General features: G+C 36.7%; 2 protein-coding genes across 3 annotated transcripts; both read left to right on the top strand.

The window, feature by feature from the left end:
- Positions 1-32,189: 32,189 nt before the first annotated feature.
- HGF (hepatocyte growth factor) lies at positions 32,190-101,647 on the top strand. 2 transcript variants are annotated; one of them, XM_080665504.1, is made up of 18 exons: positions 32,190-32,367; positions 38,716-38,881; positions 42,162-42,274; positions 44,231-44,345; positions 49,065-49,192; positions 55,080-55,200; positions 56,922-57,040; positions 73,680-73,854; positions 77,597-77,724; positions 81,313-81,415; positions 84,648-84,781; positions 89,233-89,271; positions 90,683-90,779; positions 93,882-93,956; positions 94,803-94,949; positions 95,297-95,403; positions 95,524-95,669; positions 98,866-101,647. In XM_080665504.1, the coding sequence occupies exons 1-18, from the start codon at positions 32,280-32,282 to the stop codon at positions 99,040-99,042; spliced, it is 2,178 nt and encodes a 725-aa protein (XP_080521630.1). In that variant the 5' UTR covers positions 32,190-32,279; the 3' UTR covers positions 99,043-101,647. The 2 variants fall into 2 exon arrangements, with proteins under 2 accessions (XP_080521630.1, XP_080521629.1); XM_080665503.1 differs by having other exon boundaries at positions 49,050-49,192.
- A 74,268-nt stretch (positions 101,648-175,915) lies between these two features.
- Positions 175,916-277,881, top strand: LOC308246865 (cadherin-related family member 4-like; the record flags this gene model as incomplete). The annotated part of the gene is made up of 19 exons (XM_080665208.1): positions 175,916-176,000; positions 176,976-177,143; positions 182,312-182,482; positions 189,476-189,570; positions 191,511-191,633; positions 193,568-193,671; positions 195,460-195,605; positions 197,037-197,219; positions 199,492-199,583; positions 204,538-204,650; positions 205,356-205,501; positions 214,734-214,914; positions 218,360-218,516; positions 226,627-226,732; positions 227,494-227,715; positions 228,193-228,338; positions 257,578-257,719; positions 257,896-258,149; positions 277,747-277,881. 19 exons carry the CDS (start codon positions 175,916-175,918, stop codon positions 277,879-277,881), a joined length of 2,769 nt encoding a protein of 922 aa, XP_080521334.1.
- Between the last annotated feature and the right edge of the window lie 10,477 nt (positions 277,882-288,358).

Raw genomic sequence — 288,358 nt, 5'->3', positions numbered from 1 at the left:
GGGGTGCTTCACTGGGCTGGAAAAAGTTTAGCTAAATCAGAAAGCAGGTCTAATTAAACAAGTTTGTTCTATGGCTATAAAAAGCTAAGTTGATTCACGCATGTGTGATACATATAAAGCTCTTGCTGGCACCAATCGCACGTGTGTGTTTCGATCTGTCATTGTCGATAGTGAATTTGGTTGACACTTCTATTATAGAGAAAGGGCAAATTGTGATATTAAATGATTTCTTCTAATGAATTTCCTTTCAATGTGCACAAATCTGTGTACCAGGCCACTAGTAGCTTTATAAATACAGTTGTTGCTACCTATGTCTGTAATTTCCTGTCCCAGATTTTCCAAAGCTATTTTCTTTTGATATTCTTACCTTGCCTCTCTTGTTACTTTTCCCACTTAGTCTTCCCTAGTCCAATCTAAATTTTTCATCCCTAGGTACCCCATTGCTCTAGCATAATGTGTTTTATGTCCTTCATATCACTTACTATTATCTGAAATAATCTTAGTCTTATTTATTCATTTGTTTGCTGTCTCTTCCCACTAAAATACCATCTCCAGGTGACCAGGGACTTTTGCCTATCGTTTACCAGTGTTTCTTCCAAGCCTAGAACTATTATTGGTGGAAAGTATACACACAATAACATTTTAAAGAAAAACAAAAACAGTGAAAGAAGTAATGGATATAGAAGATTCAACTAAAATATATGTTAAGTACTAAAGACACAATTTTAAAAAACTTTTATAATTTATTTTTATTATTTATTTAGTTTTGATATTTTTATTGATAGTTTTGAGACAGATTGGAAAAGAGAGAGAAACATCGATGAGAGTGAAACACCCATCGGCTGCCTCCGGCACACACCCTACGGGGGATTGAGCCTGATTCTTGGGCACATGCCCTGACCTGAAATCGAACCTGCGACTTCTTCCTGCATGGGACAATGCTCAACCAACTGAGCCACACCAACCAGGGCTGAAAACTCATAATTTAATGAAATATATCAATTGTCATTACAGAGCTAAGCCATGGCAATAAAACAGTTTTCCGAGGGAAGGTATTTAGGCATAAGAACAAAATGAAGGACCAAACTCTGGAAAGCAACCGAAGATGATGTGTGGGGACAGAACTGATGCAATGAAAAATAAAATAAAAGCACATAGCGAAAGTACTATATAATATCATAAACACCAAATGAGAAAATGCTTTGTGATGAACAATTGTGGTATAGGATTAAAACAATTAAATTGTAATTTATTATTAATTTCAGAGATAAAAAATATCTGGAACCTGTTTAGAAGCTAACTTACTAACTCCTATTTTAGTCTTTTTGTCCTAACCAAAGATAAATAATAAGTTTAAAATATACAGGTTTTTGTTTTTTGCTTTTGGCCTTAAACATTCCTGAAATTTTTTAACAGTGATGTTTTAAGTACAAATTTGCATGCTCTTTTTAGATCCTATTCATATAGTATAATTAATACATAATAACAATAAAAACATATAATAATATGTGCTACATCTGACCAGTTAAATGAAATTACCCTTTTCCAATATTAGAACACAATATTTGGCCTGTTATATGCTATCATTTTTTTTCTAAAATCGTGGCCCTGTTTGGAGATAAGTGTAACATTAGTGGTAGTTCAATAGCTGGAAAAGATTAGTAAGAATGAAAACAATATTTATCCTGGCAGAAAATTTAAATTACATTTTAATTATTACCATTTAAATTTTATTTTAGTGAAAGTTACACTCAATCTGTAACTCATGGGGTAATTATGTACTTAATAGTTAGTTTAGTCTCCAAATTTGTTTGAGTTTTGACTATTTTATCTTGAATGTCTTTGATGTTATGATGTTTTCAATGGGAGGTAAAAAAGTTGGCTTCTCTTTGTTTTTATTTCAAGAATTAAAGTAAAGTAAAGACTTTAACAAACAATTCTATTTTTCCTGAAGTCATTTTTCTTTCTGTCATCAGTTTAAATTATAGATACATCGGCAAAATTCACATCCTTTACTTACAGAACTGATGCATATTTTTAACCACAGTAGCAGAAAATTAGGTTAATCATGAATGCAGTTAACATAGCCTTTAGTTATTTTGTATGCTATTGGAAAAAAATAATTTTTCATTCTTAAATCTAACATATTGAGACATTAAGTTTAAAAATAAATTTGTTGCCCTGGCTGGTTTCGTTCAGTGTTTGGGGCATCAGTCCGTGGGCTGAAGGGTCTCAGGTTCGATTCCTGGTCAAGGGCACATAACTCAGTTGCAGGTTCCCAGCCCTGTGGGGGCTTGTGGGAGGCAACCAATTTATGTTTCTCTCTCTCTTTTCTCTCTCCCCCTCCTCCCTCCATTCCATTCTTTCTCCTCCTTCCCTCCCACTCGCTTTAGAAATCAATGAAAAAAATATCCTCAGGTCAGGATTTTAAAAAACGGATCTGTCTGTAAAATGTTACACTTCCAGAAATCCTTAATGAATAGTTATCAAAATCTTTATGTATAAAAGCAAACAATTTTGGGGAGATGGCCCTTTTAAGAATAATGACATTCAACTATAAATATTCATTATTTTAATTAATATTTGTGAATATCTACTTGTACTTTTTCTACATACATTTTTTTTTTAGAGAGAGATAGAGAGGAAGGGAGAGAGACATTGATTTGCGTTTCATTTATGCATTCATTGGTTGATTCTTGTATGCTCCCTAACCAAGGGTTGAACTGTCAACCTTGGTGTATCAGGAGGACGATCTAACCAACTGAGCTACCTGGCCAGGGCAAGTATTCTAAATATGTGAATGTATATGTATATATACATATATATGTATACCTGTGCATTCATTTTTCATTAAGATTTTCTTAATTTCTTAATAAGAAATTTAAAGAATAGTGATTTAGCCCAGCTGGTGTGACCCAATGTTTGAGCATCAACTCCTGAACCAGGAGGTCATGGTTTGGTTCCCAGTCAGGGCACATGCCTGGATTGCAGACTTCATCCCCAGTGTGGGGCCTGCAGGAGGCAGCTGATCAATAATTCTCTCTCATCATAGATATTTCTATCCCTTCCTCTCCCTGAAATCAATAACAATATATTTTTAAAAAGGAATTGTGACTTACATGCATTTTATTTCTGTAAATATTATAAAAGACTTCTTATCCATTGTTTCATTGTTTATTTGGAAATAAGCACAGCCTAATGTTCTAAGCCTAAAGTCAGATAAATCAACATAATACAGGGGCAATGTACCAAGAACTAGATAAAGTCAAGATACAGGTGAAAACAATTTTAAGACATCAGTTTGACAACATCAACTAGTTAATATGCATATCTTCATCTTTCTCCCTCATTTTCATGACACAGTTTTACCTCAGTACTATTTTGATTACATATTCCAAAATAAACAGAACTCAGGCTTCAGTAAATCTGTTTTAGAACTTTGTTTCCAAAAATAAAAAATAAATGGTAACTATACGATAGACAAATACTAAAAGAACTCATTATTTCACCAGTAACCTGCTCTGCTCTGTTGCTTGACTTTCAAGAGGTTATTTTTCTTACTCATTTTAAACTTTATTCTGAAATATGATTTTTTTTTGTCCTGTAGGCATTCTGCCAAAGCTTAATAAATTTAGAAAGGTCTGACAAGTCTGTTTATATTTTTGTGAACTATGAAGATCAGGGGTTCCTGGGGTAGATGTGAAAAGAGTGTTAGGTGTCATTTAGTTAATTTAAAACACATTATTGGACAGTTATTCTTTATCTTAATGCTTTAATAATTAAATTTTATCCCAGTTGAAAAGAATGGAATGTGGATAAATATTCCAAAAGTTTTTCTTCGTAATTTATGGATACTTTTTGCATAGTTGTTTTATTTTAATGTTCCAAACAGCTTTTTAAAAATAATATACATTATTCCTATTATGGCGGATTTCAATTTTGAAAAAAATAAAAATTGTGACCAAATGTTTATCTGTAAATCCTATATAATAAAACCCTAATATGCAAATAGATCAAACAGTGGAAAGACCAGTCACTATGATGCACACTGACCACCAGGGGGCAGACGCTGCTCAGCCAGAAGCTGAGTTTATGGCTGGCGAGTGCAGCAGCGGTGGTGGGAGCCTCTCCAGCAGCGCTAAGGACCCCCCAGGGAGCGGCAGTCGGACCTCCCCCGAGGGGTCCAGGACTGCAAAAGGGCCCAGGCCGGGCTGAGGGACACACCCTCCCCCCGGGCATGAATGTTGTGCACCAGGCCTCTAGTATTACATAATCAAATCATATGTAAATTATGAGCTGACTTAACCTTATATGCATGAGTTAAAGAATGAATTACATGGGAAAATAACACTTTAAAATTACAGCATTTATGGGGATTTATTATGTGAGAATAGTTTTACTACATCATTTTAATATTGCTATAAAATACATTTATGTACATTTTATATTTTATTGTTCCCAAATATTTACAAAGTATGTAAGAGAAGTTTCACGAGGCTGCTTGAAAAAGTGATACTGAGTGGGCACTGAGAGACCACAGAAAACAAAATGTGGAGAAAGAAAGCTTGCATCTAGAAATAGTGTGCTTTGCTACCCACATTACCCACTTCAGGGGGTTATTATGAGGATTAAATGGCATAGTGTTATACAAAATTATTTCCCATATAATAGTCTGTCAGTAGATGGTTGAGCCTGTATAAGAATTGAGTCCAATTGATGTCTCTTTAAATTTATTTATTTATTTATTTAAATATATTTTATTGATTTTAGAGAAGAAGGAAGAGGGAGAGAGAGATAGAAACATCAATGATGAGAGAATCATTGATTGGCTAACTCCTGCACGCCCCCTACTGGGGACCGAGCCTATAATCCAGGCATGTACCCGTGGCCAGAATCGAACCTGGGACCCTTCAGTCCGCAGGCTGACGCTCTATCCATTGAGACAAACCAGCTACGGCTCTTTAAATATTTTTAAAGAGGCAGTGCCTTTATTTTTTTTTTAATTTATTTTTTAAACATGATTTTATTTATTTTAGACAGAGAGGAAAGGAGAGGGATAGAGAGAAACATCAATGAGAGAGAAATGTCAACATCAATTGGCTGCCTCCTGGGGATTAAGCCCAAAACCCAGGCATATACCCTGACTGGGAATCAAACTGGTGACATCTTCATTTATGGGTTGACATTCAACCACTGAGCAACACCAGCCAGGCACAACACTTTAATTTTTAATTCAGGAATAGAGATAATCCGAGTTCCACTCTGTGTAGATTGGGCCATGTTAATGGTCTTTCATTCCCCTCTGGAGAATTTAAGAGGGCATTGGAACATAAAAGCTGATAATGATAATGGTTAAAAGGACTGGAATGAGATGCATCACTTGAAGAAGCAATACACATCTTTATGTATTTGAAAGAGAGTAGTCTTACTTTCTTTGGCTGAGGGAGGCAGAATCAGGAAGACATTGAAGTTGTAAGGTAGCAGATTTCTGATCAATATGAAGGAGAATTTTCTAACAATGTAAATGTTAAACATCAGAAAAAACTACCCAAAATGTTTTTATTTGAAGAAATAAAAGGATGAATGGCTACTAGTGTCATTTGTAGCAATGAGTAACTAGGATTTTAGAATCCATGTTTTATTTCAATATTTAATAGGGTTCAGAAAAAAATGGAAAGTTATATAGATGTATACAGGGCGTGGTCTTGAGTAATGATTAAGAGAAGTGACTAATCCACACTGCCACTTATCAGATGGAGAAATCAATTATATGATTAATGGAGAGATTTTTCCTCATTTTCCATGTTTAATTCAAGTTTCAATTAGTCAAACCTTTATCCTATGCCTTTAGATTACTGTGAACTATTTCAATCTTTTTATTTTTCTTTTCCCCTTCCTTCCTTCCTTCCTTCCTTCCTTCCTTCCTTCCTTCCTTCCTTCCTTCCTTCCTTCCTTCCCTCCCTTCCGCCCTCCCTCCCTCCCTCCCTCCCTCCCTCCCTCCCTCCCTCCCTCCTTTCTCTCTCTCTCTTTCTCTCTTTCTTCTTTTGTTGTTGTTGTTGTTAGAGGTTATAATATAGGCTCCAGAAGCAAAATGCTTGGATTTCAATCTTAGATTTTTTATATACTAGCTGTCTGTAGTGTCTGTAGTAAAACTGAGCATCTGGGAAGTAAATATAATAATAGTACCTATTCTTATGTTTGCTGTAAGGACTTAAGGAAGTATTTTAAAAGTATAAAGTATGATAGCCATTCTGACAGGTGTGAGATGGTATCGCATTGTCGTTTTGATTTGCATCTCTCGGATAATTAGTGACTTTGAGCATGTTTTCATGTGTCTCTTGGCCTTCTTTCTGTCTTCTTTCAAAAAGATTCTATTTAGGTCCGTTGCCCATTTTTTTATTGGATCATTTATCTTCCTTTTATTAAGTTGTATAAGCTGCCTGTAGATGTTGGAGATTAAACCTTTGTCAGTGATAACATTTGCAAATATGTTCTCCCATACAGTGGGGTTTCTTGTTGTTTTGTTGATGGTTTCTTTTGCTGTGAAAAAGCTTTTTATTTTGATGTAGTCCCATTTGTTTATTTTCTCTTTGGCTTCCATTGCCCTAGGGGCAGTGTCAGTGAAGAAGTTCTTTCGGCATATGTCTGAGATTTTGCTGCCTGTGGATTCCTCTAGTATTTTTATGGTTTCCCGTCTTATATTTAAGTCCTGTACCCATTTTGAGTTTATTTTTGTGTATGGTGTAAGTTGGTGATCTAGTTTCATTTTTTTGCATGTATCTGTCCAATTTTTCCAACACCATTTATTGAAGACACTGTCTTGACTCTATTGTATGTTCATGCCTCCTTTGTCAAATATTAATTGTGCATAGTGGTTTGGGTCGATATCTGGATTCTCTATTCTATTCCATTGGTCTATATGTCTGTTCTTGTGCCAGTACCAGGCTGTTTTGAGGACAGTGGCTTTGTAATACAGCTTGAAATCTGGTATTGAGATCCCTCCTACTTTCTTCTTCTTTCTCAGGATTGCTGTGGCTATTCGGGGTCTTTTGTTATTCCAGATGAATTTTTGGAGAGTTCTTTCTAGGTCTGTGAAATATGCCGTTGGTATTTTAATGGGGAGTGCATTGAATCTATAGATTGCTTTGGGTAGTATGGATATTTTAATGATGTTGATTCTACCAATCCATGACACAAACGACAAGTGTTGGCGAGGATGCGGAGAAAAAGGAACCCTCGTGCACTGCTGGTGGGAATGCAGACTGGTGCAGCCACTGTGGAGAACAGTATGGAGTTTCCTCAAAAAACTGAAAATGGAACTCCCATTTGACCCAGTAATCCCACTCCTAGGAATATATCCTAAGAAACTAGAAACACCAATCAGAAAGGATATATGCACCCCTATGTTCATAGCAGCACAATTTACAATAGCTAAGATTTGGAAACAGTCTAGGTGCCCGTCAGCAGATGACTGGATCAGAAAACTATGGTACATCTACACAATGGAATACTATGCTGCCATAAAAAGAAGGAATTATTACCATTTGTAGGCACCTGGATGGAATTGGAGAACATTTTGCTAAGTGAAATAAGCCAGTCAATGAAAGAAAAATACCACATGATCTCACTCATTTGGGGATAATGAAAAACATTATAAACTGATGAACAAAAAGATAGACACAGAGGCAGTAAAGCATCAAACAGACTGTCAAATTACAGCGGGAAAGTTAGGGAGAGGAGGGGAAAATAAGAGATCAACTGAAGGACTTATATGCATGCATATAAGAGTAACCAACAGATGCAAAACATTGGGGGGTGAGGGCATGTATGGGAGTGGGGTGGGGGGCAATGGTAAGATATGTACACATATAATACCTTAATAAAAAAATAAAAAAAATAAAAGTATAAAGTATGAAATGTGTTTAGAATAGTGCTCTAATAAATGCCTATTTTTATTTATGATTTGGAATGAATTCATTTAAATTATTTACAGCAAAATTGATAAGGGAGATTACCTGTTGATTCCCCATACAGATTTCTTAATGAAAATGGTATTTCTAGCTATTTTTACATTAGAAAATATAGTGAAAGAAATAAGTTTGCAGTAAGTGCAAATGGATAAATATTACTGACTAGCCATTATAATGACCAAAAACTAAGATAACTGAGAACAGAAGGAGAGTATAAAGCCAGTTCTACTTAACAGTTTAAAAATCACGAAAAAAGTAATACAAAGAATAGGGACACAAAATTAAATGTTAAAATACATAAAACAACTTTATACATGTCTGATGGCTCTCTCAGGTTTTCATTGTTAGGCATATTGGTAGATCATTCCTTTGGTTGGGGCTCATGTCTTCTATATCTTTGTATGATATCATATTTATTAATACCTTGGGCACTCAAATATTATTAATGTCATTTTCCGGCAGGTGCAAGAATTGGATGTAGGTTTCAACATATGATTTATGTTTGCAATAAGATGTGTAAATACAATAGTCATCCAAGAAGTAGTAAATGGCCAGTCAGGTGGGGCAGGGATAAAATACTTTCATTACCCACATTACACCCACACGTCCTAGAGGATGTGGCCAGGATTTTTAGCAAAACCCATCTGTGTTTGACACTTTGTGTAATTTCTATAACTATTTTTTCTGCTCCTTTCTAATAAATTATTTGGCAATTTTTTTTGCACTGTTACATAAATTTTTTAGTTACATTTTGCACAAGAACTTGGGTTTACATCCCAAGGAGGCTCTGGGAAGCCTGGGGTATCAGATAAAGTTGGCCTGGAAGAGGGCCAGACAGAAAAGAGCCTCCAACAAGGATATTACTGGCTGTAAAAGCCTCCTTCCTTAGGGATCTGAATAGATAAAGGAAAAGACAGTTTTGCAACTTCTCCTTTCAAAGACACAGATCTCTGTCTTTCAAAACAGCACTTTGTTTGCTAATCTTCCTGAAATGTCAAGTGTAATTTTTGTGCTTTCTCCTGATTACTTGAATAAACAACACATTGCAAAATGTTTCTCTCAGAGAGCAGTTAATGCATCATTGCACAGAGCAAAGCAGAAACCACTGAGGTTAAGATTGCCATCACCACCTAAACAGTACAAACAGTTAAAAACACACACAACTTCCTTATTATATCACTCAATCAAGATTTCTTAAACATTTACTAAGAGAAAAGCATAAAAATAGGTGATTTGCAAAGATATAAAGAAATGTAAGGCTTCACTCCTACTTTTAAATAGTTTACAAACTACTCAGGGAGGTAATACATACACATGTGCATTGGCTTTTATTGCTGTTATAACCAATTACTACAAACTCAGTCTTAAAACAATATATGTTATCTTTATTGGTGTAGGTCACATGTCTGACATTGGTCTGACTAGGATAAAATCAAAAGGTTGGCATGGCTGTATTTCTTTTGGAGGCTCTAAAGCAGGGATCCTCAAACTACGGCCCGCGGGCCACATGCGGCCCACCAAGGACATTTATCCGGCCCGCTGGGTGCTGCTGCCTGTCCTGCTTAGCAGCCGACTTGTCCCGGGCCCGCAGTGCGCATAGGAATTTGTTCATAGTTTTTTAAAAAAAACTATAGTCCGGCCCTCCAACGGTCTGAGGGACAGTGAACTGGACCCCTGTTTAAAAAGATTGAGGACCCCTTCTCTAAAGGGAGAATCTGTTTCCCCATCCTTTACAGCTTCAGGAGGATGCCCTCATTCTTTACTTTGTGGTCCCCTTCATTCGTCAGCAATTTGCATTTCTTTAGTCATCCTGGTTCTCTCTCTGAACACAGCTGGGAAAGGTTCTCTGATTTAAAGGACTCATGTGATGAGATAGGGTTCACCTTTATAGCCCAGGCTAATCTCCCATCTCAAGGGCCTTAATCTTAATCACATATGGATAGCTCCCTTTGTTATGTAAGATTACATATTCACTGGGCAGAGGGACTGGGACAAGGACATTTCTGGAAACCACTCTTCTTCCTACCACAACTTATAAAGTCACTGTGGTATCTTTAGCACCTAGGAGAGTGTTCCATAGATGTTTAGAATCAAGATGTATAAAACAATATCCTAATATATAAAAAGCCAGGGGCCGTCACAACCAAAACAACCAGACGATGACCGAACAGCAGGCTATGTGGGGCGACCAGGCTGGCAGGGGACAGTTGGGGGTGGCCAGGCTGGCAAGGGGGGCAGTAAGGGGTGACCAGGTCAGCGGGGGGTGGGGGCAGTTAGGGGTGACCAGGCCAGCAGTGGGGGGGGCAGTTGGGGGCGACCTGGCCAACAGGAGGGGGAAGTTGGGGGCAACCAGGCCAGCAGGGGTGGCAGTTAGGGGTAATCAAGCTGGTAGGCAGAGGCAGTTAGGGTTGATCAGGCTGGCAGGGGGGCAGTTAGGGACAATCAGGCAGGCAGGCAGGTGAGTAGTTAGGAGCCAGTAGTACCAGATTGTGAGCGGGATGTCCGACTGCCAGTTTAGGCCCGTTCCCCAGGGATTGGGCCTAAACCAACAGTCAGACATTTCCCAAGGGGTCCTGGATTGAAGAGAGTGCAGGCTGGGCTGAGGGGACCCCCCCATGCATGAATTTCATGCACCAGGCCTCTATTATTAAATATATAAAGAAAGTCTTTTGGAAATAAACATCGCTTGTGCAATTATCTGGAAACTGGAAAAAACAGTTAACATTTTAGTATCACCAAGTCCTGTATGGGACTGGCTACAGCTACAGAAATATATAATTGTTTGAGGTGAAATATTTCAAATAAAAATATTTAAAGATGTCAATTTATTATAAGTATATGCTTATAAATATTTTATTCACTGTTTTCATAATCATTGAAAATAAATTCTAATGTTAATGCATATTACAAGTGCCTGTTTTACTATTGAAAATCATATGCTATTAAGAAGGTACTTATTAGAGCTGAAATAAATCTCAGTAGAGCATCAGTGAATGTGGATTTTGGATTTTGTCTTAAATCAATGTCTAAAAATGTGTATTGGAAAATAGGGAACCCTTAAAAGTTCTAGCAAAGTAGAACTTTGCCTTTAGTTTCAATTTTTTCTCTTGTAAATTGGCAGGCTTTGGGTCACATAAAAAATCTAATATTCTACGAAATAGTAAACTGACTTTTCTTAGAGTAGTCTGTGATGGAGGGACCACCAGACTTTATTTATTCATTTTTATGTGTGTGTACTAGTATGTGTATATATGTGTCTGTGCACAAAATTAAATAGTGAGTTTATTACTATCTTGTCATGCTGTTTGAAGACAATCATCAACCATTTTGATATATTAGGTGAAAATTAATAAGGCCTATTCAGAGTCTATATAGTTTTTGATAGTCACTAAGATATTCCAGACACTACTATACGCTCTAGTGGACAATATACACTGAGTGGCCAGATTATTATCATCTCTGAACACATAATAATCTGGCCACTCAGTGTATATCACATATAATAAAAGGCTAATATGCAAATTGTCCCTTCGACCAGGAGTTTGAACAGCAGGTAGACCAGCCAACCACCCATGTCTCCTCCCCCTGGCCAGGCTGGCCAGACCCCACCCATCCACCCATGCACGAATTCATGCACCGGGCCTCTAATATATATATTATCATATATATATATACACAAACACACACACACACACTGAGTGGCCAGATTATTATGTGTTTAGAGATCATAGTAATCTGGCCACTCAGTGTATATTCAATCATATACTCTATACACTTGAATGTAAAATGAGTGGCTACCTTGAATTATTTGAAAATGGTGTGTGTGGGGGGGACAATTAAAACTTAAACATTGAGAAATCCAGACAATAGAAATCTTTTAGATAAATCACGTTGGTATTTAATCCCTTTTTTGCTGATTTAATGGAAGAAAATACAAATACTGTTAGTTTCTGGATGCAATAATTCCCTTAAGTAACAGCAAGAATATTATTTTAGTGACATTTATTTAGGCAAGATGCCAATACAAAGTTGAGTATGCCCCAAACGTTTTACATATTAAAATATCAAATTATTTTACTTAAATATAATTTTTCACTAGCAATATTTTATAACATGGAATTCTATACCTTTTTCTGCTTCCCTAGATTAGTTAACACATGGATGCATATGAAAAACTTATAGTCGTATCTAGTGTCACTTAAAATTTATTTTAAAATATTAACAGGCACTTTGGATTAAATAACTGTTAAACACTAGGGGTTTTCCTAATATCATTATGCCAAAAGTATGTCTTCACTCTGCATTTCAATTGAGGTATTTTCTGTTTGAGACATTAAATAACTAAAAGAGTATCTTATATGTTTTAGTATCAACAAAAACAATTACGAAAATTGTATAGCATTCCTAAATATTTCCTATGAGTGTTGTATGACTATTCTCCAATTGTTACTATAATAATGATCAAATATATAATTATAAACAACTGTCACAACCCTTTTTATATATTCTTCATTATCATTTTGCAGATGAGTAAAGTGAGTTAATTTGTCTAGGTTTTCTCAATACATGGATAATTAGGACTTGAGCCAGCTGGTTTTGATTTTTCTCTATCTCTGTGTACATTAAGAAAGAATTAAATCTTATATATATAAAACCCTAATATGCAAATAGACTGAACGGCAGAACAACTGAACAACCAAACAACCGGTTGCTATGATGTGCGCTGACCACCAGGGGGTGTGTGTGGAACATGGCGGGCGTCAGCAGCAGGTGGAAGAATGCGGAACATGGTGGGCATCTGCTGCAGCGGAATGGTGGAGCAGGTGAGCGGGGCGCCAGACCAGGGCAGGGGGCCAATTGCTGTCATCAGGGTGAGTCTCTGGTGGTTATTGAAAATTCTTTGCTCCCCCACACCACCATCCCATCCAGCGCTCGCACCTGCTGCCGGCGCTGGAGCTGCCGCTCGCACCCGCTGCCGGTGCCCAGCACCAGCCCCGATCACTCAGCGCCATCAGTGGGTGTGAGTGGAGGCTGCCGGCTCCAATCGCCCCTGAGGGCTTCTCCACCTCCCCCTGCTCCTTAGGGGCGATCAGGACCGGCAGCCACCGCTTGTACCCACTGCTGGTGCCAGGCCCAATTGCTCTGCGCCCTCAGTGGGTGCAAGTGGGGCTGGCGCTGTCAGCGTGTGGGAGCAGCGGCGGAGGGAGCGGGGCTACCGGCAGACAGGGGACCAGAGGCCACAGTGGGAGAGTCCAGGCGGGGGCACAGAGGATGGGCCGAGACCCACCCCTGTGCCCACCGCAGCCTCGTGGCCCACAGTTCCTTTCAAGGTACACAAATTCGTGCACTGGGCCCCTAGTAAATCTATAACGAGAAATGTTAAACCATAGGGCATTAAAGCTATATATTGTATAGAAGTTCCAAATGAAATCTTTAAGTAAGACACAATGTTTTCTTCTAAGTTACTCTTAGAATGATGCTAAATAACCATAACATGTAATAGCACTTTGGAGAATTAGGAAGTTGTTTCTGAGGAAAAAGGAGGGAAAAAAAAAAACCCTGAAAAAATATTAGTTACCTTTAAACATAAAAAATGCTACAATAAATCTATTATTTGGGGATAGAGAGATATAAAAGAAAAGGGTGTAACCTCTTTTATTTATAAATGTAAAAATAAAAAAAATAAATCATGGAAAAGAGATTCAGAAAATTCTATGAACATTTTTCTTTTATCAGGGCAAAAAAAGAAAAAAAAGTTTAAGATAGCTATAAACTGGTGTTTTCCATGTGGGTGTTCTGCTAAATGTCATCACCTATTCAATATATGAAGTATAATTCTGTTTTAGAATTGCAGGGTGAGAACATTTGGTTCATTCTAGAGTTATTTTTCTCCATTCAGGATTAGATTAAAATACTGAGCAACATACTTCATCTGACCTTTTGCTATTTTTTGCAACATTATTGTGAATTATAAAAGCATATAAATATAGCACGGTTAAATAACTAAGCAACATAGACAGTTTCAGAGATTTTTCTCCTCATATTCCGTGTTGCGTGGCTAGAGAAAAGTGATGTTTCTGATGGATTTGATAGCCTCTTCGCTCTAAAGAGTCTCCAGGAATCCAGTGAGTGCAAAGAGTCCCAAACATGAGTGAAGTAAGAAGTCTGTCAAAGACACTACCATTTTGAATGAGAAATCCCAGGCTCCTAGATTAGGAATTTAAGTATAAGCTTCTTTAAAAATCTAAAGCGTACTGCCTTGTTATGAACAAACTACATATAAAGTCAGTCATTAACAAAATTGCCAAGGTTATTATGTTATACGGGACCATGGTATCATAGCATTAGTTAAATAGCTCTTTAAGTAATTCATAAGTAAGGCCAATAAAGCAGATGAGCTGTGTGCAGTATAGTATATTATAAAGAAACACCTCCTCTCACTCCCTGCCCCCCACCACACACACATACAAATTCACAGAAAAGCAGTGTTCCACCATCTGAAGCCTTTCTCTCAAGTTTGAAATGTAATTCCTGGTATTGATGCCATCTGGTAAATGGAGTTGCCCTCAGATATCCCCAAGACCATAATAAACATGTAACATGGACATATAATAAAAGGGAAACTCCATTTTATTATGTGGCTTTTAAGATGCAAAATGAATGGATTGAACAGTTGCTTTGAAAAGTACCTTATTGTGATATTTCCGTTTTCTTACACTAATTTATATTTTTTATCATCGTTGGGTTCTAAACTCAGAAAGAAAAAAAAAACAAGTTGATTCCCCAAATTTATACATTTTTACTAATATCCCCATGTCCAACATACCAGGTGTGGAATGCTTAGGCTTTATAAGTTGGGGGCACTCCAGATTTAACGAAGCAGCCAGCACCTGGAAAGACATAAAAGCTAGCCTCTAAAGGAAAGGTGATGAGTGTTACAGTTAACTAGCCCCCCCTGGGTTCTGAGAATGGCCCCTCGTGGCTCAGAAAAGAAAACTGAAAATGCAGCATCACAGAGTTTAGTTTTAGCTCAAATTTCCTGGTGTTCTCAACGCCTGTCTTCTCTTTACTCCCCAAAGGCAAGAACAGCTCCAGTCATGACTGTCCTTTTGTTTTGTTTTTAGAGGAATTTCTTTTAATATGCACCATGCTATTGCTTTATCAACATTAGTGAACTGCACAAAGATTTCTGCTTCAGTATGCACAACGTATTTAAAAAAAAATAATAATAATTCTGCTTTTTTACACACTTGACAATTCCGACTGTGTGATGACGTCCTTCAACTGTTTTTTTTTCATTGTCCTGGAAGTTGCCTTGTGGTCTCACCACAAGTTCTGCAACAGATTTCCTGGGAGTGTGGCAAAAGTCGCACTGGTAAGTGGTTGAGTCTATGATTTGATTGAGTAAACATTAGAGACTTTTTAGTGGTTAATCAATGTTAAGTTAATTAATTTTTTAAATATTACATCTAGAATATGTCCTAAAGTTATCAGTTGTTTTCAATTAGGCCATTTTTTTTAATGTACTAGACAGATGTGTCACATTCCCAGAGACCCTATACGTACTTGAATGTATGGATTGTATCACATTCCTTAGTAGACAGGTGTTTGTTCAAAATACCTATTTTAAAAAGGTTTTCTCATGACCAGTTTCTCTGTGCTTGTATCTATAGTGTGTGCCTGACATGTCCTCCAAAAAATGAGTTGTCTCCTGTCAGTTACTTTATTTCCCAAAGAAAAGTAATTGAAGTCCTGTTATTGTTCAAACTATGTAAAATATTAATAGAAAGAAAGGGGGGATTTTAAATTAAGTGTCCCCACCATATCAATTTTTTAGTATACTCTTATCTTTAACAGTCATTCTCTTGCTCTGTCCCACTGCTTGAGTCCATAATCACATGTAGATGACATTTATTCCAATCATCTTAGACTACATCAACATCCGGAAAAGAACTTTTGTCAATGATGAAAAAAATTCAATATCTGCCTTGTCCACTGTGGGATCCACTGGCCATACATATTTGGCGGTTAAGTACTTGAAATGTAGCTACTACAAGTTTGAAAGTTTAGTTTCAATTGTACTTAAGGTTGAATTCACATAGCCATACATGATTTGTGGCTAAATACTGACAGCACAGAGATCTAGGTTTTTGTGTAGCCATTGTACCCACTCTTCAAAATATATTCATATAAATATGCCGTTGTGCCTGCTTGTCTCATTGTTTTCTGATTCTGCTTCGCATATTTTAAAAATATTTTCTATCTGATCCAAACTTATAGTTCAACCACTATTTATGTGGAACATCAGGCACACTTTTACTTTTGGTTTTCTAAAAAGCATTAACCATATTCCATCTCTGAAACATATATTCCTTCTTCATTAGGAGTTCCTGTCAAAGATACTAGTGTCTTTAGTCTGTTTGGCCTGCTACAACAAAATCCCACAGAGTGGGTGGCTTATAAACAACATTTATTCCTCACAATTCTGGAATCTGGAAGTTCAAAATCAGGGTGCCAGCACACTCAATGTCTAGTGAAGGCCCACTTTCTAGTTCACAGGTGTTGCCTTCTTCGTGTTGTGTCTTCACATCATGGAAGGGCCTATGGAGACTCTTTTTATAAAGGCACTGATTCCATCCATGAGGACTGCACACTCATGACCTAAACATCTCCCAACACCCCCACCTTCTAATACTACAATCTTTGGGGACTGGGATTCCAATATTTGAATTTTGGGAAGACACAAACATTCAGATGATAGCACCTTCCATACAAGTTAAGGCAAATTAATGTGTTGCCCAACATTTTATGTACATGTTCTAAATTGAGCTATATCATCTAAAGGAAATTAATACAAATTATAATGAATTTTGTAATATTTCCTACATTAAAAGTAGTCAACACATATTATTCAGTGGTGAGGCTCTATAGATGAAAAATTACCATTTAGAGGGTGGGACCAATATGAAAGGGAAGAATGAGAAGATATAGTTACCTGGGAAAGATAAGCAATATCAAAGATTACACAAGTGCTTCTTTCTGAGATGTGGAAGGTCAGAATTACATAAAAGTAAGGTGACCACTACAGACTTCAGATAAATAGAATAGTCAAATTTTACAGCTGGGAGAAATGTTGAAAATCTCAATATGGATCTCTGTCAACGTGGCATTACCGAAAGCAAGTGACTTGTCTCAAAATCTCAGTTTCCGCACACAGTGTCCTCAGTGGTCCTCAGATATGTCTCTTGCTTCAACAGTGTTTGGATGGAATGGACTAAAGGACACCCCTTCTTCCAGCCTCCAACCACTCTCCAGCGTCTTATCCAGTCACCACCCTCAGAACCACCTCAGCCATCCTCAGCCTCCAAGACCAGTCAACACGTTTTGTTTTGTTTTGTTTTTAATCTTAATTCCTATTTCCAAACAACCATGAGCTACCAAATTCGTCAGAATTATTGCATCAGGTGGAGGCTGCAGTCAACCTCCTGGCAGGCCCCATACACCTACCTTCTATTCAACCTCCAGGATGTGGCTCTGGAGGGCATGGGCCATTTCTTCCGTGAGTTGGCGAAGAAGAAGCAAAAGAGCCCTGAGGGTCTCTTAAAGATTAAAAACCAGCGCAGTGGCCGCATTCTCTTCCAGGATGTGCTGAAGCCTCCCCAAGGTGAGTGGGCGAAACTCAGGACGCCATGAAAGCTGCCCTGTCCTAGGAGAGGAACCTGAACCAGACCCTTGTGGAGCTGCAGGCCCTGGGTTCTACCTGTGCAGACCCTCAGCTCTGTGGCTTCCTGGAGAACCACTTCCGGGATGAGGAGGTGAAAGTCATCAAGAAGATGAGCGACACCTGACTCACCTCCCCAGGCTGCTGGCCTCCAGGCTAGGCTGGGCTGGGCAAGTATCTCTTCAAAAGGCTTACCCTCAAGCACGACCAGGAGCCTTTGGAGCCCAGAGGCCTTTGAGAGGCCCCTCTGCATTCCCCTGGGGTCTGGCTTTTACCTGAGCCTCTCCCCAAAGCTACTAGCCATTCTTTTAACCATCCTGAAGCCCTCTCCCATGCATTGGACCAAATGGAAGCAATAAAGCTTTTTCAGCAATAAATAAATAAATAAATAAATAAATAAATAAATAAATAAATCTCACTTTCCTTATCTATAAATAAATGACAATAATAATACAATAATACCTAATATATATATATATATATATATATATATATATATATACACACACACACACGCACACACACACACACATATACAAATATATATATACACACACACACACATATACATATATATGTATATATATATATACATATATATGTATATGTGTGTGTGTGTGTGTGTGTGTGTGTGTATATATTTGGCAGGAGGGGGTGGTGAATTGGGTAAGTGAGATAGTAGTACATTGGAAATGGTTAGCACAGAGTATCCTACTTTAGTGGTAAGGTAACTGAGGTACAGGGATTAATTAACTGCCTTAATAAGAATTGAGACCAGGAGCAGTAGCAGCAAACAGAATGGAATCACAAAAGTGCCAGTCACTTAATAAAAGAAATGACTAGTCCACTAGCACTGTATACATTAGTCCACAGAGCACAGGCACATCAGCTTCCTCCTGTTATGAATACCTGCAAATATCAATTGCACATGAGAAACATGGGGCTTTCGAAGACAAAAAAAATTTTTTGAGTCAAGTGCAACCTTTTAAAAAAGTACAATTATATACATTTTTCCATTCAATCAATCTTGTTTCCATGAGACAATAGAGACCTCAATCTTATGACAGATTTAAAAAATTATATAGGTAATTTGTATTTATTCTGTATTTAACTAATTACACAAATTCTAATATTTAAAGTATGCTTTTGCCCTGGCTGGGTTGGTTGAAGCATTGTCCTATACACCAAAAGGTTGGTGGATTGATCCCCAGTAAGGGCACATACCAAGGTTGTGGGTTCAATCCCCAGTTAGGGTGTGTTCAGGAGGTAACTGATTGATGTCTCTCTCACATTGATGTTTTTACTCTTCCTTCTTCTCTCTCTAATCAATAAACATCCTTGGGTGATGATTTTTTTTAAAAGTTCTCTTCTTGAAAAATTTTCTGTTCTACCAAAAAAATTTGAGACACATTTTTGGAGATTTAAATGAACCATTTAACTAACACCTAGGGAGTATAAAAGTAATAGCACAGGATGGGGAAAACATCATTATTATCCTATCTAACAAAAGAGTAATATGCAAATTGACTGTCACTCCAACACACAAGATGGCTGCCCCTATGTAGACACAAGATGGCCACCGCAAGATGGACAGCAGGGGAGGGTAGTTGGGAGGGACCAGGCCTGCAAGGGCAGTTGGGGGCGATCAAGCCTGCAGGGGAGGGCAGTTAGGGGTGACCAGGCTGGCAGAGGAGAGAAGTTGGGGGCAACTGGGCCTGCAGGGAAGGGCAGTTGGGGGGGGATCCAGGCCTGCAGGGGACAGCAGTTGGGGGGGAACAGGCCTGCAGGGGAGGGCAGTTAGGGGCAATCAGGCTGGCAGGGGAGCAGTTAGGCATCAATCAGTCTGGCAAGGGAGTGGTTAAGGGGTGATCAGGCTGGTAGGCAGAAGTGGTTAGGGGCAATCAGGAAGGCAGGCAGGCGAATAGTTGGGAGCAGGCAGTCCTGGATTGTGAGAGAAATGTCCGACTGCCCATTTAGGCCTGATCCTACCGGGATCGGTCCTAAACGGGCAGTCAGACATCCCTCGAGGGGTCCCAGATTGGAGACTGGGCTGAGGGACACCCCTCCCCCATGAATGAATTTCATGCACCGGGACTCTAGTCCTATAATAAAAGAGTAATATGCAAATTGACCATCATTCCAACACACAAGATGGCCGCCCCCATGTGGTCAAAGATGGCCGCTACAAGATGGCCGGCAGGGGAGGGCAGTTGTGGATGATCAGGCCAGCAGGGGAGCGCAGTTGGGAGGGAGCAGGCCTGAAAGGGAGGCAGTTGTGGGTAACCAGGCCTGTAGAGGAGGGCAGTTGTGGGTGATCAGACCTGCAGGGGAGGACAGTTGGGGGGAACCAGGCCTGCAGGAGAGGGCAGTTGGGGACAACCAGGCCTACAGGTGAGGGCAGTTAGGGGCAACCAGGCCAGCAGAAGAGGACAGTTAAAAGGGACCAGGCTAGCAGGGAAGGGCAGTTAGGGGTGACCAGGCTTGCAGGGGAGGGCAGTTGAGGGGGGCCAGGCCTGCAGGGGAGGGCAGTTGAGGGGGGACCAAGCTAGCAGGGGAGGGCAGTTAGGGGTGAGCAGGCTTGCAGGGGAGGGCAGTTGAGGGGGACCAGGCCTGCAGGGGAGGGCAGTTGGGGGGACCAGGCTCTCAAGGGAGGGCAGTTAGGGGTGACTGGGGCCAGCAGTGGAGGACAGTTGGGAGGGACAAGGCCTGCAGGGGAGGGCAGTTGGGTGGACCAGGCAGGCAAGGGAGGGCAGTTAGGGTTGACAGGGCCAGCAGGGGAGGACAGTTAGGGTGACCAGGCCAGCAGGGGAGGGCTGTTAGGGGCAATCAGGCCAAAAGGGAAGCAGTTAGGCATCAATCAGGCTGGCAGGGGAGTGTTTAGGGGGTGATCAGTCTGGCAGGCAGAAGTGGTTAGGGGCAATCAGGCAGGCAGGCAGGCAAATGGTTGGAAGCCAGCATTCCTGGGCCTAAACGGGCATTCAGACATCCTCAAGGGGTCCCAGATTGGAGAAAGTGCAGGCTGGTCTGAGGGGAACCCCCCTCCCCCCTGTGCATGAATTTTATGCACTGGGCCTCTAGTAACTTAGAAAAAACAAAGACAATGTGTTACCAACACAAAGTAAAATGATAGCGTAATTAATAATATTTTTTCATTTATATATATCATTATAGTTTTGAAAGATTTAAAATTACATATATTGATTTATATTATAAATTATTACTGAGCATCTCATATATGTTCTGTCTTAGTCTAATGCTGGTGACTATAATATTGAATAAAAGACATGTGGTTCTTCTCATGGGGTTTATAGAAATTTATGGGGCATGACCAACTTCATTTAAATCTCACATCTGAATCTTTATTCCTTTGTGAACTTAGGCAAAGCAAAAAAGAAAAAGAGAAGAAAACTTAAGGACATGGACAACAGTGTGGTGATTGCTGGAGTAGGTGGTGGGAAGAGGTGAAGGAAGTTATAGGGGGGATAAATGGTGATGGATGGCCACCTGACTTGGGATGGAGAACACACAATACACTGGATAGATGATGTGCTATAGCTCTGTGCCCCTGAAACCTGTATAATTAGACAGTGTTACCCTAATAAATTAAATTAAAAGAGATAAATAAATAAAACTTAAAAGGATAGAAATAATTTAACTTTAAATTATAAATGGAAATTATAAACAAGTTATAATAAATGGAGAGGAGATCCAAGATGACTGCTGATGGGACAGCAGGCTGCAAGATAGTGTGAGTGAGAGAATGAAAGGAGAGTGCATGGACATGCGGTGAGTGTCTGTATTTGTGAGAGAGGGACAGCTACTGGTATCTTCCACAGGACTGTTGGGTACTGGCAGATTGGGCTCCTCTGGCTGGGAAGCCTCTACTGCCACTGAAATCTCTCCCAGAGCAGCCAGCTCTGCCACAGAGACCACACCATCTTGAAGGGGAGACTGGCTGTGATTGGAAGCGCAGCCTTACCTTCCACCAGGAAGACTGCGGATACCTCCCAGGACCCTACAACCACAACTCCCAAGGACCAGCTGCCTGATCTGCAAACCCATGAACACTGGGACTCCAGCCTCCCTGACTGTGGGTGCCTAAAAAGTCTGTCCAGGGGGAGAAAAAGCAGCATCGAATACGCAGACAGGCCCTGCGCTCTCTCACAGAGCAGATAGAAGGAACAGCTAAATCGAACAACACCCACCTGGAATTGGTGAATTAAACACAGCTGGTGAGGTAATCCATGGATGGAAAGGTCAGATATCACCTAGAGAAAGTCAACACAGGAGAGAGAGAGCTATATAACCAGACACCCTGAGAAGAGCAATCATGGGGAGACAGAGAAACAGCCCACATACAAGAGAATAGGAGGAATCACCGGAAAAGGAAGTAAATGAAATGGAGGAAAACAACATGTCAGAGAAAGAATTCAGAGAAATTGTCATAAGGATGCTGAAAGGTTGGAAGACAAATTCAACAATATGTGTAAGAAGAAGAGGAAATGAAAAAGAACCAAGAAGAAATGAAAAATGGCATCACTGCAATAAAGAATTCAATAGAAAGCAACAACAGTAGACTAGAAGAAAGTGGAGGACCACATTAGTGAGCTAGAAGACAAGGTCAGAAAAAAAACTGAGTCAGGAAGAATAAAAAAACCTGAATAGGCCAATAACTATCTAAGAAATTGAAGCAGTGATCAAAAATCTTTCAGCAAGCAAAACCCTGGTCCAGACAGCTTTACAGGGGAGTTCTACCAAGCATTCATCGAAGAACTAAAACCTATCCTCCTCAGACTATTCCAAAATATTCAAGAGGAAGGCATACTTCCAAACTCTTTCTATGAAGCCAGCATTACCCTAATTCCAAAACCAGATAAAGACACCACACACACACAAAAAAAAGAACTACAGGCCAATACCCTTGATGTACATAGATGTTAAAATCCTCAACAAAATTCTAGCAAATCAGATTCAGCATTACATTAGAAAGATCATACACCATGACCAAGTGGGTTGTACCATGGATGCAAGGATGGTACAATATCCACAAATCAATAAATGTGATACATCACATAAACAAACAGAGAGACAAAATCACATAATCATATCAATCGATGTAGAAAAAGCATTTGACAAAATCCAACACCCTTTCTTGATAAAACTCTTAGCAAAGTGATAATAGAGGGATCATACCTCAACATTAATAAAAGCCTTATATGACAAACTTACAGCCAACATCATACTCAATGGGCAAAAACTAAACTCATTTCCCCTAAGAATGGGAACAAGACATAGATGCCCACGTTCACCACTCCTGTTCGATATAGTACTGGAAATGCTAGCCATAGCGATTAGACAAGAAGGAGAAATAAAAGGCATTCAAATTGGAAAAGAAGAGGTAAAACTGTCCTTATTCACAAATAACATGATATTATACATAGAAAACCCCAAAGACTCCATCAAAAAACTATTAGCCCTAATAAATGAGTTCGGCAATGTAGCAAGATACAAAATTAACATGCAGAAATCTATGGCCTTTTTATACACTAATAATGAACTCACAGAAAAAGAGATGAAAAAAAAACCAATCCCATTTATCATTGCACCAAAAAAAAAAATTAAGATACCTAGGAATTAACTTAACTAAGGAAATAAAAGACCTGTACTCAGTAAACTACAGGACACTGAAAAAAAGAGATAGAGGAAGACATAAACAAATGGAAGAACCATGTTCATGGATTGGGAGAATCAACATCATTAAAATGTCCATACTACCCAAAGCAATCTACAGATTCAATACAGTCCCCATTAAAATACCAACGGCATATTTCAAAGATCTAGTACAAACTCTCCAAAAATTCATCTGAAATAAAAAAAAAAGACCCCGAATAGCCACAACAATCCTGAGAAAGAAGAATAAAGTTGGAGGGATCACAATACCAGATATCAAGCTATATTACCAAGCCATGGTTCTCAAAACTGCCTTGTACTGGCACAAGAATAGACATATAGACCAATGGAACAAAACAGAGAACCCAGAAATCGACCCAAGCTATTATGCTCAATTAATATTTTACAAAGGAGGCAAGAGCATACAATGGAGTTAAGACAGTCTTTTCAATAAGTGGTGTTTGGAAATTTGGTCAGATACATGCAAAAAATGAAACTAGATCACCAAGTTACACCATACACAAAAACAAACTCAAGATGGCTAAAGGACTTACATGTAAGACGGGAAACCATAAAAATCCTACAAGACTCCATAGGAAGCAAAATAGCAGTCATATGTTGTAGCAATATCTTTACAGACACAATTCCTAGGGCAATAGAGACTAAGGAGAAAATAAACAAATGGGACTACATCAAAATAAAAAACTTCTGCACAGCAAAAGAAACCATCAACAAAACAACAAGAAAGCCTACTGCCCTGACCGGTTTGGCTCAGTGGATAGAGCGTCAGCCTGCGGACTGAAGGGTCCCAGGTTCGATTCCGGTCAAGGGCATGTACCTTGGTTGTGGGCACATCCCCAGTAGGAGTTGTGCAGGAGGCAGCTGATCGATGTTTCTCTCTCATCGATGTTTCTAACTCTCTATCCCTCTCCCTTCCTCTTTGTAAAAAATCAATAAAATATATTTTAAAAAAGAAAGAAAGAAAGCCTATTGCATGGGAAAACATATTTGCGAATGTTATCACTGGTAAGGGTTTAATCTCCAACATTTACAGAGAACTCATACAACTTAACAAAAGGAAGAAAAACATTCCAATAAAAAATTGGGCAAAGGATCTAATTCAGGGGTGGGCAAACTTTTTGACTCGAGGGCCACAATGGGTTCTTAAACTGGACCGGAGGGCCGGAACAAAAGCATGGATGGAGTGTTTGTGTGAACTAATATAAATTCAAAGTAAAGGAGCGGAGGGGAGAGCAAGAGAACCCTCAGCTCTTTCGGCTCGGCGGGCCGGATAGAACAGCCGAACGGGCCGGATCCGGCCCGCGGCCGAAATTAGACACTTTTCGGAAGAGGACATACCAAAGGCTGAGCGACATATGAAAACATGCTCAAAGTCACTAATCATCCAAGAGATGCAAATCAAAACAACAATGAGGTACCATCTCTTCCCTGTTAGAATGGCTATCATCAACAAATCAACAAATGACAAGTGCTGGTGAGGATGTGGAGAAAAAGGACCCTCCTGCACTGCTGGTGGGAATGCAGACTGGTGCAGTCACTGTGGAAGACAGTATGGAGTTTTCTCAAAAAGTTAAAAATGGACCTCCCATTTGACCCAGTGATCCCACTTCTAGGCCTATATCCCAAAAAACAGAAACACCAGTCAGAAAGGATATATGCACCCCTATGTTCATTGCAGCACAATTTACAATAGCTAAGATTTAGAAACAGCCTAAGTGCCCATCAGCAGATGAGTGAATTAAAATACTGTGGTACATCAACACAATGGAATACTATGCTGCTATAAAAAAAAAGAAGGAACTTTTACCATTTGCAACAGCATGGATGGAAATGGAGAGCATTATGCTAAGTGAAATAAACCAGTCAAAGAAAGATAAATATCACATGATCTCACTCATATCCTATGTAATAAAAGGCTAATATGCTAATGGATTGCACGGCAGAACGACCTGTCACTATGACGTGCATGGACCACCAGGGGGCAGATGCTCAATGCAGGAGCTTCCCCCTGGTGGTCAGTGTGCTCCCACAGGGGGAGCACCACTCAGCTAAAGCCGGGCTCACAGTTAGTGATCCCAACAGCAGTGGCAAGAGTCTCTAAGGATGTCTGTCAGTCAGACATCCTCCAAGGGTTCCTGGACTATGAGAGGGTGCAGGCTAGGCTGAGGGACTCCCCACCCCAAATGCACTAATTTCGTGTACTGGGCCTCTAGTGTGAGATATAATGAACAACATAATTTGATGAACAAGAATAGATCCAGAGACAATGGTGGGCGGTAGGGTTAGAGAGCAACCAAAGGACTTGTATGCATGCATATTAGCATAACCAATAGACACAGACACTGGGGCAGTGGGAGCTTGCCCAAAGTGGAAATTGCTGGGGGTGGTCAATTGGGGGAAAAGGAGGCATATGTAAAACTTTAGACAATAATAAATAAATAAATAAATAAATAAATAAATAAATAAATAGAAATTATAATCATTCTTTCTTAATATAAGTTTTTTGTAAGGATTAAACAAGACAATCTTTTAAAGAGTACTTTGCACAATGTTTAGCATAAACTAAAAGCTCAATGCATATTAGCTATCATTTCAAAATAGAGAAACCAAATAACCTGTCAAAAGCAGAATAACATATAATGTTAAATATGTAGGTTTAAGCATTTATAGTATTTAATGTTGTGATAAGCAGTTAGACATACTTGAGCAGAGCAAGGACAACAGACCAGCTTCATAAGGTCGCCAGGATTGAAAGTCCCAGGTGTAACATAGCCTGGCCCCACTATAAAGTGGGCAATGGAGAGGTGTGGCCAGTAATGGCACCATTAATATTAATACTATCTTACAGCTACACCTGTAACTGGACCCATGTTCAGCTGCCTGCTGCCACAAAAACCAAACTCATGAAACAGATGCTGGTGAAAATGAGAGATTTATTCAAGTGCCAGTAACAAGGAGATGGGGGACTCTTGTCCACTTCAACATCTCAGTGCAGGCACAGGTTTTTATAAGGAGGGAGAGGAAAGCAGAACAAGTAACTCAATGGGAAGGGGTTGAAAAGTTCTCCATGTGCAGGCCAGCATCGTCCATTCTGATAAGGATCTCAAAACTGGTCAAGTGATGGTTTGGTGTACGTCATCCTGGTCTTCATCATGTCTCTATGTCATCCTAGTTCTATGTTTGAATGTCAGCAAATCTCCCAGAACTGGGATGACTGAAGGCTGGAGTCTATATTTCCTGAAGTTAGTTCCTAGGATTCTATACAAACATGCCGTTTATCTAAAAGCTCTATATTAGTCTGCGTCAGCATTTACAGAAGCAATGTCAAAAGAATAGTGGGTTGGGTTATAATCCCCATTGTTACAATGACCTATTTTGCCAGTCCCAAGGGAAGTACACAGAGGATGATGTGTCAATATGTCTTTTCCATACATGCAAACTTTTATGGCTCTTTGAAATCACCCCCAGCTATGTACCACTGATAAAGTAGATCTCTCTCTAATTGCTACAGAGCCTGAAAGAAAATATACCTAATGAAAAAACAACAACAAAAAATATTCCAAAAATGGGTGAATAAACTTGCCAGTTTTCACCAACATTTGAGTAGCAACCCAATTCTTGAGGTGTTAAAAATGACTTCCTTGTTTTACAAATAAAGTCTTTACAGGGCTAGAGGTATGGCTCCAGAACATCAAAGCCCACTAAATCTTTTTACCTTCCCCTAACCTCCACTATTCTGCTCAAAAGGCTTATAGATAATTGGCTTTATGAAACCAAAGTTCTAGGAGGAACCTACATTTATTTCTCTGTACCTTTGAAAGGGAAATATCTGGTTTTCTTCAAGAATTCTTATCTGAACCATCTCTTAAAATGCAAGTGTCTGGGAGGTAATCCTTATTGAAAGAAAAAACTTTAGCCATTTAAGCATAACAAATGAATTTATTTTAGCTGTTAAATATTGATTGCTAGACAGGTATTAAGTTTGTCTACTTTAATTACACAAACCTAGAAAATAGATTTGGAGCTGTTAATAAATGTCTTGAACTTTATTAGAAATATATCTCTTAAAAAATATGAGTGTGTTTGCCAATGGAAGAGCCTATGATTTTAAAAGTTTTGAAATATATTTGCCAATCTAAAAAATGCTAATTTCTTACTTTTTACTTGTAAGTTGAAAGAATGTGTATGGTTTTTTGATAGCAGGTATAAGGTATAAGATTTTTTTTTGAAGGAAAATGAAGTAAGTTGTTCCAAAGGTGTTTTTTTTTTTCTGAATGGGTAAGAGAGGTTGTGAAAGTTGTAAAAAGGTTTATGAAAGTTATAGAAGGTTTGTGAAAAAAATCTTAAAAGAAAATTATATAAGTAAGCTGAATAATAAATTTATTAAGTGAATAATTTAAAGAGCAAAAGTAAACATTTGATTTTGGTTCTTTTTTACATTGTTAAATGGATGAGGATTTTCCTCTTGCTTTCCAGATATAAGAAGACTTATTTTTTAAAAACAATTTGGTAAATTATTTTTCTCTCTACCTGATCCCTCCAGAACCTGGCAATTGTTAATGAGTGAGTCTTTGCATGTTCAATAAGACCAGTTTCCAATTGTGGTTTTATTAACCAAGATTTTGGCTGGAATGTCACATCTGACGGAGACATGCCTGAACTCCGGATGTCACCAGAAATCCTTAAGAAATGAAGATTGTCTTTGAAGCCAATACGAGCCCCTTGGAGACATGGCCTGGTACATTGCTTGATCCTATGATTCATAGTAGTCTTTCCAGGTAAGGAATGAAGGTTGTTTTCCTGAGAGATGACAAGAAAGGAGCCTCAAGACATCTTTGGGGACCCCGAGAACTTGAGAAATTCACCCAAATATATAGGTATTGCAGGAAAACCTGATGATAGCTAGGAGGTTCAGCTACTTTGGCCTGAAAGGTGTATTGAAGCTCAATAATGAGAGTCCAGAGAAGCAGACTTAAGAGACCCTATATGTCCAATTGCTATTCTTGTTGTGTTTATGCAAATAATCAGGCCAAATTGAAACTGGACTTAATCTATATATATGAAAGCCTAAGCAACCATTATGACAGGAACAACTGGTTGCTATGATGCACACTGACCACCAGAGGGCAGACGCTCAATGCAGGAACTCCCACAGGGGGAGCGCCGCTCAGCCAGAAGCCGGGCTCATGGCTGGCAAGGGCAGCTGCAGTGGCAGGAGCCTCCCCTGATTCCATGGCAGCACTACTGAGTGGCGGCAGCAGGCACAGCGGGTGGGGATGAGAACAAGCGGCGTGGCACTCGGCCCCAGTTTGGGCTCCTCTCTGGCTGCCTGCTGCTTGGCGCACTGCTATATCCCTCGGGGGATGTCTGACTGCCTGTTTAGAACCTATCCTGCAGGTCAGGCTGGGATCGGGCATAAACCAGCAGTTGGACATCCCCCGAGGGGTCCCAGATTGGCAGTCAGACATCCCCTGAGTGGTCCTGGATTGTGAGAGGGTGCAGGCCTGGCTGAGGGACCCTCCCCCACTCCAGTGCACAAATTTCATGCACTGGGCCTCCAGTATAGTAAATAAATTAGTCTTAATTTGGCTCTTTGATAAAAAAAAAATAAGGGTGATTGTAAGAGGGAAATTATGTTTCTATAGACTATATAATGCACAGTTGTGAATATTAAACTTTAATTCAAATAATTGTTTTCAAAATTTATTTTTCACCTGTGAATTGAACTGGATCCTGAATATTTCTAATTTTCTTAAGTAGTTGACTACCATCCTCCAAACTAATGTTTATTTTTCTCCCATCCTTTTACTTAAAACTAAATCTTTCTCCTTCTATCAAACCATTTGTCATAATCCTTGTCATTCTAGCTTTTGCCCCAATAATACCAAGACAATTTATCTCCACCAGGTGACAAGCCCTACTCATACTCAGGGAATACCACCTCTAGACACCATTGCCACCTCCTTCTATGCCCAGGCCTCATCATCCCTCTGACAGAGAGCAAGGATCTCTTGGCTCTGAAGAAAAATGCCATCTCTCTTCCGCAGGAAGCAGCTATAGAAGAGACCCTGCACCTCTAAAATTTCCACCCTTACAGCCCTTAGGAAGGAGGACCCAGCATGTTCTCCCTCCCTGGAGCATGCCCACGCCTGTGCCTTTTCCTTCTCCCACCCTCCTCCCCACAGGTACATAGATCACCTTTACCTTCCTCACTTCTAAGCTCTAAGGACCCTTCCTTTGCCTGTATCACCTTCTTCTACAAATTACTTCTCCGACCTCTGTGATTTTCTAAATAAATGTTCTCTTAGAGTCTTGGCTCTGAATTCTTTACTAGTCAGAACTCAAGTACCTAGGTTGCTGAACCCAGGTAGGGTCTAACCCCACCAGTCTAACACCTGGTGCCATTCTCATCACTGACAACAATGTGACAATAACAAATTGTGAAAATGTGTGACCTATTAAATAATATCTTAACCAGGGTATATTTTTTTCTCCAAGCCTGTAGTAATAATTGAAATTATGCTTACAGCCCCATACTGATTTGTTTGTGTGAGAGAGAACAGAAAAACTTGTCTCCTTCATTGTATACCTACAAGAATTTACTTAAAGAAAAATCTAGCTTCTTTAAAAGGAGTTTGAATCCCTAATACAGTTCAAGAGATGCCATGGGACAATTCAGGATCATGGTCAGGCAATACACTGAAGTTGACATTTTCCAAAAACTGTAGTAGAAAGTCAAAGGAAAGTGAAATTGATACTTGGGACACCAGGGAGAGGGGACAAATGACTGTTAAGTTTCATTGGTTTGAGGAAATGATCAAAGAGAAAAGTTATAAAAAGGTGATATAATGTGGATTCCTCAAAGTGGTTGTTTTAAGCCCCCACTTCTCTAGCTATCCTGCAATCATGTGGTGTGTGGGTTTTTTTGTTTGTTTGTTTGTTTGTTTGTTTTTTCTGGAGGCGAGGATGGGTAGAGCAAGAGGAGGAGAAATCAGAGCTGTAGGTACAGATAAGGCTGCTCTGTGGATGGCTTTACTTTTGCCCACTATCTCGACACACTGCTCCAGAGCCATTCTCACGTTATGCCCACCTTCCCTTCCTCTGTCCACAGAGACACTGCTTCCCACTTGTGCTCATCTCAGAGACACATGTGGCAACTATGCCCCCAAGTCCATTAAACATAAAGCAAGTGCTTGCCCAAAGTAATCAGAGTGGTGCAGAGACAAATCCTCTCAATAAATGCAAAGTCTGGGCAATGATTTCACAAGGAATCTACAGAAATGAGTCATGTCCCTCTCCCCTTCATCCACACCCCATCCCCCCAATGCTCTTCATCCCTCCATTTAAATTTTGGGAGGCTGGTGGGTGAATGCAAGGGGATGGAGCTTAAGAAGAGAGTTCCATTCATCACTACTGTATTGAAACAGCTTGAGAGATTTCCAGAGAAATTCTTTGAAGGTGCACGCATCACATAGACATACGTGTGTGTGTGAGTGTGTATGTGTTTACATGTGTACAAGGACACAGTCCATTCTACATTTATCCATCAAAGACAGGCTGTGGACAATCACAGTCCCTTTGACATTTTGAGAGCATGACCAGATTTTATCAGACCCCAGATCAGACAAGTTTCCCTGATACACTTTAGGTATGTTTGTGGTGACTGATAGATGCTTCCTTCCCCCAGCTGGTGGGCGGAGTATGACGTAACCTGCACCTGAGGCCTCGATATTCCTGAGCACCTAACCAGGCACCTTATATGGACTATATATTGAACCACCAATCAGCACCTGCCAAATACCCTAAGCCCTTGTCCCTAAGTACCTGAGTGACTAACTATGCACCTTATATGGACCATACATTAAGCCACCAATCAGCGCCCCCCGAGTACCCTAAGCCCCCATTCCTTCCCATTCCTCCCCTCAAAAGGCGTGTTCACCTCTGCACGTGTTGCTGTTCTCCCCTTGCCAGACAGCCCGGCAGGTCCTTCTCCTCTAATAATGCCTGTAGTCCTGGATTTTGGCCTCTGTCTGATCTTTCAGTGACTTGTGGGGCTTAGCACAGCTTCTGAAAAAACTGCCTGCTCTGAGTCCCTTGGACAGGGGCAATTTTCCCACCTGGCAGTATGGCTGCTTTTGTTTGCTTCTTTATTTATTTTGACCATATATTACCCCACCCTTTTCTCACCTAATTTCTTTCTACCTGGGCTGGACCTGCCAGCCTCTGCCTCCTGCCTGCCTCCTCCCCCCAACCTGACTCTTACCCCCTGGGCACCTGTGCCCGCCTTTGGAATACCTAGATCGCTCTAGCAGTGGAACTAGACAGCTCAGAGCGAAGGCACATTTGACTAAAAAGCAGCTCTTTGCTTTCTTCTTCTGCTTCCCCTTCCTCTTTTCCCAAATAGATATGTGAACACATGTATTTTCTGTTTAAATTGAGCAAATTGGTTCTCTGTCTGTGCCTTGATTTAGCTACTGGGCTGAGCCTTGCTCCTCCCTTCCCTGCCCGGATAGGAGCACTGGGGTCTGGAGCTCGAGCTTCCAAATTGAAGCTGGCCCCAGGCCAGGTGACCTTTTCTTTGTAAGTTTATTTCCTAAGCAGAGTTGGAGGGTGGAGGGGGAAGGGGGGCGCGGGGAACTGGGATCTGTTTGGTGTTGTTGGGGAGGGGGGGGTAGTGAGGAAAGGAGGGGCTGGAAGAGAGTAAAGGGCTGTTGTTAAACAGTTTCTTACCGTAAGAGGGAGTTCAGACCTAGATCTTTCCAGTTAATCACACAACAAATTTAGCTCATTGCAATAAAAAGCCGCTCAGAGCCGACTGGCTCTTTTAGGCACTGAGTCGGAACACGATTCTTCCACCCGGGCATCTCCTCCAGTGGGACCCGCCAGCGCCCAGCGCCATGTGGGTGACCAAACTCCTGCCAGTCCTGCTGCTGCAGCATGTCCTCCTCCATCTCCTGCTGCTTCCCATCGCCATCCCCTATGCAGGTTAGTTTTCTCTCCTTCTTCGTTGTTATTATTATTTTCCCTATCTCTTGCTAACCTATTCTTTTCCTAGCACTCTCTTCTCCCCTATCCCCAGCATCCTTTCTTAGCTCAGTATGTGGTATGGGTTTTTTAAACTTCTCAATGTCCTTTCTTTTGATCTATTTGCAAAGCATTTAAAATGATAATTAACATCCCCACAGTGTGTCTCCCCACCCCACCCTCACCCCCTAGTGACCCAGCCCCTTCTCACTTAGCTTCCTAGTTGTGGACTTGGGGGTAGGAATGAAGTGCTAACACTGGCTGGAACTTGGATGGTTTGGACAAGTTTAAAGTTGAACAGAAGGTCTGGTCTGAAGAGGGGAGAGTGATGATCAGTGCAGCAGGGTGTCTTTTTTCCCAGAGGATACTTTTCCATGACCATCCACGACCCCACATCACTCTGTAAACACTCAGAGCCAAATTATGGCTTTATGCAGGTTTACTTTTGGAGAAGGTAGATTAAACTCTGAGTATATGCCTGTTATGAAAATGAAAGAGAAAGCCTGCCTTCTAAGATCTCATTTTTTTCTGGGTATGGATGCCTGTCTTTTTGAAACTGCCGAGCAAGGAAGGCAGAAAAAAAAAATTGTGTAACTTTGATTAAAGCTGCAGCGCTTCTTCCTGCGTCTCCTTTTCTGCCCTGAATTTACAGGTTGGGAAGGAGTTGCTTGGGAGTTCCTATTGCCTGGAAGTTGAGAAATGTCATTTGCTGCTTTGGGAAGTTTTCTGTTGTTATCAGGGCAAGAGGAAACATCTGCATTTGGTTGTATTATCATTGTAGTGGCTGGGATGCCAACCGGAGAAAGTAGTGAGCATCATGGGTGGGCACAGGGGAATAAAAGAATGGAACAAATGCCCAGATGGTAGACATGGCCTTTTTATAATCTAAAACAGAGAACTGGCTGTATTTCGTAAGATAAGTTAAATATGAAGTTCGTCAGACCTCTGCTCTAGCTCTTGATGTAATAGAAGAGTTGAAAACATTAAGGATGTGCTAGGTGTTAAGAAATCGTTCAATCCACCTGGCTTTCTTCTCTTTTGTGAACTGGTCCTTTTGGAAAACAACACTGTGTTAGAAAGGTCCGTTTGAAAACCGGTAGGTTAGACTTCTGAAGAGGTGGAAAAGAAGTTAGTGCAATCACCAGGTTATCAAGCTTGAGCTGTGTCATGTTAAAATAGATTCCAATAAGACATGGCTGGATTAGGGGAATTTAAGTATAAATTGAAATAATGGCTGATATTTTGAAGGCTTTCATTGTTAAAGATTGAAGTGTTGATAAAGTCTGAAATAGACTATGGTTACCTGAAGTCATCTGTGCTAATGCAAGGGGAACACAGTGTGGAAAACCCAAACAGTAGATCAACCATAGACAATGTCTACTTGCTTTTGGCACGCATCATGAAGTTTTGGCAGGAGATATACATTCGTAATTATATTTCACTTTGGCTAATGTTGAAATGACTGCGTTTCCTGAGTGTAGAGAAAACGCAGCCCAAGAGTGTGCTGGCAGGCAAGGAGAGGCCAATTGGGAATTACAGATATGCTGTGAATAATTCCTGAAGTGTATAATGCTCAAATTGTCATCAGAAGAGGGTTTGCCTTTGTTTGGGTGGCAAGTTTATTTTGATAGTTGTTCTTTTTTTTTTTAAATAACATTCTTCAAAATGGAAAACATGGATAGCCCTCTTAGGACATAGAAAGAGAGTTTGTTCTTTTCAGTATCATCTAATGTTGAACATTTAAAATTTTTGTTGTTGTTACTTGCTTCAGTGATACTTTAAGATTTATCTTATTGTACATATTGTAAAATCATGCAATGTTAGGAAAGAATTGGATACTATAGTAAAGTGACAACCATGAGCAGAATGCATTATGGAGATATTTTACTGAAAAGTTTTTAAAGAAATACTTGATGCAGTGGACCGAAGCCATGTTTATAGAAGTTGTTGCACAGAGAATTACCCTCTATCTATTTTTAACTACACTGGAAACAAATATACAATCCCTTGTAACAGCTGAAGCATTAAATGAGCATCTAATGTGGGGGATATAAAGATGAATAAATGAGAAAGAAACCTACATTATTGAGCAACTGTTATGAACCAAGCTCTAAAAGTGAAACTTATTTAATTCTAATAAGATTGGCATTGTTGGACTCATCTAACATGAGAAAACTGAGGTTAAGGACCTTAATTATCTTAGTGAAGTGATAGACCTGAGTCTTACCCAAATCTATGTGAATGAAATATATGGGATTAAAAATATTTATACTGAAGCCAATAATTGTGAAATCAGTTGAAACTGCCTTTAAAGAACCCGTTTTGCTAAGAAATATAAGAAAAACTATGGGCAGCCGCTGCAAGTTTTCCAGTTGACAAGATACCTGACAGAAACTGCATTTCAGTGTAGTTGTTTTGGTTGCTGTGTGGATGGAGAGTGGTAGGCAGAAACAGCAGAGGAAGAGAGCAGGAGGAGCTTCTATGGAATGAAGTGAAATGAAATGAAGGAGAAGGGAAATATCTAGGGAGGCCCCTAATCTCATACTGAACATTGTTTCATTTTGCAAATCTTTTTGGAAGAGATCACTATGCTGCTTCTCAAATAGCAACATTTGATTTAAGTCTGACAGGATGCCTTTCTTCTTGACATCTTTATTTGTGATGCTGTTACCTTCTCTGCAAAATGGGAGATGATTGTGATTTCCAAGTCCTAGATAATAGCGATGAAATGCTGGACCAGTATTTATGATTCTTGTCTTTGAGGAGTTTAAAATCTCCTGTCACAACCATTCCCTCCCATTAATTATTTGTATACTTTCATCTTAACATCTTGCCACTTCAAGCTGTTAACCACTAATCATGTGGGTAGGTTTCTCAGAATATGTAGAGCCAGATTCCTGCATCTTTCCACACCCTGCAAATCCTTTCCTTGCACGATTTTCCTTTGAAGTGAATGGTTAGTCCACACAGAGAAGAAAATATATGAGGTACTGAGAGAAATGAGTGTGAGGCCCAGGGACCAGGGGGAGAAATGTGTCTTTCTTCAAGCACCTTGATACATTTGACCCCACTCTCTGTTTGTAGGTTTTCACTACAATCCAAATGATTTTTAGTTCTAAAATAGGGACTTTAGGTTCTTCAGGAAATACAGCTTCCAGAATGTTACCCAAACTGGGAGAAGAGGAAAAAGTAGTTACAATTTAAAGTACAGGAAACATGACAAAGTTGGAGTGATCTCTCACCCTTTGATTTCATTTCACTATTTTGTTTATAAACTTCAACTAACAGCCATGCACAAAATTAGTAGGGCAAAATCTGATCCAAAGATATTTTTGAGTTTCTTCCCAAATTAAACTTGTCTTTTAACTGTTTTCAGCAAAATAAGCATCAGTTGTTACTACATATGGAAGATAATTTTTTTTGGATGCTGCTTTTTAATGACTTTTGTTTTGAATTTTTCTTTTATTGAAGAAGAAATTAAGTTTATAGGTATATGGATTACATGATGTACAATTAGCTTGAACTTCACATTTTTGAGTACTTAGTTACTGACCCAGTAGAAATGACTGAATTATAAGGGAAAGCTTCTAAGTCATGACAAATGAATAGTGGAAAGGGAATCCTGGTAACTGGTTCTGATCGCCTCTCATTAGCTTTGTAGCCCAGACAAGCCTTTCACTCCTATTTATTATCTAGTAAAGGGAAATTATGGATTTATTTGCCTTTTAGAATGCTTTTTGATCTTTAGATGAAATGTGGTGATGGAAAAATTTATCAGCAAGCAAGAGTAGACTATTTTATGAGGTACAGCCACACATTAACACATTTCAATAGGACAACTGAGGAGCTGTAGAATTAAACACAACCAGCAAACCCACAGAGACTTTCTTTCTCACAGTAGTCTTCAATGCTTGCTTTCATATTACATGGTATCAAGAAAAGAAGCAGAGCATTGACCAGGGATTCTATTTTTTTTAATAATTAGTAAAATACATATCTGAATTTAATATTTATCTTGGACTTTTTAAATTTCTCTGTCACTTAGATGTGTATAATAAATACCTAATACATGAGGTCATTTTTAATTCAATATTTTTAGTTAACAGAATTCATTTGATATATGTAATTCTTCCATTTTGGTGGACAATTTTTAAAATAGATGATCTGCATCTATTAACTACATTTGTTTCTAAGAAATATTTCTATTTGTGTAGGAAATCAGATGATTATTATGCTGAGATACATTTCATAGCACCTGAGAAATAGTGCACTAAGGTCGTCAAATGAAGGAGAACCTCTTAATGAAGACACTTATCTTCCATTAGCATGGCCCTGTATTATAAACCAAATTTGAAAAGAATTGTACTATTTTTTCCTCTTAGGAGAATAAGTTTCACTCTGATGCCAGAAATTAAAGAATAAAATTCCAAAAACAAAACTAAAACTTTGCATATTAATAACATTATTTATCCAAATTGGTTTTCAAATATTTACTTAATGATAGTAGTTTAAATAGCTCCTTTTAGTTCAACTACAATACAATTTGTATTTTTCTTAGATTGAGTAATTGGGATATTAGCATTTCAGGTAATTAAACAAAGTCATCTGGCGAGTCAATGAGAATGCCAGAATTATCATCTGTCTGCCAACGTTATGCAAGGCATTTGGTCCGCACTCAATAAAAAACATGTTGATAGATTATTTGGTTGATTGAATTTCTATGTTAAAATGTCTTTTAAATTATATCTGTTGTGCCATAGCCATTTAATTTTGTAGGGCAAAGAAAAGTTAAAAAATGAAAGCATTACTACAGAAATTAATACCACTCTTTTGGGCCCTGTGTTCTGGAGTTTTATAGAGAACTAGACATTTAGAAGACTTCATGTTTTCTCTTATTTATTGTGAACTTCAGGTTAGGAAAGACATTAATGAGTAGCATCTGTCCTCTTAAGAAACCAACTGGAGCCAGTGGTTGCTGGCAAACTTAAGAGTACAATGCCATTCTTGGTACCTCACTCTACTAGCCATAGTTCCAAACTTTTTAGACAAAAATTTTCACTCTCTTTTCTTGACACATTTCACCACATATAAAAGCCAGGAATGCATTGTCTGTTCTACTGTCCAAGTTACTTCTCTACTGAATGCTCTAATCTAAATCTTCATGAAATATTTACAAGCCATATTCTCACATTCTTTCTTAGCAATGCAAAGAGAAAAGAAGGCATCATAAGTGTTTAAGAGTGGAGGTTCTGAAGCTAGGCATCTGGGTTTCGAGTCAGATCTACTAAGTGGTCAATTTTTCCCAGTGTCTTGGTATCTACATCTTTAAAATGAATATATTATTACTGCCTTTCTTATAGGTGTTCAAAAGGATGGACAGGCAGAGGAGGGCACAATCATGTATATCCTTATTATATAATAGCTGCAGTCTCTCAGACATTTTCGTCCTCATGGTGAAGATGGTGATCATCATTACAAACCAGACAACTTTAGGCAAATTGAGAATAAAGAAGCAAGTTCATGATACTCTGATGTTATTCAATAGATTACATCTTTTAGGATGTTTTAGTTCTGTTCTCGGGTTTTTAATAGGAGGATTCATGCTATCTAGGCGCCTTGTCGAGTACTTTCATGAAGAAAAATGATGTTACATTAAAGGATGAAGCTTTACATACATTTGATTTGCAGCATTTGGATTGATTTCAAGACAAACAGTTCAGTGATACTAAGAATTAGTGCCCCTAAGCACAGAAGACACTTATGTAGGAAATGAGAAGAGCTAAAATATGAATAGTATGAAATGCTTTAAAGAGCAAGTCAGAAAAATGTGTCCACTGCCCCAATTTTAGTGAGGAGTTTCTTATCTGTTATTGAGTTGGCTTGTCTAATTAATACTATAACTTACATACAGACCACTTATGGAAGGAAATGACAAATTTAATTATAGAGCATGATATGATATGCCCTGGCCCTTGCTTTCATACTGTTTGGAGAATATCATGTTATTTATTTCTTTAGAGTGAACTCTGCCCTAATTTTTAAAAACATCCTTAATTTGAAAGAATGTAGATGAGTGAAGTGACTCTACATGACAAGTTATTTATTCTTCACTGATTATAATATTCTTTTTTTCTCTTAACTATCTGAGAGTATCATTGCCCACTTCACTCTATCCCCAACTCCTGGAGGCCTAGTATGTTGTCAGATAAAATCATTATCTTTCGGATGATCCGTAAGGACTTTTTTTTTTTTTTTACGTTAGCCTCAAAAGCATATTTCTTATGTGTTTTTTAAAATTATTATTAATAGAAGGACAGAAGAAAAAAAGAAACACACTTCATGAATTCAAGAAGTCAGCAAAGACTACTCTATTTAAAGAAGACCCATTACTGAAGATAAAAACAAAAAAAATGAATACTGCAGACCAATGTGCTAATAGATGTATTAGGAATAAAGGACTTCCATTTACTTGCAAGTAAGTTACTTCATTTTGTTCTTAGCATAATTTTCCAAATACAATATGTACTTATTATCATCATGTCTTTTGTATTTAATGTAATTTGCCCTTAAAATTATAAGCTTGGCTTTAGTGTTAAACACATTACAGCAGAAGACTGAGCTCTCAGTTGATGGAAATATGAGGAAGGAAGTACATATAAAGTGATATCTTTTAGAATCCACAGTGGCTTTGGTTATGGAATTTACATTTTCTCATCTTATAAACAATTGAACTTTAGGAACTGAAAGGTAATTAGATTTACTTTTATCTCGCTTTTAAATGTTTTAAAAAACATTAAAATATTCTATTCAGAGTAAACATTTTTTTTTTTCTTTCAAGAGGAGTGAAGAAATTTTCAGAATATATGTTGGGCAATAGCCAAAATTTACTGTAACTTATGTCATTGTCTTTAGGGATTTAAATAAAAGGTGTTGAGAGAATAGGATTAAAAACTAGAGGGATTGGTGTCAGCAGCAGAGACTGTTTAGGCCAGGGTAGTGATGATGACATTTTAGATGAAAAGTGATGGGGTAATTCAGAGAGGCATGCGGGGACTCAGAGTGAGTTTTCTCACTTGTGAAGTCCCTGAGTGATCTCACAGAGAATTCCTTACTACGTTGCCAGTAATCCCAGAGGATACAATTTGGAATTTTGGGCCATGAAGGTGACAATTTCATCCTAACTGCCCAAGGAAAATGTGTTTCCTAGTTCTTCTCCATAAACATTTCTCCCATCACTTACTTTCCTCCCTTTCATTCCCTATTTCATCCCACATGTTAAAGGATTTAGCATGACACCGTAAATTTTAAATTCTGCTCTATAACATTTGGGTCATGACACATAATGGGAACACAGATTTAGTAATGTCATGGCAAGTGGTCTGAATTTCATCTTGCCTTTCTCAGAGAAATGAATGTTATGGGCTTGAGGGGAAAGGACATGGTCAGAGAATAACTTCAATAGATTTAGAGGGAGGAGAGACTATCTCCTTCCTAACCATTTACAACTCCTCTGGAAGTATTTTATAGCCAAACTGCCACTTTCAGGGAGATATTTCTTGGCGAGAATAGTGGGGGATTGACTTTGCAAGTATTTTCCTATGATGATTCTGCTTCTTTTCCCTGGCTTTCTGATAAAAGCCCTGAGTTAGTTAAAAATAAATTAGAGAAAACCACTCTCAATCAACATCTCAGCTGTGCAGATTTATGGAGATGTTCTTCTGGCAACTGAGGAGATTGGATTTACTGTATTTTCCCCTCTTGGGGATGGAAAGGCAGGGCATAGAGAATTAGAGAACCACAATCATTGTTGGTTTTTAACTCTTAATCTGACAATACACTCTCCTGGATCCACAAGTAAGGAAAGTATTGCTACCTTTTAGTTTTCACATTAATCAGTCTTATGCCTATTAAAACCAAACCAAAACAAAACAAAAAACCTTTTCTTTGTTTTATTTAGTAGAAACGAAAATGAATTTGCTTCATTGGAGAACACATGTGACCTGATTAATATATCTTTACATACCCCATGTATATGAGGTTTCATATTTTCCTACCATATTCTGGTTGAGTTAAATTTAGTCTCCAAATTTATGGCAACCTGTACAGAAAATCACGTAATAAAACCCATGCACAGCCCAAGTTTTCCTGCCTAGAAATTGTATCATCCTTCTCACTTATCTATCCCAATATGTGTATATTATACATACGTGTTTGGAACCACTAAATACATTAGTTATTCAGAATTAAATATATATATTAAATTCTGAAATTAGGTTCAGATACTCTGAAATTAGGTTCTTAATGAATTAAAGGGTATTTTTGCCAACTTATTATATGGACTAGAATTATTGGCAAACAAGGGCAAATATAGGGAAATACCAACAAAGCTGTGTGAAAGCCTCTGGGATTGAGTGGGCATGGGGGGGAACATTGCCAAACACTCTTTTCTCTTGAGAAAGGATCAACAAAATTGGTTGTATAGAGATTGAAATTTTCCTTTGCTGGGTAGGAAAGATAACCAGAGTGCCTGATTCTAAGCTCTTCAGAAAATTGCTATTCATCAATTGGCTCAAGAGAAGAAAACAGGAGGCTTTCCTCTTCTAGCCATGACTGAGTTACTCTTACTGGAATTGCCCTCCTGCCATGACCAACTAGGAAACTAGACAAAATAAATTCTTGAAATGAAGATGATAATTAAAATAAGGCTAAGATAAAGACTCTTAAAGTCAAACTTAAATTTGACAGCCAGGATCCAGTCCATATGAAGTGTAAAATGATGGAAGGAAACAGTTTTCTGAGAAAATATGGCATAGTAATGGAAGGAGAGAAAAAAAGTGAAGGAAATCAGCGAGCTGGAAACCCTGTCCCTCACTTTCCAGATGTAACCACATTGTATTCACAGAGGCTAATCTTGCATGTTCCCGATGGGGCTCCTGCAAGGTTATCTCATGTCAAAGCCATATAGAAAAGTAGTTTATATATGTGTGGTCCATTTTTATTTCAATGTAAAGTTAAGTGGGAAGCTATTGATTTATTTTTAGATGTTTGTTTATTTTTATATATGTTATTTATCTAATTACTATGGTTTCAAGATCATTTAACACTCTCCTCCCTAACACTACCGTAAGGAAATAGGGAATTTAACATGTATGGCATAAGCTTATTATAGTCTACCAGATCAAAATTCAAACCTATTATTATCTTATCAAGTTATTCTGCCACAGCTACAAAAATAATACTTTTATGATTTTCTTTTAATTACTATGTCAGCTGTAAAATGTTTTTATAGGTAGATATTTAAAAATACAAAGCACAAAGTTTGTGAATATGTTTTGAAGTTACGGATATAGAATGAAATGTAGTAAGTAAAATATAAAATAATAAGTAAAATATTTTCTAAAATTTTATGGCTTTTTATATTTGTTTCATAAAAATTATTTCCCCTTATTGATAGTATTTCTTAGTTGTGAAAATACTAAGAAATGAAGGCTTGTAGTTGGTGGCATCATAAGTAGCATAGTAAGGAATTTTAATACCATTTCTTAATGGGAAGAAAACACTTCAGAATTCCAACATTGGTTCTTATGTAGAAAATGTTATCAAATACTTTACTATTTATGGTTAAGAGATTTTTGCATTTATAATTTTAGTTTAGAAAGACTTTATATTGCCCTCCTTGGTTAAACCATGTGCCCAATCTTTAAAAACTGTATAAATAGTAGTATTCCTTCTTTTCATTCAGATATTTTTTTCAGGGCCTTTGTTTTTGATAAAGCAAGAAAACGATGCCTCTGGTTCCCTTTCAATAGCATGTCAACTGGAGTGAAAAAACAGTTTGGCCATGAATTCGACCTCTATGAAAACAAAGGTAACTGGCCACTTTCTAAATATTCATAATGAAATCAGTATAAAAATATGTAAATTCCTGCCACAGTTCTCTTTCCCATGGATTTTTTTCTGTTATATACTGGATCTATTATACAGTTAACTCATCTATTAAGACAGATGACACTAGAGACTTGACAATAGAATGACACTTTTGATTACAGAGATCATTTTCCAAACTTCCCATAATTAGATGACCTCTTCTCAGTTTATTTCTAGGAGCCTCTCCTAGAACTGGTATTCTCCATGTCATTTTGGAAAGTGCCACCTTAAGCTATTAGTTTAAGATATCTTACATTACAGCAAATTTGGGGATTACTATAGTATTTTAAATTTTAACAACTTTAAATATCTAAGTTATAGTGATGGTTGCTAATAATAAAAAAATGTGGAGATATTGAAAAAATAGTTGGATCTATTAGTTGGGTTTATTTCTAATTATTATGTTCTTTAAAACATTAAAAAATATACATATATATATTTATTGATTTCAGAAAGGAAGGGAGAGAAAGACAGAAACATCAATAATGAGAGAGAATCATTGATTGGCTGCCTCCTGTACACCCCCCACTGGGGATGGAACCCACAACCCAGGCATGTGCCCCGGCTGAGAATTGAAGCTTCATCTCCTGGTTCATAGGTTGACACTTAACCATTGAGCACACTGGCCAGGCTAAAAAATTTTTTTAAAGAAGAATTGAGACCAAATTTTTTGTTAATTTGTCTATTTTAGTTTTCTAACATTATATTCACAAGGCATTTACTTTGTAAAAAGCAGAATTATATCAAATAATTGAAGAATGTTAAATAAATATGAATTTGAGAAGATAAATCTCTCATCCCAAGAAATAGTTATGGATTGTATTTATGATAATAGCATTGATTTTAATTTTAATGCTTTCTTCAATCATATTGTCTTATTAATTTAGGTGTTTGCTAATATATACAGATATTTTCTTATCTTTTTTTAAAAAATATATTTTATTGATATTTTACAGAGAGGAAGGGAGAGGGATAGAGAGCTAGAAACATCGATGAGAGAGAAACATCGATCAGCTGCCTCCTGCATACCCCCCACTGGGGATGTGCCCACAACCAATGTACATGCACTTGACCAGAATTGAACCAGGGACCCCCCAGTCTGCAGGCCGACGCTCTATCCACTGAGCCAAACTGGTCTCGGCAGATATTTTCTTACAATATGGTATATGTCTAAATTAAATTAAGATTGGTTCATGGTAGAAAATAAGATGATCTCTATACACCCCAATAATTCTACAAATCCTAAATATAATTCATACTCTAGTATAAGACCATCTTCAACTAACAACTGTATTGTAGTTGATATTGTTTGACAGAAATATTCAGCATGTTTCAATTTGATTGCCCTGCAATTTAGCAGTGGAAATATTAGCACAAATATGGAAAAAATCAAAATAATATAATTATCTCTCTCTCTCTCACACACACATATATACAAAACTCACGCCATTTTACTGAAAGACAAATTAGTTATTTTTATTATTTTAAAGTAACTTTCTGAATTCAATATAGGTTTTATAAATCCATTAATTTTCATTTTTAATATTTTCTTAACATGGTCTGCATAATTGAGCAAATCAACCTGCCAAATTAAGTTTGTCTGGCCAATTGAGTGTAGAGACTGTTAAATACATAGACTAATATCTTCAGTTATCCAAGTATATGCTCACAAAATTAAAACTTCTCAATAGACTTTTTGTTGTTGTTGTATTATTCTGAAACGTATTATTTTGAAAATATTAGTAGAAGCTTTAGGCAAGACATTTCAATATGATTTGAAAAATGGTAGTTTACAAGTGTTAATTACTTAAAGGTTTGAATGGAAGTTTCTTTTACTTTTAGATATATACCGCATGTTACTCACAGTTACAGCTTTTTCTCTGCTTTCTTCTGATAGACTATATTAGAAACTGCATCATTGGTAAAGGAGGTAGCTACAAAGGAACGGTATCTATCACTAAGAGTGGCATCAAATGCCAGCCCTGGAATTCCATGATACCCCACGAGCACAGGTAAGAACAGCATGAAGAAGAGAGGATAAACCTCTTTTTTGATTATGTGTGTTAGTCCTTCAGAATAATTCTACAATTCTATAATAACTTAGACAACCTTGCTAAATTATATTAGGCCAAGGATTATGCGAATCCATGACTGGTACTTAGCCAAAGATGAACAAATTTATCATTCAAATGTGGCCTAACGTCATCCTATCTCAGAACTTCAGTTTATAGATCTTAGTGTTTGTGAAAAAACAATGGAAACATAATTTTAAAAGATTCCCCCCCTCCCTTTGCCTTCAAGAAGGTTCCGCATTGTGCAGCTGGAGATGGAGAGGTTGACTGTATAAATTAGAGATGGATCACATTCTGACCTTACCCAGCAGCCAAATGTTCTTTAACCATGGGGGTTCTCAACCTCGGCTGCACATTAACATCACCTGCTAGAAGCCCATAACAAATCCTGCCACCCAGGTATCAGCATAGCCCAATTAAATCAACATTTCTTGGGGAAATAACCCATGCGCCATCATTTAAAAAATATGCTCACCAGATGATTCCAAAGTACAGTCAAAATTGAGAACGTCTGCTAAAAAGTCATGCCTCTGACCAACTTTCCTGTTTTACCTACTGTGCAATGACTGAAAACAAACAAAACACAACCTTCTCATTTCTTGGGAATTAAATGTCTACACTTAACATTGTGTTCATTATGAGATAAATGCTATTTAAAGATGAGTAAAATGTCTACACTTAACATTGTGTTCGTTATGAGATAAATGCCATAGGCTCATTAGTCTGAAAGTTTGAATCATAATGGAGGAGAAACAGATATCTACTGCCCACTAGAGAACTAAATTTAGCAGTTTTCAAGGTTTATTTTACAAATAATTTTAACTGGAACTAAAGTAGTTGAAAACAGCTCTCCTTGGTTATTAAATGCATTAGAAGATTTAGATTACCATGTGCCAGTTACCTTGCTGAGCAGTATACCGGGTCTATCTCCTTTAATCTTTCCAAGAAACACGTAGTGGATGGTTTTATTAATTCTGTTTTATATAGGGGGAAGCTGAAGCACAAAGAGCCTTAGTAGCTTTTCAAGGTCGTTCACATCTAGTAAGTGGGATGGCCTGAATCTGAGTCCTGCTTTTAACAAGCCCAGGGCATCATACACTTAGCAGGTCAGTAGGACACCTGCTGTCACTTGTTTTTTGCAATAGTGAGGATAACTTTGCCTCAATGAATCCACTTTTTATCCCATTCCATTAATTTGTTGGAGGGTATAATTATGAATGATGATTTTACTTCACTAAACAAAGATGAATTAATTGGCCCACATACAAAGAAAGTTTGTTGCTCCACATTGGGATCAAACTGGTGATCTCAGCCTAATTAACACCAGCTAATAAGTGTCCAAACTGATCAGCTTTCCAGTGATTCAGTAACAGAAAACAACTAATTTTTTCCAAATTATTGATATTTTAATTTTAAATTTATTTTCTAACTTTATTGTTATTGTTGACACTATGACAGATGTCCCCATTATCCCCCCTTTGTCCACCTCCGTCCAGCCCCCACTCCCCTTTCCCTCTGGCCATCACCACACTGTTGTCTGTGTCCATGAGTTATGCATATATGTTCTTTAGCTAATCCCTTTACCTTCTTTCATCCAGCCTCTCCCTCCTCCCTCCCCTCTGACAGCTGTCAGTCTGTCCCTCGTATCCATGCCTCTGTTTCTACTTTGTTGGTCAGCTTATTTTGTTCATTAGCTTCCACATATAAGGGAGATCATATTTACTTTTAATTATACACAGATATCTATGAAATAGAGAATTGTCCTTATATTTTAAAAACAAACAAATAATTGGTTTTGTCCTCTCATAAGTATGTGGATGGTGTCATTCCCAGGACAGTACGGAAAACATCTTATTTAAATACATAGATCTATGCTTTTCATGAGCAAAGGAATAGCATTTGAAATCAATCCAGCCTTAGTTAAGGAGAGTGCACTGGACTGACCCAGTAGAGGTCTTATTTCAACCGAATTTCTCTATGATTGTGATTCTCCACTAGAGAAGTAAATGTGAAATAGATCTCCCTGGGAACAGGCTTTCCAGTCCAATCAGCTATTTTCCAACAAACATTTCCTTGAGTTTAGGGCTGAGAAGATCTTGTACATTAATCAAAATTTTAAAAAATTCATTGGGAGCAACACTTAATTATCATCAATTTTCAGCTTATTGAAATATCAACATGATTGCTTAATACTTTTAGTGTTAACTAAAGATTAACTTCATGGGAAATGGAAAAAGAAATATATAAATGTCTCTGTCTCGAGGAATGATTTGTTGTTGACTCCCTAAATTGAAATATTTTACAGGTGGCTTAATGGGAAGATGATGATAGATGATGAAATTAGTATAGAAACTTAACCAAAAAATCAGGTGACCTGATATCTACACCTCTATCTTTCATTGGCCACCCCACATTCATTAATGAAGCAGATGATGGAATAGATCAAGTTTCCTATGAACACCGTTTATATTAAAAGAAAAGAAAAGGTGACTAGCACCAGAAGATCTAATTTATATTTCAAAGTACCTTTAAATATAACTCAATTTTAAATATTTCTTCACTTATCTCTCTTAAAGCCTTGCCAACAAGGACAAAGAACCAACAGTAGTATATATGTAAATAAAAGCTTATTACAAATCCAGTTGACTGGCATATGGCTTTGGTGTAACATGTTTTCATAAACATTTGTTGAATGAACACAAATAAGTGAAAAGAGCAGGACTAGGCTTCACCCCTCGGTCAGGTACAGGCTGCTAAAGAAAAGCATGCTAACACCACAAAGCACAAAGGAAAACCAATTAATTTGGGTAAAAAGCCATATATGTCAAAGAATGAAGAGAAGAGATGACCCGGTATTCTTGTTACCATGCATGCCTTAAAGAGGAATTCGATATGAGTTGATAAAGAATTGTGAAAAGAAGCACATCTTTTCTCTTCATTTCACATTTTGTTAACTCTTGTGGGATAAGTTTATTCATTTTTCAGCCACTTTTAGGTTTGATTTACACTTTATCTCCCTTTCTACTTGTATTTTTCCTACTAAGTTGTTTATTGATTCATTACTACTTTTTCACAGCTTCTTTTTTTGCTTTAAAAATCCACTGGAAAGGTATATGTGTGTGTATATTTGTGTGTGTGTGTGTGTGTGTGTGTGTGTGTGTGTGTGTGTGTAGAACAAAAATATTCTCTAACACTATATAGTTAATGTGTTCATTTAACATGTACTAAATCCATTATTTAGTTTCTTAAGTAAACTGAGTATGTAAAATGATACAAAATGAAGGACTTCATAATAATCTAATTCACTCCATTCATCTTATACATCTGGAAGTTGAAAACCCCAAAAGTAAATAAGTAGTCTAAGAACTAGTGTCATATATGGCAGCGATGTAGATTTTGTGATTACCAATAACTTATTCTTACTACTCTACTATACTAAGCTTTTCCATAAAATAGAGTTATAAGAGCATTTTCTAAGGTAAATATGATTAATACATTACTTTATGAAAAAGAGTAAAATCAGTTTTGAATCTATCAGAACAATAGTATTTCATTATAAAGTTACTATGAAAAATTAGAGAACTGACAAAAATGAAAGAAAATAAATTTCAAGTAATGGCACATACAAAAGGTATCCTAAATTAGTCTGGAATAATAGGACTAAAACTAAGACAAAAGATGACTACTTTTTCCTTTGAAAATTAAAACTGTTAGGAAACTGTGAAATCATACGAGCTTTAATTGTTCATTTAATTGTTTAATTTTTATTTCCACAGAGTAAAGACTACTAAGTAGAATGTGCTTAATAATAGGTAGCATTTATTGTCAATTACTCTGTCATCTCTTACAACTTCTCAAAACAACCATATAATGTGTAAGATATGGTAACACAGTATACTGTGTTATAAGTTATAGTTATATTCATTGTACAGGTAAGCTAATAGGCTGAGAAGCCAAATTACCTGCTGGGTCTCCAGTTAATAAGAGAGAGAGTTGAAATTTGAGTCCAGGTTTAATTTGATTCTAGACCCTTTGTTCCTGTTACTTCATCAAGCTGTTTCTCAGTTGTTGAGAAAATAGGAGGAACATTCTTCATAATAAAAGCAACAAATAAACAAGCAATTATGTGGGATAAGCAGTGTAACTGTGAGATTTCAAGGTCAATTTCAGTGTTTCTTCAGTTCTCCCCTTAGTGGCCTTGCTCAATCACTTGCTGCCGTTGAATGAAGCTTTGAAATTGTAGTACAATGATCACTAGGTTCTTAAATGTTTGGCTCTTGGAAAATCCAGACATGAATGTTGAACATGTGAATTGTTAGCTAAGTGTTTATAAAATTTAAGGATTTTAAGAATGGATGGAAATAACAATTAAAGTTTATATACAGGATGGGGCAGAAGTAGGTTTACAGTTGTCCGTATGGAAAACAATACATAATTAATAAATGATAATACAAGAATAAATTCTGCATTTTGCATACTCACAAACTGCAAACCTACTTTTGCCCCACCCTGTATATGTAGGTCTGAGTTAGAATAAATGTTTTACTACTTTCAGGGAAAACATACCCACTAATTAGTAAATTTAATAGGCCCAAAGTAAAGTTGCATGCGCTTATACTGTAATGATTATCATTTTAAAACTAGCTTTTTGCCTTCGAGCTATCGGGGTAAAGACCTACAGGAAAACTACTGTCGAAATCCTCGAGGGGAAGAAGGGGGACCGTGGTGTTTCACAAGCAATCCAGAGGTACGCTACGAAGTCTGTGACATTCCTCAGTGTTCAGAAGGTAAATGAACCTGAATGCCGTGTGGGGCCCTCTGCTCCTCCTTTGTGTAGATCTGCAGCTCGCATGAAAGGTTAACAAAAACAAACCGAATCTCAGTGAATATGTTGTTTATTCAAACACAACCATAGAGAATTAACTGAGCATTTTACACACAGTTTTAAAACCTGATCATCACCACATGAATGCAGAATAAGGAAGCGAGTTATCAGTTTGTGAGTTTAATAGAGCCTGAGGCATCATTCTGGGGGAGAGGATAAGTTTGGACTTTTGCATTAACTGTGTGGAGCTCACATGCCTCAAAGTCTGTTTCCATGCATCATCTGAAAGGAACCAAATGAAACTTAGCTCTTTATGAGTAGAGCTAATTCTCTATTCATCAAACTCCTGCTTCCACAGCAGCGGTGCAGCAAGGGTATATGAACCCAGAAGAGTATATGGGAGGGGGTCACTGGAATTGGACACACCTGTGTGCGTTTTGGTGCAAATGTGACTAGAACCAAATCTAATACATAGACTGGAACACTATTCAGAATAGTATCTGAAGAGATCAAGGCTGTCTTGAAGGCAGGCACCCTAAATCCATGTCTATGTTTTTACCTCCTCTCACAGCATAAGAGGGCACTGTCCTTACTTTTGCAATGGAAAACTGAAAGACTGACGAGAAGGAAGAGTAACCGTTTCAGCACTGTATGCGGTTTATTTTTCTTAGTTATCTGGCTACTGAATAGCTGTTCTGTCAGAACCTAAAATTCTGAAAATCCAAATGAAACATGGATTTCATTCTGATAGAAATTTAGTAGGATTTCAAAGTTTTTAGGGGAGGGGGGGATCTGCTGAAATACTGTCCAATTTTTATAGTAAGTTATCTTACCTATTTGTTAATGAACCAATTTTTTAAAAGACATTTCTTCCATAAATATCAATCTAATATTAGGTTGATAGTATCACATAAAAAAATCATTGTTAGTTAATTGTCACAGAGAAGGTGGATTTGTTTTCTGTTGTTAGTTAATTTAAAATTGACTTCATGTGCCAGAGCCAGTTCTATCTCTGTTTGTAAATCCTTACTTTTCATTCATTCCATATCGTATTCTGTTCGCTATAACTTCTTCATCATTGTTTTCTTTTCTTTTAAAAATAATAAACTGATCTGTGATAACATGATGAACAAGTCTGTTTTGTATGAATAAGTCTGTCATTAATGTTTGTCTTAAATTTACACCTGGAAGAAAATAACGTGCTTTTGGGAAACTCTCCATTATCACCATTTTCTGAGGTTGAAAATCACTGCAAGGAGTTTTGTAATTGATTTTGTTTGACCTTGGAAAGTGTTTTCAAGGAAAGGTAACGTGGTCAAACTGTAAACAGTTTAGCACTTATGTTACCTGCCTAGTCGGTATGAGAACGTAACTTTTCAACCACTGGTTTATAAGGGAAACATTTATCAAAATACACTGGCATAGATCTGAACTGATAGTTAATGTAGAAAAAACATGCTAGAAAAATAAGTAATTGTAAAAGTCCTCTTTCCAGTTACTCTTAGGTCATTAGATTATATATCTCTAACATCCTTTAATCATTTTAGGGCATTACAGCTCCCTTGGAAAAGGGCATTGCTCATTAACATAATGGTGCATGAGGCTGATGGTTACAATGGCACTGCAGGTTGCAGATATGCTTTTTCTGGAAACAATTAGAAATCTGACAATAGTAGAAACACCCTCCTGTGAGAGAAGTAAACCAACACCTACCTCCCCTATAGGCTAAACATATCTCAGGGAATATGAAGTGAGTTGAGTTGTGATGTTTAAATTCATTCTATAATGAACAATGTTTTAGCGGGATTTTAATAAAGAGGATCTAAAATAAGAAGCACTATCAATACATGAATAAATAAAAACAGCTCTTTATAAAATAAGTAATAAAATACTCAAAATAATGTGCAAATGATGTTCATTTATATCAAGATACCTATATAAGGGGGAACCTCAAAATCGAGAATACTTAGTATAATCAGTGAGCCATTTTCATCTATGTATATTCATTTATTAAATGGCAATTTCCAAAGGTTACATCATTATGGATGAGGTAGTAATAATTAAATAGTTTTGGATATTTAAAATTAAGCAAGAAAAATGCTCCAAGTCAAACTGTTCTTTTAGAAAATACATGTAGAACAGTATATATTTTTCGAAATATTTGTAACAAACTTTTGACTAAATACTCATCTGAAATTTTTCAGAAAGTTTGTTTCATAGACAATATATAACTGATGTCTGACGGTTAATATTATTTTCTTATAATTAAAAACTTTGAAATATATTAAGCATTTCAGTAGAAATGCCAATCTTTGATTCAATGATTGTGGAAAACTGAGCTTTGTAAAATCTAATTTCTTGTTTTAACATTTGCTTGGGATTTAAAATAAAGCCGACACTAGTCATTGGAACAGATGTCTTTTTAATGATTGTCAGATATCTAAGTAAATACATTTTAAGCCATAATCATTATTTTTTAATGTCTCACACATAATATCCCAAATAATACTGTGTATTAAATCCATACTCTGCATGGAGAAAGATTTTAAAAAACAAAGATTTAAATAAAACTATTATCTATAAATGTGGATTTATGAGACTATCCATATTTTAAACATTCAGTTTTTCTGAAATAATCACCAGCATGGAATTTGCTGAGAAATACTTTTGAAATATCTATTTTAGTCTTAAACTCAGCTCACTGTGGTTTTAGGATTGAGAAAAATGGAACACAATATTTTTTGAGTTACTTAGTTAATATGGTGAGAAAGATGTTAAGTTAATCCTATTTATGTTACAATTATGTGTCATTTTATAGTTTTCTACTACTACTTAGGTCAAAACTACATTCAGAAAAAACATTCTACTTATGAATAGAAATATTTATTTAGTTTGCATTTATGTGATCCGGATTAGTATTTTACTTTTTTGTACTTTTTGATCTTTTTTTTTTTTTTTAAGAAAAAAACTTACTAAAAGGCTTAAATAATACACTTACCACAGTAAAGAGAGAAAAAAATAGAGCAGGAGGGCAATCTCACCCTCTTGTACTGTTAAATAGATTACGCTTTCACCTGGTCCTTGAGTAGGTAGACTTAGTTTCTACCTGTCCTACCTGTACTGCTTAACTCTGAGCTACAAAAACTTAGAATTCTGGAAGTTTGAAAAGTGACTGTAGGCTTAAAGTCTGGCTTTCTTGAGGTGATTTTTTAAGACTAAACTGGTGGTTTGATGCAGTGGTAAAACAATAAACCTTGGAAAAGATGGCCAATTTGCTTGCTTTCCCAGGGCCTCCTTTTCCACATGACCCAATAGGTGAAAATCCAAAAGGAGGACAACCTACTGTTATAAACAGGAGAGCAAAAGGTAATTGGGACAATGTCGAAAAAGCCAGGGAGGTTGACTTTCTAAAATTATTGCTATCAGTCTACCTTAAAGTATGACTAGTTAGAATGTATAGGGGACACATTAAAATATGTAGGACACAAAAGCAATGAGGGAGAATGGAAAGAACACTGGACTATGTGTCAGAAGACCTGTGTTCCAAGCACAAGTTTGACATTTTCTGTTTTAGGTAAATCCTTTAAGGTTTTGTGAGTTCTTTCCTCACTGCATAGATCAAATGATTTCTTATACATTAAAAGTACTGAATAATCAAAGAATATGTAACGATAATATATTTAGCAGCTCACTTCTATCACCATAACACATTCATTGACTACCAAAATCTAACATTATTCTTGTTAACTTTTAGTATTTAAAAACAATCTCACTAGGTCTGAAACTGCATCCATAGTCATCCTTTTGCTTTATTATAAACATAGCATACTAATTCACGTGTCTATACCATTTTATGGTATTTTGCCCCTTTTTAGCTTATCCAACTCTCATCCATCCTTCAAGGATCAGGTAAAATCCACTCTCTTCTAAAACGCTATTACGGACAAACAGAACTCTTAGAATAGAACAAATTATCTACAGACTTGCTACTCCCCATGAGATCCAAGTACCAAAAGCATCAGCATCCGCTGGGAGGATCCCACCCCCAAAATCCTTTATCAGAACTTGCCCTTTAACAAGATCTCAAAGTGACTTTTTATGCACATTCAAGTTTGGAGAAGCACTGGTCTACCACACATTCTAGAAAGTGGTCATAAAAAAATAAAAAATCCTAAAGTCCCCAGGAAAAATGTTTTATAATAATCCCCATAGTACATCTTCCTAGAAAATAACTTTATGCACTCGCGTGCAAGGGGAATATACTCTTATAAACTGCATTTGCTGAAGGAGACAAAATAGGTATATTCCTCGAGTACTATATAAAGTTAGAAATTGCATATGTGGACCCTAATCTCTTATGTCTGACCATAGTATTTATTCTGTTTTCTCATTTAATTGCATTCAGTTTTTCATTCAATTTTATTCATTACAAAGGTGCAAACAACAATGATAAATGTCACATCATTTTCTGTGAAGATAGCAAACCTTGCATTCTTTTAAAAAAGGGAACTAAATCAATCTGTACCACATTCAAATGGAAAGCTCTTATGTGGTAAGGCATAACCTATGTTGAGCATTTCAATGTTGAAGTGACCCTGCCCAAACAGAGAACCTTTATCAATATGCTCTTGGACCCCTGAAATGTATAGTGCACATGCTTACCGACTGTAGTCTGGGAATCTCAGGACTAAATGAAAGGAAGCTGAATTGGTCCCTTGTCTTCGTTCACAGATTAAACTACGTGAAAAGTAGATGGATCAAGCCAAACTGTCTCATGTTTCAGAGAGTTAATAGTTAATGACCTATTAGATTATACAAATCAAAGGTTCAAAGTGATTTTTCTGATATTATACCCCAAATTATTACAAATGCTAATTAGGCTTGGTAGAGAAAACTAAACATTGACATCTTTGCTACCTTTCAGCTAAAGTTAGATGATCAGTAATCACAAGATACAAATGATGTGTTTGGGGAAGTTTGCCTGATCCGTAGGAAAGCCAAACAATGATTTATTCCACAGGGTGCCTGCTGGACTACAAATCAACCTGTCCATTTGAGAAGTCTCTTTTTCAGATCGTTGATGTGATTCAAGGTTTTCAGTGTGACATAATAGGCCAGCCAGAAGAGAACTATTAGTTAACCACATAGAATCATCAGTAAGATTCTGTATAACTAGGTCAACTTATACATTTTAAAAACAGTGAGTACAAAGAGTTCAATAGTAGGTCAACTTCTATCTTAAAGCTAGATAAGAATAAAGCCTGTCCCGTTATTCAACATGGATATTTGCTAACAGAAAGGAGCTATGCTTTCTTCTTTTAAAATATTCTTTGAATAGCAGCAGATTTCTATCCAAAGCTGGTCTCTACAACCTGTCTCATCCCGATTTGGGCATTGACCATAGGAGTAAGATGTATACTCATTTCCTGTGCATGTAAATGGAGGTTGGGCTGAGAGAGGGGCTTTAATGTACTGACAGTATAACTACTGAGAACCCTTGCAGTTTAGACAAACCAAGAGGAAAACCCCAAGGCTCTATCTGATATTTCCAGTTTCTAAGTACCTCTGGACAGTTATTAAAAAATTAGAAAGGTAATTTCCTGGCCCTGTGGTAAATCTGTATGACACTGAGTACAAAAATCTCATTTAAGCTATATGAAAAGTTGTTTAAGGAGTATTTTATGTCATTCTTTATGGACATTAGGCCATAATTTAAAGTTAAAATGATATGTAAGTTTTTCTAGAAATCTCTTTGTGAAACAGATGATTTACTGTTCTTTAAATGGAACAGTGGTGTTTTTGATTTTTCTGTCAGAAGCAATTAACATGCCATGCTTTAACTTTATTAGTAGAATGCATGACCTGCAATGGGGAAAGTTATCGAGGTCCCATGGATCATACGGAATCAGGCAAGATTTGTCAGCGCTGGGATCATCAGACGCCACATCGGCACAAATTCGTGCCAGAAAGGTAAAATACCACCAACCATGCTACCAGTGACTCTTTTCTCAAGCGGTTATTTGCTTTCTGACAAACTGGAATGGAAATGCTCTTTATACAATGTTTTCTGGGTGAAGGGACTTATGATGAGGGGTGTGAGTGCTGTGTACACCTCCAGTTAGTCTTGGCTGACTAGGTTCCGATTCCCAGAAATCAGGACGGTCCTGAGGAGCACCCGGGGAGTGTGAAAGGGAAGCACTGACAGAAGCTTCCTCTTTCTCTCCCACAGTAGAAGAAAGACAGAGGCCCACTCAGTAGTGACCTCTATGACCAACCTGAGCTGTGGGAGGAGGCATTATTGCTAAATACAAGCCAGTCTCCTTCTAGATCACTGGTTCTCAACCTTTCTAGTGCCTCGACCCTTTAATACAGTTCCTCATGTTGTGGTGACCCCCAACCATAAAATTATTTTCGTTGCTACTTCATAACTGTAATTTTGCTACTGTTAATGAATCATAATTCATTAACACTAGGGTTGAGAACCACAACAGGGTCGCCTAAGACCATCGGAAAACATAGATATTTACATTACAATTCATAACAGTAGCAAAATTACAGTTATGAAGTAGCAACGAAAATAATTTTATGGTTGGGGGTCACCACAACATGAGGAACTGTATTAAAGGGTCGCGGCACTAGAAAGGTTGAGAACCACTGGTCTAGAGCCACATCTTCAGTGAGTTAGGTACCATGGGCTCCCATGTGTGACAACATGACAGAGGGTCTGCCCAGGGAAAGGGAATGAGAGGTAGAGCAGATGACCCTTTGGCTGCTTTATCCCGCTGTATTTTGAAATTGTCAATCTGGGGAAGGCAGGTAACCAAGTCTACTTTCTCCTCAGAAGTAGGTTTCGAACTTAAATGGTTAAAAGAAATATCTACGTTGGCCCATTCATTTAAAATGAAACACTTTAGTTGAAAAAAAAATCTTGTTTTTATTATAAAGAATAAAAATACAGATAATAATTCCAGAGGAAGCTTTATCCCTATCTGTTTAGAAATGTGTTTTTAGAAAGGTGTTTTTTCTTCTTTATATTTTTATTTACTGTTCTTCTAAATGAGGTGAAAACTCTGCTTTATTTTTCAGTGCATCTCTAGTCCTTCAAGTGAGAGCAGAAGGGACATGGTAGCAATTAAAATCAAGTCACCAATGCAGGCCCCAGTTAATTGAAAGGGAGGAGGGTAAAGAGAAAGGGGTGTGATGGAGTTTGTCTCTTGCTCCAGGGGAGGTGAGGGCATGACCTAGAAAAGCTCTGGTTCCAGAATTGCCCTATCATTAGTAACAGCTCTTGAAACCTACCTTTTGGGTTAAACTTAAAGCCTGCCATGGAAGAAGACCTGTTTTTTTAATGAGTATTTTACACGAGGTCATGTTTATGTAATCTGTCGTTAACTGGGCTTTATGAAAAGAGGTTTAGGTTTTGGACCTTAAACGGTAGACAGGTACCCAATGGACTTAACTTATTAGTAAAGGTGATGGTACTCTATACTGGGTGGAATATGTAAGTTAATAGATTCAACAGTCCATGATTAGCAGTCCTTGTAGGCAAAACACAGAGAACTTTTTTTTTTTTTTTTTTTTTACCCTCAGCTAGCAGTATCTGAGCTGAATCAGAAGTTATTTTGTGAGCTGGGGGCTGGGAGGTGTTTCCAGGCAGATTTACGTGACACTTTTGTTGGTGTGGTTTGCAGATATCCCGACAAGGGCTTTGATGATAATTATTGCCGCAATCCTGATGGCAAGCCGAGGCCATGGTGCTATACTCTTGACCCTGACACCCCTTGGGAGTACTGTGCAATTAAAATGTGTGGTAAGTTAGGGTCAAATTTATTGCTTCCTTTTCCTCCCACAGATTGAATCGAAGCAGGTGATTATTAGTGAGACAGGTTAACAACTATTTTACTTGATGCTTTAATGTGTGTAGGTTTTAATATTTTAAAAATGTGTTACATAATCCTACCCAATCCGTTATTTTGAAAGAGAGAAATACGCAACTGCACACATTCACACAAAACATTTGTACTTATCAGAAGGCCTAAGCATTCTCATGTCATCAAGGAAAAAAAATCCACAGAAGGAGAAAAAGATCAGAGATTATATGCAGTGTCCTAATGTCATTAGGCTGTAAAAGCTAGGACCTTAGACTCTTACCTTCCAATCCTGTATCCTTTCCTCCCCAGACGTTACACTGGCTGTCAGCTCACTGTGAACCTCCTCTGGTGAATGACAGAAGCTGCAGTGATGAATAATAAATCTTTAATTTCTAGGAGCTGGTCCCCAAGGTTGTCCTTGTACACAACCTGCATTCTCTTTCAACCTCTTTTATAGTTCTGCAATTCTTTTCTACATACTGTCCTTTACCCACTCCTACTCTCTGAATTTATGGTAAACAGTTTCTTTTCTCACTTGCTTTGTGGTATCTGTATGTTTGGTCCTCTCCTTCATGGTTCACTTACATCTTTTTTACTCTTTTCTGAAATAATACTAATGGATAATAATTAGATATAGATATGCTTTTATTTCTATGAGTACAGGTGGGTCTTATTTTTTTCAGTTGAATCCTAAAAGGCTTTAAGACCAGTAGAATTGCATAAATTTAGTAAAATGTAATAATGATATAACTGACTTGATATTATAAAGCGGATGGGGACAGTCCTTTGAACAAACCTAATTCGGTGTTATCCACAATACGATACTGCCAAGGTAAATCTCTCTTCACTTAGACCTGTAATAAAAGGAAGTGTTTTAGACAAATCAAAGCCCATAGGAAGGGGCCATGTCTGGCATATATGAAGTAACTGCAGAATCTGGAAGGCTCTCAATGTGAACACAATGTTCCAAGGAAATTTAATCATCTGCTCGGTCCTTTCAAATAAAAGACTACTCCTGTGACAGTGTTTCTCTGTACAGATTGAGTTAGTTCCACTTGTTGACTTTTAAAATCTTGTTACTCTTTCCATCATTCTAGACGATTTTAGGTGCAACAAAACAATTGTTTTCCTTCCATTTTTTTGTGTTTTAGGTACTCATAAATTGCCTCTTCCATTGTGTGTCTTAGGCATACACACAAGCATACTCACCTGCACATTCACCCTTCTACTGATACCACCACCCCCCCATAAAATATCCACGTGTTGCTCTCCTCTTCATTTTCCCAACAAATCTTTGGTTATTTTTAAAGGACATTAGGAGAGGAGAGGAATGGAATGAATATAACACTTCCTAACTATTAGATAGATGTTCTTTCTTTTCTGTCTGAGGAAAAGTCGACTAATTATGCAAGTAGCATGCAATAATTCTGATGGCTTTGTTAAACAGAGGGTGGTATTTATAGGATGTTAGTTCTAAGAAAATGGTAGAAGTGAGTCAAACCTAATGTTAAGATTAAAATACTCTTCTGAGCTTTGGAAATATTTTAGAAATAATTTATTACAGGGAAGCTTTTAGTTTATAAAATTACATAAAATGAATAAAAGTTGACATTTGGAGTTCTGCAAAGTATGAGATAATGTTTTATGAATATCCTTTCATAATATTTTGGCTTCAATATATAATAAAGCTTATAATGCAAGAATCAAGAAATTTGGTATTAGTTTGGTAAAGCCTATAATGCAAAATCAAATTTCAATTGTGTATTAATTTTCTACTGCTGCATAACAAATTACAAAAATAATTTGATGGCTTAAAACAATACATATTTATTATCTCATAGATTCTGTTGGTCATTAGTGCAGGCATGACTTAGGTGGTTTGGTATTGACTTAGTATTGGATCTCACAAAGCCGTGATGCAGATGCCTGCCAGAACTACAGTCTCATCTAAGTCTCAGGGTTCCCTTCCAAGTTCACTGGTTATTGGCAGAATTCAGTTTCTTGTGGTTGTAGTGCTGAAGTCCTCAGCTCATAGAGAATGTCTGTTGTTTCTTACTATATGATCCTCTCCACAATAAGTCAGTTTGCTTCTTAAAAGCCAACAGGATAGCTTTCTGTTCCTTTGAGCTTCTTACCCCGATACCCTCTTTTAAAGAGCTTGCTTAATTAGGAAAGGCTCATCTAAGGTAGTCTTTCTTTAATTAACTTAAAGTCAATTTTGATGAGGGACTTTAACTGCATCTGCAAATTCACTTCATTTTTATGAAGCTAATATAAGCTAATAAGTTAATCACAGAAGTGGTTCCATAATGTTCACACCCACACTCAGTTATACAGTGTGTACACCAGTGGGTGGGAATCTTGGGGGCCATAATTGCATTCTATATACCACACACAGGTTCACATGCACTGGTTGTAAGAGAATATTGATTATCATATTATTTGATTCTTGGGTGAGCTTTCTGGTTATCTCTCAGTCCCAATTGCTTGAATTCATTCTGAGTTTTCAATATGTTTGAAGAAAAAAAAATAGAGTTGATTATGTCACTTATCCTCTCTAAAGTTTAAGGGAAACTTTTAAACTCTTGTTACATTATATAAGATTAGAGGCTCGGTGCATGAAATTCGTGCACTCAGGGGGAGTCCCTCAGTCCAGCCTACACCCTCTCATAGTCTGGGAGCCCTCAGGGGATGTCTGACTGCCGGCTTAGGCCCGATCCCCACCACCACTGCTGCACAACCACCAGGGGGCAGCTCCTGAAGTGAGCGTCTGTCCCCTGGTGGTCAGTGCATGTCATAGTGACCAGTTGGTCCTCCATTCGGTCAATTTGCATATTAGCTTTTTATTATATAGGATGTGTTCTCTATCCAGAATATATACCCATATATACATTTACACAGTGTGTGTGTGTGTGTGTGTGTGTGTGTGTGTGTGTGTGTGTTTAGTGAATGTGTGTATTTCTTAAAATCTTGTGGTCACAAGAAATTAAAAAAAACTCAATTTTAATATATTAAAACCTTTTAGAAAAGTATAATGGGGCAAGGAATAAAAGATTCTTCAACATAAAATAAAATGAATTACATTAAATAACATTTTAGGGTAAAGTGGAATGGAAAGATGATTGAAGGAGAAAAAGAACTTGATGTACATTTTAATAAGAAACAGGTAGGTATCAAATCCCTGTGGTATTTACAGCCTATGAAATCCATTTAAAAATTATATGAAATTTTTTTGTCTAAAAAATGTCAATAGGTATGCTAGAAATCACATATTTTGTAACTATTTAAACTTACCATAAAAAGTATAGAGGTCAACTTAAAAACATAAGAAGAAATATGAATAATTTTTCAAAATTCTTTTAGTAACAGGAGAAAAATAAAAAAATGAACATTTGAAGACCACTGATCTTGAAAAATTACTATACATTCCAAGTATTTGGCATGGAGAGGGCTGAGGAAGGAGGCAGGTGGGTCTGATATGCTCTAATTTTAACAGGCCAATCCTATCTAATAAAGAGGGAATATGCTAATTGACCATCACTCTGTCACAAAGATGGCTGTACCCACAGCTGAGGCCAAGTTCCCATAAGGAGCCTTAACAATCAATCAGCAGGGACCTGAGACTATGCTCTCCCCCGCCCCATGGGACTTGACAGGGGATCTCAGGCCACACCCCCCACCTGGCAGGGCTTGACAGGGGACCTCAGGTCATGCCTCCCACCTGGTGGGACTTGACAGGAGACCTCAAGGTACGTTTCCCGTCCTGGTGCTGGGCTAGGGGACCTCAGGCTGCTCCCCCTGCCACAGCGCCAGGCTGAGGGACCTCAGGCTGTGCCCCCCGCCCACCGGGGCTTGACGGGGGACCTGATGCTGCACCCCCCTGCCAGTGGGCCTTGACAGAGGACCTGAGGCTGCACCCTCCTCCTGGCTCTGGACTGAAGGACCTGAGGCTGTGCTCCCCTGCCTGGCGGGGGACCTCAGACCATGCCCTCCACCCAGCGGGGCTTGACAGGGGACCTCAGGCTGTGTCCCCCACCTGGCGGGGCTTGACGGAGGACCTCAAGGCACATCCCCCACCCCAGTCTGGGCTGGGGGACCTCAGGCCACGCCCCCCGTCCTGGTGCCAGGCCAGGGGACCTGAGGCTACACCCCCTGCCCAGCAGGACTTGACAAGGGTGGGACTGGCCGGGTCTGGATCTAGCTCTAGCCCAATGGGGGGGGGGGGGCGGCCGGGTCTGGGTCTCACGTGATTTTGAGGTGCATGTGGGTGGGTGAGGACTTGACTCTGGGTCCTGTGGTGAGCCCCAGACTCTAACAGGAGGAAGGTTTTCATATACATTTTACTAATTTTCTTTCATCTCTGACACTTCTATTATAGAGAAAGGGCAAATAGCAATATTAAATTATTTCCTCTAATTAATTCCCTTTTAATGTGCATGAATTTCATGTACCAGGTCACTAGTTAGAAATAAAGAGAATGTGAACTAAGGCAGTAAGTTGTGAGAATAATAGGGTGAGGAAGGATGTGAACAATACTAAATAGGTATAATGTCCAGGATAAAAACAAATTGGATGTAGTGGGAAATAATATAGGGATAGAGAAAAGTCTAAAATATATCCTACATTAATGGGTAGATGATGAATATTTGAGAAAGTTAAAATTTTGAGGAGAAAGATAAGTTTAATTTTCCTTATAATAAAACACAGGTGATTGATGTGTGTGCTCATAGCACATCTAAGTTCAGTTTTCTCTGAAGCTCATGCAAAGTCATAAGTAATTACTAGTGGTAGTAAAAGCCTTGGACATAACAGCAATCCCAGGGAGTACCTGGAGAACACAAAGAGGTTGTTTGTCTCTTTTCTATAGGGTTTATTTAATAAGTATTTACTGAGTAGATCATATATGACAAATGCTTTTTAGATTCTCAGGATGTAGAAGTGAACAAAACAGACCAAGACCTATGATAAAACTGCAATTTCAGAGTATTAGCACGAACTAGTGAAGTGAAAGCTAACATTGCCTTGACATTAGGATATTCATCTTTCCGAGCCAAGAATCTGAATACTGCTCAGTTACTTTTATTTGTTAAAAAGCTGAATGAATCACACATTTGTTGTCACTTTGTTCTCAACCTTCTAATCTTAAAACCAGTGTATCGCTGAAAGTGAAGAATGAGCTTTGCTGGTCACCTGACCAGTATGTGCCAGGGTGGTCCAGGACAGGCCTTCTCTGTCTTCCTTCACACAACTTTCCTCAGGACAGGTTGTCTACCCAATGACAGCAGCCCCACATATTCTAGCAATATCATGTTTAACAGATTTCCAGGGATATGACATTTTAAAACATTGCAAACATGTAAGATTGGAGGGCCTATATAGTGCCTAAATGAAGTACTGATTTTCTTATGTTTTTTTCCCTATAATAACTTTATATTCTGATAAACAGTTTGTTCACTGTTTTAAAGGAAGAAATAATAATATTTGTTGGCACTAATTGTATTTTTTTGAACTGAACTTGAACAGTGCTCTGGCAATTGAAAAACTGTTGTGGTTAATGTCCCTCAGGAACTCTCATTGATTATTTAAATCAATTGTTAACAGACTTCTTGCTATCTCTAACCTCATGTACTACCACATTTCTCTCCATGCTCTCTGTTCTATCCAGAATAGTTTACTTCTTATACCTCATTATTTTCCATATGGTCATAATAGTTCCTTCACCTCTGCTATTTCATCTGTCTTGAACAATTTTCTCTTCCTTCACGAGTTCAAAGTTCAACTCAGTTATCATTTCTTCATTCCATGTCCCTGAGTTGGTCAAATCCCTTATATATTTATAGCACCATCAGCCTCTCTTTCCATGTACTTTTTAGAGTCCAGTCTTTACACTTATTTTACACTTATCTTTGTAATCTTTAACATTACTGAGATCCTCAAATTGTCAATTTGGGTTATATGAATTTATATTTACTGTATTGGAAATTAAAATATAAATTTTATTAATTTTCTAAATATAAGCTTATTGGATGTTAATAAATATAACCAACTTTAAATAAAATAACTTTTTTTTAGAAAAATTAGGAAAACAATGATATGGTTTTAGATTTTTTGAAAATTCAGATATTTTGCAAATTTATTTAATGTCACTTTAATTAGAAGAGGATAACTGAGTATCTCACATTTGGTTCTGCATTCAATAGCTTGGTGTATCATACATCAAGTGCATCTGAAAATTCCACTTTATAAAGGACAAATGATGACTTAGCATTGTTATGAAGCATCTCCAGAGCCCCAGGTATTCCCCTGAGAACAGCTGAGTTGCTGCATGTGAGACATGTAAGGCTGATGTTGTCCCATTTTAGTACACCCACTAGGATACACCTGATAGCTGCTCCAATTGTTCCTCACCTCTCACCACCGGCAGCTTACCTAGTTGGCAATTTCATCTATCATTTATTATCTTTATCTCTGACTTTCTTTATGATGTAGGGTGGTCTACTATGTTTTAAACTCTCTTTTGTATGATTGGTACTACCATTTACACAGTTTAACTGCCAAAAACCTGACATAATACTAGACATGCTGTTTCTTTCAATATTCATTTGATCAATCCATACCTGTCAATTTTATCTTCTATGTACCCTCAAATTTGGCCATCATACTTGATCACTGTCTCCATTGTCCAAGAGAGCATTCTTCTTTATCTTGAATATTTGAATGACCCGAGTGGAGTTGTATCCATATTCACTAGTTTTCCCCTCCAGTTCCTTTTCTACACTGCCAATAGTATATTTTTTTCAATCTCAGTATACCCCATCCCTGGCATACAACACACATACTCAGTTACACACACCAGTTAAAAACCCTTTAATGATATTCTTTGATCTCAGGACAAAGACGAAACAAAACCATCTTTTTCTCCTACATCCATATCTCTAACCTCATGTACTACCACATTTCTCTCCATGCTCTCTGTTCTATCCAGAATAGTTTCCTTCTTATACCTCAATATTTTCCATATGGTCATAATAGTTCCTTCATCTCTGCCATTTCCTCTGCCTTGAACAATTTTCTCTTCCTCCACGAGTTCAAAGTTCAATTCAGTTATCATTTCTTCATTCAATGTCTCTGAGTTGGTCAAATCCTTTATTATATACTAGAGGCCCAGTGCACGAAATTCATGTAGGGGTGGGGGTGTCCCTCAGCCCAGCCTGCACCCTCTCCAATCTGGGACATCCCTCTCACAATCCAGGACTGCTGGCTCCCAACTGCTCGCCTGCCTGCCTTTCTGATTGCCCCTAACCACTTCTGCCTACCAGCCTGATCACCCCCTAACCACTCCCCTGCCAGCCTGATTGATGCCTAACTGCTCCCCTGCCAGCCTGTTTGCCCCTAACTGCTCTCCCCTGCAGGTCTGGTCACCCCTAACTGCCCTCCCTTGCTGGCCTGGTCACCCCTAACTTCCCTCCTCTGCCAGCCTGGTCACCCCTAACTGCCCTCCCCTGCAGGCTTGATTGCCCCCAACTGCCCTCCCTTGCAGGCCTGTTTACTTCCAACTGCCCTCCCCTGCTGGCCATCTTGTGGTGGCCATCTTGTGTCCACATGAGGGAAGCCATCTTTGACCACATGGGGCAGCCATCTTGTATTGGAGTGATGGTCAATTTGCATATTACTCTTTTATTATATAGGATAGAGGCCTGGTGCACGGGTGGGGGCCAGCTGGTTTGCCCCGAAGGGTGTCCCATATCAGGGTGGGGGTTCCCTTGGGGCGTGGTGTGGCCTGGGCGAGGGTCCTGTGGTGGTTTGCAGGCCGGCCACGCCCCTCTGGCAACCCAAGCGGAGGCCCTGGTATTTATTTATCTTCTACAATTGAAACTTTGTAGCCTGGAGTGGAGCCAAGCCTCCTGCTCGCTCCATGGCTGCCACCATTTTTGTTGGGATTTATTTATCTTCTATAATTAAAACTTTATAGCCTTGAGTGGAGGCCTAGGCCAGCCAGGGTGTGCGGAAAGCTTGGCTTCCTCCCTTACCAGGGAAACCCAAGCCTCCTGCTCGCTCTGTGGCTGCAGCCATCTTGGTCGGGTTAATTTGCATACTCGCTCCTGATTGGCTGGTGGGCGTGGCTTGTGGATGTAGCAGAGTGATGGTTAATTTGCATATTACTCTTTTATTAGATAGGATTTATAGCACCATCAGCCTCTCTTTCCATGTACTTCTTAGAGTCCAGTTTTTATACTTATTTTTGAAATTTTTTAGTTAACAGCACTATCAAGATTTGCAAGCTCCAACAGAGCAAGGACCATATCTCTTTTTGTATCCCATAGTGCTTAGTACTTTGTCTTGCACATGGTAGTAGTACCACAAATATTTGTTGAATTAATGAATGGTACTTTCCTACAAAGTGATAGTTTTAATTTTCTTTTTGTGTTTCCTGAAATTTCTTCTATGTTTCTTGATTTCTGTATGAAAACTTAGCTTCTGTCAAACATTGTCTACCAGGAAAATTTGCTTTGTACCTTCTTCCTATCACCTCATCAACTCATCCTTAGGTTTCTTATTTTCCTGGCCTAGTTTTTGTCCCTTTGTTGCTGGTTGTCTTGATGGTCTTTACCTTACGGACAAAATACGCAAGACTTTTCATGAGTTGCCTTATTTTTTTTTCCTTCTATTTCTTTTCCTTGTTTTTTAAACTTCTAGATATGTAAGTGTCCAGACCATTTTATTTTTTAACAACTTTATTCAGTTGTAATTGATATAAAAAGCTTCACATATTTAATGTTACAATTTGATGTGTTTAAACACATCCATATACCCATGAATCAAGGTAATAAACATATCCATCACCTTCAAAAGTTTCCTTCTGTCATCCCCTGCCATTTATTTATTTATTTATTTATTTATTTATTTATTTATTGTGGTAAAAACACTTAAAGTGAGATCTCTCTCAACAGTTTTTTTTAGCATACAGTACAGTACTGTTAACTATAGGTACTATGTTGTACAGTATATTTCTAGAATTTACTCATCTTGCATAACTGAAACTTTATATCTGTTGAAAAACTTCCCACTTCAGAATTCTGAATGAGGCAGATCTCTGGTAGCTAGGATTTCTATTAAAAACATTGTTATAGATTGAATTCTGTCCCTCCCCTGGAAAAATACATACATTGAAATCTTAACCCCTACTGTATCTGTATTTGGAGACAGGGCTTTTAGATGTAATTAAGGTTAAATAAAGTAAAATGAGGATTAGTGGCTTTATAAGTAGAAGAAGAGAGATTTCTTTTACTCTCTCATTTCACCATATGAGAGGAAGGTAGCTATATGCAACCCAGGAACCAAATTGACTGGCACCTTGGTCTTGGACTTACCAGCCTCTAGAATTGTGAGAAAATACACATCTATTGGATAAGCCACCCAGTCTGTGGTATTTTGTTATGGCAGCCTGCACAGGCTCATACAGTTATATTGCCATTGTTCATTAATGAAAAGAACCCTTCCTCCTAGTAACTAATATACATTGGCATCATTTTAAAAGAATACAATATGTTTGTATGTTGAGAAAATAATTTCCTAAAATTACATTCAAACACACTGAAATTATTATTCTTTCATAAAGAAAGCTGGTTATTTCTCTGAATTTTATTAATCCATCTAACGCCAGACAGAGGTTCATAGGAATAAAATCTTCTTATAGTCTGAGTCAGGAAAAAGCGATACTATCAATACCATTCTCAAGGGAAAGATCTTATACTTCAAGGTTTTTTTCCAAGTCATCTACTAAGGAATAAGAGTATAAAATTGAAGACCTTTCATGAAAGTCTTGTCTCTTGAGCATTTTATACCAGAAAAGGCTTGGATAAAGTCCAGGGGAAAGTTTCAGTTAGGAATTGTAGGTTCACATGGAAAGCAAACGTGCAAGCAATTTGAGGTTTGCACTTTGGAGGTCTTTATACTACTTTCCCACGTCAATTTTAAAACAAGAAACTCTTTAAATTTACATTGATCCTGGTCCTGTCTTTTGTGGCCCCAAAGAATACAAGTCTGTTGACAGGCGAGTAGCTTTACACACTGTTCTGAATCTCCAGGGACCATCATTGAGTAAAGCCTGCATTTCAGTTGCTCTTCAATAGCTGGGAGTGAGAAGGGGTGGATTGACCTAGTCGGAAGAATAAGCAAGTATTGGTCTAAGGGCCTGTGAAGCACCTTGTTCTTTACTATAGTCAAAAGAACAGCAATAGCTTATCACCACTGGGAAAACCAAGTTTTGGGGTGCGCAGGGGAAATGGAAATGTAGGGCTTCACTTAATGTCCATGTAAGTCTTACAGTGCCATGGGGGTGGCTCTCTGTAATATGTGTGTGCATTAGAATTCTTCAGTTGCCATGGACCTCCATCAGGGCCACGTGGTCTCTCTGAATAGATCTGGCTAGCCTTTCACAGAGAAAACAGATCACATTTATTAGTCATCCTGTTCTACTGTTGATGTTGTTGTTTGTTTGTTGTTGTTTTTTTTGGGGGGGAAGCAGATGTTTGTTCCACATATTGCATCACAATTAATGTCCATTCTCCTAAACCTTAATGTTCCCCACTAGCAATCCACACCAGCAAAGTGAAATTAACATTCCAAGAAGTACCCACTGTATTTGATTGTATTCTAATAGGACAGTAAAACATTTAATTAGCAAATGTTTTCCTTAAAGCATTTCCAAACAGAAAATTTCATTTCAATCATCAAAGGAAAGCATTCTTTCTCTCATAGGCCACCAAGAATCATATAATTATCTTTGCATCTGCTCCAAAGGGTGATCACTAATGACGCCTCTGGCAAATGTTTTATTTGTGAAGAACTCTCAGAAGAGTTCTGGGTAGTTTCTGTATGAGTTTGGTAGACATTACTTGCAAAAATATTTGTGTACGTGGGAATGCAGTATTTAAAGAACATGTTGCTTTGGCTAGACTTCATCAGTTTCCGCCAACATATGAGGATATTTCTGTGCTTATTTAACACTTCACTTGGCTTCCAGAGACTCTTCAAACCCATCCCTTAATTTAGGTGCCATGTTAAAGTATTAAGTCTAAAGGAATACCGTTCCTAACATTTAATAGCCCTCCCCAAAGTAATTGGCATAAAACATTTGTTTTGTTTTTGAACCAGGTTTTGATATTTATACAATAGGACAGCTGAAGAAGTATATTTTATTGCAGTTCAGGAATAAATCATCTTGTTTGAATAGTAAGTATGTATGTAGGCAGCAAAGATCAAACATTTATATCACATTAAAGGGTCTATGGACAAATCATTGATCATGGTCCTCATTGGATAATATTTATTAGGCAGCTGCATGAATTATTGATAGATGAAACTAATTATCTTGTACTAATTTATCTTTTTGGCCCTTGCTATTTATTCTTACACATTGCCACCAGAATTATGTAGTTTTGTCTATGTGGTTACTTCTAGCAGCTGAATGTCAAATGGGATAGATACAGATGCACTAACTTCAGAAGGTACTTTTTAGTTAAAGTAAAATACTATCTAAATATTGCTAGTTTGTAGTTAAAATCATAGGTAATATTTCCACTGAATTAAAAACACAAGAATAAGTAAAACCATCAAGTGTTTGAGGTTACATATTTACCTTCAAATTAGGAAAATAGTTACTTTTTACTAGCTTTTATCTATTACCATTCTCTTAATATTTTCTGATGATCATATGATTGCTTACTCCTTTAATTTTCCCAGTATTAATTTCCTAATGAACTATGATAATATTTGTTTATGTTAATTATCTCCCTTTTACAGAGAGCAGTGTAATTCAAATTGTTTAAAGCTCTATGTATTGTTTCACATTTTAACGATTCTAGGTCATTTCTACAATAGTATCAGTTTGTAATAGGTGCTTATGAAAAATTACTTGGAAAATGCAATACTCTCTAAAAGTGACACTTTATATTTAATCTTACATTAACACAGTGGGCATAAAATTTTGCTCTCTCATCTCCACACAGGCATAGTTATACAATGAGAGGCAACATTCACATATAGTAGTAGAGGAAACAGCCCTCTGAATTTGCTACCACTTTTAGAAATTCCATCAAATAATGGCCAAATCCCTCACCATCTCTGAATATCATATTCCCTTTTTTTAATTGTTTAGGTTGATATCTGGCAAACGATACTGTTGTCCAAGGAGCAGAAGAGCATGTTGATCTCTGATTGGCTCAGACTCAATCTAGGTTCCTAGTAAGATGTGTTGGGCCCATATCTAGCTGAAGGTGATTGATGGGGACTCATTAAAACTAAGTTTTGTTGTTACATGTTCACGGTGCCAGAGTAATACTTGAGCCTGGGAAATAAGCCCCCCAAAATAGCTTTAAAACTTCTTGCCCCCTAAACTTCTTTAAAAACTGGTCTCTAAAGAATTCTGTACTGTATTTCCCTTTTAAAAATATGAATCTTTCAACCATGCTCCTGGTGACAGATGGGTTTCCTTTAAGTCAAGGTGTGTGTTTTTTTTGGTGTGTGTGTGTGTGTGTGTGTGTGTGTGTGTGTGAGAGAGAGAGAGAGAGAGAGGTGGGGGGCAGTTTTTTTTTTTTTTCATTAAACAAAAGCTAGTGGTGACTTCCATGTGAAAATAAAGAGCCATAGTTTCAGCCCTGAAAAAAAATGTGTCAGTAATAAACAAATAAAACAATATATACAAATAAGTAAGGAAGTAAAAGAGGTTTGTGAAAAGATTAATAGAAGTGTTTTTGCTTTGACTGCTCTAACTTTGTTTCTCCCATTGTCAGGACTCTGAGTTCTGACCAAAGTCACAAGTTTCCTACCCAGGAGTTTCTGTCCAAGAAGTGAGGGAATGAAAACTTTTCTTCTTAAGATGCTAAGCTAACAAATTTATGGATTCTTGGGGACATTTTTTTTGTCCTTTCTGATCTATACTAATAAAAGGGTAATATGCTAATTAGACCAGATGTCTTGTGGAGGACCATCCGGACGTCCTTCTGGACAAAGCCACGGTGGTGAGGGCAAGGTAGAGGCATTTAGGGGAGATCAGGTAGGCAGGTAGACCAGAGGTTAGGAGTGACCAGGTAGGCAGAAAAGTGATTAGGGGTGATCAGGTAGGCAGACCAGTGGTTAGGGGTGATCAGGCAGGCAGGCAGAGTGGTTAGGGGCAATCAGGTAGGCAGGCCAGTGGTTAGGGATGATCAGGTAAGCAGACGGCCTCTCACAGGGCTGGCCCTGCCCCCCAGCAAGCAGTTAGGGGTGATCAGGCAGGCAGGCAGAGTGGTTAGGGGTGATCAGGCAGGCAGGGGAGCAGTTAGGGGCATCAGGCAGGCAGTTAGAGGGGTTAGGTGCAATCAGGCAGGCAGGCAGGTGAATGGTTAGGAGCCAGCGGTCCCGGATTGTGAGAGGGTGCAGGCCAGGCTGAGGGACACCCCCTCCAATGCACAAATTTTGTGCACCAAGCCTCTAGTCACATACAGTTTTGTAGCTATATATGAAATATGCCAATACGAGCTTGGTCTTTTATCTGTTTTAGAGTTATCATCCTTTAAAGACTCCCCCACATAATTTAACAGTAAACTCAAATCATCAGAAATATGGCAGCTTAGTGGCATTTGTTTTAATGAAATATATATATAGTTCCTCAGGACCTATGAAAGCCATCTTATTTGCTATTTCTTGAAAGAACTTTAGGTAACATTAAAATCATAGAGGACTTGGTTAATTAGAACCAACTTTTTCTATACAAGTTATTTCTCCTGCCCAATAATTTTTGTTCTTATAATACATTAGAAGCCCTGTGCACGAAATTTGTGCACGGCGGGGAGGGTGTCCCTCAGCCCAGCCTGCACCCTCTCCAATCTGAGACCCCTTGAGGGATGTCTGACTGCCCAGTGGGATCGGGCCTAAACGGGCAGTCGGACATCCCTCTCACAATCCAGGACTGCTGGCTCCCAACTGCTCGCCTGCTTGCTTTCCTGATTGCCCCTAACCGCTTCTGCCTGCCAGCCTGATCACCCCCTAACCACTCCCCTGCCAGCCTGATTGATGCCTAACTGCTCCCCTGCCAGCCTGTTTGCCCCTAACTGCCTTCCCCTGCAGGCCTGGTCACCCCTAACTGCCCTCCCCTGAAGGCCTGGTCACCCCTAACTGCTCTCCCCTGCAGGCCTGGTACCCCCCAACTGCCCTTCCCTGCAGACCCATTCACCCCCAACTTCCCTCCTCTGCTGGCCAGGTCACCCCTAACTGCCCTCCTCAGCAGGCTTGATCGCCCCCAACTGCCCTCCCTTGCAGGCCTGGTCCCTCCCAACTGCCCTTCCCTGCTGGCCTGATTGACCACAACTGCCCTCCCTTGCAGGCCTGTTTACTTCCAACTGCCCTCCACTGCTGGCCATCTTGTGGTGGCCATCTTGTGTCCACATGGGGGCAGGATCTTTGACCACATGGGGGCAGCCATCTTGTGTGTTGGAGTGATGGTCAATCTACATATTACTCTTCTATTAGATAGGATAGAGGCCTGGTGCATGAGTGGGGGCCAGCTGGTTTGCCCTGAAGGGTGTCCCGGATCAGGGTGGGGGTTCCCTTGGGGTGTGGGGCAGCCTGGGCAAGGGGCCTGTGGTGATTTGTAGGCCAGCCACGCCCCTCTGGCGACCCAAGCAGAGGCCCTGGGATCTGGGATTTATTTATCTTCTACAATTGAAACTTTGTAGCATTGAGTGGAGGCTTGGGCCAGCAAGGACAGGCGGAAAGCTTGGCTTCCTCCATTGTGGGGGAAACTCAAGCCTCCCTCCTGCTCTCTGTGGCTGCAGCCATCTTGGTTGGGTTTATTTGCATATTCCCTCCTGATTGGCTGATGGGCGTGGCTTGTGGGTGTAGCGGAGGTAAGGTCAATTTGCATATTGCTCTTTTATTAAATAGGATATGTAAACATTCATTAGACTATCAACCATGAGTAGTCTATGGGTCAATCTTCAGCCACTTTCTCATCTCAATTTGAATTTCCTTTTAACTTAGGATAATTCTGAGGCACTTTTTTTTTTCTTAAAGTAGGTACATAAAAATTAAAACATTTAAAAATGAGCTGATGTTATTAAAAGGCAAATTTGTAGAAATCTGTATATACAACATATTCCAGTCTTTGGGATGGTCATTAATTAATCTTCCTCCTTTTTTCACAAAGCTTCATAGAATAACTTCAAACTCTATGTAATTTCCATGAAATTTAATGAAATAAAGCATTTCGCCACATGGGGTTGTAATTATTTGTAAGGAAAATATAAAGTTAAATAAAAGTGAAAAGCCATTAAAAATTTTACTCTATTAAATAAGGAACACTTTTATAGACATCCTCTCCCTCTGAAATCATCTCTAATTTTTACCTCTCCTTTGGAGAACTGATACATCTAATTCCAGATTGGATAAATCAAAGACATTTATTCAAATCTTAAACTGTCCAGGAGGGTGTCAAATTGAGTTTTATTCAGTAGTATCTTGAATGCCATTGGAATTGCAAAGGTAACTGAGGAGTTTACATTGAATTTCTTTTGAACCATAAACATTTTCAAGTATGTTTTGAGAAGGCATATGAATTTTGGTTGCTCCAGAATGTTTTGAGTTATATTTTGTTTGAGTAACATTAAACACAAAAAGAAAGTCCAAGTTATGGTAAAAATTTAATTTTGTATTTTTTTTTTTTACTTCTTACTGAAATTTTCATGATTGTCATAAAATATGGAAGAATTACAGTTGGACTAAGAAAAGAGCTAGAACAACTAAATTGTTTTTTTATATGCCAACAAGTTTATTTAAAAGAAAAAATTAGCATATCAGCTTCAAATATATTTATAATATTAGAGAAAAACCAAGGTTAATACCATTACCAACTTTGTATGTATTTAAGCAAATTAATTTTAGGAATAATTGTATAGTTATTTCATAAATATACATTTAGCATATATGTTATAGTGACATATGGAAATAACTGCCTTGAAGAACTTTTCAAGAACAACCTATTTTGATGTTTGAAAGGAAAATTGGAAAGGAGATAGCCATAATGATAAATTGACTTTTTTTATTACTTTAATCTCTAGACTAACATTAATTTTCCTTTTCTTAAATTTTTTTTAATGGCCAAACTTGGAGCAAAGTATTTTTTTCATTTCCCTACTTGATCACTATATTGCTCATAGAAGTCTTTCAATTTCCAAAGAAAAGTGATTAAAAGAACATATATGGGGTACTTAAACATTAATAAATAGAGAAACTTTATATCTAATGTTAAAACATGAGTAGACAGATCCAGGAAATTTAAGAATTACCAGTTGATGCTTTTTTAAACTGGTCTAGATGAAGCCAAGCTAAAATATTCTGTTCTATATGGAGAAAAATTTCACAGTCGGGTCCACCATGTCAACTTGCTCCTTTAGGTTGAGTGGGATAGTAATAATGATACATTTAATATTTATTCCACTCTATTATTATAAAAATGTATGTGACAAAATATCTGGGTAATACCAATGCAAATGAACACTCAGAAGGATGATATTAATTTGTATTTCTTTTAATCAATAGCTCACAGTACTATGAATGACACCAGTGTCCCTATGGAAACAACTGAATGCATTCAAGGTCAAGGAGAAGGTTATCGGGGAACTGTCAATACCATTTGGAATGGGATTCCATGTCAGCGATGGGATTCCCAGTATCCTCACCAGCACGACATAACTCCTGAAAATTTCAAGTGCAAGTGAGTCAATTAGGCAAAGATTATAAATGTGCAGTAAGCTCTGGGAAAATGAGGTAGGGTGGTTACTTTTCACTAATTTCTGTGTTAGTGAGCCTTAAACTTGAGTGTGCTAGGGATAATCAAAAGGCAGATTAATCTACTCAGAGATTTTGGTTCCTTAGGTCAAATATACATTTTTAACAAGCATTCTAGGTAATTCCGAATCAGATGGTTTATGTACCATGCTTTGGGAAGCACATATACAGGTTTCTAATCACAGTTTTGTTCTTTTTTTTTTTTTTTTTTTGGTTAATCTTCACCCAATGGTATTTTTCCATTGATTTTTAGGGAGAGTGGAAAAGAGAGGGAAAGACAGAGAACCACTGATGTGAGAAAAACACACTGGTTGCCTCCTGCACAAGCTCTAAGGAGGGCCCTGAGCCCTGGAGGAGCCTGCAACCAAGGTGTGTGCCCTTGACCATAATCAAACCCGGGACCCTTTGGTCCGCAAGCCGACGCTCTATCCACTGATAGGGCCATAGCTTTGTTCCTGCAGGTCTATTTAACAAACCAATAAATGGTAATAGTAACCAGTCAAATTTTAAACTAGTGCCTTTTAAAATTTTCATATTTACTTTAGGTGAGATTACATACCTTTTCTCCTGCAAAAAGAGGAATACCTTATTTTCAGCTAATATTGTAAACTGATGAATTTTTGACCTTGAAACAAACTTATCTTTTAAATGTTAAATGAATATTTTATATTGTTTCTAGATTTGCTTTTTTAAAATGCGGAAGTAAAACATTTGTTTAGGTGAATTTAACCAAAGAAACTTCCCTTGAATGTCAGTTATTTGGTTGTATGTGCCTTCTCTGTGGCTGCTTTTTTTCACCACTTGACTTGTTGGACAGACACAGCCACAATGCCATGTGTTTTTAAATGGTCCACCTTGTTATGGGGAACATAAAATGATTGCTTTTGAAATTTATAACACACATGTCATTCATAGTGCCTTGCTGAAATAGCACCTATAAATAACATATATTGGCTTTATGTAATTGGATTTTAATAAGAGAGCTTAACATTTCAAGATGGAAAATTTTGAGCGCTAGTCAGCCAATGCACTGGAGAAGGGAGATATTTCATGTTTTTCTTTTTAAGTTAATTTAATGTATTTACTTAGATGATAAATATTCATCGCTTATGAGTTTTTTCATTATTTTATAATAACAAATTTATAGTTGTTATTCTGGGTTTATTTTCCACCATATTTTTCACAGCAGTATACTTTTTATTCCTGACCTATGTGTTTCACAGCTGAGAAATAAATATCAAAGTAAAGAAAGCAAAGAAAATAAGAAAAGATTAGTTAAGAGAGGTAAGAGAAGACACTCTCAGTGCCAGTCACACTTTCTGTTAACTTCTAAGACTGGTAATACTTAAGTAAAAAATCATGGATGTGTGAATACCCAATTAAATTCATTTGTAAGAAAAGAATAATAATGTAATTCACACATTTAACAATTCAAAATTATCAAAAGTTTAGTTGTTATTTATCAGAATTTAAACTATCCTTTCTTAATTTATTTATTTGGTCAAGATAACCAAACCCACATACAAAAAAAATAGTGAGTTTTGTTATAAAACAGATAAAATCTGACTCAACATTTTTCTCAGAATGTTGATGCATTTCATACTTGTGTCTAGCAGAGAATAGTGCGCTAGTCAGGTGTCTGTGGTTTCATTAAACACCATTTGCCGCAATACTGAGACTCCTTACAAATGACAGTTTTAAAACTATAACTCAACCCTAGTGCCGGTGATGAATCTACATAAATTACATAATAATTAATTTGTTTTAGGAATTGTACACAATTCTTTCTTCAAGTGAAGGGAAAGATCAGAGGAAAAATATTTGGGCACGCCTTGACTCTCATGCTTGCTTAATCTAGATGAATGAGGTGCTTCTAGATACAGATGTGTGTGTGTGTGTGTGTTAAATAATTTTATTTTTTAAATTAAATTTATTGAGGTGACATTGGTTAACAGGATAATATAGGTTTCCAGTGAACAGACACCTCTCCCAAGAAGACATACAAATGGCCAACAGATATATGAAAAGATGTTCAACCTCACTGGCAATTAGATATAGATTTTTAAAGTGGGCCTAAAGTAAGACTTTTGTTAGCCCTAGAACTCTAATGATCTTGCCCTAAATTTAACTAAGCAATTATTTATCTAAAATTACAAAACTGAATAAATTTTATGTAAATTTTAATGCACATATTTGTACTGACATACATTTTTGAAACATAAGTATAAATTGTTTGAAAGAAATAACAGATTTTCTTTACCTTTCCAGTTAATAATTTTATCATTTTATAAGAAGGCTAAAGGCTTGAATGGGGGTTATAACTATGAAAACTTGTTGTACTGTGGCCTTAACTATTGGCAATCACTTTTATTATAACCTTAAATAACAAAGTTTGTGACAGGATGTATTTTTACTAGATAAATTATTGTTGATTTTATAATCAAACCCAAGCCTCTTCCTTAAGAACTTCTCAGTTTCTAATAGTTTATTTTGGTATCAATAAAATTATAGTTCTTTTAAAAAATATATGTCTTTATGGATTTTAGGAAGAGAGAGAGAGAAAGAGAAACATAAATGTGAGAGAGAAAACTTGATTGGTTGTTTTCTGCATGTGCCCCAAACGGGGAAAGAAACCCTCAACTTGGTACGTGCCCTGACTGGGAATGGAACTGGTGACCCTTCAGTGCACGGGACAGCGTTCAACCAACCAAGCCACACCAGCCAGGGCAGTACTTCTAATTGGACCTAAGTGATGTAAATAATGTGGTTTCAATAGATTGAATGTTAATTTTGCTAAATTATTATTCACAGATCTAAGAAAAGACAGTACAAGCTTGCTTCAAATTAGAGAGCATGTTTAGGAAAGCAAGTCACAAATTCAGTATTTTATTTGAAGTGAACTTTATATTAAGGTTTGCATTAAAATACTTTTATACACAGAGAATATTTGTATAGAATTTTTCCTTATTGAGAACTCTAAATACTTATAAGTTACTGGTAAAATAAAGGATGTACATATACCATATTGACGACTTCTATAGTTAGGTTTCTATGTTCTAGTTATGTCTTTATTTTACAAAAATATTTGTAAAGATTTAGGCAAATCTCTTAGTCAAGAAATAAGCAATGTGTAATTAAAATAAATATATGTAGCAAGTTAAATGAATCAAGAAAAGACAGAATTCAAAGAATAAATAGGTACGATGTTTTTGCATGGCAAATGTTTGATTAGGCAAAACTTTCATTTTAAGTGAGAGTAATTAATGACTATTAATAATAGCCTTTATTCTGCAGAGAGATGCATGTTGTTTCTATATTATATATGAGCCATAAAGACAATAAATAAGAGTTTAGTTTTCAAATGTGTAACAGTTGAGAGTTCTAGTATTGACAATGAGTGAGAAGAATGAAGTGAGTGGTACCAGTTCTCTCTTTTGTGAAGTAGGAGTGTTTGTCTGGAACTCCAGGCCGGTGGGAGGAAAAGAATACTGACATCTGACAGCAAGTTTTTCAGTAATGGGGCAGTGTCCATTGCATATATTGAATTCCAAATTGTTCTAACTATCCTAAAACTAAAACTTAGGGCTCTCATTATTGACACGCACACATTCTGGGCGGGTCTAGAGGTGTAGTAGTGCAATTTACATTAACTTGCTTATTCTTAATAGGGACCTAAGAGAAAATTATTGCCGAAATCCAGATGGGGCTGAGTCACCCTGGTGTTTTACCACTGATCCAAACATCCGAGTTGGCTACTGCTCCCAAATTCCAAAATGTGACGTGTCGAGAGGACAAGGTAATAGTTGACATTTTGCAATATGCGCGTGATTAAATTCAGGGGAACTGCCTAAAGGGAGCTCACAATTTACAGCAGAAAGCCTACTTCTCATTGCACTGCTTTTGCTGAAAAGCAAATGAAGTCCCAGAGTCTAAAATTGGATTTCTTTTTCGTATTCATTTGCTCAATGTTTATTTACTTATTTGCCTGTATACCAGTTCTAGGCACTGGAGATATACTAGGAAACAAAACAAAATTCTTTGACCCCTTGAAACTAAATTCTGGTAAATAGAAAACAAGCAAAGTAAAAACGAGGTCGGGATAGTAAGTTAGTTTGTGGTAAGTGCTAGAGAGAAAAGCGTTCCAGTTAGAAGAGAGGAGTTTTGCTACTTTATGTTTTAACTTGAGGCCCAGTGCACAAATTCATGCATGGGTGGAGTTCCTCAGCCTGGCCGGCCAGCGGGGCCCATCGAGGCCAACGAGGGGCAGGGACCATGGGAGATTGCCCGGCTGCCGGAGATTGGCTGTGGGAGTGCACTGACCACCAGGGGGCAGCTCCTACATTGAGTGTCTGCCCCCTGGTGGTCATCACACATCATAGTGACCAGTTGACTGGTAGTTCGGTCGATAGGTCTTAATGGTCGCTTAGGCTTTTATATATAAATATATTATATATATATATATATATATATAATTGTTTGGGAAGATCTTACATATTAAGAACACCTGAAAAAAGTCAGGGAGCACATGTGCCATATGCAAATGTTTATAAAAGGCATTCTAGATAGAAAAAATCAACAACTGAAAATGGCATGAGATGGAAAAGTGCTTGAAACGTTTAAAGAAAAAGAAAATAATTGTGGCTGGTAGAGACTGAGCAAGATAGAGAGTTGCAGGAGATGAGGTTATAGAGCAATTGGCTAAAATCGCATAGACCTTGTAGGAGTTGGAAGGATTTACACTTTTATTCTGAAAGGGAAGGAACTCTGTTGTAGGGTTCTGAGAAGAGAAGTTAAATGATTTGTCTGACTTAAATTTTAACTAGATGACTTTGGCTGCATTAAGGAAAATAGCCAGAACTTCTGACAAGGGGCCAAACAGGGGAATCAGTTGAGTGATTGTTTCAGTTATTTAGGAGATGAGAGTTATGGGGACCTGGGTGTTAGCAGGGGAGATAGTATGTAACAATGGGGTTTGAGATAAATCACCATTGTACTTAAAAACATAGATGCCATTGAAGGTAATTGTTTCAGGAGGAGTAGTAGAGAAAAGTCAGATTGAAATAGATTTTTAAAAGAAATAATTTGTCAAAGATTATTAATAATGTTGGGTTATGGGCATGTATTAGTATATAGTAAATCGAGAGCTCTAATTTTTGAATAATTATTTTTTTCACATAAATTTAATTATGATGGCCATGGTTAGTTCTAAATCATCCTAAAAAGTCCAAGCCAAATTTAAAGCTTCATTTCATAGATTTATTGTCTTACACATACTCATCCATCCTTTAACCTCCTTCTCAGTGACATTTTTCACGAACAACTCTGAACACAGCTGCAGAGAGAAGAGGGGATGAGTCCCTTTTCAGTCAATTTCACTGTTCTTTGGCAGATTTTAAAGGTCATTTGGAAATAAAGTTAAAACCAATGATTAAGGGCGTCTTGGCATCAGCTGGATGTTTTATTCCTATCTTGCTCATTCAACTATTACTGATAATTTGTGATCATAGAGGCAAAAAAGAACAATTGCTTTATAAGCTTCTGGTATATATTAAGACACTTTTGTGTGTAGTACATATATATGACTTACTAAAAGATCAGGTAATATAAAATGAGAGTTTTGTATTTTAGAAGTTAAGTAGATGTTATTGTTTATCTAATAAGTGCACAAATTAATAGACAAAGAAATTAGTTTTATAGAATTTAAATAACTTACCTAAATACTCAAATTAGCACAGCTGTGACTGAATATAACTCTCCTTAAAATGATCTTTCCATTATTCCATGCTTTATCTTTTTTATTAATACTTTAACATTTATTGCATTGTTTTTTTAAATAATGTATTGTATGATACATTACAACAAAGCACAGGCTCTGTGGGACAATTTAAAAGTGAAGACCTATTTAATAGACAATTCAACATACAGCTGTGAAATTTTAACACTGTTATGCTATTGTTTGATATTGCCAAGCTAATGGGGCGTGCGCACACACTCACACACACACACTCACAAGAATGTTGCTGTTATCCTCTCCATATACCAGAAAATATAAATTTCACATATAGATTGATAAGTTAGAAATTTCTTCTCAAATCTTGCAACACCTGAATTAGCATATATATAAATGCTCTTCTAATTGGATATTAAATAACTTTGTTTAAAAAATAAAATCTTAAATTACAGACTTTCTTTATAAATGTTGATAAAACACAATTTATTAGATTATGTGAGATACACTTAAGAGAATTCATAAGCACATTTCTATCACTCCTTCTACTACTAACAATAGTATTGCTACCACTACCACTGCTATTACTGGCAGTAATAATACCTAAATGGAAGGAGCAGGGGAGAAGAAAATATTCATTTACAAGAAAATGATGACTAATAAATAAAAAGTGTGGGAAATAAAAATATAACCATTTTAAAACCAGCATAGTACTAATTCATGCAAAATTAACCAAAGTATGCCTAAGTCATTAAGTGACTATTACTTGGCAGTAGGATGTTTACTCAGTCTCAAAGGTCTCAACATTTTTTGTTTTTGTTGTTATATAAAAAGAAGTTTTTCTTTTATACCACTTAACAAAGATATCAAACTCACCAGTAATAATGATAAAAGCTCTGAAAAGAACAAAATATCACCTATTCAACATTTCTGTCTTTAACTTGATTTTATTCGTGAGAAAATAAAAGATGAAATTAAAGAGCATTTGCAAAACACTTGGTTTGGCCTGGCTGGTGTGGCTAACTGGTTGAGCATATAGACCCCTGAACCAAGAGGTCACTGGTTCTATTCCTGGTTTGATTCCCAATCAGGGCACATACCCAGATTGCAGGTTGCAGGCTCAGTCCCTAGTAGGGGGTGTGCAGGTGGCAGTGCTCTCTAACATATGGTGATGTTTTTCTCATCTATCTCTCTATCCCTCGTCCTTCCTCTCTCTAAAATCAATTAAAAAAAAACCCAACATATTAAAAACAAACAAAACACAGCTGGCTTGGGTGACTCAGATTGCCAATCACATGAAAGATAAAATGAAATCACAACAAATGTGATGAGTATGTGAGTGTTCATTATGTCATTCTTTTCTGAAGAAAACGTTGGGAAATATATATGTCATTCTAAAAAGTCCCACTTTAAGTGTCCTTAAAGGCACCCATTTAATTTTTTCTTTGATTAAAAAAAATGTGCAATTTACTGCATAAAATCTCATTTTAATGAAAAAGAAATTTGGCTGAAAATAAAGTACTTTAGTTTGTACAGATTTTAGAGTAATTTAATTTTTATGTTGACTTTCATGAATTTATATTTTATAAAAATGTTTTTGTTCTATCTGTATTCCCTAGTATTTACTAGTTTTTTTCCCCATATATTTCTGTTTAGATTGTTATCGTGGAAATGGCAAAAATTATATGGGCAATTTATCCAAAACACGATCTGGACTAACATGCTCAATGTGGGATAAGAACATGGAAGATTTACACCGGTGTGTAAATTTTTTTCTTACAATATGTAGAATGTAATGATAACAGTAATAGATATATGCAGGTATCCACATTGCTATTTCTTTCCATTATTTATATATCATCATAAGCTAACAAAAACATTAGATTGATTATTCATGCAACTCAATTTAATATTTTATCTCTAAGCAGCAAACTTTTAAATAAGAAATTCAAACCAGTACATATTTATTGAGCACTTACTATATGTTCTGCTTTGTGATAGGTGCGATGGGGAACATTAACAAAAAGTGGATATACATTTTAACTCCATCTTTATGGAGGATATTGTCATATTGAGAAAATAATTTACATTACTTGATAAGAATGCATAATTAAGTGATAAATCTTATGTTTCATGTAGTGTATTATATTATGTTCTAATAATTATCGTTAATATTCATAAAATTGAGTAAGTTATCATTTTCATGTACATGCATACCTTAAAATCCAATTAACTACTAAAAACTTAGAAAGACAGGTTTCCTTATATAACCTTATTTTGACTTATAAAATGTTTCTAAAATAAAAGGAATGTAATTGGAAAAAATACTATATAGTTCAGAGAAGTAGAGGTTTTGACATTGGACATATTCACAGAAAAATAAGTTATCTTCCACCCAAACCTAGCAACACTGCGAATGTGTTTGAAATTACAAAAGAAGAGCCATACTTGTGACATAAAATATCCCAGAATATATGCATGGTTGCTTTATATGAGTTATCACACTTGACCATTCTATATGTGTGAATAAGAAATTTAGGACTCAGAGAAGTTGAGTCATTTTGCCTCCAGCCACACTTTAACTTTAAAGCCTTTATTCTCTTTCAGAATATACTCACTAGTGGATGATAGCGTTTCAATTAATTTACTTCACAAATAGTGATAATTCTAAAGTAGTGCTCTCTAACATAAATATGCATTCCACATATGTAAGCTGCACATGTACATTTAAGTTTTCTAATAGACACATTTAAAGAAGTAAAAATAAACAGGAAGAATTGTTTTTATAAATATAGTTTTATTATTAATCAAATATATCTAAAGCTTTTTTATTTTAATATGTATTCAATATAAATTAATGAGATCTTTTACATTTTTATAGTAAAATGTAAAAGCTTCAAGATCTGGCATATATTTACAATTCTAGCACCATTCAACTTGGATTAGCCACACATCAATTTCTCAGTAGCCACATGTAGCTAATAGCCACTGTATTGGGTACAGTAGCTCTAGGACTTCAAGCATAAGCAGAATTCTGTCCTCATAGATCTCACGTTCTAGTATGTAAAGCCAGAAAACAGAAAATGCCAGTATCATATTGTAAAAATTATGAAAACAGCTTATTTTATGCTGTGGGAATGCAAAGAAGTGCCACTCAAACCTTTGATCATCAGGAAGACTTCTTAGAGGAAGGGACATTAGCTGTGACATGAGATAAGTAGGAACTGGTGAAAGGAAATATGGGAGAAAGCATGCATTAGGCAGAAGGTATAGCTTGTTCAAAAGCCTAAAGGTTGAATTGTTTGAAAATCAGAAATAATTTTGGTAAGGTTGAAACAATGTAATTTGGCCACTGTCCATAGAAAAGGAATTCTCCAGTGGCAAGACTATATAGAGCCCTGTAAGCTGTTTTAAAAAAGTTTGGATTTTATCCTAAGCATTAAAGGGATTCATTAACGAATTTTAGGCAGGAACCAGCATGATTAAAATTAAATGCTGCTTTTAACCCTGCTATTTTAAAACTAATTTTTGGAAATACAAAGGGGTGGATCTAGCTCTTATGGACAGACCTGTGAGAGACAATTGTACTAACTCTGCCTTTACTAATTTCTCATTAGAAGGTCAATGTTTTTATGATGCAAGTATTTACACCACAAAAATCAGCAGGGGCAACCTATAAAGACTCCCTTCCTACACACTTCAGAGTTCCGGTTGCTAAATATTTAGCAGCATATTACTGGAAAGATGTGACATTTACTTAGGTATTGCAATGGTTATAACTATTAGTTTACTAAGCTTAAAATTACTTTTGGAAATAGTTAAGTCATTTGGAAATAATTTGTAGGAAATTGATGAATGATTAAGTTGCATGGTGGCACTTAGGTTATATATGTAAATCACATAGAACCTGGCACATAGCATTATATGTGTTTGCTGTTGTTATTGCTCCAGAAAATAAACCTAAGTTTTAAAAGATGATCTTAAGTTTCTATGTCCAAAGTTCTTCCCAATTTTTAAAATTACATATTAATTATAGTAAAGATGGTAGTAATTAATAATCCAAAACAAATCCAGTTAGAGGTATAGTTTTTATGACTTGATTAGGATGGCCATGTAGAATTTGACTTCACTAATATTACTGAGGTAAATATAAATATCAATCTATAATAATAAAAGCAAATATGCAAGTTGATTGAACAGTAGAATAGTGGAACGACCGTCCGGGTGACCTTCCAGATGGCCTTCCAGACGGCCTTCCAGACGAAGCTGGGGCTGCGAGGGCTGAGGCAGCCAGGGCTGTGAGGGCCTACTCACGCACGAATTTTGTGCATCGGGCCTCTAGTGTTATGTAAGCAGGTATGGTCTTATATACAGTATTTTTGCTTTTCTTTTGTAATAAATTTAGTGAAGATGTAAAATATGAAAGGCCAAAGTGTTACTCAGGTATCTGTCAAGAAGTCACATTTTGTGACTCTATAACCAATGATATTTTATAATTTAACTATTTTATTATTAATTTTTCAATGTTTCTTCTTGTATTTTGGCATAGTTATTTTGCAAGAGATGCTTCATATGTCACTGAAACAAAAAAGTACTTTGCAATGGATTATGTTTTCTAGTTATTTTATAATATTGATGTTCTTTGTCATCTGCTCTTTTTTTTTTGCCAATGTTTCTCCATTTCCATGCACAGGTATATTATTGCCTTACCACTGCAATTATTAAATAGAAATAAAGTCATAAAATCTTTCATTATTTAACTATGCTAATTATGCAGCCCTATTTCATATTCCTGAGCTAGAGAATATGCTTCCAAACTGTAGAAGCAACAAAATAAATATCAAACAAAGTAATCAAAATTCATATCAGTTGAAGCTTGTACGATATCTATAATGAAAATTATGTGCTCGGGTTTTATCTTTTTGTTGACATTTTGTTTTTCTTGGACAAAATGAGCGTCTTGTGATGTTCAGAGTATTTTGTTTATGCAGGCATATCTTCTGGGAACCAGATGCTAGCAAGCTAAATAAGAATTACTGTCGGAATCCTGATGATGATGCCCATGGTCCCTGGTGTTACACGGGAAATCCTCTCATTCCTTGGGATTATTGCCCTATATCTCGTTGTAAGTATATTTAATGATCTTTTTCAGGTGAAATATTTTAAATATACTGCATCTTCTCTAAATTGATATCTTAATCAGAGGTGAAAATAATAATATAGGAGGGATGCATTTGATCCCTTAATGAGAATGTATTACACACACACACACACACACACACACACACACACACACACACACACTTTCTTCATCTTTCATCTAGATAAGGAGACATTCTGCTGACCTTTAAAATATATATATATATATATATATATATATATATATATATATATATATATGGAAAGGAGAAGGAGAGAGAGATAGAAACATCAAATGATGAGAGAGAAGAGAGAATCATTGATTGGCTGCCTCCTACCTGCCCCACACTGAGGATTGGGCATGCACCCCAATCAGGAATCGAACCATGACCTCCTAGTTCCTAGGTCGATGCTCAACCACTGAGCCATGCCAACCAGGTCATTCTGCTGACCTTTTAAAAGAAGATTTTCCTTCCTCAGAAGTTTCTCAAATTTAATCCAGAAACAATCATTGGTCATGGCTCTAATATGACTGCTCTAGGAAGAACTCCCCATTCACATCACCAGTACTATCTGTTCAGCCCTTGAATGTACCAGAGCTTTCAGCAAAGGCCCCCAACCCACTAACCATCCCAAGAAGAGACCTAAGGTAGTGGCGCTTCTCTCTTCTCAGTTATTTAGCCCAAGATTAAGAAGTCTGGAGCATTCCATCCACTCTCTGAGCCCAAGAGAATTTGGTTAAAAGAGTATTAGTGCATAAAGAAAAAGATACATGTAAAATATATATCTGATATACTTCACATAAAAGAGTTCCTATATATCAGTAAGGAAAAGATAACTCAGGAGAAAAATAAAGAAAACAAATCCTCAAAAATAAATAGTGTTTCTCTGGTGTTCTGTTTTTCCCACATTAGGGTTTTCGTAGGTCCTGAAAATGTTCTTTTATAGAAGATGTCTTTCAAGTTTTAATGCTAAAACAAACAAGCAAACAAACCTACTTCTTTGGCACACAAATTTTTTTTAAAAAAAGTTGAAGTAATTTTTCTAAATATTACTTTTACCTCATGGAAAATTTTTGTGATGTTTCTGTGATTAAGAATAAGGATGTCCAGCCGGCATGGCTTAGTGGTTGAGCATTGACCTATGAACCAGATCACAAGTTCAATTCTGGCCAGTGCATATGCCTGGAATTGTGGGCTCAATCCCTTAGGGGGCATGGAGGAGGCAGCCAATCAATGATCCTTTCTCATTAATGTTTCTATCTCTCTCCCCCTCACCCTTCCTCTCTGAAATCAATAAAAATATATTTTAAAAAAAGACTAATAAAGGCTAGTAGACTATCCAATGATCTAGGGAGAAGGAAAAAATTCAATGATCTGGCTTTTAAATAAGGTTCTAAAGCTTTTCCTACAGAATTCCAGATATGTAAAAATCCCGGTAGCTTAGTTTTAGCACATAGAGTAAAATGCTCTCACAGAATCTCAGGGAACTGTGCTTTGGATTACAAACCTAATTGACACAGTGCTCTAATAATTTAAAAGTTTTAAAAACATATTTCCAACTAACATTTTAAAACTAAACGTTGTCGTGTGCTATTGAAAGACTTCAAGTTGTTGCTAGTATTTGATTAAATGCTATTGCAGATAACTCATTTTTATTTCAATTTATTCTAAACATTAATTTTAATAAATATTTTTACACTGTCATCTTTCTAACTAATATTTATAGCCAGGATTTATTTACATTTTACCACTGTTGAAAGGATAATAAAATTTATCTTTAGAAGATTTGAAGTCTTATTTATTTAACTGTAGAGACTATATAAATCATTTTTGCACTATACAATTGTGGTACAAAACATGTAAAGGTTTTATTAGCTTACAAAATTATACTTAACATATATTTTTAACATCAAATATGCAAAAACAAGACTGGAGAAATGTTTAGACATTTATCTGTACACAAACACAATATAGCTTAGAAAAAAATCTTAGTTTTTAACAACTAGAGAGTAGTGATTAAGAGCTTTATCTCTGACCTCTGGGTAAGAATTCCAACCCTATCACTATAAGTGCCTTGGGCAAGTTATTACATTTAAGTTTGTATTTATTTATTCATTTTTAACAATTTAAAATTGAGTTACTATTGTGTGCCAAGCCCTATATAACACACTAGTTATACAACAATATAAACAATGTTTCTTACCTTTACATAGTTTTCAGTGTAGAAAGGAGACATTTATGTAAATAATTGCAAATATAATTATTTTAAATATATATATATTCATAGTAAAATAAATAATGAGAATGGGAGCATTGATATCTGCCTGGAGAAATATGTGATGTTCATAAAGTTTTGAACCTGACTCAAAAATTTAAGCATATATTAAAAGGTTTATTTTGTTTTCAATAACAGCTCATGGTTTGAATCTGAGGCCATATAAACACTCAACACATAAATATAACTTTTATCATTGACATGTTTTCCTTCTTCAAAATATAAGTTGAATCAATACATACATATTTTTTTTCATATTTGAGTACTATGGTGGAGATAGTGGGAAAGAAGTTAAAGAGGAAAATTGAGAATAGTATTTGATGGTAAAATAGAAAAGGCCTAGAGAGCAGTTTTTCAAGGTTTTGCTCTAAGTGTACAACAGAAGAAACTGGAATGCTTTTTAAAAATTCGTAATCTAGCCTTCAACTCAGAATCTCCAGAAATCTGACTTTAAGTGGTATTTCAGCTAATTCTAAAGTGGGAGAAATATTTGCTTACAGGAAACTATATATATCTATATATTACCAATGATTAATATTAATGTCAATAATATTAATTAATTATTATTAAATGTGTATACATTTTTAAATTTTAAATATTTTAGTAAGGTACAATAATGAACTAAATACTGTGTTGTTCTATTAGCTTGATACTTAGAAATAGAAAACTTGATATGCAATTAAGGATAGAATAAATAGTCTTTCTCATCAGGCTAACATAAGAAATAAATATATAGTTTTTTATTGTAGAATTTTTAAGTACTTGAGTGGAAAAAACAATGTCCTTGATGTTTTAATGACCCACAGTCAGCCTCAACCCTTATTTGTACTATAAACTAAAACCTTGACCTCAGCTGACTCTAAGACAAAACCCTCCCTCAGGATAAGCTAAAGGGAAAGTAAATAATGAAATTTATATGTTTTCCTTTACCCTTATTCATTTAAAATATCTAGACCTGGTAAATTAGCTTAAGTAAAATCTCTTGAGAGTCTGTATAAGTAACAATCAAATTTGCATCTATTACAAAGAAATCCATATGCCATTATTCTTTTGTTGTCAGTTTATTTGAGCTCAGAGCATTTCCAGGGATTAACAACCACCTGGGTCTAAACAGTGCTTGACTAAACTCTATGCCATCAATTCTGAACAGTGGAACATTAAACTCCAGGAAATGAATTGTGCCTCATTTGTTACTGCATAAGTACTCTCAAATCCTAGCATCTTCTAAGCCTTTCTCTTTGTAGCAATTAAGCCTCAGTAAGGAAGTTATGAAAAAGTAGTAAGTTATGAAGTTTTAGTTAGAATTAATTCCAGTTTCTAGTGTTCTCTTTTTTCCATGTTTTTTACTATCATCTGGAAAAAACAATTTTGAAATATTCTAAGAAAAAAAGTTATATTGTTATTCTTTTTCCCCATTGTTGATGTTGATTTCTGCCTTCTGGAATTCTTAAAGTTTTTTGAAGCATGTGAAATTTCAATTATCCTCAACTGTATTTAAAAAAAATAATTTTCAGCCTTAACCAGATTGGCTCAGTGGATAGAGCGTCGGCCTACGGGACTCAAGGTTCCAGGTTCGATTCTGGTCAAGGGCATGTACCTTGGTTGCGAGCACATCCCCAGCAGGAGGTGTGCAGGAGGCAGCTGATCGATGTTTCTCTCTCATCGATGTTCCTAACTCTCTGTCCCTCTCCCTTCCGCTCTGTAAAAAAAAATCAATAAAATATATATTAAAAAAATAATTTTCAGAAAAAATATAAATGGGCCACACTACAGTAAAACTACAATTTATCTATATGAATGGCACAAGCAAACAATAATAAGTATTAGTGCTATTAAATGAAATGGTCCCTGTGTACAATGTTGGGGATCTTGGTAGTGAGGCAGCTCCTTGATGCCAATAAACACCCTCCACAGTCATAAAATAGGGCTTTCCCCACATCACCCCCTACCAGTAGGCACACACCTTCACTATTGTCCAGTAAAAATGACACATAATTACTCAAAAGAGTACTATTACATTTTGTCTTTGAATAAAATGTCAATAATTTTAGTAAATTATCCAATTCATGGATATTTCAATTTCAGCATATAGCTTTGGTTTTATATTACAGAAATATATATGTATGAATTATGTATATATGTACACACTTATTTTTACAGGTGAAGGTGATACCACACCTACAATAGTCAACTTAGACCGTAAGTAATATTTTCTATATTTGTGTCTCTATGTGTCAGAAATGAGTCATTACTTTCATCATAGGAAAATACCTTATCACTATATTAACTTCCATTATAAAAATAAGTTAGTCTATTTTTACTAATTTTTTTTGATGTGCACATGTATGGGTTTACAAAGGTAACTGCATACTAAATATCAAAATTCAATTCTGTAGCAGACATTATAAGAAGTAATATTTAACCTTGGAAAAGCATTTATATATCTTTTAATTCTGGCCAAAATGTATGTATGGACCTTTACCCTCTTTTTAAGTTAATAAAGATGCAAAAACCAGAAGGAATGAAACCAAAAGGTTGGGAAATTATGCAGCATCTCTATCCAGCTCTATTTTTAAAGTTCTTTGCATGCTCTAGTAGGCCAAAGATGACACAGCCTGAGATGTTCAGTTAAACCTTAATTTAAGAAAATCTGTTGAGAGCCACTGGTTTTTAATTTTCACATATTTTTTGGGCTAAAGGAAATCACTCAAGTGTTTTGATTTAAGAGTCCACCTGCTTTGTTTCAGACTGAAGAAGCTAGTAGAGGTCATTTTTAGACTAGTTGATAGGATAAGGCTACTAGTTTACTAGTTGGAGGGTCAGAAAAAAGTTTACTTCAGAGAATTCTGTATTGTCATTTGGATATAATGATTTGAATATAGTAATTATGTCATTTGGATACAATATCAATAATTATAATATTGATAACCTATTTTAAAATTGCTCTGCATTCTTACTTTACTATTTCAGAAATAATAAACTCTATATAATTTCTGTTTGTTTCATTCAGGCTATTGATTTGCGTTGGCATTTAGAAATTACCACCATAAATGACATAGTTAAATTTTATGTTGAGGTTGGTGGGGGAAATACAATCACTAATAGACATGGAGAACTCTACTTTCTTAGTGCTGGGTGAGGAAAGCCACTGTCGCTCTCAGGGCAATGCTGTTGACCTTGAGTTGATTAGTTTTTCTGTGTTACTCATCTAAGATGAGGATTGCAAACATTTTGGGCCTGATTTGGAACTGTAGCCATAAAACATTTTCACCATCAAATGTTCTTCTGACAGAATTATGGTAGTTACATTTGCCTAGGTACCCTTGCCAAGTGGCACAGTATTAAACAATGTTTTGTTAAAATATTAAGGGGAGTGGGGTGAGAGTGAGTGGATAAAAAAAGTAAAGGAAACAGCCTAAGAATATATGTGCATACCCCATAGACATGAACAACCATTTGTAAGGACCAAGGAAGGTGGAGGCAGGGGAGAGTGGAGGTGGGAAAATGGGAGAAGGAGGACTCCTGCAATAATGTCAATATTAATTTTTTAAATTAAAAACACTTATGTATATAAATCATATATAGAAGTTATGTTTGGTTCTCTTTTTAGATCCTGTAATATCTTGTGCCAAAACAAAACAATTACGAGTTGTAAATGGAATTCCAACACGAACAAATGTAGGATGGATGGTTAGTTTGAAATACAGGTAATTATTAATGACACAAATCATATGTATTTGGCTTATTTGCAGAAGGTGTATTCCCAGCAGTATGGCCACATGTGGTTACACAGATTGTGCCCTCCACATGGGCACTCATATGAGGGGGGCTCAAGAGAGGATTGATGACATTCTGCTTGCCAAACAGCCCTATATTTTGCAATTTGTTCCTCTTCAGAGAGTACCTTTTTATTTAATTATTTTTATTAGATTGGGGTGACATTGGTCAACCTGAACATATAGATCTCAGGTGTGTGTTTCTATGTTATAAGATCTGTATATTGTACCATGTGCCCACCATCCAAAGTCAAATCTTCTCCTGTCACCATATATTAGGACCCCCTTATGTCCCCACCCTCTTTCTGTCCCCACCCACTATTATTTGTGTTCACCAGTTTCAGTTTTATATCCCACATATGAGTGAAATCATATGGTCCTTAGCTTTTTCTGACGACTTATTTTACTTAGCACAGTGTTCTCAAATGACGCTATCTCATCTTTTCTTATAGCTGAGTAGTATTCCATCATTTATATGTACAGTACCCTTTTAAATGTTCACAAAAGTCTCATATGTGTTGGCATTGTCCCTAATTACAAGTGGCACTTCAATTCCGATTAAGCAAAACATAGAGAACTTACTTATACCTTGATATCACCAGACTAGTTATAATTCATATGCTATTAATTTCCCAGTCCAGGATATTGTGACTTTATTTTCTAACATGCCTCATCATAATTATATCACAAATTTTATATTTCTTCTAAATTTTTGAATTTTCCTTGTGATACTAATGAGACTGGCAAAGATGTTAAATTCTAGAATATTTTACCATTAAGAAAAATATTAATAAACAATAGTGATGGCCCTAGCCAGTTTAGCTCAGTGGATAGAATGTTGGCCTACAGACTGAAGGGTCCCAGGTTCGATTCTGGTCAAGGACACATGCCTAGGTTGTGGGCTCAATCCCCAGTAGGGGGCATGCAGGAGGCAGCCAATCAATGATTCTTTCTCATCATTGATGTTTCTATCTCTCTTTCCCTTTCCCTTCCTCTTTGAAATTGATAAAAATAAAAATAAAGATATGAGAACTAAGCATAAATATTAAAAACAAAACAATAGTGATGGTTGAGTATTCCTGCTATTGTAATATTTAGTGTAGATAAAAAAATTCTTGGCATGTGTATTTCCCAATGCTTTAAAGAATGAATGGTATGTTCTATATGAAATCACTATGCAAAATATACTGTTATACAAAAATTAAGGTTAGTAATTCTGTTGTAAGTGTTTTATATTGAACATGAGAGTTAACTTAAAATATGATCTTAAAACTTTTTTTATACTACATATATTATGCCATATGGTAATCAGAATGTTAAAATATTTTTGTCAATACCCATCTTTACTAGAGCCTCATCACTCAACAATGAACCTGAATTTTAACTACATTTTCTATTGTTTTTAAGACATCTTACATTTCCCCTCCAAGCCTTTGTGCTGTTCTTCCCACTACATGTTGTAGCTTTCTTCCTCCATATTTTGTGCTTGGAAAATCCTTCTCATTCTTCAAATACAAATTCAAATATATCTTGTTTTGGGAAACCCTCTTTGTTCCTTTAACTATAGCCTCCTAGAGTAGAGAAAGAAAGTACATATTTTACTACAATTAAGTCACAGTGATATTAAAGTAGAATAGAGACAACTTGAAATCGAAGTTCTTTTATGAATAAGCCAATTCTTAGCAAACAGAATCATTTGATATATACCAGGTAGAAGATGGTCTAAAGTTCTCTTTCAGTATGTCTTTCTTTTGAGAAATAAATGACCAACTTTTATAAATATGTGTGATGATAATTGTAGGGTAGCTGTCCTAGGTGTGTAGTACTGAAATAGTTGTAAAACCTACCAGAATTTTAAAGCTAATTGTACAAGATGAAGATTTAATGAAGGCTGCAAAATTTATGGGGACTGTTTCATTCTATTTATTATAGAAAATGTTTAAAAAATCCATATCTCTAAAATAATTATACTTTGCAAATCTCATAACTCCATAAAAAAGAGATATGTACATATGAATTTATTATTACCAATACAATATACAAGGATACTCCTTTGGAAGATTCTGTGGAGAAGTAGATAAAACTGTTTTTCATTAGATCAGAGTACTATAAACTTTTAAGGGAAAATATTTTTTTTAAATCCAAGTTCTCTAGTAACAACAGCTGTTTAGTTATTCTTCCAAAACACATACTGAGAGGAACAGAAATTAAAACTCGATATATACTCTTATCCTCTTGTGTGGTACAGGCCATAAATAACCATGGTCTTAATCTGGGAATCTTTTGCTATTATTCTCACAAGCACTGAACATCTGTACACTTTGTAAATGTAAATTGTGAAAAGTTGTACATTTTTTTTTATTTCTCTGCCAAAAACAATGGATTTACAGATTTTGGATATCACCAACTAAATGTACTAGTATTTATTATTCTCCACAAATCTTAAAATTTTTGAGATGATATGTCTTGCAAACTTGTTTTAATGATATGTTGCTGGTCTTAAACTGAACAAACAAATGTATTCAAACTCAGTTGTATTTTAAGTTAACATATCAGAGCTAAATAATGGTAATGAACAAAGGAAATAGTGTCCAAATTTTATATATTGCTGCCACCACATGTCTTTTAGAGTTTAAATAAAAACTTAAATTTCTATTTCTCATAATTAAACACTGAATAGGTCTATGTTGTTTTTATGGTTCATATTTTTGTCCGTTCTAATTATCCTATATGTGTAGCACATACTTTCTCTCACAAGGAATGGATCTTGGTATGTAGTGACAGCGTTCCAAATAGAAAAATAAAGTTGATTTCATAAAATTGTAATCACATTATGAAAAGAAAATGCTAACACTGCAGTCACCAAACATCATCTTTCTGATAAAAGGATTACTCATTTTATTCTAGTTGGGTTAATTTCTACATTTTTCTCTCAAATGCATTTATTTTTAACAAATATAGCCATAGATTTTGAGTTAATTGGCAGCCAACCTTGCACAGATGTTACTTGTTTCTCTTTCCTCTTTCTTGTAGAAATAAACATATCTGCGGAGGATCATTGATAAAGGAAAGTTGGATTCTTACCGCAAGGCAGTGTTTCCCTTCTCGGTAAAGTGTTTCTGAAACCAGTTATTTGTTTTGAGCAGTTAAAAATATGCATGGCTTCCACTTAGCTTTTAGACTTAGTACGTGTATTTATTTAACAGAGATTCACCAGCATGGGGTGAAAACACTATTTTATAAGATTTAGCTAACAAAACTTTCTTTGACTTAATTATATTTACTTACTGGGTACTGCTTCTATTCACCTTTCCCCACAATTGGCATTACTCTAATTTAAGGGGAAAATTGCTAGAATCATGCAAATAACTTAATCACAACCTCTTGTACTCTATATTTCTAGATAGAAATTCTTTTTCTGTTTTTGTTTCTTTTTATTATTGAATATAGTGAATTATCAAAAACTTTCTCCCAATCCTCACTTCTGCTATCTAATGGAGAGATAGCCTCCAAATCATCCTGGGGATAATTTCCAATGAAACTTAGTCTAAGGAAAAGATAGGAGGCAGCATTTGTAAGCTAACTTCCTGACTCTCATCAAGGTCACTCCGATTTTGTTAGCATAAATCTTCAACCCCCATTAAGAAACCAAACATACACACAGCTGAAGTAAAAGAAAACTTTGCAGTAAAATTGCCTGAAAAAATTTTCTCTCTACAAAATATAATCAAAATTTTTGAAACAGCCATTTAGATGTTCATCAGTTTATAAGCTATTTCTTACATGTACTTTTAGCCATCAGAACTTTGCATAATAAATATGTTGCTCTTTATTATATATTTGAATGAGATTTTAAATTTAGGTGATTTTTCTGCGCTTATAAGCTAAAATAATATATATGAATAATCTTACACAATTTAAAATTATATTTTACCTTTTTTATTTTTTACTTAGAAACAGAGACTTGAAAGACTATGAAGTTTGGCTTGGAATTCATGATGTCCATGGAAGAGGAGATGAGAAACGCAAACAGGTTCTCAATGTTTCCCAGGTGGTATACGGGCCTGAAGGATCAGATCTGGTATTACTAAAGCTTGCTAGGTTAGTTCCTATAGGAGGTTTTGTATTTTTAACCTAGACTGAAATTGTTAAAGCTCTTTCCACTATGTGGCTATTCGTCCACTCTCATGTAGATTTGTTAAAAAAATGTAAGTCATGTGTTATATATGAATGTATATGTGTGTGTATGTGTGTATAACTAATTTACCTACCATCTACTACAGATTTCTAAATTATATATTAAACATTTCCTTTTTCTGTTTTCTTTGTTAAGAAACATGACTTTTTATTCTCTCTAAACATCATATTAAATATTAAAACTACATTTCAATCTGTTAATTTGTACTGAATCCAATCAAGAATGCTACCATTATATTTTGTCTTTTCAGACCTGCTGTCCTAGATAATTTTGTTAGTACAATTGATTTACCCAATTATGGATGCATAATTCCTGAAAAAACAACTTGCAGTGTTTACGGCTGGGGCTACACTGGATGTAAGTTATTTTTCATAAGATAAGGCAATACCATATCTATTTTATTAAAAAATTTTGTTTCTTATTTTTCTCACCTTACCCTGTGCTCATTAACTGTACATTTTTTTTTCACTATTCTAGTGATCAACTCTGATGGTCTATTACGAGTAGCACATCTCTTTATTATGGGGAATGAGAAATGCAGCCAATATCATCAAGGGAAGGTGACTCTGAATGAATCTGAAATATGTGCTGGAGCTGAAAATATTGCAACGGGACCATGCGAGGTAAAAAGGGAGCTTTTTAAATAAGGCATAAGTGATTAGTAGCATAGTTTCTCATGTTTATTTTTTGTCTATATTTTTCAAACAAAAATCATTGTACACCAACATGTTCCAAGAGAGAGGAATTGGTAAAGATAACTCAGTATTATCTTTGTACTTTTTATTTGAACTAAACAGTGATACAATCCATGTTTCATTAGCAGTAAACTATGATGGCATTTGTCTCTAAAAACAACACACACAAAAAAAACCCAAAACACAAACAAAAAGCCCCAATAAACTAACAGAGCCAGAACTCTAAAAGAAGCTGTTCTAATGAGACGCATCCAATAGGAGTTTGATATAATAGCTTTAATTGTTCTAATGTTTTTCTAAATTTATCTAATCTTCCAAAATTCTCCCTAAATGGACCATATTAATAATTTTATTAAGAAATATCTCTCTAACCCAACCAGTGTGGCTCAGTGGTTGAGAGTCCACCTATGAACCAGGAGGTTACAGTTCAATTCCCAGTCAGGGAACATGCCCAGATTGCAGGCTCGATCCCTAGTAGGGGGCTTGCAGGAGGCAGCTGATCAATGATTCTCTCTCATCACTGATGTTTCTGTCTCTCCCTGTTCCTCTCTGAAATCAATAACAAAATATATGTATATTTTAAAAGAAATACTTGTCTAGTTTTTAACTTTTAAATGTGTTTTTCATTAAGTCAGTGTGTGTGTGTGTGTGTGTGTGTGTGTGTGTGTGTGTGTGTGTGTTAACAAATTCTATTTTAAAAACCAAAAGGTCAAAGTCTATGACTGTAAGAGTTTGGACATTATAATTTGTTAGGCAACTGTTCTTTCAACTTGGCAGTGTTCCTATCCCTGTTTTACATAGACAAGCTGTTAAACTGTTACTTTAGATGTATTTTTGAATGTAAGAGACACACTCCTCAAGCCTGGGAGCTGTGGAATTGTAGAATATTATGTGTAGCAAAGCATAGAATGAGTTCAGTATTAGTGAAATGTCTTTTGACATGTAGGAAATGGACTAAGTATGGAGCATTAATATGTATAGAAATGCATGTGTTAAATATAATGCTCTGAGACTTATTCCTGAAAAGAAAGCATTTACTTAGTTAAGGATATTTTAGAACTGCTTAAGATGATATGGTTAGAAACAGATTATATATTTATAACCACTTTTAAATTCCGTTTTTCCAGTAAGTCAGTATTACTGTGTTCATTATACCAAATGAAAAGAACAAGGAGAAAGGAATACTCCCTCCCTTGCTCCCTCCCTTCCTTCCTTCCTTCCTTCCTTCCTTCCTTCCTTCCTTCCTTCCTTCCTTCCTTCCTTCCTTCCTTCCTTCCCTCCCTCCCTCCCTCCCTCCCTCCCTCCCTCTCTCCCTCCCTCCCCTCCCTCCCTCCCTTCTTTCCTTCCTTCCTTCCTTCCTTCCTTCCTTCCTTCCTTCCTTCCTTCCTTCCTTCCTTCCTTCACTCCTTTCTTCTCCCCCACACAAGAGGCCTGTGAGCATGAAGTTTGAGCTAGACCCAGTCTTTGCTATCATTTAAGAAGCTATGCACTTATCCCAGCCCTACTGCCATTACTAAAAATGCTTTGGCAACTGGTCTTCAGGAATAGCCTGTAATCAGGTTTATCATCTATGCATTCTTAGATTCCTAACTTTAGCATTGGAGTTTTCATCACATTATCACGTACTTGTTACTTTTACTATAGGGACAAGATTTGACTTCAAGTTGATTCTACCACTTCTCAAAAATAGATTGATCCTCTAGAATATTTTTTAAAACTGGGCAATAAATCACTGAAACCACTGAAATCTAAACACTTAAAAAAGAAATCTCCCAAATGTTTGTAGCACCACATTTAGTAAAAGTTACCCAACATAAATTGCTTTGACGATAAAGCAGTTTACTGGTGATCTTATTTTAAAATCAAATGTATTAACTCATGTGGCATGATTTATATGAAGTCTCATAGAATAAACTATTTTTTTACTGTTTTATGTTCTACTTCACCCTTACTTGGATTTTTCCCATCATAGAATGTTGATAGCTCTCTTCTTTCCATCTGTATCACAGAACTAAATTTCGCAGTAGTTAGTTTTATCTCATCACATCACTGTTGTGAGAGAATTAAGATAGTTTCAAACACTCTTCTTTATACCAGGATGCCGAAAGTCATTTATCATAATTGTAGGAGGCTACATAGCTCATGAAGGTGATGAAGCACATTTGTAATGATTATATACAACAATATGTATAAATAGAGGGTGGGGCAAAAGTAGGTTTACAGTTATGAGTATGCGAAATACAGTTTTATTCTCATATTCTTATATATTCATTATTGTATTATTTTCCATACAAACAACTGTAAGCCTACTTTTGCCCCACCCCATATATGGGAATATAAAAATATACACAAAAAATAATCTATTCATCTCTTCATTTATCTATCACACATCTATATTTGATGATATAACAGGGTTACCATACAAAAAATGCCATAAAATCACAGTCTGCCTTCCACAAAGAGGGGTATAAAATATAAACATAACTATGTATAACTACTAATGCCAATCGTAAGTACAAAAACATTCCTTCTTTATGCCTGGAAAAGCAATATCTAAACAGTAAATAGAATTATTTTTGTCAATTACATGTTTTTGTTTCACTTGTTCATATCATTTTAGAGACAGGATTGGAGGAAGGAAAAAAAAGCTTTAGAAATAAAATTTAATGCAATTTAATCATTAAACATATATAATTACAGGTGGGTCTTTTGGTACTTACATTTATCTACATTTTCCAAATATTCTGTATTGAACATATTTTAAATATCAGAAGAAAGTAAAAATAAATATAAAATCTACCTTCTTAAATAGCTATGAGTGGCTATGTGTTAGTATGCATTCAAAAGAGGCAAAATCCACTTTTAAAGATGGAAAATAGGTCATTCTTAAATGAATACTACACATTATAGAACACTTTGAACTTTTGTACTTATCTCAGTCTTAGTTAACTCAATAGAAATATAATCAATGGTTTAGTACATAAATTTTATTTAAATTAAAGTTATTCTCTTTTTTGTATATATGTACCTTTGAGATACAAATCTATATAGAAAATGTTAATGAATCATTTTTATTTCTAAAATAATACTTTGTTGTTGTTATTGTCATGTGTCTTCTTCCTAGGGGGATTATGGTGGTCCGCTTGTTTGTGAACAACATAAAATGAGAATGGTTCTTGGTGTCATTGTTCCTGGTCGTGGATGTGCCATTGCAAATCGTCCTGGCATTTTTGTCCGAGTAGCATATTATGCAAAATGGATACATAAAGTTATATTAACATATAAGGTACCACAGTCATAGCTGATGTAACTGTGCCTGAAGTTTCCATCAATACAACTCTCTTTTACATGAGGATTCAAAGAACATGGAATTAAAATGTCACTTAAAACAATCCTAAGACACTTGAGTGTCATGTTTGTTAGCTACTCATTAATATTTATGGGTGTTTTCTGTTGTTTTGTTTGTGAGTGTTATTTTGTAAATGTTGAAGTGAATTAAGGTACATGCAAGTGCAGTAACATATCTCCTGAAGATACTTGAATGGATTAAAAAATGCAAAGGTATAATTGCTGGATGATAAAAGACTTAATGGGAAAATCAATTAATCTCTCTACACTGCTTTCCAAGGTTAGTTTCTTAAGAATGAATGCACCATAAGTTAAACATTATTTTAACCTCACAAAAATAATTTATACCTTGTTTTTTTTTAAATTGTAACTCCATATTGTTATATTACCTTTCATATGCCATACATTATATTTCATTTGTTCCTCCTTACTGTGTATCCTGTAATACTAGTACACATACTTTTTATAAGAACTTGTACCCATATACACAACCCTGGGTGCACTAGAGTTCAAATTGTGGTGTATCTAATGTAACCCTTAAATATTCTGACAGAGTGCTTATAGTTTTTCCTTAAGAAAAAAACAAAAACAAACATAAAGACCAGTAGAAATATTAAGAAAAGGTGCAAAATAGAAATGACAAGCTCATCCTGATATATAATCTGCAAATGACCTCTAGGGTTGGCATTGAAGGTGTGTTCATGACCCACAAAGTTAAATAATACCTAATCTAGGTGGCTACATATATTTATCATCCTAGTTATTTTATGTAGTTTCTAATTCTTAAAGGGAAGAGAGTGATGTGTGTATTAGTGTCATTCCTCTATTCCAAATTTAGGGCCACTTTTTTATGTAAGATATTTTTAGATTTATTTTCCTATAGTATTTTTTAAAATCTTAGATGAATATGCAATTGAAGTTTAAAGTATTTTTAAAAATTATTTCAGGGGAAATTTTTCATGTCTCCAAAGATTTGCAAATAACCCCTTTTCAAATTATTCATTAAAGTATATATTGATGAAAAAAATCGAAATACTTTTTTTTCTACCTGGAAGTCTTTTAGCCTAATAAAACTTTACTCAAGTAAAGGAAAAATGTAAAATAAAAGGAAAAAAGTGACTTGTCCAAACTCTTTGTATTCAATTTCCTTAAAAATTGAATCTGTTAAATGAGCTATTTTATCAAGATCTTAACTTCATTTTACATAGATATTTCCTAACACCATGGAAAATAGTCATTAAAATTTTGTATTCTGTATGATAATAACTAAATTATCATATTACTGTATTTGTTGTGATTAGCTGAATATCATATATTGTCAAAAAATGAGAAAAAGAGTAATAGGTTCTGAATTTTTACAAAATCTTCCCTTATAGAAGATCTTTAAAAATAATGATTTGAATTATTAAAATCCAGCATCCACACTTCTCCAACTAGTTTCTCTTGAATGATCTTTATTAAGGCCAAGGATTTTATTAAAGGGTAAAAACAGCATCACCAATAAACCATCAGACATGGTGTACAAAGAAGTTCTCCCCTTGGGAAGTTTTCTTTGTAATAGAGGGAAATGGGAGGAATTGACAATAAAAGCAAGATGAACAAAATCTGTGTTATTTTAGGTGGTAGGACAGGGTATAATCATATATTTTTATCTAGTGAAGGATACTATTACCTGGGCATTCTTTTCTTAATAAACTACAAACATGAAAAATCCAATTTATCCCAAAATCCATTTCATTTTGAGTCATGGACCAAACTATCTTTCAAAAGAGAAGTTTTCATTGCTATTTTTGTTTTGGCTGTTTGAATAATGGTCATATATTGTTATAATTATGGACATTTTCTGATGTCTACCAGGAATAGTAATGTAAAATTAAAATATGTGTCATAATGCCTCTGCTGTGCAGAAGGGATGATAATCCTTTTGTATGCTTCTTTAATTTTATTGTAAAATATGTAATGACTTTTACCTATGTGCTGTGGGCAGGTCCTCAGTAAAATGGTTTCTATTAAATCAATCTCTAGTATCAACAGGCTCTTGCTTGCTATCTCAGTGTTTCAAACTGTGGGAAATATGAGACACTGGAAAGCAAGAAAAATAACAATAATGGTATGTGATAGCAAAATTGTATTTCACTTATTCCTGTGAATATTTCTTGTTGGTACCAATGGTACTGTACAAAGTGAATGTTATAGCCACAACATTCTCTTGAAGAAAAAAAACACTGTCAAGAAGTTAAAAATTGCTGTCAGGCATTTTCTTGTTGTTTCAAAACATGTTTTTTAAAGAAATACTGGTTTTGCAATGTAGGGATCATGGTGTAAATAATTTTAATAAACGCTAATACTAAAAATCATTAAAGTGATGATTTACTAAGGTTCAAAAATTGACTACTTTTAAATAATTATATCTCATATTTATAGACAAACTCATTTGAAAAACAAAAATAATTTGAATAAAAAGACATAGTGTGAACAAATTAATTTTCACAATAAAGCCCAAAAATAGGTTATCTTTTAAAGTTCAACTAAGGTCTGAACTAAGAATTTACTAATACAAAAAAATAAAACATTAAAACTCTCTGGGCCTTATAAATCTTGACAGTGTAATTTTAAGTAGATAACTTCCATTTGCACAAAAAGTTTCTGTCTTTAGGAAACTGAAAATGGAATACTGTGGATGTTATGACTGTTTATGTTGTGTGTAAATAGGAAATTGATAAGCTGCCTATTCAGTGGTATAGCAGGATGCTTACCCAAAAAGGGAACACTGTGGTTATGACTTGTATATGAAGTGTCTGTAGTTAATAAAGTTGCTATTTTTATAACCATGATTATATTAATATTATTCTTAATGATAATAAAATATTTTACCAAAATGCTTCTCGTCTCTTATTATAATGATATACTAGTATATGAACATATTTGAATCTGCTGTAGTGCTTAATGCAATAAATGACAATCATTTTACTGACAGAGATAACATGCAAATAAAAGGGCACATCTGTAATACTTTCAATAATAAAGATAAATTGAAAAAAAAAAGAAATGTCATATAACCTGCTTATAGAACTAAGACAAAAGTTATTATTTTATTCCAACATATATCCATGGCAATAACAGTAGTCTTTAGTAAACCATTAATTTCTGTGCACTTCAATTTCTTCCACTGTGAAATAATTAGTCATCCTTCATATTTGCTAGAATGGTGCTATGGTATAATTTGCTAATATATATATAATATTATTATGAATGATCACCTACATGTCTTTACTATATCACTATTACAAAGATAATATAGATGATTCAATTAATTAATTTGGAGTTCATCTTCAAAATAGGTATTAAACTCAGAATAAATATAAACCAAATGGGTTCATTTAATTCAAATTGCAAGCAAGATTGAAAGGACTAATTATCAATTGATCAAACCAAAAAGAGCTCTGTAACACCATTGGTTATTTCAAGTTATGCTATTCTGCCTCTTCCCAAAAGGGTTGCTCTATTTTTCTGCTATAAATACTTATATCATGATTAATGTATCTGTTTCTAGAGCCCACAATAAAATATCTGATCTTCTTCATGATTTTAATGCAAGCAGAATATATGCACTTATTAATTTCTGGTGTTAGTTCTTTAATAGATAGCATTGAACAGATTCTCAAGCAGTGTAAATATCTGGAATCTGATAAATAAAACTTGGACAATATTGTTAACTTTTTAATATTATTTATTTATTCACTCTTACAAATTGTAATACTTTAATTAGTCACCATTTGTTAGTGTCCCCAACAGAATCACCTTGGTTGGCATTTTCTCAGTGTGTTAGTCCAGAATTTTTATCATTATTTTATCCATTATTTTCCTACACAGACACCATCCTTAATCAATACAGTCTATATAATTTTACCAAATTACAACCCTTTCATGTAAAATTCAGAATAAAAGTCTTATTCTAGACAGTCTACTTTTCTTTTGCACCTTACATTTACAAATATCTTCATTGCATGTATTGTTTAGGAAAGCTGAAATTTAAAAGTAACTTCAGGATAAAAATAATATTTGTAGTAAATTGGACAAAGTTCACAGTCAATAACATTTTGCCTAAAACACATCTAAGCAAGACAGAAAATACTGAGCAAATGAAAAACACTTAATACTTTTATATATTTAAAAAGAAGTGTGCGATGATACATTATAAGTATATGTATGCTTTAAAAAGGTAAACAAAAACTATCAATCTAACTTTATCTAACTCTGAACTAGCTTTAGACTTTTATCTCTCCCAAATACTCCTGAACACTCATCACTTTATTTCATCATTTGGACCATTACTTCGCATTTAGACATCATGGCTGCATTCAACAGTCCTGTGAACATTAGGCTTTTCTTTAACTTTTCAAAACCTTCAACTGTCATGTAATTTCCTCTGTGAATCCATCTTCAGCATCCTCATGTAGAAATCATCCCTTCCCCAGCCTACCGCTGGGTTTGCTAAAGCTTCCTGGTCACTTGTTATAATAGTCTTCCTATAACTACATGAAGTTCATTTTTTTTTGCTTTGCTTTCTGTTTAATGTGCAATCTACCTCCACCCCATTTAAACTCTTTGGAGACAACAGCTTTGTCTTGCTATTAATATTTATATATTCTTTTTTTAATATATTTTATTGATGTTTTTTACAGAGAGGAAGGGAGAGGGAGAGAGAGTTAGGAACATCGATGAGAGAGAAACATCAATCAGCTGCCTCCTGCACACCCCCTACTGGGGATGTGCCCACAACCAAGGTACATGCCCTTGACCAGAATCAAACCTGGGACCCTTGAGTCCGCAGGCCGATGCTCTATCCACTGAGCCAAACTGGTTAGGGCTATATATTCTTTATTTTGCACAGTGCTTCACACATAATAATAATCTATATATTTTATAATTATTCAATAATCTATCATCTTTTTGAAGGTGTATCAGTATAACCCAGAGAGTTATAATATTTGTAGAAATTAGACAACTCTCATTGAGGACTAAGAATTTTAGGGTTTTGTATTTAATTGTATTATTTAGTTTTGAAATAATAAATGGGACTATTTTTAAGTGGTTTATTATATTTCAAATACTAGAAGATACAGCTAGAAAAGAGAAAGCATTAACTCTAAAGATATAATACATATATATTTGTAAATGTGGTTATTAAAAATAAAAATGGAAAACTAGATTCTAGTTTGTTAATTGATACAAGTGTTTACTTCACACAACCTACTATAGTTTTGATTACATTGGTGAACATTTCTCATCTGAGTTTCTTGCATGAAGTGTTGATGTCAGAACACTGAGGGGAAAAGTCATATCAATTATTGCAAAAAATTCTGAGTCAACCATAGTCCACTTCCTACTTATGTGCAAATATGCCATCTGCTGTGCATTGAGAAGTTTCACAATATTGTTTCTCAATTAGCAAAACGTTTTCATTTGGTGACTTTTCTAAACTGAGAGAAGTTAACTTGGGTAACATGTTGCAATAAAATGATGTAGAGAAAAGGCAGATGGATTTTTATATTATTTTTTTCATGTGCTTTTAAAGCTTTACAAATATCCAGTTTTCAGACCACTGAGTTTTAGGTGGCTAAAATCCAAAAACAGTGATAGTTTAGAATATATGACTATACTCTGAAACAAAGACTTTATATCCTATAAAAGTAAGTAATATAAGTGGAAATTTGACATTACGGAATTATAAAAGTGACTAAGGACCTTTAATGTACCGAAGACAAGGTGCACTTGTGATTTAATATTTTTAATTGGTTGTTCCAAGAGCCATTATGAGAGAAAGTTCTCAAGTCCTTCTGGTAAGAATAAGAATTTGCAGGAAAAAAAGATTGATATTTGAGCCAGACAGTTTAGGTACCAGGCAGAACTTCATAATTCTGAGGGCTACAGAATATATAAATGAATAAGAAAATACATCGAATGCCTTCCAATGGACATTTCTTAAGATAGGAAGTATTTCTTCAATGACTTGGGAAAGCTTTACCCAAACAGTCTCTTGCAGAGAAGTATGAAGGACACTTAAAAGTTGTGAGGCCCTAGCCGGTTTGGCTCAGTGGACCGAGCATTGGCCTGCAGACTGACTAGTCCCAGGTTCGATTCCCATCAAGGGCACATGCCCCGGTTTCGGGCTCAATCCCCTGTGTGGGGCATGCAGGAGGCCGCGGATCAATGATTCTCTCATCATTGATGTTTCTATCTTAGATCTCTCTCTCTCCCTTCCTCTCTGGAAATCAATAAAAATATATTTTTTAAAAAGGTTGTGCTGAGAAGAACAAAATGTCCAGGGCCTGAGTAAGTTTTAGGAATGCTGAGATGCTTTACATGGGTTGCTTTGTTGCAGAATTGTCAAGGGCCTTGGATATTCACGTGTATTTTGAAGCTCCATGAGGGGGCATGGTATGGCATAGTCTTCAAATTTACTGTGCTACAGAATCCCCTTAAAACTGTGGAGACAATATTTGCCCCTTTAGCATTCGAGTTCTGCTAAGTGCAGTCCAGGAAAACTTGATTTACATATTTATTTTCTGAACGGGAAGCAGTAGAAACTATATAGTTTTAGATTTTTATTGTCTTTTATAACTTACAATAATTTTTCTTCTCTACAAAAAACTCCCAGCCATCTTTCCATTTGGCGAATTTTCCCAGATCCATTTTCTTTTTTACATGATTTATTCCTTTATACTCAATTTGAGTAAAATTTGGACATTTAGGAGTTGAGGCATATTTTTCTTGACATATGTGTACCATCTGTTTGACATCTCATATCATGGGGAAAAAAGACAAGTAATGATTATAAATAAAAAAAATAGAGAAGAGGAAGGAAAAAGCACACAAAAAATAAGCCTGGAGGAAATTTGGGAAAGTTTTCTAGAGTTGTTTACATGTCACCAGAAGTAAAATCAACAAAAAAGATCTAAAGTATTATTTATTAGCCTCTTTCCTTCTTAGTCACAACCATTTGTATAGGGTGGGGCAAAGTAGTTTTATAGTTGTGAATACATAAAACAGAGTTTATTCTTGTATTTTTATTTATTATTGTATTATTATTCATACAAACAACTACAAACCTACTTTTGTCCCACTCTGTATTAAAAATTAAAATTTCGGGATTATAATAAAAGGAAAATGGTAGAAAATGAATATAGAATAATTTGAAGGATATTAGCAAATATTCACATTCTTACTCTAGATACTGGAAATATTAATTTGAACCCCTTACATATACCAAATTGTCCCTTTATGTAGCCTGTTCCTGTCCTTTAAATGAAATCCTGTTATCACTGGGTGTTTAAGGAAATTATATCAATACTTCCTCTAAGTCAGTATTAAACTAATATTATCTTGTTACTTCCCATCCTTTTTATCTAAGCCTACTATAGATGGAAGAGAGCTGTATGCTCGGTATTCTCTTCAAAACTAGGGACAATTCTGAATACAGGAGTCCCCCTTAGCCACGGGTTCACTTTCCACTGTTTCAGTTACCCGTAGTCAAATGTGTCCTGAAAATATTAAAGAAAAAATTCCAGAAATAAACAACAAATCAGTTTTAAATTGCGTGCCATTCTGAATAGCATGATGAAATCTTGCTCAATCCTGCTCCGCCCCAGCGGGATGTGAATCATTCCTTTGAGCAGCATATCCACTCTGTATATGCTTATCTACTCATTAGTCACCAAGGGGCCATCCCAATGATCATATCAACTGCTATGGCATTGCAGTGCCTGTGCTCAAGTAACACTTATTTCACTTAATAATAACCCCAAACACAAAAGCAGCGATGCTGATCATTAAGTTATGCCAAAGAGAAGTTGTAAAATGTTTCCTCTAAGTAAAAAAGTGAAATTTATTGATTTAATAAAGAGAGAAAAAATGTATGCTGAGGTTGCTAAGATTTACAGTAAAAATGAATTTTCTATCTGAAAAATTGTGAAGAATGAAAAAGAAATTTGTGTGAGTTTTGTCATCACACCTCAAACTGCATGTATGTATAGCCAAAAACATAGTAGGGTTCTGTACTATTTGAGGTTTCAGACTCAGGGGTCTTTGAACAAATCCCTGGTTTGTAGGGGGGTGGGTACTGTAGCTGGGAAGAAATACAAAAAGAAGGTGTAAAGGTTTTCTTTATAAAAGTCAATCTCCTCTAGTATAGAGTTCGCTAGTATTCCCCTAAATCCATTCTCCACTTCTTCCTTTGTAACAGAATCCCCAATATTTAGCTGGACACATGGAGCCTAAGATTTCATATATCCTTGTTACTTACCCTTTCAGCTACATTAGGCTAAGTTATGGCCAAGGAACTCCTGGGAAGTGTTCTTAAAGGGAGAGTGCCTTTTCTTTCTCCCTTCCCCTTTCCTGGAACTCAGACTTGATGATAGAACCTTGAGCAGTCATTTTGGATATAAAATTGAGCTGAGCGCTGAGACTAACATTGCAATAACACCAACAGAGTCTGAGTCCCCAGTGATTTCCTGAATTTACCATGCCAACTCTGGACTTCTACTTCCAGATTGCTTTTATATGAAACAGATATAAAGTTATTATTTTCAGTTTTTGTCATTTGTAGCTAAATCTAATTATAACTGATAACCCCACACCTATGGGACTTCCTTTTATATTAATAAACAAAATATTTACTATCCGAATACTTAACCTTGCAAACTACAGCAAAACCACAAAAATATAGATAGATTCCCTTAACATCTTATGATGATATTCTTAACTGGAGTAGATATTAGAGTGATCCAAACTACTGCTGGTTAACTAAGAAATCTAAATGAAAGCCAAGACACTTATGTGTACAGTCTTCTGAATTCCATTTCATGGAAGGAAAAAAAAACACCTCAGAATCTATGGTTCAGTGATAAACACCTGCTCCCCCTGCAGTTCTGAGCACGTTTGATGTGGAAGACAAAGCTCCAAGGAAGAGGGATTGAGTGTATGCACCATGCCCCAAGGGTCTTACATGTGACAGTTGTTCAGCCCAGTTAAGAGCTGCAGTGCTGAGGTCCTGTTGCTGCCGGGGAAATAGGTTCTTTAAGGATATCCATCTGAAAACAGATGGAACAGATCTAGAGCAGTGGTTTCCGCCCAGACAACGAGGCTGGCAGGACTAAACAAGAAAGGGGGAACCAGCCAGCCAGCTGCTTGGGACAAAGACAAAGAGGAGGCTACACCTAGGGTCAAACTCAAAACTTCAGTAGAATTCAACAGCAAATGGGGATGGTAGGCAGAACTATTTCAGGAAGACAGAACTCCATGTCAAAGTTATTGAGGCAAGAAACAAAGGAAACATAAAAATTAACCATAAAACAAGTCACTGGTCTTTCAAGCAGCTACCATGGCACCTCTTTGCCAGAAGCTGAGTTAATAAGGAGGGAAGAGGGATGGGGGGAGCTCTGGGGTCACTAAGAAGCTTGGGGTCTGAGTCCTGGCAGATGGAGAACCAGAGAAGGACTATAGGCACGGGCTGCCCTTTCCATATGTGCCTTTTCTATAGGTCACTCTAACAGCACAGAAGGGGATGGCTTACGGGAGAATCACTTTAGATGTAGCTTTTTAGAACACTGAAACCATGGATGGAAAGAATGAAGGAGGCTTCAACCAGGAAAAGGAGATAAAAGGGAAGAGGAATGGTTATTTTCAGGCATAACCAGGTGGCAAAACCAGCAGACCCTGTGATCTGAGCTTAGGAAGTGGGAGAAGAATAGAGGAGCCAGGGCTCTAGTTTTGGTGGTTTTGCAGATGTTACTGCCTCAACTGGAATAGAAAATAGAGGAAAATCCGTGTGAGGGGGAAGCAACATGTTCTGGGCTGGGAAGATACTATTTGAAGTACCTATTGGACATGTATGTGGAGACAGGCATAGGGGTTTGTCTTTCTGAGTAAACCTCAGGAGATCATTTTGGACTCCAGATAAAATCAACTGGAAGCATAACTATATGAAGGGTAACAAAAATTTAATTGACTAAAATGCATGCCACATTATTGTGAGGTTAATAAAGTCAACATTTTCAGGTTGTCATTACTATTACAAAAAAAATAGGTCCAACTTATGCCACTGTACATCATTGACCATGTGCTGAAGTGATAACACTTCAAATGATTAGAAGACCACATTTGCCAACCCTACCTCTTTCCCTATCAGGACTGTTGCATGAAGGAAAGAAATTGCACGGTTTCTAGATAGGGCCATAGGACTAAGGTGGGCTTTGTTATGTTTTTAGATATATGGACGTCCTGAGAATGCTCATAATATTTAAGGTGGATAGAAGAATTTGAAGATTCAAACTACTGAATTAAGGTGGCCAAGACATAACATTGTGAACCGTAAGTACATTTAATAAGCTTTTAATCCCAATGTATAACCATGTATTTGGGAAACTTAGAGCTAGAGTTTCAAACTCATCTCCTCACAGATTGCACAACCACAAAACACACCCGGCACTATCTGAGGAACTAAAAGCAATTCAAATCTGCCAACAAAGTCAATCTTTTAAAGCTGCTTTAAAAATTAAATCACCTCTCTAGGTGAGGAACTCTTGCAATTTTCTGAATTGGTTAGCCCTGGCAGGTTCATTTCCCCAGAGTTGGGAAGTACAGCCCCACACTCATCATTTCATGTTATGCTACTGCTTGGTATTGTGTGCTCTTGCATTTCAATTCCACTTCTGCAAAAAAAAAAGGTCCCCCAGCTTGTCCTTCTGACTGGGAAGACGTCTTTCCAGTCCAAGACGGAGCCAGGTCACAAACTGGACTTGAGAAGAAAGCCTAATCACACCCACCTTGGCTCAGTCTCATGAAGGAGTCTGCTAGATCCTTACTTACAGGGGCCGTCCCTGTCAGGCCTTTGTCCTGGTCCCTTTACACTGTCAAGTAGACTAGAATTCACTTTTGCTTGGGTGGCATTTTAAGGTTCTGTTTTAAATTGTCTTAAAATATTGCAGCTCTTTTTAGGCTTAGACTAAATTTCAATATTATGTACTTTATGTTTATGATCTCAGTTTAAAGGTAAGTAAATAATAAAACCAAGATTTTTAATTTTAAAAGTAGTAGGTTTTGTTTCTGGGACTGTCTCTGTCTCTAGCTGTGTAACCTTGGGCAAGTCATTACACTTTTCTCTTTTTTCTCTGTAAATTGATGAGGTGACTTTTAGCATGTCTTTGCAGCTGTCAAAGTCTAGTATTCCATGTACTATAATACCAAAAAAAAAAAGGTAAATCAAGTTGTTTTTTTTACCAGGACTGCAGTGGCCTTCTATAAGAGATAATAATTTCCTTTGTAGGTGTTTACCTTTTTTATAAAACACCCTCTGGTATCATACCTAATAATCATACCTAATAATAGACAAACATGTAAATTGACCACACCTCTGCTACACCCACAGCCAGTCAGAGTGAGTATGCAAATTAACCCAACAGAGATGGCGGTTAATTTGCATACATAGGCGCCCAGCGGCCTGGGTCCCAGGAACTTTCTCGGCACCCAGATCACTCTGAGGTAGGCCCTGCATGGGTCCTGAGCAACCTGGGAAGGGCCTGAGCCAGGGGGCTCCTGGGCAGGGCCAAGCCTGCAATCGGAGCTGAGGGGACCCCTGCCCAGGCCTAAAGCCTCAGCCAGAGGCTTTTGGCCTGGGCAGGGGCGAAGCTGGGGATGGGAGGGAGCTGGGGGGCCCCTGCCCAGGACCCGAGGCTTTAGGCCTTGGCAGGGGCGGAGCCAGTGATCAGAGGCAATCGGCAATCAGCGTGAACTACAGAGGAAACACCTTTTCGGACCATTCATTGGCTAAGCTCCCTGTATGCCACTGGTAATATTCTTAGTAACATGGGTATAAGAATCCAAACAGGTGATCTAGGGTTTTTGCACCACACTCCTAGAGAAAAAAATGAAGGTCCGCTGCTGGAGGGCTAAGAAATGTCATGTCCTGCCCTAGCCGGTTTGGCTCAGTGGATAATGCCTAGGCCTGCCGACCGCAGGGTCCGGGTTCGATTCTGATCAAGGGCATGTACCTAGGTTGCAGGCTCCTCCCTGGCTGGGGCCCAGGTCAGGGCTCATGCAGGAGGCAACCAATCAAAGTGTTCCTCTCACACTGATGTTTCTCTCTGTCTTTCCCTTTCTCTTCCACATTCTCTAAAAGTCAATGGAAACATATCCTCAGGTGAGGATAAAAAAAGAAAAAAAATGAAATGTCATATCCTATGAAAGACACATCTTAAAAATGCCTAAAGAAAGTTGTCATTTTTTCTTTTTTTTTAAATATATTTTATTGATTTTTTTTACAGAGGAAGGGAGAGGGATAGAGAGCTAGAAACATTGATCAGCTACCTCTTGCACATTCCCTACTGGGTATGTGCCCACAACCAAGGTACATGCCCTTGACCAGAATCGAACCTGGGACCCTTGAGTCTGCAGGTCGATGCTCTATCCACTGAGCCAAACTAGTTAGGGCAGTTGTCATTTTTTCATGGTGAAGGGACTGGAGTCTGTGTTGATGAAAATACCTTGGTGGCTGCGGTGACTGGCAGTCGCTGCAGCAGTGGGGTGAAGGGGCTGGTGCCTTCCCCTGATCAGCCTGGTCGCCTCCCACAAAGGGCCGTCAGCAGGACATCCCCTGATGGCTCCCAGTATGTGAGAGGGGGCAGGCCTGGCTGAGGGACCTGCACCCCCAGTGCACAAATTTTGTGCACCAGGCCTCTAGTGTGTGTGTGCGTGCGTATATATATATATATATATATATATATATATATATATATACATACATACATATATACACACACACATACACTAGAGGCCTGGTGCATGAAAATTCGTGCACTGGGAGGGGGGGTCCCTCAGCCAGGCCTGCCCCCTCTCACAGTCCAGGAGCCCTCAGGGGCAGGAGGCGAACTGGTGATCAGGGGAAGGTGACACCTGCATCACACCTCTGCTGCTGCCACTGCCAGCAGCACAAGCCTCAGGCGGCCCTGGGAGGCTGGGCAGCCATCATCCAAGGCTTGCCTGCACCTCAGCCCAGCCCTGGGCAGCTGGGCCGCCGCCATCTGAGGCTTGCCTGTGCTTTGGGCAGGCCCTGGGTGGCTGGGGGGCTGAAAAGACTGGGGGACTCTGGAGGTAGGCGCGCAAAGCGGCCGGACCCGCCTGGAGGCAGGCCTGGCCATGCTGTGCGCCTGCTGCCCCGGTAGGGCTGAGGGGACTGGGCGCTGCCATCTTGTGGCTCTGGGCACCGCCATCTTTGATGGCATGGCAGTCAATTAGCATATTCTCTCTTTATTAAATAGGATGTGTGTGTATGCATTTATGTATAGTTTCTCCTACTAGCTCCTTGAGAACTTGGGCTAAGTCTAACTTGTTCACACATTTATCTTCATTACTGGGTAAATACTACATGATAAATATTTGTTTAATGAATGCATCAGTAATTATCTGCTTACAGAATTTTTTTTCCATTCAATTCCAAAATACAATTTCTTTACAATGTCTATTATTTTGTTTACTATTAATATAATAATATCTCTGAATTCCTTTGGTGGTAATGTTGGTAGTATTGTTTCTACTGGCTTCTGTCTTACATAAGCCCATGGTTATTGATCACTTACCATGATAGTGCGAGGTCCTGGGAACACAACAGTGAATATAGAAAACTTGTCGCCTGCCCTCGTTATAAATACAGACAAATCTGGGAGGCAAGCATGAAACAAGAACCTCAAAGTGTTCACTGAGAAGTCCAAGTAGCTTCTGGAGGGTATCTCAAGATTTCACTCAGCTTTTTGGCTCAACTTCCATTAATCTTCTAATATTGTGATAGTCTTAAATCCTGCCAATTTGAATATTAGTTTTTCTATTTTATAAACACTTTTACCATTGTACTACTAGTAATTTGACTACGTTTAGATTTACTTGCTTTTATTTTCCCTGTTTTTTCTTCATTTTTCCAAGTTCCTAATCTTTTAAATCCTGCCCCTTCTTCCTTACATTCCCAAGAATCTTATGACACTTTTAGTAGATTCAGAGACACATTTATTATCAAGGGAATAATGTAACTTTTCAAATGATAAGAACACCAGCAATTTTTGGAGATAAAATTATATAAAGGTTTCTTTTGCTAGCGCAAGGTTAATAAATTTTTATCACCATAAGTTTTTAATTATATTTGAAGATGATCTAATAATGACAGATAATGCTTATTCAGTGCTTTCTACTTGCCAGGCTCTGTTTTATCTCATTTAATTGCCATTATAATGTTACAGAGGCAGGTTACATCTATTTTAGAGAAAAGGAAGTATTCAAAGAACTTGTAATAACACACTGAGGGGAAGATTTTCAATATTAATTGTGTTTGACCCTTTAGTTCTATCCTCTCTAATGAATACTTAATTTAATTCTTTCCAGAAAAAAAGCAGAAACAATGAGAGGACCTCATTCAAACAACAGCAAAATACACTGCCATCAACTGGGCAGGATATGAGCAAGAAGCTATTCAGAAGTCAGATTGCTTTTCAAGCAGGCCTTGCCCAAGAGCATCACCTAAAGGAGCATGGCCTCCTCACCTTCAAATAGAAATGGCTCATAGGAGTTGCTTGTAATGCTAAATACTGTAGAGTTGAAGGTTAGTGGGGTAAGGGACTAGTTTAGCAGGAGAGGTTTCTTTATCTTTGTTGGGACGGTGATATAGCTTTTGGTGAAGAAAAACAACAGGCTTATGAGACAGAAATAGTAAGAACTGCAGAGAAACATATAGTGGTAAAAATTTAAAGGGGCCGGAATGAGAAAAACAAGCTCAGAATTTATTCTAAAACAAACAAACAAAAAAAGCAGTAATGTTGCTTTCTCTTTATTGTAGACTAGGGGCCTGGTGCATGAAATTCGTGCACTGGGCGGGGGGGGGGGTCCCTCAGCCAGGCCTGCCCCCTCTCACATACTGGGAGCCATCAGGGGATGTCCTACTGACAGCCCATGGGGAGCGGGCCTAAGCCGCAGTCTGGCCTCCCTTTGTGGGAGGCGACCAGGCTGATCAGGGGAAGGCACCAGCCCCATCACCCTGCTGCTGCAGCCACTGCCAGTCACCGCAGCCACCAAGGTGTTTTCATCAACATGGACTCCAGTCCCTTCACCATGAAAAAATGACAACTTTCTTTAGGCATTTTCAAGGTGTGTCTTTTCATAGGATATGACATTTCTTTCTTTTTCTTTTTTTATCCTCACCTGAGGATATGTTTCCATTGATTTTTAGAGAATGTGGAAGAGAAAGGGAAAGACAGAGAGAAACATCAGTGTGAGAGGAACACTTTGATTGGTTGCCTCCTGCATGAGCCCTGACCTGGGCCCCAGCCAGGGAGGAGCCTGCAACCTAGGTACATGCCCTTGATCAGAATCGAACTCAGACCCTGCGGTCGGCAGGCCTAGGCATTATCCACTGAGCCAAACCGGCTAGGGCAGGATATGACATTTCTTAGCCCTCCAGCAGCAGACTTCCATTTTTTTTTTCTCCAGGAGTGTGGTGCAAAAACCCTAGATCACCTGTTTAGATTCTTATACCCAAATTACTAAGAATATTACCAGTGGCATACAGGGAACTTAGCCAATAAACTGTCAGAAAAGGTGTTTCCTCTGTAGTTCACACCAATCGCTGATCGCCTCTGATCACTGGCTCCGCCCCTGCCAAGGCCTAAAGCCTGGGGTCCTGGACAGGGGCCCCCCAGCTACCTCCAATCGCTGGCTCTGCCCCAGCCCATGCCCCAAGCCTCTAGTCAAGGCTTGGCGCCTGGGCAGGGGCCCCCCAGCTCTCTGATAGCCAGGTCTGCCCCTGCCCAGGCCTAAAGCCTATTCCCCTCGGCTCCAATTGCAGGCTCGGCCCTGCCCAGGTGACCCCTGGCTCAGGCCCTTCCCAGGTTGCTCAGAACCCACGCAGGGCCTACCTCAGAGTGACCTGAGTGCCGAGAAAGTTCCGGGGACCCAGGCCACTGGGCGCCTACATATGCAAATTAACTGCCATCTTTGTTGGGTTAATTTGCATACTCACTCTGACTGGCTGTGGGTGTAGCGGAGGTACGGTCAGTTTACATGTTTGTGTATTATTAGGTATGATGATATATTGATGATATATATATATATATATATATACATATATATATATACATATATATATATACATACACACACACACACACATACACTTGTGTATGTGTGTGTGTGTGTGTGTGTGTTTAAATAATTTAACTGGTGCCTCATACTTTGAGTTGTGTAACTGGGTCACGAGAGTGGGTGTGGGACATTTGGTGACATTTAAACTGAAAGATGAAGTAGGCATTAGTCAGGCAAAAAGTGGTGGATGGAGGAATGATTTCAGGCAGAAAAAATAGCAGATGCAAAGAATTTAAAAAAGAAAAGAGCTTAGCCTATTCCCAGAATGGAAAGAGTCTGGTGTAGCCGGGATACAGTGGGCAAAACAAAAAGAAGTGATGGATGAGTGGAACAGTCAACGACAGTTAACAAAGATATAGGTAGGCAATGGAAAATAATTAAAGGATTTTAAGCAGGAAAAATGACAGTTATATTTTAAAATGTGTTTCTAGAAATTGAACATAAAATGGTTTGGAGTATATGTGTATATTATGTGTAGTTTTATTATAACCAATTTTGTATATTTTGTAGGAAGAAAATGTACAATCAGATAGGTTTGTTTTTTATAAAGACAAGAAAAATATCTAAAAATCCCTTGTTAAGTTCAGAAGACAAAACTGTTCTTAACGTCTTGTCATGAGTATTTCAGGTAACACTCATGTGATTTGATGATATACTAGATAATTATGAAAGAGTTATATTTCACACAGGAAAGAATTTGGAGTAGTTTATTTTATGCATGCTCTAGTGATATTTCAATTTAAATTAAACATATTTATATTCTAATGATAAAAATGTAGTACATCAAAAAATACAACTAACGCCTGATATTCTATAGGAATTTCTTATCTGGATTCTATGTACTTATGAGGAAGAAAGTTTTATTTTACAAGGACCAAATTCTTGGTTAAAGTATATATCTAATGTAATGCTTACTTTTTCATTATTAAATATACATTTCATTTGGAAAATATTTATGATTAGACAATCTACTTCCAAATAATGATGTTATATATCTAAAATTCAAAGCATACTTATTAAAGATAATATAAAATAGCTAACATTGAGTGCCTCCTATATGACAGATACTAGACTAAGAAATGAATAAAGACTTCTGATTTAATTTTCACAATAATTTACGTATTTTCACTTTACTTCAAGTTAACAGAACATTAGGAATTAGGCATCATGATAGGTCTTAAGTGATAGCATTCAATTTGTGCTCTACCATAAGATGCACTTATGGTAGATTTTTTATTTTGCTCTACCATAAGATGCACTTTATTCTCATTCTTTTACACTATCAAGATGAAGTAATTAAAATATATATTTTAACATATATGTTAGTGTTATTGTCGTATTTGTATGTCTGCCTTCCTAGTGTTTAAGTTAATGTATTTTCTGCATGTTGATAATTATGGAAATTCCTTACAGAAGACAACAAAGCACTCATTCAAGAGCGTGAAACTCAGCCCTGTTCTGTTACATTTGTTAATTAGTTTAACCTGCACATATTCACTGAACAGATGCTATATGTCAGGTACTTTGCTAAGCACTGGGAATGCATCGGTGAATGATACAGGCAGTAATCAAGTAAGCACATTTTATATTTTAAAAACAATGGTTATAGAAGATTAAGAAGGGTAGGGAGATAAATCATAAGGAATTGGATTTCTGGTCAGGAAAGACCTCTCTCTTCATGAAGATCATATTTGGGTAGAGACGGGGAATATACAGAGAAAAAAAAGCCATGCTCTGTGGGGAATAAAGGACATGCAATGGCTTGAAAAATGAGTGTGTTGGGGAGAGTTTGGAGAGTAGTGGAAGATGAAGTTGAGAGGTAGACAGGAGCCAGCTCAGATATGCAGAATTTTCTAGGCCATGATTAGGGGTTTGCATTTATTGTGAAGGTGGGGTTCTCTGCTTACTCAGCCTGATGGAAAAGCCTCAGTCTGGACCACAGCCAGTCATGATTGCAGAAGGGACTTAAGGCCCATAGGCAACTCTGTTTTGAACCAGGGTGACTGGTGTCAGGGACCTACTTATTATACATATTACTACCTATTCTTTTTTTCCAAACCATGTTTTCCTTTTAATTGACCACTTATTTTATATTTCTTTCTTGGCTGCTGCTTTGGTAATAAGCAGGTCCCATCTCTTAATAATATTGTATCTGAACACGCTGAGACAGAGTCAGTGTGAACACAGCCCCAAACCAGGGCTTTTAGAATAACAAGAACAGCAAAACCCAGCTTTTTCTTCATTTATAAAGGGATTGCGAATCGGAGGGTCCAAAGTTCTACTTTCTTAAAAGAAAACCTGGAATTCAGTGTAAAAAATGGAAACCAAAATACATCAGAAATGAAACATAGGACCTCCTCATATACTCAAGGTCAAGATGGTTTTTGAGAAATAAGTATCTGATTATTTGGCCTCTTGTATTAGGAATGACCCCATTCCAGGATTTTTAAAGGAAGATAATTTTATTTCTATTTCATTTCCCAAACAGGTATAAAATCTACTATAGGGGGATAATGAATCAGAATAAATCAGCTCACTCATAAGAGGCACTCCTAGATAATGATTGTTGGTTGCTGAGAATATGCAGCACACGATTTCAAAGTGGCAAAATTCAGGTCACCTGAGAAGGGAATTCAAAAGTAGCAGCTGCAGTCACTGATAGAATTATGTGATACACACTCATAACCCCATTTATTTTTCTTTGTATATGTCAAGAGACCAAGACCACTGATCATTGAAATACATTATTTTGTACATTACAGTGCACAGAACAATAGAAGAAGGACACTTTCTTGAAGAGTGACCCAGAGGTATTTTGCAAAAGGTTCCTATCACTCTGAGGAGGAAGGCCTGGAGCCCAGTGCAGCAGCATGGCCTTCATGAGCTTGACATTCCTCTTCTTGGGTTGGTGGCCTCAGCAAGAGCTCTGTCTCTTCTAAACGTTCTGCTGGCTTCTCCCCCTCCTCCTCCTCATTGTATTGGGAAAGAGGTCCTGGTACTTCTGCATGCATTGCTGCATGGCCCGGAACTGGTCTACGCAGTCTGATCCCTAGACATCCTCCATGCTATAGTTGAAGCAGAAAAAGGGGACTTGAGTGGTTCCCCACAGGGACCACTGGCCATTCCCCCAAGGCATAAACAGTTCCAGTTTATGTCTCCGTTTGGCCGGGTCAATCTATGCTTCTTGAATGGGTCATTGGGATCCTCAGCCACCAGCTCTGCGTTGCCTGGAGTTTCATGGTCTTCTTTGGTCACAAATATGATTGGATCCTTCCCTTCTTGCCGGCAGTTGGCCATGGCTGAAGCCCAGTGCCCAGACTTTGCAGTGGTAGCGCGGGCATTACTATTGATTCTTGAGAGCAAGGACAAGAAAGCTAACTCATCTAGCCTGTTACATATACAGGGGGACAAAAAAAGCATGCAAATGTGTAAATCATTAGAATTTTATAATACTTACTAGAGGCCTGATGCACAAAAGTTGTGCGAGGGTAGGCCCTCACAGCCTCGGCTGCCTCAGCCCTCACAACCCTCCCCCTCCAACCCCCCAAACCCTCCCAACCCCCCTGCTGCTGCCTTGGCTTCATCCGGAAGGTCATCCAGATGGTTGTTCTGCTGTTCAGTCTAATTAGCATATTAGCTCTTTATTATATAGGATATACTGAAAAAACACCTAAATATACAGCTTTAGAACATATAGTACAAACTCATATATATATATTGCTGCTATTAAAATGTTACATTGCTGATGTTACATGTAAAATGCTTATGCTTGTGAGATTTTCTCTTTCTCTCTATTTCTCTCTCTCTCTCTCTCTCTCTCTCTCTCTCTCTCTCTCTCTCTCAGCACTAAACTAGTGACTAAGGAGTGATTTAATTTACTCTTGCTACTTTTTACTAACTTTTATTACTCCATAGTATAAGCACACACCCACATTTAATACAGGAAAAAATAGAGGCTATAGGGTTTGGCAGGTAGAATGTGCTATGGTTAATCTTAGACAAGATTCAATTGAGGTAAAAGATAAATTAAACATATATCTTGGATTTGCAGGTAATTTTAGTTTGTGATTTTCCAAATGTTCCCTGGGATTATCTGATCAGAAAACATAATATATACAAATGCAAAATGTTCATAAAGTGTTTTTGAAAGAGAAAATATGAGTTCTCATCTACATGAAAAATAGCATTTTCCCCCTTAACATTGCCAGCATTTCTTTTGGTGCAACTCAAAATGAGAGTCTTTTGGACTCCACATTAATCCATTTCATAATATTATACCTTCAATTTATCTTTTGAAAATGACACAAACTTTCTTAACTCTAGCTGAAATCTCTGAAAGCACATCCTGTGTGGCTGCAGGTACCATATGCTAAAGTTTAATTTTATGCTATTTATCACTTCGGTCCCTGACCCCTTTTGCTTCTAATTCTGTGTAGCATAAAGGGGAAGATTTATCTTTATTTACTTAATTGTAAGCTCACAGATTGCCTCTGCCTTCCATGCACGGCAGTAGTGTTGGTAGTCAGTAACCATAAATGAGTGGAGGCATACCTCTGCATGTCTCTTCAATTACCCTCCCCTGGACTTTCTCAATGTCAGCTTTATCTTCATTAAGGTAAAGCTGCCACTTCCCCTTTGCATTTTTGTGAGCTGGGCCCTGTGTAAAAGGAATTGGTGTTTTGTTCTTTATGCTATCTTTGGTGTATTATCTTAGCATAAAATAAATAAGTAGCTTGCTGAGTGTGTGTGCCTGTGCGTGTGTGTGTGTGTGTGTGTGTGTGTGTGTGTGTTTGTGTGTGAATTACCAAGTTTTGTATTTACAATATAAATGCAACACAGGTCTATGAAAAAATGCAAAGAATACAGAACACTATAACAATATAAAGTAAAATTGAAAGTAACACATCATCATAGAAATGACATTAATGGTTCGGCATATACCTTTCAAACAGTATTCTATTTACATAATAACAGAACAGTTTTTTTCTAAAATGTGATCAGCCTACAGATATTTTCTATTTTTTTGTACACATTGTGATCACATTTATAGAACATTTCTCTCTCCCATATCTGAAATAACTATATATTATAGTTATATATATACTAGTAGGTCAACATTGCATTTGAAAATTATTTTTGGATGAATATATATCACATTGTTAGTATCACTTTTTAAAAAATTATACTGCTTTAATTCCCAAGATTTTCTAATGGCATTTTCAAAGTAAGTTCTTATTTGTTGTCTTTTCTTGTGAAAATAACCATAAAAAATACTTATTTCAGTTTAAAAATAAAGAGAAAAGGAAATGAAACATTGTGCTTCATCTGTGCCAAGGTTTACACTAGGAACTTCAAACAAATAAATTATTTTTTTTTATTTTCACAACAACCCTATGAATAAAAGCCATTGGTGGTAAAATATTTATTAAACACCTACCATGTACTTGACGCTGTGTGAATTTTGTTCAGCAATCATATAAGTTAGATACATTATTGCCATTTTACAGAAGAAAAATAAAATGGTTCCAAAGGTTAAAAAGTAAAGATAATAAATGGTCATGATAGTATTTTACATGTCTGTTAAAATACATAGCCTTTATTCTTTCCATTCAATCATTTAATGTCACCTATTTAAGTGTTTGTAATGAATAGTATTTATTTTACATTTCTCCACAATTTGTCTCTAAAAATAAGATGTGATAATCCTACTTTAAAACTTCCAGTGGCTTCTAATTCTCTAAAGGATCTCGTTTTAAATTATCGATAATGTTTAAAAGCCATTTGAACGCGTTTGTCACCTGCTTCTCAATACAAAGCATCATCAGAACTAGTTTTCACTCACCAAATATGACATATTGTTTCACAGCTTTGCATTTGCTTTCTCACTTGCTGCCCCACCTCACTTCTACAAATGGTGAACTTACATTCATATTTCACATTCCATTAAATTTTCACCACCTCTGGGAAGCCTTCCTAGACTTCCTCAGAGAGAATAATCACTTTCTACTATAAGCTACTAAAGCAATTTGGACATGCCTTCACCAAAGTACATACCATAATATCATAACCTATCATAGTGCAGGTATGTTTCCATTTCCACCAGAACAAACTTTTGGAAAGTAAGAGGTGTGTTTGTCTTCTGTTTGTCTTCACCAGAGTCTTCTAGCCCATTGACTAGCAAATACCCAGTCCTCAAGAAATGAGAGGTAAATAAATACCATGGAATACTTACTTAAAGTTATATACCAATTTTGACCACAAATATGAAATTACTAAATCTACAAAGAGAATACAAATCAGCTTAAATCTTCATCTTTATGGAAGTATATTTTTGTACCTTGTGGATGATACTAATTATTGCATAAACCTTATCACTTCTGTAGCTTATTCTACTTCAGAGTTGATATGAAAAAAGTGAGAATGCAGGGTAGATATCTCTTTTCATTATCTTATCTAATAAAGAGGGAATATGCTAATTGACCCTCATGCCATCACAAAGATGGCGCTGCCCACAGCCAATAAGGAGGGAATATGCTAATTTTGCCCCGCCCTCAAAGATGGCGGCGCCCACAGCCAATAAGGAGGGGATATGCTAATTGACTGCCACACCCTCAAAGATGGCGGCACTCAGTCCCCCCAGTCCCCTCAGTCCTGCCGGGGCGGCAGGAGCCTGGCAAGGCAAGGCCCATCCCCCAGGCAGGCCCAGCCACTCTGTGCACCTGCCTCTAGATACCCTTAGTCCCCTCAGCCCCCCAGCTGCCGAGGGCCAGCCTGAGGTGCAGGCAAGCCTCGGATGGTGGCTGTCCAGCTGCCCAGGGCCACCCAAGGCTCAGGTAACCAGGGCCGGCCAAGGCTTGTGCTGCCAGCAGTGGCAGCAGCAGAGGTATAATGGGGCATCGCCTTCCCCTGATCGCCAGGTCGCCTCCTGCTGCTGAGGGCTCCCGGACTGTGACAGGGGGCAGGCTGGGCTGAGGGACCCCCCCATCCAGTGCATGAATTTTCATGCACCGGGCCTTTAGTAGGACAATAAAATAGACAAAATATGCTGCTAGACTTTACTATAATCTTTGGTCAAAATCTCATACAGTATATTGTTTTGTTGGGCAAAAGCAGACCCAAACTTCCCTGGCTTTTTTTTTTTTTTTTTTTTTTTTTAAGGCACCAGAACCTTCTACAGCTTCATTATAGCTAAACCTTCTCTACTTATAATTTTCCAGTTCTGGTAAAACCAACATTGGAAAGCCATGCTAGTGTCTTTTTTACAGGATTTTGCTGACATTTGAGTGCCTTTGATTCATTTTTAAAAGCACCCTCTTGTTATAATTTTAGAAACAGAGTCTTCTAGTGAGATATATAAGAAATTAATTTCAATAATAGCCTATATTTGGAAGTTGTTTTCCTCTTATGAGCAACTTTACTGGTTCAATGCATATTTATACTATCACAAAATTCTTTTCCAATGAAGTATTGATTTCTATAAACTGAAACTCAATATTTTACTAAAAATAAGATTACATTTCAGTGAGAGAACTCTAACAAACTAGTGGTTAATTGCATTATGATGTTTAAACTTCCTACCTTTTATTATTAAATGATTACTATAAAACAACTGCTATATTTAAGCATAATATTTATTAAGTATAGCCTTTATTTTAGTGATGAATTAAGTGAAGTAGATACATACATCGTGAAAACACAGGGGAGTCAGTTTGGAAAACTAATCCCTTGAATACAGTCTAGCATGGATTGGAGTTACTTGTTCAAAGATCCTCTATTCACCTATCAAAAATCTAAGACATAACATTTGTAACATAAGAGCTCCAGTCCTGGGAGTGCCTTGCTGTTCTTTGATAGTCTGAAAAAAACACACAGGGGGACCAGAGGGAAGAACATAGCCTTTAGTACTTACACATGGGGATGACTGATGGTGGGCCAGGGTCTATCTAGCAGAAGGGAGGGGAGAGGGACCTGCTTGGAACAGCTTGTGTGCAGGCCAAGGACAAACAAAGAGTCTGGTGAGACTTGCTGGCTGTCAAGGACGTGTGAAGACACAAGGACATGTGAAGGTATGTGCTGCTCTGCTCCTTGTGGCTGCTGGCCAGGCGACACAGTTCAATGACTGGGAGGGGCAATGGGGCTATATCCTCTCGTAACCCCACACCATTGTTTGGTTCTTTTCTTCCACTTGCTCTCAGTAGGCAGCTGAGTGGATGAAAGCCTAGCTGAGCCATCCAGCTCTCACTTTCTACCTCTGCATAGAAATACTTCAGTTATTTCATGACTTACTTCCTTTATGTCTTTGTCAAAGTGCAAAGCTCTCAATGAGAGCTTCTCTGGACCATCCTGTTAAAAACTGCATTTCTAGCTTCTGGCTCTTCCTTTTATCTTTCCTTGCTTTAGTCCCCTATGCCACTTAAGATCATCCAACATACTTAAAATCTAACTTGTTGATTGTCTCTCTTCTCTCAACAGAATATAAAGTTCAAGAGGGCAGAGAGGTGCATGTTCAATCCTATAATCCTATTACTTGACAAATCACCCAATTTTTCTAGATTGAAATCTCAGCATCATTTTAAATAATGCCTCTTTTTCACAAACCATATCCAATTGTATAATAAGTTTTGTGCATTGTCCATTGAAATGGTTTTGAATGTCCATCTTATGCATCCCACAGTATTTCAGGCTTGAACTCTATCTAGATATTGCAATGTCTTATTAACCAGTTATATTAAGATTGATTTAGTTGTTTCAGAATCTCAAACCCAACTAACTTACTCAAGAAAAGAGAAAATGGATTGGTTTATTGTATCAATTATGTACTGTCAGAATAACACTGTACCAGAAACAACCATAAAATCTTGGTGGAATACAATGCTAAAATTTGTTTTGTTCTATAAGTCTATGAGTTAGGGGAGCAGTTCTGTGGCTATGGACGGGGTTTGGATAATCTTGGCTGGGCTAGTTTGTGTGTCTAAGGGAGGCTGGCAGGTTGGCCACCAATTGGCTAAGTTCTTCTTTACTCACTGGGTTTCTCAACCTTCAGCAGGTTGCCCTGGGTTTCTTCTTATGGTAAAGGCAAGGTTTTAAAAGGACAAGTTGCTCTAGGCCTCTTGAAGTCCTGGCTCAGAATTAGTACAGTTATTTCTGCCTTATTCTATTGGTCAAAGTAAATCACAAGTCTACCCGAGATTCAAAAGGTGGGGAAATAGATTTCACTTCTTAATGGAAGGAACTTATAATTCAAAACTACAAAGGGCACAGGTAAAGGGAGAGGAAGAGTTGGTGCCATTTTTACACTCAATATACTATACTCACATAAACAAAATTTAGGAATGGGATAGTGCTGTTTCAGAGAGGATTAGATATGGGAACAGTAGTCTATCAGGAATCAATTTCTCTCTTCCTCTCTTCAACTCTAATCTGCAATATTCAGGCAGCTATTCCCACAAGGCTGTTTCTAAGGTTGCAAGACATTTTATGTTTACAATGAAAGTAAGTTCTTCTTCTTCAGCAACAGCTGAAAAAATCAAACCAGGGAAAACCTCTAATTTCTTCTGCTAGGCATAAAAACCCATGTCTGATCCTTTTACTGCAGCCAAGAATAAAGGATATTTGAATTAACCCAAGCCAAGGTAGGCTAGGATCTTCTTTGCTCCCAGAATCAGAAAAAAAAGAAAAAAGTGCTTTGACTAAAAGGGAGAAGAATGATGGGAAGGCAAAATTAACATGACCCTGGACTGTGTAATTCAGTTCCTTCCCATTCTTATACTATACAGCATCACTGCAGTTTCCCAAATGACAGATCTCAAGTTATTTCCCCCCTTAGAACCAGTGGTCCTTCATTGACTGAAATTAAATACAAACTTTTTGGCCTGTTATCATGTGTAAAACCTTCTTAATTTGTTATACATGTTATCTCTTCAGTCTCTTAGTCTGCATCTTTTTCCCCCTTGGTTACCCAAAGATATTTTAGCCACAGTGACTTATTTGTCAGGGTAGGAATGCCCTATGAATTTTGCCAAAGCTTCAATTGCATTTTCTTCATTACCTGGCCCAAATCTATATCTCCAACATTGTTTCTCGCCAGACCATTTCAGCACCTGGTAATTTATAATCAAGTCATACTACATTTCTGTCCCCAAACTTCTAATATCCTTTTATGATTCAGTCCTTTTGCTTATGCCCCTTAAATAGAATGTCTTTCCCTTTCTCATTCTCCATTTGGTATAATCCTAATTATTAGTTAAGTCTTAAGTCCATTATCCTCCTTTCCATGAATCTTGCCTTATCCATAAATGTTCACTCATTGTTCTCCCATAATCCCTATCATATGACATTCTGCTTGCTTGCATTTTTAAAAGTATCTTCTACCTCTGAGATTCTTTACACTTTTTTTTAATCCTCTGTGCTTAGCATTATTCCTGGACTATACTAGCTAACTAATAATTACCAAATGATGATTTTGTTTGTAATAATAATTCTCAATTTATTTGTTTAAGTGCATAGAAATGTTGATGGATGAATAAAAAATATACTATGTTAGTATAAAAAATATTAGCAAATCTTTTTAGATATGTTTCAACCCTGAGCATTAGAATAAAGATGAGTACTTTAAAATGTTCAATCTTCTTCAAAAACTCTTGAAAACATGTGAGTCTAGAAGTTCAAAACTAATTTATCAACTTTATCTTTAAAATTTCATTATTGTGTTAGTTCTAAATTATTCTCTCCTCTTGTACAAAAATGGTGCAACTATCTTTTGAAATTAAATATCTGATGTTTCCTCCTTGGGCTAATTCAAATGTATCCTCTTTCTAAGCCGAGATAGATGCATTTTTACTTTGGTCTGTAAAACCATCCATGCTAGTGATAAATGAGTAGTGTCTGCGGTTACATTTGTTCTTATCTCTTTTGAAGCAGAAAATCTGGCAGTCTCTTATCTAAACTTAACAAGTGGAGATAAACCTTGATAAAAAAATGTTTCTGGACTGCCATCGCTTTTAGCAAGAGTAAACTATTTAAACTAAAAGCAGCTGTTTGATTTTTCGAAAAATAAATCTAAAAGTAAAATTTCCTCTGAAAAATGGCTTATAATTCAATGTAACTTTCAATCAAATGCAAAAGCAACTGTATTGCACATTTATCTTGTATAAATGTAAGGCAGTTTTATAAATTAAGCTATTTTGGCTTTAGAACTGAGGCAGTTATTGAAATAGTGTCCAGTCCAGGCCATTAATATGATCAAGGAAGCGGTGTTAATTTGTAGTGCAGGTTCTTAAGCTTAGAAACATCTATATTTTATTCTTGTAACAATTGGTAATTTCATTTGCTGGGTTTCAACTTTTGTCCCAGCAACTGGGAGTTTCTCCAGAAAATTCTTAAGAGTAGATCTTGGCTCCTACAGGAGGAAGGCAACTCAAGAGTGGAATTCCTGTTCCCTTTTAGAAATGACTGCAGAAAGATAAAGAAATACATGGAAGAAAAGAAAAAGATAAATCCTAACAGTGAAGAAGGAAGCAAATAAACAAATATTTCTGCATTGAAGTGTACATTTTATTTTTTAAAATATACTTTTATTGATTTCAAAGAGGAAGGGAGAGGGAGAGAGAGATAGAAACATCAATGATAAGAAAGAATCATCGATCAGCTGCCTCCTGCACACCCACTCTGGGGATGGAACCCACAACCCCGGTTTGTGCCCTGACTTGGAATCGAACTGTGACCTCCAGGTTCATAGGTCGACACTCAACCACTGAGACATGCTGGCTGAGCAGATGTGTGTATTTTAAATTAGAAAATTGTCACCCCAATTTGTCACCCATTTTGCTCCAATTAGCTCACTGCTCTGACTTCTCTGATAGTATTGCAGACACAAATTGGCTCTGTATTTTTTTCTTTAATGCTTATCCCTTGGGATGTTTTAGTACATTTTGTCCCCTGTGCACATAATAGGCTGATATATAATGAAATATAATGTGTGTTCAAGTTGTTTTACTGACAGAACTCTCCATTTTTCCCCTTCCTTCCTTCCTTCTTTCTTCCTTCCTCTTTCCTTCCCTTCTTCCTTCATTCTCATTCTTCCTTCCTTCTTTTTTTTCCTTTATCAAAGCAAAAGAGAATATTACCACAGTTGAGCAAAACTTATTTTCCTTTGTAAATAAATTAATATAAATATATGTATATACTTTGACTAAATCATATTAAGATCAATTGATAAATTAAGCCTACTTGCCTGAAAATGTGCTTGTGTGAATCTTAGTACCAAGGACTCGTTCCTCTGTCCTTTCAGAGAATGTTAAGTCACCATGTTTGACTTCCAAGTTCCTGTACTACTTTCTAACTCTTTCACCTTTGGCTTGGAGATATACATTTTATCTTTAACTTCAAAGTTTACTTTAGAATTAGAGTTAAATTTGAAATGTAAGGATTCTGCCTTGTGCATGTCAACAACTAAGTTCTATTTCTGTGGTTTCTTGGGTAAATTCAGCTGTCTTACTAACCAATCTTCTTCGTAGTTGCTATAATGATTCAAGATAACAATTTGCCTTATCTTTGTTCTGTGAGAGACTACAATCTTTGAATAAGAGTTTATGTCTACTTTAAAATTATGAAATATTTCCCTTGTCACAACTATTCATAGTTATGATTTTTTTCAACCCTAAGTATTAGTGACAACAGAGAACTATGTGAGAATAGGATACTTTGATTCAGTAGGACTAGTGGAGGCAATTGAAATCTGAATAGAGGGCAATTAAATTATGCAAGGAAAAAAAAAGCCAAAATCATTTCTTAAAGAGTTTTCAAAATTTAATGTCACCAAGACTAAGCTTTATAAGTAAATCTCCTTGTTAAATTGTGACATACAAAAAAATTAATGGATTTAATTTTTAATATTCTAACTCCATACTTTGAATAATAACACTCTTAGAAGGTATTAAATACATCCAAATTCCTTCACAAAAATAGAGATCTTGGGAGAGGAAACCTGCAAGTGAATGAAGTTTTAGCTAACCTAATGGATTGCTCTACTTTCCCTTAGTCCTTCAAACCAGATACATATAAGTAGTGTACTTTGTGAGTGATATATTTGTTTGCCTTGTTTTGCCTTAATTTTCAGGAAATGTATAACCATTACTTATCACTTAATTTTGGTAATTAGTTTATCTAAGTTTTGACAATTCCTATATCTGTGGTCTTAAATTTATTTTTAAATTTCATAATGTTTTTTTATCTTTTCCTGTATATGTAACTTTATTCTTCCCAAAATATTATTGGAAGACAGTGGAGTACATGCATCATAAGTAAATTAAGATGAAAGAAATAAATTAATGCATTGTGAAAAATAAATGGTACAAAGTAATACATACCAATTTAGCAGTATCATAATTACCAGTCTGTGAAACTTTAGCCTTGATTTTAAGGGAGGAGAGAGCCTATCTCAAAAGTTTAAAATTATAATTAGTATTAATTGTTGATTTTTATGTTAATAATTAATATTTGGCAAAAAGGAGAGTAGCTGCCTTTGTCAACATATTTATGATATAAAGATTTGTGTGGAGGAAGAAATCAGTACTGCCTGTTGAGAGTTTAGTTTGTGGTGTGAATGTCACATAAATATTTAACAAAAGGAAACCCAAGGTCTCCTGTGGACTTACATTTGCTACTGAAGAGCTACAACTCACATGCATCACGTGCCTTTTCTTGACATATGGCATATCAGAAAAGAATGTTTTTAAAAAAGTAAAAAATGTAAATTCCTAACCAACATTAAAATTGCGTGTATATATATAATAATACAAGTATGTCTCATTAAAGAACTCTGGAAAAATATCTGGAACACATATGGAATAAGACAGCTGTTATGTTGCTGTAAGTTTAAACAGATTTATAATATCTCCACTATACTCCCCACATGTTAATATCAAGAACTTCTAGGAGTGATTAATATTAAGGACATTAAAAAGAAAACAAGTGTGTCTTTCTTTGAAAAATGAGATTTTGCACATAATTTTTGAATTGACCAAAAGTGTAAGAGCATGTAAGTAAGAAATATTATTTTAGGCAAACCTAAAGAATGCTTTAAATAAAATCAAATGAGAAATGGAAAGTGCTAAAAGATTTCAACTACTTTCAGAGTCATGCAAAAGAAAACAGTTGTTTCTCTTTATAAGTTAGATTCCTTAACATTCTCTCCCAACAGTCTTATAAAGAATATGAAGAATGCAAAACTGAATTTAGAAACCTGAATGAATTGCAGTCTGAAAAATGCAACTTTGAAAGCAATTATACCTTAGAAATCTACATCATTATAAAGTTAGACTATTTATAGTCTCTCTCTCTCTCTTTCTCTCTGTCCAACTCTGTCTCTGTCTCCCTTTGTCTCTTTGTCTTCCCTCCCCCTACCCCCCATATATCCAGTCTCTGGGTTTGTTATTACAAAAGGATTTAAGACAACTTTTATGTAAATACATAAAATTCAGCAAAATAACTGTCAGGATCTAACCAGGAAAACAGAAAATGGTCTAATCATGTTTTAATAAAAGTGAATTTAATAGAAGACATTGTTTTTACAGGTGATAAGTTAAGGGAGAGACCAAATAAGGGACAATGAGGCAACACAGAAATTAACAACAGCAGGAAGCAGCTGCCATCCGCAGCTGAAGGGACCTGGTGATGAGGCTGTGTTCGTGGGACATAAGGATTGAAGGTTCCTAATGGGAGCTAGACCTACTGCAGGCCTGTCTGGCAGGAACCAGGGCCACAGAGAAGAAGCAGTTACTGACTGCATCTACAGAGAACAAAGAGAGGGGAAGAAGTACTCTGGCTTCTCCCATCCTCTGGACCCTATCCAGTCTTCCAAAAGTGCCACTCATAGGTTGAACACAATGGGACACCAGCTGAGGTCATATTAAAGTTTATTCATTATAAGTAAGAAGATAATTTTACTATTCATTTTTAAAAACAGATATATTGAAGGTTGCATTTATTTAACCCAGCTGTTTTGTGAAACTTAGTGTATGTTAAACAATGTTTAAGTAATGTACAAATATTAATTAATTTAATATACCATACAAACCTAACAAGGAAGCTCTAATACAGCCTCTATTTTATAGATAAGGAAACAGAAATAAAGTAAACTTCCCAAGATTGCACAGCTAATGAATAATGGTATTAAACCCAATATGGACTGCAATGACTGGCTGAAAGAAATGCACAAGAAGGAATTTGCAGTGGAGAAAGAAGTAATTATCCAACTAGGTGAAAAACTGAAAAAGAAGAAAAAATGTCATAGAAAAGAAAATGCGTATTTCAGCTATTAGTAAAAAAAAGTGTATTTTCTTCTATCCTTAAGGTTTTTAGGTTGGCCTCATAATTAAATCTGCATGAGACAGGTTAACAATAGGAAAAAATCAAATTTAATTACATACATATGAATGGGAATCCCACATAGGAGAGGTTCAGGAACAGGAAGTTAAAAGGAGGTATATATGGCATTCTGAACTAAGGTTGAGGTAAGGTGCCTTGGGATTCCAAAGAGTCAGTGTAGGACGATAAGAAGAGCAGATGTTCAGTAATGAGAAGTTTGTCTTGCTCTGCAAATAGGTCATAAAAAGTTATTTCTGGTTATAATGCTTATTATAGGCAAGGCCCCTAATTTAAATTCTTTGAGGGAGAGGTAAAAGTTTCTTGTGAACCTATAGGGTCTTGATTATCTTCAACTCAGAATAATATATTTACTAATGTGACACATTTGAGGGAGGTGTGTTCTGAATCCCTACAAAAGGAAAAATTAAGATTTACTGAATAAATTACATTTCACACTAAATCTGGATAACGGTGCCATTTTATAGGAATGAAATTGCTACTACCTCTTAATACATTGGCATTCTTAGCATTGTAGTGTAGGTAAAACATTAATTATGTGCTATTATTTTACCACTTTGGCCCATCATGCACTGCTATATCATCCTAATATATAAAAAGCCAAGGGCTGTCATGACCAAAACAACCAGACAGATGACCAAACACAGGCTGCGTGGGGTGACAAGGCCAGCAGGGGGGTAAGTGAAGGGTGACCAAACGACTGAACAGCAGGCTGTGTGTGGTGACCAGGCTGGCAGGGGGGTTAGTACAACCAAATGACTGAACAGCAGGCTGTGTGGGGCGACCAGGCCGGCAGGGGGGCAGTTGTGGGTGACCAGGCTGGCAGGGGGGGCAGTTGGGGGTGACCAGGCTAGCAGGGGTGGGGGGCAGTTGGGGGCAACCAGGCTGGCTGGGGGGACAACCAGGCCAGCGGAGGTGTCAGTTAGGGGTGACTAGGCTGGCAGAAGGGGCAGTTAGGGGCAATCAGGAAGGCAGGCAGGTGAGCAGTTAGGAGTCAGTGGTCCCTGATTTTGAGAGGGATGTCCGACTGCCGGTTTAGGCTTAAACCGGCAGTCGGACATCCCCTGAGGGGTCCCAGATTGGAGAGGGTGCAGGCTGGGCTGAGGGGACCCTCCCCCATGCACGAATTTTATGCACCAGGCCTCTAGTAATTACATAAAATACTAGGAGTCCAGTGCATGAATTCATGCACCTTGAAAGGAACTGTGGGCCAGGAGGCTGTGGTGGGCACAGGGGCAGGTCTCGGCCCATCCTCCATGCTCCTGCCTGGCCCCTCCTTTCACAGCCCGTGGTACCCTGTCTGCTGGCAGCCCTGCTCCCATCACTGCCACTCGCACCTGCTGATGGAGCCAAGCAATCAGGGCCAGTGCCGGGCACCGGCAGCATGTGCGAGCAGCGGCTCCGGTACTGACAGCGGGTGCAAAGAATTTTCAGTAACCACCAGAAGCTCACCACAATGAAAGCAACCGGCACCCCGCCTTGGTCTGGTGCCCTAGCTCACCTGCTCCACCATCCCACTGCGGCCGACACTCACCGTGTTCTGTAGTCTGCCGCCTGCTGCCGACACCTGCCATGTTCCACGCGTGCCCCTGGTAGTCAGTGCATGTCATAGCAACTGGTTTTTCAGTTGCTCCGCTGTTTGGTCTATTTGCATATTAGGGTTTTATATATATAGATGATTTGCCCTTAATCCAGATCAACTGCTTGCAAAAGCTAAAAAGGCTCCACACTTGACCAACAAAATTGAATAGCTCTACAAAGGTACTTGGAAGTTTAATCTTGAGTTCTTTAATTTAATGTTTATCAAAAGGAATTGAACTGTGGCTGATATCTGCAGTCCATAAGTGTTAGGGTTGCCAAAGGAGGAACGCCTGAGGCCAAAAGGGGTAAAGAATTATTCTAGTAAATTCATTATTACATCTGCTAGCAGAAGGCCTGAGACCAAAATAGAATCAGCAGGGCAGAGTAGGGGGAGTGGGATATTTGTGTCTCTTGTAAAGGTCAGTCAGAGTAACCAGTTGGACCAGGTGCAGGTGGGGGCCAGGTAGGTGGTCCACTGGAAACTGGTGAGATGGTTCACTGGAAACCGAAGGCTGTTAATCATGTAACCTACACTGAAAATAACTGGAAAATTGCTGGGAAGGGCAAGAATATACCAAACATTCCAGGTAGGGGCGAGAGCCCCAAGCAAGGCATAATGGAGCATGTGCCTAACAATATGCTTTTCTAAATCTGCACGAACAAGATTTTGCAGCAAAAAAAGTAAAGGTTTATTAGTTAAGGAAATGGAGACAAACCTAGAGTCACAGGTGAGCTCTTTCTCTAGGACCTGGCTCCCTGATGGTTTCTAAGGGATGGATTATACAGAGAGAAAAAAAATTAATCATGGCAACTAAGGGAGTTAGGGTCATGCTCTCTACTGATTGGTTGATTCTAGGGTATAGTTGATCATTGCATCTGGTAGTGATGTCAGCCTTGGTATCATTCTGCCTGTGGTGGTCCATTCTGCTTTTCTGGGTGTAGAGCTAAAACACATCCAAGGCTAAAAGTTGATTTCTGTGGTCAGTATAACCAAGGCTTTGTTTCCAAGACTGTTATATACTGACCGGAAACAAATGGTCCTGAGGGCTTAATGACTGGGGAGTGGATGTGCAAAGATGGAGGGAGGCAGGTGAGTCATGGTGCTGGACAAGGCCAGTCTGAGTCAAAAGAAAAGAAAAGAGAAAATCTCATATCAAAGAAATAAAGTTTCTGTGTGGTTACAAGTCTGTCCCTGGATTAATTTAGACTCTAGGTGACCAGAGGCCAGTCTGCTTAGATCTTATTAGGTGCATTTTCTCCTTGGAAAAGCCTTCCCTAAAATGTTTCTTATTTAATAGTATTTGTTTAGTTGAAAAATATTGAAGGGAATGAATCTTATCACTACAAGGATTTTCACAACAGTGTTGTTAAAGAGAAAATTATAGGCCCCAAATGGCATTGCTTATGCTAAAAGCTCAGGATAGCAAACCTAGATTTAATACCTAATCTAATTGCAGTTTCAACCTCTCCCGGAAATGTAGTCTTAATCAACCTGTCTGGAATTCTCTGGTTAAGCACCAGCAGGTAATCTGTCACTTGGGCCTCTAGATCTTCCCCTAACCACCCCCTCCCATAAAAAAAAAAAAAAAAGGAGCAATATACATGGTAAAAACCCTTTTCCTTTCCTCCAAAAGAATTTATAATGCTTTTTTTTCCCTTTTGTTAATTGCTCACTCTCCGCATACTTCCTCCTTTAAAAAACAAAATAAAAACAAAACACACAAACAACAACAAAAACTTCCATTCTGTACAGTCCCTGGAGCATCCTTCTAGTTGCTAGATGGGATGCTGTCCAATTCATGAATCGTTTAATAAAGTCAATTCAATCTTCAAATTTACACAGTTGACTTTTCTTTTTCAACTGTGTGTATTACTTTAAACTATATCTTCTTTATTAGAACACTTAGAGCAAATTCAATTCTGGTTTTGTCATCAGGAAAGCTCTGCCTCATCTGAGTAATTTCTTACATTATATAAACTACATGGCTACTTTTATGTCTCTCTTTGATTTGTTAGGTAGCTTAAAAAATGGCTGCCTCCATTTATCAAGCTAATATGTTTTTGAAGCTGAGTTTTGTTTATGTTTTATGTTTTATGTTTTATGTTGGTCTCAGCTATGGGCTAGGAATGCCTGGGGTACTCTTGTAGGCCATACCACTGTGGCCAACTCCCACGGACATTTCCCTAGTGGGAGACAATGTTGTGGCTGGACCAGCCCTTGTGGTTCTCATTATGGTTGCAAGATGCACCTCAGCAACAACTATCAGGGAACTTTAAGAAAACAAGTTTTATTACTCATAAGTCCTGCAGATTTCACAGCATTCCCAGGGCCACACAGTGAAGTCACAGGGAGAAAGAGAAAATGAGAGATGGACAGAGGAGAGAGAGAGAGAGAGAGAGAGAGAGAGAGAGAGAGAGAGAGAGAGAATACCTGAGGTTCTGCTATATACTGGCCAGACATGAACTGTCCTAAGGTCTTAATGATTTTGAGGGTTCACTCTTTATTTGTAAATTTAAAACAGAACAAGAATTAAAGCATGGGGTGGGAAAAGCAGGTTTAGTCAAGCAGTTAGCTATTTAGGTCACTCAGGGCTTCCTAAAAGGAAAACTTCATGGGTGGAGCAGCCTGGCTCTTTTTCTAGTTTTATAGCTGGAAATATGTTTATTTGAGGTATAGATCTTTGAAATGTATGCCTCAGCAATCAAAAACTCAATGTCAGGCACTTATGTTACAATAGAAAAAGCTAACCTTCACGCACTTAGACTACATTATACTAACCACATCTTTGCTCACTATTATGTTGTGATCATTGTCTTCCTTTGGAATTCTCTCTCATACACTCTGTGGAGGAGATGGTTCATAAGTCTCAGCTGAAGGCCGGGTTGTGTTTCAGGTATCTTCCCTCTTCATAAGCCCTGAGCGCCAGTGTTGTCTCTCTGGCACTATGTTACTGCTAAAGTTTTGCTTAAGCGTTTTAGTCTCTGATGCTTGAGGCTTGGCTTCCTGGCCATTTACCATATACAACATAGGGATTAGGAAATGCCTCCAGAAAAAAGCAGTTCAGAATTCTATGCTTCTTCCCCTATTGTTTTGTTTTGTCTATGGCCTAAACCTTTCAGATGTAATTTGTAGTTATTATAATTTATACAACTAGTTTGTACCTATCAACTCCATTTTTGCCTCTCTCCTCTCCTCAGGCTTCCCAAAGTGCTAAACTACTGATCAGCTTGCATAAATTACCTATATGCAAATGTCTTGGGTTGAATATCAGTGAAGAATTTGGGGCTTACTTTAATATGTTTTTCTGTCTCAACAACCTAACCCCTTAAGTCCCACCTGCCTTTGCTATTCTTTTAAATCCTTCTAATGGCTATTTCTTAATATTATATTCATTTTATTACTACTATTCTCAGCAACAGAATTTGTTTCTTGCAAGCAACTCTATAACTACTGGATAGATAAGACAAAAAAAGCATTCATTCATGTCTCTTTCCCGAAAACTACCAAATGTACAGTTAAATGTGACTGAGCAAGGTGCTATTTTGTTAGCTTATATCCAACACAAAGAGAGCATTACACTTGTAAATATTTTAACAAGTATTATTGGGGGACTACAATGGCACTCAGAGGTTGAAAACTCTTCTAAATGTTGGAGATACAGAACTGAACAAAACAGGCAACTGTCTGGCAATTGGAACTTACAGTTTAGTGAAATAGGACAGTCACAGTAGAAATAGAAGAAAGATTTTTACTAATTTTTTTCTTTTTTTCTTTTATATATATTTTTATTAAGGTATTATATGTGTACATATCTTACCATTGTTTACTAATTTTTTTAGAGAAATTTTGTAAAGTGATTATAAATTAATACTACAAGGCTAAATATATGTTTCCTATAAGAAGAACTGAGAAAAACCCATGATAATCTAGTTATGGGCTTTCATGGGTATCTGCCACAACAATTACACAACTTCTAGAATCAAAGCATTTTGCTTCTAATTTTTTCTAAATGTCACTGAAATCTAGTAATTTTATTTTATAAGTCACATTTGTTGTATTCTTTGATAATGAAGAAAAATGTGTTAGGGAGATGGGTGAAAAAGGTGAAGAGATTAAGAAGTCCAATTGGATGGTTACAGAATAGTCACAGAGATGTAAAGTACAGCATAAGGAATATAGTCAATGATACTATAGTAACAATGTATGGTATCGGATGGGTACTAAGGTTTATGGGGTGATCACTTATTAAGTTATATGATGTCTGATTAGTGGGTTGTATATCTGAAACTAATATAATAGTGTATGTCAACTGTAATTGAAAAAAATATTTTAAAGTAAAAAATAAAACTTATCAGGATTTTGGGAAACATATGAAGTTGCCGTAGTCACTTTTCTCATTTAAATCCATTTGTAATAATATTTTTCTGGGTATTTAAAAATAGTTTTTGTTTTATTTTGTAGCTATTTTACCACTGTCCCCCATTTTCTCCCTTTGCCCACCTCCACCCAGTCCCTGCCACCCCTCCCCTGGCCTTCACCACTCTGTTGTCTGTGTTCATGGACTGTGCATGTATGTTCTTTGACTACTCTCTCCACCTTCTTTCATCCAGTCCTCCCACCCCCTTCCCCTTTGACCTCTGTCAGACTGTTCCTGTATCTATGCCTCTGGTTCTATTTTGTTTGTCAGTTTATTTTGTTCATTAGATTCTACATATAAGTATGGTCATATGGTATTTTTCTTTCTCTGATTGGCTTAGTTTGCTTAGCATGATACCAAATGCCAGATCCAAGTGCCCAACAGTAGATGAGTGGATAAAAAAGCTATGACTTCTAAGTTTTGCTTGCTGGCTCAAATATAAAATTTGCTCTTTGGATTTTTGTTTTAGGGTTCACTCTGCTCACAGTAGTTGTTTTCTACTATTATGGATCCAGATTTCAACTCACATTCAACACTATATGGTCACATTTCTGGTGAACTAACTGAGCATTGAATTTTGGCTCCGCTAGCAAGAGAGCTAATCTCTAACATGATACAGAGAAAAAATGAGGCAAAATTTATTTATTTTTTTTAATTGATATTTAGAGAGTGGAAGAGAGACAGAGAGAGAAAGACATTGAATGGCTATCTCCTGCACTCACCCCTACTGGAGATCAAACCCCAAACCTTCTGGTTATAAGGGATGATGCTCCAACCAACTAAGCCACACAGGCCAGGGAAGGGCAGAATTTCTTAACTTGAGATCCCTGAATCCTTGAGTGTCCCTTGCATTTGCTTTATGTGGTTATTAGTTCCACGAAGTATATAAACAATATCCACATTTATATGCATATATTAGTATATTTACCTTTTTGGGGTTTATGGCCTGTATTTTCCATACTCTAGCAGTCAAAATTGTTTATGATAGTAACCTAGCTGTCTTTCATATATCTCCCTCACCCAAACCTAACCAACAGTCAACCATTTTGAATTCTAAATCATGAGTAACTCTGAGTTCTGTCCACTCTCCAATATCTTTGGTGCCCTCATCCAAGTCTAAGCCAGGATTATTACACCAATAGAAAACTTTAATAAATGCAATAAGTTCCTTGACTTCAATCCCCAATGAACCCAAGGTATTTCTAATACAAAATGATCATGTTGTTCCTTTCTCTCCTTAAAAGTTTAGTGTCATTTATGCCATTTTAAAATGCATTTAGAATAATGTAAATTTAAAATAATATTAAATCCTTAGTATCACCCAGCAGTCCATCTAGTGAGACGATAAAACTCCTTGGCTAATATAACAGCCTCTGGAGTCACTTCAAGTCATAGCTCTTCTGCTTACTATGTAATTTTGGGCAAGTTATTTAATCCTCTGTGCCAAGTTTCTTTTTCTATATAATGGGGATAAAGATGTATCTACATGGAATTGCTGTGAAAATTAAGTAGGTTTAAATAACAGTAGACTTAGAACAGTACGTAGGACGCTCCCAATAAATATCTTGATATATATTAAGTTTTGCATGATATAATTCTTGCCTTCATCTTCATATTTATCTCACATAACATCCCAACACCCTGTCTACCAGTCAGCTTTAACTCCAGCCTTACTGGCCTTTTTACAGCTCTGTAAATACCTTGAGGTAATTATTCCTTATTCTTATGCATACCTACTTTTCACAAGATCTTCACACTTACTGTTCTTTCACTTCAGAAATTTAGTTTCACTGACTGATTTTAGACAACTTTAGGTTTTATGAATTGTTCTCATCATATCTCATTAAAAAGATGTGATTGTAATAATTTTCAATAATTATTGTTGACTTGATTGCTCACTAAGTTGAATGTCTCATACTGGAATCTTTTGAACAGATTTTCTTCATCTTTCACCAGCACATATAATATATAGCACATATTAACTACCCAATAGTTTTTGTTGAATTATTATACTGAAAGGACAAAGGAGATCCTGAAGTCCCCTAAATCATAAAACAAACAAACAAACAAAAAAAAAAAAACACAAAGAACCACAGATACAAGAGAGCTGATGATAATGTATTTGGAGAAATTGAGCTCGAGGATTGGGTGGGGCCACTGAGGATTACTCAGAAGAGATGATACATTTCTAAGGTGACAACTCACCAAGTTCCAAAAATAGAAAACCAAATAGCTGGAATTAATACAAGGCATATTTAGCTAAAATAAGTATCAAACACAATTTTGTCAAGTAGGAACTATACTAAATATGGGTACTATGTTTAACATAATTAATAGAATGATCTCCCCCCCACCCCCCTGGCACATCTATTGAGAATCTTTCATGTACGCAGTCTTCCTTGTCTGGTTCCCTTTCTACCTGCCAGCACCCCCACAAAGATATTTTTAACCATACGAAGTTAATTCCTTTCCTCCCAAAGAGTCTTAAAACCATAAGAAACCACAAATAGGCATGTATGTTTTTGAGACTGAAGGTTTGCCAAAGAAAAGTATTCAAGCCAAATCAAACTTGAAACTCTAATGCTTTCACACTTAAAACATTGCAGTTTCATGGTAATGCAATGTCCAAGAAAACCACAACATTAAAAAAATTTTCAACACTTCGTGATGTTAAAGGATAAATAAGTGAAACATAACATTTTGATTAAACTGGAAAGCAAATAAAATCAAAGTACAATTTTTCAGCTTAATTACTTTTTTAATTTAGAAAAATTTTAATATTTTAAGCTTAAGTAAAACTAAGATGTAAAACATAATGTATGGTACAGAATCTTAAACTGATAAATGCTAAAGTAAAGTATGCATAAGAAATATTATAAAGGATATTTGAAGGGAAGATTATTACAAAGGTAAAATTAAACTTTTTGTGTGAAATCAAAGTACATAATATAATTAAATTAAATTTTTGCAGTCAGTTTATGGTAAACATAGACTTCCCCAATTTTTACAGATATTGTAGAGTTTTTATGTCTGCTTTCTTCTCCAATAAGCAGTTTTAAAATTATATAGATGTTCTTTTTTGTTGTTGTGTTTCTTTTAATAGTGAGTTTATTATAAAAATGTGTGATCAGAGTGTATTTTATTTGTAAGTTTATTAAGTACTAACTCTGTGCACCTCATATGCATTAACTCATTCCTAAGCAACTCCTACGCATGAACTCATTTCTTCTTCAGAACAATACTGTATGATTTATATACTACTATTGAATAGATTACACAGATGGGGGTGGGGGGGGAGGCACAGAGATGCTGAATAAATTTTTGACACACCGTTTTCAAGAGGCAGGATTGAGATTTAAACCTTGGCAGGTATGAGGTGATACATCATTGTTGTTGCATCTCTCTGATGATTAGTGATGTTGAACATTTTTTCATATGTCTCTTGGCCATTTGTATGTCCTCTTTGGAGAAGTGTCTATTCAGGTACTCTGCCCATTCACACTCATGTTTATGAATTTAAAACACATATGATCAAGCTTGAATCTGTGAGCTTGATCAGAAATAGTCTCCCTAGAATTTCTAGCCATCTGTTTCCCTCTCCATCTAAACCAGTCGGATTCTCATTACAGAGAAACTCTCTTAGTTGGGGTCACCAAGTCCTTCCTAACTACCAGATCTCCCAGATGTCTTTCTGAGTTTAACTTGTTTTACATAATTGCCATAATTACTAGGTCTTTACTCACTTCTTAACTGAATCTCTCTCTCTCTCTCTCTCTCTCTCTCTCTCTCTCTCTCTCTCTCTCTCTCTACCTCCCTTCTCTCACCAATGGCTTCTATGACATCAAATTTAATGGTTCAACTCTATATCCTCAGCTTTTTTTTTTTTTAAATATATTTTATTGATTTTTTACAGAGAGGAAGGAAGAGGGATAGATAGTCAGAAACATCGATGAGAGAGAAACATCGATCAGCTGCCTCTTGCACACCTCCCACTGGGGATGTGCCCGCAACCAAGTTACATGCCCTTGACCGGAATCGAACCCGGGACCTTTCAGTCCGCAGGCTGACGCTCTATCCACAGAGCCAAACCGGTTTTGGCAATATCCTCAGCTTTTAAAAATATATATACAAATTTTTTATTGATTTCAGAGAGGAAGGGAGAGGAAGAGAGAAATAGACACATCAATGATGAGAGAGAATCACTGATTGGCTACCTCTTCCATGCCCCATACTGGGGATTGAACCCACAACCTGGGCATGTGCCCTGACCAGCAATCAAACTTTGACCTCCTGGTTATAGGTCGACACTCAACCACTGAGCCATGCTGGCCAGCTTCTTCAGCTTTTTTACAACATTTCTCCATATTTCTTCTTTTATTTTAAAAACCATAAGTATTTTCTATTTTGGTGTGGACTTAGAACTTCTTAAAGAGTGGCTTTTTTGTTTTGTTTTTTCTTCTTCGGTCCATCTTGCTTATACTCAAGATTTTAACTAACAACCCAATGCTGATTTTTATGTCAGGTATTTATTTCCTGACATGATCTCTCTTCTGATTTCTAGAATAATATTTATGTATATTACCTAGTGAATAACTACTTGCATGTCTCACATGTAACTCAAATCATTACTCACTGCTCTTTCATTCTTCTCAATCACATATCCAGTATTCTTTTTTAAAAAATATTTTTATTGATTTCAGAGAGGAAGGGAGAGTGAGAGATAGAAATATCAATGATGAGAGAGTAACATTGATCAGCTGCTTCCTGCATGCCCCCTACTGGGGACCGAGCCCACAACTCTGGCATGTGCCCAGGACCGGAATCAAACCCAGGACCCTTCAGTCTGCAGGCTAACACTCTATCCACTGAGTCAAACCGGCTAGGACTCAATCATATATCCAGTATTCTTTCTGCATTTCCCATCTAATGAAGTAGCAAGTCTCACCCTTTTCATCTCAAATATGATTAAAAAGCTATCTCATTTTGTTCCATTTGTCTTGGTATTGATTTATCTTAGATCCTCATTACCTATCACTTGTGTAATTCTATCAGCATCCCAAGTAATTTGTGCATTGGATTGTACCCCTCAACACTGCAGCACACTTAAGTCACTGAGTTTAAAATACATCTGATTCTTAGGATATATTCCTAGAAGTGGGATTACTGGATCAAATGGCAGTTCCATTTTTAATTTTTTGAGGAAACTCCACACTGTTTTCCATAGTGGTTGCACCAGTCTGCATTCTCTCCAGCACTGTACTGGGGTTTTTTTCCTCCACATCCTCACCAGCACTTGTTGATTGTTGATTTATTAATGGTAGCCGTTCTGGCCAGTGTGAGGTGATACCTTAGTGTCATTTTAACTTGCTTTTCTCTGATGATTAGTGACATTGAACATTTTTTCATATGACTTTTGGCCATTTGTATGTCCTCTTTGGAGAAGTGTCTATTCAGGTACTCTGCCCATTTTTTAATTGGATTGTTTGTCTTCCCTTTATCGAGTTGTATGAGTACTTTATAAATTTTGGAAATTAACCTCTTATCCAATGTATCATTGGTAAATTTGTTCTAAGAATCTGAAACACCAACCAGAAAGAATCTATGCACCCTATGCTCATAGCAGCATTACTTACAATAGCTAAGATCTGGAAACAGGCCAAGTGCCCATCAGTAGATGAGTGAATAAAAAAGTTGTGGTCCCTTTATTTACACAATGAGATATTGCATGGCCATATAAAAGAAGGAACTCACCTGTTGCCACAGCATAAATGGACCTGGAGATTATTAAGCTAAGTGAAATAAGCCAGTCAGAGAATGCCAAATATCACATGATCTCACTTATATATGAAATCTAATGAACAAAATAAACCAATGAAGAAAATAGAACCAGAGGCATGGAAACATGGAACAGACTGAGGAATCTCAGAGGGAAGAGGGAGGGGGAATGGGAAGAGATTAACCAAAGAATTTATATACATATATGTATTGCCCAGGGACACAGACATAGGGTGTTGAAGGCCTAGGGCAGGATGGGAACCGGGTGGGAGGGGGTAATGGGGGGAAAAGGGGAGACATCTGTAATATTCTCAACAATAAAGACAAAAAAATAAAATTCCACATCTGACAATATCAACACTTTAGAAAAATCACCACTTAACAAGCTGCTCAAGGTACATCCTCTGTCATGCCCTTCCTCACACTTTACTCATTATTTGAACTGTCTCCCTCTTTTTCACATAGGCACTCACACTCATAACACACACACACACACACACACACACACACACACACACACACAGAGGAGTGCAAGTACTACGTCATTTCCTACTTCTGTGCCTTTTTTCCTACTGTTTCCTCTCCATGGAAGGGATTTCCTTTCATTTCTAGGTTGCTTAGAACACACAATTCATTTAAACTCAGCTCTTGTATTATTTCCTCAGGGAAGAGTTTTCTGATTTTTTAAAAGATTTAATTAAATAATTTCCTCAATACAAGTCTTTCTTGCCTAAATTACCACAGATTTAAATTAATTTTGCCTCTTCATTTCCCCATGTTACTGTAATTTCTCTCATGTAAAATTGGTATCTTACTCATTTTTCTTTCCATAAACAGCCGTTTAGTAGTGAGGTAGGTAATGGTCCCTTAATAAGGATTTATATCTTTAATTGAACAAACATATGTTTTATATATCTGTCAGGAAAAATACATAATTGAAATGTTTTCAGACTTAGATTTTTTAATGTGGTATGATAATTGGAATAATCTTTATTCTTATTCATTGTTCTTCATTGATTACAGATATTTTAATAATATATCATTTGCTTTGTGGGAGGTGATATTGTAAAATTCAAAGTAAAGTGAAACTGATGCCTTCTAATATTTAAAAACACTACTTTCCAAAGATTAAGATATATTTTCACATTTACAAATTTGAAGTAGAGCACAAATTTAACATAATATGACTATTAATAATGATTTTGATAGGAACCATTTGTTTTGAGGGTTTACCTATTGCATAGATATTAACAAGATGACCTTGTTAATTTCCTATTACTTGAAGTTCTGTGAAATGGAGTACAGTAACTGGCATTTTTTCATATATATATATTTGTATATATACAAAATAAAGGAGTTAAGTGTTTCATAAATGACTACTTCAGCTGAGATATTTTTATATCTGGACTCTGACATTCCACTGGGCTAAAATTATAATTGTCTAATTCAGTGGTCGCAAACTCATTAGTCAACAGAGCCAAATATCAATAGTACAACGATTGAAATTTCTTTTGAGAGCCAAATTTTTTAAACTTAAACTTCTAACGCCACTTCTTCAAAATAGACTCACCCAGGCCGTGGTATTTTGTGGAAGAGCCACACTCAAGGGGCCAAAGAGCCGCATGTGGCTCTCGAGCCGCGGTTTGCCGACCACTGGTCTAATTGAAACATTATCTCCTGAAATCCATAGACATAAATCCCTCTATGTATTTGTAGTCATCTATTTGGAGATCTCTACATCAGCTGCACTATATTTTCCCAGGATGACCCCTGGCCTGAGAGATACCAGAGAGCTTTAGACCATCTCCTTGCTAGATTGACATGTATATTAGGAGAAGATACACTCTTTAATCTATAACTCTATAGTATATCACATTTCCATTTATGTTGTATGTCACTATATTTTAGTGATGCTTCCTGATATGTTCAAATAAGTTATGTTCTCATGCCAAAAAGGGTTGTACTGTCTCTGTTTTTATTGGTTTACCATTTTCTCTAGGGAACTGACCAAAAGTCAGACTTTTGAAGTTGCTGTTAAGTGAAAGATAATACTGAGATCTGAGAGAAAATGTTGAAAGTATAAAAGAAAAGCTTTCTTATTTTTTATTTTCTACCTCTAGTTCTTAAATCTACTGTTCAACTTTCTACAAATTAATAATGAAATGTTTTATGATCCTTAATAAGTATTGTCCAAACCATGAGACTCAAGTGAAGAGTCACTTACGTCCAGAGAGAATTAGTTCATACAAAAGATAAATTTGCTGAAATGTGATTATATATAAAAGTAGACAGAATTTTGGCAAAGAAAATACCTTCTAGAATTCTAGTTTTCATATATTTTAGTCTATGAATCATTTGGGGCCACCAAAGATCCCCGAAGTTGGCTGACATTGAATATTTTTCTTTAAGCAAAATTGACCTCGTTCTACCTCTCTAAGCCTAAAATTCTAGAAAGTACAGATAATAACTGTGCCACAATTAGAGATTTACCATCTTTAAATCACTTCTGGTGACTCTGATACATTTTTGATGAGTTGGAAGACCACCAACTTTAGCAGCAAACTTACATTCTCCTCCTGCCATATCATTGATAGTTATACAATGTTAAATTCCAATGGAAAAAAATCACCTATTTCATGGCTTTATTGGGAGCATTAATGTAAATATAGACAGTTTCTGTACGTAGAAGATAAATATTTGTTCTCCATTCCCAGTAACAATCCATTTTTCCTTTTTCTCAAAGACCTCAGCTCATTGTCCTTGACATCTATTTTTAATCTTTATTGTTGAAAGTATCACATATAGTCTCCTTTCCCCCCACTGACCTCTCCCACCACATCCCTGCCTAGAGGGGGGGAAAATCAAAAGATATTTTTGTACGTTCCATTGGTAATCTTCTATTGTATTGAAATGATATCTGGACTGCTAGTAATTGTGAGGGAGATCACTTTGTTCCACAAGCCTAAAATTTAGTTTGGAAAAACACACACACACCTACTTGATTGTTTTATTTTATTAATTCATATAACAGAATGGTTAAATACAGTCAAATAATTACCTCATGAAAAATTATGAGAGTTTCAGTAATACTTTCTAATCTTCACTTCTGATTAAATGCTAAAAAGAGGAAATGAAGTTGATATTTCTAATCTTAGAAGTAAAGGCTCTATTCATTTCCTGAGAATGATAATCAAACACTTTTTAAAATTATAATCTAAAAATGGGTGATATTTTAATGGGAAAAGAGCTAGAAAATCCTCCCGTAAAACATATAATCATTACCCCAATTAAATAATGTTTACATCTTAATAAACATTTTATTAAAATATAACATAGGCACATAAAAGTATACATGTCACCAGTATACAGAAAAACAGTTCATCACAAAATAGACACATATGTCCATTAATGTGTTAAAAATTAAAATTGAATTATTTAAAAATATTTATCAATTTAATATAGCAATCATAAACAATTATGCTAAAATAATGCATTTTTATAAAAGCAAATTATATTTTTGAAACAAAAATGTAAGGAGATTAATACTACATACATTTTTCAAACTCTTTAATATTGGTATTAATAGAAGAGAGTTGGATTTTTTATATTAGTTTCTGTATTTAATGTTTTGCTATATGTTGCTTGGTTAATTGCTTTGAAGAAAATGCAGTTGCACAGAAATACATAGTTGGAAAGGCAAGTTTGTTTTACTATCTTTTTCAGGTAATTGTGGATATTTTTGATACTACAGAAAAGTTCTACAAGTGGTAATTTCTTAAAGGGGGGAGAGGCTCAACTTAGGAGCTGCCCCCTGGTGGTCAGTGCACTCCACAGCCAACCTCCCGTGGCTGGCCAACCTCCCATGGTCCCTCTCCCCAGCCGGCCATGAAGTGGGGCAGGCCAAGGGACCCCACTCATGCACAAATTCGTGCACCAGGTCTCTAGTAAGGAAATAAGAATGAAGCCAGCAAATAATGTCTTATTAAAAGTTTTTGTCTTTGTAGACCACTTGAAAGACCCTCAGGGACCACTAGGGTTTTCCTAATTATCCTTTGAGAAACACTATGCTGGTATGGTATTTCATTATATGAATATACCTAATTTTTTAACCTATTGTATTATTAATAGATATTTAGGTTGTTTATTAAAAACAGTAGAGGCCCAGTGCATGAAAATTCATTCACTGGAGGCGGGGGGGTCCCTCAGCCCGGCCTGCCCCCTCTCACAGTCCGGGAGCCCTCAGGGGCAGGAGGTGACCCGGTGATCAGGAGAAGGCAACGTCCCCATCACACCTCTGCTGCAGCCACTGCCAGCAGCACAAGCCTTGGCCGGCCCTGGTTACCTGAGCCTCGAGCGGCCCTGGGCAGCTGGGCAGCCGCCATCCGAGGCTTGCCTGTGCCTCGGGCCAGCCCTGGGCAGCTGGGCAGCCAACATCCAATGCTTGCCTGCACTTCAGGCTGGCCCTGGGTGGCTGGACAGCTGACATCCAAGCCTTGCCTGCGCCTCGGGCCTTGGCTGGGCAGCCATGTCCGAGGCTTGCCTGCACCTCAGGCATCAGCTGGGCAGCTGCCATCCGAGGCTTGCCTGTGCCTCAGGCCAGCCCAGGGCAGCTGGGTAGCTGACATCCAAGGCTTGTCTGCACCTCAGGCCGGACCAGGGCAGCTGGGGCGCTAAGGGGACTGGGGGACTCTGGAAGCAGGTGCGCAGAGCGGCCAGACCCACCTGGGGGCAGGCCCAGCCATGCCATGTGCCTGCTGCCCTGGCGGGGCTGAGGAGACTGGGTGCTGCCATCTTGTGGATGTGGGCGCTGCCATCCTTGAGGGTGTGGCAGTCAATTAGCATATTCCCTCCTTATTGGCTGTGGGCACCGACATCTTTGTGAGGGCGTGACAGTCAATTGGCATATTCCCTCTTTATTAGATAGGATTATCCTTCCCCCAAATGTTATTCAGTCTACTTTTGTTTTATGTGCATATATTTCTGGATTCTATAATGCTGTTTTGTTTTAGCTATCTAATATCCTATATAATAAAGAAGTAATATGCAAATTGACCATCACACCCTCACAAGATGGTGGTGCCGACAGCGGGGCAGTGGGGAGCAGGCTCAACGGGTCTCCTTCACCTGGAACTGCTGACCCCCCTGCCTGCCGCCTGCTGCTTCCCCACTCGCCCTGGCCTCCCTGCCGCTCGCCTCGCCCGGCTGTCTGTCTGGAAGTCCCCGAGGGGTGGGGTTCCGCTGGGAAGTCCAGGGAGGGTCCGGGCAGGTGGAGATGGTACACAGGAGCCCAGCATGGGACCACCTGGACCCGCCTATGACAGATACATTTTGTGGAATATCACTGTCACCCCGCACTTCTCTTAATATTTTCAAAACTGGCATGATGCACCCAAGTGGGAGTCCTGTACATTAGGGAGTGAACGTTAGGAGTGGCGGTGAGAGGAAGCCTGAGGCCCAGGGGGTCACAGAAGCGGGTCCCAAAGACTGACCACCTGCCTGGGACAGGCTGAGGTGAGAAGATGGGAAGGAATGGAGAGCAGGCAGCAAGCATGTCTCACGCAAATCCCAGTCACTCTGGTAATTGCCATGCCTGAAGTATTGTGTAAACCTTGGAGAGAAATGTATAGGTCATTTTGGCTTTTATCTCTTAAAAACAGGATTTTTAAACTGCAGCTCTGTTTAACATACTGAATGTAAGACCCTGTATTTCTTATGAAGGGATGTGACCTAACATGGCAATCATGTCAGGATTAATGATATATCACTTAAATTGATACCATGTGGTTAAAAAAACAGGACTTTGTCTAAGTCAACAGGTAAATTCCTATTAAAAATTTCCTATATGAAAATAAAAACAGAGGAACTGTTGCCTTTCTGGATAGATGTACATATCCTTTTGGAAAATGAATTAAGAAATAGCTTTGCTTTAATTGTCATGATTCTCTTATGACAATTTTCTTACTTTTCTGGGAGGGGTCTAGAGTTACAATTTTGGTCACATTTTTAGATCAATGTGATTTTTTTATTTTTTCCCCCACTGTTGTAACTATAAGATTGATCTAATTTTGCATTCTTATTTATGCTAATATTTCTTTACAGGTGACTTTGGGGGGGCAAGCACAAAAGTCTTCTTTGAAGAGCTTTGTACAGTTACTGAAGGATGTCAGAAGCAGTGTTCATTGATCTATTTGATTTGACATTGAACTCTCAGAAAAACTATCAGGCATTACTAAAGACATTGAATGCTGTTAGGTACCACCATGCTGCCAAGGCCAAGTTCCTTTGTATAATGTGTTGAACCAGCAGTCAGAGCCCCCCAACCATGCACGAATTTTGTGCGCCAGCCTCTAGTTATAACAATAAAACATTTTACTTATTGTGGCTTTACAATAATATATAATATGCCATAGATAAGTCCTCCAATTTTTTCCTTTAACATTTTCTGATTGCCTTAAAATTGTCTTGACCCAGAGAACTGATGCTGTTGTAATAACCTGGCTTTTATTTAATAGGAAAAGAGAAAAGGGAAGACCAGATAGATGCATGCCCAGTAAGGTCTGAGTGAGGTGGGAAGGTTCCTGTCCATCAATCACACCTGGAAACAAATTGTTGGCCAGGATGGGCATGGCCATAGCAAACCTGAATATTTAAAACTTCCAAACAATGAAAGTTTCCTCTCTCTCTCTTCCACACACACACACACACACACACACACACACACACACACACACACACGTGCACGATGCTAGGCCCTCTTGAGAACTCCTGTTGCAGGAGGCCCAGCTTCCCTGTGCCCACATGGCTCATGGCCATGTGGGACTCACACTCCAGCCGTGGGCAAACTACGGCCCGCAGGCCGGATCCGGCTGTTCTATCCGGTTCTCTTGCTCTCCCCTCTGCTCCTTTACTTTGAATTTATATTAGTTCACACAAACACTCCATCCATGCTTCAGTTCCGGCCCTCCGGTCCAGTTTAAGAACCCATTGTGGCCCTCGAGTCAAAAAGTTTGCCCACCCCTGCGTATAGACTAATGGGCTTTAATCTGGCCTGAATGCTGAACCACACCTGATTGCAACATGGAACAGAAACTCTGGACAATGGCCCTGCTTCTGGCTTTACTGAATTCCCAGCTGCCCCTCTTTCAGGACTAGCTTGGGGAAGATGGGACTCTGGAACCTAAGAAATGTAACTTCATGCAAATAAAGCTTTTTTCCACATCCCATCCTCCAGAGGGGGTTGGGTTCTGAAAATGCTAATTTCAGTGGTACCCCAAGAACCTTGAGTCCACCCTTGTCTGGGATATCTGGCCCATTAATTCCAGATATGAGCAAAATCAAATGAGCAAAATGAAGTGGTTGTTTTTACTATTAAGATTTAGTGATACTGTTATCATCATAAGTAACTATTTAGTATTAATAACAAAAATAAAATAAAGGGAAGTCAGACACTGTAAGCATGTTCACCTGGGAAACTTCACCAGAAAGCTACAGCTTCATATAGCATTGTTCCTCCAAGGGATTAACACCCCTCCCTTCCCCCATCTGGGACTACTTTACTGGGGGGTAAAGGCAGAGACAGGCACATGCACTTAGAAGTCAGGGTGGCACAGGGGAAGTGGTTGCCTGTCAGTCTAACCTGGGAACAGTGGATTGGCTAGTGGGTGGAACTCATCCAAGAAGCACATGAAATATTGGAAAGTTAAATGGTTAGTTTGAAGAAGCTCCTGGCTAAAACGTCAGACAAATGAGCTTTCTCTCTCTTGTTTTCTCTTGTTCCATGATCCACACTGGCCCATCCATTCATGTGTTCTCTCTCAATAGTCATGCGGCCTTAGCAACTGCATGGCCCATGTCCATGCACACTCCACACACAGGATGCTGAACTGGACTGTATTTTAATATGGAGCAGAAACTATGGGCAGTGGCCTTTATTTTGGCCCTGCTGAATACACGTTTAGACTTTTCCATGATAGGTTGGGCAGAGAGGGGACCTTGGAAGGGAACCCCCTTAATTTTACATCATCAATAAAGCTTTCCACAAAACCCCATCCTCTTGTGGGGGGGCCTCAGGAAATTCTTTTCCTAGAGGCACTCCAAGAACTCTATTTCCACCAGTAATAATACTATTAAAAAATAGAAAACCAGAAGATAATTTGGGAGTAGAACCCAAATCTGGGAAGTTACATTAAAACAAACAAACAAGCAAACAAACAAAAAAAACCCACTATGACATACTGGTTTGGGGATCAAATATATGGAAACCTGCCAATCCTTTAAGAGCCTATCTATGAAGAGTTGAAAGGAATTGAAAATGTATTGGAAGCTTAAGGGAAGAGGACTTTTATCTTTGACTGTCTTTCTAGTCTGCAAAGGAGTCTCAATGTAAGAAAGACAGCAAGAAAAAATCAAATCCAGAACCCTGCCAAGAAAGCATGGCCTCGTGGGAAAAACAAAGCCAAGGTTTGAGAGAAAAATTCTTTGCTGAGGTCCCAAAAAGACTTAAGGTACTTTCTCATAGATTTTTCAGAAAGACAACAGGCCTTCAAAGGATCTTAGGGGTGGGTCTTGCATATACTGTTAAGTCATAGAATTTCTAAGAATCTTTGGGTTTTGTCATTCAACAGGCTCAAAGTTATGGAACTTAAGGTAGTGAAAGCTTTAAGTAGAAGATATTTGTAGTCATTGCCTTTGTTTAATTAATTGAATTGCAAATTATGCATTTAAAAAGACAGTGTTTTTAAAGGAATTATGCCAGCCTGCACTGAAAAAGATACAGTGTAAAATAAAAAAGTGGTCTTTTCTCACTTTTTAAAAATTGAGATATGATTGACAGATAACATGTCAGTTTCCAGTGTGCAACATACTGATTCAGTATATATACACTTCAAAATAATCACCACAATAAGTTTAGTTAACATCCATCACCACACATAATTACTTTTTTTCTTGTGATGAGAATTTTTGAAATCTATTTTAAAATCTACTTTTGAAAATGTGTCTGTTCAGATAATCCTATTGTGATAGTTAATTTTATGTGCCAACCAGACTGGGCTAAGCGATGCTCAGATAGCTAGTAAAACGTTATTTGTGTGTGGGTCTGTGAGAGAGTCTTTGGAAGAGATTAGCATTTGAAAATTTTCTTTTTAAAAATGTTTTTATTGATTTTTTTATTTTTATTTTTTAGAGAGAGGAAGGGAAAATGAGAAACATCAACTGGCTGCCTCCCACTAGGGTTATAGCCTGACCAGGAATGGAACTGGTGACCTTTTGGTACATGGAACAGTGATGCTCTACCAACTGAACAACACAGGCCAGGGCAAGAGATTAGCATTTGAATTAGTAGAGTGAGTAAAGAGAGCACTATTACCAAAGCCCTTGGGCATCAGCTAATCTGTTTAGGATCTAAATAGAGCAAAAACCTGGCTAGCCTGAGTGGCTCAGATTGCTGTGTGAAGTCCTGTGCACCAAAATGTTGCTGATTTGGTTCTAGGTCTGACTGGGTAGGAATGGAAGGTAACTGATCCATGTCTCCCTCTCTCTCTCTCTCTATCTCTCTCTCTCTCTCCATGTCCTGGGGTGAGGATTTAAATAGAACAAAGCATTGGAGAAAGGGTGAATTCACTCTCTACTTTGGCTGAAAACATCCATCTTCTCCTGCCTTTGAACAATGCTACTCCTACTTCTGTTTTTTTGTTGTTGTTTTTTTACCTCAAACCAGGACATTACACTATTGCCCCCCTACACCCCCCCCCATTCTCTGGCCTTTAGACTTAGATTAAATTATACCACTATTTTCCTGGTTTTTCAGGTTGCAGATGGCAGATTATGAGACTTCTCTGCCTTCATAATTGCTTTCTCTCTCTCTCTCTCTCTCTCTCTCTCTCTCTCTCTCATCTCTACCATCTCTATCTCCTTTTAATCCTGTTTCTCTAGAGATTTCTGACTACTATACCTATGCTGTCTCACTGTTATAGAAAACCGGAGAAGAACCAAGCAACACTTAGAGAGATGGAGTTACATTTATTATTATTATTATTATTATTATTATTATTATTATTATTATGCGTGGACCCAGAGGAAAATGTCTCTCAAATTCTGGGCCCCAACATGGAGGAAATTTCCCTATTTATATGTTTTTACCTTCTTTGTCTCCCAAATATGGGGTTTTCCAGTCCCCTTTGCAAGTTCTTAAAGAGCCCTATGTGCTGGGGCTTTGAGACCTCAACCAAAGGCTTGGCCTAGTGCCAGCACTGATAACTTCATCCGGGGAAGGTTTAATGGCCTCTCTGAAATGGGAGTAGTCTTGTTTTTCTTATTATTTACGAAAGCAAGCATTTACAGAAGCCAAATAGCAGGGTTAAAATTTCAAACAGCAGTTTTTATATAAGATGGTTCTTCATCACAACTGAATGTTGGACGTGGTGATGGTGACAGGAGGCAGAGGCAGATCAAGGGGAACTGTAACTAAAGACTTGAACCTGAGGAGCTTCATCTGTATCTCTACCTGATTTAAATGATGGCATTCTTGACCATGAACTATGTGGTCACTAGATAAGACTTTTGAAGGTTCTTGAAAGGGAATGAGTGTATTTGCTTTTGGGAGGTATTTAATAACTATAGTCAGAAGACATACTGGCATACTTTTAAAAGATGGCAGCAAATTCTTGGACATTTCTCCTATAAAGAAGTTGAGTCTATGTTCCTTCCTTTTGAAACTGAGTGGGCTATGACTGCTGTGACCAATAGAGTATGGTAGAAGAAATGCTATGTGACTTTTGAGGCTGTTATAAAGATCAAGCACCCTTAAAATATCTTGCTTTTGGAATCCTGAGTCATTTGGACTATTTTTATATAGGGAGAATACTACCTACATTAACTTTTGCCTAATGTTACTATTTTATGGTTTTCAGTATAAAACAGTATATAATTATATATTATTAATTAGCTTTCTATTTTTCTTAAAATTCTGATATTATCAATTGATACATATTTATGGTTGACTAATTCTTACCAATGTAGAAACAAAATAAAAATAGAGTATCACATACATTAACTTGAGAATATATTTTTAAAATGATTGTTATTTTTGCTGTTTCTGGAAGTAGGTAATAGGGTAAAGTGTTGTAGAGGAGAAAGCAGTATAAATGAGGTTTAAAAGAACCTGGGCCAAATGTGGATTTTAAGGAAATAAGCTCCCATGATTTCTCTTTAGAGGTAGAGAATATAAGATAATATAATATGATGAATATGCCAAAATCACTACTAAATGACTGATAGTTTTACTAATTTATCCTTATTTTCTCCAAATTTGCCAAAGTATAGGTATAAATCAATGACTAAGGAGATTAGTCATAAAGTGAGAGTCTATTGTTTATCAAGTTCTCAATTATGCTTTTGAGTTTTTGTTTGGACCTCATGTATTTTAGGGATCACTATATTTTCTAGTTGATGGCTTCTGATACATTGACTTATAAATAATTCTTTGTGGTGAAAGTAATAAGGACTTCAATTTTTCACATATTTCAGTTAATTTAGATAGAGGTTTATTAAATAAATTTCAAAGACAAGTGTTGTGATTTTATGGGAGCTAGTTTTTTTATTGACTAACACTAAGTTGCTGTAGGAGGTTTTAATTTCTTTAAAGTTACTCAGTGTTACTGACTCAAGATCTTCTGATTTGATTGCTCAGCATTAGTCACCATCAGATGTAGAGCCCAGTAATTTCCCATAGGTCCATGAAATCGTTTATGAAAGGAAACTATTGTTTATAAATTCATCATAATCTTTTGTGTACTGTATATTTAAGCAACAGCTTTCTAAATTTAGTATAAAGAAAAATGATGTCACAAAGTTACTCTTATTGAAATTCCTAAAATTAAGTTATTTTCATTTTCATAGATCATGGAACATTGATTTTCAACATCTGTGTACTTTGGAGATTATTTAATAATTCAAATAATCATGAAATGTAACTACATTTGTAACTATAAAATATCAATTGGATCCCCTTGAATTTCTGATTTAAAAGGACAGAAATGAGAATAAGTGAAAATTATATTAATAGATTCAGAAATACTAAAATTTATCTCAACTTGTTCTTAAGTGCATATGAAATAGCAAAAGAAAACATTCTAAGAAAAATATTGATTCACAGGAGAGCAACTTTACATTCATGAGTCCCAAGAATATCAAAAATAACAATAGCTACAATAATTTGTTAATAAAAACACAATATAAAAACAGCTATATTGTGACATCAAAAACACAAAAGGGTTGAGGAGTAAAAGGGTAAAGTTTTTTATGTGATTGAAGTTAAGTTGTTATTAGTGTAAATACACTGATATATCTATAAGATGTTTTATTTAAGCCTCATGATTACCACACTGCTAAAACCTATAGTAGATTTAAAAGAGATAAACAGAAGAAAATAAAATTATACCAGTACAGAAAATATCAATTCACAAAGAAAGGCACATGAGTGGGAGATAGAAAAAAAAAACAAAACTACAACTCCCCCCTACAAAAACAAACAAAAAATCAGAAAACAATAGAATAACATTAGTAAGTCCATATACATAAATATATAAATATTTACTCTAAATGTAAATGGGTTAAATTCTGCAATTAAAAAACAACAACATAAAGACCTTGGATGGATAAAAAAACAAAAAGAACCAACTATATGCTGCCACAGGAGACTTATTTAGCTTTAGGGACACAAAAATCATTAATGAGAGACAAAGAAGGTTATTATACAATGATATAAGGGTCAATTTGTCAAGAAAATGTAACAATTATAAGTGTACTGTACCCAACATCAGGGCACCTAAATATTAAGCAAATACTAACATATCTAAAGAGAGATAAAAACAACAATAACTACTTTCAACAATGGGTAGGTAGATCATCCAGACAGAAGATCAACAAGAAACCCTTGAGCTTGATCTGTACATTAGACCAAATAAATCAAACATAGATAAAACATTCTATCACCAGCAGCAGCATAAAGATTCTCTCTCTGGTTCACATGGAACATTCTCCAGGATAGATAATATGATAGCCCACAAAATTTTTCTTAGCAAATTTAAGAAGACTGATATCATATCCAACCACAATGGTCTGCAACTAGAAATCAATAACAGAAGGAAAGCTTAAAAATTCACAAATAGCCAAAACCGGTTTGGCTCAGTGGATAGAGCGTCGGCCTGTGGACTGAAGGGTCCCGGGTTCGATTCCGGTCAAGGGCATGTACCTTGGTTGCGGGCACATCTCCAGTGAGTGGTGTGCAGGAGGCAGCTGATCGATGTTTCTCTCTCATCGATGTTTCTAGCTCTCTATCCCTCTCCCTTCCTCTCTGTAAAATATCAATAAAATATATTTAAAAAAAAATTCACAAATAAGTGGAAATTAAACAGCATACTCCTGAACAACCAATGGGTGAAAGAAATAATCAAAAAGGAAATTATCTATTTAGTTTTAGTGAAACAAGGAGATATTCTTCTCTGATAGTCTCCCATCAAAATTCTGATCATATATAATATATCAGATTGAAGTAATAGCAAAAGGGTTATATTTCCTATTCATCACTGCAATTTACAAATAAAACAAAATAGTGTTATTAAAAAATGCATAAACAAATATTGCTTTTTTTTTTCTAAATAACACCAGATAATATCTGAAACTCTGCTGCTAAAAAAGTGCCTTTTAATTTTCTCAGCCAATAGCCAATTCCAATGGGTCATTCAAATAATCTATGACTATTCTACATTTGAATGTCAGGGTCCCATCCAGCTCTGTGATCTGAAGAAATAAGTTTTTCCCCAGTCATACCAAATTGGGAAAGCCACTGAACAGGTTTTGGAATAGGGCCAAGATCTCAGTGTTCTTTTTCTTAACTGGAATCTAGGAAATTCAGTTTATCCCCCAAAAGTAGGCACTATGAGACCAATAGTGCCAAACTAATAACTAATATGTTAACAAAAACTAATGATTATAACTAATGCCAAATAATCATATATTGCCAAATAATGACTATAACTAATAATAACAATAACTAATGACTATAACTAATGCCAAAATGATCATATATTGGTTGGCAAAAACCTAAGTAGTTAACATACCCTGGCCACTCAGTGTATATATGTAGAATGAATAGGTATTAGGAACATGACCTTTGTTTGATGATGCTGAAATTTCATTAGGGATTCAATGACAGAAGAATAGAATAAAATATATATAGCATGTAAATATCAATGTTATCTGGAAATAAAATATGAATAACATAGATATGAATATTTTAGACAAAGAATGACATATTAAATAAAGACTTGAAAGTGGGAAGACTAGGGGGGCAAACAAACAATGGTTTTTGCATTAATCTAATGACTAACATAAACATTAATATTTTAGTTTTACTTCCTTTTTAAAAGCTTTATATTTTTAAAATAACATTTGTATGTCATAGTGCTCAGTCTATGGAAGTATTATATTCTGGCTGCTAGAGATTACATTCTTTCTGAGGAAAAATAATAATTACAATTTTGCTGCTCAAAACAGTATTTGGATTTCTTTCTAACTCATTTAAATACATAAGATAGGAAAAAAAAATTAAAGCTTATTTTAGTCTTTCAAGAAGCTCCTTACAAATCATAGAGTTAAACTATAATAGCAAATGTTAAGAGTAATTTGGTTAAGGACAATAACATATTTTATGAATTAAAACTCCTAATTTCTTAAAACAAATTTATACTCTTGCCAAGATCTTTTATACTGTCACACATGCATTAGTTTGCTTTTGAAGAATTAAGAAAATACTTTTTCTGTTATTTTTATATGATATTTAAAATTTCTGTTATTTTTCTCAACCTACTAATTGCAAGTAAATTTGATGAGGAGCTTCTACATAACACACATTTTGATAAGAAATTCTTAAATATCTATATGCAGTAGCTATTGATGCAATATCCAGAAGCTATGCTGTCATTCTGAATACATCCACCTGACTTATTGCTTAAAAGTAAGGTAGTTCCCTTGGATCAAATACATACAGATGTTCAAAACCTATGGTACAAATTAGAAGGGAAAAATTTTGTCTTAAAGAGCCAACCTGTTTAAAATGCAAAATTGTCTTTTAAAAATTGTTCTTATGGAAACACAGCTTTCACTGAAGTTTTGTCTACACTGGTAATCATTTTCTATGAGATTTGCCAACGTTCACTGTCTATCCCCACTGGAAAGAAAAAAAATGGATGTTTTCCATCTGCAGCAAAGTAGAGTCAAAACAAACGTATTTAAATTGGAAACACTTGTGGCTAAAAGAGCTGTTCTCCATGAAAACATCTGGTTGTACTTTTAAGCCATTGCCAAATAAACGCAAGCTGGAAAATCTATTTTATGCCACACATGGTCACCCATATATATGTAGCTAGCCTAAAACTGTTTTCATTTGAGGTCAGCACTCTTTTTTAGGAAGGAAAGTACAGGTTTGTGAGTGTTCAGTGATTTCTAACAATGCTGCTGGAGTGACCATGGAGGTTTGAACATGTCTTTCTTCCAGACAAGGAACAGAATATGACAGATAGTGATTTTGATAGTTTTAAGGTAGACAATGCAAAGACTGAAATAATGATGGTGTGGAACAGATCAAATAACTACTTGTGAACAAAGACTGCTTGTGGTTTCTGGTTTCTGCTAGTTTTGGTTTTGTTTTGTTTTTTTCTTATTTACATTGACTCAAAAGGAAAATCAACTGAAAAGATGTGAAGAGTTAGAATTTCAGACTACAGCATTTGGTTAACTAAGTTTATTTCTTAGTGCAAGTAACCCCAAAATATCAGCGCCTTAACACAATAGAAGGTTCTCTTTCATTGAAGCCCAATGCTGATGTTTTTGGTTGGTGGGCAGCTTTCCATATTGTCTTTCAGGGATCCAGTTTTTTTTCAATCATGTGGCTCCCTCAATCAGCAGGGCTCCAAGACTACTGAAGGTTATTCTGTATCTGCTCATCAGACAGAGTTTACAGGATCATACTGGAGATTTTTATGTTCCAGGCCTGGAATTGTGTACTGTACTTCCTTCCAGGTCTCATTGGCCACAGCTAGTAAAAGGAAGACTCTGGTACTCCAGCTGTGTACCAGGAGAAATAGGATATGGGTTTTGGTAAATGCAGAGTTATCTCTGCTACACTCAGGAGTGGAGTTAAATAGAAAGTTTTTCAACTATTAAAACACAATATTTTATATGTCATTATACATATAATGTAAATGTCAGAACAAGGTCATATTAACTATTTTATAATAAACTAGAGGCCCGGTGCACGGAATTCATGCATGGGTAGGGTCCCTAGGCCTGGCCAGCAATCAGGGCCGATCAGGGCCTTCCAGCTGCTGGCCAGGGCCTCCCTTCCCCTGCTGCCAGCTGCCGGACAGGGCCTTCCTTCATTCATAGTGAGCGATCAAACTCCCAGTCTCCTAGTCGAACTCCCAAGGGGACAATTTGTATATTAGGCTTATATATACATATATATATATATATAGTCACTAGACTGTGCCTCTCCTTTTCACATAGGGTATTGACTACCTATAAATTAACCCTGAAGTGTGCTTCTAAAAATGTCTCACAGGTACTCCTGAAAACACCTACAAGTACCACACCAACTTTTATCTGCTAGGCAGGCTGCTGAGTACCACTATGTCCATTCATTATGTACCACTTCCTACTACATCTACCTGCATCTTTTGATGCATCAACCGCTGGATTCTGCTGTGTCTAAACATACTGTGCACATTTGAAAACAAGATAGCATAGACCTATGAGATGTCATATTTACACAGTATTCTATTGCAAAATGGGTAAAAGGTTGTTAGAAGTGTATCCAGGTGGAGGGGAGGCAAAATTTTACCTCTAAACTCCTAGAGTCTTTGCCTGGGCCTGAGAATTAAGTGGATGTGAGACAGATTAACACTGGAAAAGCATACTCATTTTTATATGTATGCAGGAGCTTCTATAGGAAAATGAAGACCCAAACAGCTGATAGACCTGCATGCTTATACATTATATACTAAGATGAAAAAAAATTGCAATTATGGAAAAATAACTAAAATATATGGGAAGACCAAAGGAATATAAAAGTAATTTTAACATGGTCTGTTTGTATAGCTTTCTCTTGGCCTCAATTCCCCATCTCTGGTGATAAGAATGTTTCATTTCTCTTGATATAGGGAGGGAATCTTTTACATAAGAGATTTATATCCTGTTTTCAGAAACAAAAGAGAGATCAGAGTGCTCTTCTTGCATCTGCTGTTTTTCAAGTGTCTGTAGCTCAAAATATGCTAAAGTGGCATATTTAGGATGGCATATTCCACCACTCTTCACAAGCATTTCCACTTGTTTCCTCTTATCTCTCAGAGACCCTCATTAGACACCTCCTCTTTCTGTAGGGCTCAGGTGCTTATTATCTAGGCCTTATAAATGTCTGCACATGTCTATGCATGACTAAATCATTTATGCTTAAGTGAGCCTTCACATAAGTTGTCATATTTAAGCCTTACAACATATCTAAGAGGCATATTTGAAATAATATAATTATTACCACTCCTATTTTTCCGATGAAGAAACCTAACCTCTGAAAAGTTAAGTAGTTTGCCCCATGGAGCAGAATTCCAGGCCAGACCTCTGAATCCAAGGTTCTGGCTCTTAAGCACTGCATTATGTTACTTCTTTTAGCATCCTCTATATTCTTTTCATTTTTATTACATGTGCTTTATCTTCACATATTTCTCTCCTCTTTTCTCTCCTCCCTAAAATGTCTATTACTCCCTTTTACTAAGAATAGTGGTGTTCAACTTAAAACAATCCCAGGTTAGTGCTCTAATAAAACTCACTGAATCCCAGGGTCAAATTCATGTACTAGTAGTGAATGAGAGAATTCTGTAGAAAAGACTAAAGGGACAAGGACTGTATGTGCCAAACTAAAGGGGCAGCTACCATCTAACATGAGTCAATGGTCGTCATGTAGGAGCACATACTATGTGTTGCCGAATCTTATGATTTTCCAAGGGAAGTTAGAAATGTGTATTTTTTATGTGCAATATTCAGATTTTTAATTATTGGCATGTTACCTTTTTCTAAACAATAGGGATGTCCAATGGGCCCCTCATTTATTTTTATGAGTGGAAATAGAGACATTCTTCATAGTTATTTGTGTTACTCATTTATTAACTATTACACATTTAGTGTTTAATTCACTAAACTGATTGTACTGGGCCCATACCTATAATTTTAATTACTCATTCATTCATGTATTCCATACATTCATTCATTTTTCTATCATTCAATGAATTCCATATTATGTTCAATGAACACAGTACAAAGATAAAAATAAATTATCCCTGCTTTCAATTTGATATTGAAAAGAGACATACTAACAAGCAATTAAAATGTTTTTGATAAGTGCATTAATAATGGAAGGCATAATTAACTCTACATAAGGATGTATTTAATTATAACTGCAAACTTGCCAGGGAGAAAAGACATGAAAAGCATGATATATAGAAAGCTTGGGTAGTTTAAAACAGCAGAGTACAGTTGGGAAACCTGAAAAATTCCATATGGCTTGAACAGAAGATGCTGTTGGGAGTGGTAGAAACCAGAAGATATAGACCAGTGAGAATAAACAATACCTGATGGAACATTTATTCCTAAATAGGAACATGGGTCATATCATATCTATATTTATTAGCATATTACTTACATATGTGTATTTGACTATTCTCCTCAATTACACTTTAGAATTATAGAATCCATAATAATCATCCTTGTATAGTGTGACAACTGTCACAGCACCACTAGTCTATGCACAAGTTACTCATTAACTGTTTGTTGAGTGAACATATTATTGAATAAATCTGATGGCAGCTTCCCTGAATGTTTGCACTAAAATCAATATGGTATTTTACTCTTTTTTTAAAAAAAATCAGGATACATAGGAATAAATAAATGTTTCAAAAACGATTAGCTGTGAAATCATATTATCTGGAATATAACCTAACTAAAATTATCTTGTTTGTGCTGAGTTTTTAGTAGTATATCAATATGCTAAAATTTTTAAGTGGACTGAGATTCTCAATAAGAGAAACTGTATAATTTATCTTCTAAAATGGCCATGATTTGAGAGTGAAAGGATAGTTGGTAATTATGATAGGATAGCAAGTACAAACATGGACTATCCCAGGCCAACCAGAGGACAGTCATTTTATCACAAATCACTGAAGTATTTAATAGTATACATGTTCCAGACATGTATGTGTTTTCATGAATAGTACCTGAAAAATGATAAATCAGAAAAATCACTAACACTGATTATACTGGGCCCATGTCTATAGTATTTCTAAGAAAAGGTATATTTTTCTCCAAAGCAGCATATATGAGTATATTTTATATCAAGAAAATATCCAAGTATATAAAAAGGTACAGGGTGGTGGGGAAAACTTTTGATAAAAATCTTAGGAGAAGGAAAAATAAATATACCATAGGCTGCTTGGTATTAAAATAAATGTCAGTCATTTCAAACACAAAGTAATTGCATTTGATGGGTGAGTTACATGATAAGACAACTATTTGATCACAAAACTGAGTCACAGTCAAGAACTATTTGTGATATGGAAATTTGATAATTCAGATAGCAAATATAAATTTTATTTATTTTCTTTTTATTCTGTTTTAGATACGTTTTTTCTCAAGAGGGTAAAGAAAGTAACTGGTAGAGCTATTATTTTGGATTTAAGTCTGAAAGCATGAGGATTAAGTAACATTAATGCTATTTGGAGAAAAGGTGACCAGGCCATTTTAATATGTGTGATGGCCCAAGTAGAAAACACTGAGTATGATTAAATATATCTCCTATACATTAGAAGTATGGATTTCCCCAACTTCAAGGAAAAGACTTCACAGCTTAAAATTATCATGACTAAAAAAGAAAAGGAATATTTCAAAACTACAATTTCAAGATTAGTTCCTTTAAAAAAATAGGATAAATATGTTAGAAGACATGTAGCTTCTTAGAACACTCCATAACGTTGATGATGAAAATAAAATTATGATGATAATTTTCAGGTAATATCACTATTAAAGTTTATTCCATGTACTAAACACCCATACTTAATACAACCTTATTTACAGAAAAGACAAATGAGGCTTAAATGAAGTCAGCACTTTCTGGAATAATATAATAGAAACTATGGGATATATTGTAGGCTTTGAAAATGCAGTTTATATTCAAATCTAAGTTTCTCTGAATATAACAATAGTTATTATTATTATATTTTTATCCTCACCCGATGATATGTTTATTGATTTGAAAAAGAAAGGAAGGGAGAGAGAGAGAAACATCAATCAGTAGCTTCCTGTATGCAGCCCAACCAGGGATGAAACCTGCAACCTAGGTATGTGTCCTGACCCAGAATGGAACCAGCATTGTTTTGACATACAAGATGATGCTCCAACCAACTGAGCCACCTGGCCAAGGCTGAATATAATTATTGGCAGACATTTTGTTCTCTACTACAGAAGTATATAAACAAAAGTTAGTAGAGAATAAAATATCATTGCCATCTTACCATTGTTATGTAAGTATAATGAACATCTCAAGATAATTGTACTCTACTTGGAACCAATACCTTGCAGGTATTGAGTAGAGTTCAAGACACTGCATTGCAGAAATTTATAGATGTGCCTTTGAAATAATAACTGCATTTTGTAGAACACCTGAGATTATGTCACCAAAAAAAAGTTACTGGTTTAGTAATGTTTAACCTAGATAATAGAATAATTGAATAATTTAAAAAATGGTTCCCTTTCAAATTCATAAAACAATAAAAAGAATTGCAATGAGGCTTGTTTAATGTATCTCCAGAAAAAAATTGGGGATGATGAAGTTGAACATATATAATAATTCTATGAGCCAAAAAAATGTCATTACATGTCATATGTATGCCATGTATAATAATTATATTAAAAGGTTCCATTTTCTCCACATCTTTGCCAACACATGTTATTTGTTGACTTTTTGAGAATAGCCATTCTGACTGGTATGAGGTGGTATCTCATTGTGGTTTTGATTTGCATTTCCTTGATGATTAGTGATGATCATCTTTTCATATGTCTGTTGGCCATCTGTATGTCTCTTCTTTGGAGAAATGTCTTTTGGTATCCTCTGCCCAGTTTTAAACGAGATTGTTAATTTTTTTTGTTATTGCATCGTAAGAGTTTCTCATATATTTTGGACATCAACCCCTTATTAGATATAGCACTTGAGAATATTCTTCCATTCAGTAGGTTGCTTTTTTATTTTGTTGGAGGTTTGCTTCACTGTGCAGAAGCTTTTTAGTTTGATGAAGTCTCATTTGTTTATTTTTGCTTTTGTTTTTATTGCTGTAGGGGACATATCAAAAAAAATTACTCAGACTGATGTAAAATAATTTACTTCCTATGTTTTCTTATAGGAATTTATTCTTTCAGGCCTTACATTTAAGTGTTTAACCCATTTTGAGTTTATTTTTGTATATGGTGTGGAGAGTAGTCCAGTATCTTTCTTTCTTTTTCTTTTTTTCTTTTTTTGTATGTAGAGAGTAGTCCAGTTTTCTTTTCTTTTTTTTTTTTTTTTGGTTGAAGAGACTGTCATTACTCCATTGTATATTTTTACCCCCTTTCTCATAGATTAGTTCATTATATAAGCAAGTATTTATTTCTGGACTCGCTAGTCTGTTCCATTGATCGATGTGTCTGTTTTTGTGCCAGTACATGCTGTTTTGATTATTATAGCTTTGCAGTATAGTTTGATATTAGGGAGCATGACATCTACAACTTTGCTTTTCTTTCTCAAGATTGCTTTGGCAACTCAGGGTCTTTTATGGCTATATATAAATTTTAGGATTATTTGTTTTAGTTATGAGAAGAATGACATTGGCATTTTGATTTGCATTCAATTGCATTGAATCTGTAGAGTGCTTTGGGTATGTGGTCATATTATTTTTAAATGTGTTTTTATTGATTTTCAGAGACAGAGGATGATAGAGGGAGAGAGAGATACAAAAATCAATGAGAAATAACAACATTGATTGGCTGCTTCCTTCTGGGGATTGACCCCTCAACCAGGGCATGTGCCCTGACCAGGAATTGAACCAGTGACTGCTTGGTGCATGGGTCGATGCTCAAGCACTGAGCTCTACACCAGCCAGGCTTAACAATATTAATCCCTCCAATTCATGAGCAAAGTATATTCTTCCATTTATGTATGTACTTTTCAATTTTCCTTGAGCCCTGTAAGTGGGACTACAAGCTGTTGCAACCCCAATGGGAAATAACATGGAGATCCCCCCCCCAAAAAAAAAAAACAACAACAAAAACCTAAATGTAAATATACTATACGAAGTAGCAATTCAACTTCTGGGTATTTATAAAATAAAAAAAATGATAACACTTCTTTTAAAGATACATGCACCCTTATGTACATTGCAGCATTATTTACAAAAGCCAAGATATGAAAGCAATGTGGGTGTCATCAATACATGAATTAATAAGATGTGGTTTATATATAAAATGAAATATTATGCAAAAACAAAAAGTGAAATATTGCCATTTGCAACAATCATAGATGGATCTAGAGGGTAGTATGATAAGAGAAATAAGTCAGGCAGAGAAAGACAAATACCACATGGTTTCATTTATATGTGAAATCTAAAATAGCAAAACAAATGAACAAACAAAACAGAAACAGACTCATAGAAACATAGACCAAAGGGATGATTATCAGAAAGGAGGAAGTGGGGGATGGGTGAAAAGGGAAAGAGGAAATATAGTCAATATATTGTGATAAGTTTGCACAGTGACAGATGATTACTGGATTTAGTGGGGTGATTACATTGCAAGGTATAAAAATGTCAAATCACTGTATTGTTCACCTGAAACTAATGTAACCAATATATTATTGTATGCCAGTATACTTAAGTAAAAATAATTAAAAAACAATTATATTAAAAATCTTTGAGCCCTAACTGGTTTGGCTCAGTGGATAGAGCGTCGGCCTGCGGACTAAAGGGTCCCAGGTTCGATTCCGGTCAAGGGCATGTACCTGGGTTGCGGGCACATCCCCAGTAGGGGGCGTGCAGGAGGCAGCTGATCGATGTCTCTCTCTCATCGATGTTTCTAACTTTCTATCCCTCTCTCTCTTCCTCTCTGTAAAAAATCAATAAAATATATTTTTTAAAAAAAATCTTTGAGGAAAATGTTATCTTTGTATTAAAGAGAATAATAGTGAGAGATTTCCAGAAGATATTAATAACAGAACTATTAAGTGGAAAGCAGCCTTCCGGTTCTCTCCAGCATCAAACAATGTATGTAAATGGAGTACTTGAAAAAGGAATAAAATGTCTAATGTATCCACTCATATTCTTGGTTTTCTTATGTGTAAAGAAAACACTAGAAGTGATACTTATGTCTTCTCCAACTCCAAAGAATACCCCTTTGCCTCATATTCTCCTATTAAATTCATCATCTATTTGCATAACATCAAAATAACCAAGATTGTATTAATATGTTTAGTTGATATAATTCAGTGTATTAATGAATTATTTTATCACAATGTAGAAAGTTGAGGAACTAGTGTAATTAACTTTGACTTTTTAACAGTGTATTTAAAACTCAGCAAAATCTTTTCCAGTGTTCATTTTGTGACAGATTGATTGGGTGTGACCCATATACTGGTCAATAATTTTAATTTAAGGTCTGCCTATTTCTCCAAACTGCATAAACAATGAAACTTTCAAAAGAAGATTTTTTAAAAAGCAAAAAGAAGAAAAGTATTTGCCCTTGATTCCCTTTATTCTCCATTTGTCAACATAAACACTTTATTCAGGAAAACAAAACAAAACAAATGGAGTGCCTTTTAGCCCTATACCTTTTCTATATAAGGTAAATTAGAATTTAAAAAAGATTTAGGGTCTTTGAAGTGTTTGGGGAGATTTTCGAGTAAAAATAAAATAATTAAAAACCCACCATTCAAACAAATAATAAGCAATTACCTGCATGATCTTTTAGCCCTAATAAAATAAACATACCAACTGAGGAAAAGAAACTGCTACTTTGTTAACATATATCTATATCTGTTAATTTGATATCTGAAATGATGAAATTTGTGTATTTATAGGTTTGTGCCAGTTATAAGACCAATTATAAATGCCCATTTCCTCCAAGGGTTTCTTAAGCCTTTGGTTCAAAAGAGCTTGAGTTACTCACGAAAGATCTGTATTTTTCAGACATGCAACCAGTGACTCACAGGATTAATAACAGCCAGCAGTTTTCTTTCCATCTCCCAGTCCCCTCTGTTCTCCCCTGCTTAGCCGGAACATACAAATTAATTGCTTGTTTTTAGCATGCCCTTCCATTGCTTATCTTAATTCTTGACTATCAATGATGCTTTAAATAACTATACTTAGCTTATACATTAAACTTTATTCTAGGAGCTAACAGATAATCACTGAGAGAGAAAAATTATATAAATCTATCTATCTATCTATCTATCTATCTATCTATCTATCTATCCAACTATCTATCCATCCAGGTTTTGGAAGGAACTGTGAAATATATATTGGAAGCATTCCAAAATTCATTTTAATATCATAAACCAAATCCTTACACTTTTCTCTGAATTAGTGTTTGTAGGATGCTGAATTGAGAAAGAATGCAATGGAAAACTTTGTCATAGTTTGTCCCTTATAGCTATTATTCTCAAAAATCATTCAGCATGATATTCTTTCAGTTACTGGAGATGCCTCCTTCAAGAAAAGAAAACAAAATATATCTCTGTCCTCATATAGTTTACACAGCAGTGAGTGAAAATCAGCAATAGATATTATACTATAAACAATTGCATGGTATGTTAAAGGATGATAACTACCATGGAAAAAATTAGACAGGGAAAGGAGAGAATGAGGAGTTCTTATTTAAATTAGATGTTGCACTTTCAATAAGAAAGTGAAAAGTGAGCAAAAACTTGAAGGAGATGATAGATCAGGATATATGAACTTCCAGTCAGAGAATGTTGCAGGCAGGGAGAATGGTTAGGTCAAGTGTGTTTAACACGATGTGCCTGCCAGAAAATTTTGGATTTTAATATAAGATTCTATGAGAATACACATCCTTAAGACCCCAAGGAAGTAAATTTCAGATAGAACTTAATCCAGATTATCATAGTAAACACAGAGTCTTCTGTTCATTCATTTATTCATTCAGAGACCAAACAAATGAATACTAAGCCTTTCATTATCCTAAGCCCTGGAAACACAAACATGAGTTGGACAATAGGGAAACCCTTATGTAAGCAAATCTTTACATCTCACATTGTAAGTTCCACAGTCATGGGTGTTTACAGAATGCTTTCGGATGATAGAAGAGTGGTGACCAGCCATCCTGGGGAAGTCATGAATGGTTTCACTGAGGAAGTGATATTTGATCTGGTTCCTGAAGAATAAGTAAGATTTCACAAGGAAGAAATAAGAGAGAGGTATTTCTGGGCACAGAAGCATATCTGTAAAAATGGAGATATAGAAAAGAATATGAAGAAGTCTTGATTTCACAGGTATAAGAGAAGGAAAAGTAGAAATGAGTAAGGTGTGAAATACTAAGTTGTTTTGGACTCTCATTTGTCAGCAGGATATGTTAGTAGAAAACTGACATAATCAGGTTTGTAAATTAGAATTATTTTATGATGGACATAGAGGATGGATTGCCCCATACAGGCAACTTTCTAGTTACCAGCTAGTCATGAGATCTCTGTAAATACATGTATAAAGATGATTTAATCCATCAGGGAAAGCTTTATAACATTACATAGAAACCTTACTGCTAGTATTGATGTAGAACAGAACTCAGAACAGGATAGGTTACTTCTAAAAATATTTAAATCGTAATCCTATGGGGTGTACAATATGAGGGTATACAACATTCCATTGTAGACTTTGGGTTATTTAATGAGGTATCCTAAGTAACTCTAAAACAATATAAAATATTTGTTGAATGCTTCTCAGATATCCTGTAGTATGCTCGTTCATCTTATGCATTACCTCATATATTCTTCAAAACGACTCTGAGGTAGTCATAACTTCCTACATATTATACATGAGAAAAATGATACGTATGAAGGTTAAGTAACATAATAGCTAAAGCAGTTCTTATTGGAATCAGGCACTTTTGATTGCAAGTACTTTGTTATACTACTTCTCTGAAAATCTGGCACATATTTGTGTCTGCAGTATTTTCCCATTAAAGCACAACACATATCTGATATTTTCTCTTCTACAAATTTTGAAGTTGTTTTCGTTTATGCACTGAGACCTGTGTTAGTGACTGGAAGGATATACTGAGGTTTCTCATGACAAGAACTTGTGAGCGGTATGAGTTTTTCTCTTGCTTACAGAGGCACAGGGGTTTACTTCCCACACTTCATGGCTGCTGATACAAAGCATGATAGACTGAGGTCAAAAACAAAGGACAGTGTTACTCAAGGGAATTGCAGAAGCTGGTCAGCATTCATACTGGTTCCTTAAGTCCCAAGTCCCAAAGAATAATGCAGAGGACCATGCTGTGCCTGCACATGCATTGGAGTGAGTTAAGAAAACTTGACTCTTTTATAGCAGCATTAAGTCTACTTGATGGTTGCCTTCCAGGACGACTATATTTATATTATATTGGACAGGAAACAAACCATCCCTTGTTTTAGAGAGAGATACTACATCTATCTTTCAGATGATTTCCTATGCAAGAATCCTTGAAAACATAGTCTAGAACAGTGGTCGGCAAACTGCGGCACACGAGCCACATGCGGCTCTTTGGCCCCTTGAGTGTGGCTCTTCCACAAAATACCACGTGCGGGCGGCGCACGTACAGTGTGATTGAAACTTCGTGGCCCATGCACAGAAGTCAGTTTTCGGCTCTCAAAAGAAATTTCAATCGTTGTACTGTTGATATTTGGCTCTGTTGACTAATGAGTTTGCCAACCATTGGTCTCTAGAACAAAGGTGATCAGATCCTTAGTTTGGGAAATCTAGAGAAATGCAAGAAGCCCATGGCAGATTGTCTCCCAGCATCTCACCCATAGGAAACCTGTGCTAGAGGATAATGTGAGGAAGCCTAACAAACCACCATTTCCATTTTATATGTCTGGAATCCCACTGCAGACTGGAAATGCAAACATTTCCTAGAACTTCACTGAATAATTTAAGCCAAGTTCTATTCCACTGCCAGAGCCATGTAAAAGTTTGCAGATTTCATTATGTGATGAACAAGTCTCTGTGGAATTGATTTTCAATCAAATTTCAGAAAACTCTTACTCCTTGGTAGATTTTGATACCACTGCTAAAGGTCTCAGTCAAAGTATTTTTCTAGCACTGTTACTATTTGAATTATACATACCCTTGTTCTCAGTGATAGAGAGATACTATAGGCAAAATAATTTACTATTTTAAAGCACTTTGACTGCTGGATAATGCGTCACATCATTCTGATTTTCTTAAGAGATGTGAATAAAAATGTGAAAATGTTCTTTTTACCACCAAATAAAACTTTATTATTCCAGTCAATAGATTAAGAAAACATTTCAACTTGTAAAGCCTATACCCTAAGATGGATTTCCAACAGATTATTCACACAACTAATATCATGCAATCTTCTTAGCTGAACTTGGATGAAATGTGACATAAAGCATGCATTTGAAATAATAAGAGCATCTAGAAAAAAAGAAGTTGTGTATAATATGATGCTGTATGGCAGAAGCATTTACTGTACTGTGCAAATGATAGTACAGGTTTCAATTGAGCATAAATGGAGTTAATAGAATAGCTGATTGTGGGAATGTTGACTGCCAAAATTTATAGAACTCTAGATAAGCAGTCAGAGAAACTTAGTAAAGGTGACTTAACGACATAAAGGAAGGAAGTCCTGTGACCAAAAAGAATAAAGATGCCCCAGAGGAAGTGGGACATTGTAAAAAAAAAAACAAAACTCACATTAATCTCAAAAACATTTAAGAACACCAAAAGTGCAAAAGATAACATATGGGAAGCTGATCTAAACCTAGAAAGAAATAGGACAATTTGCTAAGATCTTTGCTCTGTATCTTAAGTTATTTGATGAGAAGAAGGCAAGCACTGTTCAGACTACTCTTGGTAAGTCTTTTTACAAAGAAATAAAAAACACTTTAGCCAGTTAACTGCCCCAATATTTTGAATTTAATTAAAAAAGGCCCCCGCTTGCATCTATAGATGCTTATGGCAAACAAATGTTTAATTCTCACTTAAACTACCATATATCAAATAAATATTCATTTACTCTTTTTAAAATTCCCTACCTGTGATAGGAGAGTTCATCATATTTGGCAAAAAATTTAAAAGTACTGGAATAGCTGTATTATTGTTACTGATTATCAAGATTGATTTGAATGATTTCATCTTGCACAGCATTCTTCCAGTCCTGCAATGCCATGTATAGCAAAGACTACCTGTCCTTACATACAGATATATGATTGTTTATAATATACATATATATAAACTAGTGGCCCAGTGCATGAAATTCGTGAAGCGGGGGGAGAGCGTGTCCCTCAGCCCGGCCTGCATCCTCTCCAATCAGGGACCCCTCGGGGGATGTCTGACTGCCGGTTTAGGCCCAATCGCAATCTGGGACCGCTGGCTCCTAATCGCTCAACTGCCTGCCTGCCTGATCGCCCCTAACCACTCTGCCTGCCAGCCTGATCAACCCCAACTGCCTCCCCTTCTGGTCTGATCACCCCTAACTGCCCCCCCTGCTGGCCTCATTGCCCCAACTACCCTCTGCCACCGGCCAGATTGCCCCCAACTACTCCCCCATGCCAGCCTGCTTGCCCCCAACTGCCCACCCACCAGCCTGCTTGCCCCCAACTGCCCCCCCTGCCAGCCTGATCACCCCCAACTGCCCCCCCTGCCTGCTTGCTCCAACTGTCCTCCCCTGTTGGTCTGATCACCCCTAACTGCTTCTGCCTCAGCCCTGCAACCATGGCTTTGTCCAGGAAGGTCTCCTGGAAGGTCTCCCAGTCTAATTAGCATATTACCCTTTTATTAGTATAGATGTCATAGCCTTATTCAGAAGCAAATAATGAGACTTCTATGTATTTCATTAAAATTTTTCCTACTATCCTACTTTTGCTCATACTGACCTCTTCACCAATGTCTCATTCTCTCCCTTCCCTCTTCCATTATTGCATATTATATATAAATGAATGGATAAATGGGCAAATATTTATAGATAGAATATATTATACAAATCAAGTAAATTAAAGTATTTTTTTCCAAAGTGTGATTCTCATATATGAAGGAATTTGGAAAGCAATCTTCTGTAGTGCTTGAAGAAAATACTATTAGAACTTGTATTTACCCTTATTTTTAAAATCTCATATACAAAAGAGAAACTAAGCTTTAATATTCATGCAGTGGCATTCTTACTAGGTCCTCATATCAAAGAGTTATGTGCCACACGGAGAGCAGGGGGGAATTCCATTGTACAGACTAAGGCCTTCTCCCATGCTTGTTTATGTCCAGCATATTGATCTCATTTGCACTTCATGTAAATGTAGATGAAATGAATTTATGTATTATATCATCTTGTTTAACTAAATATCTCTACAAAATAAATTTAAATTAAATACAAAAACAATGGAGGAAATATGGGGGAAGGGCAAGAAATGACATTAGACCTGCATGCCTGCTGCTAGTAGTAGAAGCTAAACATTGATCTAATATACCAAGAAGTTGCCAAAAAAATTCAATATTTTTCAGAAAAACATATTTGTAGTATTCATTTACATGTACTATATAAATGATGAATTTCAACCTAAGAAATATTAGCTCATGGTAGCAGCTTACAGACATCATAGTTAGCAAACGGTTAAAATTTTGTATCCAGAATATGAGGTCAAAATTATGCAATAATTTTAGCAGTGTTGCAAATTAGAGGTACAAATGGAACATAACAAAACTTTACCAATTAGCAATAAATGTATAGTACATATTCATAACCACATATGATTGAGTTAATAATAATCATAAAGTAAAAAATAACTAGAGTAAAAAATAACTAAAAGGGCTTATGTAAAATAATAGACAAAGTGAACTAAATTGCTTTGATATCAAAATTTTTGGAAAATGTTAAAGATTTAAAGAAATAGTTATTAGAATTAATTACTTAGTGAGAGAGGTATACACATTAGTTGGATGAAAGCACAGGTTTCCAACATGCCTTAGTTTACGGTACTTGTTAGATTCTGTTGTAACCACAACAAAAAAATTAAAAATTGCTTCTTTTGGAACCACTAGAGAGTTTCCTAAATAATATAGTCAATAATATCATGCCAGGTGTGTACCAGACCTATCAGTGGAATCACTTTCTAAATTACATAAATGTCTGATAGCTATGCTGAACACCTGAAACTAATACAATGTTGAATGTCAACTATAATTGAAAAAAAAAAAAGAAAAGAGAAAAGAAGAACAATGCTCTCGAGAAATATAACTATTCTAAGTAAAATATTGGGGGGAAATATATTAGCATAATCTCATAAAATGGCTGTTTGACCAGAATTAAAAATAAATAATTCAAAAATTAGCTTACAAAAATAGCATCATATGTGAAATACATTCACTTGAATTATTCATAGGCAAGTTATTGCAGCAATAATGAAGTTTAAGGCAGAAATGGAAACTGGTTATCAATATGACTACTTTGTGGGTTGGAATGAGGAAATGGATCTTTAAGAATCATAATTTTGTAAAGAGATAGAGAATAATAATGAAAATTCTTTTTTATATAGATGTGATACATTTTCCATCCTTATATCATTATTTTAAATTGATTTCAATTTATATTTTGTGAGCACATATAATATGCTGTGTTACATATAAATAATTTATCCTATATAATAAAAGGCTAATATGCAAATCGACCAAACAGCGGAACTGGTTGCTATGATGTGCACTGACCACCAGGGGGCAGACGCTCAACGCAGGAGCTGCCCCCTGGTGGTCAGTGTGCTCCCACAGGGGAGTGCCACTCAGCCACAAGCTGGGCTCATGGCTGGTGAGCACACAGCAACAGTGGCAGTGCTAAAGATGTCTGACAACGGCTTAGGCCCACTCCCCGCCTAAGCTGTTGTCAGACATCCCCCGAGGGTTCCAGGACTGTGAGAGGGTGCAGGCCTGGCTGAGGGACCCGCCCCTCCCCCCCACCCCCGAGTGCATGCATTTCATGCACTGAGCCTCTAGTAAATATATAAATAGACATATATTGGAAGATGACACTAAAACCATTTTACTAATACATTGCTATTATCAGAAGACTTAGTGCTTTCAACTTCATTTTATAAAAGTGCCTCCTTGCACTTTTCTCTCTTTCCCCTTTTTGAAAGTGGTTTTTTTTTCTTCTCTTTAGCTTTCATATGATTTTACTGAAACCTATCACCTGCTATGCTTGTGTGAATTTTTTTTTAATATCTACTGTTGACAGTCTTATACATGTTCCCCACTTATCTCCCTTTGCCCCCTTCCACCCAGCCCCTGCCCCACCCCAGGGCTTCACCCCACTATTGTCTGTGTCCCTGGACTATGCATATAAGTATATAAGTTCTTTGGTTCTAGGAATATGTCCTAAGAATCCTGAAACACCAATCAGAAAGAATATATGCACCCCTATGTTCATAGCAGCGTTAATTACAATAGCTATGATCTGGAAACAGCCCAAGTGCCCATCAATAGATGAAGGGATTAAAAAGCCATGGTACATTTACACAACTGGTATAGTTTTTTAAAATCTATTCATTATCTTTGCTAGGTTATGAGTTACCTAGGAATAGCTTGTGCTCACCTCTGAATCTCCTTAGTCTTCACCAAGTGGTGAATACATAGTTAGTGACACTCAGAAATATGTGTTTACTGGCAGTGCCCTCGATGGTCCCAGATCTCTCTCTTGCATCAATAGTTTGGACAGAACAGATTCAGGGACACCCCTTCTTCCAGCCTCAGGCCACTCTCCTGTGTCTTATCCAGTCACCACCTTCAGAACCACCTCCGAGACCAGCCAACACACCGTCTTTTTTTTCTTCTACCTTCACTCCTTATTACTGAACAACCATGAGCTCCCAAATTCGTCAGAATTATTCCACCGAGGTGGAGGCTGCGGTCAACCCCCTGGCCAGCCTGCACTGCGGGCCTCCCACACCTACCTCTCTCTGGGCTTCTATTCCCACCTCCATCGAGGATGTGGCTCTGGAGGGTGCGGGCAACTTCTATCACTAGCAAACCAGAGCGGTGGCTGCATTCTCTTCCAGGACGTGCAGAGGCCTCCCCAAGGTGAGTGGGCAAAACTCAGGACGCCATGGGAGCTGCCCTGGCCTTGGAGAGGAACCTGATCCAGGCCCTTGTGGAGCTGCAGGCCCTGAGTTCTACTGGCACAGACCCTCAGCTCTGTGACTTCCTGGAGAACCACTTCCGGGTGAGGAGGTGAAACTCATCAAGAAGATGGGCGACACCTGACTAACATCCACAGGCTGAGGGCCCCGGGCTGGGCTGGGGCAGTGGCTCTTTGAAAGACTTACCCTCAAGCTCAACCAGGAGCCTTTGGAGCCCAGAGGCCTTTGAGGGGCCCCTCTGCATTCCCCTGGGGCAGTGGTGGGCAAACTCATTAGTCAACAGAGCCAAATATCAAGAGTACAACGATTAAAATTTCTTTTGAGAGCCAAAATTTTTAAACTTAAACTTCTTCTAATGCCACTTCTTCAAAATAGACTCGCCCAGGCCATGGTATTTTGTGGAAGATTCACACTCAAGGGGCCAAAGAGCCGCATGTGGCTCGCGAGCCGCAGTTTGCCCACCATGGCCCTGGGGTCTGGCTCTTACCAGAGCCTCTCCCTAAAACTACCAGCCATTCTTTTAACCTCCCTGAAGCCCTCACCCATGCATTGGACCAAATGAAACAATAAAGCTTTTTGCAGCAAAAAAAGAAAAAAAAGAAAGAAAGAAAAAGGTGTTGAATGAATCATTTTAGGGTTTGCAAATACATATGGGAGTCTCATGTTAAAAATAACTTCTTATCCTATTACAGAACCTTTGGTTAGGTAAACAAGGATTACTAGTAAAGAACAAATCACCTGGATTACTTGCCAAAAGTTCTCCATAGGACACCCTACTCAACTCTAAATACTTATAATTTAAATTGATGTTATATAATAATATTGGCTTTGCTGATAATCCTCTCACCTAATAAATATGGGAAACAGACACAGAAATTGAAATATGACCTATGTGTACAATCACTCACTAAACAGAATAAAATGATTGGGTTCAATGTTGAGTAACAATTTGTTGACCTGTTGGCTTAATTATAATAAAGATTACATTTGTATATATAGCCAAAGCCATGCATCTGTTAGTAGACATTGCCATGGACATTAGGAAAGCTGATGTAGATATGAACACCTTCAAGATTTTACTAATATGCACAGGTTTGTTTAACTTTTTATGTTTCCATTGCTTTTAAGAAACTTAAGTTTACCTGTTAATTAAGGAATCTGAATTCCTGTTGAGATACTTTTTTACTCATGGAATATTATTCTCTCATTCTCAGTTTCTTTATGGGGGCACATTTGTGTGTTTAAATATAGAACAAAATCTTGGATTATTTCAAACAGTATTTTACTTTTGGTGTTTTTTTGTGTTTTGTTTTTTTTTTCCTTTGGGGTCTTCTTAAAGTAATTTGCTATATAAAAAAATTTCATTTATAACAAAATGTCATATCAAATATTATTTATTAATATAGGGCTATTTTTAAATATTGGGCTTTTTAATGTAATTTATATATCCTTTCATTCAAACTACATACTCTGGGAGTGAGTTATAGGATATGCCTATTTCTGGTTTTTGCTTTAGAGGTACAGCATAACACAATTTACAATGAGTCACAACTTAACCAAAAACAGAGCCTCTTTTCTTTCTAATAAAAAGAAAAGCAATGAAAATAAGTAAATAAATGCAGAAAGTAGGTTTCACTGATTTCTTTCAGCTAGCATTTTAAATTATAATACAACAAACTTTTACATGAAAAATATGATTTATGTGAGCACGCAAAACAATTTGACTGAAATGATCAATAAAGTAAAGGAAGAAATTAATGAAACTGGCTTTTAACTGAAATAACCATTCTACATAAAAGTTGTTCATGAAGAAATGAAATAAAGATGTAGGAAATCTGAGACCTCATTTTGTTCTTTCTTTCAAATTTGTTCTGTACAACACACAAAAATATTGAAATATGAGTTAAAGGAAAAATATTGACTTGGTTCTAAAGGTTTTTTTCAAAATCATAAATACCTGTAAATGTAACTTAAAGGACAAATATATGGAATAATTATTAATAAAGCTGTTCATTTTTATATTTTAACCTGATTTTACTTAAAAGACTCTCTGTGTTATTTCCTCAGTACTTTCATACACTGCAGCAGAAATTCAGCTATTAATTAACCCAATAAATTTGCCTGAAAACATGCTTCCTGGTACTCAACTAAGTCGAGCTTATGATAAGGACGTTGTTGGAAAAGCAGATGCCTACCACTTTCTGAATAAAACAAAGGACTTTATCATCGATGCAAGTAAATACATTTTGACATTTTAATTTTAACCTTGTTACTTTTAAGATTCAGACTTTAAAAAATATTTAAATTAAAACTAACCATTATATTGTATTTCTGGGTTAAAACCTATTGCAGGTAGTTATATAAACAATTTCTAAAAGAGCTTCCCATTACTACCCTACTCCACATTCCTGATATCCCAACATTGCTACAAATATTTCTTGAAAAAAGAAAAATTATTGTGCATGAATTTGGCATGAGAGTCACCCTATTCTTTTCAGCAAAATAAATGTTTTTCAGTAATAGGAAAGATGATCCAGAATATATATTTTTGTACTAACGTCAAAAAAATAATAAGCATAATGCAACAAATTTACATGAAAAATATAGCTTATGTGGATATCCAAAACAATTTGACTCAAATGATGAATAAATTAAAATAGAAAATTCATGAAACTGGTCAAGGGAATTAAAATTTTTGTGCAAAGGAAGAATAAATTAGTCAGTTCGAACAGGGAATATGTGTTCCCCACAGCACCCTGTGTCTAACCAGGTGGTTTGCACAGCAGGGCCTCAGTAGGTTTAAAGGAAAAAAGCAATAGCATATTTCAGTTAAAACCGAAATTCAAAAAGCTTTGTTTTAACAATAAATAATCCAACCAAATCCAGTTACAAGCACAAATGTGTTTCTGAATTCCTCTGAAGTAGAGTCCACCTATTTTCTTACGTGGGTGCTTCCTGCACAGATTATGATTTCTATGGGTGTATATAATTAGATGTTCATTCTAAGCTAAGACCTAAGATAGCATAACTTTTGTCCATGTTTCAGATAGCCATCATAGTGTGTATGTATTACTGTGTGTGTTATGCTTAGGAAATGTTAAAATATTGTCCAACATAATTTTTGCAAATTAAACAAAATGGTTTTGCAAACAAGAATAGACAGTGTTTTGCCTCATTTTCTGCCTAGTGTTGCTTCACTTGAACACTTGGCTTGTGGTTCAGCACAGTCCCACACTCAGAACAAAACCAACCCCTTTCCTCAGAAGTCAATTCCAAGCTCAGTTAACTCACTTGCTGCCTTTCCTCTCAGTGACTAGGACTATACCCTAAATCTCCAAAATCCAAATATCTGAGCAACCCTAGACCCTCTGTTACCTCACAAGAAGGGTCAAGATACTGGAAACCTTCCTTTGATGGGAGAGTTTCTGATTCCTTGTGGTCAGACAGCAATAATGTCCACCTCCTCAGTCTCTCTCATTGCAGCCTTTTGGACCTAAGACTTTTTTTTTTTTTTTTCTATTTGAGGTCTGCTGGGAGTGATACCACAGACCTTGGCCCAAATCCCAGAAGAATCCCCCATTCTCTTTGCACACCGCTTCCTTAATAATGTGAAAATGTCTGAATCTAATTATATGAAGAATTTGTACCCATTTAAATTCTGTTTCTCATATATTTGTTATCCTTGATAATTGCCTAAGATTAAAGATCCTGCAAATATATATTTATCCTCTTGTCTCTTCTCATCTTTATACCATTCCAAGCTTCCTCTCCCATAAACTAATCTCACATTCTTGTTGCATTCTTGTATCTTTCAATTATAGTCTATGAAATCCCCATTATGTGGCAAACTCATACGTAAACAAGCAAACATCTCTTGTAGCATTTCTCTACCTCTTAATTAAAATTTGTTGTAGTGTGGAATAACCACAGCATGCCTCAAGCTGATGTTACTCATTCATCCACACATCTCATATCTCTGGATCAGTTTGTGGGAAGACGGCATTCTTCTGACTCCCCAAGCTGATTCCTGACCATTACTCTGATCCCCTTACTCATTTTGAGGATATTTGGTTCCTTACAAAACATGCCAATCACTCCCTCTCTAGCCCTGGGGACTTGAATATATTATTTATAGTGTTTTTCCCTATCTCAGTTCTGCCACCATTTCTTAGGTTACTTCAGTATTCACATAATGGCCCATCCAGTGTGTTCAATCCCTCTACCTTACCTAGTGTCAATTCCCATCCCTAAATCCCTGTGACTTTAAAATCTACTTTCATCCACACACTCTCATGGCTGCGACCAGATCCTCATCAGTACCTAGAACAATTCTTCTTCTCTACTATTAATCTCAGACCTCTCACTCCTATACTTCCTTCAGCTTTTTTATTTCATTTTTCCCTACTATGCTGTTTTGTCGATATCATGAAGGCCACAAATTCATTGATTTTTTTTTCTATAATTGACCTCTTCTCTTTTCTTCTCTATCCAGTATTATGACCTATCTTTCAACTCTTCTTTGACAATATCCTCAGATAATTTGCTTGTTGTTCTATAAATTTTGCCTAGCAAAACTCCAACATGAAATAGATCAAATAGTTCATGTTGTCTATTATACCTGGGCTGATGAGTTTTGTTAGAGAAATCACATAAACCAATATATTAACCCTAAATTGCACTTGGCCCAATATACTTTCTGGTAATCCTTCAAAATTTCTCTAGTTATATGACTTTTTAATTTGCCAACTTGGCTATTTTAAATTTTCTCCAATCTCATTTCAAATCTCCTACTCACCTAAAATCTCTTCTCTCTGTGGGCCTCTGCAAAGATCATGTATTTTTTTCTCCTTTATTCCTCTCCACCTAACCAACTCCTTCACATTATCAAGCATTAGTCAGAAATAATTCCCTCTGGGAAGTAATTTTAGCATCCATCCTCCTTCCAACATTAGGTAAAATGTCCTTCTTAGTATTTTTTAAATCACTCTTTAGCAATTTTTTCCCCTACAGTTGAATCTCTTAAGCAAAATGACTATGCCTGCTTCAATTGTTTTACGTCGTGATTATGTATCTGTGTTCATGTTCCTACATTACAAGATTCTTGATTGTGTTTCTAATTCTTCTCCCAACTCCTCAAATCTACATGTCCCCTTATATCAGTTTTTTGAAGCTTCATAACATATATAACAAAATATAACTGCTTAAAATTACGATTTTATTTTTTCATAATTCTGTGAATTGGATTAATTATTTTTCTGCTTGGTTTTTCTAGTTTTGCTTGAGTTCACTGATAAGGCTGAATTCCAACAGTTTTCACACCTATTTCAAAGGAAAGTGCATGACAACTTCTGAAACCTGTCTATCAAATTCTAGCCCCTCATGAATCCAACTGATTCTATCAAACCACAAGTTATTTAATACATCGGCAAGACAACACTGGGACTCTTCTTCCCTTGTATCCTAGACACCAAAGATGAGGGCTAAAAATATCTTGCTTGGATAGAGGGGTCAAGGGAGACTCACAGGACCACTCAATGAAGTTTTAGTCCCATTAATCTGACTAAAGGAGACCTATTAGGAAAATTTATAATAACCACCCAGTGGTTGAACCTATTAATATTCCCTCTAGGTTTGGTCCAATACTACACTTTGAGATTGTTTATTGTCCTATTTGGGAAGGGATATACAAGCTCTACTTCAACTAGAAAGAAGTTCAGCATTGGGTTGTTCTTGTTTCTTGTTATGAGTTTGCTTGATGAATCATTCAATATAACGTTTTAAACCTTTTGCCGGGAACCAATTCCAACATGTCATAATTACAAGAGTTTCATCAAAAGGTTGGTGAAGCTTGGGGGGCTCAACAAGGGCTGAGCCACATATGTAGTTTACCTGTTGGAATGGCTAAAAAGCATCTCCCCCAAACCTAAATAGGATAATCCTTTGCTGCCAGACAGCTCAGGGCATTTTAATCTGCATGTTATTGCCTCCTGTTGGCCAAACACCTGAACAGCTGTAGGCTATTCCCCAATCTGTAATGCTTCTGTAAACACTACCCTTTGAAGTGTATTATCTCCACCTTGCCTTAGGACAATCTGTGTTAATAAAATAGCACAAGATCCTGAGTCAAGGCATAGTCTTTAGCTCCTTTAGCCGAAGCTCCTCTGACCCCCAATGCCTTTCAAAACTATCTTTCGTCTTTGGACTCCTTATGAATCTATGCAGCAGCTCCTTTCTCCAGATTGCTGCACCCTTCCGTAATGCTGGGACCATAACCCCGGCACCTTTTATTTATTTTAAAATGCTTTTTAATTGATTTCAGAGAGGAAGGCAGAGGTAGAGAGAGAAAAAAACATCAGTGAGAGAGAATCATCAATCAGCTGTCTCCTGAACATCCATCACTGGGGATTGAGCTAGCAACCTGGGCATGTGACAGGAATTAAACTGTTCAGGGGTTGATGCTCAACCACTTAGCCACACTAGCTGGGCATTTATTCAATATACTTTTTTTAAATGTTGAAAAATTTTTAAAGTAAATCTTATTTGTTACAGAGAAACTTTTTTGTCTATATTGAATCCATTAGCTAAGATTGGTTAGTAAATGTTTTTAAAAGAGTTGCCTATAGAGAAGAGTGATTTTCCCAGAATTAAGGATAATCTTAGTTCCCTCTAATAAAATAGCTTTTTGACTCAGAGCTTTCCAAGAATATCACAAATATTTCATTAATTTTAAAAGCTATATTTTGTTAGAAATTGATGACTATCTTTAAAAATGCCCACAATTTTAACTGCACAATAAAATGTTATTTTTATTAGTATCTGTGTTATTCTCCTCTTTACCTATTGTTTCTTTTCTTGTCTTTACTTAAAAGAGTTAATTATTTTACATCCAGGTCTTAGGCTAGCCCAGCATGGAATTTTCTGCTTTTACAGTAAATAGCATATAAAAGTACCTTTTTGGAGGCACCATGCCTCCTTTGATAACAAAGACATCTTTGTAGTAAGATGTCTGCTCAAAATTATATTAAACCTATTATATGATTTCAGGTAAACTCACAATAACTAATGAATTTGGATATAAACAAACAACTTTTTTTTTTTACTGTTAATAAAAAGTAGACAAGTATTGTGATCACAATATGATGTTTGTCATTTATAGTTTCTAATCTTTGGAAATGGTTTTTAATGAAAATGTTTGAAAACAAAACACAGTTTACTTAAAATAGGTTTAAACAGACATTAAAATATAAGTCAACTATTAGTGTTTGTTATTTATTTTCATATTTTAAATATTCTCTTGTGAGGTAGCAAAAAATAAAAATGGGTAATTATAAAATCTTTCAAGACAAAAAATATGTTCCTATATATTTATGTGAATTATCATTCATAAATTATCTGTTTACTAGGTTCTGGGATAATAACTTCTACCAAAATTTTTAATTATGAAACTGATCCTAGAAGGTTTCTATTGATAGTTGATACTGGAGGACTTGTGAGACATGTTTTGACCATTAATATCATTAATGTTCCGGAACCTCCAGACTGTACTGCTGATCCCCAGTTTTCTTCAGGCACAAGTATGATACATCATTTTCTTATAATTTACTTTTAACAGCTATCTATAATGAATGAGACCAGGCACATGTCTCTAGTTGGAAACTCTAGTGATTTTTAGTATGTATATACTGTAATGTGTGTTTATATAAATATACCAAAATATGTGCAGCTATTCATGTATATAAGAAAACATAATATCTCTATAGAACTGTTTGGAAAAAAATATATTTGCCAGATAGAAATTCTCACTCTGCTATTAAGAGATTAGAGAGCAAATAAATTAAAAACAGCAATAGAGATTCTTCTATTGTAAAATATGTGGGGCAGTAGAGAGAAAAATAAAAGGCTTTGACAACTTAGTACATAAATTTAAATATTTACTTATGAAAATGTCAGAAAGAATAATTGACTTTAATACCCTTGAGGTTCAAAAGGTATTTTCATACTATAAGAGTAAATAATCTGTGTTTGTGTTTGGGGGTTGACCAAGTCAGAGACATAAGGGAAACTTCCTCTAAAGAACTGACAATATTTTAGGTCCAAACTCTTATCTTAGTAAATAAGCAAGAAGAGAGGGAACAGTGTTTCACGTGGAAGGAACTGTATGTACAAATGCCTAGAGGTAGTATAAAATGTAAGAAAATGGAACGTCTACCATGACTGCAAAGGAGGGAGCACTATGTAAGTAATATAATTCAAAATAATTGTTGAAAGATAAGATGGGTATTTTAAGAATATTGGTCTTTGCCCTAAGGGTGTGGTAATCCTTTTAAATATTTTAAGCAGGTAAGTATTTTCAATAGATTCATCTGGTTGAGAGTAGAGCAAGATTTGAAGGAAACAAACTTAGAGGAGGTGTCAAAAGATTTTGTAAAGAGCAAAATAGCAAATATTTTGAATTTTGAAGGCTAAAAGGTAAAATCAAAGGTATTATTTATGCAATACTTACATAGCAATGTAGGAGAAAAGTTTATATAAATTTTTTGACAAAATTTTAAAAATATAATAATGGTAACAATTGGTTATAATTTTGTAATAGAGGTATCAGTAAATAGTTTTTCTTGTTGGCTAAGAAATGAGCCACTTAGAATCTTATTTTTGTTGTAGCATAATTTAAATTTATTTTTGTGAATAAAATCATGTATCATTAATTTTTTCCCCTGACCATTGTTCTCCTGCCAAAAGGGAATATTGTGATGAGTTCTCAGTCTTATAATTCTTATGTTCATCATGTTCTTTTATGACACCTACAGTGACTTTTTATAAAAAACACAATGCTTTGCCACAATTCAATACTGAGTAATCCACACTCAATCATGCTTTAAAAGTGTAGCATTCAAAATTCGCATTTCTCTTTTTGTTTAGCCATGATAGGTAGGCGATAGGTAGGCATGGTAATACATAATAACATGCATGATAGGTAGGCCTGGCAATAAGTAATAACTACTCACAATGCTGTTATGACTGGATTAATGCAATTTACAGTATGTGAAATAACAAGAGCACTGAATATGGTCTCTATCTCTATTACTAAACTGCCACCATACTAAGAATGCAGCAATAGACAATATGTAAACAAGTGGGTTTACATATGTATGTTTTCTGCTACACTTTATAAACACTGAAATTTGAATTTCATGTAAATTTAATCTCACAAAATATTATTCTTTCTTTTGATTTTTTTTTTTACCATTTATAAATATAAAAACCATTTTTAGCTTAAAGACCATATAGAAATAGGCAGCAATCTAGATTTGGCTCGTGGGTGGTAGTTTGAAGACCCATGGAATAGGGAGAGGTAATTGTCAGGTTATTTCAGTAATCCAGGCAAGGAATAGTATAGTTTGACCTAGGAAAGTTATGGAGATAAAGATAAAAGAATAGTATGGAGATACTTAAATAGTAAATGAACCTACTATTAAATTAATATAAGGAAAAGCAGAAGATGGAGGTTTCTGATTTATATAAGTGGTTTGGAGATACTCAGTTAAGCTATCTAGAAATAGACCACATTTGGAGAAAAAAATTATGAGTCCATTTTTTAACATCTTGTGTTTGATAAGTCTTTGTTATACAAAGGAGAGATTTAAGTAAGCAGTTGAGCTCAGAGGTCTTGCCTAGGGTTATAAATGTTTTGTAATTGAAACCATGGATTTGGATGAGATTATTCAGCTAGTGAGTAGAGAATTAGAAGAAAGGAGGGCATAGGGCCAAACCTTGAGGAACTCCTACCCTCAATGATGTGAGGAAGAAACTTAGCCTGCCAAGGAGATTAAGGAACAGCTAAACTGGTGGTGGAAAAAAAAGAGTTATATCCTGAATGGCAAAGGAAGAGTGTTGAAAGAGCGTGCCAGTGGTTAGTAGACTTGAATTCTAGAATCAAGTAAGATGAGGTATTAAAATGTTCATTGCATTTAGTTAGTGATATGGGGATAGTGATAACTAATGAGCCTACTGAGAACTATTTTATTGGTTTACAGGAGTAGAAGCCAGAGAGAAGCAGATTTAGGATTGAGATTGTGAAAATAAAAACCATTTTTTAGGAAATTAGCATGTAAAGTGGAGAGAAAGCAGTGGCAAAACTATATTGGATTAAAAGAGTTTTGTCCAGTGTATTTGGTTTAAAGGAAGACTTTGAGGTAATGTTACAAACAAATGGGGAGAATACAGTTGACTGGGTGGTTGAAGATACATGAAGAAGAAAGTAAGAGAGAAATGGTATCTAAGTTTAGTTGGAATCAATTAATCAAGCATTTATCAATCTCAGCTATCATATAAACATTTATATATCAATCTTTACACTTTTATTTTTATATTTAGAAAATTCAAAATGTCATGAAGCTTTAAGTTTTCTCCTTTCAGATGGTACTTTCTAATCTCTGAAAAAGTGCTAGTGAAGTGAGGGTCCCAGGTTATTTGAGTGTGTGCCTGAAATAAATTTTCTTTATCGTTGATATTCAAATATAGTATTTGAAAGAATTCATTATTATCCCTTGATTTAAAAAACTATATATAAAAGAAGTTAAAAATTATTTTGAAATTTGGACCATATAAACCCAAACCAATTATTCATTTAATTTAATTGCCATATTAAGTATCTTTTAAATTGATTATAAAAATAAACTAGGATTTTTCTACATGCATCTCTATTATACTGTGCTAAAATATCACATTTATTTTCTTAAAAAGGGACATTGATTACAAACAGAAATGTAATGTTTATTATGTTAATGCAAAAGTATTATTTTTTCTAATATTCACTGTTAAAGGCAATAATCTTTGATAACCATGTACAGTTATTTTTTAAAGCAAACATACACACAGACATATGTACACATCAATAATGATATTGGCTATCAATGTGCTTAAGTAACTAGAATACCTGCATGGTTTTTGTTGTTGTTTGTCTTCTTCTCTTGATCAAGGGGTAATACTTTGAGAAACCTCTCCAAGCTCTCCTGGGCTCCAAGCTCCCTTCTGTGTCATACTGAGGACCCTTGAGTCCTTGTTTTCCATTCCCAGTGTCATCTTGTCCAGGATATGAGGTGGTAAAAGTGTGCACTGAGGGATGGCAGAATAGGTTGGTGGATAAAAGAGACAGATGATTGTTAAATTGTTGATTAAGATTTGAAAAGCAGCCCTAGCTGGTTTGGCTCAGTGGATAGAGCATCAGCCATTCCAGTCAAGGGCACATGCCTGGGTTGCAGGTTCGATCCCTAGTCGGGGGGGAAGGGGTCTGCAGGAGGCAGGTGATCAATGATTCTCGTCATTGCTGTTTCTAACTCTCTCTCCCTCTCCCTTCCTCTCTGAAATTAATAAAATTGTATTTTTAAAAACTATTTGAAAAGCAATCATGAGGATTTTGTCTGATTTGAAGACTTAATGGATGTCTAGGAACCTTGCCAAGTTTTATTTTCCCAGGCAATATTTTTAGAGGTACTCAGTTTTAGAGCAAATCCTCTAGATTTGCAATGATCTTTTTGTGCCAAGAGAAAAAGCAATAGTCAACTGTGTAAACACCAAAGAAAAGTTAAGATGGACACTAAGTATGGAAAAGGCCTTTGATGACTTTGAGAAATTTCAGTGTTTGTAGTGGGGTCAGAATTTCTAGCAGAGTGAACTAAAGACTTACGGGGAGGTGAAGAAATATACAAAACTCCCGCCTTGAAGAGCAGGATATAGACAGGACCATGGTTAAAATTTTCTTGAGGTCAGGTACTTCTTTTCCTTTTAAGTATTTAGTTTTCAAGCTCTTGCAGTGGCCACACCTGTTCTGGCCACTGACTCGCTCCCAGATGTGATTGACAGCCAGGTAAGCACTTCCCAAGTCACACAGACCTTATTGGGCATTCATCTAAACTGCCTTTGTCCAGTCCTTTCTCCCTTTGATTAGCTGGGAACAGATTTGGAGAGTGTTAAATTAGCAAAGCTGTATAAAGTCATGGCTATATATTTTAGTCTTCCCTTTATTCCTTTCCTGTTAAAAAATAACCAGATTATTACAACAGTATTATTAGTGGGCTTGTAGATCTTATGGGGAAAGATGAGCTATCACTAGTCTAAGTTTCTATTTATTGTGTGCAGTAAAAAGAGAGATCTCCCGTGGGAAGTAAGATAGAAGGGACAGGGTAAGAGATTTGGGGCAAAAGAGCAAGGTTTGAAATAATTGTTGTAGAGAGTTAAATAAACAGAACAGAGACTTACTTAAGAGCTCTGAGGGTCCGATCAACTTATTCCTCTATTAATTTTCTGTGCATTAAATAGTTCAGGCTTATACAAAAGTATCACAAAATATGACATTTATTTAAATGTTAAACAATGAAAAACAATTTAAACTCAATTTTCAGATTATTTGACTCAAAAACAAGTTATAGATGCCAGTGTATTTCTAACACATATTGTACTTCATTTAATTGTTTTGTTTAAACATTTATTTTTTTTTGAAATATATTTTATTGCTTTTCTACAGAGAGGAAGGGAGAGGGATAGAGAGTTAGAAACATCGATGAGAGAGAAACATTGATCAGCTGCCTCCTGCAACCTCCGACTGGGGATGTGCCCGCAACCAAGGTACATGCCCTTGACCGGAATCAAACCTGGGACCTTTCAGTCCGCAAGCCGACACTCTATCCACTGAGCCAAACCGGTTAGGGCTAAAAACATTTATCTTAAAATAATTTTTGATTTTAATTATGTCTTTGCCTTTAACAAAACAAAATTGAAAGATATGAAACTTGATTTTTTTAACTCATGTATCTTGCAAGCATGGTACTTTCAACACAATAGAAGTTTTGATTCTTGTTTTTGTGGGTTTTTTTACACTTTGACTTATTCTTTCTGGCAGCAATTTTACATCACTCTTAGGCTTGCAGTTTGCTTTCCCTTATTCTTTTCCCAACAGCTTTTATGTGTTACCCTTTGCATAACACAAGGTCTCATGGTAGGATGGAAACTTGAGACATTATTTGCCAGGATTTGTTAAATTTTTTCTTTTCTTTAAAAAAACTTAACTTTATTATAAAGTTTGGTCACATTCTATTCTCAAGTTACACTGAGGGCAGGCTTTTGTGGAATTCTATTAATTCTTTTTTTCTGTATGCTCTTTGAAAAATATTGGGAGACATGCTTCTAGGCAGCTACCATTATCTTTATTATTTTATTTTCTTCACCTATCTCCAAATCTCTTGGTAACCCATTTTAAATGCAATTACATTAGAAAACAGATCAATTAAATATAGTTGGGCAACTTGTTAAAATTTAAATTTGTTATAATATACTAGAGGCTCGGTGCATGAAATTCTTGCACTTCGGGGTGAGGGTCCTTCAGCCTGGCCTGTGCCCTCTCACAGTCCATGAGCCCTCGGGGGATGCCTGACAAAGGCCTGCTCCCCTTGGGCAATGGGCCTAAGCCGGCAGTCAGACATCCTTAGCGCTGCCATGGAGGCAGGAGAGGCTCCCACCACCGCCGCTGCTCTTGCCAGCCGTGAGCCAGGCTTCTAACTGAGCAGTGCTCCCCCTGTGGGAGTGTACTGACCACCAGGGGGCAGCTCCTGCTTTGAGCAGGATCAGGCTGAAACCTGCTCTCGGACATCCCCCAATTGGGAGAGGGCACAGGCCAGGCTGAAGGACCCCACTGGTGCATGATCAGGGTTGGGGAGGGATGCGAGAGGTTGGCCAGCCCAGGAGGAACCATGGGAGGGCTCCAGGACATGTCTGGCCCGTCTCACTCAGTCCTGATTGGCTGGACCCAGCAGCAAGCTAACCTACCAGTTGGAGTGTCTGCCTCCTAGTGGTCAGTGCACATCATAGCAAGCAGTTGAGCAGCCTTAGCATATCATTAGCATATTATGCTTTGATTGGTTGAATGGACAACTGGACGACTGGACACTTAGCATATTAGGCTTCAAGTATATGCAAGGAATAGAAAATCTTAAAATGTCTTATTAGTCAACTCGGGTTAAACTCTCAAACGTATACTGTATGAACTGTAATAACACACACACACACACACACACACACACACACACACACCACAAGAAAAAAAAAACAAATTAAACAATTACCCTGAATCTTTCCTAGTCTATCCACCTGTATTATATGTAGTTTGGGTTTTTCACATGTGGTCAAGACTATGGAAAGAAGGGATGTGAGAGTTGTCTGCAAATATATTTCTAAGAAAAAGTTCCTCCATGCATGGCTGATAAGGTCTAGAAACTGGAGCACCAGAATCTTTTGTGAGGCTCCCCTACTGGCTCCCCATAGAACAGTCTGTCAGCATATATTTCATGCTCTTCTTCTTCAAGCTATAGTTGCCACAGACAGATCCAGGAAGTAAGAAAAAGCACTCTGTAGGTGCAGAAAAGATGATAGGAAGCCAAAGGAAAAACTATAAATATAAGAAAAAAATATTTAATCATCTTAAAGTATTATCTGAAACCCACCATACAATCTAAAATTAGTATTGCATCATATTCTTTAATTTTTTATGTAACATGTTAATTTTGTCTTCACAGCTACCTTAGAAATTGATGAGGACTACCCATTATTTGAGCCCATTTACAGAGTGACAGCCACAGATGAGGACTCTTCACATGGTGATAGATTGATGGTAAATGCGGATATTGTGGGAGATGTATATATCACTTTGGCATACAGCTCTATGTTGGATATATTTTTCAAGAGAAGTTAATACATTTAATTTGATCATCAGAGAGGGTATAATGAAGTTGATAACCACTATAATGAAATATTTGTGTTAGAAATAGCATTTATGGAAGATTTTTTTTTTTAAATATATTTTATTGATTTTTTACAGAGAGGAAGTGAGAGGGTTAGAGAGTTAGAAACATCGATGAGAGAGAAACATCAATCAGCTGCCTCCTGCACACCCCCTACTGGGGATGTGCCCGCAACCAAGGTACATGCACTTGACCGGAATCAAACCTGGGACCCTTGAGTCCTCAGGCCGATGCTCTATCCACTGAGCCAAACCGGTTAGGGCTGGAAGATATTTTCTTGATGTGTACAAGAAATTTATATGACTTCCAAGGGAGGTGGGCAGCTGGTTGGAAGACATCAATGCTGAGCTGAAACTGGGCTTTGACTTTTGGATGCTCCTGAGAACTGTTTCACTTCTCTAGCTATTTCAATGACACATGTGAATGTGATTATATTTTTTTTTTTTGATGTTTCAGTATCCTAATTACTAACTGTACTAGATTTGCTTTTCTCATAATTGATTCCTGGTTTTAAAGTCTTTTAGAGATTTGGCAAAATAAAATAAACCTATAAAGCTCTATCTGGAGAATTTAGTGGTACATTGCACTACAAAAGTCAGCATGCTTGGCTCTGCAGCTGTTCTTTTTAGACATGTATTGAGTTTACTACTTTTAATTTAGTAACTCACAGTATGAAGTAATGGAGCACTGAATCAGGGTGAAGTAATGGAGCTGTCATGTGACTTGGGTCAAATAATGGCTTTTCCAGTAACTAGCGATGTGATCCTTGGGAAGTCACTTAATCCCTCTTACCCTTGACTTCCACAGTTAACCTTCAGTGAGATGTGGCTGTTGTCAGTCAAAGTATTCAAAATTCCTGCTCAAAAATATTTTGTTGGTAGACCAGCCAATATCAAATTCATATTAAATTGTTAAGAAATATGAGACCCTTTCTATTAGGTAAGTCTTTCCAATAGATTAAAAAAATAACCTACAGTCCAGTTGAAAATAGTTACTACCAGTTCTGTCATTTGCAGCAATATGATAGGGACCCAGCAGGTATTATTTTAAAAATTAGGGTTTTGAGAACTAGTAACATTGTTAAAGGTTAGAGCTTTATCAGATTTTAAAAATATGCAGATATAATTGAATTTTTCATTAATAAAATTTTACCTCATTGCAAACTACATTTTTTCAGATACTTGTGTGAGTATATATCTACTCTCACTTCTTCCAGAGTTGATGGCAAATAATAGCTCGGGCATTGTTCTGTACACTGAAGAGGTTGCAGGTTCCATTCCCAGTCAGGGCACCTACCTAGGTTGCAGGTTTGATCCCCAGTCAGGGTCCATGCAGAAAGCAACTGATCAATGTTTCTCTCTCACATCAATGTTTCTCTTTCTTCCTATCTCTCTCAAGTCAATAAACATACATTCGGGTGAGGATTAAACAAATAATACTAAAAAGATGTGATGAATTTAAAACTTCATATTCAACTATATTAATATTCAAAATTGGTTTATATCACTGTTTTGTTTACTAAAATTATGCATTTTTAAAAATTTTTTTCTTAGAAAAATCTGTGTAGTGTTGTGCAGCTCTATAAAAATATATTTTAAAAGTTTGCGTTAATATACTACACAACACTTGTTTCCTGTATTCTGCATCAGTATATGTGGGTGGTTTTAATACAAAATAGATCATACAGAAAGAATAATTAGTGTGAAAGTAGAAAACTATCTACATATTTGCTTTATTATTATATCCTAATGATCTTCCAAATACCTTCCCATTTATTTTGGTGTGACTAATGCATATTTTAATTTTCTAGTACACCATTGAGACACAGTTATCTGGACCAAAAAAAGGAGCAAATTGTTTTGGAGTGGATTCTGTAAGTGGTATTGTTAGCTTGAGAGGCAACGATACCTTGGATTTTGATGCTGGATATCAAGTAATTAATATATTTATTTATTATTTTACACAGAGTGACAGATTTTTTTTTTTTTACAATGTTGACCTCTGCCTGAAAAACTAAACACATTATTATTTTAATGGGAAAGTAATATTTTGTGTGATTCTTTTATGAGAATTAGTGCAGTTCATCAAAAGTCTAGATTAAAGCCTGAGGTTATTAAAAACAGAGATCACATCTTAACTTTTTAGATCTATCTAAAGAAGTTTAAAGAAAAAAAATTTTAAGTAGCTTTGTAATCAGGAAAGCTAAATCAATAAATCAATAAAATTTAAATCTTTCTGAACATCAAATAAATGAAATAAACTTAAAACCTTAAAATTTTAATATTGAAACTATTTGAGCATTCATATCCTGCCCCACTTAAGTTGGCAAAGCATATAGGTAGCCAAGGTAAGATTGGGTATAAATCTTATAAATGAATTTGAAACTAATGTGGTAGAAAAGAAGAACAATTTCTGGTATTTCCACCAGAAATGCAATTTAAGGAAAGCATTGTTGGGAAGATTTTTCTGAGTGGAATAATAAAGACTATGTAAGTAGGACAGACTGACTAAAAAGGTAGTAGCTGGAGATAATCTATCCACATAGAAATGAGGTGTTAGATCTGAGAAGTAAAGAGATACATTATTATTAGTAGTAGTAGCAGCAGTAAAACATTGTCATTTCCAGAAATTCTCCACATATATTATTTCAATGAGGTAATTGAGAAAATAGCCATAAGGGGGAAATATAAGCATTGACAGAAAAAAATAGAGAATATGCTGCTGAACAGATATTTAGGAGAAAGAAGCATTAATAATTGAAGATGATCTCAACTTTCTAAACTAAAAAAAAAACAAAAAATCGTGGAAGAAAAGCCAGTGGTTTCAATTTCAGTTTCAATTTGGATATATTGAATGTTATAGGATGGTGGAGAAGCTAATGACACATATCTTTAAGCAATTTGTGCGATAGACTACAGTATGAGGTTAAAATTAGGTGGAAAATGGAGGTTATGCATATGAGCCACATATTAAGCAGTCCAACTTTCTGGCCATTTCCTCTCTCACTTCCCCTACTTGGGATGATACATAGGTGACCAAGGACTTGCTAAGTCCTTTAAGATCCACTTCATTTTCCCACTACATAGCTAACCAATTCATTTTATGACATTTGATATGCTAGTACCATCCAAGAGACTTTGGTACAATCATTATCAGTCCCTTACTGGACTCAGGTTCTTTTTGTACATCGTAAATGCTTATTAAAAGTTTGCTTAAGAAGGTTTTAATAAATATCTTACAGCCTCAGCAGTGTTTTTTTTTTCTAAAGGACACTTGATGATATGTATGAATAAATGATACTTAAAGGGTAAAATGTGTGACAGGATGAGGAGGGAAATATTTGAGATTTGATGACATTCTCACCTCTTCAGAAATTACCTCGTGTTCTTGATCTGGAAGAGTAACTCATTTTCTTGTTTCTAGGGGTTAATATTAAAACAGCTTTCTTTAAATAGTTTCAAGGCATTGCACTTTGGGTTTATGATTGAATCTGGAATTCATTCATTATCTTTTTTGTTCAATTTAATCTATATTTACCCAAGTTACATAGACCTTTGAGTGAAATTTAATAGCATATAAAATGAAGCCACTTTGAAATATACAACTAATCTATATTTAACTAAGAAAGCACTAGTATTTTTTTTAACTGCCTAGAAGAAAAACAATATATATATATATATATATATATATATATATATATATATATATTGTATTATTAAAAACAATATATATATATGAAAACAATATATATATTATAGAAAAATGTTAAAACGAAATAAAACATAACAAAACAATAAACTAGCAGGAGACATAAAGATACATATTATCAAATAGCATATTATAACATTTTTGAAAATTCTTTTCCAGGTTTTCCAGCTTGCATTGAGAGCAACAGATATAACAGGTCTGTTTTGCCAAGGGACACTAATTATAAAAATCAGAAACATAAATGATGAGAAGCCTCAATTTGAGTAAGCATATTTATTTTAAATTAGAACCATAAGAAAATGACTAAACTTTTTACATATGTTATAACATAAGAATAATAAAGATTATGTAGTTACATAGAAATATTTTATATTGTTATATTAAAAATCAATGATTATATATAGATGATTGAAACATATATTGATAGATAGTAAAATATACACTAGAAAATTCTGTAAAAAATATAAAAATGACCAAAACTGTAATATGGAGAAAGGATTTTTGTATCTTTTTTCCTTTTATATTTCCCCCAAAGGTGTAACCTTCTTACATTGCTTTTTAATAAATACATTAATTTAAAGTAATAAAATATTTAAGTTAAACTATTTTACTCCCACACTCTGAGATACAATTTTGGCATTGGAAAACATTTGTAGATTATAAATGGCTGGTGGATGTTATTTTATACTTCAAAATGTAGCAAATATAGGACTATAATCTAAGAATAATCAAATATTTCTTAAACTGCTAAAGAGAAAAAGAAAAATAGTAGTATTCAAATTTCTTCTCTTCCATCACTAAGTTATATCTCTATGGGTGAAGGAGAGTAATTCATTGTTTGAGTCCTCAAAGTCCCTTTAACTTAAATTAGAAGCAAATATGGAGCTTAGTTTCTCCTTTATTTCTGGGGATAATTACCCTAACTCTCAACCTACATTTGCAGTTAAGGTACCACCAACTTTAAACATTTTTCTGTTGCCTTCACTCCTTTAATAATAATTAATTTTTTGCTTTTACTTATTAGAATTTAATGCTAGGTATTAAAATCAATACCCAAATCACTAAAATATTGCCCCCAAATATTATTTTCATCTCTTAAGAGACATAGTATTTTAAATGACAATGAAACAGAGAAGGAAATTATTTAAGCAATCTAAAATATAAGTATTGTGAGTTACAGTATATTATGGTTTAAAGAAGAAAACACACTGTGGAGGAGAAGCCACACTGGATTGTGGTGGTCAACAAGGTTGCTCAGAGGAATAGCATCAGCCACTCACCTCCTTTTTCCTTTGACTACATTCCTTTGAGAACTCCCTTGAATATCTCTTTCAACCCTATGTTTAGTCTTTCATTCTGTTTAAATTTGTACAAAGTTATGGTATTTGTCACATAGCATTATATTTCTTTGTTTTCTGTGTTCTCCACAATCAGTCAGGTCCTAAAGAGCAGGAGCAGGCTTAGTCCTCTGTGTATAAAGCGGAACGATACACTGTAGGCTATCAATAAATGTTTGATACTTGAATGGTAGGTTAAATGATAAAAAAAATAGTTTCAGAAATGTTCTGGACATTGATGAGTAACTTTAAGATTTAAAAAGATGAGCAATAAATTTATAAGAAATATTTTGATCGTTTGCTTTTATAAGTTATCCGTTTGGACAGCATTTCATCACACTGGATACCAAGATGAGAATGACTATATTTAGTCCCTTATGTTCAGTTGCCAACTATTCCATACATTTGATACTTCAAATAACAGAGGTGCAGTATTTCAATCTGTTTCATCTTTTTGCCACAATATCCTTGATGTCTGGCATGATACTAGAGACTAGATGATTAAAAAGTAATGCTTATGCAAAAATTAAGTAACTTTGTGCCAAAAATGGGTTTTATTAACATTTAAATACTTTTGGAATTCTTAACTTCTTGACAAGATGAAGGTGGTAGCATCACAAATCTAAAAGATTATTTACATTAATCGTAACTCAGCCGATACATGCATACAAGTTTGCATTTTCAACATTTTTCATCATCATCTTTTTTCTTTAGGCCATTTCCTTTAAATACAATTAATGTGACTGAAGATAAACCTGTTGGAGAAATTATAGCAAGAGTAAAAGCAACAGATCTAGATGAAGATAGCAGCATCACTTATTCCTTTAAAACTCAGCAGGACATGTTCAGCTTGGACCCTTGTAAGTTTTAAATGCCCATTTTGACCCCACTTTTCTTCAACATTCACTATCCAATTTCTGCATTTATTTTAGATGTTGGCCTGATAAAACTACCCCCAAATTAAATTAAGTTGGAGATGGAAACATTCCAAAAATATGCGGCATATGATAGTTGCTATTCTGTGAAGTTCTGGTAGACGGTAGGACCTCTAAGTCACATCTGTCTCCTTAATTTCATTTATGCACTTTGGGACTTTTCCTTAATCATTATATTTTAGATATTTGATGTGCTCTGGTCTACCCTTAATGTCCCCACTTTATATCCCCCATCCTTCCTGACTTCCTGCATTGTGGACTTCAAGCTCCAGTATCACACACAGAGACAACAGCCTCTCAGAGACTGTTTAACCAGCTTTCACAGTTCTATTCAACCACAGGGAAACAAAAAACACCAGGAACAGAACTGTGAAAGCTGGTTAAACAGTCTCTGAGAGGCTGTTGTCTCTGTGTGTGATACTGGAGCTTGAAGTCCACAATGCAGGAAGTCAGGAAGGATGGGGGATATAAAGTGGGGACATTAAGGGTAGACCGGAGCACATCAGCATGTGCTAGACTCCAGAAGGATGGACTAAAATCTCTGTTAGTTCTTGTTGCCTCTGACCTTGGTGGTGTGAGTATCCTGCAGAAGCTAGGGCCTTTTATCACAAGGTTGAGCATACACACCTGCTCTAAGAGTCAGATAAGCGGAAAGAGGATCCAGAAGCGGGTAGACAGTTATAGATAGACCCAGCTGCTGCTACTCCACGCCTATGGTCAGGGAATGGGCCAGCAAAAAATATGTAAGAATTCAAAAGGCTGCTGCTAGCTTTTCACTCTCCCAGTGAACCAAGCATCTTCCTTGGTGTTGTCAGGAATAAATTGTCAGCTATGTTTTCACAAAAGTTCTTAAGGTTGACCTCTGAGCACATTTTTCAATTTTGTATGCAATAAGATTAAATCGGATGGCAGAAGTAATACATGATTAAAATTTTAATATGGTTTGGCTAGTTTTTTTTTCAGCCTCAAAAACACTAATAACTCTTTATTATTGCAATTATTATACAGTGGTTTATGCCTAGAATTTTTAAAGTAGAAATGCTACCTATGCTTGGTAGATTCATACATGACAATTTAGAGATTGGAGGAAAATATGATGAAACCACTTATGACATTTAATTATGATTTAAAGATAAGTATAAAGCAAGTGGGCATTTTTAAATAAATATTTTTAGTGGTAAACACCACTTTTCTTATTCACTAAAATGTGTATCATTAGAATTGCTAAACATCACTTTTCTTATTTACTAAAAATGTATATCATTAAAAGAATTAAAGCAGCATCAATAGGAATAAATTAACATATGCTTAATTATATGAATTTGGTAATTTTTTTATTTTATTTCTTTTCATTAGTTACAGGCATAATCACTCTTCTTCAGCCTTTGAATCTTGACAACCCAAATAACACTAAAGCCTACTCTTTGGAAGTTGAGGCCAGAGATAATGGAAATAATACCAGTATCTATATGTTTACAGTTTTTGTGGAGAATGTAGATGATCCAATTATCTGTGACTCAAGTTTTTCAACAGCAGCAGGTATATTACAAATCATTTTTTATAACATTCATAAAACAATGATAGTGTGAAAAAATTTTTAAAAACACTTGGAATTATGGTTTGTTTCTTATAGTTTTAAGCATTTCTTTTTCTTTAGTTTCATAAAAGAGAAGTACATAAAGTGACAGATATACTTCTAAAAGAAAAAATAATTAGATTTAGTGTAATTTAAATTAACATTCAAATACTTCTTTATGCAGCAGATTAAGTATAGGTGTACTTACAAAATTATTTTAAGTTTATATGTAACATATGAATTAAGAGGTAGTTCACAAGTTGTCAAATACATGAAAATCTAAACAATAAAATATAATTTTCATCTACTAAATTGACTATGGTTTAACAATAATAGGGGAAAAATACCAGTTGGCTAAGATATAATAAAAAAATAACACTTTGATAAAGTGGGATTTTAAAAATCTCCCCAAATTCTATTTTAGTAAACATTTAGAAAGAATATTAGAATAATTATAATTTTATTTTAGTAGAGTTCTTTTTTTAGTATACTAGTATGTGGTGCCGAAGCGAGCAATCTCAGAGTTCTTATTTACAGAATTTTTGGACATAGTCAAGATTCATGTTTAACATTTGAGTAGCATAATGTTTGAAATATCAAAAATGTCTAACAAGAAGAAATTGGTTAAAAGATGGTCTATCCATTTGATAAAATGCTGTCTTGCCATTGAAGAGTATGTTTCAAAAATAATAAGCATGCCAAAACCGGTTTGGCTCAGTGGATAGAGCGTCAGCCTGCGGACTGAGGGGTCCCAGGTTCAATTCCGGTTGGGGGCACAAACCTTGGTTGTGGGCACATCCCCAGTGAGAGGTGTGCAGGAGGCAGCTGATTGATATTTCTCTCTCATCGATGTTTCTAACCCTCTCTCCCTCTCTCTTCCTCTCTGTAAAAAATCAATAAAATATATTTTTAAAAAAATAATAAGCATGAGATTTTATACAAACTGTGAAAAGTTTCCTTCATTTTGTTGTACATAATATGTGATATTAACAATTATAAACACATATCATTATGTATAAATATATATTAAACCATTGTTATCTCCTTTTTGTATGGTTACAAGAAATTCTTTATTTTCGAACATTGTAATAAACATTTTTTACTGTTAATTTTTTTTTTGTTCCTCAAATTAAAACTATAGCTTTAGCTACAAAATTTCAACTTCTTGAATAAGAATCAACATTACTCCTAATAGTATATAGTTATTTCATCTGATAGTCTTGCTCCCAAAAGAGTTTTTGCTTTCAATAGGATTTTAATTATATAAACTAGAATATATAATTAAAATAATATATGAAGGTATCATTATTCAGTATAAGTAAAAATAGATATTCCTGAGAATTTTGGTATAAATTAAAATTTTGTCAATTGCATTTCATTTTTTAAATTTTACCCATAAAAAATTCCTAGCATATTACTGGGAATCATTATACTTATGTGAGTAAAATAATAAAGTATGCTCTTCTTCTTATTAGAGCCATACAAATCCTAATCTCATATACTGCTCACTGACTTCACCCTTATGTGTGTTTGTGATTTCATGAAGACCTTCTAAAACTAAAAACTTTCAAACATTTGAATGTACTTGAGACTTTGTACATAGCAGAATCTCAGAAAATACAACTTGGTTTGATTTAAATTTGGTTGGGTCAACTTGGTCTCATCAATTATACTGGTTTGCTAATTAGTTTTTCCATTCCCCCCCACCCCCTTCATTTATTTTTAACTTTACTTGCTTACTTATCTGTCATATTAAACCCTCTCTATTCTTTCTACCTTCTCTATTTTGACTCCTTTTAACCCTCCTGCTCTTTCTATTGGGAGCAAGCCAGTTAGGGGGCAATCAGGCAGGCAGGGAGGGCAGTTAGGGGGCAATCAGGCCGGCAGGGAAGGGCAGTTAGGGGGTGATCAGGCCAGCAGGCAGAGGTGGTTAGGGGTAATCAAGAAGGCAGGCAGAGGCGGTTAGGGGCAATCAGGCAAGCAGGCAGGCAGGCAAGCAGTTAGGAGCCAGCAATCCTGGATTATGAGAGGGATGTCCGACTGCTGGTTTAGTCCGGACCCCTGCAGGATCGGGCCTAAACCAGCAGTCATACATCCTCCAAGGGGTCCCAGATTGGAGAGGGTGCAGGCTGGGCTGAGGGACACCCCCCCATGCACAAATTTCATGCAACAAGTCACTAGTATATAAATAAAATAAAATAAATTATTGTTTGTGGTTTATATATAATTGTGTAGGTGTTTCAGTGTCTGTTCCTGAAAATGTCCCTGTGTCTGCTTTTATATACATGATTCTTGCAAGAGATCCAGATCCAGGACAAGAAGTTGAAGTATGTGTTTTTTTGTCATCTATTTATTTTTTTTCCAACTTTGATTAAAAAGGAGTGCTCAAATTTTCAATGAGCAAAAAATTATATCATCAGGCTTTGAATTATTCTTGATATTTTGTGGTAGTCATTGATATGAAAGAAGAAACTTAAACCTTTAAATATATTAACATAGAATAAAAATGATATGATTTTAAAATAAAAGAAATAGACTTTCTAAAATGATCTAAAAGCACATGAAAAAACAGAGCTTACATTCATTTGCATTTATCTGATGACATTTACATAGCTGAAAGAATATAATTTCATGTTTTATTCTCTTTCTTCATCCCAGATCAGGAATATTTTCTTTATTATACACATAATTTGAACACAGTAGGTTGTATCTTCATATTATTTCTGGTTTCAGCAAAAATTAATTAACAATAGCAATTTAATAAGTAATGGATGACAAAATAGCTTCAGATTAAGAGCAGGTAAACAAGGAGAAATACAAGATAATTCATCACACTAGATTTTCTCAGAAAATTTTATGGTATATGTATGGCTTATATTGTTATATTACAAGAAAAATTGATTTCTTGGTTATATATTAGAAATCATACATACTAAATCATAATAATCATGGAATATTCTGCCCTAAATTGTGTAATCCTCAGTCTAAATCTTATTAAAGCAACCTAAAGTTTTTATTTATTTCCCTTTTTCCATACTTTTAACAAATGGCTCATAAACATTGCTTGGATAATAGGGTTGAAATGAACATTTAGGAGAGTTGGAGAATTTAGTCTGTATACAATTTTCCTAGTGACCTGATTATAACTGGGCATTGATTAGCACTCCCAGTTTCTTTCCTTACTTGTTTTTGCTTGTGTGAAATTTATACTGAGGACAGAAGACAACACAGGAGAGTATGATTTCTGTTTTACCAGGTTCAGAAGCTCCATGTATACGGGTGTGTGAATGCCTGGGAAAGGATGGGGGTCAGGATTTGGGATATGTGTGTTTAGGTGTGTGGGAGTTTAGGTCATGATATATGCATATGTGTCAAGGATGGGTGTGTATATAATTATAAATTATTATGTGTGTACATGTACATTTTCTACAACTAAAGTTACAATATCTGGGTTTTATTTTAGAAATCATTGGAAAATAAAAACTAAACAAAGACTTAGAAAACAATAATTTTTAAGCAAATCCAAAGCTATAATAATAAGGGAATAATAAGGGGAGAAACAAAGAAAAGGAGATTTTTCCATGAGAACTTTTCATGGATTTTAGTCTAACATAAGCCAGCTTTGCTTGTTCACTTATAGACATAGGAAAATCAGTTAATATGCCCATCAAAATGGTTGTGATTTTTTTGGGAAAATGGCATTGGATATCATGTACCCGAGGTTTTATAATTTTCTCTGGATGTAAATTTAAAATATATAACGTATTTACTAAATCCCTTTCACAATCTTTAATATTCATCTTGAATCTGAGCCCAGTTATAATCATGGGCGATAACAATAAAGAGGAACATGCTGATGTTCATAAAAAATAAGTTTTCTCTAAAACAATATTTAGTTGTATCATGGAGAAAATCAAATTAAATCAAATGGCTTCTTCCAAGTAACTCAGTACATATGCCTCCTTTAGGTACACTTCCTGAGTGTACAAGGGGAAATGACTTTTTTATATGTTAGAAAACCATAAATGAAACACTGGAAAGTACTAATTATAAACCAAATGATAGCTATTTACCAAAAGTGTTCTAATACTTAAGTATAAAAATCTTTGGGAAAATATAACTAAAAATTGTGAAAGAATTTTCAGATTGCTTTTGAAGTCTGGGATTGAAAGAAAGTTTAGCATTTATTTTATGGGCATTGTCTTGACACAATTAATATTGGTATAGTTAAGTTTTGACACATAATTGCATAAAAACTCAGTTTAAAATTCATGTTTCTTCATTAATGGATTAACCATTTTTTTGTGTGTGTGCATTTTAAAGTTTTTAGTATTAAATTCTTCAGTTAATGCCACTGCCTACTTTGCTTTGGATTCATATAATGGTGTCATTTCTAAAACCACAAAACCCCTTTTGGACTATGAAACAAATCCTAAGGTGAGAATAAATATAAATTGTAACATTAGAATGATAAATATCTTTAAATACGAATAATTTTCAATATTTCAACAATAATTTTTAAAACTTATTTAAATTGAAATAAACATGCCAAATTTATGTAATTGCATTTTATACTCCCATAGATTAAGCAGAAATTCAAGTTAAGAAAATAAATTTAGAAGTTTGATGCATTTTACTTTTATCCATTGGAATTTCTTTAAATATTATTTCAGTTTTTGTGTTTGCTTCTTCAGGTTTATATAAAAGTTGGAGAAGGAATTGTCTCCATATTCAAAAGCATAGAACTGAGGCAATGTTCTGGGTAATTAAGTAAAATTACACTTTTAATACACAAGTTCATCCTTAAAAAAAGCTTTACATGTTTACATATTGGACAGTGTTGAGCAATTGTACCTCCAAAGGGGTTTACCTTTTGACTCTACCAGGACTCCCTGGGGCATCACTGACCTCAGAAAAGTTTACATGTTAATTTCATGGATGGGCTAATCTTTAACCAAGTGAGTCTCTCTCTCCTCTCCCACCCAATAATTTTATTCCAGTCATATTCTAAAAGGATTCTGGCAAATTATCTGACTCCATCCACCAAACTGATCCAAAAGCAAGCCTTCGTTGGATAAAATTTCACCCTCCTTTGGTTTATATGTCAGTCATTTTCCTATTAGAATGTGATTTTCTCCATGTTAAAGTTATTTCTAATTAATTTTTGCCTCTTGGGGACTGCACAGGGCATCAAATAGTAAGTGTTCAAAAATATTTCTTGATTGAAAGCATCTACTTTATCTACTGATTTCAGAGATTCCTGTGCTTTGTTAAGACTTAAAATATTGAGAATCAATATCGGTTCCTTGGTTCAAAAACATTTTATTCAGTATTTGCTATATGCCAAGTACTGTGTTGGCACCCTTGACCTGATTTCTAAGACATCTCACATTTATTTTCATCTTATTTCATCTTATTTTTTTTCTAAAAAAACAAAATACTTACATTATGTTGAATATGAGCTAGGTGGTACACATAATAACTTAATTTTTATGAAAACCTTGTGAAGTAGATACAATTATTATGTCCATTCTACAGATGAAGACACTAATCTGAATAAATAACTTACCCAAGATTATCCATCTGGCAAATACATGAATCATGATTCCAACAAAAGCAGCCTAACTTTAATACAGGTTATTCACCACTAGGCTACCTTGCCACTGTTTGCTTGTCATCTCTTCTGAGAAGTGGCTACTATCCTCCCTCATGCTTTTGTGCTCTGCTGTCATGTCTGAACAGGCCATGTAGAAAATGTGTGCTGCTCATTTTAAATATCAGTGTTTGGTTCTTGATGGATATACTGAGAATGAATCAACACATGGCTAAATGGCTAATTCAGAATAGCTGCACTGTTATAGGGAACCCCAATTTTTTGAGACTGTGTCAAGGAAGGGAAATATAGACACATTTGAGAATAAACTTTTCATTTAAATATGTTTTTATTGATTTTTAGAGAGAGAAGTGAGAGGTATAGAGAGATAGAAACATTAATGAAAGAGAAACATCATCGATTGGCTGCCTCCTGCATAACAATGGGGATGGAGCCCACAACCTAGGTGTGTGCCCTGACCAGGAATCAAACTAGTGACCTCTTAGTTCATGGGTCCATGCTCAACCACCGAGCAACACCAGACGGTCTAAGCTTTTCATTTTAAATGATTCTTTTTTTTTTCTTGCCTTTAAAGCAATTTATACATTCCCCCTCCCCCTGAATTAGTAGCAATATGTTTTTGGTTAAGCCACATTTTAGTTAAATATTCCTTGTAATTTCAGTTTCTTATCATTTATTTAAAATATTTCTGAAGTAGAAGTCTCAATAAGGTGCAATATCATATAATTAAAGGCACTTCAAAGCTTATACACATAGTATACACTGAGTGGCCAGATTATTATGATCTCTGAACGCATAATAATCTGGCCACTCAGTGTATATCCTATATAATAAAAGGCTAATATGCAAATTGTCCCCTTGACCAGGAGTTCGACCAGCAGGCAGGCCGCCCAACCGCCCATGTCCCCTCCCCCTGGCCAGGCTGGCTGGACCCACCCATGCATGAATTCATGCACCGGGCCTCTAATATATATATATATATATATATATATATATATATATATATATATATGCACACACACACACACACACACACAGACATACATACACTGAGTGGCCAGATTATTATGCATTCAGAGATCATAATAATCTGGCCACTCAGTGTAATTATTACTTATAGAATTAAATTTAATAAAAGAAAAATTAAAATCATTCTTTAACTTCAAACTGATTAGCTATTACATTAGACAACATTTCTTATTTTTTTTACACATTAGAATATAAACTTTTAAAATGTTTTACTACTTTTTTGAGGTTTCTAAAGTATCACAATTTTTCAAATATTTTCAAAATAAGATAGTTGTTTAGCTTTACACAATATTTTTTCTTAACTAGTAAAACATAAGTTCCTCTTTTTGTTATGTATGCCAAGAAATTTAAATTGACTATATTGTCTTAAATATAGTATACCAAACCGATGTTTAAAAATATGGTCAAAACTCCATAACAATTGGTAGGTAGCATTAATAACAGAAATATATATGAGAGTATAGAACATATTCCTCTCAACTAATGACCCTAAGATGTTTTGGGACTGGATCTACATTCTTATACTTGCAATTTTTTAAAGGTTTTTTTCAATGTTATTTTTAAAGCATTTTTTGATGTAAAGGGGAATTGCATATTTTTAGCATCAAAAATATTTCTATCTTCTCTATTTACTTTAGCATTTCCAGTTTGTAGTGGCTGTGAGAAATAGAGGGAACCTGTCTCTGGAATCGTGCACGGGCACCATCACTATAAATATCAGAAATGTTAATGACGAGAGCCCTATTTTTGGGTAAGCAATGGGCAATGCAAACATTTAAATGCTAAGATTTAACCCTTAAAACTTTTTTATATGGGGTATATATCGGTGTTATTTGGGTATTATTTCCATTGCCAATATTCTTACAAACATTCCAACTGACCTAGAAGCAAACCTTTATGAGACTTATACTATTAATTATTTTACACAGAGTGGAAGTCAAGCCCATTTATATTTTGTCCTTGAAACCACAGAAGAGTGTCCTTTTTTGATGGAATAAGAATTCAAAACTTTATATTTTCCTGCTGTTTATCTGTAATAAGTAAAATGTTGCAGAAAATGCACATTGATACAGTCCTATTGCAAAATCAATGTAGCCATCAAAAATAATTTGGGCAATAAGTACTTGTTGATATGGAAATATTTCCAAACATATCTGAAATAAAAAAGTGATTGTGCAAATGTTTGCACTATTTTGTTATCTGAATTAAAATATAATGTAATAGTCAGGAGAAGGCCTAGAGATAGAAGGAAACTTTTAACTTCACTTTATAAATACATAAACTTACTCTAGTATACATAGTAATTTTTAAAAATGTATAGTATATATTTAAAACCAAGGTCTTGAAACTGTTAAAAAATGTGTATCACAAAATGTAAAATATATGTTGTGTGACATAGATGAAAAGAGACATTTGTTTACACTAAGTGATAAAAAAAAATCCTTTTGTCCCACAGATACATACCAGATGCACCTATAAATATTTATGAAAATCTGCCTGTTGGAACAAAGCTAGTCAAGTTGACAGCAACTGATAGAGACATAGGAGACTCGGTACATTATGAATTTATAGGTACACAAAAAGAATTTTCAATAAGTGAAGGTATAACTTTTTATTGCTAGTCATTTCATAACATATAATATAAAGTGTGTTTTTTATTAGTTAAAAATAAGCCTGGTGATCATTCTACAAGGATAAAAGAATCTTTAAAATATTTAGGAACCTATTTAGCATATTTTATATGCGGTAAACAGTGATCATTCCTTCCTTCTCAGAAGAATGGAAATAGTCTGCACAATCTGTCAGATCCAGGGCACTCCCAAACAACTCAGACCCACAGCAGGGTTCCCTGGGATGGTATTGTGTACTAGAGTTTTTTTCTGAGAAGTGGATTTTCTCATGGAAACCACAGTACTATTCAAATGAACTGAATATTTACTCTGTATCATACATTCTCCTAAGTGCTCTGTAAACATAATAACTTCGTTGGGTTTTTATTTTACTAATCCTCACCTAACAAGTGATGTTTGGAGAGGAATCTTAATTTACCCAAGACCCATGCAGCTAATTTGCATGGCAGAACCTGTACTTGTTTATGATATTTGCAACTCTAATTACCAGTACATTCTACATGACCAAGAATTAGGAGTCCATGCCTCTAACAACCTAGGAATAAAGCACCGGAAGGGGAGAAAGGTGAGGTGCATTTTCATACATGAAAAGAGCAGTGTTAAACACACACTGTCTATCATATCAGTAGAAAGAGCTCCCATTCAGGGAGTAGAATCAGAGAGGTGAGGAAGATGACCTCTGGAGGGCAGGCCCTATGGCAAGTCAGAGCTTAAACAAAGGAGAAGGGTGTCCAAGCCCGTCATGAGGAGAGGGGAGTGGCAGCAGACAGAAGATTAGTTACATATTGGGGGAATTCATAAAACAACCATCTTAAAGGTAAATAAATACTAGTTTCTTCTATCAGATATGTGAGTTACAATTATAGAACATGAAAAAAACTGGAATGAACAATATGAGGATGAATTAAAATCAAAGGTGTTAAAGTGAACTTAAGTTTTTGATTATATGTATGAATAGAGGAAGGTGTGTGTGCGCGCGCCGGCACGCACGCACGCACGCACATGCACACAATCCTATCTAATAAAGAGGGAATATGCTAATTGACCATCACACCCTCACAAAGATGGTGGTGCCCACAGCCAATAAGGAGGGAATATGCTAATTGACTGCCACGCCCTCAAAAATGGCAGTGCCCACAGCCACAATATGGCGGCGCCCAGTCCCCTCAGCCCAGGCGGGTCCAGCCACTCCGTGCACCTGCCTCCAGAGTCCCCCAGTCCCCTCAGCCCCCAAGCTGCCCAGGGCTGGCAGGAAGTGCAGGCAAGCCTCGGATGGTGGCTGCCCAGCCGCCCAGGGATGCCTGAGGCTCAGGTAACCAGGGCCGGACGAGGCTTGTGCTACCGGCAGTTGCAGCAGCAGAGGTGTGATGGGGGCGTTGCCTTCCCCTGATCGCCGGGTCACCTCCCGCCCCTGAGGGCTCCCAGACTGTGAGAGGGGGCAGGCCGTGCTGAGGGACCCCCTCCTCCAGTGCATGAAAAGTTTGCCAAATGGAATCTTCAATTAATTATTTTTTATATAATTGCATAGGCACACACACAGACACACAAATGAATTTCTGTAGCTACGTCTGGAGGATGACACCAGAATAGCAATGAGCATACCTAATGTGCAGGTACTGACTTCTAAATACCACTTCACAATATAAGAACTCCTTAGGGGGGAAAATTTTTTTTTAGGTGATAGGAGTTAAAATACGAGAGAATCTTGAAATATCTTGTGACAGAAAGCAAGAACATGCTCAAAGGTTGACAAGGGTATGTAGAAAAGACATAGAAATCAGCTTGTATTGGCTTTCTCTAGCCAATGAAGGGCAATTTGAACCTCAAAATGAATATCAATAGTTGCATATTATAACCCACTATATAAAATGGGACACCAAGAATCCATAGAGATATAAATATACACATAAATTGTCAGGTTGATGAGAACATGATGTTTACATATTTTCAAAATACCTCACCACAAAATACTTATTAATTGCAAAAAGTAAAATAGCAACTTGGAAGTGGAGAATATTGGCAAGCACTATCTTAGTCAAGAAATTAAAGTGGACATTCTCATTGCAAGAAAAACTGATAGCATGCAATAAGAACACAGCATAATTTCTGTGATATTTAATAGAAACTATATAACCCAAATTTACTGTGAGAAGACATCAGACACATCTGATTTGGGAAAATTCTCCAAAATTACCAGCCTTTAATCTTCAAAATGGTCTTGAAACTTATTGGAAGATTGAAGAACTTTCGTAATTGAAGGAGACTAAGGAGACATGACAATGAGTGATTCTGAACTGGATCTTTTGATGTAAAAATATCACTGAGATAACTGGTGACACTTGAAAGGGGGTTTCAGCATTAAGTGTTTGATGGGAACTTCTAGATTTTGTTGTTTTTATTGTGGTAACGTTGGAGAATGCTCTTAGGAAATATATCTTAAAGTATTTGGAGATGATGAACATCAGGTCTTTCATATGGTTCAGAAAAAAACTTTCCCACGTATGTGGTTATTTACAAAATGCAATAATTATAAAGACAAAATATAGAAGTGAATAGAAAAAAGATGATAGATATAGAAGGTGGCAGAGAAGAGGCAATACCTTAAATCATATTCTAAAAATTCCTGAATAAGCAAACAAAAGTAGTGGAACATAAAAAAAATACTAAAAGTGTGACCAAAGAAAATGTTCCTAATATAAAAAAAGATTTGAGGCTATGTATCGAATAAGGTAAACTAGGATTCTGGAAAATTAATACAGAATGGCTGAATCTGAATCATATTCTAGTAAACTATTAGATATTAACCAAAAAAAATTTGAGCCCCTAGGCAAAAGGTTAACTTATTTATAAAAGATTGATAATCAAATTGTAAACTTTTTCCACAAGTTACTAAAGTAACATATTCAGGAAACTCAAGGACATAAAAAGTGACTTGAGAAAGTTATACACAGAAAATAACCTTATAGGTAAAGAAAGCAGATAAAAATGTTAGGAACATGAAAGCACTCAGGATATATTGTTCCTCTTCCTGAGAATTCACTAGAGTAGAGAATAAACTCCAGACAACCCAAATAACTGGAGGGATATCAGCATAAGAAATAACGCAGAGAGTTAAATATATATTCACTACAGAACTAAAAATAAATAATGTTCACAAAGAGAATGTATTGCACATAAAGGCTAAATGTTCTGCAAATCCTATATAATAAAAGCCTAATATGCAAATCGAACGAACAGCAGAACGACCAGTAGAACGACTGGTCACTATGACACTCACTGACCACCAGGGGACAGACGCTCAATGCAGGAGCTGCCCCCAGCCCACAGACTCCAGGCCTGCCAAGGTGGGTGCCAGTGGGGGCCCCCTTGGTCACCCCACCAGTCACCCTGCAGAGGGAGGTGACCAGCAGCAGCAGCAGGTGGCAGCAGGAGGCGGGGCAGGCCGGCAAGTAGGTGGCACCAGACCAGCCAGCGGGGGCCCCCAATCACCCTGCCAGTCACCCCGGAGATCAGCCCTGATCACCAGCCAGGCCTAGGGACCCTACTCGTGCACGAATTTCGTGCACCGGGCCTCTAGTATAGATATAATAAAATTATTTAAAAAGCAACAATAAAAATTTCAGACTTTATTTTATTGATTTTTTTTTTTTTGCATATAGTTCCTTAAACGAACCCTATTCTCCCTGGAGCTAAAGAAGAAGAAAAAAAGCATTTACAGTAAGAAAACAAATTGGAACAGAAGAGCAATGAGGTCAAACTGACATATTACAATGCCTCTGAATTGCAAACAATGTGATGCTGACACGATTAAACAGTTATACATAGTGAACAGAATATGAAATCTCGGTAAAAGTCCTAAATGATCATGGAAATGTAATATTCAGTAAAAGTGCAGGAAAAAAATGACATTTCAATAAATTTCATAATTACTGGATAGCATTAGGAAAAATAAAACATTTTTATACTGTATATCAAAAAAGTTGAATAGATAATTTTTACAAAATGGAACCAGACAGATAATAGAATAAAATACAGGGTGGGCAAAAGTAGGTTTATAGCTGTGAGTACGAAAAACACAGTTTATTCTGTATTATTATTTTTTAATTATTGTATTATTTTCTACACGAACAACTGTAAACCTACTTTTGCCCCATCCTATATGAATGAATTTCTTTACAAACCTGGGAATGGGGAAAAACTTTTATAACTACAGCTCACAATCCAGAAACCACATGATTACAAATGAATGAATGTCATATAATCATTATATCATCATCATCACCATCATGACAACATTATGGCAGACAAACAAAGTCACCATAAGTAAAGTAAAAATATAAATAAGAAATTGGGAAATATCTGCACATTAGAAGAAATAAAAGTAGCAACTGTGTATGAAAATGGCTTAAAGATGGGAATCAACAGTTTAGAGGAGCTGAAAATGACTCTCAATCATATAAAAATTTCTCAAGCTTGCTCATAATAAAATGGAAAATGAAATATTACTGTTTTAAATAATCACAAACGTGGGAAAATTTTTCTGAAACACTTGAGAATAAATTTCTGATCCGATGTCCATAATCTCCAAATGGTTTAGATGCACATTGAATTGCATAGGTTAGAAAATGTTTTACAGGAGGGTCACGGTGGGTGGGTGAAGGGTGCACGGTGAAACCTAGGCTGAGTGTTGGGAAATGAGCAAAGGAAACGGAGGCAGAAAAGTTTGGGATGGCTTCAGGGCAAAGAGGGAAACGAGTGTCTGTTGACAAATGAAATGTAAGTGAAAGACTGTTTTAACCTATCATATTAGCAAAAATTTGTGTTTGACAATTATCTCCTGTTGGTGAGGCAGAGAGAAAACAGACCTCATATACCACCAATGAAGTGAAAAATACTAAACCCTTACGGGGAAATATTTAGCAGAATATAGGAAAATTGCATATGAATTTATATTTTGACTCTAATCCCACCTTAGAAAATATCTCAAATACACTGGCATAACTATAAAAAGACATATGCACATGACTTTTATTGCAACATTATTTAATAACTATTGAAAATACCCATAGTGTATTGGTTGTATAAACCATGATACACCTAGGCAATGAAACAATATGTACCTACCAAAAAATGAGGCACCTCTCCATATTATTATGTAATAATTTTCAAGATAGATCGATGGGGCAAGTGTGCATGTGTGTTACTGCTTAATTGATCAAGTAAAGACCACCAGGGCATGTAACAAAATTTTTAAAATTTTGGAGAACCTTATGGATTAAAGACATTTTAGAGGTATCAAACAATTACAAAGTATGGATTTTCCTTAGATGATAATTTGAAAAGCAACAAAACCTAATAAGACAATCCAGGAAATTTGATCATTATTGGATATATGATGATGCTAAGGAATTAATGTGATGTTTTGGGTATGTAAATATATCCTTGTTATATTTTAAAAGAAGAGTCCTTTGCCTGTAAGAACAGGTAATACTGCCCTGCTGGCCTGGCTCAGTGGTTGAGCATCAACCTATGAACCAGGAGGTCACGGTTCGATTCCTGGTCAAGGCATATGCCTGGGTTTTGGGCTAGATCCCCAGTGTGGGGCTTGCAGGAGGCAGATGATCAATGATTCTCTCTCATCACTGATGTTTCTACCTCTCTCTCCCTCTCTCTTCCTCTCTGAAATCAATAAAAAATATTTTATTTTTATTTTTATTTTTATTTTAATAAATCTTTATTCAGATTATTACAATTGTTTCTCCTTTTTCCCCCCATAGCTCCCCTCCACCCAGTTCCCACCCCATCTTCTGCCCTTACCTCCCCCACACTGTCCTCATCCATAGGTGTATGATTTTTGTCCAGTCTCTTCATGAACCCCCTATACCCCTTTCCCCCTGAGAATTATCAGCCCACTCCCTTTCTATGCCCCTGATTCTATTATATTCACCAGATTATTCTGTTCCTCAGGTTTTTAATTCACTTGATTTTTAGGTTCGCTTGTTCATAGATATGTATTTGTTGTTCATAATTTTTATCTTTACTTTTTTCTTCTTCCTCTTCTTTAAGAATACCTTTCAGCATTTCATATAATACTGCTTTGGTGGTGATGAACTCCTTTAGCTTTTTCTTATCTGTGAAGCTTTTTATCTGCCCTTCAATTCTGAATAATAGCTTTGCTGGGTAGAGTAATCTTGGTTGTAGGTTCTTGCTATTCATCACATTGAAAATTTCTTGCCACTCCCGTCTGGCCTGCATAGTTTCTGTTGAGAAATCAGCTGACAGTCGTATGGGTGCTCCCTTGTAGATAACTAACTGTTTTTCTCTTGCTGCTTTTAATATTCTCTCTTTGTCTTTTGCTCTTGGCATTTTAATTATGATGTGTCTTGGTGTGGTCCTCTTTGGATTCCTTTTGTTTGGGGTTCTGTGTGCTTCCTGGACTTGTAAGTCTATTTCTTTCAACAGGTGGGGGAAGTTTTCGGTCATTATTTCTTCAAATAGATTTTCAGTATCTTGCTCTCTCTCTTCTTCTGGCACCCCCATAATTCTGATGTTGGTACGCTTGAAGTTGTCCCAGAGTCTTCTTACACCATCTTCAACTTTTTGGATTTTTTTTTTTTTTTTGCTTTTTGCTTTTTTGGTTGAGTGTTTTTTGCTTCTTTGTATTTCAATTCTTTGACTTGATTTTTGTGTTCCTCTAGTCTGTTTTTGGGTCTCTGTATAATATTTTTTATATCAGTCAGTGTATGTTTAATTTCTAGTTGGTCCTTTTTCATATCTTCGAGGGTCTCGTTATATTTGTCGGCCTTTTCTAGGATATTCTTGAAAAGCCTTATAACCGTGGTTTTGAATTCTATATCCAGTCGTTTTTTTTCCTCCATTTCTTTATTTTGTGATCTGATTCTTTGACGCCGCATGTTCACTGCTTCCCTGAGTTGGTAAGGTATATTTGTGTGCTAGGTTTCCAATATGGCCCAGTGGGTCTGCCTCCCCAGTTAACCTGAGGTGGACACTCTTGGTGCACCCCTTTGTGGACTGTGTGTACAGCCTTGTTGTAATTAAGTCTTGATTGTTGTTGGTATCACTGGGAAGAATTGACCTCCAGGCCAGTTGGCTGTAAGGATCAGCTGTCTAAACTGGGAGAAGTTCGGTGCTGGAGACAGCCTTATAGGATTAGACTTGCCAAACTGCAATAGCCTCTGTGCTCAGCTTGGATGGGGTGGAGTCTCAGTCTTGGCTTCCTGTCAGCCTTGCCCTTGCGCGCACATGCGCGCCTTCAGACCTCTGCCTTCCCCGGCTCCTGAGTCTCCGCCCGAGAATCCAGACTCCCCCCACAAGAGCGTGGGTCCCCAGGGGCTCGCCTGGAACTGGGGTCCAGTGCAGTCAGAACTGGGGCTCAGTGCAGTCAGGAGCCTCCAACTCCCTTCCACTAGGGAAAGCCTGTGGCAACCTCCGCAGCCTTTGTGCGCACTGGCACGCGTGCACCTTCAGACTTCTGCCTTCCCCAGCTCCCGAGTCTCCGCCCGAGAGTCCAGACTCCCCCCGTAAGAGCGTGGGTCCCCAGGGGCTCGCCCGGAACTGGGGTTCAGTGCAGTCAGAACTGGGGTTCAGTGCGGTCGGGGGCTTCCTTCCCCCTTCCGCCAGAGAAAGTCAGCCAGGCTCTCAGCCGCCCTTCCTCTCTGCACGCACAAAGACCCTTTGCTGTACCTCCAATTCTCTGTGAGCTTTTCTCTTTCCTTCTAGTTGTAGAATTTTCACTCAGCCATCTTTCCTGTGGTTCTGGATGGTGTCCATTCTGTCTTTTAGTTGTAGTTTTGAAATTGTTGTGAGAGGCAGCAGTTTAGGTGCTTACCTATGCTGCCATCTTGGTTTCCTCCAATAAAAAATATTTTAAAAAAGAATAGATAATACAGCCCTAGCAGGTTTGGCTCAGTGGATAGAGCGTAGGACTGAGGATTGAAGGGTCCCAGGTTCGATTCTGGTCAAGGGCACATACCTTGGTTGCAGGATCCTCCCCAGCCCAGGCCCTGGTCAGCACGTGCAGGAGGCAATCAATGGATGTGTTTCTCTCACACTGATGTCTTTCTCTGTCTTGCAGAGGCCTCTCTCTTCCACTCTCTCTGAAAATCAATGGAAAAATATCGTTGGGTGAGGATTACATAAATAAATTAATTAATACGAGGGGTCCCAGATTGGAGAGGGTGCAGGCCGGGCTGAGGGACACCACCCCCCATGCATGAATTTCATGCACTGGGCCACTAGTTAATTAATAAGAATAGATAATATTTACAAATAAAGAAATATGTTATTTGTGATATTCTTCAAAATAATTCAGGTAGGGGATAAAGTATATAATGCTATAAATGATACAAAATTTGCCATCAACTGTAATCATTGAATTTAGTGATGTATACATGGGGTTTTATTGTGTTATTCTCTTGTATTTGTATATGTAAATTTTTAAAATAAATATTGTTTTAGCCAGGAAAGTATATGCCCCATCATAATAGGAGTATATAATTGATTTTTCAATTGCAATAAACTATATCTTTAAAATAACGTAATTTTAGAAGTGGATGGAATACTATAGTAAAGATATAAATTACTTCATTGCCTTCACTCCACTTTTGTTACCCCACCCCAATTACACATGTCTAATCAGCCAGAACACATTTATCAAACCTACCTGCTACATATGAATTAAAATCCTTTCTTTTCATCATTATTGCAATCAACATCTCTCACCCAGCCTTCAGTTAAGCAATTTACTATTTTCAAAATGGTCATCTGTTCTTGTATGTGTTTTTTCCTTTCCATGTGGTTGTTGCACCTGTCTGGAGTATAGGTCCTATTTATTTCTCTCTTTTGGCTTCCCTTTGCCATAAATAACTGTCTCCTTGCAACCTCTCTCCACCCCAATCTTCTCTGATTTTCTGTGCTCATTTTTCAACCCTCGGCCTAGACTTTACCTCACGCACCGTGACCCTCCCACGAAATAGTTTCTGGTCTATAAGTGTAGGAGGCTTCACTATTCCACATGGCTAAGCATTTCCTACGGATCCTCAGTTATGAGCTTCATCAGGCCAGAAACTGTGATTTGTCCTTTATAATTTATCTCTAGAACTATTTTATCCATGTCATTATTTAAATTCCTAATATATTCATCTAGCAAATGTTGAACAGAGTTGCATTGGTCTATCTTTTAGATTCAGGAGAAGTCACAATCTCCTATCCTTTGGATTATGAAGACACAGCCACCCCACATTCCTGGGTATTATATTTTAGAGCTTATGACAATGAACGAGTGCATTCCACAACTGGAACACTCACAGTGATTCTGCAAGATGTTAATGACAATCCACCTCAATGCATTCAGGATATTTACATGTAAGTTATTATTAAAAATTTGGCCTTCAGATTCTGGCATAGAGAGAAAAATAAAAATAAATGGGTAACCAACATACCATTTCTGGAATGAAGAGTAAGACTTTTATTTCTTCATTACTATACTAGAGGCCTGGAGCACGAAATTTGTGCACGGGAGGGGGGGTGTCCCTCAGCCCAGCCTGTACCCTCTCCAATCTGGGACCCCTCGAGAGATGTCCGATTGCCCATTTAGGCCCAATCGGACATCCTTATCACAATCCAGGACTGCTGGCTCCCAACCGCTTACCTGCCTGGCAGCCTGATCACCCCCTAACCACTCCCCTGCCAGCCTGATCAATGCCTAACTGCTCCCCTGCCAGCCTGAGTGCCCCTAACTGCCCTCCACTGCCCACCTGGTCACCCCTAACTGTCCTCCCCTGCTGGCCCTGTCACCCCTAACTTCCTTCCCTTGCCAGCCTGGTCACCCCTAACTGCCCTCCCCTGCTGGCCCGATTGCTCCTAACTGCCCTCCCCTTTAGGCCTGGTCACCCCCAACTGCCCTCCCCTTTAGGCCTGGTCACCCCCAACTGCCCTCCCCTGCAGGCCTGGTCACCCCCAACTGCCCTCCCCTGCTGGCCTGGTCACTCCCAACTGCCCTCCCCTGCAGGCCTGATCGCCTACAACTGCCCTCCCCTGCTGGCCATCTTGTGGTGGCCATCTTGTGTCCACATGGGAGTGGCCATCTTGTATGTTGGAGTGATGGTCAATTTGCATATTACCTCTTTATTATATAGGATTTTAAGCAATTTGCAGCCTCTCTATTTTTTCCTCCCTGATACAACTGGATCTTCCTTTTTTTGTCTCAAAAATTTATAGAAATGAAAATTAGAATATACTTCAAATTATAATTTTGGTACCCCTTTGTTTTCAGGGTGGTTAAACAATGATGATATTTAAATATACATATGTATAAAATATAACAATGTTAAAATTAATTTTTAAATTTTGTATTGACATTAATTTAAAGATTACTTCAAAGCCACATGCCTTGGTGTTTCTTTTTTAATTACAAAGAGATTTGAAAATGCAGTCATGATATGTTATTAGCATTATATAAATGGAGTATCAAATCTATAAGATTTCATTTACATATAAAGTTTACAGTTAATTAGTAGTAAACTAAACCCTGAAGTACTAATTTTCTGATTGTTAGTGCTCTTTTTTGGTATTCTTATTATATATGTCATTCCAACAGTGTATGTAATAGTCCACACCTGAAGAAAACCATAGACATGTGTGCTTTATATCATATCAAGCCAATGTGAGTTAAAATCAACTGTATGGAGAGAACTTTGATAGTCCTGCAAATTGAGCAATGGCAGCTCCAGCTTAATCAGAATTTTCACTTACATGGCAGAAACTGTTTTAAACAAGGCTATAAAAGTGTTTTGGTGGTCTGCTCTTGAACAGCTTAATTCTTACTTAAAATAATATTTTACTAGTATTATTGCAAGCACATATTTGATCACTTTGTAGTTACATAATCCAAAATCCACATATAGAAACACTGCCATTGCTCTGTTGTACTTCAAAAATCGACTTTCAGTTTGTAAACTTTTTGTCAGAGATATGTTTTACTAAAAAATACAAAGATAGAAATAATAAACAGTAATTCTGTATCCACCCTAACTTTAAAGTGCTCTTACTTTCTATTCTAGCTAGTAGTCTACAGATTCTTATTGGAGGTATGTTACAAGTCTGTTAACAAATAAGACAATTTACATTTTATTCCACTATTTTTCAAACCTAAGGTATTGTAAGTAATTAAATTTAGAAATATTATTTTAAAACAATACATATTTTGGTCAAAAAACTTAACACTAGTTCCATAACAACAAAAACAGTGGCTAAACCCAATAAGCATTTCTCTGTCCCATATGCAAAGAGCACTGAAGTTGGGTTGGCTCTCCTGAGTGGCACTCCTCTTTGCTGTGACTGAGGAGTCCTCGTTTATTGGATCCTCTGGCTTTGCCATGTTGCTGCCATTTGCTTTCAACCACATGAAGAGATCAGAGAGAGTGAGAGCATGTGGAAGGCACCATCAATATTTATTCACCTTGTCTAGCCAGTGGTCGGCAAACCTTGGCTCGCGAGCCACATGTGGCTCTTTGGCCACTTGAGTGTGGCTCTTCCACAAAATATCATGGCCTGGGTGAGTCTATTTTGAAGAAGTGGCATTAGGAGAAGTTTAAGTTTAAAAAATTTGGCTCTCAAAATAAATTTCAATCGTTGTACTGTTGATATTTGGCTCTGTTGACTAATGAATTTGCCGACCACTGGTCTAGACTGATGCACACAGCCTTTCCTATTATGCTTCATTTGCCAGGACATCCTCCTCTCCCCTTAGCCCCATAGCCACCTGCGAAAGTTGTAAGGAAACTGGGATATAGAGGGGGCAAACGAATATTGGTAAAAGTTAAACAGTCCCTGCTAACTGGTAAATAGATATAACAGACACTCCTCAGTAGGATAACTGTAGCTTAAGCTATGTGTGGAGATCAATTCGTTAATTCCAGTGTAATATAAATTTAAGGAACTCCCTATCAACTAGAGAATTTTTTTGAAGTTTCATTTTTGTTCAGTGCTCTTTACTTTCCATGGTGAAAATTTATTTCTGAGGAACTGAAATCCCAGAAGGTAACCCAAACAAAAACATGTTAAATGTTTAGGTTTTTAAAAATGATTATTCAAAGGAAGACTTGTAGAGAAGTTATAGTGAGGAGGTAGAAGGCAAAGGTAACCTCTGAAGGGAGCTGTTCCGATTATTACCTAAGTGATGTTATACAACTATATTCAAGGACACAAGACAAACCACTACTTTAAAACTAGAATAGCTGAACAGATAGGTGAAAAGCACAGGTAAGGAAAATGGACTTGTGAATAATTTAAATCATGACAATGAACCATCAGTCCTGTGCTTCTGTTACCTGAATATCTCCAATCTCAGTTTCCCTTTTTTACCTCGCACAAATTTCAAAGCAGTATTCTCCCAGAACAAAATCATAGTTATCATTTTGTTAGCATTCAGAATTTCAATCCAGTAACCAACTGCCTAAAATCAAAAGTATGGAGTAATTTGAGGTCACTTTCGTTTTTAAGATTTATAGATAGAAAATTATGAATTTGAGGTACAAACTGCCACTTTTTATATGTGTGTTTCTTACTAAATTTCTTGCTTATTAAACCAATATAATAGCAGGTCATTTTCCTTAGGCCTTAGCAAGAATGCCAAATATTTTCTTATCTTTCACTACTTTTAAACAACACGATAATTTTATTATTGGCAGAAGTGGTTATTTAAAATACAAGCACATTTTAAAACTTTTTAAAATGAAATTTTATCATTTGTATACATCTAGATTAACATGCTTCACCACATTTTTTTCTCATATTTGACTCATTACAGAATTGAACTTCCTGAAAACATCCCAGTTGAAACTCTTTTAGTCTCTCTAACGTGTACAGATGAGGATGGAACTGTTCCCAATAACAATATTACTTATCATTTGATTTTAGATAATTTTGCAAATGAAACTTTTACTCTCGTGAACAATGAACTGAAAGTAAGTATTTTCAAGTTGCTCTCTGACTGGACCCTGTGATTAACCTTAGATAAAAAATATTATAATAGAATTCTTAATGAAGTACAGTAGTTCAAATAGCTGATGGCAGAATTTGTTCCTGTATTTTTAACTGAACCTTAAATTGCCAACAAAATAGCTTATTTTGGGATAAATGCTGGAATGCAATTTTGATCTTGGGAACTGAACTAGGAAGGTTATAAATTTCCTAGAACAAATATTTCTGTGAGAAAGTACTTGTTATTTCTTTGTATGTGTTGCAATTACTGTTATTGCCATTAATAAGCATGTTATATAACACATCAAACAGAATAAATATGCACATGTTATTCCTGCATCTTGGAACATACAATAGCTTAACTCTTTTACCAATTCAGTAAATCTAAATTTTATTTTTAGTAATTTTTGAGACCAAAGTTGTTTGGTCATGTTTTTAAATAGAGTAGGAAGAATTGGATTAGGCACTGTGTTCAACCAGGATTCATGGCCATTATTCATGGCTAACACATCTAGGAATTATTATGATAAAAATTGCTCATCTATCCAACTAGCTAAGACAACAGACATGGTCTGGATAAGTAATGACACAGATATGTAATAAACTGTTTTTGAGGCCTTGATTTGACACAATCCCTCACAACTGGACTACTACCCAAGCCCTAAATTGCATTTCATGTAAACCCTTAACACCCTTACTATTCACAGCCTCACACTCTGTGATCCAGGGGCACAGACCACTTTCACAACCTTAAAACACTGTGCTGTCTTTTAGGTCTGGCTTTTAGCCCTACTGTTCACACTGTACTTGCTGATAGAAAATGCACCCCAGCTCATTTTGCCCCCATTATCCACACTTTGCACAGCCTTCATTTTAGACTTCACTTCTTATACCAAGTCATTCCTGATATTTCTTCCCCCTCTTATCTGGGTCAGGTGCTTCTCTTTGGGTTCTCACAGAGTTTTGTATCTCTTTCCCATAATACTTACAACATCTCTGTCTTCCCAATTAGACAGGAAAATAAAAAAAAATCTGTTCTTAAACTCATGATTCACACCCATTCAGTACTTGTTAGAATTATATTAATCAATGACTAAATTAATGAGTAATAAATCAAGAAAATTAGATTGTGAAATAATTTTATGACTTGACAGGATTTAGTAACAAATTACCCCCAAATGCATACCACATTTTCACAATTCTTTGCCACTGAAATTTATTATTAATCTGACCAGAATGCCACATTTCCTCATAAACTGTATATTAATTTATATCCTGATAGAAATAATAAAATATCAAAAATATTTTAAATGAAGAAAATAAGAATTGTGACACTGTATAACTTTTCTTTGATTCCTCCTTATCCAAGCAACTTTCAATAAGAATAAAACAAATAAAACAAGGACACAAAATATATGAACAAACAGCAACAAGAACAAATTGTTGGACTTGTTCTAATTTTGACAAAAACTGTTAATTCTGCCACACAATTGGGCAGAATTGAATTGGGTCATGATGACTTTTCCTAACTATTTCTGTAAATTATGGAATTCTGACATCCTTCAAAATTACTGGTATTTGATACAACCACCTTTTCTTTATTTTTTAATACATTTTCATTGATTTCAGAAAGGAAGGAGAGGGAGAGAAAGAAACATCAATGATGAGAGAGAATTATCGATTGACTGCCTTCTGCACAGCCCCCCTGCAGAACTGGGCATGTGCTCTGTCCGGGAACTGAACCATGACCTCCTGGTTCATAGGTCTATGCTCAACCACTAAGCAATGCCAGCTGGGCACATATATATAGATAGATAGATATAGAGATAGAGATAGAGATAGAGATAGAGATAGAGATAGAGATAGAGATAGAGATAGAGATAGAGATAGAGATATAGGAATGAGAATAATTGTATTTTTCTTAAAAGCTGAAAGGATACCCTAGCCAGTAGGATACCCTAGCCAGTTTGGGATAGAGCAGTGGTGGGCAAACCGCGGCTCACGAGCCACATGCGGCTCTTTGGCTCTTCCACAAAATATCATGGCCTGGGCGAGTCTATTTTGAAGTGGCTTTAGAAGAAGTTTAAGTTTAAAAAATTTGGCTCTCAAAATAAATTTCAATCGTTGTACTGTTGATATTTGGCTCTGTTGGCTAATGAGTTTGCCGACCACTGGGATAGAGAGTTGGCCCATGGACTGAAAAGTCATGGGTTTGATTCTGGTCAAGGGCATGTACCTCGGTTGCAGGTTCAATCCATTGTCCTTGTTGGGGTCCACGTGGGAGGCAACCAATTGATGTGTGTCTCTCTCATGTCATTCTCTCTCTTTTCTCTCTCTCTCCCTTCCCTTCTCTCTAAATAATAGATGAAAAAGATGTCCTTGAGTGAGGATTAACAACAACAAAAAATGCTGAAAGGGTTATTAAAATGGCAACATTCTTATTTTGCTACAGCAGCCATGCAAGAGAAGCTAGTGACACAATTTTAGTGCTTAGTGAATAAAGCCTTTATTAAAAGAACATAAAACATATATTTATATGGCTTTCCAACAATGTCTGAGTTTGGTTTGCAGGCAAATGCTCTATCGACTGAGCCAAACCAGCTAGGGCTAGTCAATTAATTTTAATTACTATTTTATGATGTAATATTTGATATTTACAAGATAATATATTTGCAAGTTATGACACATAGCAATAAAATAAACCCCTGAGCATATCACCTCTCTTCAGAACTAGAACATTCCTAACAGCTATGTTACTATACTTTTTCATCCCTACTGCTTGTCTTTCAAAAACAACCAGTATCCTGAATTTGTATTTGTCATTGTTTGGGGAATTTTATAGGTTTATCATCTATGTATATATTTCTGAATAACATTGTTGGTTTCCTTAGCACCCAAGCTTTAAAAAAGTGGTATCATATCCTATTCAGTCTCCTGTGACTTAATTTTTTTCATTTATGTTATATCTCTAAGCGTTATCTATGTATGGTGAGTATATCTATCTATCTATCTATCTATCTATCTATCTATCTATCTATCTATCTATCTATCTACCTATCTATCTACCTACCTAGTAGCTATACAGTTTCATCATATGTCTTAAAATTCCCTTGTGTGACTATAACCATTCTCACTCACATAGATAGAGATTTGAATTTCCTTCTGAATTTTGCTTTAGGATACAATGAACATTCTTCAGCATTTCTCTTGCTGCCTACATGCAATACCTTCTCTAGGGTTTATACTTAAGAACCGAACTGCCTTTCATGGTGTAGGTAACTGGTCATCTACATAGGATTCAATAATGTCCTCCTAACAGCATTTCAGTTTATGACAGACCACACATATGACAGTGAACCCATAGTATTTTAACAGAGCTGAAAAATCCCCAGCACCTGGTGACAGCATAGACATCTTAATATCATAACACAATGCAGTGTAAACAACCTACTGCAGTATCAGTCCTATAAAAGTACAGCTTACAGTACATAATACTTGATGATAATAAAAGAAAATAATACTAGTTTATGTATTTACTATACTACACTTTATTTTTCAGAGTATATTTTTCTACTTAGAAGACAAACATTTGTAGTAAAACGGTATGCTGTGTTGCTCTGACAGTGGCCTCATTCTTCTCCTGGTTAGGGCATCTCTTGAGTGCTTCATTTTCTCTTATGTCTGATTTAATCTCGTGTTGTTTTGTTCTTCATGACTCCTACCTGTGGTGCAGTGACTGTAGTACTAAATTGTTGCCTCACTTTCCACTCTCACCAACAATGTGTAAGCTTTGCTCTTGATCAGTATCATTATCATGATATCTGGTGCTCTTACACATTTAACATGATTTTGCCTGGTTAGTAATGAGGCTGCACATCTTTTCATACATTAATCAATTGTGTGAAAAAACACACACACCATGAAATAATTGTGTTTCCTTTGTGTAAAAAGCATAGACATATATTAACAAATTCTTGCCTTACATATTTTCCTTATTGATTTGTATGATATATTTATACTAGAGGCCCGGTGCATGAAATTCGTGCACGGGGTTGTGTGTCCCTCAGCCCAGCCTGCACCCTCTCCAATCTGGGATCCCATCAGGATCGGGCCTAAACGGGCAGTCGGACATCCCTCTCACAATCCAGGACTGCTGGCTCCCAACTGCTTGCCTGCCTGCCTTCCTGATTGCCCCTAACTGCTTCTGCCTGCCAGCCTGATCACCCCCTAACCACTCCCCTGCCAGCCTGATTGATGCCTAACTGCTCCCCTGCCAGCCTATTTTCCCCAAACTGCCCTCCCCTGCAGGCCTGGTCACCCCTAACTGCCCTCCCCTGCAGGCCTGGTCACCCCTAACTGCCCTCCCCTGCAGGCCTGCGTCCCTCCCAAATGCCTTTCCCTGCAGGCCTGGTCGCCCCCAACTTCCCTCCCCTGCTGGCCTGATCGCTCACAACTGCCCTCCCTTGCAGGCTTTGTCCCTCCCAACTGCCCTCCCCTGCTGGCCATCTTGTGGTGGCCATCTTGTGTCCACATGGGGGTAGGATCTTTGACCACATGGGGGCAGCCATCTTGTGTGTTGGAGTGATGATCAATCTACATATTACTCTTTTATTAGATAGGACAGAGGCCTGGTGCACTGGTGGGGGCCAGCTGGTTTGCCTGAAGGGTGTCCCGGATCAGGGTGGGGGTCCCCTTGGGGTGTGATGCAGCCTGGGCGAGGGGTTTGTGGTGGTTTGCAGGCCGGCCACGCCCCCTGGCGACCCAAGTGGAAGAAGCCCTGGTATCTGGGGTTTATTTATCTTCTATAATTGAAACTTTGTAGCCTGGAGCGGAGCCAAGACTTCTGCTTGTTCAGTGGTGGCAGCCATTTCTATTGGGATTTATGTATCTTCTATAATTGAAACTTTGTAGCCTTAAGCAAGGCCTGGGCCGGCTAGGGTGTGCAGAAAGCTTGGCTTCCTCCATTGCCACGGGCAACCCTAGCCTCCTGCTCTTTCCAGCTCCGTGGCTGCCACCATTTCTGTTTGGATTTATGTATCTTCTATCATTAAAACTTTGTAGCCTTGAGTGGAGGCCTAGGCCGGCAAGGGCAGGCGGAAAGCTGGGCTTCCTCCATTGCCGGGGAAACCCAAGCCTCCCTCCTGCTCTCTGTGGCCGTAGCCATCTTGGTTGGGTTTATTTGCATATTCGCTCCTGATTGGCTTGTGGGCATGGCTTGTGGGCGTGGCTTGTGGATGTAGTGGAGTGATGGTTAATTTGCATATTACTCTTTTATTAGATAGGACTAGAGGCCTGGTGTATGAATTCATGCACAGGTGGGATCCCTCTGGGTGGCCTGCAGGGATTGGGCTGAAACCCTCAGTCCAACACTGCCTGCAGCTCCTACCTGAAACTCCCGCTTATCCCAGTCCCACTGTGCCTGCTGCAGGCTTGTGCCCAATCAGTCCCGATCAGGAAAGGCTCATGCCCTCCCAAGGGGAGTGGCCTGTGGGATCGGGCTGAAATCGGCTCTCCAACATCCCTCGAGTGGTCCCAGATTGCATGAGGGTGCAGGCAAGGCTGAGGAACCCCACTGGTCCACGATTGGGCTGGGTAGGGATCGTGGGAGGGCTCCAGGGCATGTCCGGCCCATCTTGCTCAGTCCCAATCAGCCGGATCCCCGCAGCAAGCTAACCTCCCAGTCAGAGAATCTGCTCCCTGATGGTCAGTGCACGTCATGGCAACTGGTCGACCAGTTGACTGTCTATCCCTTGGTAGTCAGTGCATGTCATAGCGAGCAGTTGAGCAGCCTTAGCATATCATTAGCATATTACACTTTGATTGTTCGGTTGTTCTGCTGTTCGGTCTATTTGCATATTACCCTTTTATTATATAGAATATTCTGAAAAATATCTTATACTAGAGGCCTGGTGCACAAACTTCGTGCATGGGGGAGGGGATATCCCTCAGCCTGGCCTGCACCCTCTCCAATCCAGGACCCCTCGGTGGATGTCCGACTGCTGGTAGTGGGATATCCCTCTCGCAATCCAGGACTGCTGGCTCCTAACCGCTCACCTGCCTGCTGGCCTGATCCCCTTAACTGCTCTCCCCTGCCGGCCTGATCCCCCCCTAAGTGCTCTCCCCTGCCAGCCTGATCACCCCTAACCACCTCTGCCTCAGCCCCACCACCATGGCTTTGTCCAGAAGGTCATCTGGGAGATGCCCGGTCTAATTAGCATATTATCCTTTTATTAGTATAGATCAGTGGTCAGCAAACCACGGCTCACGAGCCACATGCGGCTCTTTGGCCCCTTGAGTGTGACTCTTCCACAAAATACCACAGCCTGGGCGAGTCTATTTTGAAGAAGTGGCATTAGAAGAAGTTTAAGTTTAAAAAATTTGGCTCTCAAAAAAAATTTGAATCATTATACCATTGATATTTGGCTCTGTTGACTAATGAGTTTGCTGACCACTGGTATAGATATTAGTATTTTTGAAAATATTTTAGCAAGTGACCTTTCTTTCATATTTAAGGTTTCTAAACACCAGGGAACTAGTTTTGTAATTTGGAGTGAAGTAGAAATTCAATTAATTTTTTTCATCATTTGTAATACCAACTCTTACAGTTTTATTTCTACAGTGGCCTACACTACCTTCTCTGACATATATAGAATTTTTGTGTATGTTTGTGTATGCCTCTGGGTATTTTCTTGTATTCTTTTCAATGTTCATTTCTATTTTTTTCATATTATTTTAATGTAAATAGGTTGAGAGGAGGCATATAGTAAATTAAGAGTAACACTGCCTATTAGCTTCTCCTCTGATACCTAATTCAGTGCCATCTGTGTTCTTCATGCCACCTCTATTTATATATACTTAGAATATAGATTACAGAATTATAGAGCTGAAAAGTACTTTCTAATACTCTACTAATATTCTACTTCATTCATGCAGAAACTATTTATTCCCATTTGACAACTCATTTGCAGACCCCAATTTTTATAATTCTTGAAACATTGTAGAATCTTAAGAAAACAATGCTATTCACCTATGCTTTTCTGAACCAACTCATGGCTTAGTTGCTACACATAACTTCCCTCCCTAATAGGTGTTGGCTGTTTGTTAAGGAAAATAATTAATGTGAGTGTGGATAAAGCACACAAAGGACCTCAGAGGAACTGGAGACACAGCACGCAATTGCATTCCTTCCACCCCTCTTGGATGGCCTCAGACCTACTTCAGCTATGGCCACCCCGAGGACTGTGTGATTATGCATGAGCTGTGAAGGGGGAGATTCTTAACATGGCCCTTTTTCTTTAACATTATGAAAGATCCTGAATGCATCATGCCTGCCCAGCAATCCCTCCCAGGAGAGGAAAGTGAAAGAGCAAAAATATGGGATACTTTGACCTCTCTCACAGAGTGGATCTCAAATTCTGTATTTGAATGGTTTCTAAGCCTGCAAGTTAAAGCTTGCTTCTGAGAGACTGTTCCTGCTAATACTAACTCGTTTTTTAAAAATGCAAATAAATTCGTGACAACTAGTTTTTAAAATCTTAAATACACAGCAGAGCATGTATTTATAAAGAAAATGTATGGAGTAGGAAAAGGCAATCTATGGCAAATGAATCAGTGTGGACAAATGCAGATCAACTATGTAATCCTACTTTTGCCAGCAGTATACTTCTACAATATGAGGTGATAATTACGAAGTCACAGGATATATAGAAATATTATCATAGTTTTGGATAAATATATATTTTTCTAAATGTTCTTTATGAAGTTGAGGAAGTTCACTGAGAATTTTTATCATAAATGAATGTTGGATTTTGTCAAATGCTTTTTGGCATTATTGATATAATGTATTATTTTGTGATTTTTTTTTTCTTTTAGGATGTTGATGTGCAATGTCACTGCTAGAGAAGTTAAAATTACATATGAGGCTTACATTTGGGGCTCACATTACTATTGAATATAACCCTATTGAAGAGCACTGTTAGATGGAATATCACTTTCACTATATTTTTTTTTACCACAGCTTAAATATCTCAGTTTTAAATTCACATACATGTTTAATTAAAAACAATAATCATCAATGTAATATTTTATTTGCAGATTGGGCCTACACATCTAGATTATGATAATGCTATTTTTGCAGGAATGCACTTCAAATATACATTGTTTGTGAGAGTGTCTGATAAAGGAAGTCCTGTATTATCAAGTAAGAAGTTATTAATTTACAATATCAAGATATTTTAAGTTATATATAACAAGTACTTTTAAAAATTAGTTATTGGAAAGTTTATTATACTTGTAAATATTCTGATGATGTTATAACAAAGTTTTAAATTATTTCTCTGATATTGACTTATTTAGTGCATATATACTACTATTTTAAAAAAGAAAGCCCAAATAAAAACTAAGACATGAGTGAGAGAATGATGTCCAAATCTTATTACAGCACATTGCAGCTCTTTTAAGGCAATGTCAAAGTTTAACTTTTCTGAAATATTTATTGTTTAAAAAAATTCTGAGGATTGAATTTGTTTTACATTAGAAAAAATATAAATATTCCTATTATCATAATAAATTGCAGTTCCTTTATATTTATTTATTATATTGTCATGTGGAGGTATTTTAATCATATTTCAATTAGCAAACAATGTATGCTGTTGGAAACTATGACTTGTAATTAAGAACAATAGTATTTACATATAAACACATTATAAAAGGCAGTTGATTTGATGGGTATTCAAACTCAGTTAATAGAGTGTTTTAATCCAAAACTTGTTTTCAAATGCTCAATAATTGAAAAGGTAATCATTTAATAACAGAACTTAACATATTGGTATATGTGTATAATTTATACACTTAGAATTTAATGTATAATGTTGATGTTAATTGAAAAGGAAAAGAAAAAGGAAGAATTATAGAAGATACATAATTACCTCAGCTAAATTTTATGTACTTTTTCCTCCCTAGCAATTATTACAATCATCATAAGGGTGATTCGCATAAATGAATTGAATCCAGTTGGAACTATATCAACATTTACCTTCAATATATTTGAAAATAGTCCAGTTGATACCCTAGTTGGAAAAATTACATTTACAGATGCAGACTGGCCATTTAATAATGTAAAATATACCATTGTTGGAGGCAATCTGGGATCACCTCCCAAATTTTACATTGAACCAGACACAGGTACTGTAAAATTGATGATATCAATTGATAATAAAATAATGAGCTTGCATACTTATTTGGAATTTATTTTATTGAGAAACTATGATTACTGGAACCGCTTCGAAAACAACTTTCTCTTAAACTGTAATGCTCATATTGGTTTGTCAGCTGTATCCATCACTTCTTAGTTTCTGCAGAAAAAGCACTGCAGCTTTGTGCTTTGCCAAATGGAGCTTCAGAAAGCCCATGTACACGTATTTCTGCCATATACGTAAGACTGTATAACAGGTGACTAGGGTGGTGCACAAATTAAGATCTGCCATCGTTTGCTGATGAATGACATGCTGGGAGTATAAATATATAACCAAAGTTGATTTTCATTAGTTCATTTCCATTTGTTATTTTAGTGATTATTTCATTTACATAGTTTATAATTTAGCAAAATTGGAGATATTTCGCAATCCTGGGATAACAGTTTTCTTTTCCTTTTTGTTTCAGGAATGATAAAGCTATTGGGTTCACTAGACAGGGAAAGTGAATCACAGTACAAGATAGTTGTGAGAATTACAGATTTGGACAACGACGCTGTTCCTGACCCCCTCAGACAGAGAAGTGGAACTGCTCAGGTGACCGTCAATGTTCTGGTAAGAAGGAGTCACTGCCTATAATGCTCTCGTCCCTTAAGAGGCATATTCTTGGGAAATAAACACAGGCATAATTGTGAATGATTAAAGTTAAGTGCCCTCAGCATGGACCTAATTCAGAGAGTAACATATTGGATTCAAAAAGATTGTAACTGTAACATATCCGGGTGAGTTCTGATTTTGATCGTCTCCCAAATCTGAACTTAGGTCAAGAGTGCCTGAAAACTGAAGCTGTATTTAAGAGGTTGCTGTAAGGCTCACTTTGTTGTTACATGTACTTCCACAACCAAACAACCATATATTCCAGAGTTTAGGAAATTACACTGAAACCAAAGCTGTTTCTCTGCTCGTTGGTTATTCTCTGCCTTTCTGGTTTTCACTTAAGAAATATTTTAATATTTTAATTAATCAAGACTCTGAGAGATCAGCCACAGACATTCACAAACATGAAGTACAGAGGCAAGAACTGGTAACATAAATATTTTTTTAAAATATACACATATTTTTATTTATAGATAGAGCCCACAACCCAGGGCTATGCCCTGACCAGGATCGAACCGTGACCTCCTGGTTCATAGGTCAATGCTCAACCACTGAATCACACCAGCTGGGCAACATAAATACTTTTTTAAATATTCAAAGTAAAAATATATTTGACTTGGTGTGCTTAAGACTTACATCAATATAATTCTGTACATTACTTTTATTGAAAGAGATATAAAAATATTCCCCTTTATAAGTATAGTGTTAACTTTTCTTTATCTTATAACTCTGTGCTCCTTCTTGCTACTTGAGAGCAGTAAGAATTTCAACAGTGGATCTAATGAAGCAGGCAATGACTTCTAATAAAAACAATGTAAAACCGAAAGCAGTGTTTAGAGTCTGCACATACTCCTACATGATGAACACTTTCATATGTGTTTTTGGTGAACTAAAATACTTAACAGGGCCCATGACTCAGTGTTACAATCCCCAATATAGACTCATTATGTCTGGAAAACACAATGAACCAGGCCAAAAATCTTTGTGGAGAGAAATTTAATGAAGTGACTTGAGTGGTTTCAATAATGACTCAGAGGATGTCATAAGCTAATGAACCTGCTGTCTTTAAGCAAGCTTTCAATAATACACCCCAAGTGCACCCTAAGTTATAAGTTTTAGTAGATATCTTTTGTGTTTGAATTTCTATAACTGATCGTTTCCACTTCCACCCTACATTCAGATAGATATAAAATAAAATATATTTGTTCTTCAGTCTTAAAAGCAATCACATTTCTATATCCTTTGGGGCTAGGAGGATTTATTCAGGAATGAATATTTGATTTCTTGGGACTAGGTAAAAGACTATACATTTCCCACCATAAAACAGGTGGCTTACCTGTTGACTAAAATATTATTGCTGAATTCAAATACCTTTCCCCTATAGATACTTCCAACCAAAATTTAGGTGAAAGGCATGAAAAATATTTTATTCAGAAAAATAAAATAAGACCTAAATTTCAAAGTATGATAAAACTATTTTTATACTACACTTTGTTCCAATAAAGATTGAAGCTCATATAAAAAATAAACACAATAGAACAATACTACTTAAGTTGGAAGTAGATGAATGAATCTAAATTTTATCTGGAAGGATGAACAAACAATAAAAGTTGATATATTTTACAAAATAAAGGATGAATACTGTTATGGATTGAATGTTTGTGTCCTACAAAGATCCCTATGCTAAAGACCTGATTCCCAGTGTGGTGGTATTTGAAGATAGACCCTTTTAAAGGGAATTCAGCAAGAAGGCAGAGATCTGCAAACCAGGATTAGAGCTGTCACCAGAAATAAAAACATTCTGAACTTTCTGATCTTAGACTTTCTAGCCTCTAGAACTTTGAAAAAATAATTTATATTGTTTAAGCAACCGAGCCTATAGTATTTTGTTGTGGAAGTCCAAGCTAAGACAAAAACCACTTTGTTCTAACGAACAAACAAAATGTTATAAACTGTAATATTAAAATACATATTCCCAGTATATAATAGATGTGCAGCTAGATCAGTGAAACATACTAGGAAGTCTAGGATCTAAGATATAAAATTGAAGGTTTATGATAAATTCTCACATAAATGAAGTCAGAATAACTAATAAACCTATAATAACTAATGAACTCAAAAGCACATATACCGATCTGCTATATCCTTTAAGATAAACTAATTTCAAAATGTTTTTCAAAATATTATAGGGAGATAAATTTATAGGCATCATTAGCTATTGCTAAATTCAAATTTGTCATTGTCCATTGACGAGTTGATCTATAGTTCTTCTTTCCGGAATAATTTTCTTCTTGGGTTTCTAAGATAACTCAGGTTATGATAATAAATTGCATCATGAAAACAAACTTGTTTGTTGGATAATGAGTATTTCAAGCAAGAGCTGGGGGGATATGCTTTCACTTTGAAGAAGGCCACAACATGCAGAGTACAAAATTCACCAACGCACAGTTATTTCATGTCCAGTTCACTGGCTGTAAGCTGAAAGGACTGGAGTGAGGTGGTTTGGGCCCTGCGTGTGATGCACAGCCTCGCATAGCTTTGTGAAGTGATTCCACAGCCAGGAATAGTTTACTTACCTGTGTTGTGGAGTCTGTTTCTGACTCATGTACAAAGGATGATGTGATAATGCTATGGTTTTGTTTTCTATCAGTAAGCTGCTGGTTGTTGTCATTTAGGTGTTAATTATTAACATAGTGTGTAATGTTTACTAAATCTGCATAATAACTCTAGTATTGGCATTTTGTAGAAGGAATATATGTGGAAAAAAAACTACATTGTTAATAGATCATTTGTCTAATGGAAATGGTTGTGATTTAGTGACTACAATGCCTGCATGGCATTTGGTCTCAAATCATCTAGGCATTCTGAACATTTTAACGAAGTGCACAGTAGTCAACATTAGATGTGGTCCTGATGTTTAGAAAGGCGCTGTTTTACTGTAGTGAAAGAAGCTGGAATTCATTTAGTAATGTGTTGGCTGAGAAGTTTTTATTACAAGAATCCAATCAAGCTGCATTGTTATGTGACAAGGAGCCTCATGTGGTGCTTAAGTAGCTAGAGAAACATATTCATTAAAAATTGACAAACGGTGTTGAGACTAGCTGCATCAAAGAAGTTTCAACAGATTTTCTTATCAAATGGTAATTTATGATTTGGATCATATCTGAAATGAGTTTTTAAAAGGATAGAAAAACTTGCCCTTTTAACTGGATATGACCTGAGTGGTTTCAGTTAACTGTTAGTAATGTGCCTTGTGTGAGCTTAGAAAGAGGCCTGTCCTGTAACAAGGCAAATAAATAAAATAAATGTTTTTATCAGAGACAAAACTTTTTGCAGCTCTAATACTCAAGGAAAGTAAGTCAATATTCACCAATAATGTCACTACCCCCAAAAAACAAAACAAAACAAAACAAAACAAAACAAAAACACAGGAATTTCTTTACTAATGTAAAAAATATAATAAAACAAATTTCTGAGTTTGATCATACATCATCTATTACACCATCCTGTACTTGCTGACAAGAATTTGCATACAAAATTGAAAGCTGTTTTGTCTCCTGCAAAGAACATGATACATTTCCTCAGAGGATAGTTCCTAAATCATCACTGTCTTTTCAGTGATTCTTTTGAAGAAATTATTAGCAAACACAGTCCCTTTATTTTCAAACTAGAGGACAGGGGCTCTCCCACAGCCAGATGCTTACTTTATTTCTATAACATGAAATATACTAGCCATTTTTTAGCATTAAAATATTAATAGAGCCAATTGCTTATAAAGCAATGTTTTCCTTTCCTTGAATGTGATTATAAGAGTACTCAAACTCTTAGAACTCATTCCTGTTCTATATATGCATAATCCATGGACACAGACAATAGGGTGAAGGTCTGGTGTAGGGGTTGGGGTAGGGCTAGAATGGGTCAATGGGAGAAACAAGGGGACATATGCAATACTTTCAACAATAATGACTTTTTTAAAAGGGAAAAAATGTCTACCACACTTAAGAAATAAAAAGGAACGTGTAAGAACATAGGAATGGCCACCGTAAGTGTATCTGATTTTATAAATAAAGAACATGGTGGGCAAATTTTACTAAATTGGCTTTCTAGTGGGGAGGTATTAAAAAGTACAGAAAAAAACATCTGAAATGCCAAGAGTTGGAGAGATTTCTGTGACAACGAAATAGATATTGGATCTATACATGTATTTAACCTGGATGCCTATTAACCATAAGAGCTGGTAACTATATCCACATGTATTTAGAGATAATGGCATTGCCAGATATCTTTTAAAACACTGTATGGTGTTTAAGAGCACAGCTTCTTTAGCCAGATGGCCTGGACTTGAATCTCCGCTTCACTGCTTACCATGTTTATGACCTGGATCAAGTTATTGAACCTCTCTTTTATTGTTTCTTCATTATAAAATGACTAGAGGCCCTTGGCCTGGCCTGCGCCCTCTCGCAATCCGGGACCCCTCATGGGATGTCAGAGAGTCGGTTTCGGCCCAATCCCCACAGGCCAGGCCAAGGGACACCCTGGTGCACGAATCCATGCACTGGGCCTCTAGTACGAATATAAGATCTTTGGTTAATCTCTTCCCACCCTCCCCCCTCTCCCCTTACCTCTGACATTCATAAGTCTGTTCCATGTTTCCATGTCTGTGGTTTCCACTCCTGTGTTGACAGGAGCATCTGTCCCCTGGTGGACAGTGAGTGTCATAGCTACCAGACAGTCTGCTGGCTGGCCAGTAACTTAGGCTTTTATATATATAGATAATAATAACAGTGCCTACCCTAGAAGGTAGAGATGAGATTTTTGAAAGTATTTCTAATGCACTGATTGACTCATAGTAAGCACCATTTATTTGGTAAATAAATAAACTACAACTATTTCCACAACTGGAAAAAAATGATGGAAATTTGTTCTACTGAGTTTACCAGTACATACAAGTACTTGACTAAAATTAGATTTTTAACATTTAATCATCAAAGCAAAGGCCAGAAACCATTTAAATATGACTGATAAGAACTTCAAATGTTATTTTTAGCAGATTATGGAATAAAGTACAAGTCACTAAACTTTTATATTTTTAAAAAACAATGCTTCTTGAATTATTTATATTATTATAAATTTGAAACTGTAAATCAATTTTAATGTACTAAATATGGCATAAAGAATTTTAAAATATAGCATAAAGAACTAACCTACACCAGATTTTTATTTATAAAATGTGTGAGATCACACTTTGAGGAAAAAAAAATTTAAATAATGTAAGCTGAAGGAAGCAAAAGAAAAAAATCTGTATTAGTTACAGGTCTCCAGAGAAATATTTATCTATATATCTCTTTATCTACTTATCTTTCTATGTTTCTATATAAAGATATCTATATATATAAAAGCCTAATATACAAATTGTTTGATCTGGAGTTTGACCGCTCACTATGATGTGCACTGACCACCAGGGGGTAGCGTGGAACATGGTGGGCGTTGGTGACACGGTGCTGGCAGTGGGCAGCAGTGGAGGCACTGCTTGCTCTGCTGGGCCCTGACACCATGGTGGGATGGTGGAGCAGGTGAGAGGGCGGTGCCAGGCCAAGGCGGTGTGTGCAGGGGCCTGTTTGCTCTGTGATCGCCCTGCAGACCCAGCAGTGGTGGGGGAGGGGGAGGCTGCCACCCAGCTCCCAGGCACTGAGGGAGCCAGGCAGGGGGCCCGACCCCAATCGATCACCCACATGCAGGATGGTGGAGCAGGTGAGGGGGCAGCGCCAGGCCACAGTGGAGTGCCAGGCAGAGCAGCAGGACTGCAAGGCTGTGGGCATGAGCTGGGGCTGTGAGCCTGGGGGCACGAGCTGGAGCCTGATCCCTGCAGGCCACTCCAAGGGACCCCACCCATGTAAATGTAAAATTCATGCAAGAGTAGGACTTCCTTCCCCTGGCTGCTGGCACCGGCTTCCCTCAGGCACCCTGGACCTGGGCTTCCCTCACAGCCCCAGCTTCGTCCAGAAGGTCGGAAGGATGTCTGGAAGGACGGAAGGACGTCCAGAAGGACGTCTGGTCTAATTAGCAAATTACACTTTTATTATTGTAGATTGGCTTATGAAGTTATAGAGGCTGCAAAGTCCCATGATCTGTCACTGGTAAGCTGGAGATATAGTTACTGCCTGATTCTGAAGGCCTGAGAACCATGAGCACCAATGGTGTAAATCCCAGTCTGAGGGCAAGAGACCAATGTTCTAGCTCATGAGTCAGGCAAAAGATCAAAATTTTCCTTCTTCCACTTTTTTGTTCTACTCAGGACTTAGGCCAGTTTTCAAAGGTGAAGACACTATAAAATGAAAGTCACATTAAGCACATTAGATGATGTTCACCCATTTCAGAGAGGAAAATATGCTTAATTCAGTTTACATAATCAAATACTAATCTCACCCAGAAAATGCCCTCTCAGATACACTCAGAAATAATGTCTAAGGAGATATCTGGGCATCCCATGATCTAGTCAAGTTGATACTTAAAATTTAATATCTCATCCAGCACAGTTTTAGTGAACACTGAATTGAAAATTAATTTTTCTTTTTGTAGTGTTCCAATGTTTTTTATACCTTTGTTTTGTCACTTACATTTTTCTGGCTTCCATTATAAAAAACATTTTTTTTAAATCTAATCAAGTCATTAAATTCTTTATCAGGATTCTTTATCATCTATCCTTTTAAATTTATTACACATAGGACTTCCTTAATTATTTTACTGAATATATATGTGACTATAAATTCAATAACAACTCTGAGTAGGAAAAAATACATTAGGGCCTAAGTACTAATTGAAATTGAATATGAGCATTTTGGAGTTGGAAAAACTTAAGAAAAACCTGTTTCTCTCCTCTCCTTTTATACCAGAGACTTGGCCTTATTAAAGTTGAAAAGCATTGTGATTACAAATGGTTCCCCAAATGTGTAGCTTTGAAGTTGAGGTAAGGGCAGATACATTGCTTCGTGCTGACCAGATCCTGATTTATTTTCTGGGTACCCAGGGAGACTATATTATCTGCCTACTTTTCAGTGAGACTGGGCCCATGTACTGGGAAGTGGGCTGAAGGGCTTTTCTAAGTCTGACCATAAAATCCCCGCAACAACTGTCCTCTTTCCCTTTGCAATGTGATTTTCAAAGCCCATTTTTCAAAGGTGAAGACACTATAAGATGAAAGTCACTTCTTGAAAAAGAGCTCTCAAGAAGACCCACCGAACATGTCTGATTATGATATAGGCAAAAATTAACCTTGTTCCATGTTAAATCAATCACATTTTACATTTTAATTGTTACTGCAAACCGTCTAGCCAATTGTGCCTGATGCAGAATTTTTTTCTGGATAACAGTTGGACTCTCCCAAATAGTTGGAATTCTCTCAAATTTCTTTCCATCTTTATATCCCTATGGCTTTGAGAATAAGCAACAATCTTTTTATAACATCAAGATGTACTACTTGCATGCTCTCATGGTTTTATTTAAGTTATGAATATGTAAACATTTATATGAAAAACTTTTTATTGGAAAAATCATCAATATAAATTTTCCCAGCTAGTTTTCTTTAAAATTATATGCATTTCTAACTGCTTGATAATTATCCCAGTACAAATGATACAATTTTTTAAAAGCTTAGAGATTATTTGATAAAATTTCATAATTACTTATTTTAGCAAACAATATTTCCATTTTTAACAAGAATAAAACATGATAATGTGTTTTGAAAATCACAAAAATTGAGATTAAATATGTTTAATTATATAAATTATTATCTACATTGACATTTTCATTCCAATATTAAGTGATTTGTGTGATCCACTTCTTAAGATTAACATTTCTCTAATCTGGTCTCATCTTTCATTTGTACTGGACTACAATAGTCCTGAGGGTAATGACTCAATGTTATACAAGATTATTATATATGATTACAAGAAACCATTGTATTTCTGGGAAAACAGAAGTGTGAGAGCTAGAGAGAGAGAATGAATTTGATGATCATTTTAAGCAAAAACCATAAAAGACATAAAAATGAACTATATAAAAGGACGTTTTTTGTCTTAACAATTAAAGATCTCTGAGTAATTACATTGGCAAGTAAAAAAGAAGTAAATCTCAGGAATTATTCCCTTCAATATATTGTGAACCAGAAATGCAAAATATTTTATTTAGTTTGAATTTGAGCAAAATTCCTAACAAGCATATATATTTTAAAATAAAAACATGAAAAATATACATATATTTTCTGAATAAGAATTAATATGTTATAATATTTCAATTAAAACTTGAAAATAGTTATAATTATGTTAAATTATATTGCAGTCTCAGGGATGTGACATGTTCTGTATCAATGTAAGCTTGTCTTCAACTATGAAAATTTTGTATGTCCTGTCAGCTTTAAGTACTGAATTTAATATTCTCTGTTAGTGCTTGCTTCGGCAGCACATATACATATATATATTCTCTGTTAGCTTTCAAAGACTGTCATAACAAAGTACCATAGACTGGGTGGCTTAAAGCAACAAAAATTTATTTTCTCAGTCAAGAAGCTAGAAACTCAAGATTCTCTCTGAATGTCTGGGGTATAATCTGTTATATACCTTTCTCTTAGCTTCTGCTGGCTCCAGCAAATCTTGGCATTCCTTAGCTTGCAGATGCATTATTATAATCCCTGCTTTTGTCATCATATGGTATTATTTCTACTTATCTCTTCTCTGTATCTATTCTCCTCTTCTTATAATACTGGAAGTCCGGTGCATGGATTCATGCACCAGTGGGGTCCCTTTGCCTGGCTGCGGGGATAGGGCTGAAACCAGCTCTCCAACATCCCCCAAGGGGTCCTGGATTGTGAGAGGATGCAGGCCGAGCACTGGGCCTCTAATATGCATATAAGATCTCTGGTTAATCTCTTCCTGCCCTCCCCCCTCTCCCCTCTCCCCTTCCCTCTGATATTCATCAGTCTGTCCAATGTTTCCATGCCTGTAGTTTCCCCTCCTGTGTTAAGCATCTGCCCCTTGGTGGTCAGTGCGCATCATAGCTACAGGTCAGACGTCGAACAGTCACTTAGGCATATATATATATATATATATATATATATATATATATATATATATATATAAAATTAGAGGCCTGGTGCACGATATTCGTGCACAGGGGTGTGTGCCCCTCAGCCCAGCCTGCACCCTCTCCAATCTGGGACCCCTCAAGGGATGTCCGACTGCCCATTTAGGCCCGATCCTACCTGGATCGGGCCTAAATGGGCAGTTGGACATCCCCCTCTCACAATCCAGGACTGCTGGCTCCCAACTGCTCGCCTGCCTGCCTTCCTGATTGCCCCTAACCACTTCTGCCTGCCAGCCTGATCACCCCCTAACCACTCCCCTGCCAGCCTGACTGATGCCTAACTGCTCCCCTGCCAGCCTGTTTGCCCCTAACTGCCCTCCCCTGCAGGCCTGGGTCCCCCCCAACTACCCTTCCCTGCAGGCCTGGTCGCCCCCAACTTCCCTCCTCTGCCGGCCTGATCACCCCTAACTGCCCTCCTCTGCAGGCTTGATTGCCCCTAACTGCACTCCCTTGCAGGCCTGGTCCCTCCCAAGTGTCCTCTCCTGCAGGCTTGATCACTCCCAACTGCCCTCCCTTGCAGGCCTGGTCCCTCCCAGCTGCCCTCCCCTGCTGGTCTGATCACCCACAATTGCCCTCCCTTGCAGACCTGGTCCCTCCCAACTGCCCTCCCTTGCAGGCCATCTTGTGGTGGCCATCTTGTGTCTACATGGGAGCAGCCATCTTTGACGATATGGGAGCATTCATCTTGTGTGTTGGAGTGATGGTCAATTTGCATATTACTCTTTTATTAGATAGGATATCATATTGGATTAAGGGCTCACTTTACTCCAATAAGACTTGGTCTTAACTCCATCTGAAAGACTCTATTTCAAAAAAATATATATTTACAGATATCAAGGGATAGAACTTGAACATGTCTTTTTAAAATATATTTTTATTTATTTCAGAGAGATAGAAACATCAATGATGAGAAAGAATCATTGATCAGCTACCTCTTGTATGCCCCACACTGGCATCGAGCCCACAACCCAGGCATGTGCCCTGTCCAGGAATCAAACCATGACCTCCTGATTCATAGGTCGACGCTCAACCACTGAGCCACACTGGCGTGGCTTTACATATCTTTTGAGGGGTGAACAATTCAATCCATAATAATTACACATGCCATCTTAGTCAATTCAATTTCTATTTTTGAAAGAAAGTTTAAAATAGTAGTTATAAACATGGATTCTAGCAGTAGATTAACCTATTAGAAATCACCATTTTGCCTGCACTGACTATACACCTTATGAGAAGTACTTAATTCTGGGGGCCTCAGTCTCCTCACAAGTAACACATGCTAATGATCGTAGTCACTTCAGAAGTTTGGGAGATGATTCAAACTCCAAGTACCAGGGATATAAATATAAAGTACATTTTAGTGTTTCTCATTGTTTTTGTTGCTACTAAGACTTCTGAGTTCCAACTAACTTTCATTGAATGGTTCCATTCACAAGGACTGAAATTCTCTCTAACATATAATATCATATGGATTTACCTAGTGATAGTAAATCCATATGATATTATAATAAACATACTTGGTAAAAGTTACTTTTAAAATTTGACCAGAATTCAGTAACATAATTAATTTAGAACTAAACCAAAATGTAAATAAACAGATGATAGGTAAGTAGATAGACAGGAGAATAAAGAATCAATAATAGATTCAAATTTTTATATCCTCTACTCAGATTCTCAGGGTATTTACTAGGCTAACATGCACATGAATCTCTGAGGGCAATGGAAATAATGGTTTATAGTAGTTCCAAAAATCAGTCCCTATGGCATATTGTGAAAAGTTATGTTCCTTAGATCGTGCATTGATAAATAATGAACAAGTAATATATAACTGAGGTTAAAATAAGAAATTTAAGTATAATAGTGTGGCTTAAATTATACAAATACTAGTGAACAACCTAATATCTTTGACATATACTTTTACTACTAATACATTTTTAAAATATATCTATTATAGTATCCTGGAGATTAATTTTAGGGATTTTGTTCTTGGAATTATTTGAACTAAAACTTATAAATAAAAATGCTTTGGTGAGAAGACTCAATATTGTTAAGAGTTAGTTCTACTTGATTTATAGATTCAGTATAATCCCAATCAAAATCCCAGAAAGTTATTTTATGGTTATCAATAAAGTGATTTTAAAGTTTATATCGAGGGTTAAAAGACTTAGATTAGCCAGCACAATAATCTTCCATGCTAAGCACTTTCAAGGACTGACAGTACCTGGCATGAAGATTTATTATAAAGCCACAGTAAATAAGAGAGCATGGCATTGGTGAAATAAGAGCTATATTGATCAGTGTAACAGAATAGCGATCTCAGGAATAGATCTACATAAATATGTGAATTAATCTTTGACAATGGAGCAAAGATACTCCTTTCAACAAATGGTGCTGCAATAACTGGACATATACATGCAAAGAAGTGAATCTAGACAGAGACATTACTCAAAATAGATAAAAATGAACTCAAAATAGATCACAGATCTAAATGTAAAATGCTAAAAACAAGTGAGCTATGGAGCCATGAAAAGACATGGAGGAACCTTGAATGCCTATTACTAAGTGATAGAAGCAACCCTGAAAAGGCTACATGCTATGTAATTCCAACTGTATGACATTCTGGAAATGGAATTTGGGAACTACTATAAACTATTATTCCCATTATAGGTGCAGGAAAATTATCAGTGGTTTTCCAAGATTATGGAGAAGGGAGGAATGAATAGGCAGAGTACAGAGGATTTGTAGGGTTGGAAAAGTATTCTGTATGATACTACTATGGTAGGAGCTTATAATCACACCTTTGTCCAACCCACAGAATATGCAACACCAAGAATGAACTGTAATGTAAACTATGGACTTAGGGTAATATTGATGTATCAGTGTAGATGCATCAGTGGTTACAACATACCACATGATGTTGATAGTGAGGGGGGGTTTTGTGTGTGCTGATGCAGGAATTATAAGGGAACTCTGTACTTTGTATTCAATTTTGTTATAAACCTAAACATCTCTAAAACACATGGCTTATTAGTTATTTCTAAAAGTTCCTCACAGATCAAGGGGTGACTTACTTCCAAATAATAGTTGTAGTAACAATTGTATTTTTTAAAACTTAGCTGTTCATTGTTTTTTCCTAAAAGAATGAGAAAAATACAAATATAGCGTAAGTGTTGTGAGGATTTATGAACTATCATGGGAAAGTTAACCCTAGCTCTTTGTAAATACTGTGAAAGAAGTCACATTTGGATACAGCTCTTATGTAGTTTGTAAGTACTTACTATTTGTGTTTTTACGTTTGATGTCCATAGCTTTAGGGCTATGCTGGAGACAGCTCTACATTGCAACAGCTCATTTGTTAGTGTCTCTCCCCAACTGTCCATTGAATAACCATCTTCTCAGGAGTTTGAAGTCAGCTATGTCCAGAGTATTTGCAAAATATTTACACCATGCAACTGTCAATCTCTATAAATCAGAGGGGTTTTTTTGGAGGGGGTTGTTTTGTGTTGTTAGTATTTTTCTCTCCCCCCACCCGTTTGGGCAGGAGTGTAGAGTTCAGCTGTTAAATAGCAGCTCGCCAGTCTGTTGGTTCTCTGAGGCTTAGGAATGACCAGATCTTCTTTCTTTTCATTCCATACCAAGTGTGTGGCACAGGACCTGTCTCATTGTTTGGGTTCAGAAAATGTAGGTTAAATTGAGGAAGTCATTTTGAAAATGATTTGCAGTGATGTTATGATTGAAGCCCATTGAGAGAATTCAGTCACCAAAGGTAGAAGTTCAGTGAGAAAATAAGGCTGGAAATGAATTGGGTAGAGCATCTCTCTTAAATAATAAGAAAGATTTTTTAAAAAAGGAATGCATTTTTAAAAAAATTAAAATATAAAACTCAATATTGAGTATTGTACTGGAAGGTAGAGAAATAAAAGGAAATCCTGAGTTTTACATGCTAAAGAAAGTGAGCCAAAGTCTTCATTTTTAGAAGAGTTGTTGGAGCAAAAAATCCGAAAGGCAGGACATCGATGAGTTAGTTGAAGTGTAGAAATGGGGGCAGGAAGAGTGGGGCAGTGAGAAGGAGCACCTTTTCCTTTGGGGTTCTGACAGGTTTCAGGGCTTTGGTCTCCTTCAGGTAGGTGCCTTGTTTCCTTGCTCAGACGCTGCCTTCTCTGAGCTCTATGTGCCTAATGTGTTAAACAAGAGTGAGAAACTAGAAGATCATTTCCAGTTTACAAACTAAAAGATTTTTGGTTCTTTAAAAAAAAAATAGGGGAATGGAGAGAGAAAAAGATGATACTTAAGAAAGTAACAAGGATTGCCTTCTTGAGTATAAGAAAAATATATTGACTGTGTTGGCAGACAGAAAGAAAGAGATCCAAGGTAGAGAAAGGGTAGAGTGACTAAATGGGGGAAGATAGTTATAGAATAGAAAGGGAAAGAGCATACAAGTAGGGGTGTTAGCGCTAAAAAGAATGAAAGAAAACAATTTCTCAGGAAATAATAACAATACCTAACATTTATTAAGAATAATACAGGTGTTATTTTAAATGCTTCGCCTTTAATGTATCTTTTAATTCTCAGAAAAGTCTAAAATACAGGATTTTTAAATTCTTATTCAATAAGTAAAAAAACTGAAAGATTTCTTGCCCAGGAGCCTGCGATGGAGACAGGATTTTAACTCAAAATTCTGACTCCGGATTGTGTATGCTACAGGCAGAAAGAATCCTGTGACTGGAGGCCTTTCTGATCATTTACCAGACTGCACCTCTGTTCCTTATTCATCAAATAGTCACAAAGTTTTCTTTCTCATCTAACTTCTAGGGCTATTGTGAAGTTTACTTATGAAATTATATTTCATAAGAGGTAAATTATGATAGATATGTAACATATTTTATACAAAATAGGCAAAGGAACAGACATTTTTAGTGTAGAGACTAAAAATTAAGTGACTTAATCTTGAATACCTTTGATTACTTCATCAATGTAGATGCAATCATATCTAAAAAAGAGGAGATGGATATTGGAAATTTAAGGGGCAAGGAAAAGATTTGGACAAGTTAATACTGGATAATCTCCAGTAGTACTACTATATTTACACTATTTGATAATGGGACACTTGTCAGACTATAACAAAGGAAATTCCAGATCATGATTTAGCAGATCCTCTTATGTTGACTTCAGTGCTATTTTACTTTCTTTATAGTCTGTCAACATTCATACTATCTTGTATAAGTGCAGCCTGTCAGACATGATATTGCACTCACTATGGAAACCAAGATTTCTCATGAGATTTTAAACATTAGTTAGGACGACAACAATGTTGGATGCACATACCCTGACATGAGCTTTTCTTCCTGAGTTGTCACTTTTTCTTCTTTGGCTAAAAGAAGCAAATGCAGAAATAAAGCCTGAGGGGTTTGGGTTTTTATTTTTGTTATTTGTTTGAGCCTAAATATGAGTTTTCTTCTATTTTTCAATATTGTTGTTTAATCCAAACTACTCTATTTTTCTTTCTACAATAAAGCAAATCTTAAAGGCATGATGAAAAAATGAGTGGGAACCATTATTATTACTTTTTTGTGTTATTTTGGCTCAAAGAAACTGTGTGAAAAAAAGACAAAGGGAAAATTATATCTATGCCCACCCACAACTGGAAAGCTCGCCTAAGTTAAAGTAATTAAAGTCCAGTCTCTGGCTTGAGGCTGTGCGTGTGGAAACCCCAGAGATAACATAAAAATGGCCTTCCCAGCATCCTCTGAGACAGAGGATGTTCAATCCTATTCCAAGAACTCAATAACATGTTTTTTTCCAAGAGAGAAAGCCAAAATACAACTTTCTTGTATGAACTACAAATACCATATGGAAAATTGATCCCATAAACTAAAAGAAAAACATAATAAAAGAATAACTTTTGAATTCCACTATGCCAGTTAAAGGGTACAGTCTAGCCCAGTCTTTTGTCCTAATTTAAAAAAAAAAAAAAGATTGCATTAAGAGGGAAGATTTGACTAATAACTCAAGTTTCATTTCTTGTTCTCTTAGCAAACCTTATACAGAGTGCTATTTGTTTTGTTATTTGCAAAAAAGAAACCACTTTTGAGAAAGAGAAGAGTATATAATTACTTTCATTGGTTTCCTGTATTGTATAGTATTTTGGGTTAGTTTTTGTGTTTCCTTTCAAAAAAAGCTGTAAGATGGTGGCAAATTTACTTTAGTTGTAAGGAGTTACCCAATATATAGAAGAAATAGTTATCTGTATTCTGAAATTTACTTTTTTAAATTTTATTTGTTTGTAATTAGTAAGGCAGAGTATAGTTCCATGGTGAGATTATAAACTACAGTTGACATAAACATAATCCTTTACATTAAATGATATTTTTATATGGTCTTTACTATTATTTCCAAATGAAACAGAAAATGAAATAGGCCTTACACTTTCCTCATGGTTTATAATATTTAAGATGTTTACTTTAGTAAATCTAAGCATACTAACTTTTATTGTCTCATAGATAACTAGAGGCCCGGTGCAGAAATTCGTGCATGGGGGGGGGCGGTGTCCCTCAGCCCAGCCTGCACCCTCTCCAATCTGGGACCCCTCGAGGATGTCCGACTGCCCGTTTAGGCCCGATCCTACCAGGATATCCCTCTCACAATCCAAGTCTGCTGGCTCCCAACTGCTCGCCTGCCTGCCTTCCTGATTGCCCCTAACCGCTTCTGCCTGATCACCCCCTAACCACTCCCCTGCCAGCCTCATTGATGCCTAACTGCTCCCCTGCCAGCCTGTTTGCCCTTAACTGCCCTCCCCTGCAGCCCTGGTCACCCCTAACTGCCCTCCCCTGCAGGCCTGGTCACCGCTAACAGCTCTCCCCTGCAGGACTGGTCCCCCCCCAACTGCCCTTCCCTGCAGGCCCAGTCGCCCCCAACTTCCCTCTTCTGCTGGCCTGGTCACCCCTAACTGCCCTCCCCTGCAGGCTTGATTGCCCACAACTGCCCTCCCTTGCAGACCTGGCCCCTCCCAACTGCCCTCCCCTGCTGGTCTGATCTCCCACAACAGCCCTCCTTTGTAGGCCTGGTCCCTCCCAACTGCCCTCCCCTGCTGGCCATCTTGTGGCAGCCATCTTGTGTCCACATGGGGGCAGCCATCTTTTTTTTTGGAGTGATTGTCAATTTGCATATTACTCTTTTATAAGATAGGAGACTAGAGGCCTGGTGCACAAAATTCATGCATGGGGTGGGGTGTCCCTCACCCCAGCCTGCACTGTCTCCAATCTGGGACCCCTGAAGGGATGCCCGACTGCCCTCTCACAATCCAGGACTGCTGGCTCCCAACCGCTCCCCTGCCTGCCTGCCTGATTGCCCCTAACTGCTTCTGCCTGCCAGCCTAATCACCCCCTAACCCAGCCGTGGGCAAACTACGGCCCGTGGGCCAGATCCAGCCCGTTCGGCTGTTCTATCCGGCCCGCGGAGCCGAAAGAGCAGAGGGTTCTCTTGCTCTCCCCTCCGCTCCTTTACTTTGAATTTATATTAGTTCACACAAACACTCCATCCATGCTTTTGTTCTGGCCCTCCGGTCCAGTTTAAGAACCCATTGTGGCCCTTGAGTCAAAAAGTTTGCCCACCCCTGCCCTAACCACTCCACTTCCAGTCTGATCGATGCCTAACTGCTCCCCTGGCAGCCCGATTGCCCCTAACTGCTCTCCCCTGCAGGCCTGGTCCCCCTCAACTGCCCTCCCCTGCAGACCTGTTCCCCCCTAACTGTCCTCCCCTGCAAGCCTGGTCACCCCCAACTGCCCTCCTTTGCCAGTCCAGTCACCCCTAACTGCCCTCCCCTGCAGGCCTGATTGCCCCCAACTGCCCTCACTTGCAGGCCTGGTCCCCCCAACTGTCCTCCCCTGCAGGTCTGGTCCCCCTCAACTGCCCTCCCCTGCAGGCCTGGTCCCCCCCAACTGTCCTCCCCTCCAGGCCTGGTCACCCCCAACTGCCCTCCTCTGCAGGCCTGATTGCCCCCAACTTCCCTCCCTTGCAGGTCTGGTCCCTCCCAACTACCCTCCCCTGCTGGCCTGATCGCCCAGAACTGCCCTCCCCTGCTGGCCATCTTTTGTCCACATGGGGGTGGCCATCTTTGACCGCATGGGGCTGTCCATCTTGTGTGTTGGAGTGATGGTCAATTTGCATATTACCCTTTTATTAGATAGGATTATCACTTCCTGGAAGATTACTTCTATTTATGTTTTATAAATTTTTATTGTGCTCTTATCTTTTTGTAGGGATTTTTGTTTCTAATGAAGTCCATTGGCTTGTAAAATATTCCCCTAGAACTGATTTACCTTTATTTCTGCTCTGCATTCGATGACTCTCATGTATTCTGGATCAAACTTTATATAAACCTTTTCTTTAGGATACTGTTAGTATAAAAATAAGATGAATTCAAATGCCATACTAGAACAAAAACCAGAACATAGTGTTTATTTAGTACATGTAACTTAAAAATTATTTTTTTTTTCCTTTCTAAAGTCATGGGGAGAGAAAGTTTTTCTTGCTGTGGGCAGAATGCATGTGTCTTACTTCCAGTGAAATTACCAGTTTTCATGAATTCTGATTCTATATAGACTTGTCAGTTTTAACTCCTTCCCTCAGACAATCTCAAGGCCTATTCTCCCATCTCCCTCTGCAGACATTTATGCCAAGCTTCTTACTGTTTTGTCCATGTGCAAATCTGATGATCCTTCTTATTGCTCTGCCTTTTAGTTTCCTCTCTATAGTTTTCCTCTTTTTTTCCCCTATAAATTCAACTCCACAATCAAATTCAGCATTTTAGGAAATTTGTAGCAGAAGATATTACTATCATTTTTTTTTTCTGGAAATTTGAAAGGACCTTTTCATCTATACTAATAAAAGGGTAATATGCTAATTAGACCGGGAGACCTTCTGGGAGACCTGGATGTCCTTCCGGACAAAGCCAAAGTGGTGGGGCCGAGGCAGAGGCAGTTAAAGGTGATCAGGCCAGGAGGGGAGGGCAGTTGGGGGTGATCAGGCCGGCAGGGGGGCCAGTTGGGAGCGAGCAGGTTGGCAGGGGGGGGGGCAGTTGGGGACAAGCAGGCCAGCAGGGAGACAGTTGGGAGTGATCAGGCTGGCAGAGGGACAGTTAGGGGTGAGCAGGCCGGTTTAGGACTTCCCCTGAGGGGTCTCAGATAGGAGAGGGTGCTGGCTGGGCTGAGGGACATCCCCCCCACCCCCATGCATGAATTTCGTGCACCAGGCCACTAGTTTATTTTATAAAATTGATATCAAGTTTACCAACTGGGACACTTTTGTAATCCTTCATCCATTACTTTATCATTGTTTTTTCATGGCCTGCTTTTAATAGTCATTTTTAATAATATAATTAGTACCTTCAAGCTAATCACACAAAATAATACTCAGGATCTTGAAGATAAGTAGAACAGTGGGCAAATGACAACATGGCAGTCAAACAGAATGACTCACAGTAATGCCCAGCCATATGCATGGAACTTAGCAATATGCTATTATTTCCATGCATGTTCCAGATAATTTTTTAATTGCTACCTAAATATTTTGCCAAGTAGGTAAAAAATTAGTTTGTATTAAATTTAGTAAGAATTAGAAGCCAAATTCAAGTTATACATTTATGGGGATAACAAATCATTCACTTCAGGACTCTATTGAAACTTGACTTATCCTAAATGAAAATTGGCAGGTAAATAGTAGTACTGCTAATATTGCTTTTCTTGATCTAGATTATTAATGTCCAACATTCACACTTGACTTGTACCCATATTTTGAAATATTTCAATGCATGTTCCAAAAACTTCTTTTTAGTACTTAGAAAATAAAAGAATTTTTACAGTAAGTAGTAAATGTATGTCATCCATTAAAATAGCACTTGAAAAATAAAGTCACAAAGTACTCACCAATTATAGTTTATATTGAAAATTGTGTCACTTGATAATAGACAAATACAGAGTGCACATAAACAATAAATGGGGAAAAACCTTAAATATAAAATCTAATTTAGGAAAGGAAAAGTCTTGGGAATTTGTAGCTATGTTTTTAAACTAGAACCCTACTGTGATGACTGAAAATATTCCATCAAATCTTCAACTATGCGTTCTAGGATTTATTTAACAATTTTATGAATCATAGTCTCTTACATTGTGCACACCACAATCCCATGAGTAGCTTGCTCAAAGTAGACTTTCTTGGAACTCATTACAGACATATGAAATCAGGATCTCTGGAGATGGAAACTGAGTATCTTTAATTTTTAAGATTTTCAGGTAATTCCAAAATAAACAATCTAAGAACTCCCAACTAGATGACTTCTAATTTAATTCTCACATTTAAATTTTATGATATAATTTGAATTCTGCATTAACCAACACTGAACTTATATTTATTTTTAATAAAATCAAAATCAAATCACAACTATGAAAAGGGTTATTAATCTGATCATTCATAAAAAACAAAAAACAAAAAAACACCCATTATTTTCCCCTGGCCTGTGATTAATTTCTGTAGTACATTCCTTCACTACTTTCTATAAAAATTCTTTTCTAAATATTATCACCCTGTCTTGTGAAAGCTTATAACAGTCCCTCATGATTTAGCATATTTATTTTCTGAAGGTTTAATACATCAACATTGTATCTCATAGCTAGAATGTTAACTTCTTGGGATTAGGTCCTAATGACATATCTTATTGTTTTTACACAATTCCTAGAACAATATTGATTAAGTCTATACAGGTCATTTTCACTAGAAAAATCTTATTATTATTTGTCTATATAGTTACATACAAAGCACAGCAATTACATCCTATCTAATAAAAAAGTAATATGCAAATTAACCATCACTCCGCTACACCCACAAGCCACGCCCACTAGCCATACCCACTAGCCATGCCCACTAGCCAATCAGGAGCGAGTATGCAAATTAACCCCAACCAAGATGGCTGCAGCCACAGAGAGAGCAGGAGGGAGGCTTGGGTATCCCCGGCGATGGAGGAAGCCAAGCTTTCTGCACACCCTGGTCAGCCCAGGACTCCGCTTAAGGCTACAAAGTTTCAATGATAGAAGATAAATAAATCCCAACAAAAATGACGGCAGCCACAGAGCTGGAGAGAGCAGGAGGCTAGGGTTGCCCCCGACAATGGAGGAAGCCAAGCTTTCTGCACACCCTGGCCAGCCCAGGCCTCCACTTAAGGCTACAAGTTTCAATTATAGATGATAAATAAATTTCAACAGAAATGGCTGCCACCACGGAGCGAGCAGAAGGTTTCGCTCTGCTCTAGGCTACAAAGTTTCAGTTGTAGAAGATAAACAAATCCCAGATACCAGGGCCTCCACTTGGGTCACCGGGGGGCGTGGCCGGCCTGCAAACCACCACAGGCCCCTCGCCCAGGCTGCCCCACGCCCCAAGGGAACCCCCACCTTGATCCGGGACACCCTTCAGGGCAAACCAGCTGGCCTCCACTCATGCACCAGGCCTCTATCCTATCTAATAAAAGAGTAATATGCAGATTGATCATCACTCCAACACACAAGATGGCTAACCCCATGTGGTCAAAGATCCTGCCCCCATGTGGACACAAGATGGCCAGCAGGGGAGGGCAGTTGGGAGGGACCAGGCCTGCAAGGGAGGGCAGTTGTGGGTGATCAGGCCAGCAGGGGAGGGCAGCTGGGGGCGATCAAGCCTGCAGAGGAGCGCAGTTAGGGGTGACCAGGCCAGCAGAGGAGGGAATTTGGGGGCAAACAGGCTCGCACGGGAGCAGTTAGACATCAATCAGGCTGGCAGGGGAGTGGTTAGGGGGTGATTAGGCTGGCAGGCAGAAGCAGTTAGGGGCAATCAGGAAGGCAGGCAGGCGAGCAGTTGGGAGCCAGCAGTCCTGGATTGTGAGAGGGATGTCCGACTGCCCATTTAGGCCCAATCCCTACTTGGATCGGGCCTAAACAAGCAGTTAGACATCCCTCGAGGTGTCCCAGATTGGAGAGGGTGCAGGCTGGGCTGAGGGACACCCCACCCCCATGCATGAATTTCATGCACCAAGCAGGCCTCTAGTTTAAATATGATTTTTTAATTTATAAAATAACACACTACTTTAAACAACAACAAAATTACAAAATTATTGTTCAGTTTAGGAGCTTGAGAATTGGTTGGTTTGAGCTTTGCAGTATACCCCTCTAACCTAGATGGTTTCTGGCATATCCATCCTCTCTCCAAGTCCTAGTTCATGTTCCTTTCCAGAGATATAGAGCTATCCTCACATACAGTTATAATGAGCTTAATGTTCCCTGCTTGTTTTGAGAAATAAGAGAAGGCCCTTATCCTGCTTTTGCACAAAAGCATCTCTTCTACTTACTTGTCCCATGTCTTTAAAATACACACTAGAATTTTATGTGTATATATATATATATATATATATATATATATATATATACACATATATACATATATATATATATGTGTGTGTATATATATATATATATATATATATATATATATATTACCTCCTTTTGGATGTTTAACATGTTGAATTGTTTTTTTTGAAATAAGTCTTTAGTATCACACATAAAATTTTAGTGGAGGAGAAGATATGAGTAGTTAGAAGAGGTTTGAGAAACTGTGTTCTAAAAGCTCACCACTGATTTTTCAGAGGAAATTCTTAATTTCATTATTTTATACTAGAGGCCCGTTGCACGAAGATTCATGAAATAGGCCTTCCTTCCCTGGCTGCTGGCACCTGTTTCCCTCCGGCACCCAGGACCCAAGCCTTCGCTCTGGCCACAGCGGAGAAGCCAAGCCTCTTTAGTCTTCAGTTGTCTTCAGTATTCAGTCGTCTTCAGTCTTCAGTTTTCAGTCTTTGCCTAGGCCAGAGCCTTTAGTCTTTGCTCCGCACCTGCGTATGCAAATTAACCCATCTTTGTAGGGTTAATTTGCATACTCACTCCTGATTGGCTGGTGTGCATCGTGGAGGTACAGTCAATTTGCATATTTCTCTTTTATTAGTGTAGATGTACTACTCTGTTGTGCATAATCAGAATCAGTGTATAGTATCCATGTTTGCATAGCATGGTAACTAGAAAATTTACTTAATTTAATTAAATTTTATTTTTTAAAATTTGTTTATTCTCTGAGTATTTATTCCATCAAATAACTTTTAAACTACTATATTCCATTTAAAAAGTATTGGTATTAGGAAGAAAATTTTAGTAATGCAAATTTAAAATATTAACATTAATAATATAATATTAATGTCATCTCAATTTTCTTTTTAATTTTTAAAATTTTTCTTTTTTTTTCCATCACCATTTATCCCCACATACTCTCCTCCATCTTCCACCACTAGCCTCCCCCCTATAATCATCACACTGTTGTTCATATCAGAGTTATTTTTCTCTTTTTATTTTGCTCAAACTCTCCACTGCACTTCCAACCAGCACCCCACCTCCTGACAGCTGTCAGCCTACTCTCTCTCTATGAGTCTGTCCTTATTTTGCTTTCTAGTTCATTTTTGTTCATTATATTCCACATATCACTGAAATTATATGGTACCTGTCTTTCTCTGACTGGCTTATTTCACCTAACATAATGTTCTCCAGGTCCATACATGCTGTCACATAGGGTAAAATTTCCTTCTTTTTTATGGCAGAGTAGTATTCCATTGTGTAAATCTATCATAGCAGTTTTACCCATGCATCTACTGATGGACACGGGCTGCTTCCAAATCTTGGCTATTGTAAATAACGCTGCAATAAATATAAGGGTGCATATGTTCTTTCGAATTAGTGTTTCAGGTTTCTTTGAGTAAATTCTCAGAAGAGAAATCACTGGCTCATAAGGCAGTTCCATTTTTAATTTGTTGAGGTAACTCCACACTGCTTTCACAGTGACTGCACCAATCTGCATTCCCACCAATAGTGAATGCCGGTTTCCTTTTCTCCGCACTCTTGCTAACACCTGTTGTTTATCGATTTATTGATGATAGCCAGTCTGATGGGTGTGAGGTGATATCACATTGTGGTTACAATTTGTATTTCTCTGATGATTAGTGATGTTGCACATATTGTCATATGTCTATTGGCCATCTGTATGTCCTCTTTGGAAACATGTCTATTCAGGTCCTTTGCCTATTTTTTAAAATATGTTTTTATTGATTTTAGAGAGAAAGGAGGGGAGGGTGAGAGATAGAAAGATTGATGAGAAACATTGATAGGTTGCCTCCTGCATGCCCCCTACTGGGGATTGAGCCTGCAACCCAGGCATGTACCCTGATAGGGAATCAAACCAGTGACCTCTTAGTTCATGGGTCGATGCTCAACACTGGCTGGGCTCCTTTGCCTATTTTTTAATTGTATTGTTTTTTTTTGTGTGTTGAGCTATACAAGTTGTTTATAAATTATGTGTTTATCAGATTGGGGAATATGTTCTCCCATTCAGTGGGTTATATTTTCATTTTGTTGATGATTTGCTTTGCTAAGAAAAAACTTTTCAGTTTGATGTAGTCCCATTTGTTTATTTTTTCTTTGCTTCCCTTTCCTGAGGAGAAACTCAGAAAAAAATATTGCTACAAGAAATGTACAACATTTTACTGCCTATGTTTTCTTCTAGGAGTTTTGGAAGTCTAACCTTTACGTTTTTAACACATGTTGTGTTTATTCTTGAGTATGGTGTAAGAAACTGGTCTAGTGCTCTGGTGCACTGGGCTGGGGAGACCAGCTTGGCGTTTAGACCCCATGCTTCTCAGTGGGAATTCCCCACAACTGAGACAGGCTTCCAGAACTTCAGCTTCACTCTGTGGACTTGGGGCCTATCTCACACCTCTGCCCTTCCTACCAGTCTCGATGTGGCTTCTTCCATTTAAAATTTTTATTTAACAGTAATATATATTAAGGAAATGGTTTATAACTGCCCAAATCATCCAAGTGTTTATATTTCTTTGTATTTTAATAATTGATCCATGTTCTATACTTAAATAAAATCTATCCTATCTCTAGAATATAAAATAAAAATAATAGATATTAAAATTATAATATCTATATTGAGAATAATAGTTAATTAATTAAGGAATAAGAAAATTGAAAATAAAATTTCCTTATTACTTAGAGATAATTTTATTTTTACTTGTCTTTTGTTGGGAATAGGTTTGAAAACACTTTCTGGATAAATTGGCTGTTTATTTTTATTTATTGAATTTAATTAGTAAGCATATGTAATAAATTCTAGAATATGAGCAATAATGTTATGAATTATGTTAGTTTGTCTTATTATTTAGGTTTTTGTCTTGCAAGTTGAAAAAGGTGAAATATACCTACCCCTTTTTCCTTAGTGAAAAAAACTTTTTATTTATCTACTAACAGTTTAGTAGTTTAATAATTCTACACTTTTAAAATGTATAAACATCTAAAACTTATTTTTCCTCTTCTATAGACATTGTATATATTGAGCAAATTTCCATAATCCAAGAATTATACTTTAATATTTTAATTGGGAACATTTAGAGAAGTGAATGTGCTGTGTGTCATCCTGCAATTGAGATTCAATGAATCAGGATAATGATGTTCTTTTGCCAAAATTAATTCTGACATGAAGGATTGTCATAATTTATTAAATGCCAAGCCATAGGAACAGCACCCTAGAAATAGGAGCTGATGATTCAAGCTTAGCAGGTTCTCCTTGTGCTCAATGTTAAGACTAGCTTAAAAGCTGGTCATAACAATGTTGGAGAAAGAATTCCTCCTTCCAACATGTTCTTTGAGTTCAAAAACGTAATGAAGATGTTAAAAAGATTTTTGAAAATTGCAGCTCTGGAAAATAAGATAAAGATTTGAAATTGGAAGCTACCTTGTTCACAGAAAGTTTTTAGACAGTTACTATCTGAAAACTGTTTGTCCTTATACCCTATCATTTTTAGTGATGCTTTATTCTTTTTAGGTTTCTTAATTCTTCATTAAAGTTATGACATGGATTACTTTTTTTTTTTCCAAAGAGGAAGGGAGAAGGTTAGAGAGATAGAAATATCAATGATGAGAGAGAATCATTGATCGGCTGCCTCCTACACACCCCTGACTGGGGAATTGAGCCTGAAACCTAGGCATGTGCCCTGACCGAGAATCGAACCATGACCTCCTAGTTCATAGGTTAATGCTCAACCACTGAGCCATACCGTCCTGGTTGAAGTGGATTATTCTTTTTTAAAGGAAAATACAAGAAAATTCATGAGTAGTTTCAACTCAGTTAATTAACTCATGCCCTGAACATTTGATTCTTATCCTTATAGCCATATAGTGCTTTTACTTTTCTTAATTATTAAACAATTTTAATCGTGTTTTCATAAATTCAAACTATACCTGCAGTGATGGTACTATGTATGGTTTGCATGAAAGTATCTAAAGCATAACTGAGTGGTCTCACTGCATAAACCACTTGGTCAAGGTAATATGTTTCCCTGAAGGACTCTCTCTGTTTACTCCATGTTAGGTTAGTAAGGAATATAATGAAAGGAATTTAATCTTCCTAATGTGGATCTTAAGGATAATATAAAATTTTATTAACACAATTTATTGCACATGACAATACTAGGTATTACTGAGTGGAGTTCTGTGTACTCTGATGAAAACAACATATATATACATATGTACTGTGTTTCCCCGAAAATAAGACAGTGTCTTATATTAATTTTTTCCCCCAAAGACACGCTAGGTCTTATTTTCAGGGGATGTCTTATTTTCCCATGAAGAAGAATACAGTACACATTTATTGTTAAATGAAAATAAAGGAAATTTATTACCTGTATACGGTACGGTAGTACGGTAGTTGTCAACACAAACCAGACAAACTGTGAATCCTACAGTATCAAGAATTTACTCATTTATTCAATGACAATCATGTCATCATCTTCTGGAACATCATCATAACAATCCAATTCCTGAATTTCCTGGTGAATTCCTTGTGACTCCATTTCTTTCAGAATCAGTGGACCAAATCTCTCATGTTTAGCAATAGCACTGTCTTTAAATGAGTACTTCTTGTCAAGGTAGCCTGCTCGCAGTGCATTTGCAATGCAACTGTCAGTGATTTTCTCCCATGAATTCTTCACCCAAGTCACAACTTCTTACAGTTTAGGTTTCACAAAGTTTCCACGCTGATTTCTCTCCATTCTATTTTCAATGTAGTCATTAATTTCCATGCACAAATTGTCTTTGAATGGCTTGTTTATTGCAATATCAAGAGTCTGGAGATAGGCCGTCATTCCTGCGGGAATCATTATCTGATCTATTTTTCTTTCGTGAAGAAATGTCTTCATGTCTTTAGCGCGGTGAGTGCTGGCTGCATCTCAGACTAGCAGACCTCTTTGGCTCCCTCGCATAACAAGCGGCAGCATTAAATCAACCCACTTCCTTATAACTGATTGTGTGGCCCAGGCTTTTTCAGTTTCAGGAATAAAAATGCCCAAAACACGTTCAATCTTTTCCTTCTTGCCCTTAGAAATGATTAAAGGTGGGATTTTAGTGCCATCCAGACGAATTGCCAAAATACAGGAAACACGTGCACTTTCGTAAGCAGTGGAGGGAATGTATGCCAAGGAGGCACCCCGCTGTTCAATTGTTGTTTGAGATGATTGGCCCATAAACACTGCAGTTTCATCCATAGCAATCATGTTGGAAAGATTGTATTTAGAGAAGTCAGCATCATCAATAAAGGACTTGAATGCAAGTGCTCGCTTAATAACTTGAGTATCTTCCAACCTGAATAATGTTGTAGATCTTCTTAAAGATAGTTCACTTCGCTGAAGGAAATTATCCAGCCAGTGTTGTGATGCTTTGAAGTCTTCGGGGGCTATGTCAAACTGTGGTGCCATTGCAAGGGCAAATTCTTGAATCTGAGCCCTATTCACAACCAAAGCCTTTGCTCTCCTGTCAACAACCCATTCACAGATCAGGTCTTCCAGCTCGGAAAATAATGGTTGCCGACCTGATCCACACTTGCGCTTTTTAGCATTTCCCTTGTCCACTTGTTCAATGAGGTTACCATACTCTGCTCGCCATTTTTGGACCAATCGGATACTCAACATCTTCTCTTTGCAGAAAGCAGTAAGATTTTGGCCCCAAGAGTCTTCCACGATTCCTTTCTTGTACTCCACGGAGTAGCTTTTTCTTTTTGCGCTCATTTCTAGGGGTAAAAAAAAAAGAATTGGGGTATCAAGGTGGGGGGAGGGGGATCATTCAAAATGACACAGGGGGGATCAGAGGGGGGAATCAAAATGGCACAGGAGAATCAGAGGGGGGATTACCATTTTAGTAACCCCTTTTGATCCTCCTGTGTCATTTTAAGTGATCCCCCTCCCCCCACCCTTGTGCCACTGAACACCTTCACCAGACATCCCCCCTACCCCTTTATCAGACATTTACCCCCTGGGGCCTGCCTGGGGACTGTCACTGGGCTTGCTGGGGCCTGGATCTGGGCTGGAGCAGGGTCTGCCACTGACTGAGAACCTTCAGTCATCGTGAAGGCGGCCGCGAGCATCAGGTAGTGTCACCAGAGACAGACCAGCACTCACCACCTTCACGCGTCCCGTCTGCTCTAATCCGCCTGTTCTTCTACACGCATCTGCGAAAAGTCTCCTCCTCTCTCCCACCCCGCACTCACCGCTCACTCCGACCTCCGCTCCGCCTCAACACAGCAGTGACGTCAGGACTCCGTGTAACGTCACTGGTTGCTAGACGCCAGTCGGGGTGGCCCTAGCGACCAGTTTATGGTAAATTAATTTTCATTCTGAGACAGAGCCTGGGCCTTATTTTTGGGGGATGCCTTATATTTCACTCAGAAGGAAACCTGTAAGTAGGTCTTATTTTCGGAGGATGTTTTATTTTCGGGGAAACACGGTATATATACATATATATGTAATATAGTACCATCATTGCAGGTATAGTTTGAATTTATAAAGACACAATTAAAATTGTTTAATAATTAAGAAAAGAAAAAGCACTCTGTGGATACAAGGAAAATAATCAAATGTTAGGGCATGAGTTAATTAAATAAGCATTAATATGATATTCTCTATAACTATAATGAAAGCAGTTATTTATTTATTTATTTTCCTTTAAAAAAATAATGTATTGTTAGAAATTTTAGTCTTATAAAATTGGCCATGCTCTCATTCTTTCAAAGCCTCATGAAAGCATACTAAAGTTTAATAAGCACTAAATGTAACCGTTTATATAAATTTCAGTATTAGGTTAACTTCTTTTTATTGTTTTAAGTATTACAGATGTCCCCCGTTTTCCCTCATTGACCCCCATCTACCCCACACCCGCCCATCCCAGGCCTTCATCAAACTACTATCTGTGTCCATGGGCTATGCATATTTATATATATAAAACCCTAATATGCAAATAGACCGAACAGCAGAACAACTAAACAACTGTTCGCTATGACATATGGAACATGGCAGCATCGGCCATGGCGGGATGGTGGAGCAGGTGAGTGGGGGCAGACCAAGGCGGGGCACCGGTCCTGTCATCAAAGCGAGCCTCTGGTGGTTCCTGAAAATTCTTTGCTCCCACGTGCCGCAGTCCTGCCCTGAATCTTACAAGTAAAACTATCAAGAGTAAAATTGGTAAAGAGTACTTTTTGTGAGGAATTTTTCAAGAGGAGACTTGACATATATATTCTAGATTTAAGGGAATTGTTTATTGTATATAACATTTAGTTTTCAATCTAATTTTAAAATCAAATAATTTCATGATTGTCTGAATACCTGTCTCAGTAATATTATGTAGGAAATAAACATTTGTTAAAAATTAATTCCACATTCATAAAATTAACAATGGAACATGAATATCCTGGATAACCCCAAACAACAAAGTTTATATGATGAAACACTAAAATATAACCTTTAAATGTAAAATAATTAACGTGCATTATAAAAGTATTTGAACAGTATTGTGAAGGTGAAAACAATGAGTAATAAGATTTAAACAATTAACTGAATAGATAGGGTAATATTTTAAAGACAGAATCTAAACTAGCTACTATTCTTGTGTTATAGAATATGAATGATGAGCCTCCTGTATGCAATCCCCCACATTTGGAAACTTGGATTTATTCCAGCATCAGGATTCCTTTTATTCAGCTCAACTGTTCAGACAAAGATTCTCCACAGGAACAGCTGAGCTATTCAATTGTAAGAGGTAAGACATGATTTCAAATAAGTCACTTCTATGCTATTTAAAAGATAACCATGTGAGATATTTTATAATGGCAAAAAACATATTATAAAACTTATTTTTTAAAAAGAATGTAAGACAATAGAAATAACAATATATAATGTTGTTTTATTTCTATTTTATTACCTCATCATTCTCAGGAAATACAAACAATCAATTCACACTTTGGAGACTAGGCGTTGATCCTCCTTCTCTGACCATCACTCAAAATTCCCAGTATGATGCATTTCAAGGGATTCAGGACCCTCTGACTTTTCAGCTACTTATTGAAGTTACTGATGAATTAGGTGGGACTAAAGCTAGTCAGCTGTCAGCCACTACAACAGTCATAGTTCATGTATTTCCCTGGACCACAACACAGCCAACTTCTTCCACTGAAACAACTACAACTACAGTAAGTACTTAGTGATGAAATATAATTCTAAAGTAGTTTGAATTAGTCATGAACATAGAAGGTATTTGGGAACTCTCACAGGAGTTATCCTTATATTTTGGCAATGAAAGAGATGAGTGAAACAGTTGGTTTAATACATTAGAATTTCCATCATCAGAATAAGGAGAACATATTGTAGCTGTTAGTCATTAATTTTGAGTCAAGGTAAATGTATCATTGTTAATCATTGTTATACTCTTTTGTTAGTATTTAACTTAGATTTCTAGTAATTAGGTTCTCTTCATAGTGTACTTCTTCATTTAAATGAATACTCATGTAGGTTTTGTTATGCACATAGCACCATCTAAGGCTTACAAAAATATTGGACAAGCTTGTTTCCCTGAAAAACTTACAGTCTCACTGGAAGACAGGATATATACTTAAAACAATTTTAAAAAATATTAGATAGTGCCAAATGGTAGTGCATCTGTTATTTCATCTTGAGGTTTAAAATAAGGTAAATTTGTGTTGAGACAGGCAGTAAGTTCTCTGTAAATAGAGGGGGAAAATAATAATGTAATTCTTTAAACACAGATATTTTTATGTAAAGAGAAGTCAAGCTTTGCAGAAAGAAGGCATAGAATTACCCCTGGGAAGAGTATAATATATTCTGTGAAATGCTAAGAAGACAGTGAAGCTGGAGGCTAGATTTGTGTCAGGAAAAATGAAGCTCATGGTAGATATGTAAAATATGTGTGCATGGAACAGCTTGAATGTAAAGATGAGATTTTGGATGATTACTGAAGATAGGAAATTTTAACAATTTTGCAGCATAAAAGAACGATGCCTTATAAACTTTGTGAATATGGGAATAAAGGGAAAATCAATGATGTGATAGGACTGTATTATGTGGAATATGCTGTTTGATTTCAAATAGGTGGTGTTTAAACAGTCAAGTAGGTATTCATATCCAGGCCCTCACTAACATTGTTATGATGTTCTCCAAATAACCAAGCTAACACAATGAAATATATCTCAATTAAAATAGCCATTTGTTAAATAAGTTATAAAATTCCTCCCATTGCTTGACTTCACAGTCAAGAAGTATTACATTAGCTATACAAAATCATCATAGTACAATGTGAATATTCTGGGTGCAAAGATAACAATAAGTTGGACTAAAATGATATAGGACTGGTAATGTTCCCAAGTGCCTGGCAAAAGGAAATTCATATTGTCTCTGGGGCTTGGAATTATTTCTAACAATCATTTAATTCAGAAAAGAGAATTAGGCACCCTAAAATAAGGCAGTGGTAGATTATGTGGAGATGAAGTGCTAGATTTGAAATTTATACAAACATAAAATTCACTATTTATTATGTTTAAAATTTGTGTGTTACAAAATATTGTGAGGAAGTTAATTTATTTTAGGATTAGCCATTATTATTAGACTGTAGGTTTTATTATTATTAGGCAGATCTTTTCATTTAGCATATTCAATAAGATATAGAAACTTAAAAATATTTTTAAGTGGTTAGAATCTACTGCCAGGATTTTTCTGCTTCTAAATATAACTTAAAACCCCATTACAACACAGAACATTTTTAAAGCCAGATTACTCACAATGTGTGTCTATGAGTTATTAAAAAATATGGCCTGTGGATAAAATACTCAGTTATTACAAATAAACTCAATCATATAATAAATATTACAGGAGACATCATCAGCATGAAATTTATTATAAATGTAGATTTTTTTCACATTGAAAAATATATAGGGCATCCCATAAATTGTAATCTAGTGAAGGCATTCAATAAGGACCTGTGCATACTTTACAATGCCAAATATGGTACTTGATAAGTAAAAGAACCAATGCCATATGTAATATAAAAGGTATGTGATAGTTCTTAATTGGGGGAAGAGGGATTTATGAACTGTTGCAGAATCTGATGAAAGTTATGGTCTCTCTCTCTCTCCAGAACAATGTACACATGTATATGTGCATACACTTTTATATTCAACATTAGAGGCTTGTAAAATCCATCCCTGATCCCAGGTTAAGAAATCCTGACTAAAAGCAAAGGTTTATTACTGCTTCTGAATTATTAAAAAATATTTTCATGAGCAAAGTATATTTTTATTATGAAGTAAACAAAGTAATAGAAGCCACAAAAATAACCACAGAGAATATTTTACATAATATATTTCTTAAATACGTTAACACTTGGCATGTTTTATATATATTATCATAAGTAAACTAATACCTTGAGGCTTAGAAAGGAAAATAGAAAAAAAATTCTTTATCTTTAATGTAGAATGGCTTAGTCAAAGAAGCTAATAATAAATCGGTCCTAGACTAAAATAAACAGAATGGTTATAAATTGTCTCCAAATTAACTTTTGTCTTTGAACCCCTACCTGCCTATTCAGAGATCCCTCTCAGGGCAGGTAGAGAAGAAATGGTCATGTTTCATGAACTGAACTGAACTCCTCCAGTTTAAATGAAGATTGGCTAAAGAGACAATGAGGTAACTGGCTAGACACCATTTCCTGCAAATAAAATCCCTAAAGAATTATGAATCCAAATTCCTGAAACTATCTGCATTCAGCAAATTGAGTCCATAATAAAAGGCTCAGAATTAGTATCCATTTTCAAAATATAGAAGATAATAGAAACCTTAAATCATACTAATTTTTAACTATGTTTTTACTCTGATTTCAACATAAACAGTGCATAGATAAAAGAGTACAAAGGAGAAAGTCTCTATAAATAACTGTTTAATCTTTCCATTGATTCATCCTGGTCACCCATCCATGTTTGATGATGCATATTCGTACAATTAAAAGGTTTTTAATCCATCAATGAAAAATGTAAATGGGGCATTAGATGTATAGAATGACAAAATTTGAATTGTGTAGTGTCTTTCACTTAATCTCAACTTCAGAGACTAATCTTAAGGATCCTATGGTTGCTTAGAAACATATGCTGAGAGACAAGGGGGTCTTTTTAACCATATTTTCTACAGTGCTATGCTCATTGCAGAGGCATATTACTTTCCCAAGGCTGAATTTGACTCATCAACGGGCAAGCATTTACTAGCATGTATGTCACAAGATAATTTGCAATCATATGTGCATGGAACTTTGTGTTCAGCTGAACATTTAGAACAGTGGTTTGCTGGAGCTGGATAATTTAAGCTAAGGAAAGTCTATGTTAAATATTCAGATGTTTTGTAGGCTGGTTGTTAAGCCTGTAGTAGCTTGAATTCAATCATGGTGGAAATATTAATACTATGAAAATTGGTAAATGCTACAGGATTTTTTATTTATTTTTATTTTTTTGCTTTTTAGAGTTAGTTCACCAGCACACTACTGAACCTGCCCACCTTATTCTTTAACAGACTTGGAAAGGTAGAACCAATTTCAAGTGTATAAAAAAGAGATTTAAGAGAGATTAGCAAAAACTTATATATAATAAGCAAAAGTTTAGCCACCAAAAAAATGAAAGAGCATTTACTTTACTTTCTCACCTCTCATTTCAAAGAATAATATAACACTGTAGCCACACACTTTAATAGGTCAGAGTATCCATGAAAGCCACTTGTCTTTCTCTTGACATGAATCTACATATACACTGAGTGGCCAGATTATTATGATCTCTGAATGCATAATAATCTGGCCACTCAGTGTATATCCTATATAATAAAAGGCTAATATGCAAATTGTCCCCTTGACCAGGAGTTCGACCAGCAGGCAGGCTGGCCAACCGCCCATGTCCCCTCCCCCTGGCCAGGCTGGCCAGATCCCACCCATGCACGAATTCATGCACCGGGCCTCTAATACACACACACACACACACACACACACACACACACACACACACTCTGAATGGCCAGAGTATTATGCGTTCAGAGATCATAATAATCTGGCCACTCAGTATATACAATTGTTTGGGCATTTATTTTCATGTATTTTATGTGTTATGTTTATATACCCTAGAAGGAAACTAGCTCTGTGAATAAATAGTGAGACTCATATTTTAAGTTCATTAATTTCTTGATCTTTTGTTGATCTAACTCCCAATAGAAAGCAGACACAGAGTAAAGAGTAACAAAAGGCTTATGGAAAGAACTATAGTTGACCTTGTAGTTCAGGTTTGAACTGTGCAGGTCCACTGATAAATGGATACTCAAATAAATACAACCAAAGTATTTTCTCTTCCTTATGACTTTCTTAATAACATTTTCTTTTCTCTAGCTTATTTTACTGTAATACGGTATACATACATGTAACATACAAAATATTTACTGATCTACTATTTGTGTTATTGGTAAGGCTTCTAGTCAACAGTAGGGTATTTGTAGGTAAGTTTTGGGGAAGGCAAAAGTTATACATGGATTTTTCAACTGCACAGGGTAGGGGTCAGTACCCCTAAATCCCATGTTGTACAAAGGTCGACTATATTTAAAAAGGCATAGTAAAGGTAAGAAAATACAGCATGGCATAACTCTGCCTACCACTTCTTAAGCAAATTAGGCTATTCTGTATTCTACGTCTTCCTGAGCTACTCAACAGAAGAGCTAGGGTTTATTTTTAAGGAAAATAGTATCTTACGTAATTAAAAAGAAAATTATTATTTTTAAAAATCTTTATTGTTGAAAGTATTACATATGTCCCCTTTTTTCTCCTATTGAACCCTTATAACCTGCCCCCACTCCAGGCCTCCACCACCCTACTGTCTGTGTCCATGGGTTATGCATATAAAATAAAATTATTTATATTAGTCTCTGGACTGGTGGCTATATGCTTTAGGAAATAAAACTCATAAATAAACACTCCCCTCCCCTTAGTAAATAGACAAAATTCTGTTTGGTCATGTATGGTGAAATTCCTACATGGAAGTACTCAACGTTGTGGGATGTACTGCAGTTTAAAATATATATAATTGTCTGATACATATGAGTTTCCTTATACAAGAACAGTAAATCAAACTTTTAAAAAAAGGCTTGTCAAAAGTACAAGTATAAAACAATACTCAGCTTCATGATGTTGTTTATCAATCACATTGCCATTAGATTATTCATTTATTATTTATTTGTTTATTTATTGTCTAAAGTTTTACATATGTCTCCTTTTTCCCCCGCTTGACCCTCCCCCCCCCAGAATTCCCATCCCAGACAAGCCCCCACTGCCCCAGTGTCTGTGTCCATTGGTTATGCTAATATGCATGCATATAAGTCCTTTGGTTGCTCTCTAACCTCCCTCCCCTGCCATTTGTCTCTGGATCTATTCTTGTTCATCAAATTATGTTGATCACTAGAGGCCCGGTGCATGAAATTCATGCACGGGGGAGGAGGGGTCCACTCAGGCCAGCCTGCACCCTCTCCAATCCGGGACCCCTCGGGGGATGTCCAACTGCCAGTTTAGGACAACCCTCTCACAATGCTGGACCACTGGCTCCTAATCACTCACCTGCCTGCCTGCCTGGTCACCCCAACTGCCCCCCAATGCCAGCCTGATCGCCACTCACTGCCTCTGCATGCCAGGCTGATCGCCCCTAACTGCCCCCCCTGCCAGCCTGGTTGTCCCCAACTGCCCCCCTCTGCCAGCCTGGTCACCCCTAACTGATCCTCCCTGCCAGGCAGGTTGTCCCCAACTGCCCCCTCCGTTGGCCAGGTAACCCCAAACTGTCCCACCCCCGCTAGCATGGTCGCCCCATGCAGCCTGCTTGTTCAGTCATTTGGTCATCCCTCACTAACCCCCCTGCCGGCCGGTTGTAGGAAGCCATCTTGTGAGGGCATGAGGGTTAATTTGCATATCACTTATTTATTATATAGGATTATATCCCACATAAGAGATCATGTGATATTTATCTTTCTCTGACTGGCTTATTTTGCTTAGGATAATGCTCTCCAGTTCTGCCCATTCTGTTGCAAATGATAAAAGTTCCTTCTTTTTTACCACAGCATAGTATTCCATTATGTAGATGTAGCACATTTTTATTTTTATTTTTTATTTATTTTTTTAATATACTTTATTGATTTTTTACAGAGAGGAAGAGAGAGGGATAGAGAGTCAGAAACATAGATGAGAGAGAAACATCTATCAGCTGCCTTTTGCACACCCCCCACTGGGGATGTGCCCGCAACCAACATACATGCCCTTTACCGGAATCGAACCCAGGACCCTTCAGTCCGCAGGCCGATGCTCTATCCACTGAGCCAAACCAGTCAGGCGATGAAGCACATTTTTAATCCACTCATCTGCTAATGGGTACTTAGGCTGTTTTCAAATCTTAGCTATTGTAAATTGTGCTGCTATGAACACAGCGGTGCATATATCCTTTCTGATTGGTGTTTCTGGTTTCTTGGGATATAGTCCTAGAAGTGGGACCACTGGGTCAAATGGGAGTTCCATTTTTAAATTTTTGAGGAAACTCCATTCTGTCTTCCACAGTGGCTGTACCAGTCTGCATTCTGACGAGGGTTTCTTTTTCTCCACATCCTCGCCAGCACTTGTCGTTTGTTGATTTGTTGATGATAGCCATTCTGACAGGTGTAAGAAGGTATCTCATTGTTGTTTTGATTTGCATCTCTTGGAGGATTAGTGAATTTGAGCATGTTTTCATATGTCTCTCGGCTTTCTGTATGTCCTCTTTCATAAAGTGTCTATTTAGGTCCTTTGCCCATTTTTTGATTGGATCGTTTTTCTTCCTTTTATTAAGTTGTATAAGTTCTCTGTAAATTTTGGAGATTAAACCCTTATCGGAAATATCATTGGCAAATATGTTCTCCCATGCAGTGGCCTTTTTGTTGTTTTGTTTATGGTTTCTTTTGCTATGCAGAAGCTTTTTATTTTGATGTAGTCCCATTTGTTTAATTTCTCCTTAGTCTCCATTGCCCTAGGGGCTGTGTCTGTAAAGATATTGCTATGACATATGTCTGCTATTTTGCTGCCTATGGAGTCTGGTAGGATTTTTATGGTTTCCCATCTTTTATGTAAGTCCTTTAGCCATTTTGAGTTTGTTTTTGTGTATGGTGTAAATTGGTGATCTAGTTTCATTTTTTTGCATGTATCTGACCAAATTTCCCAACACCATTTATTGAAGACACTGTCTTAACTCCGTTGTATGCTCTTGCCTCCTTTGTCAAATATTAATTGAGCATAATGGTTAGGGTTGATTTCCGGGTTCCTGGTCTGTTCCATTGGTATATATGTCTGTTTTTGTGCAAGTACCAGGTAGTTTTGAGAACCGTGGTTTGGCAATAAAGCTCAATATCAGATATTGTGATCCTTCCAAATTTGTTTTTCTTTCTCAGGATTGTTGTGGCTATTCAGGGTCTTTTTTTATTCCAGGTGAATTTTTGGAGAGTTTGTACTAGATCTTTGAAGTATGCTGTTGGTATTTTAATGGGGATTGCATTGAATCTGTAGATTTCTTTGGGTAGTATGGACATTTTAATGATGTTGATTCCACCAATCCATGAACACGGTATGTTCTTCCATTTGTTTATGTCTTCCTCTATCTCTTTTTTTCAGTGTCCTGTAGTTTACTGAGTATGGGTCTTTTATTTCCTTAGTTAAGTTAATTCCTAGGTATCTTAATTTTTTTGGTGCAATGATAATTTGGGATTGTATTTTTCATTTCTCTTTCTCTGAGTTCATTATTGGTGTATAAAAAGGTCATAGATTTTAGGTGTTAATTTTGTATCCTGCTACATTGCCTAATTCATTTATTAGGTCTAGTAGTTTTTTGATGGAGTCTTTGGGGTTCTCTATGTATAGTATCATGTCATTTGTGAATAAGGACAGTTTTACTTCTTCTTTTCCAATTTGGATGCCTTTTATTTCTTCTTCTTGTCTGATCACTATGGCTAACACAGTACTATATCAAACAGGAGTGGTGAAAGGGAACATCCCTCTCTTATTCCTGTTCTCAGGGGAAATGAGTTTAGTTTTCGCCCAATGAGTGTGATGTTAGCTGTAGGTTTGTAATATAAGGTTTTATTATGTTGAGGTATGATCCCTGTATTCCCACTTTGCTGAGAGTTTTTATCAAGAAAAGATGTTGGGTTTTGTCAAATGCTTTTTCTGCAGTGATTGATATGATTATGTGATTTTTGTCTCTCAATTTACTTATTTGATGTATCACATTTATTGATTTGCGGATATTGTACCATCCTTGCATCCCTGAATAAATCCCACTTGGTCATAGTGTATGATCTTTCTAATGGAATGCTGAATCCGATTTGCTAGAATTTTGTTGAGGATTATAGCATCTATGTTCATTAAGGATATTGGCCAGTAGTTCTCTTTTTTTTTGTGGTGTCTTTCTCTGGTTTTGGAATTAGGGTAATGCTGGCTTCATAGAAAGAGCTTGGAAGTGTGCCTTCCTCTTGAATTTTTTGGAAAAGTCTGAGGAGGATAGGTTTAATTATTCTTTGAATGCTTGGTAGAACTCCCCTATAAAGCTGTCCAGATCAGGGCTTTTGTTTGCCGGAAGATTTCTGATCACTGCTTCAATTTCTTCAGTAGTTGTTGGCCTATTCTGTTTTTTTTTTATTCTCTTGATTGAGTTTTGGGAGCTTGTATTTTTCTAAGAATATGTCCATTTCATCTAGTTTGTCCATTTTGTTGGAAGAGTTGTTCATAGTATTTTTTTCATAATCCTTTGTATGTCTGTGGGATCGGTTGTTACTTCACCTCTTTCATTTCTGACTTTATTTGGGTCCTCTCTCTTTGCTCTTTGGTGATCCTGGCTAGAGGTTCATCAATACTGTTTATCCTTTCAAAAACCAGCTCTTGTTTTTTTGATCATTTATATCATTTTTTTTTTTTTGGTCTCTATGTTGTTTATTTCAGCTCTGATTTTTATTATTTCCTTCCTTCTGCTTATGTTGGGCTTTTCTAGTTGTTCTCTTTTTAACTCTTTGAGTTGTAGGGCTAGATAATTTATTACCATTTTTTCTTGTTTTTTTGAGGTAGGCCTGTAGAGCTATGAAATTCCCTCTCAAGACTGCTTTCACTGTGTCCCATAGATTTTGGATTGTTGTGTTTTCATTGTCGTTTGTTGCCATGATGTTTTTTATTTCTTCTTTGATCTCTCTGGTAACCCAGTCATTGTTTAATAGCATGCTGTTTAGTCTCCATGTGTTTGATTTTTTTTTATTGTTTTTATTGTAGTTGATCTCCAGTTTTATGCCACTGTGATCTGAGAAGATGCTTGATATGATTTCTATCTTCTTGAATTTGAAGAGACTTTGCCTATGTCTCAATATATGGTCTATCTTTGAAAATGACCCATGTGTACTTGAGAAGAATGTATATTCTGTGGCTTTGGGGTGAAATGTTCTGAAGATGTTAATTAATTCCATCTGATCAAGTGATTCATTTAGGATTGATGTTTCTTTTCTGATTTTTTTGTTTAGAGGATTTATCCAGTGGTGTTAGTGGGCTATTAAAGTCTCCTACTATGATTGTATTGCTGTCAATCTCTCCTTTGATATCCCCCAGAAGTTTTTTTTATGTATTTGGGTGCTTCTGTATTGGGTGCATATATGTTTACCTGAGTTATATCTTCTTGTTGAATTGCTCCTTTTAATATTATGAAGTGGCCTTCCTTATCTCTTGTTATGGCCTTCACTTTGATGTCTAATTTGTCAGATATAAGTATTGCTACCCCAGCTTTTTTTTTTTTTTTTCATTTCCATTCGCCTGAAAAACCTTTTTCCATCCCTTCACCATCAGTCTGTGTGAGTCCTTTGTTCTGAGGTGGGTCTCCTATAGACAGCAGATATATGGGTCATGTTTTCTTATCCACTCAGCTACCCTATGTCTTTTAATTTGGACATTTAATCCATTTACATTTAAAGTTATTATTATTATTTTTTTTAATATATTTTATTGATATTTTACAGAGAGGAAAGGAAAGGGATAGAGAGTTAGAAACATCGATGAGAGAGAAACATCGATCAGCTGCCTCCTGCACACCTCCTACTGGAGATGTGCCCGCAACCAAGGTAAGTGCCCTTGACCGGAATCAAACCTGGGACCTTTCAGTCTGCAGGCTGACGCTCTATCCACTGAGCCAAACCGGTTTTGGCTAAAGTTATTATTGATAAGTACTTGTTTGTCACAATTTTTATTCTTTATGGCTGTGTTCCTTCTTCCCTTCCTATTTCTTCTTTTTACAGCAGTCCCTTTAGCATTTGCTGCATTGCTGGTTTGGTAGTAATAAACTCTCTTAGCCCTTTTTTGTCTGTGAAGCTCCTGATTTCATGCTCAACTTTGATTGATAGCCTTGCTGGGTATATTGTTCTTGGATTCACACCCTTCCTTTGCATGACTTTGTATATTTAATTCTATTCCCTCTGACCTGATGTGTTTCTGTTGAGAAATCAGTTGATAGTCTGATGGGAGATCCCTTGTAGGTAACTTTCTGTCTGTCTCTGGCAGCCTTTAAGATTCTTACTTTGTCGTTGGTGTTTTCCAATTTAATTATAATGTGTCTTGGTGTTGGTCTTTTTTGGTTCATCTTGTTTGGGACTCTGTGAGCTTCTTGGACTTGTATGAGTTTTTTCTTCTTCCCACTATCAGTGAAGTTTTCTGTCATTATTTCACCAAACAGGTTTTCTATTTCTTGCTCGGTTTCTTCTCTTTCTGGCACCCATATTATGTGGATGTTGTTTTGTTTTGTCTTGTCTCAAGGTTCCCTTAGGCTCTCCTCCTATTTTTTAAGTTTTTTTTTCCAGTTGTTCTGCTTGGGTATTTTTCCTACCTTTTTCTCTGACATATACCTTGCCTCCATTTTGTTTACTTCCTTTTCTGGTGATTCCTCCTTTTCTTTCATATGGGTGCTGTTTCTTTGTCTCCCCATGTTCGCTCTTCTCAGGGTGTCTGGTTATGTAGCTCTCTCTCTCCTACATTGACTTAAAGGCACACAATACAATATGACAAGACACAACACACAGGGCACCACACACAAATGTATTCACAATACCAATAACCCCAAATAAAGGTGACCACCAGAGAAAAGAGAATTAGGGGAGAGAAAAAGAGTGCAAAAATGATATTGTAAAAAGGAAAAAATGTAAGAGAGAAAAGAAAAACAAGAAGAAAGAAGGGGAAAATATATGTATATGGGAGAAAACACCAAAAAACCAATTGCTAATCCAAAAAATGCAAACAACAAACACCCAAACAACACCCAGCTGAATTGGAGGAGGCAGAGCTCTCTCCAGGCAATCTCTGATCTTTCCGTCCACAGATTGCCTCACCAGCTGTGTTTCATTTGCCAATTCCGGGTGGATGTTGTTCGATTCAGCTGTTACTTCTACCTGCTCTCTGAGAAGGCACAGGGACCGTCCGCGTATTCGGTGCCACTTTGTCTCCCCCTGGACAAACTTTTTAGGTGCCAGAGAGGCTGGTCCCTGGGCGTAGTGGTTGTAGGGTCTCAGGAGGTATCCGAGGTCTCCCTGGGTGAAGGTAAGGCTGGGCTTCTGATCACAGCCACTCTCCCCTTCAAGATGGCACAGTCTCTGTGGCAGAGCCAGCCACTCCAGGAGAGATTTCAGCAGTAGTAGAGGCTGCCCAGCCAGAAAGCCTGGTCCGCCAGTCCCCAACAGTCCTGTGGAATATAGCTATCCCTCACTCACAAATACAGACACTCCCAGCATGTCCACGCACTCTCCTTTCACTCTCTCACTCACACACTATCTTGCAGCCTGCCATCTATCAGCTGCCATCTAGGACCTCAGATTTAATGCTACCTCATTTTAAGATAGAATATAACTTTCTTAGTATAGTTGATTTATTTCAAGAAGTTATTTATAAACTAGAAAATAATAATCTATTTATTTTATAAAATACAAAGTAGGTCACAAAGTAGGTACTTGCCTTCACAAGTAATAAATGGGTAATAAAAGTGAGACAAATTGGTTAAAGAAACTTAGGAAATGTATTTATTTATTTGTTTACTTATTTATTTAGCATTTCTAATAATGTCTTTTTGCTAATTGGTTCTGTCTTTCAATCTAAGAAAATCATGGTTAGGCATTTAATAACTTTAAATTTCTGTCTTTATAGTTCAAACTTTATATTTTTAAATCAATTTTCCACATTTTTTTCTCCTTTGGCATTTATTTTCATTTGTATAATATGTACTAGTTTAATGAGCCTCTTGGATATGAGATGAATAAGAAGCTCTAGGAGTAATATGATAACAGAAGGTTAAACAAGTTAATTTTTAAATACTAACTTAATGCCCAGAAAACATTTTGACAGCATTCCTTTTTAAATTCTCCCCATACTCATTCATTCACATAGTATGACCAGGCCTTCTAATGCAAAGGAAGTAAAGTTTCAAATGCAAGTTTGAAATGAAAGAAATGCTAATGATATAAGTTCACACAGATTCTGTCAAAACTGTTTTTATATAGACAGTAGGCAATCTTCACCCACAACAGAAAGAGAGTGGTGTGGGGAATAAAACAGATCTACATTTGAATCCTGGGTCTTCCACTCAGTAACCTTGAGCCTGGGCTGAGTTATTTACCATATCCACACCTCAGTTTCTAATGTGTCAATAGGGATTATTAAAAGGTATTTCATAAGCCTCTCCTAGTGCAGTGCCCAGAACATAGGAGGTGATTAATAAGTAGTAGCATTATATTAATTTATAAATGTTTATCAATTAACTAAAAACACAGAAACAGTTTGTTTGAAAACATTAGGCATACGTCATGACTGACATGGTTTGCAAACTTCTTGAAAGGGAGCAGAATTTGCCCTTACAAGATATACCTATTTGACCTAAGGATTATTTTCTGCTGACTATTTTTAAGAAAGCAGAGACAGGCAAAGTTCTGAAATTGGAGTAAAAATGACCCTTTTGTAAGAGATTGGTGTCTCCCTTTTTGTACCAGAAAGAGGAGGATGACCCAATCTCTAGAAATTTATGGAATAATCAAGGATCTAAATCTGCATACCAACCTTATTCTTGTTTATTGTGTTTTTCTAATTGCCTATCATAACTGGCTCTCCCACCCTCAACATCTTCTTTTGTCTTATCTGGAGAAGGCATTTAAGGTGGTAGCTTGGACCATTTCAAAGAGCTATATGTATTATTAAACTTCTGTTTGTTTTCCTGTTAATCTGTCTTTTACTAGGAGGCGGGGGTATGTGAAGGGGAGGGAAGGGTTCTCAGTCAAGAACCTAGAAGAATAGAGAGAAAATTATTTTTCCTCCTCTATGCTCTACTTCTTATTTGCAGTTCCCACTAAGGAAAACAAAAGTTTTCATGTTTTCTTTATAATATTAATATTTTTAAATGTAGTTGATAATATTAATTTTTATACTATATCTTTGGTAAAAGAGGAACATCAGCATTTTCACTTAAATTTTCAACTTTTTACTACTAAAATTTACTTAATTTTCTATAAATATCTGGTCTATACTTGACGAAGTATTTGAGACAGCATGAAAAGCAACTATTATATAAACTTGAATCAGAATTTCTTATTGGCAAACTTTTAAAAATTCTTCCTCAAGAGTTAATTGAAATATTCTGACAGTCAGCAGAAATATAGAAATTGTACTCTGCTGGGTTATAACCTTGCACAACTCCTGTGACCCTAATACCCAATGATGAAAGATTTTATGATAGGGAAGAATGTTATTATTGTCCTTTCTGTAAGATATAACAACTTAAGTAATTAAGGCTAGAAATCAAGCCAAATTAACTGCAAACAGCTGTAAGAAGCTTAGTACATGACCAAATAACAGATGGGAAATTCTTTTGTTTTCACTGGTGATTTACCTAATGATGAGATAAATATCTGATGACATACATAGTCCAGTGTCCTGTCAATCTTGAGCCATTCATTATATCATTCCTCATGTTCATTCCAGAGAGAAGTAACAGCTCAACTGTTCAACTATAAAAAGTATCTTCATGGGTTCTGCTTAAGAAAGCCAGTAAGCAATAAAAAAGGTTTCAACCCATAATTAAAATTTAAATATAAAAAGAGAATATTTTTAACCCATGGACACAGACAATAGGTGTGGTGAAGGCCTGCGGAGGGGGCTGGAACAGGGTGGAGGGGGTCAATGGATTGGAGGGAAAAAAAGGGACACTGTAATACTTTCAACAATGAAGATAAATTTTAAAAAAGAGAATATGTTACACAATAATATATACATGAGCTAAAATGATTTCTAGGAATTTTAGGAAATAATAATTACATCAAATTTTCATAATTTTCCTATGAGAAGATAATTACATCCATATGTTAAAAAATTCCTTGCTAATCATGAAATTTATATTTACAAATCTATCAAATTAAATTGTCACACCAATTAAATAAAAATGATTTATTCAAAATCAAAGTTTTAACTACTTTTTTTTATGGTACAAAAAAGAAAACTGATATTCCAGGAGTTTAAATAACTTTCCCAAAGTTACAGACTTAGTAAGTAGTAGAACCATGAAGACTGGCAAAAAAGGTAGAGAAATGGTTGAGGATAAATGTGGTGAGTTAGAGAAAAGAGTGAAATAAAGTGAAGAGACTGGCAGGGTTTATATCATGCAATTACTTATAAACAACAAAAAGCATATAGATTTATTTTAAATCAGTCAAATTATAGGTCATTATGACAAGTGCTATAAAGGAAGAGTAAATGTATGGTAGTAAAGACAATGTCAAAAATTCTGGCTCGGAGAATATGAGAAGTTCCAAGAAAAGATATTTGAATTTTATATAGGCCTTTGATAGCTAGAACAAGAAGCAAAGACCTTTAGAAATAGTGGAAATTAAGGAATATAGGTATGAGAATACATGGTCTTGAAAGAATTAAAGCCAAGAGTGTCTAGAACCTTTGAGGAGGGTCAGCCAGAGACCAGCCCAGAAAGGTAGATGTTACATAGATTGAAACAGGTCTAGCATCAATAATATGGATTTTGGACTTTGTTTTAGACAATACAAAAGCAATTTAGATCCCTGGGGAGTAGAAATTAATAGTTTTAGGACAAAAGTATACCAGCAGAGGGGAGGATAGAATGGGGAAGAGAAGACCAGTTAGGTCAGTATTTCAAGAAGTAAGGCAAGAGTGAATGTCCTTGCCTTCATGATTTTTATCTTTTGGGGATTCCAAAAATTTTATAAACTAAAATATCCAATGATAATGTAGTAAGCTATGGAGTATCAAATGCTGAGAGTATCAAATGCTAATACCCAAATTTGTTTTTTTAATTGTTCTGAATCAGCAATTGAAAGAATATGTACTTGAGAGAGCCAAAGCTTGCAAATAATACATATTTAAATATTTACTCTGTGTACTGTACATGGATTACTAAAAAGATTAAAATAACTGTGTATAGTGCAAAGGATGTTGCCAGGATCAAATGAAACAAGAGACATGAAAGCTCTTGTAATAAACATGCTATTTAAATACAAGTCAGTAATATTATATTTAATTCCTGTATAAGAAATTTGCTTTTTAAACATAATTCCTGAAGAAAAGTAATAGTCTGACTTGTCTTAGATTTTGAAATATTAAAAAAAAAAAAAAAAGATGCACTATCCCAGTGGTCGGCAAACTGCGGCTCATGAGCCGCATGTGGCTTGCGTGCCGCAGTTTGCTGACCACTGCACTATCCTATATAATAAAGAGCTAATATGCTAATTAGACCAGCCAGTAGAACGACCTTCTGAAATGACTTTCCAGAGCGACCAGTGTTGGGGGGGGGGGGGGGGGGGACTGCGAGGCAAAAACTGTGAGGGAATATGCTTGCGTGAATTTCTTGCATCAGGCCTCTAGTTTTTTTTAACTAAAAGCTTTAGATATTTTTGGTGTGTGTGCATGAGAAAGGAGGGAAAAAAGAGAATGAAGGAACTGTGACATCCACCTTGTTTGTCAGGCAAACCAAGTACAAGAAATAAGGATGATTCTTTCCTCTTACCTCTAAACAATTTTTAAACAAAAATTACCTTGAATTAGATCTATACAGTTGAATTCTCATAAAAAATTATAATGACACTAATGTGATATAGGAATTAATTTCCCCCCTCAAAATTCTCACATTATCCTCATTTTCTTGACAGGTAGCGTTGTCTATTAGAAAGAACATGGTCTTTAGAAACACACAAATCTGGACGTGAACACCAGTTCTGCCGCTTAGTAACTGTGGAACTTTAGGTGACATAGGAAAGGACCTCCTGGGCCTCAGTCCTCCTTTGTAAATTGGAAGCAGTGAACACCTTTCTTTTCGGATTGCATTAGGGGAAACTGATATAATATAGCTAAAAAGCACATAGTGGCTGTTGAATAAATGTACCCTTTTCAGTTTTAAATTTCCTTTATAAAGTTATTTTGATGTATACTTCTTGGGATATAGCAGGTGTTTAATAAATATTTGTTGAGAGAAAGAAAGAAAGAAAAAGGAAAAGAAGAAAGAAAAAGGAAGTTTGCTAGTTAACTTAATAGGGTTAGGCCTGGAATCTTTTTTTTAATTTAATGAATCTTTATTGTTCAGATTATTACAATTGTTCCTCTTTTTTCCCCCACAGCTCCCCTCCACCCAGTTCCCACCCCACCCTCTACCCTTACCCCCCACCACTGTCCTCATCCATAGGTGTATGATTTTTGTCCAGTCTCTCCCCGCACCTCCCATACCCCTTTCCCCCTGAGAATTGTCAGTCCACTCCTTTTCTATGCCCCTGATTCTATTATATTCACCAGTTTATTCTGTTCATCAGATTTTTTTATTCATTTGATTTTTAGTTTCACTTGTTGATAGATATGTTTTTGTTGTTCATAATTTTTATCTTTACCTTTTTCTTCTTCTTCCTCTTCTTAAAGAATACCTTTCAGCATTTCATATAATATTCACTTTGAATATTTCTTGCCACTCCCTTCTGGCCTGCATAGTTTCTGTTGAGAAATCAGCTGACAGTAGTATGGGTATTCCCTTGTAGGTAACTAACTGTTTTTCTCTTGCTGCTTTTAATATTGTCTGTCTTTGCTCTTGGCATTTTAATTATGATGTGTCTTGGTGTGGTCCTCTTTGGATTCCTTTTGTTTAGGGTTCTCTGCGCTTCCTGGACTTGTAAGTCTATTTCTTTCACCAGGTGGGGGAAGTTTTCTGTCATTATTTCTTCAAATAGGTTTTCAGTGTCTTGCTCTCTCTCTTCTTCTGGCACCCCCATAATTCTGATGTTGGTACTCTTGAAGTTGTCCCAGAGGCTCCTTACACTATCTTCATATTTTTGGATTCTTTTTTCTTTTTGCTTTTCCGGTTGAGTGTTTTTTGCTTCTTTGTATTTCAAATCTTTGACTTGATTCTTGCGATCCTCTAGTCTGCTGTTAGATCTCTGTATAATATTTTTTATTTCAGTCAGTGTATGCTTAATTTCTAGTTGGTCCTTTTTCATATCCTCTAGGGTCTCGCTAAATTTATCGGCCTTTTCTAGAAAATTCTTGAAAAACCTTATAACCGTGGTTTTGAACTCTATATATAGTCATTTGCTTTCCTCCATTTCTTTCATTTGTGATCTGTTTGTCTCTGCATTTTGGCTGCTTTCCTGAGTTGATAGAGTGGCTTTGTGTGCTAGGTGTCCTATAGGGCCCAGTGGCTCAACCTCCCCAGTTACCTGAGGTGGGCACTCTTGGTGCACCCCTTTGTGGGCTGTGTGCACAGTCTTGTTGTAGTTAAGTCTTGATTGTTGTTGGTATCACTGGGAGGAATTGACCTCCAGGCCAATTGTCTGTGAGGATCAGCTGTGTCTACGCTGGGAGAACTTTTGTGCTGGAGACACCCTTATGAGAGAAGATTTGCAAAAGCCTCTGTGCTCAGCTTGGATGGGGCGGAGTCTCAGGGCGGAGCAGACAGCATTGGTTTCCCGTAAGCCCTGTCCTAATAGGCCCCTGTGTCTCAGTGTCCCATGGTAATCGCTGCAAGCATCTCTGAGAGAAAGCTGCCCTCGAGTTCCGCCCACTGCCAGACAGTCCAGTTTCTCCCCAAATGAGTCTGCGTCCCCAGAGTCTCACCCAGAACTGGATTTCAGTGCAGTCGGGAGCTTTTGTCTCACTCCCACTTGAGAAAGCCAGCCGCGTACTCAGTTGCCAGCCCTCTCCACACGCGCACCTCGGTACCTCTGCCTTCCGCAGTCCCTCTGAGTCTCAGTGTGCTTTTTTCTTTCCTTCTACTTATAGAATTTCCACTCAGCCAGCCTTCCTGTGGTTCTGGATGATGTCCGTTTTGTCTTTTAGTTGTAGTTTTGAAATTGTTATGTGAGGCAGTTTAGGTGTTTACCTATGCCGCCATCTTGGTTTCCAGTCCTTTTTTTTTTTTTTTTTTTTTTTTTTTATTGAGTATTGGCTTTCTTGCCAAATGTATTTGGTGGAGATATATTATTTTAATGAAGTGAATGACTTTATATACAAGATAATTAAATGATATGACCAAATTGTTATCCTTTTGGCCTGTTTATTATTTGGAAATAAAGTGTATTATTTATTTAAGAAAACAAGGCTGCAGTATTTCAACTGACACTGCTGGAACATAGATGTCCTGATCTTTCTTTGCCCAGACATGCCCAGGTTGCTGTAGCGTAAAATAGAATGCTTAGTGATATAATACTTAATCTCAACAACTACTAATATTCAACAAAGTAATCAGGATTCCCATCACTGAATTATATAAGGAGTACTATTTCTGCTACCACCTCTATTGATTGATCTTTATTTGCAAAGGTTTATTTCCTTTTTCATTTCTGTGAAACTAGCTCCATGTCTTATGTTGCCTTAAGAAATGGTACACCTAATGAGTTCATGTTCACAAAATGTATTCTATCCTATGCTGCCATCTGCTGGAATACAATGTTACTTAGTCAAAGAAATTGAACTTCATTAAATTATATTACTTACTTTTTAAATGGTAATTTTAGATGAGAATTTATCTGAGAAAAAAAACACCTTTTGTGCTTTCATAATAAGGAACTCAAAGGGCAACAATTCATTTTCAAAATAATACTTTGTCCTGTAAACAACTTGCCAATTCATTCAGTCTGTCATTTAGCCAACACTCATTGATATCTTCTCTGTGGCAAGAACTACAAAGAATCCATATCTCTATAGATGAGCAACTAATGGTCTTTGTTTAACAGAAGTTTTTCCCCAACAGAAGAATCAGAATTAAGGAAATACTTGCGGTAGATTGCACTAGATATTACAGTAGAAATATGAACAAGGAGACATGGTAATTTCTACCAAGAAGTCAGGACTCTTGCAAAAGCACCATAAGTGGACAAGTGTTCACCTGGGGTTCTTCATGACAGGAAAGGCGATTCTAGCCAGAAGCAATATTATGAACAAAGATATTTGCTTCTAAAGAAAGACATTTATTTTTGGTGGCAGAAAGAGGTATTCGTTTATTATGCCTTGTAATTTTCTGTAACTGTGTTTTTTTCATGTTTCAGTTAAGAATCAGACGATAATCTGATTTAAATAATATAAAAAGAAGCAAGTCAAATGTGCAAAACACTGTATTCAGCCTAAACTGTTCATAATTTTGTCAACAGCACTGCTATTAATATTTAACAAATATTTGTTCTATTCATCAGATTACAACTTCTGTCTTAATAAAGATTTCGTATTATTGGAGCCCTGATAACTGGATCTCTGCAGTGTTAACTCTAACAGGAGTTCTTTTTGTGATGTGTCTCTATGCTATTGCATGGTGCCTCTTCAAAGAGTAAGATTTGAATTACTGCTTCTATTTGAATTCATTCATTGTTCATAAAGTTCATCAAGAATGCCTTGAAAAGGCCATGATGGAAGGGGAGAAAGAGATTAGGAAAAATGCATTGATCATTTATTACTTTTATGCTTTACTGGTGTTATCCTTGCTGATAATCACAACAAAGCTGAGATATATAAAACAGCATCGCTTTTTATGTTTGGATAACAGAATGTTAACCACAATCTTCTGGTTATAAAGCTAATGCTCTATCCCTAAGCAGTCAATCAAATGGTTCAAGCTAAAAAACAAAACAAACAAAAACCATTTATCTGAAAAATATAGTAAACTAAGAAAGTGTAATAAGTGGGTTTAAAAGTCTGCTGAACCCATATCCCGCTCTTCTCTATAATCAATTTCTGATCTGAAATTATATGCCATGGAAAGGGATGTCTGATTGCTATTGCAGAGAGGAGCATGTAGGAATCATATAAAATGCTACCACACAGTTTTTGTTCAACTAGAAACTTCTCCCCAGGTAACCCAAAGTCATCTATGATACTCATAGGTTTTTTTTCCTGAATAAAAATAGCAGAGTAATATGAAATATCTTGAGTACCTAAAGATCTGATCTTTTCTTATGGAAATTTTATTGAAATGGTTTAAAGAAATATTCAGTTCCATATACAAAAGAAATATCAATTAGCATTTTGTTTAGATTAAGTTTTATTATTTATCTGTGTCTGTGGTGTTTGTTAACAAGGACACTTAATGCTATTTGATTAATGTCATAGAAGGGAATTAATTTTGATGAAAAATAAAGTTTCTTTTTTAAAAAATTATATAATTATATTTCTTTTTTTTTTTTTCTTGTTCCTTTATCTGTAGTACTCCTTCCTGTTCAAGATTTTTTCCCCACTGTCACAAACATCAGCAGAGCCTACCAAATCTTACTACCAAGGAGCCTGGGCAGGTACCAAGGTAGAAATTGCCTTGAAGCTTTACAGAACAAAATTTTAGACTTTAAGACTGGGGTCCTTAGCACTTCACTAAATTTCAAGTTTAGAGCCATAAAATGTTGATTGGCATTTAAAAGGTTTAATTTCATCCCTAAGTTATTTATCAAAATAATTTTAAGTAGTCCTATATTCATTCAACAATACTTATTAACCATGTAATTCTATTCCAGCATAGAGTGAAATCATATTTACAGATGAGCATTAAGATCTACGACTGATATTCTATTGCCAACTGCATAATGGTATCCCTATTTTTTGTTTTTTCACAATGAGGAGGCATGAATACCATAAGAATGAGGACAAATACAATTGTTTTCAAGAATCTAAGATGAGCTGAAACTGGTTTGGCTCAGTGGATAGAGCGTCGGCCTGCGGACTGAAGGGTCCCGGGTTCGATTCCGGTCAAGGGCATGTACCTTGGTTGCGGGCACATCCCCAGTGGGAGGTGTGCAGGAGGCAACTGATCGATGTTTCTCTCTCATCGATGTTTCTAGCTTTCTATCCCTCTCCTTTCCTCTCTGTAAAATATCAATAAAATATATTTAAAAAAAAAAAAAAGAATCTAAGATGAAATTTATAAATTTTTGTCTTAGAACAGCATCAAGATCCATGATCTCTATCTAGAAAAAGTATTATCTAAAATTAATATAATACAAATAATTCCCTTTGTACTTAATAACATGATTATGATTTATTATAAGACAATTTAAGGTCTGTTTAAATATAGTATTATTTAGTGCTTGTTTACCTACTTACAAAATTAAATTATTGAACCATTTATTTTTTATATGCACTAAAATATATTTTTGTATTAGAGATTAAAACAAATATTTTCATTATTTCTTTAATATTTTCATAGCTCTGGCAATTTTTTGAATAGTGACCCAAAACCAAGCACAAAGCCAAACTTGCTACCTGGAAATCATCAGGTAAGGACAAAGGGAAAAATAATTTCATAGGTATTACAATAATTCTTTTATTTTTCATAACACAGACAAAAAAGCACTTGCAAATAAATTACTATAATGAATTATAATGCATAAAGACAAATGAGAGGATTAATGCTTATCAGTTGAAAGTAAAAATGGAAATTGAGGGGTAAAAGAGCTAAATTTCAACTTTAAGTGGTTGGCATTGAGATATCAGTGATATCATTGGGGTTAAAATATTAAAATCAAAGCACGACATTTTATTGAATTTCAGAACTAATTTTTTACATAAAACTATATTTGACTCAATGTTTTTGAATAGGTAAGATATTTTCCAGTCATGCCAAAAAAATAAAAGAATTTAAAGAAGTAAAAAACATGGTCTGCACTTGTCAAGACCCATATTCCAGTTGGAAAAATATACAAGTAAAATATTGTAGAAAGTAAAGTATGGTAGCATATTATGTCAATATGCATATCCCCATAGGAATTCCAAGAACATCAAGGTCCTTATGAGGTGGACCAGTCAGAGGAAACTTTGAAAAAGAATTTCCACTGGGGTTCACATGAAGAAAATTTGTATTTTTATAGATGGACAACAATGAAAAGAGGTTGCACAGTCTTGAAATAAACTCCAGGCCTTTTCACAAGTTTTCTGTCCACAAGGACCAGCTTTCCCTTCTTTGTCTTTCTAATAATTAGGAACTGAGCTTATATCCTAACTGTCACCCTCTCCAATTCCACAATGTAGTTCAAAGTTAGATGCATCTATAGAAACCTATATATACTCCATCACAGCATATATGGCACTATACTATAATACATGTGTCAGACTCTCCCTCCATGCTCTTCCTTTCACCTCCTTGCACTAATTTTTTTTTGTTAAAGAACACTACTATGAAAGTTATTTTTCCAAACATACCCCAATATCTGCGAGCCTAGAGATGCAATAAGTGACTTGTTCCTCATTTCTTCCTCTTCTATCATGTTTCCTTCCTTCTTCACAATTGCAACTGCCCTTTGGGGTATCACTAGTTTTAATAGGAATTATTATCATTATTATCTTCGATTTCATCAATGACATTTATTTCTGGCTCACAGGGATTATTCCTACCACTTTTCTTGACATTTTTCATGTCATATTGAACTTTCACAAAATGATCCACCAATATCACATCTGATCAGTTCTTTTAACTTATCTTACCCTACTCTTGTCCTTCACTCTAAATCCAACTATGAGATGCCCTATGACTGCACTTAAGCATCAGTATGATTCTGTTGAAAATGACACAACTATGCATTCTGATCTTACTTCAGATTTATGACTATGCTTCAAATGTAGCTCGATACATCTTCACCTGTCGACACGTCCCTAATAAATTCACTTTACCATTTTCAGTGATAACAATTTCAAAGTTTCCTGCTTTCTCAAATCTCCAATATGTTCAATTCTTCTGAGCTGTGATATATCATCACAATTCATAAAACAAAATAATTAGATTTTAAAATTCTCTCAGACTTCTAGAACCAACTCCATAAACCTGCCTGCATTAGTACTATACAGCCTGACCTTCCCAAGTCCTGCTCCTATCTAAGGGTATCCTTTCAGTTATGCTTCGGGTAACTATCTCTCTAGTATTCTCATGGGGAAAATTCTCTCCCTCTCTCTCCTAGATCATTCACATTGCCTGACATGACTTATAATATTCTGCTTTTCAAAGTGACTCCCTTGACCCAATTTTTCTCTTTAGCAACCACTCCATTTCTGTTCTTTATAACACCTTTAAAAGAATTACCTAGCCTGGATATATGTAATTCCTTGCCCCCAAAGATTTACTCATTCATTCCAAACAGGAATTGTTTTCCATCATTCAATTGAAATGGTCCTTTATCCATGTCTCAAATGACCCAATATTGAGGGGAGTATGGCCTAATTCTGATTTCTCTAAACACATTGTTCAGGAGTTGATAGAAAGGTACCATTTCATATTCTTTCTTGCTGCCATGGCACAAAGTGTGATATTGACCAGTGTCTTGGATATGCCTAAGTAAAGCTTTAGTATCAACAAGTAATTGCTATGAAACCATAAGGAAGCTTTCAGTACGCTATAAAAATATTTACTTAATACATGAATAATAGGATTAACAAGACAATATTTTAATCAGTTATCAAATTTCTTATATAAAATGACTCTGGTAGAGTGAGTGTGAATTGAAAAATAGTAATCCTATTAGGAATTACAAGGTCATTGATAATGTCAGCATCTACATATAGAAATATACATTTAGAACAGAATAATAATTGTAAATTATTTTCTTTTAGCCATCAAGAGTTTATGATGGACGTGCAATAGATCCTGGTAAGAACAAAAGACAATTCCAATGTTCAGATGTTTAAAAGTGTTCTAAAAGCATGGAAAAGGTTTCACAATACTGATGAGAAGAATTATGGAGTTATTAATTAATGCAGTGTCAGGTTTTAATTATGCAAACTATGCATAAATTAAGGAAATTACAAATGCTTATTTTTGTTTAAAGAACAAGTGCATTGTAATAATAAATTGTTCTGCTATTCAAAAATTCATTATTTAATTTCTTCTTAATCACAATGATTCCTAAATGTTTGAGATACTTTTTTTAAAACCTATATTCTGAAAATTCACAAACCTCATCCCAAGTAGATTCAAATGCCACTGTTATCTCCCATTAATCTCCACTGCTACTTAAATAGCCTTAATTAATCACTTTTTGCTTGTCAAGGCTATGCTTAATGCTCCTAATTGGCCTCACTGTTTCTATCCTGCATTTTCTTCAACAATTTCAAATACTGCCTCTACTGCTACTATGTAAACAACATAAAATATGGGCAACATTATGTGAATATGTACTACCTACTAGGCCTGTAGTGTAAGAAAAAAATCTCAATATGCAATTGTCATGAAACCATCAAGAAAGAGGTAATATCATTATTCCAATTTTAACCTATAAGGAAACAGAGATGGGGGGCCAACTTCATACTGCCAAAATTCCAAAATCCTTAGCTAATAAAACAATCATGATCTTCACTATCCTCAGACATATTCAACCCCAAATATATGCCATTAATTCTGGCATAACACCACTTGTATAGCTCACTGGTCTGTCATGTTATGTCATGCCTTTATTCTTTTGCAAAGGACTTCATTGAGTGGGTTCTTTTTGCACTACCTTTCTGTTTTATTTCTACCAATAGTCTTTTTTTTCACCAGAATCAGAAAAACACAATCAATCAAAATATTTTGATATGTACATATACCTGCTGAACCAATGATTAATGATAAAAGTTACCTCTTCCAAGAATTACCATTATAAAATATTTCTCATTCTATTAACTTTTATTGATCAAATTATAACTTCAATAGTTAACAGTCACTCAAGTTTGTATAAATATTTTAACAAGTATTTGTTTCTTTTTCTTCAGTGACAGGAATGCAATATTTATTCAACAGTCAGACAGGTGAAGTCAAGATGTTGAGCAATTAAGAAAAAAAAGTGATTCTGGTGGAAGACATTTGACTTTAACCAGAATAAAGGTCACCACATCTTCACATCACTTGCTATATTTGAAAAGGTCTTTTATAAAAACAGCTTCTAACAATAAAACTGTACCCATTATTTCAAAATAAGTGGATGCTTTTGTGTAACCTGTCACATATCTTCATAGGTCTGACTTCTGTTGCAATTATGCAAAGGTTTACTTGCTGTAGAGATGTTTTTAGTTTAAAATTTTACAATGATAGACTGATCACCAACAGAAAAATAAATTGAGGATTCTAATTGTGTTCAGATTGTATTCAATAATTAACATAAAATTAAGACATTTAAAAATAAAGATCATTCATGTGAAATCATGTATAAATTAAAATAATATCATTAAATAAGACTGAATTCTTTATTAAACTACTCAGAAACTGGATTTGATTCTCTTTTTCAAAAGACAATATCAAATATCTAAGTGGTAAACAAATTCATACCTTTTCAACAATGAACTATGTCATATTCTTACTGAATTCCAATATCCTAACATACCTCAATAGCTTAAGCGTTCTGCAAAAATAGAGTAGCAATATTGAAGTAAAAAACAAAAACAAATTTGCATTTGCTGAAATTTTTCCCCAAGTTTACACCCCAAGTCATATAGTGTCTTAGGTCAGATTCCCTGAAAAAAAAAAAAAATAGTTCTCAGGCAGCAATTTGCCTGCAGGAAGGCCTTGGGAGCCAGTACCTAAGGTAGTGAGAGCAGAATCAGGTGCAACAGAGGACCCATCTGAGGTTCTAGCCTAGCGTGAAAGGAATATAAAATAGGCAGTAGGGAAAGGAGATTTGAAATAGCAGTGTTGTTTTCAGACCAGCTGCAACAGAAGCCCCTTTTCTGTGTGCATCCAAATACCAAGCCAGCTCACCAGTGAAACAAACTCAGCCTCTTTCCTCCTCCAGCACCTGGATATGCTGTTCCATAGATGTGAGCTGAGGGAGAAACATCAGTGCAACAGTAATGAGAGGCACAGAGGTCTGAGCCACCAGTCATGCAGATAACTTGTGTCCTATGGCATCGAACATGCACCATTCCAGATGTACTTCGGTTTTACCCTGAATTATTGTTGGCTCCTCCCAGTCAAGGTTTTCTTTTAATTGGCCCGATATAACCTGGCTCTTGAAGGGCAGCTGTAGCCACATGGTCACTTAGTATTCCATGGTCAGATAGTTTATTTCTAGCACACCAGCAGCTGGGTTTTTTGTTTCTTAGAATGGTGTAGAGCTCTCTCCTGTAGATGGCATTGCCTTGCCACTAAAACCTGCGGGTTTACATTATCATTCTTTTATTGTTGTTGTTGTTTTTTTTTTTTTTTCCTGAAAATCTATATGATGCCTTTCTCACCAGAGTCCTTAGTATTATAGATGCCTGCTAGGTCACATGGCCTAGGAGACAGGGCTGCTTACTCTATAACCTAGACTTGTTGCACAGCCCTTTCCTGCTCTGAGCTCCACTCAAATTTGTTAGATTTGAATGTCACCTAATAGATAGATCAGTGTACTATTATTACCAGGTGTTGTGCTTCCATTTTAACAAGTGGAAAGTACAAAGTGAAATAATTTTCCTTTATTTTAGAGCAGTGGTTCTCAACCTTCATAATGCCATGACCCTTTAATACAGTTCCTCACATTGTGGTGACCCCCAACCATAAAATTATTTTCGGCGACCCACAGGTTGAGAACCGCTAGCAGGGTTGCCTAAGACCATCGGAAAACATAGATATTTACATTACGATTTATAACAGTAGCAAAATTACAGTTATGAAGTAGCAACGAAAATAATTTTATGGTTGGGGGTCACCACAACATGAGGAACTGTATTAAAAGGTCACAGCATTAGAAAGGTTGAGAACCACTGTTTTAGAGGGAATGTCCCAGTTACCACAAACCAAGGGAAATCTGAAAAAAGTTACTAAGGTGTAGGCCTCTGAATCTTTGTAGGTTCATCTTGCGTCCTCTGATGTGCATGTGTCCTACCAAGACCTTCATATTTCTTACCACTTCTTGCTCATCTATACAATTATTATAATGGCATAGATATAATGAAACAATGTGATGTTGTATCCAAGTCAGTCCTGGATCCTTTAGATGATATTATGACAAAAAGTGAGAGAATCAACTTAAATCCTCACAAGACCTTACATATACATTACTAGAGGCCCAGTACATGAAATTTGTGCACTGGGCGGGGCGGGGGGGGGGGGGGCTCAGCCCAGCCTGCACCCTCTCCAATCTGGGACCCCTCGGGGGATGTCCAACTGCTGGTTTAGGCCCGATCCCTGTCTCACAATCCGGGACTGTTGGCTCCTAACTGCTCACGTGCCTACCTGCCTGATTGCCCCTAACTGCTTCTGCCTGCCAGCCTGATCACCCCCTAACTGCTCCCCTGCTGGTCTGATTAACACCTGACTGCTCCCCTGATGGCCTGATCACCCTGAACAGCCCTCCCCTGCCGGCCCAGTCACCACCAACTGCCCTCCTCTGCTGGCCAATTTGGTTCTGATTGGTCGGTTCCTATGCCAGTCAGTGTCAAAAGCTCCGCCTCCTAGGCAGCCACTGGCTCCTCACAGTTGACCCAGATTTGGTTCTGATTGGTTGGTTTCTATTCCAGTCAGCATCTCCGGGCCTATCTCCAAGCCTGATCATAGAGGTAGGGCTGATTAGCAGGGAGAGAGAGAGGCTTGGCTGCTGGTGAAGAAGAGAGAAGCAAGGTCTGATCACCCTGCTTCTCTATCTGGGCCTCACCAGCAGCCGCTGCCAGTGCTGATCAGCCCTACCTCTCTCTCCAAGAGGTCAGCAGTTCAGCCCGCTTGCCTGCTGCATGTGCAGTCTGGCAAATGGTTGAGCCTCCCAGTCGTTGTAGATGTGACGGACCCAAGGTTTTTATATATTAGGATTGTCCATTCCAGGAATATAAACCCATTTCTCATATGGATAAACACGATGTATTCAACAATGTCTTTATACTATTTACCTGAGTCTGTGTTGATTTGCTCTAGTAGAGTTGCCATATCTAACCCAAGAGCTGAAATTGGGTTGAGTTTGATAATTTCCTCTCATCCACAAGAAGCCATCTAATTTTTGTGCAGGAAAGACTTGTGAATTAAATGGGGCTTATATGGAAACTATTACCATCCTTTATATCTTCAAGGGTACCACTAATTCCTGTCACATCTCATCTAGTCCTAGATTATACTATTCTTTTTGTTGTTGTTTTATATTTACTATTTTTGCCAGGGAGGGGCAGTTTTGGAGACTAACTTTTGGCTTTTGCAACAGGCCAAGGAATTAATGATGTAATTCTTCCAACAACCAAGTATGTCCACGCCAATTATACACTAGGCACTGTGGAAATGCTTACCAGATGGAGTGTGAGCTGAGTAAGCTGACAGTGAAGGGAACCTGGGCGGGGACTTCATCTATTTTCACCTGGCCTCCAGGAGCCCTGAATCTCAGGCCATGGCAATGCTTCAGACTGAACAAATCAATTTCAACTTGAATCCTGTATCCAACAGTTGTCAAATGTCTGATATTTCCCTTTTTTACATTGATCACTTATAGAAGAAAACGATCCAAGTTTCCCTTGGGGAAAGACTACTAGAGAAAGTATCGCCACATACACATTCTGTAGTATTAATGGATATTTTTCTTTCTCATAAGGACCCAGATGCCCCTTCTGAGTCTTCAAAATATCTCAGCTCTGGGTACTAGCATGGGATCAAACTTTTTATTGGGATGGATGCCCTAAGTCTTGGATTATGAATCTTTCAATTCTCTTAATTATATAAATTGTGAACTACCCTAATTGGTTATCCATCTGACTTGTACATGGAATCATGTATCCTGGCACATGTAACTCTCCATGTGCCAGGCATTTTTAGCTGCTACTCTGACCATGTTGCTCTCTACAATACTTCTCGCTCCAGACTCTTAAGTACGTGAATTTTCTCATTTTGGTATCCTATTATCTCCATGGCAATCAGAGTGCTCAGTTCTATAACAGAAACACTACTATCAGCTCTGGCCTACAGGAAACAGCTACCACTGAGGTTCTCAATGGGATGCCACTCTCACCAGTGGATTCCTTACTGATGTAGAAAATTCAGTGTTCTCTGGAGAACAGTTGGAAGGTGGTTTTTTTACCCCTATGCATATATAATATGTCCTCTAGAAGGCCATTTCTGTGAGCCATTTGACTCCTTCCTAAACAATCTGCTATGAATATTCTGCAATTTTTACTTCCTTTAGTGTATCTCTTTATTTTTCTAAGCTTCCAGGAATATGTTAACACTGTTTCCCATGGTCCTTGACAGACTATTATTCATCATCATCATATTGATAAACTAGGGGTCCCTCGGCCTGGCCTGTGAGATCGGGCTGAAACCGGCTCTCGGACATCCACCAAAAGGTCCCAGATTGCGAGAGGGCTCAGGGACCCCACTGGTGCACAATCAGGGCTGAGGAGGGACACAGGGTGGTTGGCCAGCTGGGGAGAGACTGTGGGAGGGCTCCAGGGCATGTCCGGCCCATCTCACTCAGTCCTGATCTGCCAGACCCCAGCAGTAAGCTAACCTACAAGTTGGAGCACCTGCCCCCTGGTGGTCAGTGCATGACATAGCGACTGGTCGACGGTCTGCACCCTGGTGGTCAGTGCACATCATAGCGAGTGGTTGAGCAGCCTTAGCATATCATTAGCATATTGTGCTTTGATTGGTTGGACAACCTGGTGACTGGACACTTAGCATATTAGGCTTTTATTATATAGGATTGAGCCTTATCAATTTTATGTTCTAGAATTCTAGATCCATCAACCTCAGCACATAAGGATTGAATGACATATATACTTTGGCAGCTTGTGCTGGTACATGTTAGCTGGATGCTGTGATCTAAATTTTCGTGATCCCCTAAAATTCATATGTTGAAACATAATGTTCATAATGATATTGTTAGGAGGTGGAGTTGTTAGGAAGTGATT

This window comes from Plecotus auritus (genome assembly GCF_963455305.1).
Source record: "Plecotus auritus genome assembly, chromosome: 4".
Classification (NCBI taxonomy): domain Eukaryota; kingdom Metazoa; phylum Chordata; class Mammalia; order Chiroptera; family Vespertilionidae; genus Plecotus; species Plecotus auritus.
Note: the sequence above shows the minus strand (reverse complement) of the source record. Positions and strands in the feature narration are given on the sequence as shown.

Excerpts from the sequence above, each read along its gene's own strand:
- HGF (XM_080665503.1), top strand. The coding sequence starts at position 32,280 with ATGTGGGTGACCAAACTCCTGCCAGTCCTGCTGCTGCAGCATGTCCTC. Across the intron at positions 42,275-44,230 it reads CGACCTCTATGAAAACAAAG|ACTATATTAGAAACTGCATC; the intron begins GTAACTGGCCAC and ends TTCTTCTGATAG. Across the intron at positions 94,950-95,296 it reads GTATTACTAAAGCTTGCTAG|ACCTGCTGTCCTAGATAATT; the intron begins GTTAGTTCCTAT and ends TTGTCTTTTCAG.